Below are 288,358 nucleotides of genomic sequence, written 5' to 3'. Positions count from 1 at the left end.
TATCTTTATATTTTCTGACAGAAACGAGCCAAGGGACAGGTTCTCTTTGATAAAGTATGTGGGCAGCTCAACCTTCTGGAGAAAGATTACTTCGGTCTGTCATTTCGGGACTCTGAAAATCAAAAGGTATGTTGAATAGTTGGGTTGATTGAACGATAATACATTTTGTGGAAAAAGGAGAGATTTTTTTCTCCGTCTTGCTGCAGCTGTCCTGGCATTCACTATCTTGATATCGTAGCTGTGTTTTATGTACTTTTTCTGTCTCACTCCATTGATTTTGAGAGAAATTGAGTTAAAATAGATTTACCATGAAGACCAAACATCACAAATGAGTGAATTTCGGAAGTTCAGAGGTTAGTTAACACACACATTTTAAGAAAATGAAGGATCAGCATTCCATTGTATTCTGTGTAATCTAGGCAAGAGGTCACCAAATCTTAAAATATGGATCTAACTTAGATGCTGTATGTTTTGTTACTCCAATTTAAAAGGTCTTTGTGGAACTGAAACCTAAGAATGGTTATAGCAGATTTCCACTAAGGTGTGAGAGGTGGCATTGGAGACAACCAACGTAGACCTATCTTCAGCTGGTCCACATAAATGACAAGATCTTTGTCAGATGGGGTTCTGCAGCAGTCTTAACACATCTGATAAGGTGCTCCTGGAGTGAATGAATGGAGCTGAGGGCAAGATCAGATGGCAATCATTATGCCATTCGATCTGATTATCTGGGACAATCTGAAATTGTGGCACATATCTTACATCCATTGGAACTGTTTAAGAAAGAACTGCAGATGCTGGAAAAGTCGAAGGTAGACAAAAAAAGCTGGAGAAACCCAACGGGTGTCAGCATATATGGAGCGAAGGAATAGGTGACGTTTCAGGTCGGGATCCTTCTTCAGGACAAAGGATAAAGGGGAAATCCTTTAAAACCGAGATGAGAAGAACTTTTTTCACGCAGAGAGTGGTGAATCTCTGGAACTCTCTGCCACAGAGGGTAGTTGAGGCCAGTTCATTGGCTATATTTAAGAGGGAGTTAAATGTGGCCCTTGTGGCTAAGGGGATCAGGGGGTATGGAGAGAAGGCAGGTACGGGATACTGAGTTGGATGATCAGCCATGATCATATTGAATGGCGGTGCAGGCTCGAAGGGCCGAATGGCCTACTCCTGCACCTAATTTCTATGTTTCTATGTCTATGTTTCAGTGATGTCGGGGGGGTGGGGGAGCGGGTAAAGGAAAGGAAGAGGAGTTCCAAACCAGGGCATCAGAGATGTCCTCATTCTTTAGGGAACGGGGGTTCCCCTCTTCTACTACAGATGAGGCTCTCACCAGAGTCTCTTCTATATCCCGCAGCTCCGCTATCACTCCCCATTCCCCTACAACTACAGGACTGTTTGGAGTGTAGACTGGGCAATGTTCAAGGACTCGGCAACGGACTTGAACAAATACGCCACAGTCGTTACAGACTTCATTAAGAAATGTGTGGAGGACTGCATCCCTACAAAAACCTTCCGAGTGTTTCCCAATCAGAAACCTTGGACGAACTTTGAGATCCTCACTCTTCTGAAGACCAGACACCGGGCATTCATGTCTGATGATACAGTGGTCTACAGGAAGTCCAGATACGACCTTGGTAAGGCCATCAAAAAGGCCAAAAGGGACTTCTGCTCCAAACTGGAGGATGAGACAGATGTTCGGCAGCTGTGGTGGGGCCTGAATGCAATCACCTCCTACAAGGCGAAATCAGGAGGCAGCTCGAATGTCGGCGAAACATCACTCCCTGATGAGCTCAATGTGTTTTACGCACGCTTTGATAGGGAGAACACCGATGTGCCTTCCCGAGCCCCCAATCGCTGTGATGGTATTTCAGTCTCAGTCACAGAGGCCGACGTCAGGAAATCCTTCAGAGGGGTGAACCCTCGAAAAGCGCCTGGACCTGATGGTATACCTGGTCGTGTTCTAAAAACCTGTGCGGACCAACTGGCTGGAATTTTTATGGACATTTTCAACCTCTCACTTCTGAGGTCTGAGGTTCCCACCTGCTTCAAATGGGCAGCAATTATACTGGTGCCCAAGAAGAGTAAGGTGACGTGCCTCAATGACTATCGACCAGTGGCACTAACGCCGGTGGTGATGAAGTGCTTTGAGAGGCTGATCATGGCGCAAATCAACTCCTAGCTCGACAAAAACCTGGACCCATTGCAGTTCGCTTACCGCCACAACACCGATCAACGGTGGATGCGATCTCGCTGGCCCTCCACTCCGCACTGGACCACTTGAACAACAAAAACTCATATGTCAGGCTGTTATTCATTGATTACAAGTCAGCGTTTAATACAATCATCCCCTCCAAGCTGGTTACCAAACTCGCAGAACAAGGTCTCTGCGCATCCCTCTGCAATTGGATCCTCGACTTCCTCATTCTCAGACCATAGTCTGTTCGTATTGGTGAAAATGTGTCAGACTCGATAACAATCAGCACGGGAGCACCTCAAGGCTGCGTGCTCAGCCCCCTGCTGTACTCACTCTATACTCATGACTGCATAGCCGGTCACAGTGCGAACTCCATCATCAAGTTCGCTTACGACACCACTGTTGTGGGACGTATCACTGATGGGGATGAGTATAGAAGAGAGATCGAGCGACTGCCCATATGGTGCCAGCACAATAACCTGGCCCTCAACACCAGCAAAGCCAAGGAACTGATTGTGAACTTTGGAAGGAGTGGGATGGGGACCCACAGTCTCATTTATATCAACGGGTCGATGGTTGAAAGGGTCAAGAGCTTCAAATTCCTGGGTGTGCACATCTCTGAAGATCTTTCCTGGTCCGAGAACACTGATGCAATTATTAAGAAAGCACATCAGCGCCTCTACTTCCTGAGAAGATTACGGTGTGTCGGTTTGTCAAGGAGGACTCTCTCTAACTTCTACAGGTGCACAGTAGAGAGCATGCTGACCGGTTGCATCGTGGCTTGGTTCGGCAACTTGAGCGCCCTGGGGAGGAAAAGACTACAAAAAGTAGTAAACACTGCCCAGTCCATCATCGGCTCTGACCTCCCTTCCATCGAGGGGATCTATCGCAGGCTGCCAGTATCATCAAGGACCCACACAATCCTGGCCACACACTCACCTCCCTGCTACCTTCAGGTAGAAGGTACAGGAGCCTGAAGACTGCAACGACCAGGTTCAGGAATAGCTATTTCCCCACAGCCATCAGGCTATTAAACTTGGCTCGGACAAAACTCTGAACATTAATAGCCCATTATCTGTTATTTGCACTTTATCAGTTTATTTATTCATGTGTGTATATATTTATATAATGGTATATGGACACACTGATCTGTTTTGTAGTCAATGCCTACTATGTTCTGTTGTGCTGAAGCAAAGCAAGAATTTAATTGTCCTATCAGGGACACATGACAATAAACTCACTTGAACTTGAACTACTCGTAACAAGGGCAGAGTCCCCCTTGTCCTCACCTTCCACCCTACCAGCTGTGGCATACAAGATATAATCCTCCGACATTTTTGCCACCTCCAACGGGATCCCACCACTGGCCGCATCTTCCCATCTCCTTCCCTTTCTGCTTTTCGCAGAGACTGCTCCTGCCGTAACTTCCTGGTCAATTTGTCCTTTTCCACCCAAACCACCCCCTCCCCTGGTACTTTCCCTTGCAACCTCAGGAAATGCTACACTTGTCGCTTTACATCCCCACTCAACTCCATCCAAGGACCCAAGCAATCTTTCCAGGTGAGGCAGAGGTTCACCTGCACCTCCTCCAACCTCATCTATTGCATCCACTGTTCCAGGTGTCAACTGCTCTACATCAGCGAAACCAAGCGCAGGCTTGGCGATCGCTTCGCCCAACACCTCCGCTCAGTTCTCAATAACCAACCTGATCTCCCGGTGGCCCATCACTTCAACTCCCCCTCCCATTCCGAATCAGACTTTTCTGTCCTGGGCCTCCTCCATGGCCAGAGTGAGTTCCACCGCAAATTGGAGGAGCAGCACCTCATATTTCGCTTGGATAGTTTACAACCCAGCGGTATGAACATTGACTTCTCCAATTGCAGACAGTCCTTGCTTTCTCCCTCCTACCCAGCTCTCCCGCAGCCTATTGTCTCCGCCCCTCCCTTTTTTTCTCGCCCCCCCCGCCCCTAACATCAGTCTGAAGAAGAGTCTCAACCTGAAACGTCGCCTATTTCTTCGCTCCATAGATGCTGCCTCACCCGCTGAGTTTCACCAGCTTTTTTGTCGACCTGTCCATTGGAACTGGTACTGCAGTTAATATGGTTGAACCAGTTTACCACATGCTCAGGGCAGGCAAGATGTACTCTCCTTCCCCTTCAGAGATGGCAGGTGGGGGGGCGGGGGAGATACGGAATTGATGGGATATAGGAAGATGAAAAATTGGTCACCGATGATCAACATGGACGAAGGGCCTTGGAAGGATCCTAACCCAAAACGTTGCCTGTTCATGTTCTCCAGACATGCTGCCTGAGTTACTCCAGCACTTTGTGTATTTTGGTGTAAGCCAGCATCTACAATCTCTTGTGTCTAATGAGTCTATGTTGTATGACTATGATTATCTATATATGTAAAACTCAGTTATATATTAAACACAAAAAACTGGAGTAACTCAACGGGTCAGACAGCATCTCTGAAGAAATGGAATAGATGACGTTTCGGGTCAAGACCCTTCGAATTTGGTCCGAAGAAGGGTCTCGACCTGAAACATCACCTATTCCTTTTCTCCCAAGATGCTGTATGACCTGCTGAGTTACACCAGCTTTTCGTGTCTATCTTCCGTTTAAACCAGCATCTGCAGTTTCTTCCTACTAATTATATATAGGTTTTATGGTAAACCATTATCAATGTAATTGTTTTTCTGAATTAAACTAATGCTTCATTTAGTGGTAATCATAAGAAAAGATTTACTAGAAAAGGTTCCAATCTATTTTTTTGTTCTAAATTAACCTATATCCAAATTTCCATATTTTAGAACTGGTTGGACCCGGCCAAGGAAATTAAAAAGCAGATCCGAAGTAAGTACATTTTACTACTGACTTGAAATGCTACTGACACGTAATGATCACTGAAAGAATACATATCTTCTGCTTGTGTAGAGAATATTTCTTTCCTTCACATTCTGAGATTTTAAGACTCGTAACCAACCCTCAAAGGGTTTTCTAAAATATATATTTTTTCATTTTCCCATTTAAGATTTTTTTTGTTTTCATCTTATATTTGAGATGAACCTGCATTGAATTATAGATAATCTGCTTTTCTGAATTACTATTTAATTTTAAACAGTAACCAGAGCTGCTGAATTAGGGATGAATGATGTGGCAGAATAATCATAATTATTAAATTGTGAAATTAAAAATTGAAGTGATTATGTACTTACATTATGACAATCTTTTAAACATTAAATATCTCCCTTGAAGAGCCTGTAACCTGCTTTAAATATCTTATTTGTTCTTAAATATTTTTCATTTTACTTTAGTTAGAATGTGAAGGGCGTATAATGGCCACGCTGTTGAATACAGTGTTTGGATTCACTGTTATCCCTCTCTTAGAATGTTGTATCTTTATGGTGCTATACTTGTATATCGTTGCATTTCGTTGTTTAATGCATTTCGTTGTCTCTGTACTGTACACTGACAATGACAATTAAAATTGAATCTGAATCTGATATGAAGGTGCAATTTGAAATGAGATACAATGTCCATATTTGACCTGTTTCTTATATCTCCTGATCCCAATTCCATAACAGTATTTGCTTCAGCATGGGTCTGAAACTCTTATCAACTCCTTGTCATCTCTGAGGTTTCCCAGTTCTATCCTGACAGGAAATCCAGCTCTTTGCTTCAGCATGGCTCTGAAACTCTTCGCTTACTTATCTAACCTTCAACTCCTATGTAACAAAATCCTTTCATTTGTCCCAGTTCTATCCAAAAAACTGGAGAAACTCGGGTGCAGCAGCATCTATGGTGAACTCTAGGCCGCAACAGCTCTGCACCGAAGGGTTTCGCTGAATTAATGGTTGCCTAACCTTCGCTCCATATATGCTGCAAAATCCAAGTTTTTTTTTGTACCTCCGATTTCCAGCATCTGATTTTAGTTACCTATGATTTTAGTTACCTGTAACCTGCTTTAAATGTATATCACAGCCCAGACTCCTTTTACTTTAATACCAAACCGCCCTACTCCTCTTTCTGCTTCGGATTTGCATTGACAAACTCATTCATCAAAAATGTAAGGTTGTAATAGAGGTTATGTTACATGACTGACAATGCACAGCTCCAGACTAATAATAAAGAATCGTGTGTTCTGCAGTGGTTATTTGATTAGCAAATCGTTTCATGTGGCTGTGGAACTGTTCAGGAAGGTGACTGCATCAAGAAAGACATGAACACTGCCAGGCTTGTCAAAAATAGTGTTGTGGACTTTTACAGACTCTCCTAGGTCTGGAAGAATTCAGATATTTATTTCAGTGTGATTTTTTTTCCCGAAAGAATAACCTACAAATTCATTAACTAACAACATTAAAAGTGTAGTTATTTACCCGTGTTCATATATAATGACACACTACTCTGTTATACATATTTCAGTAGTAAAGTTACTGATTAGGTGTAAATGAACACCATAGTTCATGGTAAATAGGAATGTTAGTGTCTTAGAAGAACCTAAACAGTTCATAGATTCTACACATAACTGAAACAAAAACCAGATGGTGGAATGCAAGGTGTGAGACCTGGGAAGAGAAAGCAATGATGGGCAAGGTAGACCTTATGTAGGGGTAGAGAACCAATGATTCAGATGATTATAGGGGAAACATTATTACGTGTAGTGCGCTTGTTTGATAAAGGTGTCTTTCTACCCGTAAAGTTATGAAAATCAAAATGATGAGTATTTTGAAAAATAATTGTATTCAGTTTTTAAAAAAATGTTTAACAATCTGTAGCTGTAGTCCGTGACATATATTGTAAGTGCAACTGATGTAGGCCACATCGTTCTGACTTGTCCTGTTTACTGGAGCATGCAGATATAGTGTTGGACTACATTTTTCCATATACATCAGTTTTTTTTAAGTTATTGTTCACTATTAAATTGGCAATGGGGGCGGATTGAAATCATGAGCCATATTGCTGTAATTTAACTTTTTATTTTATCACGCTTCAATCAATGTGAAGGTTGACAATAAATCAAAGAATTATTGCAGGCTGACAACTGTGATGTGAGATAAAGTCATTGCACATCATCATCCTCCTTTGCATAACAAGCTAATGCTTGAATTCTAATCAGACACGTTTATGGTCCCTTTCACTGAGCAGCTGTTCACTTGGGTATCAATTGAACATATACTTAGTTAATTTAGGCCTGGAAGTTTTCTTCCCCACTATGGAACTTTCTCCTTCCTAAATGAGAAGTAAAATTCCATAGTGGGGAAGGAAACATGAAATCAACTTTTTTTTTAACTTAACACTTTGAAAACTGAAACGATTGCGTATTGCTTCTGTCTTATTACGTACTCCTGTTGTCATGATAACAGTTTTACAAAAACATCAGATGCACATTTTGATAAAATGATTCACCACGATTCATACAATAGTAATTTCTTGAAAGAAACCATCATGAAAATTGGGGAGAAGGGCATTTAGAACAATTTCTAATAAAGAACCAAAGCCGTGGGTATCTTTTCATTTCAGAATTGATCCGAGGTAAAGTTGTCAAAAAAGCGCTGGGCGTATTACTAGTGAAAAAGCATTTCTTAAAAGTAATTATTTCAAAGGAAAGCTTAAATCCTTTTTTTTGTTTGTAATGATTTGTCTCTATCTAGGTGGTTTGTGGCAGTTTGCATTCAATGTGAAGTTCTATCCTCCGGATCCCGCTCAGCTCTCTGAGGACATCACAAGGTGAGTGGGGAAAAAATGCTTCCTTTGCCTCCAGTTGAATCGACTTTGGAAAGAGCTGTTTTGTAATGACGTTCTATGGAGAGATCCCGAGAGGAGAGTTCAGGCCATGCATGCATAGTGTGTTGAGGCCCATAAAATTCCTATCATCCCATCAGTTACATTTAGTTAAAATCAGTGGTAATCATCAAACAAAATAAAATCATGCTAAGCAGGAATAAAATCAAGCCATACACGAGAATAATAGGAAATGCAAAGATAAAAATATCAATGTGCAGAATATAGTTTTACAGTATTACAGTTACAGAGGCAATGCAGTCTAAACTAAAACTCACAATGAGGTCGTTTGAAAAATCAGGACTACATGCCAGCTTATGGGGGGACTGTTCAATTGGCTAACCTAGGGAAGGAGCTGCTCCTGAATCTCGTGGTATGTGCTTTCAAGCTTTTGTATTTTATGCCTAATCAGAGAGGGGAGAAGACGGAATGGTTTGAGTTGAAAATTATTCCTGAGGGCAACGTGGCGTGTACAAGGTGCCAATTGTTGGCAGGGGTGGGAGCTTGGAGGCTGTAGGCTGGTTTGTGTGATGGACCGGGCTACATCCACATCTCACTATAATTTTTTGGGCAGAGCTGCTGCAAACCAAGTTGTGATACATCTCAATAGGATGCTTTCTGTGGTGCGAATATTGAAGTGGTAAGAGTTGTTGGAGATATGCTGAATCTCCTTAGTCTTCTCAGGAAGTAACGGCATTTGTGTGCTTTATTGGCTATAGTTTCAATGTGGTCGGTCCAGGATAAATTGTTGGTGATATTTACACCTCGCTTCCTGAAGTCATTAAACTAGCTGCTTCGGAGAGGTTAAAGATGTCCATGAATAGTCCTGCTAGCTGGTAAGAGCAAGTTCTGAGGCAGCTGGGGACTCCATCCAGACCAGTTGCTTTCCACAGTATATAATATCTCACAGAGGTATGAACATGAGATGAGGGGAAGGAGAATTGAAAGAGGAAGAAGATGGCGATGTTGGAAGAAATAAATTTCAACGACATTTTGAAAGAAACAATTATGTCAGAAGATAATGGATGAAATCTTGAAATAGAATGTGATGATTACAGAATCTTTCTTATTCCCCGATTGCCTGAAGCAAAGACCACACAATGTAACCAATAATCTTCCAACCCAAAATATATCCCGATGATATATTATACAGATTGCAATGCTCTTACCATCCTGGTAGAGCTACATTAAGGATAACTTCATTTAATTTCAGGCTGTTGGGCATATTAAATATTGCCATCTGCCTTTTTCCTGGGAACCGTCTTCTCATTTTGTACTGTACAATTGTTGCTTTGCAAGATGACAGTAAAGGTTGGTTTGATTTGATTCCTGCTGAGTGCTTTGAACCTGCCTTCTCAACAATCGGCAGTGTATTTCATTCTGTGTGATTCTCCAACATCTTTCTGAATGGTTTCCATACCACAGAGGATGTACATTAGTTAATGCGAGAGTTTTATTTCACTTCAAACTTCATGTACTTTGAAAGCTTCACTCAACACCCTGATTCAAAGCATATTTTAGAAATACTTAATTCATGTTATCTTACAAACGCATTAAGGACTTTTTAAAATTTTCCTATATCTACAAATTAATACCACAGATATGCATCAGCTAAAATTTCCCAAAAAGGGGAAGAATTCACTACTCAAATATGATAATTTGGACTGCAGAGAGAGTTACAGCGGTCAGTATTAAGAGGGAGTTAGATGTGGCCCTTGTGGCTAAAGGGATGGAGAGAAGGCAGGTACAAGATACTGAGTTGGATGATCAACCATGATCATATTGAATGGCGGTGTAGGCTCGAAGGGCCGAAGGGCCGAATGGCCTACTCCTGCACCTATTTTCTATGTTTCTATGTACAACTCTGGTCACATCACAGTGAAGGAGCGTGTATGTAGCCTGGGCATTGAACTGATGGCTGTGGGTCTCTGCTTATGCTGTGTGCCCTGGGGATTCTCACACGCCGCCGTGATGGCTTTTTAATTCTATGTTTAATCTTTATGGAGTTATGTATCTGGTTGCTTTTTTATTTTGGTATGACTGTATGGCAAATCAAATTTCACTGTACCTCGGTACACGTGACAATATAGAATCATTGAACCATAATTATATCTTTATGGTCAAATTATGTTGGAGAAAAGCAAACTGATCATCTGTTGTTGGAATTGGGCGTTATTATTTTCCCACTCAATAACAATTGATCCTGAAGGTGGGCATCTTAATTCCACTTGTAGGCCCAAATCTGCGGCAATGGACATCATAGGATAAGTTGGAAATTCTGCAGCCAGCTAGAAACTAGAACAACACTTAAAATTTAGTTGGTATTGCTCTAGATTCATATTTTACTTCCTGCTATAGAAGCTGATAGAAGAGTGGTAATGAGAGCTTGTCAACACCTTGTAAAACTAAGATTAAATAAATACATAGTATAATATTGTTAAAATGCATTCAGCGTAAAAAGACAGTATTATTGTAAAAGGCAATTATGTTTGAGATGCATATCTCAAATGTGTCTGTTGCTATTATTTGGACTACTTTCTTTCAAACAGCAACTTACATTTTCATCCAATTGTCATTTATGGTTCAGAGCAAAGTGCTGTATGTTCCAGTCAGAGAAGTGGAATTTAAACATTATAGGTTGTATCACAAAAACGAGTTATTTGCAATGACATTCAGCTGGTATATCTAAGATTTTTCAAATTTCTGGCTGTTTGTTGTTGAAATAATGGACAAATAAATTAATTTTGCATTTTTGCCTTTAATAAAAGGCTCTGATATCTGATTTCTGGCCAATATTCAGTTGGTTAACGGTGCAATTTGAACTTCTAGAACTTGGGCATAGTTTAAAGTATCTTTTATCAATTGGCTTTATGTCTTCCTTCAACGGTCATAGTTGATTAAAAAATAAAATTGGAACTGCAATTGTAAGGTAGCTAGCGAAAGTCATTACAAATCATTGAAGGGCTTGTGGCTTTTGGTTTGGATTGTGAGACATGGACACATGCAGCATCTCAAATAGTACCTGGAGTTACAACCAAGGTTATTACTGGCCACAAAAGGATGAATTGGCAGAGTACACTGATGATTGTTGAGCCAGCCACCTTCTATTTGCATGCCTGCCAACTGAGCCAGCCCTTTGATAGAGTGTTGGGAAGTATTGTAGTGGCCTGGTCAAGGTCAGGAAAAGACCGGAGGCCAGGCGGATTCAAAAGAAGCTTTTTAATTCCAACAGTTCAAGAACACACACCGACACTCTTATCTCTACCCCTCGGGAGTCGACCGGTAAACCCCGTGGCAGACCTACGCCCGTGTCCCTGATAGAGCCTACCCCCTGTTGGGAAGTACCTTCATCTTCTGTCCGTTCCTTTGGCCAGCATTCCACACCATTCAGGTGTGGAGGTGAATCCGCACCATTCACTCCTCCACACTGGAAATGTGTGGCAGTAACTCTACTTGCTGCATTATATAAATGAAAGTTTGAAATGGAGTAAATACTCAAACCTGCAAAATATAGGGGAGCCCAGAACAGGTGTCTCAAAACCAGCTAGTAAATGTGGAAATAATTTGTCATTTGCTGGTTTCTGTTCAACTCACACATGCAACTTCATCTTTGTGCAAATTGAGACACATGTGACGGCTGATGATGGAATCTTGAACAAACAGCTGGAGAAGTGTCTTCTGAATAAGGGTCGGAAGTTCGTCTGTCCATTTCCCTCCACTGGTGCTGCCTGACCTGAGATTCTCTGGCACTTTGTGAATTGTTTAATCCCTGTGCACCCTGGGTGTCCATTTTATATGCTGTGTAGAGAACGCGGGAATTGCATAAGCCTGGAATCTCCACAACAGTTGACCACTGGAATATTGGTATCGTACTTGGGAAAACCATCTAAAAGACTACAGTTAGCTACTTGGATAATTTTTAGAGACTACACCAATTTGCGTTGAGGTTATGGCTGGGGAAATTGGAAATAGCAGCAGAAATTTAGGGCTATATTAAGATTTGAAAATTAATGGCAAGATTTGTTGGAAAAATTCAGTTGTCCCCTATTTTAGATGGCAGTTTGTTGGAAATACAATTGAAATTAGGTGAGATCCAACATGAGAGATCACCAGCTCAAACTGCATTATGTAGCATATTAAATAGTTGTATAAAATAGGAGGAGGGAGTTGAAATGGCATGCAACTGGAGCTGAAGATGGCCATTCTGTACAGAACGATCATAAGCTTAAAAAATGTGGAATTAAATTTAGAAGAACCCTTGGAGGCCATGTCACAAGTGCCAAATGCATTAGACAATATTGGATAAGACGCATGTGAGCTCTTCTAGCAATTTAATTTTTACTCCAGATTCCAGCATTTACAGTCTCTCTTTGTCTTGTTTTACATTCCTCATTTGCCGTCGTAGAATTTTATTACATTTTGAATGGCCTGGAGGCATTTTGACGATTTGATCAAAACGTATTGGACTTCTGAATGTTAAAGTAACAAACTAACCAATCTCACTGGTAAAATTGAGTCATGCTTGTGCAAGTTGCCACAGATTTTAATATTTCTCATCTCCAGAAACCTTCAGAGCTGTTTTAACTCCATTAACTGTTTAAATTAGTTAAAGATTTAAAAGTGAATTAATTAAGACTGAAATTAAATAGTAAATAAATCAAAACATTTGAAAGCAAACTAAAAATATGTACAGTCGCCTTAGTCCCTTTCAGTCTTGATGTGGTATCTTCCAACTTCACTTTTCCTATAAGTTCAGCTGTGAAAGTTCTGTGAAGAGCTGCTCCATTTCCGGTACATTGTAATGGAAATGCCAAAATTGCTTCTTTAACAGGAACATGGTGGTAGTTATTTAGCTCACTGCTAATGTAATCCTTCAATGTAGAGAGAGAAATATAAGATTTGTAGTAGTATGGCAATGTAGTTTCCAAACATGTAATTTAAATGTCTGCAATAATGTTTGAGACATCCAACTCTCATCATGTAGTTTGATAAACGTGAATGCAGTTATTGTATTTGGAATCAAAATCTAGTATCAATTATAGCCACTGTATAAACCACTAAATTGATGCAATCTGGCCCACAACTACCCTCTGAGTAAGGAATATATCTTGGAGATAAGACTGCAGATGCTGGAATTCGGTAGAAAAAAAATTAACTGGAGGCACTCAGAGGGTCAAGCAGCATCTGTGGAGGGAAATGGACAGACAACATTTCAGGTTGAAATCCTTAGTTTGGACGGATCCAGAAGAACGGACTCAATTTATCATCACTGATCTGCTGAGTTCCTCTTGCAGTTTGTTGTTTACAATGGGTTTTCCTTACCTGGTTGGGTATGTTACTTTTAGCATTTCCTTGAACTCTTAACAGCCATCTGACGAGGCCTAGCAAAATTGACATTTAAAAAAAATACACCTTGCATATTAACAATTGTTCTAATAAACCGATTTCAACTTTTTTCTCTAAATGCTGTCTTAAAGTGAATAGTGTTTGAGTTGGATGGTTTGATGTCTTAACGATCATCACGCTTAATGTCATTGTTCACAGCAATACTTCACTAAAAGCAAAGAATGTCTTCAGTGCTGAGAAATGTTCAATTTGCAAGAAGGGAATACCTGTAATTTTCTGTGTTACATTACAGTAGTTCAGAATAACCAGTATGGTATCTAAACCAGTCATATACTTGTTTAGACGATAATGATATGATTTTGTGCATATATACCCTTGGATAATTTGGCCATGCAATATAGGCATTTGCTTTCAATCATTTCATGAAGAATATAAATTGTCATTTCCTAACTCTGAAGGTGAGTTCAACTATGAATTTCAGTTGTACCCCAAAATCACACAAATGTTGAAAGATCTCAAGCTTCATTGTCTTTTTCCCCCATGTAGGTACTACCTGTGTCTGCAACTGAGGGATGACATTATCTCTGGGCGATTGCCGTGTTCTTTTGCTACACACGTCTTGCTTGGTTCCTACACAGTCCAGGCGGAACTTGGAGACTATGATCCAGATGAGTACGGCACTGAGTACATCAGTGAGTTTCGCTTTGCTCCGAATGAAACAAAGGAACTGGAAGAAAAAGTGATAGAACTACACAAAAGCCACAGGTATGTCAAACAATGTGATGGCATTTAATCTGATACTTGAAAATTGCCAGGTGGCTTTCACCAAGTGTCTTACAAATGGATCCAAAAATTCAGTCATCAAATCTTGTATGTATTTAGTAAACTCCAATGGGCAAGGCAAGTCACATGCTACTAATAAACCCCAATTCCCTAGAAAACTCAATAAATTGTTGCTTTGACATTTTAACTCTCGTTATCATAGGTGCTCTCCTCAGCATAAGCTGTGTTTACTGTATGAGACCTGTGAATAAAACATTATGGTAATACCCATAATTTCAAATTACAACACTTGTAAATTTCAGATTTTAGCAAATGCCTCCCTTGATATGCTCCTTTCCTAGGGCACTGTCTCATGCCTTTTCATAACTGCATTCATCACCTCCTATGTTAAAAACCCAAACTTGTGACCCATTCATCCTCTGCAGTCAATAACATATATTTATTTGATGCCCCTGACATCAGTCTGAAGAAGGGTCTCGATTCGAAACGTTACCCATTCCTTCTCTCCAGAGATGCTGCCTGTCTCGCTGAGTTACTCCAATGTTTTGTGTCTACCTTCAACATATCTTTAACCCTTATTTCCTCACAATTGTGTTCTCCCATCTCTATATCCCCTGATATTATTTTCTATAATTCTTTAAATCCTTCTCGACCCATTGGTCACAGCACTGATTGTTCTGTTGGACCTCAAATTAGCACTTGTGTTTAGCACAACCATATTCAGTGGTACCATGACCCTATCCTTTCAATCTCCACCAATAAATCAATAAATTCCTACTCAAACAATAAATCAATCAATAAATTACCACTCTTCTGTCCCCATGCCATTGTTGTGTTCATCTATGCAACCTCCTGAAGATTTATCCTAAACCCCTGTGTCACTTGTTTCTCTGACTCTCAGTACCTAGACCTCGGCTTCTGGAAAGTTTTATAGGAAACAGTAATGTAGTTGTTATGCTATAAACTAATAATCTTGAGGCTTCGACCCGGAGAAAATGAGTTCCGATGCAGTCATGGTTAATTGAAATTTAGAATTAAGTTTCTAAATTAGCCATTGCTAGAAAAAGTGACAATGAAATTGTTGGATTTGTATAAAGACATAATACCTTGCTTGTGTATGATTAAAGTCTCATACCGGCATAATTTACACTGAACTGACACACATGGCCTCTTAATTTTGTCGAATGGGGATGTGCATCCCTGATAAGGCTTGTATCCAAAAACTAAAATATTTTTTAAATGTCCTCCACCTAAGTGTACTACTTTTTAACCTTTTTAGTCCAAGCATTCATTGATCCAATCAAAATGCATATTTGCAGCTTAGTCTTTTGCTTATTATATCTCATTAAACCATTTCATACTTTTATCAACTTTGTGATGATTCAAAGTCTTCCCACATCCTTCCTGTCCTCTTCACAGCTAATATCAGTTCTCTACAATTTCCTGTTCACTTATTGTAGATTTGAAAATCTTCCCTTCCCCTGTAGTTCTCAGTCATTATCTCTCCAGTTCCCATTGTCTTTGCACAAAGTATCCAGTGTATCTTTTTTTCTCATTTTGTACAGTGTTCTGAGACTACTTCTGAATGGGAGGGTCACTCTGGTACAGTTTAGGGAAAAGAATTGTGAAAATAACTTATCTTGTGAAAGCAGCATTGTGAAGTGTTAACACTGTGCTGTGGCTGTAGGGATGTAAGCTTTATAATCTAAGGAGCAGACCTCCTAGGTGAACATTAAAACACAAATAATGACAGTAACACATAGGATATGCAGAGTATTCCTTGTGGATAACTTGTCACTGGGCTTCACAGTTGCTAAATACTGTGATATAGAACAGTTTATCAATGGTATTCTGCAATTAATTTGGGGCTCAAAGTAATATGCTCTCTGTGCATTTGTAAATACATTGGAATTATATTGAATAATCAGTAACGATAAGTGATTTTTTTTCCTTAAAGGGCCTGTCCCACTTACGCGTCCTTGGCTTGCAAATTACGCGACCTCGTGGTCGCTTGAGGCGTATGGGCACCGTATGGCCGCGCGGGGCCGGTCCCACTTAGAAGCGCGGAGGGGTATGGAGTTGTGCGGGACCAGTCCCAACATCGCGCGGGCTCCGAAACTTGTAGTGAACTAAATCTTTGCGCGCCAACGGCCTGTCGCGGAACTGACGGCCAAAGGGGACGGGCCCAAGACCCTGGCGTGATGCAACGTCTCACCTTCAGCAGCAGAAGCAGGCAAACGATCGCCGAACTCGGCCTGGGGCTCACGGCCGTTGCGGTCCTGATGCGCCCCCACTTCTACTCCCAGAGCAAGGCCAAGAAAATTGAAGATAGACACAAGATGCAGGAGTAACTCAGCGGGACCGGCAGCATCTCTGGAGAGAAGCAATGGGTGACGATTCGGGTCAAGACCCTTCTTTTCAGACTGAAGAAGTTTCGACACGAAACGTCACCCATTCCTTCTCTCCAGAGATGCTGCCGGTCCCGCTGAATTACTCCAGCTTTGTGTCCATCTTCAAATGATGTCAGTGGCTCCAGACGGCTGTGCGTACGCATGTAATCGCGCCCGACCTTCGCTCAACCGTCTCGGCTCAACGCGACCACGAGGTCGCGTAATTTGAATGTCAAGGACATGTAAGTGGGACAGGCCCTTTACTTTCTATTAAGAGATCTGAAATCTTTCTCTAAATGAATGCACAGTGTGCAGTGATTGAGGCCATAAATAGCATTGCCCTGGGACAGCTTATTGACTACCTGGTAAAATTCAGATGAGACTGATTATTTGACTATTTGTGGCCTGTGTTTCATTTCTCTGAGGATATTACAGTTTCCCCTTTTGCAATGATGAACCAGAGTCTTCAGTTCATCTCACTTGGGAGTTGCATCTGCTGTCAGCTAATCCAGGTATTTTTTGTGTTAGGAAACATGTGGCTCACTTGCCTAGTCCTCAAAATGTAGGTTGGTCTCTCAGTCGGGAATTATTTGTAGGCAAGGCTTTTACATTTCTTTTCTAAGCATAAATATAGCCCATTTGTGCGATTTATATTCTTCTCCAGATGTATAAACTGATTATTTCAGAGGAAGTTATATAGCTTTGTGAGAAAGTGCACACAATTTTAACTGTTTTTTCCTGTTTTTAGATAGATTTATGAAATTCAAAATGTTGCAGTTGATAGGTGAGCAAAATAAAATTCTAATTTTTGCTTGTATATTTTAGGGGCATGTCACCTGCTGAAGCAGAGATGCATTTTTTGGAAAATGTCAAAAAGCTATCTATGTATGGAGTGGATCTACATCATGCCAAGGTACATCAGCAGCTAAACTGTGGGATAGTATTTTGTTTCCATCTCTGCTTGAAGTGACACAACTGATTAACTGTTGGAAATTGTTCTTTGATTTAAAATGAAATACTTGTCAACGGACACTGAGCCAAAGAACCACATTGCTAAGAATAAACTAGAGATGCAGCTGTTTCATTCCACTTGATTGGAACTCTTTTCTGCCTGTCAGTTTAGGTATTTATTAAAATATAAAGACAGATTAGAGAAAGGAAGGAAAGGAACATTGCTTGTATCAATCAGACACCGTAAAATAACTGACACACAGTATAAATGGCATCAGCAATGGTTTGCTATTTAATTAGAAATGTACAAATCGCACAAACGTCTACAACCTGATTAGCCCAAACTCCCCATCATTGCCATCTCTCAGTATAGTCAATTTAATTGTCATTTGGACCCCTGGAGGTCCAAACGAAATGCCGTTCCTGCAGCCATACATTACACACAAATAGACCCCAGACACAACATAATTTACATTTTACATAAACATCCATCACATTGCTGTGATGGAAGGCCAAAAAAAACTTATCTCTCCACTGTAAATGTGTAAAGAATATAGAGCACAACCTGGTTTAAATATAAGGTAGGCAAAATTGCTGGAGAAACTCAGCAGGTGCGGCAGCATCTATGGAGCGAAGGAAATATTTCCTTCACTCCAAGATGCTGCCGCACCCGCTGAGTTTCTCCAGCAATTTTGTCTACCTTCGATTCTCCAGCACCTGCAGTTCCTTCTTGAACACTGGTTTAAATATAGGTGGTTTGTGGGTATATTTTGTATAGATATTTCATGTCGAAGTTTTACAATGCATATATTTTACAGCCGATTAGTCTCTACCTAAGTTTGCCGCATAATCACAAATCAATCTTGCAGACAGGGCTATCTCAAACATTAGCGTCAGCTGTGGTTTGTGTGAGAAGGTTGTCAGTTTAATGCCACTCCAGTAAGGTGTTCAGAAATCCAGTTTAACAATTATCTGTAGGTCAGAGGGATGGCTTTATTGTTTAAGTGTCTGCCTCTTGGATGAGATGTTAAAATGAGATTTGATCTATTGTCTTGGACAGATGGCAAAGATCAGATGCTGTCATTTCAAAAAAGAGTAGGGATGTCACCAATGTGTCCTAGCTGATCGTTAATATCACCAAAACAGATTATTCAGGCATTATCATCTTGCTATATCAGTTCAGTTCAGTTTTAATTGTCATATGTAGGTTAACATAGGGTCAACAGTACAATGAAATGTGTTTGACAGTGTTGATGTTTAATGAATCCAAAGAAAGATACAGCGCTGGAATAACTCGTCTGAAGAAGGATCCTAACCCAAAACGTCACCCATCTATGTTCTCCAGACCAGAGATGCTGTCTGACTTTCCCAGTTATTACAGCACATTGTTTTGGGTTTTTTTGGTAACCAGCATCTACAGTTCCTTGTGCCTCAATGTTGATGAATCCAAGTTGTTTGTCATGTTTTCTATCACACAATCGTGACTGCACTTTATTGTCAGTGCAGCAAGGGTTTTTGTTTATATTCAATCAGAATAAGCATCAAATAATGTGGAATTGGTGACACTGGTTACAGAAAGTACAGCACTTGTTTTTGTCAGCTGAGAGTTGCCATTTTATATTTTGATTTGCTTGCTCTTTGTCTTGGCTAAATTCCATATTTCAGAGACATGAATATATATCAAGATACCATTGCAATTCAACAAAGCTTAAACGTAGTTGCTTCCTTGTACAGTGCATAAGCAAGATGCTTGCTGCTCATCCAGACGGGACCAAGTTGGCTGTTAGTGAGTGAGTTATTTGGCATTGCCCATGAATGATTCCAACTTGAACCATTCACCCTTGAAAGACATTTTACAGACTGACAGGTTAATCATCAATAGGTGACCAAATGCCAGCTTGGTGTTGATGATATATATCATGACCATTTATATCATGGGTCTTGTTCCAGTTGCATTTATAAAGCACATTGAAAATTATGAAGCATCCCTTGGATCCTCACAGATGTGTTATCAGGCAGATGAAAAATATAGCTGATGCAAAATATAATGGACACTGGAAAAAATAAATAAAATATGAAGATGTTGCATCTAAAGAAACAGATTTCATTGATGTGACACGTTTGCAGATGCTGCCTGACTTGTTGAGAATTTCTAGAGTCCTTTGTTTGTATTGTTTGTTAAAACCTGACACCAGGCAGCCTACAGTAGGGGAAGTATCTAAAAGTTTGGTCAAAAGGTAGGTTTTAATAAGTCATTTAAGGAAGAGAAAGTATTTAAGAATGAACTCCAGATGCTGGAAAAATCAAAAGTAAACAAAAAATGCTGGAGAAACTCAACGGGTGATGCGGCATTTATGGAGAAAAGGAGTAGGCGACATTTCAGGTTCAGACTGAAGAAGGTTCTCAACCCGAAAAGTCGCCTACTTTTCTCCAGAGACTTTGCCTCACCCGCTGAGTTTCTCCAACATTTTTAGTCTGCTAAGGAAGGGAAAGCAGTAAGATAGGGAGCAGCAACCGAGCGATGGAGGGACTTGAAAAGTAGGCAAGGCTTTTAAATGTGTCTGTTCTAAACTGGGGTTACTTTAAGTCAGCAAGCATGGGGAAATGGAGGCAAAGGGAATCAGTGGTGCATTGGTTTGGATGAACCACAGTATATGGATGGGGAAGATGGAAAGCAGGCAAGCTGCATATTGGTCATCAAAATTGGACATAATGAGTTTCTTCTTCCTCTTGTGTATGGCGTGCACAGCCTAAAGTTGTCGGACAACTTGTTCTATTTGATTCTTATTTGATTGTGCATACCAGGTTGATTGCATTCTTCGAAACAGGAAGGTTGCAATCTCCCACCCCACGTAATGAGCAATGGTGAGGGTTCAACAGCAATATTTTGACCACCACACTGGTTTTCTGGGCTCAGATTAGTTCAACAATGATATGCTTGAGATAGATTTGTTTAATTTAATTTAGTTTTGTTTACCGTGACGTGTACCGAGGTTATAGTGAAACGCTCTTGTTGTGTGCTGACCAGTCACCAGAAAGACAATAAATGATTACACTCAAGCCATTCACAGTGTACAGATACAAGATTAAGGGAATAATGTTTAGTGCAAGATAGTAAAGTCCGATCAAAGATAGTCTGAGGGTGTTCAGTGAGGTAGATAGTAGTTCAGGACTGCTCGCTAGTTGTGGTAGGATGGTTTAGTTGCCTTTTGTCCTCTTGTCCAATGGGAGAGGGGAGAAGAGGGAGTGGCCAAGGTGTGTCTCTGGAGAGATAGGAGAGGGCGATGCTGCTTGTAATTGTTGGTCCACAGCCTAGTGAGGATTAGGACATTGTAACGGGTAAATAGGGTATCTAGCATTTATTTAAGGATTTTAGGAACAATTGAGATAGCTGACAAATTGGAAGTGTGTTTATAGCCTTGAAACTAGATTAGTCCCAGAGATGTCCGTTCCTCTACAAGGAAGCCAATTGGTCATCACACACACGATGAGCATGTCATTTAAGGGCCTGTCCCAATTGGCGATTTTTGTCGGCGACATATCAGTGTCGCCAAAAGATTTTGAACATTTCAAAATCCAGTGGTGACAAAAAAAATGTTGCGATGCTTGAAAAAACACTGAGCGTCATACGCCATCACGCCGCATCAATTTTTCGGTGAGCCGATACATCAGTCAATTATGCCAGCAGTCGCCGGCAAAATCGCCCTTTAGCCTTTAAGCACTGCGGCTGCCAGGAAAAAAACAACGTGGAATGTCAAGGATGTGGAGCCAACTTCTTCCAACAACAGGAACATGCTTTGACTTTTGAAGCGTTTCCATGGGGTGGGTTCCCGAACTTCAGTTACAGCTGGTTGACTGTGCAATGTAATTGTAGCTGGCACAGACCCCTGAATGTGTGTGTTGTATATTTGTACCTAGCTTCCTCCAAGAAAGACATCTCAAATCACACATCTATTGAGAGCACACATTGACTCACATTTGAATGCAGACTTTTAAAGAGACTCTAGTTGTTGTGCAAGTGAGGGATATTTAAGCTCAAATGGTTTAGCTCCAGTACCTGTGAAATCGAAACCCATTCATGCCCAAGAATGGTGAACAATGAAGTGGGATGGACAAACAAAGGAAAGCATGGAATAGAGAGTCATTGGAGGTGTAGTGAAAGCCAGGAAAATGGGTTTGAATGTGGGAGAGGCTGTGGAAAGAGGAAACGTCAACAAATTAGTGGATTTGTGGCAAAGGAGGCAAACCAAAATGGGGGAAGAATTGGAAAGAAACAGAAAAAGAAGTACAGCATAGGGAACATGAACATACCTGTATTCATCCAGGTGCTGATAAATGTAGAATAGACCATGAGCCTGGAGCAAAAAACGTTCTTTCCCAACAACATGATGTTTCAAGTCAGGACCCATCCTCAGACCATCAGATCCCTTTTCTCCATTAGTCGGAAGAAGGGTCCCCAACTGAAATTTTAACCATCTATTTCCTTTCACAGATACTGACTGACCTGCTGAGGTTATTTTTTTGCATATGATTTCAGCATCAGCAGTCTCTTGTGAATCAAATTTACTGCTCCACAGTGAAAACTCCTCAAAGTCGGCCAAATCAGATATTCTCCTCACTCCCCTCTCCTCACCAGTCTGAAGAAAACAGCTGACCCGAGACATCATCTACCCATTGATCTCCATAGATGCCACCTAAGTTGCTCCAGCAGTTTGTTTTTTTCTAACGAAAAAGACTAGTTTGTTTTTCATTTTAGATCCAGGTATTCCCTTTTGCGGTAGTATTTGATGGCATTTTTTTGGTCCCTTGGTTTTAGGACCTTGATGAGAAAATCATTTTTTACACAGAGAGTGGTGAATCTGTGGAATTCTCTGCCACAGAAAGTAGTTGAGGCCAGTTCATTGGCTATATTTAAGAGGGAGTTAGATGTGGCCCTTGTGGCTAAAGGGATTAAGTGGTATGGAGAGAAGGCAGGGATGGGATACTGAGTTGGATGATCAGCCATGATCATATCGAATGGCGGTGCAGGCTCGAAGGGCCGAATGGCCTACTCCTGCACCTATTTTCTATGTTTCTATGTTTCTATCTGACATGAAATTGGTGGATATTGGATAATGTGGCCGATATGGATGTAGGCTTCAGGTTTTCTGCCACAGTTGCATTATTCAGTCAGAGTAAGCATAGCCATTCAGCAGTATTTATGATGCTAGAAAAATTGAATTGTAGGGCTTCGATGGGCTTGAGTGCATCACTACAGGACCCTACAGCATCCAAAACAATGCCCATTGAATCTGTCATGAAGAACCGGGCAATTAGCTGCTACCTGGACATTAGGAGTGACTGCTGCAATTGATGTAGGGGGTAATCCATTTAGAACGGATATGAGGAAATACTTTTTCACACAGAGAGTTGTGAGTCTGTGGAGTTCTCTGCCTCCGAGGGTGGTGGAGGCCGGTTCTCTGGATGCTTTCAAGAGAGGAAATTAGATAGAGCTCTTAAAGATAGCGGAATCAAGGGATATGGGGATAAGGCAGGAACGGGGCACTGATTGTGGATGATCAGCCATGATTACAGTGAATGGCTGTGCTGGCTCAAAGGGCCAAATGGCCTACTCCTGCACCTATTGTTCATTGATGTAGAAAATGGTGGACTGGTTTCTGGGTACAACCAATTCCCAGGTCTTGAGTTAGAAACTAGTTTCGACTGAACCCTGACAGAACTATTGCACTTCGTTTCAATGTCCTGTAAGCTTTTCAACACTGAGATTCCTGATAGACCTGCATACAATTTCAGACCATTACTGTTATGTGAATGTGGACAAAATGTACTCAACGGTACCATAATATTTGCATGAAATGTTATGTTCAGTGATAACTAAAATTACATTGGGTTCAAGAAATATTGTCAGTGTTTTATTATTCTGCTTTTCAAGGATTCAGAAGGCGTTGATATTATGCTTGGTGTGTGTGCCAGTGGGTTACTGATCTACCGAGACCGCTTGAGAATAAACAGATTTGCTTGGCCCAAGGTTCTCAAGATCTCGTACAAAAGGAACAACTTTTATATCAAAATCCGGCCCAGTGAAGTAAGTTCAAATGTGAGGTTTGGATCTTGTATGTATATCTTTATTGTCATTTCCTGAGTATTCACATACCCAGAGGAAACAAAAAAACGTTGCTCAACCAGTGTCCATTCAGTGTGCATTAAAAATAAATAGAAATAAAAATACATATATCATGAACAAATTAACACTCTACTAAACATCAACAGGCGTTCCGATCGGCAGTGGCACGACAGTGGCTCTGCCGCAGTGTGTCCAGGTTGGTGGTTGGTGCCCGATACTTTAGCAGGGGGCAAAGTCCGTTTAGCAGTCTTATAGCCTGCGGGAAGAAGCTGAGGAGCATCCTGCTGGTTTTGCAGCTAATGCTCCTGTACCTCTTCCCAGATGGCAGGATGGAGAATATGTGATGCGATGGGTGGTAGGGGTCTTTGATAATGGATCTATTTTGGTCACTACAGTAGTACTTGCAACAAAAATAAAATACAAACAAGATTTAGTTAATTAAATGAAATGCTGTCTAGATTCACTGAAAAGGGGCATTATATTTTCTTTATGACAGAAGGAGGCGATTTGACTCCACTGACGTGCACAGCACAGAGCAATCCCATTCCTCACTAGTTTTCTCTTTAGCTCATCTCTCTATATTCCAAATAGTTTCCACTTGCCTATACACTAAGGGCAGTTTACAGTAGCCAATTACATTACTAACCCACATGTCTTTGGGATGTGGCAGGAGACTCTAGAACTAGGGAGAAAATAATGTGATTACAGGGCGAGAATGTAAACTCCACAGACAACATTGGAGATCTGATTTGAACCAGGCCATGAGCTATGAAGCAGCAGCTGTGCTAGCTGTGTCCCAATCTCTGAAATGTACAGCATAGAAGCTGCCCATTGAGTTCTGTAGGCCACTAAACAAATATCCCACTATAATTCCCTCCAATGTTATAATAAGGAATCTTTACTCGTATGGATATGCATTAGTTACAATAGCATTGTCTCTGTTCGTGTGACTTGTTTAGAATTGCAGTTTTAATCGATATGTTACTTAATGCAGTGCTCTTCCACTTGTGTGAAGGATGTATTGAACATTAATTACTCAAAATACAGAATAAGTTAATATTGTTAATTAACTACCCTTTGCTGCAAGAGGTTGATTTTCTAGCTGTCACAATCTGGATTGCCTAAAATATCTTGTGAATATATTTTTTTCGTAGCTTTGAAGGGATCCATTTCAATTATTTCTAGTGAGATATTCATGGTTTTAAACTTCATATTTTGAGATATGTGACAAATAGCCAAAGCAAGAAGCAGAAGGGCTCAGTTTTTAGTTTGATTGTGAGACATTCCAGTGGCCTAGATCCAGAGGGAGAATGCTGGCAGTTCTGTGTGCAGCTGCAGGCTTCTGCCTACCTAATGCCAGGATAGTTGGGATTTACGTTACCCCACAAGTCATGAAACTGCAGACAGCTATTCCCTGGCCTGCCTTTAATTGCACTCTGTTGAGCTCCTCATCACTTGAACAACTTATGCATCAGGCTTGCAACTGGAACAGAAGTTTTATTATTTTCAATAGGAGAAAATGGCTGGCAGGGGACTAGGAATTTCTATTTTTAATCTTTTAAATGGCTAGGATTTAAAAAAAATATTTTGAACTGTTTGGAATTTTATGTCGTTTGGTTTTATTTCCGTAATAATTTAACAGTTTGAAAAATGCTCAGTATCATTTACTAGTTATATGGCTTATGACTGCTTCTCATACCACTCGACTATGTGCGGCTCTTTAGATCACATGAAGATCCTGCCACTGAGGATAGGGCAAGTTTCTTTGAGTAACCTTTCACTGAGGAAGCCACAAGATGTTGAAAATGTTTAGTGGGTCAGCAATGAGAAAGAACAGTACACCAAAATAGCAAATTTTGGGGCAATGTGAAGCCAATTTTGAACCTGCTCTATATATTGCTGCAGAAAAAAAATACTCACAGATATTCTGGTGTCCATCTAAATTAATACAGTTGTCATTACAAAATTCAAGGCATGCAGACCACAACATGCTATTTTGATGCTTTCCACCAATCCTGCTTAATAAGAACATTTGAACAAGAATTATTTTGAAAGCCTGTTTATCAAGGCCCTTTGCAATATTGGTGAACAGACAACACAATTTAATAGACAAAATACATTCACAACAGATCATTACAGAATAGTTCTTAGTTTTTTTCATTCCATAGTTCAGTGCCAATCACTTTGGATCAGTGCCAATTATTTTTGTTTGTATTTTGAGTGGCTGACTGCCAGCCTCACATTTTGCATTTTAAAACTGGCTGCAAATTATTTTTTGGCAGTTCGGTAGGATGAATGGTAGACTACTTCCTGGTGCAATGATAACATTGTGGCATGTTCTATTTTATTTTATATTTTGATTAGCAATTCATCAATCTTTACCGTATAGGCCAATTCTAAATGAACAAGTATAATGCTATCATAAAATGTTAGTTTTATATTCGAAGAATTTGTAACAGTGTCAAATTCATACAAACGCAAATATTTTGAAATTTGGTACCAGTAATAATCTTATTTATAAAAAATGGAGACCATATATATAATAGGTTTTCATTGAAAACTATGTTTCCAAACTTTTTGCCTATTCACCCTTTATCATTTTATAAGCAAACGGCATGTAATTAAGAGACAAAAACTGAAGAGTGCAAGTTCACAAATTGCATCTTTGCTACTTGTTTGGAAGTGAAAGAGTGGCCATCAATCAAGAATTTGGTTCCAAATCCAACAAAATTTCAACTGAAGACCATGATTAGAAGGAAATTTAACTGGGCAGTAACTCAAAATTGGCAGTTGTGCAATGCTAGCTCACCTGATATCTGGGCTTTTTGTTTTCTATTAAATAAAATACAGACGAGAGTTGATCATGCAATGCAATTCCAGCTGCCCTTTTTATATTTTGAAATGCCACTAAACTACTTTTTGCCCTATTCCTTGTAGTGCATCCTTAAAAGCGATTTTATTTTCACAAAATGTACCCAATGAACTTCCACCTAACTCGCAGTCCTAGATTCATGCAGCACAGAAACAGGCCCTTTGGCCCAACCTGCCCATGTCAACCTCGATGCACCGTCGACACTAGTCCCGTCTTTCCATGTTTGGCCCAGATCTCTCTAAACAGTTCTTATTCATGTACCTGCAGGGGCGGAAATCGCTGTCAAAACATGGGGGGGGGGACACTTTCTTGGCGGCCGCACACGCACACACACGCGAGGCTTCGGCCGTGGGCCCTGTGGATGATAACATCGGGAGCTGACCTGGTTGGTGACCGAACTCCAGCAACAGCAGCTTCGTTCACCCCGAATCGTGGGGCTTCAATTGGCCCGTTCGCGGGGCCTTTCATCGCCTGGCGGGGCTTCAACATCGGGAGCCTCGATCGCCTCGATGCAGCAATTTGACAACGGGACGGTGGAAGATCCCGCGGCCGATTTTAAGCCACGCCAGGCGATGACAGGCCCCGAGAAAGGGCCGATTCAAGATCCGCTCTATGATCTTTGCTCCACCTGCTCCCTCCTCCGATCACCGCGCTCTATCCTCAGTCCCCCCCAACTTCCACCTCTCTCCGACACCTCCCTCCTCCAATCAGCCCGCTGAATCATCATGGTTCCCCCCCCCCCCCCCCGCACTGCCAGCTCACCTACGTCTCTCTCGTCCAATCGGCACCCTCGATCATCAGTCCCACCCCCACTGTCTCGCGGAAAGCAGAGATTTTTAAGAGATTTTTCTTCACCGAATTTCAAAATCCGGATTACAAAACATGGGGAGGGTTGTCCCCCACCTCTTAAAACATAGAGGGGGCATGTGTCCCCTGTCTCCCCGGGATTCCCGCCCATGCATGTCCTAAACAGTTAATTTTATTTTTGCATCAAGCCTTTTATGAAGTGGTTTCTATATTTAGAACATTAAGTTTGCATGACAGAGCACCTTGATGTTGCAAGCACACACTAGAAATGCTTGAAGTAGTTGCATGTCACCACCAATGTGCTGCTAAGTCCCTTATCCGTCCTTAACAAATGCCTTCCTAAAATAGTACTGCTCTTTTCTATCCTGTACAGTGAAAAGGACAAGTAGTTTTTATTGCCATAATCTTTACTCATGGGTGGTCAACAAGAAGTTAAATATCATTAGCACTCATGAACTATATTTAAAAAAACAAACATATAATGAATCACGCATCTTCCTGGGACTTCAGAGAACATTGTTAAGGTACAGATGTGCCAATATCTTGAAGGCAGAAATTGTTGCAGAAATCCACTCTTTAAGCAGGGTTCCTACATTTTTTGTGCCTCTTTTGGGACATTGTAGCATTGTTCAATTAGATGACCCACTAAGTGCATAGGAATTGTGGACGAAGAGAATGACCTAAATTTCTGGGCACATAATGAATGACATAACTAAACCTCAGATATAAGGAATATGGTGAAAAGTATATTTCCCCTTTCTTTCCTGCAACAGGAAGAGGTGGGTGAGATGTACTTTATCTTATAAACTGCAGCCAGTGGAGGGCATTATTTCACCATTACACCATGAGGATTTCCAACCCAATGCTTACAATTGTTTAGATACATCTGCAGGCTCAGGTGACAGTTCAAAGATATTTTACAAATCTTAAAGTAGATATGTTTCTCATTAATTTGTGAGATAGATAGGTACGGAAACATTAAAACAATGTAAGGGCAAATGTTGAGGATGTTATAATGATGTTATAATAATCAATATAATTAGAGAAAATGCATAGAAGGAAGTGATTGATTTAGGGGAGACTAGGGTTTCGGCCTGAAACGTTGCCTATTTCCTTCGCTCCATAGATGCTGCTGCACCCGCTGAGTTTCTCCAGCATTTTTGTGTACCTACAATATCCTAGTTATGCTATAATATTTTTTATCAACTTCTCAACATTTGTGTCTCTGTTTTTCCCTCCTAGCATGAACAGTTTGAAAGTACCATTGGATTTAAACTTCCAAACCATAAAGCAGCAAAAAGGTTGTGGAAAGTGTGTATTGAGCATCACACATTCTTTCGGTGGGTATAAGTTGTTTTTTTGACATGAAAAATGACATGTAAAAATGACTTCAGCCAAGTTGTTTTAAGTTATTCGAATTCTATGAAACAGCAATAGAATACGAGTTGGATCTGACATAATATCTAAATGCACTTATCACCAAGCACAATGTTCTTTATAATGTTGTGAACAAAGTTAATGAAGACTTGAATTATCACAAATTTCCCTTTGTTGCACTAACTTAATTTGCTTTACACCTCCAAAAATAATTGAATTTATTGGTGTAAGGCATGAAATATTGTTGTAAATCATGGCTGATATAAATGTTCAGATATTTAACTTGAAATTTGGTGTACATTAAATATAACCCAAGATGATTAATTAGAATCAATGTTTCATCATCCAATCCTGCCATAATTGCAGTAGTGGATCTGTGTGTCAAAGTGCGCAGCAATGGATTATCATATTGGTTGTTGACCTCAGGGGGGCGACACAAATTATCAATGGAACTGCTGGAGATATGATAGAAAGCTTCAAGTTCCCAAACATCCATTCATCAGTAACCTAACCTAACCCTTACACACTGATCCGGAGATCAAGAAAGCGCATCAGAATATTTACTTCCTTAGCCATCTGAGAAGGTTCAGCGTGTGCACAAAGATTTTCCTAAACTTCTGCGGATGCATTGTTGAAATATCAGATGGGATGCATCTCATTTTGATGGGAAAATATTCTGATGGGATTGTTAGGAAAGGTATGGAGGGACACAAAGAGCTGGAGTAACTCAAGGGACAGAGGGATATTGGCCAAATGTGGGCAAGTGGGACTAGCGTTGATGGGGCATTTGGTTGGCATGCACAAGCTGGGCTGAAGGGCCTGTTTCCTTGCTGTATGACTCCATGACTTAGCTTGGTAAGGAAACAACTTGGTCTTGACCGCCTGAACCTGCAGGGAGTGGTGAACACAGCCCAGTCCATCACACCCTTGTCACTTCCTTCTATCCAGTACATGGCATTAGGTTGGCTGGAGATATAGACAAGGATGCCTGCCACCCTGGAATTCCATTTTTATCCTCTGGGAGAAGATACAGGAGTTTGAAAGCCTGGATGTCCAGACTAAAGATCAGCTTTGAAGGTAGGCACAAAATGCTGGCATAACTCAGCGGGACAGGCAGCATCTCTGGAGAGAAGGAATGGGTGACGTTTCGGGTCGAGACCCTTTTTCACTGAAGAAGGGTCTCGACCCGAAATGTCACGCATTCCTTCTCTCCAGAGATGCTGCCTGTCCCGCTGAATAACTCCAGCAGTTTGTGTCTACCTTCGATTTAAACCGGCATCTGCAGTTCTTTCCTAAAGATCAGTTTCTACTGCTCTCAGACAGGAGTCAATCACTTATTTTACACCCCTTCCTAGAGATGCTGCCACATACTCTTCCTCTTACCTTTATCTCAATCGGTTATTCTGTTACTGCACTTACGTTTATTTGCTTCCGATTGAAATCAATTCTTTGCATCATTATGCTGTTTTGAATTTGTATCTATTGTTGCATCTGTCATGAACGTGTATACTGTGTACTCTAAACTTCATGCGAACAATGAGGAATTTCAATGCACCCTGGGCTCTGCCCACCACGCCCCGCAGGTTCAGGTGGTCAAGAGCAGAGCAGTTGCTATACCAGGCAGTGAGGGCATTTATGACAATAAACCAGTCGGAAATGCCAGACGTATTTTCACTTTCTGAATTTGTAGTGTATCAAAAGTCTGAAATTAGTTGCCTTAATGTGATTATTATTATTATTATTATTATTATTATTATTATTATTATTATTATTGTTCCAGCATAACTGCACACAGAGTTCGTAGAGCAATAGTTTATTATGATTTGTTTTACAAGTCTGATGTGAGCAATGACACCAAAAGTGGAGAAAGCTCAGTGTCAGCCTGTTGGAAGCAGACCACTGAATGAGCAGAAATAGTGGCCTAGATTTACAAGTAGATTTAGGAAATTTGTTAATGCCTGGATTAAATAACACATTGTGAGAAATGTCCAGTTAGGAAACAAAATTACAAGCGAAATTTGGTTAGACAACATTCCACAAAAGATCAATGATTTCTAGTAAAGAATATAAATTTGGTGTTACTGAAGATCCAAATGTGCTCTCCAGATATGCGGGCCCATCCCGCTGAGTTACTCCAGCTTGTTGTGTCTATCTTCGGTTTAAACCAGCATCTGCAGTTCCTTCCTACACATTGTTGTATTTATATCCAAGTTGATAAATTAATGAAGACAAATACAGGCGCTCCCGAACTTGCGTACCACTGATCCTTGCATAGGTCAGATGTTACATAAGTCTGAAACAGAAATTCTACTGCATGCGCAAAACATTAATTATTCTCACTATGTATGTATAATACTGCACAACAGACCCTATAATGAATGGAAAATTATCTAATCTGAAACTGTGGCAATACCTAAAAACTATAAAAGGCCTGTCCCACTTGGGTGACCTAATCCGCTAGTTCTGGCGAGTTTGCCCTCGACTCATGCTTGCAGCATGGTCGACACGAGGTCGTAGGAGGTCTTCCTAACTCTCTTCTTCCTAACTCTCTTTCATGCTCGAGAGTGGTCCCCGCGTACTCGAGGCCTCAGCTAGGTCGCGACTTTTTTTTCAATATGTTAAAAAATCCCCTCGAATAAATAAAGGTTGCCATGGAAAAAATCAATACTTTTTTTATTCGTAGGTTTGGACGTAGTAGGTCGGCATGTTAGTCGTATGTAATCGTGGGTAGTCGTAGATAGTCTTCATCATAGTCGAAGGGAGGTCGAAAGAGATCGAAGAAGGTCGTCTTCACTCTCCACTATTCGGTGTCCAATTTTCCCGAAGTTAGTCGTAGCTAGTCGTAGCTGGTCTTCAACATAGTCGAAGGAGGTTGAAGGAGGTCTTCTACTCTACATAGTCGAAGGAGGTCTTCAACATGTCATATTTTCAAACTCTTCTAAACTGGCCAATTAGGTCGCCCAAGTGGGACAGCCCCATTAGTTTGCACAAGGAAGTAGAAACTGTTGAGACAATTAATGGGCATGTCATTATATTTTTTAAACAGAATTTATTCTTCTTTTAATCCTAAATTTATACTTTAGATGCAGTTTATTTATGGACTTCTTTGGACCATATTTTACACAATAGCTATGTGTTTGGACCTGTGGATGAATAAATTTAGTTAATGCTATTGAGCTTGCAAAACCTGATATGCAAACCTACCCAAAAAATTAGTTTGCCGATTAAAAACAGCTTCCAACAATGCCAGAGAATTTAGTCACCACAAATAACAGGTACAGCTGCAGTCAACTGTCGGAGGGCTGTAGCAAAGTCTAAATTTACAAAACTAAGTCCAATGTGCCAAATATAAATATATAATGTCACGGACTGTTTAATAATGAGTTAGGACAATGACTCTGGCAAGTTCAGCCAGACACTGTCGACAGACCAAAAACCTACTGTGGATGCGGAGGCCACTTAGGAGCTGCGACGTAGAGACCACTTGGTCGCACCCACAAGAGCAGCCGACTAACTTACTGAAAAAGTTGCATGTAGTGGCAGTAACGCACCACTACCAAGATTTCCGATAAGCGCAACTCTTGAATAAAGCAGTGGGCTTAGAGAACTCCTTAAGTAAGTGCAAGTTTATGTAAGTCATCTATTACACAAGTCGAGGAATACCTGTAGAAATGCATCCAAGGGCACCAAGCCATTTCCATCCACGAATGCCGAATAATATTTGCCTAAACCATTTTCGTGCCCTTAACAAGTAAAATATATTTTTTTTTCTTTTGGATGTTAGTGATATTTTCTGCTCAAATACCACTACTTTAGTATTTAAGAACAAGTTATTCAACAATGAGCTTCTTGGTGTAACCATTTCACTGTGTATCCTGTGGTATACCCAGTGGTATTGCAGAAAAGGAAAAATGTGGTACCCGAGTGTGCAATGGAAGATGCATTTTGAGGAAGGCTTTGCAGATTGAATAGCATCTATTCATAAACTATTGCACCAGTTGGGCAGTGTTTTGTGAAATATATGAAGTCACCACTTCAAGACGTAATTTATTTAATAATTTGGCACAGTATGTCACAAATGCTGCAACCAATTTATGCACAATAAGATACCTCTAGACAAGAAGTGATTCATTAGCTGATTTGTATTTTCTGGTGCTCAGGAAAGGCTGGATATTATGAAAATATATTTTATTGAATGAAGGTACCATCTTTGATCTTTTGCCTTAGCAGGCAGAAAGGAGGTATAGAAACAAAAAAATATTCATTTGGCTCTTCATACTTGTTCTTCCATTCAGTTTAGATTTATGGAGGGTGGACACTGAAGCACTATGAAGGAAATATTGGGGAAGACTTGATATATATTCTGTATGGTTATTGCAACCTTTGTATTTTCAGATTTACAGCAATGTATCCATCTCCTCAGCTCATTCCCCCAAATATCAGAACCTGACATTGCCAAATGATTTGTGCTGGTGCAATGAATTCTGAAAATAATTATATGATTATAGTTTATTTTCAACCTTTGTACAATCACAATCAATTTGAAGTATATTGTTAATGGAATAGAAGGTGATCAATTTTTTAAAAATTGCCAATTATCTGTTTGCAGATTAGTTTCACCTGAGCCGCCTCCAAAAAAATTCCTTACTCTAGGATCAAAATTCCGCTACAGTGGAAGAACACAAGCCCAGACTCGGAGAGCCAGTTCCCTTATAGATCGCCCAGCACCATACTTTGAACGTTCTTCCAGCAAACGTTACACCATGTCACGCAGCTTAGATGGAGGTAAGGAAACTGAGTTTCAATCTGTCGTGGAATTTTTTCTCTTTAATGAAATTGCTTGATTGTTCACAAAGTTAGTTAGTGTGCAATTTCAGTTCAAAATAATTAATAAGGATTTTGTTTATTGGGGAGGGAAAGTGCACTTAGAAGAGAAAATGCTGTGGTGAGTGTTAGTAATGGGGAAGCTGTGAGTTCAATTGTGTTTTTGAATAAAATATTTATGGGTTACTTCCAGCAAGCTGTAATAAGTCGAATTAAGTCATTGTAATCAGAACATATTAGTTGCTGATCCAGAATGCCAACTTGGTCTGCCTGGCCAAGGTGGGACGAAGGACCTGGTTCCATGCTAAATAGCTCAATGACTCCATCCCGAATGGTATTTCTAGAGAGGTGAAACTAAATATGATCTTGGGAAGAGCAGCAATAGAGGGTAGGTGGTAATTAGACCACTCTAAACCCATTCCACATTTCAAGTTGGGTACTCTAACTCGAACGGTCGAAACCACTTCAATATAATGTAAGCTCTCTTGCTGCTGAGTACAACTGCTTGACAGCACATTTTTTGTACAGCAATTGAAGGTTCCAGTGTATAAGAGCTGTGTAGGTGTGATGTTTTTTTTCCAATTGAATTAATCAGCCTTTCTCTGCAAAGATAGATACGTAGAATTGTGGGTGCAGATCATCTGTAATCTAGTAGAAGGATGAAATATATTCGAGGGACTCGATAGTCTATTCCAGTTCACATAATCCTATCGATAGTAATTCATATTTTGGATTCAAATTCCCAACCTATGAAGTTTCCATAGTTTCTCTGTGTAAACCTTTAGTCATGTGACTTTTTCATGATGCGAAGATGCCGTGTTCTGACATTGTGTGTAATAATACAAATCCACCATGCCTAAAACCCATGTATCTGCTGGATTTGGAATTTTATCTCCAAGATCAGATTCTTTCAGCACACTTGTAACTGAACTCCTTCAATTGTAATCACCTGTAGCACATTCTAATTTGTCAGTCAGCTTATGAAAATCTATAAAATCTGAAGAGACTGGAAATCTGAAATAAAAACAAAATGGTGGAAATACTTAGTTGGTCTGGCAGCATCTGTGGAAAAATAAATAAATTGACACTTCCAATCCAAGACACTTGACCAGACTGGTAATTCTAAGTTGCAGAGAAGGTGGTGAGAGACTGGAGAGAATAAAAGGAATACCTGCGATTGAGTGAGGCCAGGTGAATAGGGCAATTGGAGGCTGATGACGCTTCGTTGTGTTATGAGAAAGAAGTAATGAGGGTAGGTGGGAATCGGACTACTCTTAATATACCACACTTCAAGTTGTGTACTCTATCGTGTTTGGTCGAAAGCACTTCACTACAATGTAAGCAGTCTTGCTGCTAACTACAACAGATTTACAACAAGAAATGGGTATTATTCTTTATAAAGTACTTGAAGGATCTAAGGATCGCTGTTCTAATTGAGCGAGAGAAAAAAACAAAGGCAAAATCATAGGTGGAGGACCAGCTAAAATGTGCACTTCTGATGCATACCAAAAGAGTAGCCTAGCCCTTCGAGCCTGCAGCCATTCAATAGATCATGGCTGATCATCCAACTCAGTATCCCGTACCTGCCTTCTCTCCATACCCCTGATAGCGCTGAAGGACCCAGGTTAACTCCCCTTAAATATAGCCAATGAACTGGCCTCAACTACCCTCTGTGGCAGTAGTTCCAGAGAGATTGCGTGAAAAAAGTTCTTCTCATCTCGGTTTTGTAAGCTGTGACCCATGTATTCTCTTCCTGCATCTAGCTCTAGTGACCCAGGTTCATCCTCTTGGGTGCTCCCAGTATGGAGATTGCACATTCTCCTTGTGACTGCATGTATTCTCTCGTGCTCTAGTGCCCACCTGGATCCCAAAGACATGTGGATTGGTAGATTAAATAGCTGCTGTAAGTTGCCCCGAATGTAGGTAAGGGGTAGGATCTGAGAGGCTTTGATGGGCAAATGGAACAAATAAAAATTGGGATATGTGTAGATGAGTGAGTGATTGATGGTCAAGTCTGCTGAAGGGCCTGCTTCCACGCTGTATATGTCTCTGACCTAAATTTGGAGAATTTGATACTGAATCACGAAGGCTGCAATCCGTCCATAGTGAAAAATGAGTTGTTAATCCTCAAGCTTGCTTTATGTTATGTTAAATCTGCAATCTAAATAGAAATTGTTTGCTGTAGTTGCTACCACGAACCAAGAAAGCAAGTGTGTTTAAGTGACCTTGGATTATCAAAACTGAGCCAAATATTTCCTCTCCAACATCCAAAATTCCTGGGGGCATTACTAAATAACTGACAAACAGGCAAGAGGTCTGGGTGGCTTTGGATGGTGTTTGGATACCTCTTGTCTAGAGTTACTAAGATCAATTGTAACGACGATTGCTAGCCTGGCAAGCAAATGCCAATTGATTCACGAGTCCAGACTGCTGAATTACGTTTTGTGTCCTTAAAGCCTCGGTCACCGAAAATCATGAGATGCTTATAAAAGACTCCATTTCGGCCTCAGAAGTGGCTACTGGCCATTATGGTGCAGCCAAGAGCCTAGTGTCAACCAATTTAATAACCACAGTGACACCAGAGAAGAAGGCAGAAGAGGAGAAGGCAGAGGAAGAGGATAAGAAAGCAAAGACTGTCATCACTCCATTACTCACACCAGCCAAGCATGAAATTAAGGTAGTGTGCACTGGGGCATGAAATAAATACGTTAGGTGTACTGGTAATTAAAAAAAACTACAGATACAAAAATCAAGAAACAAAATGTAATATTGAACATTAATTGATTCTCATGAAATTAGAACAAATTATTTTGCTCCAATGTAAGAAGTATATGTTTTGAGTATAACCAATTAGAACAAAAATGGTCGAATACATAGTTTTAAGTTGACTTCTCTAATTATGAAAGAAAATAACTGTGAGCATATCAAATAAGCATCAACATGATAAAAGTGAGAATGTTTTGATTTAATATTTTAAAAGAACAGGATTTTTAAAATATTATTAGCACAAAGGAAACGTTTTGATTTTTGAGAAATCAATTCCATGAACACTTTTAATTTCATTAATAGTTTGAATTCATTATTTTGGAATTACTGCGTGCAAAGATTTTATGAATTGCAATATTAAAGCACAAATTCTCTTCAGATATCTGATATCATAAAATAGTAAAGTGAAGTCTGAAAAAATCAATCATGATTTTCCACCTGTGGGAAAATGGCAGCCTGATTCTTGCTGTGTCAATAATTGGAAATCCAAAATATTTAGTGTTTAAAATTTGTGATTCCAGTTGAATAGTCTGCTTTTTATGTTTCAATTTTGTTTAAAATCATTGGCAGACTTTTTTTTTTCAGATTTGCAAATATTTTATGAAATGGGTTTGAACAATAATAAAAGAAATTGAAGCAAGAGTAGGCATTTTGGCTCATACTACCTGATTTCCTTAATATCCAAAATCCTATCAATCTCTTGACATACTGAGTCTCCACATTCTGCATGAACAGAGAAATCCAAAGCTATACAGCTTTCCGGGTAAAGAAACATCCTCGTATCTAGGCCTTGCATTAAGCCCCTTATGTTGAGCCCATGCCGCCAAAGTTCTAGAAGACCCCCACTCTCACTTCTGTATTTATTCTGTCAAGCCCTGTAAGAATTTTGTATATTGCAATGAGATTACCATTTATTTCTCTGGACTCAGAATAACATAAACTCGTTCTATTTACTTTTATTCCTGGTACTACAAACTTGTCTAGGAATTAACCTGGCGAACTTTTACTGCAATCTGTCAATCGTAAATTACATTTCCATAAGTAGTGGGATAGGCCCTGTACAAAATATTTCAGATACGGTCTCAGCAGGATGTAGGGCATCTGTACTTTTCTACTCTAATCCTTTGTAGTAAAGGCCAACATACCACTTGTCTTTCTAAATGCTTGCTGTGACTGTACGAAAAATACACCAATTTATTTTTGAACATCAACACCTTTTAAGCACTCTTGAATTAAAGCACACAGTGCCCATTTATTCTTTCCACCAAGATGACCTTGTATACAGAATTTTCATTTATCTGCCATACCATTCACCTAGTCCATAAATATCCCTTCTCCCAAACCATAATGTCGGCCAGTTTTGTATCATCAGCAAACTTGCATATATCATCTTGTTTCTGTTTTCAATAGATTACTCTAGCTTTATGCTTCCCTTCAATAGTTTTTTCATCCACCATTGCTAAAATAATGTTTTTTTCAAAGCTCATGCTTCTTTATTCAACAATAGTATGAGCCTTTCCTTTGTTTCATTACGATCTTTAACTTACCTTGATAGCCACAGCCAGCCTATTTCTTGCTTGTTTAAAGGGAGGTATATTTGTTGCAAACTTTGTATTACATCTTTCAAATGTTAGCCACTATTGCTACACCATTGAGTTTATTGGAGCATCAAATATGTTTGATTATCATTTATAAGTAATAAATATAATATTTGCAGGTCCTAGGCACACAATTAATGTTACTTATCACCACCAAAGAATAGTAAGACCCCAAGACTGCCACTTGGTAATACTTAAGGCATGGTTTACCAAGAATTGTTCTGGGGAATGATACAAGAATGGCATAAGAAGAAAGAAAATAACTTTTATTTCCCATTGGTAGAAAGTATTCCAGGTTAAGATTTTGATATGTTTGTTTATTATCTAATCTGAATAAATGAGAGGCTTTTTAGAAATAGCCAATTTCCAGTCAGAATAGGGTAGCATCAGAAACTGCCAATGGTTTGACACATAATCACACACTCTATAGTTATAGGATGATTGTCGAAACAAAACTTAAAAAAATAAAATGTCATATTAGCAAAGATTTTAAGCCAAATTAATAAACATAATTTTTTTTAAGCTTTACCATATTTCACCCATATTTGGAGCATTTGATATTGGTTGGTGATTGATTTAGTGACAGTATATTATTTCGCAAAGTAGAGATCTGAGAGACCAAATATATTTTAACCTTGGCATTGAAATATTTTGGTTAGTTGTATGCAAAGTGACTAAATGCTACATTTTCGTTGTTCTCAATATTACACCTTAATTATTTCTTAAAAACAGATGTAATCACATTTGTTGATGTTGAGGACACTGTTTAACCCTTATTGTGCTGTTTCCAAATTACTTGTAGGTCATTTTGCCAGGATATCTACAGTTCTTAACATTATTTCTCTTTAAATAAACTCAGTTTTTGTTAACAGGAACTTCAATCCGAGAGATCACCTTGATAAACAGCCGCAGCAAAGAATAACTTGTTCCTGCAGCATTTGAGCAATGCTCTGATCACTGATCTTTTCTTAGTGTTTAGATTTCTGCACCAATCAATTAACTAGTCTGTTTAAAGAAATATCTTAACTGTTAAATGTGATCAATTCAAGTTTGGGATTGCATTTCAGATCCTGAGATTTCCTCATTTACATATCAACAGAAATAATCACTTTGGCAGAGAGAATATTGCCTTTGGAGAAATGAATGTCATAATGGCGCCTGCCAAGTTCAGTTTAGTTTAGTTTAGAAATACGGCGTAGAAACAGACTCTTCCGCCCACCGAGTCCGTGCTGACTAGCGATCCACGCACATTATCGCTATCCTACACACACTAGGGACAATTTACACATATACCAAGCCAATTAACCTACAAACCTGTACATCTTTGGAGTGAGGGAGGAAACCGAAGATCTCTGAGGAAACCCTCGCTGTCACGGGGAGAATGTAAAGGTCCCTATATACACCACCAGTGGGCGGAATCAAACCCGAGTCTCCGGCACTGCAAGCTCCGTAAGGCAGCAACTCTACTGCTGCGCCACCGTGCCACCCCTTTTTCATTTTTCATAATCTATAAATGTGCGGTAGACTTCTTTCTGCCTTTGGCTAATTTTTGGCCAATAGAGGAAAGACATCAGTTGGAGGAGAGAATGAGCTGCTAGCATGCAATCCCCTGCATTGTGTGGTTTCCTATGAATAGATTGACAATTAGGAAAAACACAAATCCCTCTAATTAATCTTGCTTATAAATAATATTAAATATTCCAAGTATATTTAATTTACCCAGTCCTTTTATTTGTACCTCCTGTTTCTTTTTGTTTTCCTGTATCTCCTTGTGACGTAGAATGAGGACACTGATCCCATGCAGTCTATGTCAGCAATCCCATACCTCCACTTTCTCACTTATGTGTATTAACATCTTCCTTATCCACCCCTGCTTTGGAATGTGGGAGGAAATCAGTTTATCCTAGATTTATTTTATTTTTTCAAATTTCAAGTAATAAATATATACTATACAGGAACCGTGCAAAAAATCAATCTGACATTCTCAGAATCTCAGAATACTGTTTACACACATTACCTAAATATCTCCCCCACCCTTGCCACTCATGTGGCCCACTGGCATGGAATCCCTTCCCTTATTTTTGAGGGGCGTCTCCACCACACCCTGCCCCCCATGTCCAGCAGCGGAAGGACCCACAGAGCCTTGGCGTTGGCATACAAACTACACACTGACTGCACCGGGGGTTGGATTTTGAGCCTGTGTCACTGAAGCTGTGAGACAGCTGTAACATTTGCAGCACACTGAGTAGATAAAAGGAAGTCTAACCTGCAGGACCTCTCAATTGGATTAATTGCAGGTCTTTGGCTGATCCAGCAAGAAGCATAGTTTCGGAAGAATAGGTAGGAAGGAACTGCAGATGCTGGTTTAAACCAAAGATAGGCATAAAAAGCTGGAGTAACTCAGTGGGTTTGAATGTCTTTCATGACTTGACTAACTAGCAAACAGATGTAGAGGGAAAACCAGGTTTTTAACAGTCTGCTAATATTTATAAGAATTACAAGGGTCATAATTTGAGACCCTTGCTTGAGCTGTGCTTTCTGGATTTAATTGTCTTGAAACAAATGTGGACGTCAGGTTTCCAATAAAGAGCAGGTTTAATGAACCCATTAGCTCTCTAACCAGTCGTGATTCAACAGATGTTATTAGCTTGGCAACAGAGAAAGTAGATTGTCAACAAAGCAACTGACTTTCCTATCAATGGCATACAACCACATTGCTGGATATAGAGTAGAACAATCCATTCTCTAATACATTCTTTCCGAATGCATTCTTCTTGGTATGCATATAATTGAACTCCAAAATGAATTCAAGTTCTGTGCCTTATTTGAGAAGCTCTGTTAAAGACTTAACCTCGGGCTAAAGATCAAATAATTCATAATTTGTGCTGCAGTAAAGCAGAAGTTTGTAACTAATTTCTTGAGATCCATTTATTAAAAGTATTTTTCAAGCAGCATTTAAAATGTTTTGAAAATTACTGAAAGGCTTATTTTGCAGTATTGTCAGCCTGATATGTTAATATTTCTATTATGTTGTCTAAAAGGCAACAGGTTTGGACAACATAATAAGAATAGTAACATATGAATTTATAGCAAAAATAGTAATATCTAATTAAAACAAAGCTTTAGATATTTTCTTTATGTTTAGATATGGTAAGGATATGGTTATTAATGCCCATTGTTCAGTTGTCTCATGCCATGTAGTGTACCTTGTTGAGAGATTAGGCAAACATCTTGATCATAGCTCCATGTCCATGCTCACTGCAGTTGGTTATTGGGAGAGGTCCAGAAGAAGCCTGGAGTAAATCTGGTTACAATTTCTATTCAGACAAGTGCTGGTTCTTTTTGCTTGGTCTCACCTGCAATGGCAAACCAAGGATGAGACTAGACTCCTGCTTCTAGCACCATTGTGTTCTCCTTTGTGGGGGAGAGTTATAAATATCAAAGGTGATTTCTGCATTACTATCATTAATTCTAAATTAAATAAGCCAAACAATTTGAACAGTTAAGGAAGATTTGGAATTAGGTGTGAGTATTAGACCCAAAACACATTGAAAATCTTCTTTGTGGGTATTGTGTGTTATCTTGTTCTTCAGCTAAAATTGCATTTCAGAAGAAGTCTTGATTTGCTCGATTGTTCTTTTTACAAAAAGGTTGAATTTTATTCTTATGAATAGTCAATTGCTTCTTTGAACTATTTATAATTCCTAAATTGGTACTACAATACAAATTGATGGATTTCTATCCTGTGCATTGAATATTTTTTTTTAATTGCTTGCTACTTTAACAATTTTAGCTTGGCCACTTTGTGGTAGATGGGTGTATTCGCTTTTTCCGTAACTGAGCAAAGATTTGTTTAATTCCTGGACCTGATGTAAATCCCATTGACATTGCCTTTGCACCAATTTCTAGTCAGAAGCAAGGGCATTCCTTGCAGCTCTGAGAACATCTGCTGTTACGACGTGCTTGCTAGGATTGGTTTCCATCCCCAAAATCCTATCAAATTAGTGGTGCTTGAAGAGTGAGTAACTGGGACTTAGCTTCCCACCACTCTATTCCACTGGATAGATGGGATTAAAATCAACCCCATGTTAAATGTGATAATGTCTTATTAAAAAAAGGAATGGGGTAATATTTTAATGAAAATTTAAATAGCAATTGCTGATCATTGTAATTTTATTTGCACTTCAGCAGAAACATTATGCTTAGGGCAAATTGTCAGGGTTCACATAGTTTGAAATTCTTGGTCATATCGCATCTGATTTTTGAAGTGAATATAAAAGTGTTCTGTTATCCACATTTCATATTTTCGAGCAATTTGGAAAAATTCCCCATTCTTCCTTGCATAGGTTTCCCATTCCTCACCATTCCCAGTGGGTTTCATGTAAGGTGCTGGACTTGTACCAATGCTTGGCTACATGCATCGGATTACAAATAGGAGCAGCAAGAAAGAGGACACCATTGACTTGACACAAAAGCAATAAGGAGAAAATTTAAACATTTGATGACTCGAATGGCATTAAATAGGTCAAGTGCTGGCAACAAAACACAATTATTTGGGATCAAGGAGTAAATAAAGTTAAAGCGAGAATGGTAGCAACTAAAAAATAACTAGATTGCTGGTTTAAGTAAAAACAAAAGTAAGTGATAATTGAAGATATCAAATGGGAAAACTGTTTTTTGTAATGGGTCCAGTGGAATACGTTTTGGGGGGGGGGGGGGGGGGGGGGGGTGGGGGGGGTGTGTGTGGGGGGGGGGGGGGGGGGGGGGGGGGGAGGGGCATAAAAGGGGAAAAAACAACATGTGAAAATTCAAAATTGTATTTCTACACAATTGTTGTGGGAATTGCTGCAAATTGGCTTATCCAAATTCTGAATTCATGTTTCTGGTTAGCAGAACAATAGACGCTTTGGAAGAATAAATGTTATGGGATGCAATAACTAATTTTTTTTCTTTTTTTTTTGTCTTAATGTTCCCGCTCTTTTGTGTTGCCCCTGCATCTTCTGGGATTTTCTGTTTTCCCCATAGACTACCTATGATGAAACAAATTCATTTTCCTCATGCTCTTATCCTTTGCCTTTGCACTGTGACTCCCCTGCATCATCAATGAACATTCATAGGAGATGTAATGAGAATGTTTCAATATCAGCTGATGATGGGAAGAACGAAGACTCCCTAAGTACTTGCCAATCACAGTTTGACCATGATCCTTCAAAGTCAATTGATAAGAAAGCAATGGGTCTAAAAAGAGACCAGGATCTGGCATCTAGAAAAGAAGGAACCTTGTTTTCATTCTCCATGCATCTCCCAGCAACATTTTCTTTGTTAGATGATGATGGCTACATATCCTTCCCAAGCTTCTCTGAGGCCAATTTCTTACCTGAAAGTTTTCAGTGTTTCCTCCCCATTCAATCACCATCACTTGTCCCCTGCTTCCTTTTCATTTTCTTCTTCCTGCTTTCAACCTCTTTCTCTGTACCGTATGCTCTCACTCTCTCATTCCCCCTTGCTTTGTGTCTCTGCTATCTGGAGCCCAGGGCAGCCTCCTTGAGTGCCTCTGTTGACAATGACCTGAGTGACAGTTCAGAGGATGAGGTGTGTACCTCAGCCTGAACACAATTCTCTGTTCAGTGCTTGAGTGTCCTGCACAATATACTGTCCTGCAAAAGTATTATTTTCAGAACTTCATTGCTGCCTTTAATTATTTTAAAAGTTGTGTTTCAAAGAGACATGACTAACTTGACGCATCAGATTAGACAAAAAGTTTTTGTATTCTTGGGGAGAAAAGTTCTGAAAAGCAGGTCCCGTTTTTAATGGTGGAAAACATGAAGTAATTGGCATGTGGTACATACTTTGTATTCTTATAGATGTAAATTCCTAAATTGAATGTGGTCATTCAAAAGAGCCATGCTGACATTTCCCTAGGAGTTGGAGCCAGTTGATAGTCAATTAATTTAAATCTCTAGTGTGAGACAGTCACAACCTCATTAGTATTACAGTAGATCATTTGTTCCTAAATGAACATTGTGTTCATTTGGTTCAGTCAATGGCTGAGTATGATTAGAAATACCAGACATGAAGGGCTTGACTATTCACCTTTTTAAAAAAAGACCAAAATGCCTCATTTTACATTTGACATGATTTATTAATTTTTTTTGTTAATACGATGGCATGTTTAAGTTCATGAACTATCTTATTGAAAGTTGCTTTGCGCATTTAGTCCAGGAACTGACTGCATGAATTACTGTAAGTATGACCTTATTCAGTTTCCTGCTTTGACACTCATCCAAAAGGAAACAAAAGGAATACCTTTGATATAGTTTCTGCTTTACAAGTGGACCTATAAAGTTTTAGATAGAGAATATTGCATATGCAGGCTCTAAAAATAATTCAAGGCATAGATTAGGTTAATGACTTTCACTGCAGGTTCAGAATGAAAACTTGGTGTCTAATCTCAATCATCCAGTATTGCTGATAGTGAAGTGTATATGTATATATTAATGTGCATGCTCTGTGTTTTTCTTGAAAATTATGTAGGAAATTTAATCTAGTGGTCATTGTTTGGTCCAGATTGCATGTACGGACTGTTCAATGAATAAGGGTCTGTTTGCATCATAATCTTGTTTATCTGTACATTTAGGAGGATGTCAGACTGGTAAAATAGTTTAAAGTCTTTCTCTTACACTATGTTGCACTTACCAATCTCAAGAGCAGAACTTAATTCACTTCAGACTTTTGTATTGAGGGGTTTTTTTCTGCTATCTATATCATAGTATGCGGAAGAAAGTTTGGTTAATTTAATTAGGTAAATGTATTATAAACTGAAAACCTTCAGTGTGATGCTGTTAAAGTCTTTTAAAGAGACTTCCTTTTTTTTACAACTGACTATAAAATGAGACGGGTATTATTCAGTAGATCTTGAACATTGTATTAACCCTTAAAATGAAATACTAACGTCCTGTTGTTATTAACCTGACCATCCCTCTTTTGCAAGTTTACACACCAGTGTATCTTCAGCATGTATTGTTAATAGCTAAATATGCTTGGATAAAGAAAACACCATCTTCCTTTGCTTTACAAGTGACTTTTCAGGTTTCTCAAAAAAATAGGAAAATAATATTTTGTTATTATGATTTGAATTTGAGAAGGCTAGCTTTAATGCTTCAACGATCTTGTTTCCATTATGTGAAGTATTGCGATGTCATGAAGTAAAAGAGTAAAATGTTTTGTTTTTTTAATTATTTTACACTCTTTTAGTTATTAATTGTTAGCCAATGAAAAATCAATGTTGAAGGTACCAGTTTTTATTTTCTTCTAATAGATATGTAACAAAGTACCCTGACAGTAAGATTGCCCTCATCTCATACAGTTTAATTCCAGCTTGAGCTGCTGGACCTTTTGACCTGTTACAAGTCATTCTTTTTATAGAAATGTTGCAAGCAGACCTGTGTATGATTACTGTATATTTTAAAGAAAGTAATTCTACAAATGAGGGCCTGAACTTTGGGCTACTCTGGCTGATTGTAAATAGTCGTTGAGTAAGCTTTGCTTCTGGTGTAAATGAGCTGCACATTATTAACAGAAATAGTTAGTTACAAAATTGTAATATATTGAGTTTATACCATGCAAATCAATTATGTATCTCAAAAGAGCTATGTAAGCATTTCAAAGAAACTATGCATTATTCTGATTTGAAATTGGGATAATGATCTAGTTTTGAGGGGCTATATCCCAAGGTCACCTTATGTGCATTCAGTATTTTAGTCATCACTGGTGACCATATTCAAGACTCATTTAACCATTTGTGAGCAGATGCCAGGGCCCTATCACTTGATTGTAAGGACCCCTCTTGGAAAGTATTCATTACTAAAAATAACATTTGCTGGGTTTATACTTATTACAACTGCTTATTAATTTGTCATTAAAAGGACTGCTAAAAGGTTAGCTATAAAAATTAATTCTTTTAAAAGCTGCGTTAGGGCTAGAGTGCACTAAATGATCCCATGGCATTTCTGCGAGCCAGTGCTGATGTGTGCTTTCACTTCTCAAGACTCGCAACCCTCAAGACTGCCGCATTGCAGCTGCTCAGAATTGGTGGGGTGTTAGTCAGTGGATGTTTTCTGGATGCCCAATTTCTACTCTACTCTTTTTCTCAAGTAAAATATTGTGCATATTTTTATCTCTGTAATCACAGGATTTGTGAGTGTGTGAAATTGCATCTATATTTGGTGCATTTGAGTATATTTAGCCGTTGCTTTCATGATCACTTGTTGACACTTTGTCATTAGTTTGAGATACACCATTGATTATTTAGCTCTGCGTGCTTAGCCCACACATTATTTATTCAAGTTATTTCTATTAGCCATCTGCTTTACTTTGGAAAGGGATTCTCACTGCTTGTTATTTTCCCCATTAATTGGAATGACTTAAAATGTGATTCTCTTGGACTGGTATTTCCCCAAATTTGTTGGGGAAAGTTACTTGTTAATATTTGCCTTCCTCCCAAAATTAAAATTTTAGATTATTAAAGAACTGAAATACCATTTTGATGAGGGCTTTAAAAATTGTGAGTTTCTTTTTAAAAAGATATTCAATCTTGTAACTTGCTATTGCACTTCCCATTTTGCCTTCAGCCTTCCCCTAATCCAGTTCCATTCATTTTATTTGTTTGTGCTTCTAATAAGCCTCTTTTATTTTTGTTACTGAAGCAAAGGCACAATGAGTAGTACATCTTGCTTCAACAAGCTTAAATGTTCTGACAAGGCTGATGTATTTTTATTCCTGCTTTCCTGCTGGACATCTTGGGATGTTGCTGACAAATAGACTGACAGTGAGCAGACTGACACTACTGGTCCTGCTGATGGGGAAACCACCGCAGAGGTTTGTACATTCCACGGGCCTACACTTCCCATGGAAATCGTCCTCACGATCTCACTCGTTTGCCTAAGTGTTTAAAGAGTGCAGCTGTTAATTTGACATTAATGTAGCCACACTGTGGTTTGCAGATTAGAGTGAAGGAGTGCCAACTACAAAATAACAGAGTGCTTATTCTAAGTTAAAGTAAGAATTGGCTGGCAAGAACAGTAAGCCAGAATGGTTCAAAAAGACACCAAAGAAATATAGTGCATGAAAATTCGATCTGTGGCATTTCCAGGAAGCCCCATTCTACAATTGATTCAAGAGCTTCTGTGTTTGCTCTTATTTCTTCATTCATTCAGTGTGCCTTCTTAAGAGTAGGTGTAATGTGACTAATTTGAAAATGCAGCAGTGCACAGACTTTAATGGCTGATCAAATGTTCCCAAGATGAGGATATGCAGGTTATTTTCCTGCAGAATTGACCTTGTGCAACTTGTCCTTTGGTGCCCTTCCATGTTTGCATGCAAAGACTTGATTAGCTAGCTGATATCAAAACTCATTTTGTGATATATCATGGACATGAGTACTTTTTTACTATTTTGTGGGGATAATGGATTCTGCATTACCAAGCTTCTACCTGCTGCTGGTTTTGTAAACAAACTGTAACAGTTCTAGAACAATGGTAATACAAGCAGTGAAAACTTGCTACTCAGTCCTCTTGGTATGTAACAAAATAGTGCTTCTTTCCTGCTAATTTTCTGCCGTCATCTCATCTTTTATTTCCCTATTTGAGATTTACTTGTTTCATTGTTCTACTGTGTTAGCCAGTGGTCTATTCCTTGGGCAATCTGAGAATATATAAATCATTGCCTAGAGGATTTCACATTATTGAAACTGGAAGGTGAGTGATTGCTGGAGACATGAAGTTACAGCTCTAACCATGATTTTATTTTTGTCCTCAAATGGTTCACTTAAACTTAATTCACATTTCACATAGTCACTTAATGTTACTCGTACTTAAGGAATTTTATTTTGCTTTATTTAAGTGATGTGTTCAGCTGAAATGTTTCCACCTGGACCACTTTGTGGTTTCACCAATTACTTAGCACACTTGCTGAATACAGTATTCACTAAAATGGGAAAAAATAAGTTTACATTTTATCTATCTTAGTGGTGACAGCAATTAAGAACGTGCATGGAACTAATAAGAATTTGTATAGTTATAACATTTTTAGGTTTATCTCTATTTAAATAATGTATCAATAGAGTCCCTGAGCTCATACTTTACTTATATATACATACATGTAATGTGAGTTGTGTGAACAGTGTTAGTTGTAAGAATTTGGACTGACTGAATATTTTATGTTGGTTTGTATTCTCTTCTTTAAGGATGAACTGTTGACTGTAGATGGTAGATTATAATCCTCAATTGTTTTTAAGGTGGCAAATCTCTTAGCTTTTGTTTTCCATTGGTTATTTTCAAGTTTTCAAATATTGTCATTTATCACCATCAGGGGTCATATCAACCAGCCAATTTGATCATATTCACCGATTTCTTGACCTTGCCATTCATACTTTATATAATTTCACAATCCTTTCAAAATAATGCCAAACTAAGTTTGGTTAAATTGGTAAGGATTTTCTGACACCATAAATTTGAATGTTGACATAAGTGATTAAATGTTGTTAAAGCTATGATTTTAAATCTTCCTTCATGCTATCAGTCTGATCAAGAGGATGAAATGGAATCCAAGACCCAGGTACAAGAAAGTCCTTTTTGTGTCAATGACTAGATCTTAGTGTAGTCTATCAAATAAATTATTATTTCCTACTCCCTTTCCATTTCTGTTGTAAACTTATGTTTTCCTGAGCTTTGCTTAAGAATTAGAACTTATTCGATATAAATAATGTTTCTTCCTTTGCCAGCATTTCATTCCCAATACCTACCTTTGTAATTCTTCCACAATTATGTCCATTTTACTTTTGCTTTTTTTGCAGAATAGTCTTGTAGAACGAATCAAAGGTGAAAATGTATATGTCAAACATAGTAACCTTATGTTAGAGGTTTGTATGTATTTAAGCTGCACATTACTATTTGTTTGTGCACTCTGGTGGTTCAACATAGCTAGCGATTAGCTGATCTGTCATTTAACAAGGATTGCTGTGAATTTAATGCATGTAGTGCATTCATCCTGACTAGCCACAATAACACCACACAAAAGAGGTTGTGTGTTCCTTCAAACTGTCTATAATTAAAATGTAAGTAAAATAATGTGTGTTAATAGTGCTGTGTAACGTGGAGTTATTTGTAGTGTGCGTATACTTTCTTAACTCCAGCATAAGTTTCAGTTGTTCAAGTTAATTGTTTTCTTCTCTGGAAATTAAAACATAGTAACACTTATTACTGAGGTTTCTACAATGGCCATCAAAGAGTATGCACAGCTGATTTTGTTTTCTTCAATTCACCTTATCTGTTTAGTAAATTATGTAGCTTGGGCAATTTTAATGGAACACTAGTGCGAATGATTTCCATTGCCTTCCAAGATATTCCTGCAGTATTGGGGTTTAGATATGTACAGCAATATTGCTTTAACAATGAGCCCAAATTTATGATTGGAATACTAGGCCATAAATTGTGTTCATATTTCCTGTGTGGAAGGTTTGACTCCTTCCTGGTTTACAGTTGCACAAATAGCAGAGGCAGTCAGGCTATAGCCTGCCCTTGATTCTTCTGCATGTGCATACTTGCAGTGATATTAAGTCAGAACCTCCAGCCAAATATGACCATCCTCTATTCTCAGTGCAGTTAATTTAAGGAATTCAGATGCATTATAGCATCCCCCCCCCCCCCCCCCCCAGTGTTGGCTGATATAAAATTAAGGCATGATTAAGTGTGGTTGATAGGACCAGCTTATTGTTTAATCTCCTGGATGAGCACCAACTCTTAGAATGGTTTTGGACAGAATAGAAAAAATAAACCATTTGCTGGGCTGTGAGAATGATGGCAGGAGATGGGGAAGTGAAAATAATCACTGTGTTATCTGCATGCCGATCAGCACAATGTGCCAAATGGCCTCTGCTGTTTGTTGCTTAATGCTGAGGCCTATCTTTGACAGGAATGGTCAGCAGTTCCACATGTATCTGCTACCATTTCTTGTCTTTACTGTAACTTTATGGGAAGAGAGTTGTTTGCAATAGTTTGCTTAGGCAGGATGCATGGAGCCCCGTGTTTGAAGGCATTCATTCCTCATTGGGCTGCAATTGCACTGGCACAGAAGCATTCAGATGACATCTCTTTCAAACTCCCGTCACCCATCCCCACCCACCCCCCGGATATACGTCAGTATAGACATGATCTGTGACATAGGCAAACCTGGACCTTTTAATCCTCAACCACTTCCAGAGAGATTCAGCTGACCACTGTTTCGGGTCTGCAAGTCATCAAAGTAGATGATCCTCTAGTAAGATTCTCGAAGGCGTTAATTTTTTGACATGAACTATGTCCAAAATTAATTTTTGCTGTTCAGCTTAAAAAATGCTGCTCAACACAAGGCAAATGTATTATAAAGGCACCTTCCATCGATCTTTTGATTATTTCAGTGGCCATCATAAAATGATTCACGTTTTCAAACAAATGGAAACATCCATACTAGACTTTTGTTTAGAAGACATAGAAACTCACAGTTTGATGAATACAATGTTGAGATAAAATGCTATTTATTTTTTGTTTTTGATATGTGATAAAGGAATATGACAGAACTCAAGAAGAGGTAGTTAAGCACCATGCCAACATAAATGAGATGAAAAGAACATTTCTGGAATCAACCTCAGAAACTGGACCTGATGAATGGGAAAAGAGGTTATCTGCCTCCCCAGTTAGATCCTTTTCAAAGACTGATGATTTACCTATGATTGAACCCCTTGTGCCTGAAGAGGTAATTCTGTTATTTTAATACTAGTCCATTCAAAATTCTGTGGCTTTGCACATGACAACACACCAACCGTTTTTTTAATCTCTTTGTTGCTAAAGTTATATATTACAACATTGTTTAATCTCTTTAGATTATTTTTGCAAGTGTAGTTATCTAAAGTTCGGGGGGGCACAGTGGTGCAGCGGTAGAATTGCTGCTTCACTGTGCCAGGGGCCCAGTTTTGATCCTGATCTTGGGTGCTGTCTCTATGGAGTTTGCACGTTCTCCGAGTTATCGCGTGGGTTTCCTCCGTGTGCTCCCATTTCCTCCCATGCTCCAAAGACATGTGGGTTTGTAGGTTAATTGGCTTCTGTAAATTGTAAGTTGTCCTTAGTGTGTAGGATACTGCTAGTGTACGGGGTGATTGTTGGTCGGCGTGGACTCGGTGGGCCAAATGGCCTGTTTCCATGCTTTATCTCTAAAGTCTAAAGCGATTGGACAACAATATGCTTTCAAAGACGGTGTTCTGGTTACTTTGTGTTTCTGTTTTAATGTTACCCATTCTGAAAGATTTCATGCATGTCACTGAAATGTTTTAACATGTCAGACCAAAGCAGATGTTGATGAGATACAGCAAAGCAAGTCGGATAAACAGACTGTTACCACATCTGACACTGTGATGAAAGATGATGGAAAATTAGCAAAGGTATCATATCTGATGTATTTTGTTATTCTTGTGTATGGCACAACTTTTTTTCTGACTTAGTTTCCTTCATCTCCTATTTCTTATTGGAATGTAACCACCATTGGGATATAATTGAGATTTTGATTATGGACACTGATCTGAGAGTTTGCTATGTTGAAGAACAGGATCTTGTGTTCCTGTATTTTTGAAACACTGACAATTTCAGTGCCACAACTTAGGCTCTATTTGCAGATTGTTATGATTAAGCATTGCCAATAAATTACATAAAAACTCATTAGGACTGACAAGGATCTATACCTCCTGGATAGATCTTTGTCAATGACTAAGTATTTATACAGAAACAAACTAGTTGCCAAAAGTGTTGTATCTTTTGTGGCCAGCATCTCTCATTTTCAAAGCCTGCAAAGGATAACTTTGAAAGTAGGTCAGACAGCATTGTTTGTTGCAAGATTTGCTGGATGGGCTGATTTGTGCTGAATCCTACCACTGGTGTTGATTGCACCATGCTTGTTCAGTGGCATTTATTTGGATTGAAAATGAAAATGCTTCACACAGTCCACTACTTACTCAAAACTAAGTACTCAATTTTTTTAATTCCCATTTATTGAAAAGTGTTTCCTTGTAAAAAGAGAAACAAAAACAGGAGATAGTGGAAGCATGTAACTGATTAGTAAGCATGTGCAGAGAGAACAAATATAGATTCATCCAGCTCATCTATACTTGTGCATTGGTCTATTTTTAATATTTTGATTAAATGTTTGTATAGAAACCAGTTAATTCATTTTCCTAATGTGAAGCCTTATCAGTCACAAATGCACAATGGGATATATTAAGAATGCTCCATTCAGTCTTCCACTTGTGAAGGGAAAAACTGTTTCGGAGACACCCATTTACAAATCCCCACATGCATTGTGGCAGCTAAGGATCTGTGTCTGAAAATTATTCCACTGCACATTTTGTGCTGCTGGTTTACTTGGCATACTCATTTGAGCTTGAAAGCTACTAAAGCTATTAATTGGCTTGTAAATTGATATAATACTTCTTCTCACTCAGGCTGAAGAGGAGCGTAAGGAAGTAGATAAGGAGCCAACTACTAGTCACAGCACATTGGTGACAAATGAAATTGTGATCAGCAAAACAGCCTCATCTCTCCAAGAGGTTGTTATCTTTATTAAATTCATTTGTTCAAAAAAAAAATCAATATTTGAAATTATTGGCAGGAACATTTCAGCATATAATAACTCAACTCTAAGCTATGAAAGGAAAATTAATGATTGATTTGAATATATGTAAGCTCTTTTGGTCAGCAGAAATGTTAAAAATTATAGTTATTCTAACTAATCTCAATATGAATCAAAAGGGAAAAGTGCAAGAATAATGGGTTGTTCACGGAGCAAAAGTCAGTAAGTGCTTAATGTGAGCTTGCTTAATACACTGTAGCCCTGCTTTGGTGACTGGTATTCCTGTGGTATGTGATGGATCGTTGCTCATTTTTGTAGTGTCAATAATATTACATGAAATTAGATTAAATTTGAAAACCCAACACAATTTGCCGAATAAAAGATAGGGAAAAGATGATCACACGCTGGGTCACAAAATTGTAGACACAAGGAACTGCTGATGCTAGTTTGTACAAAAGAGGACACTAAAGTGCTGGAGTACCAGGTGATTAGGCTGTGCCTCTGGAGGAAATGGATAGGCTTTGTTTCGAGACCGGACCCTTCAGATTTTGAAGAAGAGTCGTGTCCCAAAACAGCCTATTCATATTCTCCAGAGATGCTGCCTGACCACCTGAGTTATTCCAGCACTTTGTATCTTTTTCTGGGTGACAAAATGCTTGGTCCAAGAGGTGAATTTCAGGGAGAGCCTTAAAGGAAGAAGGGGTTGGAGATGAACTATTTAGCAGAGGTGGGGCAGAAGGATCGGAAGACATGGACATCAGTAACTGGTGCAGGAAATGCATAATGGGCCAAAGATAGAAGTGTGTAGTTTGAGAAATGCGTGTGAGGTTACAGAATTGGGGAAGGGAACACCATTAAGAATTTAAACTAGTGAATGCTTCCCTTTTTTATTTGATGCTTTGGGGGGGCAGTGATGAATATATATGAGACAAGCCTGATCAATGAATGAGACAGGTTAAGCAAAGACCTTCGCAGTGAATTGGACGTGTAACGGCGATTACTGGAGTGCCCTAATCTAGAAATAGCAGAGGCATGGAAATGAAATAATGAGTGCAATAGAAGTAAAGTAGATATCCATGAAAAGTTATGGTATTGTGTCCAGGCTTTGATTCACCCTGAGATGATGACCAGAGGTGGGTAGGTGATTGGTGTAGCCAGTTTGGGCTTGGACTCTAGATGGTGGCTTTGATCTTCTCTATATTTTTGTGAATAGTCGTAAAACTGGGCAGGACCTGTACCACTGATCCAGACAATGAAGTTGGAGGATAGACACAAAATGCTGAAGTAACTCAGCAGGTCAGGCAGCATCTCTGAAGAAAAGGAATAGGTGATGTTTTGGGACTTGACCCGAAACATCACCTATTTTCTCCAGAGACTGACCCGCTGAGTTATTCCAGAGCTTTGGTGTCAAACAGCATTTGCAGTTCTTTCTTGCACACAAATGAAGTTCGAGGAATTGGAGGAGGCAAGTTTTGCAAATCATGGCAAAGGCTGCGAAAGGAATGAAAGATTAAAAATCAGTGATTTGTATCATGGGAATTTATTTCAACCGATAACCCATAGAGATGACATTCTTTGCCTCTGACATCACATAATGTACCTTAATAGGTATCACTTAATAGGTACATTATTCCTATTTACAGTGTCTCCATGATCCTGTTGCATAGCCAGCATGGTTTACTAGCAAAGGATATAATTTAGACAATATAGAAAATAGACAATAGGTGCAGGAGTAGGCCATTCGGCTCTTCGAGCCAGCACCGCCATTCAATGGCTGATCATCCCCAATCAGTACCCCGTTCCTGCCTTCTCCCCATATCCCCTGACTCCGCTATTTTTAAGACCCCTATCTAGCTCTCTCTTGTAAGCATCCAGAGAACCTGCCTCCACCGCCCTCTGAGGCAGAGAATTCCACAGATTCGCCACTTTCTGTGAGAAAAAGTGTTTCCTCGTCTCCGTTCTAAATGACTTATTCTTTATTCTTAAACTGTGGCCCCTGTCCCCCAACATCTGGAACATGTTTCCTGCCTGTTGCGTGTCCAAACCCTTAACAATCTTATATGTTTCAATGAGATATCCTCTCATCCTTCTAAACTCCAGAGTGTACAAGCCCAGCTGCTCCGTTCTTTCAGCATATGACAGTCCTGCCATCCCGGGAATTAACCTTGTAAACCTACGCTGCACTCTCTCAATAGCAAGAATGTCCTTCCTCAAATTAGGGGACCAAAACTGCACACAATACTCCAGGTGTGGTCTCACTAGGGCTCTGTACAACTGCAGAAGGACCTCTTTGCTCCTATATTCAATTTCTCTTGTTATAAAGGCCAACATGCCATTCACTTTCTTCACTGCCTGCTGTACCTCAGGGCTGCCAACATTGGGTGAGAGTTGAGAGTGAGAAATTGCGAGGGAGCATAGCAACCAATGGGGGGAGGGGGGTACCCCCCCCCCCCCCCCCCCCCCCCCCCCCCCCCCCCCCCCCCCCCCCCCCCCCCCCCCCCCCCCCCCCCCCCCCCCCCCCCCCCCCCCCCCCCCCCCCCCCCCCCCCCCCACGGTAGGGAGCTTTCACATTTTTCAGCTTGAAATTGTGCAATCTGGTGCATACTGTAGCGAGTCTTTTAACTTGCACTTGAATGCAACATTTATGCTTTAAATTGGATTAGGTATGAATAGGGTTAGGCTAAATTACATTCCTAATTACATTCCACAATAGAGCCAGGCTCTGATCAACAGGTGCAGCACATGAATGACTATATTCATGTATGGAAATCAGATTATATTCATGCTGTTATGCATATATATGCAGAAAAACACAGAGAAACAAGGCAAGAGTCGGACTTCCATCACTGTTCTGCACAAATCAATCAATCAACCTTACCCTTTGAATATAGAAACAAGACGAAAATAATGCCACATATTCAATCATATATGGTTCAATGAAATCAAGATATATATGTAAAAAATATATATGGAAACAGGCCCTTCAGCCCACCAAGTCCACACCGACCAGCAATCTATCATACACCAGTTCCATCCATCACGCCAGGGACAATTTACAGAAGCCAATTAACCTACAAACCGGCACTTCTTTCGGATATGGGAGAAACCGGAATATCCAGAGAAAACCCATGTGGTCATAGGGAGAATGTACAAATTCTGTAGTCAGGATCAAATTTGGGTCTGTGGTGCTGCAAGGCAACAACTCTACCGCTGCGCCACCGTGCCACCCCATTAAATTATTTTGTCTGTAATATATTTATTGTGGTCTCACGTCAACACATGGTTCTGATTTCTGCTCTTGGTTGGATTCCAGTCACTGTGTTTTATGGCTGGGTTTCAACCTCTTCAGTCTGAAGATCTCAACCCGAAACACCACCCATTCTTTCTCTCCAGATATGCTGAGTTTTTCTAGTTTTTAGTGTCTATCTTCAGTTTAAACCAGCATCTGCAATTCCTTCCTACATTATTTGTTAAGCAAAACAGGTCCTATTCTCATAATATTATTCACCTCAACTAAGTTTTTCCTTCACCTCCGTTGCTGCAGAGAATACAATCCCAGTTATCAAATCTTTCTTAAAAATGAAAAATTCCTGCGCTGTCAACATCTTCATAAATCGCCCTGGATCCTCTCCAGAGCGATTACACCCTTTCTACAATGTGTCATAGTCTTACAGCATGGAAACAGGCCCTTCATCCCAACTTGTTCATGCAGATCAAGATGCCCCATCTACACTAGTCCCATTTATCCGCATATGGCCTATATCCCTTTAAACCTTGTGTGTGCCAGTGTATGTATGAGAGTGTGTGTCAGTGAAACGGCGACATCATCCGGAATGAGCGGGGAATTCACGATGCCCGGGGAGCGTTTCCTTCCCCCCCCCCCCCCCTCCCCCCCTCCAGGGAATATGGGCCGGCCCAGGTGCTCCTTGTCCAGCTGGGGTCTGAGGGAGGTGAGAATTAGTGACCCGGAGGTCGGACATCGAAGCGGAGCCTTAGCCTGGGATTCATCCCCGTGACTCCGGATGCGGCACCGACGAACCCACTCATCCGGTCCGCTCCCGACTCCGGGCCAGGGTTAAAACTCCATGGGGTGTGGACAGAGTGGTTGACGGACATAGAGCCGTTGGAGGTGAGAGTGGGAGGTGTGTGCTGTGCCTCGGGGGGGGGGGGGGGGGGGAGGGGGGGGGGGGGAGGGGGGTTGGTGCTGGGACCACCGCCGTGTCTCACCTCATCTGCACGGGAGAAACTTTTTGTCCCCCCCAAAATCATCCCGCGGGCCGGTAGTTTGACACCCCTGCTTTAAACCAATGCTCTCTAGTTCTTGAATCACATATCCCGGGAAAATGACTATGCATTTACCTTATATTCCCCATGGATTTTAATCCCCTCAAAAACTATTTTAATTTATTTTGAACTTTGAGCACCTGCAGATGTTTAAGCGTGAGAAATTTGTGATCAGCGTGAGAGTGTGAGAATTATGTGAAATGCGTGAGTCTCACGCTCATTGCGTGAGAGTTGGCAGTCCTGCTAATAATGCAAACATTTTATGCAAGTTCCAATTGTTTGGGCAAAAATCACTTATTACTGCTTTATAACAGTTAAGTTACTTTAAGACCATTTCAGAAATTATGGCAGTCAACAAACAATCAACTAACAAATTAAAGCAAACTAAACAAAATGAACATGTTCCTTTTCCTGACTACCTCATAAGTACTAACGCTGTTAACAGAGCGAAGGGATATTAATCTCAAGAATCAAAATGGGGAAAGTGGGGGCAATTTTGCTTAAATGGACATTCTAAGCCCATTCAGATCTTCATTGAGTCAGAGTTACACAACATGTTCGTGGCTGGCCCAATTTGTCCATAATGATCAAGTTGGCATTCTGCGTGCCCAGGGACTGGCTGCCGTTCCCAGATCAGCTCGCGTCCCAGGGACTGGCTGCAGTTCTCAGGTCGGCTCGCCTGCCCCGACCTCGTGAAAACAAAGTAAAAATAAACCTGCGTTTTTTCGGGTTTACTGGCCGGATTCAGCCCCTGTGCCGTATGTTGCCGAACCCTGTCCTAGATGTTTGGCCTCATTGTGGTCCCCCCCATGTTTTACAACTGATTCATCTGGTTAGTTTTATCTCCGGCTGCTTCATGTTGTCGGCGGCTGCACATCCAACCAAGAAAGATGAGACGAGAAGAAATGCAACGTCACTCACAGCCGTCAACTGATGCGCTTCCCCAGACCGCACAGATCGTTGTGATATGGCGCAAAGAGACAAACTGTGCAGGGACTGAAGACAGCGTGAGAATTCTGTCATCAGCGTGAGAATTGGTTGAAATGCGTGACTCTCACGCTCAAAGCATGAGAGTTGGCAGCCCTGTCTAAGGCCAGGATGTGACAACACACACAGGGAGACACATACACAAAGGAAGACACACACACACACACAGGGAGACAGACACACACACACACACACGGAGTCAGACACACACACACAGGGAGACGGAGAGACACACACACACAGGGAGACACACACAGACACACACAGACACACACAAAGCACACACACACAGGGAGACACACACACACACACACACACAGAGACAGAGACACACACACAGACACACACACACACAGGGACACACACACACACACACACACACACCTTTCCTTCCACCCTCCCACCCACACACACCTTTCCTTCCCCCTCCCTCCTCTTCCTCCCACTTTCCTCCCCCTCCCTCTTTCCTCCACCTCCCTCTCTTTCCTCACCCTCCCTCTTTCTCCCCTTCTTCCTACCCCCCCCTCCCCCTTCATCCCCTCTCTACCTTCCCTCCCCTGTCTCTGACTCCATCCCTCCCTTTTATTCTTTCCCCCTCTCTCTCTTTCTCCCCCCTCTCTCCTCCCTCTCTCCCGGCCGCCCAATGGGGAGACTGGCAGGCACGGTGTAGCGTGGATTGGCGGCGCTGGCGGTGCATTGTGAGTTGAAGGGCAGGATGGAGGGAGGGAGCGAGGCTGCAGCAGCAGCCGGCAGCGCAGCGCTTGTAGTCGGCACACAGAGGCGCTGACACCCGCTGCCAGGGACCAAAGCGCTTCCCCAGACCGTGAGGATCGCTGTCATGTGGCGCAAAGAGACAAACTGTGCAGCAAAGATCGTATAGCTCTGCTATAGGACCTTTGCTGTGCAATGACTGAAGACAGCGTGAGAATTCTATCATCAGCATGAGGGCGTGAGAATTGGTTGAAATGCGTGACTCTCACGCTCAAAGCGTGAGTTGGCCGCTCTCTGTACCTGCATGCTTACTTTCACAGACTGATGTACAAGGACCCCCAGATCCCGTTGTACTTCCCCTTTTCCCAACTTGACGCCATTTAGATAGTAATCTGCCTTCCTGTTTTTGCTACCAAAGTGGATAACCTTACATTTATCTGCATTAAACTTCATCTGCCATGCATCTGCCCATTCCCCCAACCTGTCCAAGTCACCCTGCATTTCATTCTCATAGTATCTTCCTCACAGTTCACACTGCCACCCAGCTTTGTGTCATCTGCAAATTTGCTAATATTACTTTGAATCCATTCATCCAAATCATTGATGTATAGTGTAAATAGCTGCGGTCCCAGCACCGAGCCTTGCGGTATCCCGCTAGTCACTGCCTGCCATTCTGAAAGGGACCCGTTAATCCCTACTCTTTGTTTCCTGTCTGCCAACCACTTCTCTCTCCATGTCAGCACTCTACCCCCAATACCATGTGCCCTAATTTTGCCCACCAATCTCCTATGTGGGACCTTATCAAATGCTTTCAGAAAGTCCAGGTACACTACATCCACTTGCTCTCCCTTGTCCATTTCATTTCATATTACAGTTTCATACTGTATCCTGAGCAGGGAATGGTGGATATTCATTTTTTCCCTAACATTTAAAATGTGGTGATTCTATTTAGGTATTTGTTAAATGCAAGTGATCTAAAGGTTTATGAAAGACTTGTGATGTTACGGCATATTTGGTTCTAAAACAGAATCCCCATGTAGCGCCTATGCATCCTTGTGTTAAACTGAGTTATTTTGTCAATCTAATGTCAAGAAAACTTAATTCAAATGCTTGTAGCTGTTGAAATCGATTCTTGATTCAGTACTGAGTCAATTCTTTGAACCTTCCGACACAGTGCTAGAAGCTCCGGGGCAGCTCCAAAGAATTTGTGTTTTTGATACAAACTCATTGCTTTATATAGGTATTAGACATTTCAGATACAGAGGATATGACAAACTAGTAACCAATCATCTGTCCTTCTGGTGATTTACAACAGCAGTCACATGATCCCCCCCCTTCTCTGGCCTCATTTTATAACCTTTGTTTCCCTGTGATTTAACTTTGTTTAGAATTATTTTATTTCAACACAGCAAAACCCCAGTAGGCTCAATTATCAAAGAACACTCCTCAAAATATAAGATACATATGTAATACAATGATCACACAAGTCATACAAACAAAACACACTTTCCATACCAAGATGAAAGATATTTCTATAAATCTAAACAGTCTAATGTTTACAACCCTACTTAGACACAATACATTTCATAAATGGTTTCACTACAATTTTACACAGTTTACAATACTATTACCTATGTCTTAAAACATTAATTATATGAGTTCGCCAAATTTCACAGCTTCGTAAGTTAAATTCAAAACCCACACACACCTCCCGACTCCAAGCATACATGGGTCGTAAATCTGTCAACAATTGATGATATGTGTTTTGTGCCAGGATACAGCTTCATTCTAATTTGCAGCACCTTTTCCTGCTATCTCTGGGAGATGGATTTCCGATCTCATCTGCAAGGCCTTTTACAAATATTACAGAACAAAGGATAAATTTACAACTTCAGACCATTACCTCAAAAGTACATCTGCTTCTTCGACTTTCTATAAACAGAAGGAAGGTCACAAATCCATCAATCTGATTATTTTCCTCTCCAAGCATCCATCCTTTATCTAAACCTCATTATAATTTAACATAGCCAAAGCTAACCACAGAGTCTATTATCTCTCAGCCTTGAATTCTGTCTCGAACTCAGCATAAACAGCCATAACTCTTCATTTTTATGCCACATTCAGAGCTCAAGAATGTGCCATAGAGAAAGAGCAGATGACCTCTGGCCTAAGAAGAGGCCCTATTCAGTAATCCATTCTTCAACACAAAATCATATCAAATACAATTTCCTCCAGCGGTATAATTGCCTCAAAGCAATAAACTAAGCTATTTAAGAAGGAACTGCAGATGCTGGAAAATCGAAGGTACACAAAAGAGCTGGAGAAACTCAGCGGGTGTAGCAGAATCTATGGAGCGAAGGAAATAGGCAACGTTTCGGGCCGAAACCCATCTTCAGGCCGTCTGAAGAAGGGTTTCGGCCCGAAACGTTGCCTATTTCCTTCACTTCATAGATGCTGCTGCACCCGCTGAGTTTCTCCAGCTTTTTTTGTGTACCTTCAATAAACTAAGCTATGCAGGTTCAGATTAACATTTCTATGTTTTGATTCATCTGTTCCCTCTGTGTGTTTCTTTGTACTTTATTTCTTTAGGAGACATGTGTTTCTGAAAACCTTAAGCTTTTCTCTTGCAAATTACGTAGCTTATATAAAAGTCACTATCCAAGCGGTTCTATTATATACTATTTCCTCACTTGTGTGCTTCCCCCTTTCAAATAGGTCAATAATATATTACAGCAAATAGAGGGGGTAAAAAGATTGTTAAATTCAGTTTGAAGCATAATGTCAGTGTAATTTCAGTGAATTCTTCATTGTTTAAAGCCCTTCCTTACAAAATAGCTTGTAGACTTTTCAATGCCATGGACTAAAACTAATTTTATACACGAAATCTTATATTCCTTTGGAAACATCCAAGTAATTGTGGTTCACCACGTTGCTGCAAATCTGGCTGATGTTTACCCATCAGTTGCAGAAGGCACCAATTTCTATTCCATTGATTAATTATAGCATGGCTGGCTCACTCTGGGACTGCTGCCCTGGAAACAAAGCCAAACATTTAACTTCTGCATTCAAGGTTACAAACATGTTTATCGTTTTACATATGCTGCATTGAACTTTTATTAATCACTGCAAAAATCCCAATCTAGATCAAAATGACTGTTGAAATGCAAGTTTGTAGGGGAGGGAGGAGAGGAATTCTGCCGATAGACCGACACCAATTGACAATGCTATAGTTCACATTGTTTAGCAGAGATGGGGAAAGTTGAAGATGAAGGGAGATGTATATTAGTCAAAACAACAACAATTGGTGGATTTTGTGTCATCTGTCAAACAACAGAAAACTGTGCTGTCCACTCTGGAAGAAACTATCATTTCAAAGAAGGGGGCAACAAAAAGAGATGATGATGAAGGTAGTCTGAAACCTAAAGAGATTCCAAGACAGAAAGGAATTGAAATCTCTGATATGGAGCCTGCCATTGAGACTTCAATTACCAAATGGAAGACTGGTGAAGAGCCTATGTTTACTATTGCCACAGCACACTATTTTACTGAGACATCGGGATCAAGATTTTTGGTAACTGTTGCCTTTGACTGTCACAATCTAAAGATAAAACGCATGACTTTCAGGCAGCACTTGCTTCAGTACGCTTAACACAGCTAAAACCACCGTTAAGTTTACCTGCAATTTGCTTGTACCCAGCCAGTGATCCTCCACTATGGTTTTTACTTTTGTTTGCTATTACAAATTGTTTTGTTCAATTATCCACAAAATTTAGGCTTTATCGTGCTGATCCTGATTTTCATTTCACCAGATAAACACTTCATCGACTACTGCGACTTTTTGCACAGATTGTTCACTTAAGATTCTTTTGCATATCCCTTCCTCCAAGCAAATTATTTGTAATGTGTGACTTTCCTAAGTACTAACCTATAATCTCATCCTCTTGCCTGTTTTCCTTACACTCCTCCTTTATTTTGCTTTTCCATACATCCTATTTATTCTCTTGCTCTCTTATTTCCAATCTGTATCTCTGAAACAATGTTTGTCTGTCTAATGTTGACCTAGTTATGTATGTCAGTTGGCTTTATATGTTGACTTTCTGTGTCTACACAGACAAAGCAGTCTGGTTCTGAAGTAACCGCAAAAAATGTAGACGTCTCCAATCTAATAGATTCGGCACGAAAACAAATGGATGGAAAGGAATGGGCTGCTGCTTCATCTTACAGCTGGGTTCAGGTGTTTTATATTCCTTTAAGAAATCTTCCACCCTTAACTGGTCTTGCCATTTTTGTTATTTCTACTACTCGCTATTTGTTGTGCTTTGTCTTTCTGGTATGTTTTCTACATTATAAAAAAAAACCATACTGGGCTCCATAGGACTCTCCTTTCCTGTGAGATTGGTGGTTTGCCTTTTAACATATTATTTTCCAGTCACACACTATCCTACTTTTACAGATTTCTGTAGATTTCATCGTGATGATTAGTCTCCTTTCTCCCTTACTCTTCGTTTCCTGGGCATGATATTCCAACTGAGAAATGATTTGACCATTTTTGATGATGAGTCAAGTGGTTGTATTTTAACAAACAAAAATGTTCCTTTTTTAAAAATTATCCTTGTTATCTCAAGTTTCTTTTAAAACATTTATTTACTTCCTGATGACTCTTAGACAAAGTTAAGGCATGAGAGTCTCCATCAAGTTTCCACAAGGAGCCTGAGCTGTGCCCATGGTCTTAAACTACTTATCCCTGATGGTCATTGATATTTAACCTGTGTACAGGTGCGACAAGGGATACAAAGGAACATCACCCCACCTTGTGCAAATAAAAATACTTTGAAGCACAAATCTCTGGCGGACAAGCTCTAGATTTATCCTAGAGTGTGATCTCTTCTATGCTCTTGCCTAATGTACTTTCCATGCCCAATCCAGAATGATGGCCGCTGTAACCTGAGAGTGAGCCTCTTCCACTTATTTTAGTTTGAACAGGGAAGGATCTGGCCTCTCCGTGCTGCTTTCTCACAGTTAAGCAACTGGTGATCAGGAATTAATGGCAAACCTGCGCTGAAGCCACTGACCCACGACGGATCATTTGTAACAACACTTTAATTTGGTCACACATCAAAAAAGCACATCCCATGTGCACACGTGTAAAAATAATGGTTTAGGCTCCTTGTAAATTTGCTATGTGCTCCCTATTGCCTTAACTGTGCAACGTGCAAGAATCTTTATGATTGGAGATGGGCTTCCTATGAATCCAAGGATGATGATGCTTGAATAAATACTTGGGAGTTCTCAGCCTGTATTTAATTACCCTGTTCCATGATGCTCCACCAGCAGGGGGAGCACAACTGGAGGAGACAGAACAATGGATACATCTGAGAGTAATTGTTCGTAGAAAATCCACAACATTGACACTGTGAAGCTTCATGACATAAATATGAATATTGTAATAGACGACGCCTGCTTGGTTATGCTATCTATCTTTCTTTACCAACTAAACTAATGCTCACCCATGATCAATATCACTTTGATTAAGCATGCGATTTATGAAAGTATTTGGGAGTGATGCATTAGTATATATGACCATGCTAAGTGTGACCAAACTGAGTGCGTGTGAACAACCCAAAGCCATCTGGATAATGTTAATTCACCCCCATGGGGGGGGGGGGGGGGACACATCTCTCTTGCACTGAGGATGCCCACCCTTTTATTGTTTGGCATGCATCCTTCCATAACCCTTTCAGTAGTACTAAACTAGATCAGTTCTAAACATGCCTAATACTCTATCTTTGCATCCTTGAAGCAACATAGACAGACCATAGGTGATCTTGAAGACCTAGCATGTCCCTTCCTTTATTATGCTCCTTAAGCCAGGCAGATCTCTTCATTTAGGGATGATGGACCATGCCATGAAGCTGCTTCAAGAACACCTTAAACTTAGATGGAAATATTCTATGCAAACCAGCAGTCTCTGGATGGAGCAGATCACCATGGATCAAGTCAAAGTTCTGCACTTACCATATCCAACTGGATATCGTAATGGATATGATAAAAATTAACAGCAACAAACAGTTCAGCCTTCAACACGATAGTCCCCACCAGACTGGCCGGGAAGCTACGGGAATTGGGGCTCAACACCTCCCTGTGTGCCTGGGTCCTGGACTTTTTCACCGCCAGGCCGCAGGTAGTCAAGATGAGAGGGAATACATCGAAGTCCCTCACCCTGAGCACAGGATCGCCCCAGGGTTGCGTCCTCAGCCCCCTATTGTACTCCCTGTACACACATGACTGTGTGGTTAGGTTCAGCTCCAACTCAATAATTAAGTTTGCTGATTACACTGTGGTGGTGGGCCTGATCTCAGACAATGATGAGAAGGCCTACCGGGAGGAGGTGGCTGATCTAGCACTCTGGTGCCAGGATAACAGCCTCCTCTTGAACATCAAAATAACGAAGGAGCTGATCATGGACGGCACATCATCCAAGGACGTACACTCCATTGAGGATAAATGGGGATCCTGTGGATAGGGTGAGCTGTTTTAAATATCTGGGAGTCCACATCTCTGAGGAAATGACATGGACATCACACGTCGCAGCACTCGTAAGTAAGGCAAGGCAGCGCCTTTACCACCTCAGGCAATTGAGGAAATTCAGAGTGTCTCCGAGGATCCTCCAGTGCTTCTATGCAGCGGCTGTGGAAAGCGTCTTGTCCGGTAATATTACCATCTGGTTTGGGAATTGCTCTGCCCAGGACAAGAAGGCTCTGCAGAGAGTAGTGCGTTCGACTGAACGCACTATGGGAACTTCACTCGCCCCCCTGCAAGAACTATACATCAGGAGGTGCAACTCCAGAGCCAATAAAATCATGGGAGACCCCTTCCACCCATGCAACGGACTGTTCCAGCTGCTACGGTCAGGCAAACGCCTCCGTTGCCATGCTGTGAGAACGGAGAGGTTGAGAAGGAGTTTCTTCCCAGAGGCCATTCAGACTGTAAATCCTATCTCACCAGGGACTAACTTTACTGAACGTTTTTCCTTCCAATATTTAATATGTAAAAGAATATGTGTGTGTTTATGAGTGTGTTTATAGTAGCAATGTTACAAAATTTTGAGATTTTAAAAATCAAGTCTGCAATGTATCCCATCAGATAAAGCATAAAAATAAGTTTAATTTGACACCTAATTTACTTTCAAATCTCAAGTATTTAAAAAGTTATGGCCATTTTCATACTCGGAAATTAGCATCTTGTTCCCTATTGATTTTCTATGGACATAACAAAAAAGCTGTGATTGTGGACAGTCAAAAGCACATAACTTTCTTAAAAATTAAGAGAACTGAATGAAATTTTCAGTTATTATAGATTGAAGCATTCTGAAAATCAATCTTACTTGGATGACCTGAAATTAAAGCATATAATTAGTTAGTTACCCAATTGGAGCTAATTTCAAACTTCAATTACTAGATCTAAACATCTATCTATTTCTTAATAAATGGTTAACATTTTTAAATAGCCTAAGTGTCCAAATAATATTCACAAATAATTCACAATAAAACATGATTTTTAAATCTCATTTACATTAATTTATAGGCCAAATGGAAGGAATTTAGTGTTCAATTGCAGTAAATTAAAGTCAATTTAAATCAGCTTTCTACTGGGTCCCTGTGAACGCGCTGGTTTAGAACGTTCACATTGCGCTAGATGCCCTCAAATGCCCAGAAAAATACTGCGGGATATAATGGGCCCAAAATGAGCTACTCGCAACTTTAAACTTTGTATAAAGGGATCTTAAGAAGCCCTTTTTAATGTAAAAATAACCAGCCTACCTTCTGTTGTCTGCTGTATGAGACCCTGCCGGTTGCTGGTGGTCGGGGGTTTAGAGGTTAATGTTTAACCTACTATAAAAATTATATAAAGCCTTTAAAACTAAAAATAGCTAAAGCGACAGAATATTCCAGCGATTTACCATTAATAATTAACTAGGCTGAACATCCTCGATTTGAACAGCCTACGGAAAATCGCGTTTTAAACCCTCCCCCCTCTAAACGGCGCCAAAACCGCCCACACGGGCTGGGACAGATTTTCAGCGACGCTTCAGGTAGGCTTTGCAACATACCTATTTATAGTTTGTTTGTTTGTCTTTTTTCACAAAGTCCGCGAGCATTGCCACTTTTCATTTTACTGCACATCTCGTGATATGTGACGAATAAACTTGACTTGACTTGACTTGACCCCCTTCCAATTTATTGTCAAAGATTGCAGAGCCATAAAATAAATGGAAAAGATAAATCTGAAACTTTTGTTGTCAATTTCATGCTTCCTGGTGAGGTCCCCACCATCATAGAGCTCGTTTTTCAGATTATTCAACTCATAAAGGCATAAGCCTTTAAAAATAATGGCTGAGCCACCTTATGACTTGCTGCATCTAGAAAAAACTTCAATTATACCATGGTCCAAAACCAGTATACTTGTCAACATGCTGTTAAATTGAATCTGAAATTTGATGTTACATGTTATGTGGCTGTTTTTTTTTTTTTTTTTTTTTTTATATTTTATTTTATTAGAAGTAAGCACAGTCATATGGCACCAAAGTGCCTAATATATATTTTCATAATACATTTTTATGTACAACTTTTTTTTTTTTTTTTTACATTGAAAAAAGATGAGAATAAGAAAAAGAAGTTAGATAGTAAAGGATAGAAAGATGTGAAATATATAGTGTGTGAAGAAAGAAAACGAGTAAATGAAGAAAGTTGAGAGAGAAAATAGTGAAAAGAAAAGGAGATCATTATTTATAATCTTGACCAACCCTCGTCCAGTCCTGAAACAGTTATTTTTTACAATTGTGTTGCACCATATGATTCCAAAAAAACGACGAATGGAGACCAACTCGTTATGAATTGGTCTGATTTATCCATTAGGAGGAATCGCATTTCCTCAAGATGAGCGGTGTCCAACATACTTGCAATCCACATTTTAAGCGTTGGTATTGATGTACCCTTCCAAAGTATTAATTTTTTTGCTATTATTAAACCATAATTAAGGAATAGATTTTGAGATGTGGCTGTTCTTACCAATAACAATGCATATTTTGGATTTCTGTCCCAGCATCGTGATGTGTGACCTCAATTTTTATTCATTTATGAACAAAAGTGTTGTTTAAGTGATATAGAGTGAGAATAACTATCACTGACATGGACAACCTTTGAGCAACTGAAGTAAAAAACACTCGTAAAATTAAAGGCCGTGGGAATCAGTAAAACTCTTTCACTAGCTGGAAATATGTCCAGTGTAGATCCTGGGACATGTCTCTGGAATTTTTTAGGGTAGTGTCCCTTGGCCCAAACAGACTAAGGCATTAGTAAATTTCCTTCCATGTCATGCTAGAAACAGGAATGTTTGCTTATGATTTCAGTTTTCAATTCCATTTGCAAGACTTCACATGGCCAAAGCAGCAGGACTCAGACAACATTCATGCTTGGCTGAATGAAGGCATAACGTTCACATACTACAAGTGCCAGAGCTAGTGACAGATCCATCAGCATCAACAGCCTTGGTTGAAGGAGGTGAAAGAGAAGTGAGAACTTGACAGTTGTCACTACTGACCAGAAACCTATCAGGATCAGCCATATTAATCCCATATCTGCATTAATCCCATACCTGCAAGATCAGTTCAGAGACTGAGTGCCCTGCCCTATAGTGAGTGACTTCCCTCTGACTCTCAACCCTTTTCCACTGCATACAGGGCACAATCCAGAAGTAGGAGTGTAGTTCCAACAGCAATCAAGAAGCTTTGGACAATTCTGGACAAAGCAGGTCATTTGTCTGGCATTCCTTCCCATCGCTCTCCACAATCACTCTTAGCATCACCAGCAAATTACAGGTGCAATGCTAACCTTCCGCAAGCTGCACTGAGTGCATGTCCTTTCACCATCTGCACTGCAGCGGGCCACAACGCAGTTCCCCTCATCACCTTGAGGACCATTTAGATGGGACCATTAATGGCCATAACTATGACGATAGTTATTAATCAGATTGAATTGATAGTGCTCAGTGGTACTGAGTGCACCTGTTACAAGGGCATCGGTAATATGAGGACATCCAAAGGCAAAAACTTGGAGAGGCTGAATATCTGAAATGAGCACAGAAAATGCCAGTATACCCAACTGGTCAGGTAGCATTTATGAGGGGTAAAAACAGAACCACTGTTTTGGATTACTGGCCTTTCCATGGAGTGAGTCCAACAGCAGATTATCAGAAGGTGGTTGTATGCAAGGTGCACATGGGAAAAGTCATTACACTTGCGGAATTACATATCACAATGTGTGTAATGAGCATATCTGTCCATTTGATTTAATTGCTCCTATTACCAAAATATGTATTCTTATGCTGTGGCTAGGAAATTCTTCTTTGAAGTTCACTTTCAAGAAGAGATGTCCCAGTACGCCTTTTATTTTGTATCTGAGCTGATAACCTATTCTATGACGGCAAACATTTTGCATCCACCAAATCAGCTGATGGTTTGAAAACTCTCGGTGACTAGATAATGTTTGAGAGGAAGGAATGTACATAAAAATGAGTGGCAGGGTCATGAAAGATGGAGAAAAATGATTGACTAAGGAAGAAAAACTGCCTGAACATTTTTGTAATTATAGAAGACTTTACTTTGTATACATTCTGTGCCAAAGGCATGCCATGGATCAATGTATTACATCAATCTGTGCCTTGCATATGGAATATCTTACCCAGCTTTTGACTTTAGATTTCATCATACTTCCACAGACTGAGCATTTAGACACAATAAAAACTGAATTTTATAAGTGTACTTTTTCCATATTTAGATTGTAAAACGTACAGTTCAATTAAAGAGGGAGTTGGCTGATAGCTCCTAACACAACGTGTCACCATAGTAGCTATTCAGTTTTTTTCTTACACTTTCTCACAAGAGTTTTTTTATCTCTCCAGAAACCTGATCTGAATTTGGACGAGAGTCCCAAAATGGTGCAACATGAAGTCCACAAGCAGGAGAAGAGCATGAAGATAATTCAGGAAACAATGGTGATGGAAACGAAGCATGGGATGAATGTGCATGCAAGCGAGGATGCTTCTGCTCTGTGCGCTAAGCTGGCAGGAGATGGGAGGGAAACTTTAACAGAGGCGAGCAAAGCTCACTCATCTGGTGATGCAAGGGGTCTAAGTTGCATGGCGACCGTGGAGATCAAAGAGGACAATGAGGCAGCGAGTGCCAAGGAGGATCAACCAGGAGATGAAATTGTAGAAGGGCCACCTGCTGCTCAAGGGTGGGTGGATCAGCCTGAAATGGCAGGCAAACCTGCAGAAAAATCTGAAACGCAACCTCAGTTTGAGGTAACTGGTTCCCCTCACCTCCTTACCAACGTTCATAACCATCCCCATTAATCCATTTGTTTCCACAGACACCACTATCAACATCTGCACTGTTTATTATTTTACAAGCAAACACCTTCAAATGCTTTGCAAGTAGTGCCTGTGTTGTGTAATTGCTGTTGAGTTATAAGATTTGTATCACCCGTTACGCACACCTGATACTTTGTTCCTGTCATCAGGTTGTTTCAAATTTAGAAACATTGGGGGTAACTTGAATCCAACATGGCTGGTAGGAAACTGATGTCAGCTCAACTTTAGTTTCCTTCAACATCAAAATCAAATAACAATATCAAACAGTTAAGAATAAGGGGTAGGCTATTTAGGACTGAGATGAGGAAAAACCTTTTCACCCAGAGAGTTGTGAATCTGTGGAATTCTCTGCCACAGAAGGCAGTGGAGGCCAATTCATTGGATGTTTTCAAGAGAGTTGGGTATAGCTCTTAGAGCTAACGGAATCAAGGGTTATGGGGAGAAAGCAGGATGGGGTTCTGATTTTGGATGATCAGCCATGATCGTATTGAATGGCGGTGCTGGCTCGAAGGGCCGAATGGCCTACTCCTGCACTTATTTTCTATGTTTCTAAAATTACACAGGCAGCTGACATTTTCCTCCATGAGCAGATAAAATGCCTCATTTGTCATCATGGCCGGATTTACATATAAGCTAGACAAGCTTAAGTTTAGGGCCTCGAGATCTAGGGGAGCCTACTCAACTCGCTGCCTTACCGAACCCGTCGAACCTCGCCCTCCAGCAGCCCGCAACCGTCGCCTTACCTGCAGCCTGGACTCAGCACCGGGCCTGAAGTTTCCACGCTGCAGATTCCCACTCCCCTGGGTTTGACTGTGCTGGGTCCTAGTGCTAGCCCCCCCCCCCCCCCCCCCAACCCTGGTAATCTCAGTGGCTGTTGCACTGGGTCTTCCCCCATCCCCCTGTGATTCTAGCTCTTCCCCACCCACACTACAGTCTTCATACCCCCCTACCCCCTAACCACCCACCAGGGACTGGCGGGATGGGGGGAGGGGGGGGGGTGAGCTCACAAGTGAAATTGCTTAGGGCCTCTCTTCATCTAAATCCCGCTCTGTTTGGCATGCCATCTTATCAACATTAATTTTGAAACAATGTGCAGTAAGCTGCAGCTTGATGTATGGTTTCTGCACACCTGCAATGCTCTGGCTTTGTCTTACGCTGACACTGTGATGCATTCTGTTTCTGATTTCATTTTGCTATCGTCAGATTATTGCAAATGACTGATAACCTCCTGTGGTCATCTGACACTTAAACTTCATTCCTGAATTGATGAATTCTAATTAGACCCAAGAAATTTCGGGTGTTTGACAATGAAAACTTTTGAGTTTTTATTTATATATGTTGAATAAAGTTTGACTATAATTTATCTTGGTATTAGAACATATCTCAAAGTAGTTAAACTTTGTCATCTGATTTATACACAGTATTTTTCATCTCTTTTTGGGACAGTTTTGATGATTATAATTTTATATTTTTTAATTTTATATATCTTGAACAACTTGTTTGGATCAGGGAAGCAAATAGCAATCCATAATTGAGTATTAATAACAACTAGCATAGGCCTTGGGAACCTCAGTGCCAGGCTATGGGAAAGATGTGCCGCTGAAAGTAGATAATCTGCACTTTGTGCCAGAAAAAAAACGAATCTAAAATGTGTTTTATATAAAATTGCAGATTCCTGTCCTTAACCATCATTGGCAGAATATTTTCAAAGTGCAAATAGAGGCTTCTTTCCCCCTTAGTGTTCTTGGTCACTTGAGGAATACTGGACATACTTTGGTACGAATAGCACTTGATGTTCTCTCACAAGTTCTGTTTCCTTTATGCTGTGTGCATTTGCCACATTTACTGTGAATTAGCACAGATATAACTGGAGTCCTCGCAGTGTTAGTGAGAGAAGGCCCCCAACTGGTCACTGTATGGAATAGCAAGGTGACAATTTATTTCCCTGCCCCAATGAGCACTACTTCAAATTCATACCAAGCAATGCAAGGTAGTAGGGCAATACAGAGACTTGCTTTTTAATGCTATATACATGCAGCAAAAGGTTTCCATTAATTCCTAATCATAAATAGCTAGGTATATCTGGATTATTTAACTTTTTCCTTAAACCAGACAAGTTTATGCTAACACACTAATATTTAGGAATGTAATGGACCAGGTTTAAGTGTCGTCTATTTTGGACTCATTCTCCCAAAGAGGAAGAATATCATCATGTGCAATAAGTCCCAAACTGATATGACATGCCTCGTGGTGTAGCTTGGTAATGGCGAGCCTGAAAAATGTATAACTATTATTGTCCTTTTGTACATAGCCTCCTGTTGTTAAAACGGAATCAGTTAGCTTTGACAGCATGAGTAAAGAGGACGGAAAAGAAGTTTGCACCAAGGATGTACCGGTGGTTCACACTGAGACTAAAACAATCACCTATGAATCAGCAAAGGTAACAGTTTTGATGAGTCTCTGTGAAGTTCATCATACACTTTATAGGCAATAATCAGAAATGTTAAAATGTTGCTCATGGTTACCCTAGCATTTACTGGTGCAACTATATTGTTGTTTGATTTAAACCCAATGCATACACTGAAATTTGAAAATACATCAGTGATTTAGAAGATGTTTTAGTTATGATTCAAACTGTATAGCCTGGAGCATACAAGAACAACAGTGATATATATATAAATGAAATGTGATACTGGTGCTGTATGGTTCAAAATACTTTTTGACCGGTGCTTCAAGGCTAGAAGGCTGGACATACTAGAGGATTAGATTGGAGGTTTGAGATGTAAAGTTTGAAGAGCTGCAGTGTGACTAGCACATGGATTACAGACACCATGAGCCTTTCGCTGTAGAAAGTTGCACACTGAGTGGATTTGTGCCAATAAATTGGTTGTGGAGCCACTAGAGTATGAGTAGATTAGTTCAAAAAACTTAAGCATGGGCTAAGGAGCTCGTTGGAGGATGCTGAGAGAAGCCAGCAAAACTAGGATAGCACTGAAACAAATTTAAATTGTTTTTATTAATAGGTAAAATAAATACATTTACATCGGGTTGTAAGAGTAGGCAGCAGAGAATAGTAGATTTTATTACTAAGTGGTAGATCAGTGGCTGAAAGGCATGCAAATGTGCTTTGTGTGTTTGCATGCTGGATGACTATCAATGATATACACTTGTCAACGTGCATAAAACAGTATCCATTCTAAGACTTTAAATAATGTAAAAATGTCATCCTAACATTGATATTTGGATAGCTGAATCCTTTTAGCCATTTGAAAAATTTAGAAAAGACAATTCCTTTGCAAGCTTAACTATAATTTATATTGAAATAAGGTGCATGTTACTCATAAGCAATCCATGGCCGGCAACAACAGCTCTTTATTTCCATTAATTATAATAACTATATACTTCTAGATGTTGTAATGAAAGACCTTTGTCCAAAATCCAGAAGTGATTTACTCAGAAATTTTCAACAGAAATATAGCACTTTGCTTGTCACAACTTCTGGACCAAAGTCGCTGCCTCAAAAAGGCAGCCAGCACCATTAGAGACCCACACCACCCTGACCACACACTTATTTCACCCCTGCCATCAGGAGGAAGGTACAGGAGCCTGAAAACTGTAACGTCCAGGTTCAGGAATAGCTTCTTGCCTACAGTCATTTGGCTTTTAAACACTACAACCTCAAATAACCTCTGAACTATATATTGTTGTTATTATTGTTTGTTTTTTTGTGTGTACATATGTGTGTGATCTCTCACTCTCTCTCTCTACATATATATGTGTGTGGGTGTGTGTGTGTGTATATTTGTGAGTATATACATACACTGAACATTTTGTTTCTCTCTTGTTTATTATATTTTATACAGTGTACTATGTTTACATATTCTGTTGTGCTGCTGCAAGTAAGAATTTCATTGTTCTATCTGGGACACATGACAATAGAACACTCTTGACTCTTGTTCATTGTGGTTCTGGTGAACTTCAAGAAAAAGCCTGAATATCTTCTTTTTCTTTGTTAGTTGGACGCAAATGCTGAAAGTGACCCAGGTGTTCTAATGAGTGCTCAGACGATCACCTCAGAAACTTCAAGTACCACAACCACTACACACATCACCAAGGTAATTTTCAAATCTGATGTCGATTTTAAGCCAGTTGCCTGGATACAAAATAGATTCAATTGCTAGACTGTTTAACCTTAAATGATCTTTGCTTAATTCTCATTGATCTGCTGACTAGGTTTATTTTTTAGAAACTTCCTCCTTTTTTCTTAATTACAGTATTTTAGGGGATTTAAATAGTAAGTAAAAAGAGGCAGATAATATATTCCTGGTCAGGGAATCAAAAATGTTGTTGCTATGATTGACCCGATCACAAGGCACACTAGTGATCTCCCATTACCAACATGAATGATCCATTGATAATCTTCAGAATATTAAAACAGAAGTGCTTTACCAGGAAAGATTCTCTGCAGCTTGGAATTATAGCAAGTAGTATCACAATACTGAGAAATTAGAATTTAAATAAGCAACATATCAGTAACATGTGCACTAGTTTATCAGTTGTTGCATGCCCACAGTATGGACCAAGGCCGTGTTATAAAAGCTTGAGGCATGGTGCCTTCAGTTGGTGAGTGTATCAAAATGTTTTCAATTGTTTGTTGCACCCAGAAGGTGTAATTTATGAACTATGAATTCCTTTGGGAGCTTCACTAAAAAAGGAAGAATTGAAGGGCAGTTTACAGGTAGCAATATCAGGTCATTCAAAGTTTCAGAGAGTTATACAGGGGTGGAACAGGCCCTACAGCCCAACTCATTCATGCTGACCAAGATACCTACCTATACTAATCCCAATTGCTTCCATTTGCTATCTATCGACCTATCCAAATGTTGTAAATGTAACTGCCTCTGCCATCCCTTCTGGGAGCTCTTTCCACATGCCCACCAGTCTCCATGTGGAAAAACCTGCCTCTCAGATCCCTTTTAAATCTTTCCACACTTAACTAAAATCTATGTCCCCTTATTTTACTCTCCTAACATGGGAAAAAGACTGTGACTGTCTACCTTATCTTTGACCCTCATAATTTTATAAACCTCAAAAAGGTCACCCCTTGGTCTCCTTTGCTCCAGAGAAAACAATCCAGCCTCTCCCATCCTAACAACTCAAGCTCTTTCATCCAGTCAACATTACTGTAAAACCTCCTGCATCCTCCAACTTAATTTGAACCTTCCTATAGTTTGGCAATCAGGACTGCACCAATTGCTCCAAATTCTTTTTCACCAATGAATTGTGCAATTGTAACATAACGTTCCAACTCCTCCACTCAATGATGATCAGCTGATGAAGCCAAATATGCCTTCCTCAACATTCTCAGGGAGTGATGTCCTTGTATGCCAAGGTCTTGCTGTTTAATCTGCTGCATTGCTGTTACAGAATAATGAAAGGCATTGGTAGAGTGGATGTGGAAAGCATTTTTGAACTGGTGGGAGAGTCTAGGACCAGAGGCTCAGAATTAAAGGGCGCTCTTTTAGAAAGGAGGTGAGGAGGAACTTCTTTAGTCAGAGGGTAGTTTATCTGTGGAATTCATTGCCACATGGAAGCCAAGTCAGTGGATATTTTTAAGGCAGAGATAGACAAATTCTTGATTAGAACGGGTGCCAAGGGTTATGGGGAGAAGGCAGGAAAATGGGATTAGGAGGCAGAGATCAGCCATGATTGAATGGCGGAGTAGACTTGTTGGGCCAAATGGCCTAATTCTACTCCTATAACTTGTGAATATCACTTGCCCGACCATGATGTTCACTGTCTATGTCTTGGCCTCTTTTAACTTCCCAGAATGCATCACTTCCCACTTGTTCAAGTTAAATTTCATATTTTCTCCACCACTTGCTGACCTGCTGCTCTGGTTCCTACACCATGCAATACTAATCCTCCCAAATAACACTCGCAACTCTCCATGTAAAGATATTGCTTCCACTCCAATTCGGGTGCAGTCCATCCCTCTTGTACAAGTTCCACCTGTTCTTGAAGTGAGCACAATAATGAATATATATGCACAGTTCATTAGCCATCTCTTGAACAGCATGGTCTTTCTATTACTTGCCTCACTAGCTCATTGCAGGGTAGTAATCGTGAAATTACAAACCTGGAGGTCTTGTGTTAACATAGAAACATAGAAAATAGGTGCAGGAGTAGGCCATTCGGCCCTTCGAGCCTGCACCGCCATTCAATATGATCATGGCTGATCATCCAACTCAGTATCCTGTTTGTTTAAATTACTCTGCAAATTCTATTTGCAGGACTTCAACTTCCTTCCTGCCTATAGCATTAACACCGATATGGACCATGACCTCTCTGGCTGCTCACCCCTCTCAGAATGTCCTGTGGCCAGAGACATCCATGACCCTTTCATGAGCGAGGCAACACACCATCCTGGAATCATGTCTGCACCCCTGACTATAGATTCCCCCTCAATATTGCTGACCTAAACGTAGACCTATCCTGCTGTTCAGCCAAGCCCGAGATGGTGCTGGTGTTCTAGCTCATGATATTGTTTGCCCGCGAGAGGGCATTCCCCCATCCCTCACTACCCCAGCAGTATCCAGTATTGTTAAACTTGTATGAGAGGGAGATAGCAACAGGTGACTCCGGCACCACCAGCTTGCATATGCTGGCAGTCACCCATCTTTCTGGCTGAACCTTTAGTGTAGCCACTTCCCTGAAACTAGAGTCTATACCCCTCTCAGCCTCCTAAATGGTCTTCAGTGTGCAAATATATAGTTAAAAAGATAAATGTCCTGGACTTAATGAGAAATAAATCTTAAAAACCTTGCCATGATTCAGCACACCCTCTTCACCAAAGCCCAACATTCACCAGAACCACTCTGGGACCTTTTAGCAGCACTTTCACATCACCGCAGCCTCTTCAGACTTGAGAGATACAGTGCAGAAATAGGCCCTTCGGCCCACCGAGTAAGCCATCGACCAGCGATCACCCCGTACACTAGCACTATCCAGCTCGCTAGGGACAAATTACAATTTACAGAAGTCAATTAACCTACAAACCTACACGTCTTTGGAAATGTGTGAGGAAACCGAAGCACTGGGAGAAAATTCACGTGGTCACAGAGATAATGTACAAGCTCCATTCACAAAGCACTCGCAGTCAGGATCGAAACCGGATCTCGGGCCCTGTAAGGCAAAAACTGTACTGCTGCACCATTGTGCAGACCTAATAGGATGGAGAATGACTTAAAAAATTGCTAACATCAACTGCATAAATGTGCTAAACGAAGAAAAAGTGGTGAAGGTGGAATATTAACAGAGTGGGTAAATCCAAAATGAGAACAGTTTATATAACATATAACATATAACAATTACAGCACGGAAACAGGCCATCTCGGCCCTACAAGTCCGTGCCGAACAAATGTTTTTTCCCCTTAGTCCCACCTGCCTGCACTCATACCATAACCCTCCATTCCCTTCTCATCCATATGCCTATCCAATTTATTTTTAAATTATACCAATGAACCTGCCTCCACCACTTCCACTGGAAGCTCATTCCACACCGCTACCACTCTCTGAGTAAAGAAGTTCCCCCTCATATTACCCCTAAACTTCTGTCCCTTAATTCTGAAGTCATGTCCTCTTGTTTGAATCTTCCCTATTCTCAAAGGGAAAAGCTTGTCCACATCAACTCTGTCTATCCCTCTCATCATTTTAAAGACCTCTATCAGGTCCCCCCTTAACCTTCTGCGCTCCAGAGAATAAAGACCTAACTTATTCAACCTATCTCTGTAACTTAGTTGTTGAAACCCAGGCAACATTCTAGTAAATCTCCTCTGTACTCTCTCTATTTTGTTGACATCCTTCCTATAATTGGGCGACCAAAATTGTACACCATACTCCAGATTTGGTCTCACCAATGCCTTGTACAATTTTAACATTACATCCCAGCTTCTATAATCCATGCTCTGATTTATAAAGGCTAGCATACCAAAAGCTTTCTTTACCACCCTATCTATATGAGATTCCACCTTCAAGGAACTATGCACGGTTATACCCAGATCCCTCTGTTCAACTGTATTCTTCAATTCCCTACCATTTACCATGTACGTCCTATTTTGATTTGTTCTGCCAAGGTGTAGCACCTCACATTTATCAGCATTAAACTCCATCTGCCATCTTTCAGCCCATTTTTCCAAATGGCCTAAATCACTCTGTAGACTTTGGAAATCCTCTTCATTATCCACAACACCCCCTATCTTGGTATCATCAGCATACTTACTAATCCAATTTACCACACCTTCATCCAGATCATTGATGTACATGACAAACAACAAAGGACCCAACACAGATCCCTGAGGCACCCCCCTAGTCACCTGCCTCCAACCCGATAAACAGCCATCCACCATTACCCTCTGGCTTCTCCCATTCAGCCACTGTTGAATCCATCTTGCTATTCCTGCATTTATACCCAACAGTTGAACCTTCTTAACCAACCTTCCATGAGGAACCTTGTCAAAGGCCTTACTAAAGTCCATATAGACAACATCCACTGCTTTACCCTCGTCAATTTCCCTAGTAACCTCTTCAAAAAATTCAAGAAGATTAGTCAAACATGACCTTCCAGGCACAAATCCATGTTGACTGTTCCTAATCAGACCCTGTTTATCTAGATGCTTATATATATTATCTCTAAGTATCTTTTCCATTAATTTGCCCACCACTGAAGTCAAACTAACAGGTCTATAATTGCTAGGTTTACTCTTAGAACCCTTTTTAAACAATGGAACAACATGCGCAGTACGCCAATCCTCGGGGACTATTCCCGTTTCTAATGACATTTGAAATATTTCTGTCATAGCCCTGGCTATTTCTACACTAACTTCCCTCAATGTCCTAGGGAATATCCTGTCAGGACCTGGAGACTTATCCACTTTTATATTTTTCAAAAGTGTCAGTACTTCTTTTACTTTGAACCTCATAGTATCCATAGCTAATCTACTAGTTTCCCTTACCTCACATAATTCAATATCCTTCTCCTTGGTGAATACCGAAGAAAAAAAATTGTTCAATATCTCCCCCATCTCTTTTGGCTCTGCAGATAGCTGTCCACTCTGTCTCTCCAATGGACCAATTTTATCCCTCGTTATCCTTTTGCTATTAATATAGCTGTAGAAACCCTTTGGATTGACTTTCACCTTACTTGCCAAAGCAACCTCATATCTTCTTTTAGCTTTTCTAATTTCTTTCTTAAGATTCTTTTTACATTCCTTATACTCCTCAAGCACCTAATTTACTTCATGCTGCCTATAATTATTGTAGATCTCCCTCTTTTTCCGAACAAGATGTCCAATTTCCCTTGAAAACCAGGGCTCTTTCCAATTTTTACTGTTTCCTTTCAACCGAACAGGAACATAAAGATTCTGTACTCTTAAAATTTCCCATTTAAATGTCCTCCATTTCTCTTCTACATCTTTCCCATAAAACAAAATGTCCCAGTTCACTCCTTTTAAATCATCTCGCATCGCATCAAAGTTAGCCTTTATCCAATCAAAAATCTCAACCCTAGGTCTAGTTCTGACCCTCTCCATAATTATATTGAAACTAATGGTATTGTGATCACTGGACCCGAAGTGCTCCCCAACGCATACCTCCGCCACCTGTCCCATCTCATTTCCTAACAGGAGGTCCAGCACTGCCCCTCCTCTAGTAGGTACCTCTATGTATTGCTGCAAAAAACTATCCTGCACACATTTTACAAACTCCAACCCATCCAACCCATTTACAGAATGTGTTTCCCAGTCTATGTGTGGAAAGTTAAAATCTCCCACAATCACTACCTTGTGCTTACTACTAATATCTGCTATCTCCTTACATATTTGCTCTTCCAATTCTCGTTCCCCGTTTGGCGGTCTATAATACACCCCTATAAGAGTTGCTACACCTTTCCCACTTCTCAATTCCACCCAAATAGCCTCCCTAGATGAGCCCTCCAATCTATCCTGCCAAAGCACTGCTGTAATATCTTCCCTGACTAGCAATGCAACACCTCCACCTCTTGCCCCTCCAATTCTATCACACCTGAAGCAGCAAAATCCTGGAATATTTAGTTTCCAATCACAGCCCTCCTGCAACCACGTTTCACTGATCGCCACAACATCATACTTATAGATTAGAAAATGTGAATCACGCAGATACAGGGATTTTTGAAAAGTTGAGAAGTGTGAGCGGAGAGGACTGACAAAAAGGCAAATGAAATTTTTGGTTTTACTTTTCAGTTAGAAGTTGTGAACAATTTGTACAGTATATTATTTGTATACATGCAGTATTGTGTGTTCTTTTAAACACTCGAATCATAGAATAATACAGCCATGGATCCTATGACTTTGCCTAAAAACTACTGGGTAGTTGACTTGCTCAACCATTGTGATTGAGAGTTTATCTAAACTTGAAGCAACTAACTATATTCGTATTCCTGTTTAAAGACTGTGAAAGGAGGTGTTTCTGAAACGCGCATTGAGAAGCGAATTGTTATTACTGGAGATGCTGACATTGACCATGATCAGGTATGTTACCTATGAATGTATTCAAACTCTTTTGATGTAAAATAGCTTTAAAGCACAATATATTTAAAGCACAAATCTGGTGTTTGGAAACACTGCTCGCCAAAGGAAGATTAAAATTTTATGTTATAAAATATGGCAAACTGCATTTCAAGTTGAAGGAGCTGTAAGTCATTTAATAGGATAAAGATTCAATTTTCAATCAATTCACGTATTTGAACTTTAGTTCGGTGGGTTGAGGACAAGAGCATCTTCACTAAAGTAATATTACTTTGAGAACAAGGTTCTGTCACATTGGCCATAAGACTCTCTTGGTGAACCACAGCCAGCACAGAAGATGGTGAAACCAATTGAAAAATCCACTGCCCACTGAAAGAATATACACGCCCTCAAGACGAATGAGATCAAATTTAAAGTATATGAATTTAGCATACAAATATATGACATACTGCTCCTTCCTGTAAAAATCTTACGGTTTTCTTTAAATCATTTCCATCAGTGAAATAATTGAGAAAAAAAGTCATAATTCTCCATCCTGCTTCTGATCATGCATGTCCCACCTACTGTTTTTACACCTCGGGGGCTTTCTTTGGGTTAGGCCCTGGCTCAGGCAATTAAAGAAGCCAAAGAGCAACACCCTGATATGTCTGTGACCAAAGTAGTGGTACACAAAGAGACGGAGATCACACCAGAGGACGGGGATGATTGATCGCAGGTAAGAACATACAGCATCTGCCTGCTGTGCAGTATTGCAGCATTCTCTGCGTAGCTCTGATTTTAATTTGCAGCTTTTAACTCTATAACCCATGTGCAAGTGCTTTGGATTGGTCTACTACCACATTTGGTTAATGAGATATAATGCTTACTTATTTAACTGATCTGGTTTAAGATGTTGAAAATATATTGAAAATAAACAAATGTGTGTTGCACATATAGACCAAATCTGAACTGGTGCTAAATTGGCACCCAATCTGTCGATGTCCTCTCTTTTTCATAGAATTACTGATGGCGATCAAGATTTGTTTTGACAGGATGTATCTTCAAGGTGTTTGGGATGTGATACCATGTATGATTAATCTGGATGAAAGAAAAAAAAAGGTTTTGCTTTATACTAGGATCCATGGGTTAAAGAGTGATTTGCGTGGCTGCTTTTGGTTATTTGAAGAAATAGTTATTCGCACCCCTGTGATTTCACTAGTGTGTGTCTCTTCCTACTGTGCTTTTGCATGCATTAAATCATCTCATATTTATGCCATAACCATTTCATTTTATTGACTGGAAATAAACCATATTAATCTACTGTTCCATGACTGTACTTATCCTTGGGCAAAATGCTCTAACATCAGTAATTAAAATCGAGCATTTTTTAAGTTAAAAATAAATCAAGGTATAGGGTTTAGTTAAATTAGAAAATATTAACAAGCTTGAAAAAAATACTGGCTTGTTGAAAGTTGTATTAATTTAATGGTAGTCTGAAGAAGGGTCTCGACCTGAAACGCCACCTGTTCCTTCGCTCCATAGGTGCTGCCTCACACGCTGAGTTTCTCCAGCATTTTTGTCTACTATTAATTTAATGGTGGTTATTTTTACTTGAATTAACTCAATTCAAGTTTTGTACAGGTGCACAACCTTTTATCCGAAAGCCTTGGGACCAGACACTTTTCGTAATTCAGAATATTTCGGCTTTCGGAATGGAAGATTTTTAGCATAGATTTTAACGGCTGGCTCAGTGGCAGAGTGCTCGTTTCATATCCGCAAGGTCGCGAGTTTGCGCCTCGATCCCGGCAGTTACTCGATCGCGAGTTTGAGTCTTCAATGTAGTTTTTTCTTGCAGAATAGGAGAGAATAGGGAGGGTTAGGCTGGGATCATTCTCTGCGAGATAATCTTAGTGCGGGAGACAAGTATAGGAGAGGTGTACTGACTGTGTGGGCAGAACTTTGGAAGGGATTGCCCACCATTCTCAAAAGCCGCTGTGTCTCCCTGTCCCTCCAACTCCAGAGGAATCCGCTGCCCGATGGGCCGCTACGGCGACAAGTGGCAGTTCGCCCACAGCCCGAGCTGCGCCCCCTCATCCGCAACCCGGGTTCCTCTGGAGTTGGAGCGGGGCTGGGCTAGAGTTGTTGCTGGCTGTGAGTCTCTGGGATCTCTGTGCTTGCAGTGGGCCTGGGGGTCGGTGTCCCGATGAGGGGACGCAGCTCGGGCTGTGGGCGAACTGCCTACTTGTCGCTGTAGTGGCGCATCGGGGAGCGGCTTTTGGTGGTCCTGGCGTCTCTCAGCTCCTGTCCAGGGGGGTGGCCGGAGACGTCAGGACCAACAGGAACCGGCTCCCCGATGGGCCGCTACAGCGACAAGTGGCAGTTCGCCCACAGCCCGAGCTGCGCCCCCTCATCCACAACCCGGGTTCCTCTGGAGTTGGAGCGGGGCTGGGCTAGAGTTGCTGCTGGCTGTGAGTCTCTGGGATCTCCGTGCTTGCAGTCGGTGTCCCGTTGGTCCTGACGTCTCCGGTCACCCCTCTGGACTGGAGCTGAGACTGGGAACTGTACCGCCCTTGCCCCCTCCCTCTGCAACTGCAAACAACCCCACAGTTCCCAGTCTCAGCTCCTGTACAGGGGGTGACCGGAGACGTCACAGCCCGAGCTGCGCCCCCTCATCCGCAACCTCAAGACCAAGACGCACCTTGCACACCATCAGCTTTGGTCCCTACGGGGAGCGTGTTCCTCTGGAATTGGAACGGGGCTGGGCTGCTGCTGGCTGTGGGTCTCTGGGATCTCCGTGCTTGCAGTGGGCCTGGGGGCCGGTGTCCCGTTGGTCCTGACGTCTCCGGTGACTGGCACTAGCTCCGACGTGAAGACAGTGCAAAACCCCCGCGCTGGTGCAATGGGCGGGGAGCTGGAGAGGGGAGGGAAGGTGTCACACACATGGCCGGGAAACAGAGGGGTGTAGGTGGGGTGAAACTGAAGGGAGCGACAATTTGCTGCTGCCTGCCCCCTGAGTTAAAAAGTTCTCATGCACCGTGTACCGTGGGAACTTTTTAACTCAGCGGGCAGGCAGCAGAAGATTGTCAATTATTAACCCTCCCCCCGCGCAATATACCCTCACCTTCTCTTTTATGAATGGGGATTTAGTTCCCCTTTCTTCGAGGACCGACCGGAGGTTCCGCTGTCACCTCTGCGGGCCGCCCTCGGTGAACGTTTTCAAGGACCTTTCTTCAAGGACTGAAAAAATGTCGCTATTCGGAGGTTTTCGTTATTTGGAACTTCGGATAAAAGGTTGTGCACCTGTACTGGGAAATTTTATACTAAAAACCCAGAAAAAACAAAAATAGAATGTTGACGTTTTGGCATCAGGAATTTTGATTAAAAATCACATTTCCTTTGAATTACTGATTTGTCATCCGAATGAAATGGGAGGTTTAGAATGAGTTGATATTGGTCTTTTTTTCTGAAAGGGTTCTTGCAGTTCACTTGATCTTGATCAGCCAAATCACTTGCACATTAATTATTTGAGAGCTCAAATAATTAATCTGCTGTGCAATCCTATCTAGAAAACCCACGTTTTATCAGTTAACATTGTGGGATTAGTACCTTGGCCTTTGATTGTGGTGCTTCTGAAATCATCACTGACCTTTACAGTTAAATTCTGTTAAATTCTTCAGGTAATTTGGAGGATTGGATGCATAATGGCCAACAATGCATGAACATTCACAACTAAGTGCACTGTTGTGGCATATTATTAGCCAATAACTATAGCATTTCCTGAAAGAAAAATCCGGAAAGTTTGTGTGAAACTGACATTTTTTAAACTCTTTAAAACCACGTCAAGTTTCAATGTACTGTTCGCCTAAAAGCTCATCACACCGTCACGTCACATGTTGGATTGTATTCTTCTGATCCAATAATATACAATATTATCATTGCACAAATATGTAACTGTGTCTTATTTAAAATGTAAATTGCAACCTTTTGCCTTATTTTTTAATTTTAGTCCAAACTAAGCTTTTTGTTTGAATTATGTGGCTGCCTAACAATTGAACGCTGCAGTTTGCTGCTGTGGACTTTCCCTGAAGTTTGCATTTTTTTGTTTCTCTCTAAAATGAGATGCGTCAGCCGCAAGCTCAGACTAGTCTTGTCTTTGCATCGTGTTCTGTTATATGAAACTGTAAACACAAGATGGGGTCTGCAGAATATTTTAAGAACGAGAAAGATGCAATTTATGGACATTTCAAACAAATATTGCATACTCTGTATTTTGATATTTGTAAATGAAATACTAACTGGAGTAATTATTGTTGTTTTATTTTTCCTTTCGCAGGAGTAACCACATCTTCACAAAAGAAGTCATGCATACACATCATTAGGAATGATTTTGGAGTCTTAATGGAGTCATACACTTGACTTCATTTGTCATGAATCCATCCATTAATGATCTTTCACATCAAGCGTATTGGAGCACGTTGTATGATGACCCTCTCACTAAATGAGAACATTTGCAAAATCTTTTCATTCCATCATATCCAAACGGCAAATGAATATTGCATGACTAGAAAAAAAAATCTTTTATCACACAAAGAATTAAAAAAACACACATTTTCACACTCATAGAGTAAGGCATTCACACCACTTAAGTTATCTCTTAGCAGCACGTTCATGCAGCAAAAGGGTACATTGGGATATTAATATTTTAAATGAAACATGCAATTCTGCCTTTGACAGTTTAATAAAACTATAGCTGAGCAAGGTAGTAGGATAAATGATGTGGCAGTAATTCGTTTTAATTGTACCTGGGATCATTTATAAACAAGCAACTTTCACCCCAGAAAACTGGTGACAATGTTAATTGTATCAAGGGATTATGTCATACCTTACAGTAGATGTGCCAATAACAGTGTAAACCCATATCTATTCTCATAGTACGGAACTTGAAGCTTGTAACTGGAAATCTTGATATACAATGGTAATGCCTGTGAAAACATGAATAACCTTCAACAGTTTAGAACAAGTTGTTTTGCTGCATCTTGTGCTTTGTCAGCATAATTTGATGTCTCCTAACAGATTTTTTTAAAGGAATATATATAAATATATATTTGAATGATTTGGTTTTGTTAGATAAGCATATTCTTTTATATTAGAACCAAAAAGCCAGGTAGGGAGACCTCCATTGATTATAGTATTTGACTTCCCATGGTGGAAACATCAGAGTTCCTTTTAAAACTGACTTAGTTTGCTCAGTTTTCTAATGCTAGTGATTGTGTCTGTTCTAGAAAGTTTTTTTCTGTTTATTACCTGCGACCTCTCATTTTAACTTTGATGCCATTGATTCTTTATAAGCACTCTGCATAGACTTCAGATTCAGAGCAAAGCCTTAAATTAAACATAAAATAATAGCAAGCCCTCATTGAAAGCTTTCAAAGCATAAAGCATTTATAATTTACAGAAAACCACACATTGCTCACTGTAGGGTACAACATTTTAATCAGATTTTCTGTCGCAATGTAATAAATTTTGAATGTATGTTTCTTCATGGTGAAATAAAAGTGGTAAAAGGCATAAATACTCTACTGTCTTATTCTGTTCAAAATTCTTAACATGCAGGAATTTAAAAAAATATTTTGGAATTCTTTAATCAGCCTGGGAATTCTATCATCAGCATTGTAGCTGTAATGAAGGCCAAGCTATCAGCATTATTATTCCTTGAAATTGACGGTAACTTCTGGTAACCATGTGTGCAGTTAATCATACAAATCCAGAGGCAATTCTCTACATCTGCACTGGGCGTATTGTTAAAATCTTCACAGAGGCAATTAACACATTCAGTGTTCAGACTCGGCATAAAAAACAACTATTACTGCACTATTCTCCCTGTTAAAAACATTGAAAATATTATGCCTTGCTGAATGAGGTATAGCTAAGATTTTAAGTATATTCGGAGACATAATTGCTGCTAGCCCCCCAAAAATAATTTTGTATATGGAGTCTAATTGCCTGAATAATTATTTTTAAAAATTCCATGAATTTTAAAGTTATTTTATATATTTTAAGTTTTACACACGATATTTCAGCCTACATGTTAATCCATATGTATGTCCCACATTTATGTTGCTCAATGTAAAATGTTTAAAATAAAACTTAGCTTTTTACTTGGTTTGCTGTCTGTCAAAGTTTTTCAACTGAATTGGATGAAAAGCCAAGTCATTTACATCATTTTTGCCGACACATGAAAGATCCACTGAAGAAGGTGCCAGGCGTGAAAATCCAGGCCACAGAACACACTTATTTTTGTGAGCTGAGTTCTTTGAGGTGAAAGAAGATAGCACTGCTCCCAATAGCATTCTATGTTGACAAGGAGAATTTTGAACTTTGAACATCATCCGTCTTGATACCGTGTGGGAGATTATCTATTTTGAGTTATATTGCGAACCGTTTTCTGATGTGGACCACAACTACTGAGAACTTGATTACAAATGCTGCTTTCAGTCCATGCAAATAAGATTAAGTAACGATTATGATCAAGTTTAAGTCTCAGAGATCATCAGCAGCAGTGGCATTTATCTCTACTTTACTTTCCTTTTAAAAATCAATACAACTTATAACATTTTTGTTTCATCTAAATAAATAAAGTAACAATGCTGTTTTGCTGGGCACTGCATCCCAGGCCTGTTTTATAACTTATGCCTGAAAGGGGACTTGTATTTGAGTGGGTGTTATGCAGATAGCAATCAGAGGCTGGTGCTATGAGCTCAATAGATAAAGCTATTTTCATATAACCTCCAGCACTAATCAGACACTATTGTCTCTTTAGAACACCTACTTCCACCTAGTGAGATCACAGTAATTGACAAGTGCTCATCTCTGTTGACATTTGTGCAATCATTAAGTGATGAATACAGCCTTTAGTAATTTTAGCTTGCAGTAACAAAATACATTTATTGCCCTTGAAAAGGATTTTATCTTCAAATACTGCAGCATTAATAACTATGTTATTACAAGTTGCAAATTCTACCACCGCCGCAATCCTCTTTTCCCCATTGATACAATTGTCTTTATAATGTGGTTTTCTGTAACATCAGGTTTTTTAGGAAAGCAACTATCATGTTTTAGCCCAACTGCTGGTAAAATATATTCTTATTCTTGTCCTTCAATCACTGTTACATACTTCACTTCCTGCTACTTCTACTTCCCTCACAATTACTTATGCCACCCTTCTGCCTTTGATGTCCTGCTGTGCACATCTTCGTTGGGTCAATGAGAATTTGATATTGGAGACTCAACTTACTCATGATACCAGAAAGGGCAAGGAGGGAAGAGACAAGGACTTTGGGACTTTTGCCTTCCATCACAGTGAGGAGGTGCCTGGTGGACTCACTGTGGTGGATGTTAAAAAACTGTTGAGTGTGTGTTTTGTTATTTTATTCTATGTTATGACTACAAGGTTAAACCATTCCGTTGTACTGTAAATGTGCAATGACATTAAAGTTGAATCTAATCTAATCTAAAACAGTTTGGTACAAATGAAATTCGCTGGGCAGGTCTAGATCTAATGTCCTTGGCAGAGCTGATGCACCTGCGAAAACCTGTACCTGTTGCTACCAATATTATTCATGTGTATGGTATCGCCTTCAAGGGGAGAGAGGAGGATTACTTTGTCCATGAAGCATTTCAACAAGGGTGAGAGTATGTGTTTTAAGCCTACCCTCAAAGGACTTGTTAGGATCTTAGGTCTATAGCTTTCATCAAAGGGCTGGTCACTCAATCCCAGGCCTATCATTCTGCACTGATTGGTTTATGAGTGAGCTGTAGTTGAACAATGAGGAGTTTGAAGGAGCCTGGCTTCAACAAATATGGCATCAAGGTGATGTAGCTAATGGAATGATCTCGGAACAGCATGGAGGCCACATTGATGGAACTGATCATGTCAGCTCCATTGATTCCATTGATAAAAATGTACACTGGTGCTATCTTGTCTTGGATCTGGTGTTTTTAAAGAGGAAATAAGAATGAAATAATTTTGCCCTTCCCAACTGCCTTGCCATTCATCAAGATGATAGCTGATTTACCTCAGCTCCCTTAAACCATCCATCAGCCCTTGATTCAACTGATAATAAATCAATCAATTAGTCTCTGTTTTGAATTAACCACAGTTCCTCCACCGCCCTCTACTCCGTAGGGAATTCAAAGATTTTTGTGAATGAAGAAACTTCTTGTTTCAGTTATAAACGGCCTACCCTTCATATGGGATTCCAGGTCCCTCAATAAAGAGAAACATCCTCCTGAACTCAGCCCTACGAGCACTATAACATTTTTTAAAGTTTCAATGAGGTTACCGCTCATTCTTCTAAATTATAGAATAGGCCCTTCGGCCCATCCTGTCCGTAGTGATCATCAAGCACCCATTCATATCAGTCCTATTAACCTGCATTTTGTCCTTAGCCGCCTACTGTGCCTTGGCCTCAGCTCATCTAGATAATTCTTAAATGTTGTGAGAATCTCTGCCACCGCTACCTTCTTGGGTAGTCCAATCCAACAACCTCTACCTTAAATCTTCGTATATTCTTACTCTTAAGCAAGGACACCAAAAATATACACCTTACTCCAGGTGCAAAAGCTTTATAGTCATTATTACATCCACTTGTAATAAAGGCAAATTTACCGTTTGTGTTCATAGATGTTTGCTGTTTTGTGCATTAGCTGCCAATGATATGCGTACAAGGGCATCGGGTCCCTTTCAACACCAATATTATGTACTATATCTCCTGGAATCCTCATTTTATTCTCCTCCCAAGTCAATTCAAGTTTATTATCATATGCACAAATATGGTGAGCTGCAGGTACATAGAAAATCTCTCCTGCAGCAGCATTGACAGTCTCGTAGACTAGACAACACACAAAAAGGTAAATTATACATAAATTACATATGCATCCTGCAAGACAGTGAAAAGAAACAATACTGTGCAAAAAACAGCATTTCTGCAAAGCATAAATGGAAAAAGAACATGGTAGTGCGAGAGTCCTTCATTGCCAAGGTAGGATTAGGGTAATGCAGGTTGGTTTAAGAACCTGATAGTTGTGGGAAATTGGCTGTTCTTCTTGCGTATGACATGCACAGCCTAAAGTTGTAAGACAACTTGTTCTGTTTGATCTTCTGTTTGTGCACACCAGGTTGATTGCATTCGTCGAAACAGGGTGGACCACGTGAAGGTTGCAATCTCCCCAATTGGCAGTTCAAGAACCTGTTTAATGAGTTGCTGGCATCAGTTCAATTTACTTGAAATAAGGCTATGCCATTGAAATGAGCATTGCTGTGTGGCTGGAGTTTGTGATGTCTTATGAAGCTCACAATGTTGTGGCGGAAAGAATGCAGTAAATGCTACATATCTTGCATCTTATTCAAAGCCCTCTAGATAGCCACAGTAGAATGAATGGAACGTGACAGCATCAACAATCTCAATCAGAGTTTAGACCTAACTTTCCATTGGTCAAACAAATCTTAATACACTTAACCACCGCTCAAAGCCCCAGCTCACAAGGTGTGTGTTGACAACCACTCAATCAAGTCAGGCAAATCCCCCAAACATGTCACCACATTCACTCTCACACTTCCTTCAGTCTTGCAAGTAGTAGATGGTGCTTGATCAGTTTCAGCAGCAAACTTGCAGAGTGCTTCTCTGGCTCTTGCCTCATTCTCCTCTGGAGGAGAGTATGCTCACCATTGTTGGAGTCCCTGTCTCAGTGTCACAAAAAGCTGGAGTAACTCAGTGGATAGGCAACATCTCTGGAGAGAAGGAATGGGTAACGTTTCAGGTCGAGAAGCTTCTTCAGACTGAGGGACTTCCTACTCAGTATGGCTATTGAAAATTGAATATGACTACATACTCACAGATATCCCTTGTTGAAAATGTCATTGTGGGGAGATGATTGAAGCGGACCTCCTTCTGTCTCTACACCCTCCTCTTTGCAACTGGTTTGCAACTGGTTTGCAATTGGTGAATCTCTGGAACTCTCTGCCACAGAGGGTAGTCGAGGCCAGTTCATTGGCTATATTTAAGAGGGAGTTAGATGTGGCCCTTGTGGCTAAGGGGATCAGAGGGTATGGAGAGAAGGCAGGTACGGGATACTGAGTTGGATGATCAGCCATGATCATATTGAATGGCGGTGCAGGCTCGAAGGGCCGAATGGCCTACTCCTGCACCTAATTTCTATGTTTCTATGGAACCAACGCGACATAGTTCATTGAAAAAGACTTCCCATCAGATCTTCCTCACACTCATATCCACCAGTTCAGACACCGACATTTGACATTTAAAGTTAGTCTTGCAAATAATGAGCAACTGAGCAGCCTGAAGGGGAGAGAGTATCTCGAGACACTTCCACAGCTTCCACATCCTTCCTGTAGTGTGTGTGTTGGAATAATCAAGGTTGGTTCTCATGGAAATGTGATGAGGTCCTCAGCAACTGATATGGGGATGCAAGGACAGAACAATAACTTTAGGGAGATGCAGAATTCAGAAACTTAATGATTAAACCTGCAACCAAATTTTAAGTGGACATCAATGTCACAGAACATTTTATTCCTCAATAATTCTCATTGTCCGAAAAAAGCTATAACTTCCACGATCAAGTTGTTTTTGTGATAAGTGTTCTTTCTTGTGGGTGGCTAATATCTTTATTGTAATTGATGTTCAGAGTCAGCCTTGATCTTTTCATGGTCTTAAATACAGCTGAACCCTCTTGAGCTGTGAATGCAAGAGGTTGGTGTACATTCACATGCTGCATTTCATCTATTTGTTGGCATGTGGAATGTGACAACTTGATGGGAGCACAGTACTTAGTTGCAGAGAATCCCAGGTTCCAAGCCAATTTTCAACAGATAGGGATTACTTTAAAATACATATCAACATTTGTCTATATTATGCATCCTCATTGTTTTCCCTTCAGCGGTAAAGAGGTTTGGAGATAAATAACAGATTGATCTGAAATTCATCTGTCAAATTTGATATCAAGCCTGAAAAGAGTTTCAGACAGCACAAAGATCAGTGCCAAAGAAATATCCAACAGCAATGATCAAGCTTCATAAGTTTCTTATGAAGGGGGCTTTCTGTTCATTATATGTCAGACGAGCTATCTGATAACCGAGGCAAGGGTCAAGAGAGGTGGTGGTGAAGTGGTTATGAAAATGTACAGTATACATGCAGAAAAAGAGGCCTCAATATACTTGCTCTTTTCCCTCTTCACTCTTCGTCCTGAGGCAGCATTTCAAATCGATATGTCAACAATTTCTAATCCCCGACAGTTGACCCATTGAGTTCTTCCCGCAAGACTGTTGATTGTCCCTGTTTTCATTATTTGCAGTATCTTGTATCTCCACATTTTTAAAAAACGAATGCTGTATTTGGGTGGTGTTGCTGAGATAAATTAAGTGGAGCTGAAAAGGAAAAACATTGGATGGATCCTTGGGAGACACCAGAGGAAATGGTGCCAATACAGGGAGAAAAGATGTTGAAAGTGATTCTGTTGCTGACGCCGTTTTGTTCTGGCCTTCTATATCTTTCAATCTGAAGAAGGGGACCAGCCTGAAACGTGATCTAATCTCTAGAGATGCTGCTTGAGCCACTGAGTTACTCCAGCATTTTGTGTCTATTATAGATGTTTGCTCTTGTTTGGGAAATCAGGCACAGGTGAGTGAATAATCTCAAACTGACAGACAAATAATTGAGTTTATATCATTGACAGAGAATGAATATGGAGGAGGAAGGGGAAATGTTAAAGATGGGTTTCACACTCAAAATTACTTTTGCATTCCATTATTTATTTATTTATTTTTATTTATTTATATAATGATTCTGGAAGAGTAAATAGTTTTGCTTGGTGACAGCGTTCACCATTATTGTGTTTAAGAAGGAACTGCAGATGCTGGAAAATCGAAGGCGTTTGGGTCGGAAGAAGGGCTTCGGCCCGAAACGTAGCCTATTTCCTTCGCTCCATAGATGCTGCTGCACCCGCTGAGTTTCTCCAGCATTTTTGTGTACCTTCACCATTATTGTGTTGTGTGTTCAAGCCAGTTCCAATGACTAAACTAGCTGAATGCAATTTCTGGTCAAGTCCATATTCTTTGAACTTAAGGGAGCAGAGATGAAGGTGGCAACAAAGGGAGATGCCAGGATGAGAAATAATAATGATTATGGTGGGGACAAAGGATATCAAATATGAAGATATGGTTCAGCAGACTGAAAACAATAAAAAATACAATGGCAAATGAGGATGAATTTGAAAAAATAAATGAAGTCAAGTGTTTTATTGTCATATGTCCCAGATAGAACAATGAAATTCTTACTTGCAGTAGCATAACAAAATATGTAAACAGTGTACACTGTAAACAATATAATAAACGAGAAAAAACAAGTTCATTGTGTGTATATACATACACTTAAGATTCCCCCAACTGTGTGTGTTTGTGTGAGTATATATTATATATGTGTGTGTATATATATATATATATTCACACCGACACACACACAGTTGGGGGAATCTTAAGTTTGGTCTAGTGAAGTGGAAGAAGAACAAAATGGCATAAAAAGCAGACTGGGTAGTCCTATTCTCAGTGACGAAGAGGCTGTAAATTCCCCCGTTATTATCTCTTCAATGTCACAATTAAAATGTAATTTCATTTTTCAGCATTAAAATTCACCTGCCGTAGGCCCAAGCAAAACATCAGCCTGCCTGAATTGTCCTGAGGTCTATTGCCTTCTTCTCATCCTTACTTCCACTGTCATCAGCAAATTTATGTATCGCGCCCAATGCAGCCAAATTGAATTAGTCAAAGTTATAAAATACAGCAGTGACCCTAAAGCCACAGAATACCTCCCCTGATCAGATACGAGTATGCATTACACTGTCAACTTGTGGCCTGGTATAAATGTAAGTTAAGTAGAGAGAGAAACGGAAGAACAAATGCTTTTTTTGAATGGCTTCAGTGTGCAAGATCACAGGATTGTGAACCCTCTCAGTAGATGGATACCTTCCCCATTGATGTCCATGGATGAATAAAAGTTTTTATAAAACTGTCTTGCACCTGTTGCCGATAGGAGTGTTAGATTATCTCCAAAGCTCTACTAAACACGGGTTTCTGAGGATTGGAAATGTATCTGCGACTATTGTCTCCAGGAAGCATGCAATCGGGTTACTGCGTGATTGTTCACGGGATATTAAGATGTGTGAGGCACATTAGCATAGCTTACATGATGGCAGAAAGCAACAGCAATTTACCGTGAAAGAATAGTAGTTGTTTAGGTAGTGAAATGTTGCCTGATTGCTTAAGGAAAGGGTTGGAAAATGAGAAGATTTGTTTAGTTTAGAGATCCAGTGTGGAAACAGGCCCTTCGGCCCATCGAGTCTGCACCGATCAGCGATCCCCACACATTAACACTATCCTATACATACTAGGGACAATTTACATTTATGCCAAGCCAGTTAACCTACAAACCTGTACATCTTTGAAGAGTGGGAAGAAATCGATGATCTCGGAGAAAACCCATGCGGTCAGTGGGAGAAGGTACAAACTCAATACAGACACCACCCGTAGTCAGGATCAACCTGGGTCTCTGGCGCAGTAAGGCATTAACTCTACCATTGCACCATCATGCCACCCCAATGATAGGTGCCCAAATTATACTGTGATACTGATAATGCTCAAGCAGGCTTTTGTAGCATTGTGTGGAAGAATATGAAAAATATAACAACCCCAGCATGGTTCTGGCATACTACGTGTCATTAACATTCTGTGCCAGCTCTTCCTTTGTCAATTGCTGAGGACCTATATGACTCAAATAATGTCTTGATGTTTTCCAATTTTAAAATAACATTCAGGTATAGAAATGTAATTGAGTCATAGATCAATACAGCACAGAAATAGGCCCTTAGGTCCACCATGTTCATGCTGAATCAGTTGGCTTGCTGCACCAGTCCAATTTGCCAGCATTCGACCAAGGGCTCATTAATCCGCATATCTATCCAAATGTCATAATTGTATCTGCTTCTATAACATCCTCTGGCAGCTCATTCCAGATACAGATGACCATGTGAGTGAAAAGGTTGTCCCTGAGGCCCCTCTTAAATCTCCGCTCTCACATTAAGCTTATGCTCTCTCGTTATAGAATCTTCTACCCTGGGGAAAAAACTGAGCATTCACTTTATCCAATCATCTCATGATCTTGTACACCTCAATTAGGTCACCTCGCATCTTCCTATGCTCCAAAAAGTCCCAGCCTATCCAGCATCTCCCTCTCTCTCTCCTCTCTCTCTCCTTTCTCTCTCTCCATTCTCCCTCCTCTCTCTCTCCCTCTCTCTCCCTCTCTCTCTCTCTCTCTCTCTCTCTCTACCCCCACCCTTCTCTCTTTCTCTCCCTCCCTCTCTCTCTCTCTCTCTCCTCTCTCTCCCTCCCTTCTCTTCTCTATCCCTCCGTCCCAGCCACGGCTCCACACCTCTCCCCCGGGGAGACGCGGTGATCAATACAGGGAGGGCCGGGCCACTGATACGATGAGCGATTACGTGAAGAAGGCCATCAGCCCGCATGCACGTCAACTTTCAAAGCAGCAGTGTGAAAATCACAGATAACAGTTGTTGAACTGAATATAGTAAGATTTGAGAGAACTAGAACTGCTGAGTGATCTTTATGACACGAGGGTTGGGAGCGGAGGGCACATAATCGCCCATCGTAGCATGAGTGACTAAGTGAAGATTTTAAAGCTCTGTGATTTCATGCCATGGAAACGAATCCACACAAGCACAACTGCATCAGTTGACCACAGATAAGGGAAACATTCATAATGCATACAGACATGACATAGATTTAAAACTTGCTGATGCTTTTTAATGAACAAATAATAATAATAGTAACCCTTCTCATCTGGGAGGAAACTATAAAATAGAACCTAAAATAGAGTTGGTCTGGCAATGGGTTATTATAAAATGTTTGGAAAGCTCGTTCGTTAGACCATCCTGCAGTCGCTAGGATGTGGTCCAGCAGAACGTACATAACCCTTGCTGCTGATGTTATAGCAGCCCTGGTGGTGAGATTAGAACATTTTAGTACCTACTCCTGCATAAGCCAAAACCCCGTTTTAACCACCTGGAGATGATCTGAACTGACACCTTCTTATGAGGTTTTTTGTAACTAACAAACATTGCCAGTATCAGAGCCTCTAAGGCTCTAGGTGACCTTGACGTATTGTTGTAAATATGTGACCACACATAACCGAAGGTCCATGAGGTATGCCATGAAGCTAGTTTGAGACCTGACACCCTTGGGCTGCTATGCTTAACTAAATCATAAACATAAAATATTATATTATTTGCAGGTGTAACCATCCTGTTCAGTCACAATTTATGTAGTGACTGGACCCGTTGCGCTGAGACCAGCCTCATGAGGATAACTACCTTATGAGGCCTTCGAGGCAGGCTCAGAATTATGGCCAGAGTTGTCTTTCGAGGCAGGCCCAGTATTATGGCCAGGATTGCCTTTCAAGACAGGCTCGGAAATAAGGCCAGAGTTGTCTTTCGAGGCAGGCTCAGAATTATGGCCAGGATTACCTTTCGAGACAGGCTCGGGACTCTGGCCAGAGTTGTCGTTCGAGGCAGGCACGGAATTATGGCATGCGTGGCCTGTTCATTGTGAAAGATGGAGGATGTCGGTTCATCCTTGATTTAACTGGCATGTGCAATACAGACTTTTCAGAATAGGGAACTTTGTTACTAACAACTGATTTCCATAGGATCTTTATGGCATGCATCGATCTCAAAGATACATACTGTTCAGGTCCCATTCACAAGGATCACCGGAGACATTTGAAATTTATCTAGATGGGGCACCTGTTAGATAAGTCTTAACTGAAGAGAAGATTTGGCGGCTGGTTTCATTTCCTGGATTTCATGCCCCCTCCAATGTCACCCCTGATAGCGCTGTTCACTGCCAGCACTTGTAGCGTGAGGGGAACTCTGGCCATTTCCGGGTTTTCTACCAACGGCTGGAACCAACTCTTCTGGCAGTAACCGCTTCGTTTACGAGTATTCCCTTGAAGCCATATGCATGTGCTGCAGTATGTTCCACAGACAAACTTTCGAATTTGAAGTCAGTTACACACTGACCACTCGCACTCCCCTCCACAGAGAGGGAGATTCGTAGGCAGCCCTGAATACAGCTGCTGCCGCAGGCCCCTGAGGATACCTGTGCTGATATGGCCCCTCCTACGGACCTATATCAGGAGCATCATATTTGTGGGATAAACGCCCGAGGGCGCTATCCATGCTCCATCTGGGTTAAACGTCCGAGGACGTACCCAGGTATGTCGGAGGGGAAGCCTCCTGCCTGACTCGTCCGAGCCTGACCGACTTATCCTTGGATTTACCCCCTTTCTGGGGAACCATAGCATTCTGGGAGCCGCTGACCACACTGTCAGCGACTCGGGTGGCGAGACCCACTTACTCTTGGCCTTACCCCCTTTCTGGGGAACCACAGCGGTCTGGGAGCCGCTGACCGCATTGTCAGCGACTTGGGTAGCGAACCCGACGGCCACCGGCTACCCGCGCTTCCGTGGTCCAGAACGGGATCTCCCCACGGTCCATAACCGGTTTCCCAGTGGCCCATCCGGACTTCGCCCCGAAATTATCCAGCAGGAAAAACTCTGTAAGAAGAGATTCCTGCAAGAAAAAACAGAACCTGGAAATAAGTTTAAAACTTACCTGCAGGTTTAAACTTACCGCTGGAAGGAGCGACGCGCCTGCCAGTCAGTCGCTGCGCAATGCATTAGACGTAATGACGCGCATGCGTGCTGACGGCCTTCTTCACATAGTCACTCACGTGACTCCGAAGTAAAATACACAGACCATACAACATTAGCAGCAAATTAGCAGACAAAGGAGATTAAATGCCTTGCAACAGCAACGTTATTTAGCTCTTTCAAAGAAAAATGCAAGCTATTTTCCTCACCCACCTTCTCTGCTCACTAGAGCAACTTATTCCTCTTTTTCTCCGCTGTGACAAAGAGTTTCAGATTTGAAACATCAATTTTTCCTCTTTCTACAGGTGCTGCCTAACCTGCTGAGTTTCTAATGTTTTCTGTTTTTATATTTTAGTCACCTGCCTTTCTTTGGTGCCAATCCATATCCAGTGAAACACTTTGGACATTAACAATGCAGAAACATGTTCAGTTTTCAAGTTCATTGAATATGAAACAGGATATCCTTTGATCTACTTTGAGTAGAATCGCAGATGTCTTGATAAAATGCACCTGGTTTTAAAACATATTTTGTCCAGTACACGTCATTTTTAAGACATAATAGTTTACATTTGTACAGTTTGCAAGTCCAGATGCGCACATGTTTGTACTAATTATTGTTTATAAAAACTTTCCATTACCAAGGTTAAACTAACTGGTTCTGTATTGCACAAAATTAACTCAAACCCCTCTTTCAACAAATATGTTACTTTGCTATTTCCACATCGAAGGTATCTCCATTTGCACCAAACGATTAGTCTATTTTAACCGTTGACAACTTTCCTAGGACCTCCTCATCGACTTTCACTCATCTATTATCTCCGTTTCCTTTTGACAGTATCATCATCCTTGGTAAAGACGAATACCAAATAGTAAGATTAAACAAGAACTTACCAGTTTGAAGTTTGATCTTTATTTTATGAGGAGTAACGTTGAGGGATTACGTGAAGACCCCGCCAGCACGCATGCGCGTCAATCTTCAAAGCAGCGGTGGAATTTTGTCCGTCAGCCCAAATTCCATTAGTGGTCTTTTCAGATTCTGCAAATCAACAGATTTATCCCGTCATGGCACAGGTGACTCTGGCCTGTCACAGGATGAACCAACAAATTCGGGCGTTTGGAGATGGGCATACATGATTCCAAAACCATGTCGAGAACCACAGGGAACCATAGCTGAGTAGGCTTGTCGGGTACTACCAAAATACCGGACGCGGAGTCTTGTTGTATTTTCCGAAAGACCGGACTGATGACCCGACTGATGAGGCAGAAGGGGGGAAATGCATAGAAAAACAATTCTCCCCAGTGCAGCGAGAATGCATCCACCGCTGCTGCCCCAGGGTCTGGTTCCCATGCACCATATGTTGGCAACTGGTGATTAAGCCTAGATGCAGATAGATCGATATCTGGTGTTCCATATCGAGCTACAATATCAGCAAACACTTTGTGGTCCAACATCCATTCGGTGTTGTCATTGAATTTTCGTGACCTGGGGTCTGCCACTGTATTAAGTTTACCTGGAAGGTAAGTAGCTGATATTCAAATATTTCTGTCGATACACCATTGCCAAATCATGTTAACCAGATTATCACAAGATATCGACTTAATTCCACCCATATAGAAACATAGAAACATAGGAATTAGGTGGAGTAGGCCATTCGGCCCTTCGAGCCGTATATATGATTAATATACTCCACCATGGTGGTATTATCAATTTGTAGGCGAACATGCAGGTGGTGCATGTTCGAGCAGTAAGCCCTTAGTCTGTAGAACGCACCGAACATCTATAAATAATTAATACCAAGTGCTTGAAGTAAAGATGACTCATGTGCATCCTATCTACCACCACAGCTGGAGATGGTATTAGTAGCACCCCAACTGTGAGCGCTGGCATCAGTTTGTAACACAACTGAAGGACTGCTGATTGTAATAGGATTAGAACAATGTCGAATGTTTAGCATCCACCATTGTAACTCCAAAATTGCTTTAGCTGGTAGCTGCATTGGCCTGTCAAAATGACCAGCATGATGTTTGAGTGCTTGCACCTTTGCCCTCTGTAAATTTTGGTAATGCAAAGGTCCAAACTGTGCGGCTGGAAAAGCAGCCACGAGCTTACCAATCACCCTTGCTACTTGTCGAATAGATGGTTGACTAACGACAACAAGGCTGTTACAGGCCTCCTTTAAGACTGCTGCCTTGTCCCTTGGCAAAGTCACAGACATGTGAACAGAGTCAATAGTGAATCCTAAGTAATCCATTGTCGTAGAAGGTGTCAGCTTAGATTTATCTGGATGGATGATGAACCCCAGTTTCTCAAACAAGAGCTTGGTAGCTGATACAGCTGATTTAGCTAAGTCCAGTCTTTCCCACAATTAAGATATCATCCAGATATGCCATGACAATATGTTTCTGTTTTCGGAGAAACGCCAGGGCTGGTTTGAATATTTTAGTAAATAGTCTGGGGGCTGATGTTAATCCATTAGGCAACGCTTTATACTGTCAAGCTGCTCCATCCAGTTACATTTCAGATATCGGTGGTGATCCTTCTGTATAGGTACCGAATAGTATGCATCTTTTAAATCGATGCGAGCCATGAAGTATCCTTCGGAAACCAATTGTTTGGCAGTAACAAAGGTTTCCATTTTGAAATGAGTATACTGCACAAACGTATTCAGCTGTGTCAAATCGATGATGATGCGGCATCCACCATCTTTTTTGTTTTTTGCAAAAATATTAGACACAAATTCTAGAGATTCATGTTGGGATTTCTCAATTACACCTTTAGCATGTAACCTCAAAAGTTCTGCATGACCATCCAATTTCTCCTGCTGTAAAAGCACAAACATTCAGCTAGGTGCATGCTGAACCGGAGGAAGGAATTTATGAATGAATTCCGTTTTGTATCCCTGGATACTGTGCAGTATAAAAGGATCAGAAGTTATTGAACTCCATGCCCTCCAAAATAAGTGTAACCTTCCCCTAATTTGTGTAGAACTTACACACCCTATGTTCCGGAAGGAACCAGACCCACCTACCTCCATAGTTACCAGTGGAGTAGTGTTCATTTCTTCCGTCTTTGTCTCCTGGGAGGTAGAGGAGCTGCGGTGGCGCATTTTCCACGAAGGCAATTCTGGGCAGTGGTCTAAAAAAGACCTTTGTCCTGTATGTACGGCCTTCGAGCTTTCACCAGCTTGTGGGTACCTTGGTCTGCTGGTGGATGCGTAGGGGTGCTGCCGCTAGAGATGTGAGGTCTTGCCAGTTGATGGTGCCTTTATTAGCCCGATGGCCTTTGCCTCCTCATCGAGCTCCTTGATCTGTTTCGACAGGTTACCCCCAAATAGCAGAATTGGCGGCTGTGTGTTGCTGGTCTTGCACAAACCCGCAAATTTGGGGTTCAGGGCAGGTCGGATTACACTCTTTCTGAAGCAATTTATCTAAAACTGCGTGTTACAGAGGAGTGCCAGTGCATCTTTCTGTTCATCCGACATTTCCATACCGTCAACCGATCGGGCAAACGTCGTTATCCCGGAAGCCAGCAGCTTGAGGGTTTTTTGAATTTTGATTTCCTGGGCTCCGATGCCCGCACCGATATATCCCCAGATTGAGTTTTTTACCACAGGAACATTTAGGGAAACACAGTTCTCTGGTGCTAAATACTTAGCAGTTGTGTCATTCATTACATGTTCCTGCAGCTGGTTAAAGGAGAGGTAATCGCTGCTGGCTGCCAGCTGTGGCTGTAACGGCTGTCCTGTTTGCGCAGGCATTGCAAATGTAGAAACCACGCCGAACAGCTTCTGATGTTCCTGCACCCCCAACACACTAGAAGCATCTTCAGCCAAACCCCCATCTTCGGAGCCAGCCCAGAAGTGACTCCTTATGCTCCCCTCCGAGGAGAGGGAGACATTTTGCAGCCCTGTCCAAAGTGCTGCCATGGGTGTCCGAGGAGACCCATGGTGACAAGGCTCCCCTTGCTGGAGCATGTCACGTTGGAGCATCTGCTCCATCAACTGCTCCATGCGGGATATACGGCCACGGTCGCTACCCGCCAGCGGTGAATCTTCACGGCCCGACTCGTCCGAGTCTATGGGTCTATCTGACTTTTGTTTGGCTTTCCCACCAGTCTGTGGCATCGCTACGGACTGTGCTGGTGCCAGGTCGGAGACTGCTGGCCGCATGGTTAGCGACCCAGGTGCAGTCGGCCTCTGCTGACTGCCCGCATTTCTGCCGACCTCCGCAGTCAATTTCGTTGCAGTCCATTTGGACTTTGCCTTCGACTTGTCCATGAGTTCCTCGTTCTGAAAACTATTTTACACAGAACGGAACAAACGACTTCAGAATAGTAAACTTACCTGCAGGTCCGTTTTAAACCTACCGCTGGAGGAGCAACGCACCTCCCGCCAGTCGCTGCGCAATGCGTTAGACGATATGACGCGCATGCGTGCTGGTGGGGTCTTCATGTAGTCATTCACTTGACTCCGAAGTAAAACATTCATTTAGTGTTCTCCCTCTCTACATTCACAGTTCTCTCCATCTCCACATGTAGATCAACATATCTGTCCCTTTCCTCCCCTTTCTTCCCCTGCCCCCCTCTCTCTATCAAGTCACTGTTTACATGGATATGGTAGAATTTTGTATTCTATTCTAGGTTAACCTCAGATTCTCCATTTGCCCTCTTGATTTTTTGCATGTATGGTGTTTGTTGTGGATAACGTTAATCATTGTTATTAGCAACTGTTTTGCACCCCCTTTCTGGCAAGATCTAGTGCTTTCTTGACATTTACCAAGGCACAAGTAACTCACTGCAAGGTTAAAACCCAATGTTGCTTGAATGTTTATATATGATTGATTTTCTGGGCTGATTAAAAATCAACTGTAGTTAGATTGCTGATATCTATGGGGAGAGAGTGGGAGAGCGTGATTGTGCAGAGGGATTGCAGCAATGCTGGGAGGTGAACATGCGGCCTTAAGACCTCAACATGACCAGTGTGACTGAGACAGGGTATATCTGGCTATCAAGACCATCTCAGGGAGAGTCCTCGCTGGTTAGTTGAGAGCTAGCTTTCCCTCATGAATTGTATACAGTGTGTACAAGATTGCACAAGGCTCAGTGATCACCGGGGAAGATCTGGCCCATTGTTTGTTGGGGCTTCTCTGCCATTCAGCATCAGTGATATCAGTAAACTAATCACACTGAAAAATTCACACTTTTATAGAAATGCATTTCTCAGATGCAATCACTGCAGGAAAAGCCACCATACATTGCCCTCTTCAATTGCCCTTGAGAAGATGATGGTGTGTCACTGAACCACTGCCATTCTTCTGATGAAGGTACACCCACCCTCTGACGAGGTAGACAATTCCATGATTAAGACTCAATGACAATAAAGAACCAGTGATGTATTTCCACAGTAGGGTAGTGTGCAACCTGGAGAGGAAGTCATGGTGGACATATTTCCATGCTCCTTGATGGAAGGTACCTTGTGTTTGGAAAGTGCTGTTAACGTAGTCTGGGTGACTAAGTGCAGAGCATTTTGTAGATGCTGTGTACCAAACCTGCTGTGCGCTGTGGGGCGGGGGCTAGAATTATTGGTATTGGTTTATTGTTGTGAGATATAGTGAAAAGCTTTTAAGAAGGAACTGCAGATGCTGGAAAATCAAAGGTAGACAAAAGTGCTGTAGAAACTCAGCGGGTGCAGCAGCATCTATGGAGCGAAGGAAATAGGCAACGTTTCAGGCCGAAACCCTTCTTCAGTGAAAAGCTTTGTTTGGCGTCCTTACTGGGCAAATTATATCATCCAGTACATTGGGTATCCCCCCAAAAAATAAACAGTGCAGAATATAGTGTTGCAGCTACAGATAAAGTCACAATTTAAAAAAGTGCACCAAGTAGACTGGGAGGTCAGGAATTCATCCTTAGCATATGAGAGGTCCATTCAAGAGTCTTATAAGAAGCTGTTGTTGAATCAGCTGGTATGCGCTTTCATGCTTTTCTACCTTCTTCCCAAAGGAGAAGAGCAAATAACAAGGCATGCATGGTGCATGATTATGTTTGCTGCTTTCCCAAGGTATTGTAATATAAAGTGACGTATAGATGGACTCAATATTTGTGAGTCAATATGTGTGGGTTGGGGGAGGGGGGTTTCACTGGTTTGCACAATAGACTGATTTGTGTCCGTAACTCTGCAATCTCTTGCAAAGTTGGGCTGAACAGTTGCCATACTAATCTGTGATCCATCTGGATAGAATGCTTTCTATGGCACATCTATGGAAATGAGTAAGTTATTAGAGACATGCTGAATTATTTTTGCCTTCTGAGGAAGTAGATGCAATGGTGTGCTTTCTTAGCTGTTGCATCATGGTGGTTGGACGAGACAAATTGTTGGTGATATTTGTCCCTAGGTACTTGAAGTTTTCAACTATCTTCACTTCAGCACCATTGATAGACTGAGGCATGTACTCCACAATGCTTCTTGAAGTTAATGACGAGCTCCTTCATTTGACATTGAGAGAGGTTTTTGTCTTGACCCCATGGAATTAAGCTTTCCTTCCTGAACTCCACCTCGTCATTGTTTGAGTTTCAACCCACCACGGCTGTGTCATTTCCAAACCTGGAAATGGAATTAGAACAGAATTTGGTCACACAGTTGTGAGTGTAGAGGGAGTATAGTGAGGAACTGAGAATGCAGTCTTGTGATATTGAGAATTATTGTGAAGAATGCCTATCTTCACCGATTGTGGTCTATGTGTCAGGAAGTCAAGGATCCCGTTGCAGAGGAATCCCTCATTCTGGGGGTTGGAGAGTTGGTTAGAATTATTGTGATAAAGGCAGGGCTATAGTTAATAAATAGGTGTCTAACCTATGAGTCTTTGTTATCCAGATGTTCCAGCGATGAGTGTAAGGCCAAATGGGACCCGTTGGGTCCTTGTCACACGGGAGGCCAGGTCTCCAAACGCAACGCTGTATTCGACCACTCGCCCATAACCCCCACGGAAGGCCTGGTCCTCCAACGCAACCCATTCCCCAATGCAATATTTCACCAATGCAATATTCCCCAACCCAACCTGTTCCCCCAACAAAATATTACACCACTCACCCATAGTCCCAACTGCACATGGGCAGCTTATTTCCCCATATTCACCCTCCCTCTTTTTAAACTTAAAATAAATCCAATTGCACTTGCTGCCAGGAATGAAAATACAATTGCACTTGCTGCCAGGACTCAATGTCCTGGGATTTGCAACATTGTAACGGGCAGAGCCAGCAATTGGATTTTGGATTTTTGTAGTGAGAAGTTAAATAAAAAGTTAAATTTGTAATGTTTTAAATGTGAAAAACTTGTAAAATATAACATAAATCTGAATGAAACTTGATGCAACACACCACGGGACAATGGTGAGAAAGGTGGTCAAAAGATTGTAGCGCTATCGTGTACCGTTTTGGCGTAATTCAGGGCATGACTAACAGACAGACAGACAGACTCACAAACAAGATGAGTTTTAGTAATATACTAGACCAAGTGGGACCCGATGGGCCCTGTTCCCCAACGCAATAATCCACCACTCACCTGTTCCCCCAACGCAACCTGTTCCCCCAACGCAACCTGTTCCCCAACGCAACCCGTTCTCCCAATGCAATATGCCACCACTCACCCATAGCCCCGATGGGAGACCTGGTTCCCGAACGCAACCTGTTCCCCAACATAAGATTAGAAACATAGAAACATAGAAATTAGGTGCAGGAGTAGGCCATTCGGCCCTTCGAGCCTGCACCGCCATTCAAGATGATCATGGCTGATCATCCAACTCAGTATCCCGTACCTGCCTTCTCTCCATACCCCCTGATCCCTTTAGCCACAAGGGCCACATCTAACTCCCTCTTAAATATAGCCAATGAACTGGCCTCAACTACCCTCTGTGGCAGAGAGTTCCAGAGATTCACCACTTTCTGCGTGAAAAACGTTCTTCTCATCTCGGTTTTAAAGGATTTCCCCTTTATCCTTAAGCTGTGACCCCTTGTCCTGGACTTCCCCAACATCGGGAACAATCTTCCTGCATCTAGCCTGTCCAACCCCTTAAGAATTTTGTAAGTTTCTATAAGATTCCACCACTCCCCTGCCTCCCCCAGCTCTGGACTTTAAAATAAATTCTAATTGCACTTCCCCTGCCTCCCCAGCACTTCCAATTCCCCAGGCCCCCTCCCCTCCCCTCCTGTTCAATCGCTTGCTGCCAGAACCACCACTAAATGTTCTATGATGGCAACATTGTTGCAAATGTCAGGTGGAGGACTGTGATCCCACAGTGACGTCATAGTTGAAACCAAAGATTATAGAGCGGAGCAGGATGCCCACTCTGACGTAAGCCAATGCACTGAGGTGTAGTACGTAACGGAACGTCACGGCCGCCATTTGTTAATGCAAAGCGCGACTTCCTCCTACTGTGCACTCTGCTCTATCATCTTTGGTGTAATCAGTGTTGTAGGGAACAGTGTTTGATATAGCATCTATCACTTCACATATTTTAGTTAATATTATTGTAAATGTTTTCCCCTTGTTCCCCTATTTCCCTCCCATCTTTCCTCCCCAGCCCCCTCCTTTGCAGTTTCCCTTGCATTGTATTGTGCAGTTTCCCTTGTATTACTTTAACACACACTGTGCACAAAACTAATTTAACATATGTATATTTATATGAATGTGTGTTTGTGTGTGCCTGTGTGTGAGAGGCAAGTTACAGATAAATAAAGTTCATTCTCATGGATCAGAAGCAACTTTGATTTAAAGCATCATTATTACTTTCGTTATCTTATATGTCAGATGATGTACATAAACCATAAAGGCAATTATATATATAATTATATATGTAAAAATATGCATATATATATATATACATATACACATATATATTATACACACATACATATATACACATACATGCATACCTACATATATATATATATATATATATATACATACATGCATAGACAAATACATGCATATGCACACATACATATGCATACATACATATGCATACATATATATACACACATATATACACATATACATATATATACATACATACACGTCTATATAGATACATATATATACACATATATACACACATACATATATACATGCATATATACACATACATATATATATATATATACATATGATCATTTTTCAATGTTCAATAGATTCAGGATCAGTTCCTGTGGATTGGTGGATAGCTAATGTTATCCCACTTTTCAAGAAAAGAGCAAGAGGGAAAACGGGGAATTACAGACCAGTTAGCCTGACCGGTGGTGGGAAAGATGCTGGAGTCAATTATTAAAGATGTAATAATGGGGCATTTGGATAGCAGTAAAAGGATTAGTCCAAGTCAGCATGGATTTATGAAAGGAAAATCATGCTTGACTAATCTTCTGGAATTTTTTGCCGCAAGGCTCGGTGTTGGGGCCGCAACTGTTTAGTCAAGTTAAGAGTCAAGAGAGTTTATTGTCATGTGTCCCTGATAGGACAATGAAATTCTTGCTTTGCTTCAGCACAACAGAACATAGAACATTGACTACAAAACAGATCAGTGTGTCCATATACCATTATATACGTAAATACACACATGAATAAATAAACTGATCAAGTGCAAATAACAGATAATGGGCTATTAATGTTCAGAGTTTTGTCCGGGCCAAGTTTAATAGCCTGATGGCTGTGGGGAAGTAGCTATTCCTGAACCTGAAGGTACAGGAGCCATATATATTAATGATTTTGAAGAGGGAATTAGGAGCAAAACTAGTGCATACATACCTACATATTTAAATTCAGCCGATACGATGGTCAAATAACATGGGGACCTACTTGCTTTTTTTTGAGACATGGATTTTTAAAATGTGAATGTCTCATAACGACACATTGGTTGGTCAGCAGTATTTTGCACCAACCCCCACAATTTCAAATAATTCTAAATTGAACTTCATAAACAAGGAAAACACTTTTTATTTACATCATTTTATGCGCGACATATGCAGGGTTGCAGTGTTCTGCATATCAGCTAATCAATAAAAGTGATGTCAAATTCAACATATTTCAAACAAAGGACAACATTTCCAACATATACAATAACTAGATTGTGGGACCCGTTGGGTCCCAGCATCACACGGGAGGGCTGGTCACCCAATGCAATATTCCACCTCTCCACCAATTCCAATATTGCTGGCCAGTGGGGGGGGAGGGGCTTTCTGTTGCGCTAGTATAGGTGTTGTGGGCCGAAGGGACTTGTTTCCCGAGGGCTAGTATGGACATTGTGGGTCGAATGGATACTTGGGCTGGCAGCTCAGTCACTGAGGCCAGGCAGCTCAAACCTGGCAAGCTGGTAGTTGGGAAACTGCCAGAAATTCTGCCCAAAACAGGTGACAAAACTCTGAGAGAGAAGGGGGAGAGGGTGGACTGAATAGATTATTGGGCTGGCAGTTCAGTCACTTACGGCTCGTGAGCTGGCAGTTCAGTCACTTACGGCTCGTGAGCTGGCAGTTCAGTCACTTACAGCTGGTGGGCTGGCAGTTCACTTACTCATGGCTCGTGGGCTGGCAGTGCAGTCACTGACAGCTGGTGGGCTGGCAGTGCAGTCACTCATGCCTGGTACGCTGGCAGTTCACTCTTAATGTCATCTGAAATTACAGAAAATATCATTAACTAATAAGAAAAAAATGATTATAACTACATGCCTGCAGAATGGATGATGCATCACTTAAGTGCAATTGTTTTCAGTTGTGTGGAGAGAACTATATATTGAAGATGCTTTTTGCCTCTAATATGTCAATTTACCTTAAATGTTGAAGAGATTATTAAAATCTTTTTACAAAGACCATTAAGTATTTTCTTTCTATCCTCTTTTGGACCTACGGCATAATAGGGCTACCAACTCTCACACAGAGGGAAGGGAGGGATAGAGGGAAGGGGGGAGAGAGAGAGAGAAGGGAGAGAGAGGGATGGAGGGAAGGAGGGAGAGGGAGGGAGGGAAGGAGATTGAGAGAAGAGAGGGGAGAGAGATCGCGAGAAGGGGAGAGAGAGATCGAGAGAAGGGGGAGAGATTGAGAGAAGGGGGCGAGAGAGAGAGGGGAAAGAGAGGGGGAAAGAGAGAGAAGGGGAGAGGGAGAAGGGGAGAGGGAGAGGGGGGAGAGGGAGAAGGGGAAAGGGAGGGAGAAGGGGAGAGGGAGAAGGGGAGGAGGGAGAGGGAGAAGGGGGAGAGGGAGAGGGAGAAGGGGAGAGGAAGAAGGGGGAGAGGGAGAAGGGAGAAGGGGAGAGGGAGAATGAGAAGGGGGAGAGGGAGAGTGGAACGATGGCACGTTATAACGCGCAGCCGTCCCATTCTGACCGCCGCCACCGAAACCCCCGCCCCACCATTGCACCCAAAGATTATAGAGCGGAGCGGAGCACTATAATCTTTGATTGCACCCTTCTTCACGGCGGGCTTGCGATCTTTGCTTGTGATATCTCGACAATTCGAGGGACATAACTGGACTTGAATCTGAGCTCGAAAAATCTCGTGGTGGGCTTAATGTGTCCCGCGGCCCTGCCTTACAAGAACAAAACCAAAAAAAATGTACGGAAGTGTTAAAATTGATGACTTTATTATTTATTGGGGAACCTAAAGAATTATGGGTCGGGTCGTCTACATTGACGATTAGAGCAATTGATAGCAGAGCAGTGAGATGAAGATTTAGATGTAGTCGAGGCAGCCCGATAAAATGACATCAACAATCACCCACTATGCTTTTTTCGCTGAGTGGCGCATCTTGCTCCGCTCTATAATCTTTGGTTGAAACTGCCAGCACTGAAGTGTTGAAGTGATTATCAAAGTGGATTTAGTAAACTTAAAAATATGACAACTTGTGAAATATAACATCAATCTGAACGAAACTTGATACAAATGACCACAGGTCAATGGTATGCAAATATCTTTGCGCTATTGTGTACCATTTTGCCAGTTCCTTGAGATTGCACACACGTCGACAGACGTCCAAACAAGACGAGTTTTAGTAATATACTAGACCAAGTGCAGACCCGTTGGGTTTGCTCCCCCAACGCAGCCGTTCCCTACCCGTAGCCGTTCCCTACCCATAGCCGTTCCCTACCCGCAGCCCCCACGGGAGACGTGGTCCTCGAACTGAAGCCGTTCTTGAAAGGCCGAATTAAATGGCGTCTCTTGAGGTTGAAATGCGGGCGTCAGCAGCCGTTATGGTCGCTGGCCAGCAGGAGGCGACAAAATGAGTGAGTGGAGGGGGGGGGGGGGGAGAAGGATTTGATTAAAAACGTGTACTTAAAGGCGACGGAATGTAATGAGGAGCGGATACTTAGAAAGAAAAGCGAAATCTCCACCAAAATGGAAATGATCTGGGAGATTGAGCGTCTGGATTCAGCGTGGCAGGGAATCAAAGGAAGAAAGTAAAAGGATCCATTCCGAATGGACATCTGCGAGCATCGGCCATTCCGATTGGACATCTGCGAGCATCGGCCGTTCCGATTGGACATCTGCGAGTATTGGGCACGAATCAAATGGCAGAAAGGCAGCCAGACGTCAGGCACAGAGTTTCATTGATATATAGATATATAGATATACACTGAACTTTTTTTGTTTATTATGGTGTTCACAGAGTTATTTCTATGTTCACATATCTGTTGCGCTGCTGCAATAAGACTTTCATTGTTCAGTTTTGGTTCATAATACAATAAAACACTTGACCATTCAGGACAAGTGCACCAGGTGCCGTGGAACACCATCCAAGTAGCATCCCACCCTGATATTCAAATTAATTGCTGGCACTTCATCATAGCTGGTTAACATAGAAACATAGAAAATAGGTGCAGGAGTAGGCCATTCGGCCCTTCGAGCCTGCACCGCCATTCAATATGATCATGGCTGATCATCCAACTCAGTATCCTGTCGCTGCCTTCTCTCCATACCCCCTGATCCCTTTAGTCACAAGGGCCACATCTAACTCCCTCTTAAATATAGCCAATGAACTGGCCTCAACTACCTTCTGTGGCAGAGAATTTCAGAGATTCACCACTCTCTGTGTGAAAAATGTTTTTTCCTCTCGGTCTTAAAAGATTTCCCCCTTATCCTTAAACTGTGACCCCTTGTTCTGGACTTCCCCAACATCTGGAACAATCTTCCTGCATCTAGCCTGTCCAACCCCTTAAGAATTTTGTAAGTTTCTATAAGATCGCCCCTCAATCTTCTAAATTCTAGTGAGTACAAGCCGAGTCTATCCCGTCTTTCTTCATATGAAGGTCCTGACATCCCAGGAATCAGTCTGGTGAACCTTCTCTGTACTCCCTCTATGGCAAGAATGTCTTTCCTCAGATAAGGAGGCCAAAACTGTATGCAATACTCCAGGTGTGGTCTCACGAAGACCCTGTACAACTGCAGTGGAACCTCCCTGCTCCTACACTCAAATCCTTTTGCTATGAAAGCTAACATACCATTTGCTGTCTTCACTGCCTGCTGCACCTGCATGCCTACTTTCAATGACAGGCGTACCATGATACCCGAGGTCCCGTTGCATCTCCCCTTTTCCTAATCGGCCACCATTCAGATAATAGTCTACTTTCCTGTTTTTGCCACCAAAGTGGATAACCTCACATTTATACACATTATACTGCATCTACCATGCATTTGCCCACTCACCCAGCCTATCCAAGTCACCTTGCAGCCTCCTAGCATCCTCCTCACAGCTAACACTGCCCCCCAGCTTCGTGTCATCCGCAAACTTGGAGATGTTGCATTCAATTCCCTCGTTCAAATCATTAATATATATTGTAAATAGCTGGGGTCCCAGCACTGAGCCTTGCGGTACCCCACTAGTCACTGCCTGCCATTGTGAAAAGGACCCGTTTACTCCTCCTACTCTTTGTTTCCTGTCTGCCAGCCAGTTCTCTACCCACATCAATACTGAACCCCCAATACCGTGTGTTTTAAGTTTGTATACTAATCTCTTATGTGGGACCTTGTCGAAAGCCTTCTGAAAGTCCAGAAATAACACATCCACTGGTTCTCCCTTATCCACTCTACTAGATACATCCTCGAAAAATTCTATAAGATTTTTCAGACATGATTTACCTTTCATAAATCCATGCTGACTTTGTCCAATGATTTCACCACTTTCCAAATGTGCTGCTATCCCATCTTTAATAACTGACTAGCAGTTTCCCCACTACCGATGTTAGACTAACTGGTCTGCAATTCTGTTTTCTCTCTCCCTCCCTTTTTAAAAAGTGGGGTTACATTAGCTACCCTCCAATCCTCAGGAACTACTCCAGAATCTAAAGAGTTTTGAAGTTATCACTAATGCATCCACTATTTCCGCGGTTACTTCCTTAAGTACTCTGGGATGCAGCCTATCTGGCCCTGGGGATTTATCAGCCTTTAATCCATTCAATTTACCTAACACCACTTCCTGGCTAACCTGGATTTCACTCAGTTCCTCCATCTCATTTGACCCCCGGTTCCCTGCTATTTTCGGCAGATTATTTATGTCCTCCTTAGTGAAGCCAGAACCAAAGTAGTTATTCAATTGGTCTGCCATGTCTTTGTTCCCCATGATCAATTCACCTGTTTCTGACTGCAAGGGACCTACATTTGTTTTAACTAGTCTTTTTCTCTTCAGATTCAGATTCAATTTTAATTGTCATTGTCAGTGTGCAGTACAGAGACAACGAAATGCATTATCTGGCCCTGGAGATTTATCGGCCTACACATATCACATATCTATAAAAAGTTTTGCAGTCAGTTTTTATGTTCCCTGCCAGTTTTCTTTCATAATCTATTTTCTCTTTCCTAATTAAGCCTTTTGTCCTCCTCTGCTGGACTCTGAATTTCTCCCAGTCCTCTGGTCGGCTACTTTTTCTGGCTAATGTGTATGCTTCATCTCTTGTTTTGATGCTATCCCTGATTTCCCTTGTTATCCATGGATGCACTACCTTCCCTGATTTATTATTTTGCCAAACTGGGATGAACAATTGTACATTGTAGTTGTCTTCCTCAGCACCCCTACCAATTTGATTCACCCAATCTATATGTAGATTGAAGTCACCCATTATAACTGTTTTACCTTTGTTGCACGCATTTCTAATTTCCTGTTTGATGCCATCACCAACTACACTACTACTGTTAGGTGGCCTGTACACAATTCCACTAGCGTTTTCTGCCCCTTAGTGTTTCGCAGCTCTACCCATATCGATTCCACATCCTCCAAGCTAATGTCCTTCCTTTCTATTGCGTTAATCTCCTCTCTAACCAGCAACGCCACCCCACCTCCTTTTCCTTTCTGTCTATCCCTCCTGAATATTGAATATCCCTGGATGTTCAGCTCCCAGCCTTGGTCACCCTGGAGCCATGTCTCCGTGATCCTAACTATATCATAGTAATTAATAGCTATCTGCACATTCAACTCATCCACCTTATTACGAATGCTCCTTGCATTGAGACACAAAGCCTTCAGGCTTGTTTTACAACACTCTTACCCATTATACAATTATGTTGAAAAGTGGCCCTTTTTGATTTTTGCCCTGGATTTGTCTGCCTGCCACATTTACTTTTCACCTTGCTACCCATTGCTTCTACCCTCATTTTACACCCCTGTCTCTCCACTCACACATTTAAGAAACCCTTTCCCTTCAACTCCATCCTCGACTATCCCATTTGACACCCCACCCCCCTTATTCAGTTTAAAACCACCCGTGCAGCAGTGGCAAACCTGCCTGCCAGAATGTTGGTCCCCCACCTGTTAAGATGCAATACGTCCCATTTGTACAGTTCCCCCTTATTCCAAAACAGATCCCAGTGATCTAAGAATCTAAATCCTTGCCCCGTGCACCAGTTCCTCAGCCACACATTCAGGTCCCGTATCTCCCTGTTCCTGCTCTCGCCAGCACGAGGAACTGGAAGCAAACCGGAGATAACAACCCTGGAGGTCCTGCTTTTCAGCATTTTTCCGAGCTCTCTAAAGTCACACTGCAGAATATTCATCCCCTTCTCTCCGACATCGTTTTTGCCGACATGCACTACCACTTTCGGCTGTTCACCCTTGAGGATTAAATCCAGGAAATCACCTGCACCATAGTTATAACTTCACCAAACGTTCTGCAGCACCGCAAGAAACAAATCAGTTTCTTAAGACATTCAAGGGTGTAGCAATAAATGTAGGATATGGAGAAAAAGCTGGAACGGGATACTGAATTTTGATAATCAGCCATGATCGTATTGAATGGCGGTGCTGGCTCGAAGGGCCGCATGGCCTACTCCTGCACCTATTTTCTGTTTCTATATGATGCCCAGATTCTGAAGATCATTAAAAAATGTAAATCATTTACATTTTTATTTGCTTCTTGCCTTCATTTTTGCATTCGATACCGAAAGTCGAGAATTAAGAATGCTTGCAGTGCATTCGAGAGATACCAATAGTCGAGAAATAAAGAATGCATGCAGTTGGGGATACTGATAGTTGAGATATATGAATGCATAAATCTCAATATGCGCGGGCCCGTGCGCTGTGCCCGCCCGCGCGCGCGCGTGCACGGCTGATGCCCGCGACTGCTCCTGCTCCCGCCCCGTGCTTGCGCAGCGCGTCACTCCGTCAGCCTCGCCTGTGCTGGGGCTGGGGCTGGGGCAGGCGGCGAGCGTCCACATTGGCCACAAAGTTGTTGCACGGACGTCGCTGTTTTATCCTCCCCGGATAATCCGTCCCGTCTGCAGCCCCGGGAGCGGAGCGGTGCAGCGCGGCGCGGCGCGAGCCCGGCTCAGGTAAGGCGGCGCCAGGGCATCGCCGTCCCCGGGCAGCGGCAGCGGCAGCGGCGGCGCGCGCGCTTGCCCGAGCCCGGATCCCCAGCGCGGCAACCAGGCGCCGGGCGGGCTCGAGTTTCTTCCCCTCTCTCTCTTTCTCTCTCTCTCTTTCTCTCTCTTTCTCTTCCTCCTCCATCCGCATCACAAAATGCATGTGGCGACTAATCGGCCTCGCACTTGGGTTGGAGGGTGCGAGCAACTGTAGCAGGTCGAGAGCAGCAGAAAGTGAACGCGGTCTGTAACAAGATGGCTGGTCTGCGAGAAGGAGCTGTACTCGTGACAGTGCGGGCGGGCGCGCCGGTAGTGCAAGCGCGATCCGCGGAGGCTGCATTGCAAAGGGCGAGGTGAACGGAAGGGACTTGTCCATTTTATTGCAACGATTTTGCATTCATATTCAGAAGCCGAATATGCGGCCACTCTCCCCGGAGCGTACATTCTCCCCTGCAGATTTTTTAATACGCAGCCTGTCAGTGTGCATTTCAAGATCAACAAACGGAATCGAAACGTGCACTTTTCAAAATTGAGCTTCCAATTAAAATTAAAATTCGCTTTGAATAAATCTAGAACCTATTCTCTGTAGAACTAAAGCTTTCTGACCACATTGTAACAAAAATATTAAATGCTTAATTTTACGTTTAAAATGTTAAATCAGATTTGCCTTATTAATGTAATAGGAGAAGGATATCCAGGTTGTTAAAATTATAGAAATCGGTAATTGCCGGGGCATGGCTAACTGCAATAAGTAAAATGCAAAATAAAAAACGGCGGGGAAGCGCGCGATCCCGACAGGGACGCGGGAAGAGCTGTTTGAAGACGCGGCAATGAGCGCAGTGCATGTCGCTGCTTGGAGAGTGCACTGTGTTGGAGCTTCACCACGGAGACACTCCGCCCTGTGGCTCTACTGTTTATTGCATCGGGGAGGGGGCGCGGAGAATCGAGATGGGAATGGACACGTAAATAAGGGGGAATTCGCGGCATCTATTATTAATCCACCAAGAACTCCACACGCTCTGATGGGTATTAGCTACAGAGCAATTTATACTATTCTAGCCTCGCAGGATTGAGACCCCGCTATGCATAAGAAATAGTAGGAGTAGCCCACTCAGCCCTTTACCCCAGTTTACCGTTCAATAAAATCAATGGCTGTTGCTTTTTTCCGTATCCCATTCATATATTTCCTTTCGGACTATGGTTTCAATGTCTTCTCATAGCTTAGAGCAATCCTGTTCCACCATTCCACCACAAAAAGCTAGAGTAACTCAGCGGAACAGGCAGCATCTCTGGTATTTTCTTCCTCGGGTAGCCAAAGCTCTCCACATTGTTCAAGATGTTGTCTCTCAGATCCCTATAATGCCTACTCCTGAATTCAGCTGAGTGCGCCGACCACGATCACCCTGTAAACTAACACTGTCCTGCACACAAGGGAAAATGTAACCATTTTTACCAAAGCCAATTAACCTACAGATCTGTATACATTTGGAGTGTGGGAGGAAACTGGAACACCCAGAGAAAACCCACGTTGCCATGGAGAGAACATACAAACTCCGTACAGACAGCACCCATAATTAGGATCGAACCTATGTCTCTGGCGCTGTAAGGCAGCAACTCTATCGCTATGCCACTGAGCTGCCCCGTAACACTTTAGACTAAAGAAAGACACAAAGTACAGGTTTGAAGAAGGGTCTCGACCCAAAACGTCACCCATTCCTTCTCTCCAGAGATGCAGCTTGTTCCGATGCTGCCTACTCCAGCATTTTGTGTCTACCTTAGATTTAAAGCAGCATCTGCAGTTCTTTCCTACACACAAAGTACAGGAGTAACTCAGTGGGTCGGGCAGCGTCTGTAAAGAATATGGATGGGTGACAATACGTGTTGGGACCCTTCTTCAGACTGATTACAGGGGGAGGGGAAGAAAGGTGGAAGTGAGAAGGGTCGGACAAAATCTGGCAGGTAATAGGTTGATACAATTGAGGGGGGGGTGATAGGCAGATAGTTGGACAAAGACCAGAGGTGAAAAAACAAGGTGTGAGACAGAACGAATGAAGAGTTCTGAATTGTGAAGCTAGAGAAAGGAATGTAGGTAGGATAGACAATAGGTGCAGGAGGAGACCATTCGGCCCTTTGAGCCAGCACCGCCATTCACTGATCATGGCTGATCATCCACAATCAGTACCCTGTTCCTGCCTTCTCCCCATATCCCTTGAGTCACCTATCTTTAAGAGCTTTATCTAACTCTTGAAAGCATCCAGAGAATTGGCTTCCACTGCCCTGAGGATAAGAGAAATTTATGCGTCCTGGCGGGATACTAGGGAGGGGGAATGAAGGGTGGGCTGTGGAAGAAGGGGGGGGTGATTGTAGTTACCTAAAATTGGAGAATTCAATGTTCAGCCATTTGGGTTGTAAGCAACCCAAGAGGAATATAATATGCAGTTCCTTCGCTTTGCGTGTAGTCTCACTGCAGCAACACAAGAAGCCCAGGACAGAAAATTCAGTTTGGTAATGGGAAGAGCAGCTAAATGATTAGCAACTGGGAGATCCAGAAGGCCTTGGCAGACCAAGTGCACGTGTTCAGCGAAACAGTCTCCGAGCCACTTGGTTTTTCCAATGTACAGGAGGCCACATCAGGAACTCTGGATGCAGGAGATGAGTTAGAGAGAGTGCATGTGAACCTCTATCTCACCTGGAAGGACTGCGGGGGTCCCAGGATGGAGGTGAGGGAGGAGGTATAGGGTCAGGAGTTACATCTCTTGTGGTTGCAGGGGAAAGTACCTGGGGAGCGTGTGGTTTCCCCCGAGATCCCGACCACGGGTGAAAATGGAGGAGGACTGGCCAATTTTTGTGCCTTCCACCACAGTGATGAATGCTGTGGTGGATGTTTGTGTTAAATTTTTTGTGTGTTTGTGTGTTCTTTATTATTGTACCGCTGCTGGCAAATTCATTTCACTTGCACTTTATGTGCAATGTGACTAATAAAACCGTATTGTATTGTTTGGGTGGGAAGAGATGAATAAACTAAGAATTGTGGAGGGAGCAGTCTCTGCAGAAGGAAGAAATTAGTGAGGATGAGGTCACTTTGGAGGTGACAGAAATGTCGGAGTATAATGTGTTGTCAAATGCAGCTGGTGGAGTGAAAGGTGAGAATCTGGGGAACTCTGTTGTTCCATGTGGGGAACTCTGTTGTTCCATGTGGGGGAAAGACGAGCAAGAGCAGAACTGCAGGACTCAAGTGAGGGATCCATCTATAACAGCAGGGGGAAACCACGTTTACTAAAGATTGTGGATATCTCTGACATTTTTGTCCTAGAATCCGAACCAGGAGTCAGGAGTGGTCCCAGCGGATTTAAAAATTGCAAATGTTTCTCTTCTGTTCAAAAATGGAGCAAGGCAAGAGAGGGGAAACTAGTGTAGGAAGGAACTGCGGATGCTGGTTTACACCAAAAGTAGACACAAATTGCTGGAGTAATGCAGCATCTCTGGAGAGAAGGAATGGGTAGAGTTTTGGGTTGAGACCCTTCTTCAGACTGAGAGGCGAGAGAGAAACTAGAGATATGGAAGGGTAAGGTGTGAAAACGACAAATCAAAGCAGACGATTATCAATTAAATGTAGAATGGTTCAGGCAACAATTAAATGGTTTTGGAATACAGTAAACCTCATTATTACGGATCTCTTTAGAATGAGTTTCAGTTATAGCGGACAGATCTACCGACTTTAACCGCAGGTCGACAATGCTATCCCTGGCCCACGGCGCCGCTCCAGCACTGAGCCTTGCGGTACCCCACTAGTCACTGCCTGCCATTCTGAAAAGGACCTGTTAATTCCTACTCTTTGCTTCCTGTCTACCAGCCAGTTCTCTATCCACATCAATACTGAACCCCCAATACCGTGTGCTTTAAGTTTGAATACTAATCTCTTATGTGGGACCTTGTCAAAAGCCTTCTGAAAGTCCAGATATAACACATCCACTGGTTCTCCCTTATCCACTCTACTAGTTACATCCTCGAAAAATTCTATAAGATTCGTCAGACATGATTTACCTTTCATAAATCCATGCTGACTTTGTCCAATGATTTCACCACTTTCCAAATGTGCTGCTATCCCATCTTTAATAACTGACTAGCAGTTTCCCCACTACCGATGTTAGACTAACTGTTCTGTAATTCCCCGTTTTCTCTCTCCCTCCATTTTTTTAAATTGGGGTTACATTATGCTGCCCTCCAATCCTCAGGAACTACTCCAGAATCTAAAGAGTTTTGAAAAATTATCACTAATGCATCCACTATTTCTGGGGCTACTTCCTTAAGTACTCTGGGATGCAGCCTATCTGGCCCTGGGGATTTATCGGCCTTTAATCCATTCAATTTACCTAACACCACTTCCCGGCTAATCTGGATTTCACTCAGTTCCTCCATCTCATTTGACTCGCATACCTACGTTTAATACCTGTGGGCTCTAGTCCTCAACTTCTCCATCAAGAGAAACACATCCACTGGACCCATATCATTTTATATATTTCTATCAAATGTCCCCTCAGCCTGTCCTTGTAACAGTGGTCCTTCATCCCAGGTACCATTGTAATAAATAATTTCTGGGCTCTCTCAAACCCAGCATTGTCTATATGTTTTTAAACTGCTTTCTCACCCTGCCCTGGACACATTAAATGATTTTTGCACATAGACTCCCAGGACACTGCACCTGTTACACTGTCACAAAACACTATTACAGAATAATATCCTTTATTCTATTTTGACTTTCCAAATTTTTCCAATGAAAATGCATTATCTCAGATCTTTCTGCCTTAAACGTCATATCAAGTCAAGTCAAGTTTATTCGTCACATACACATACGAGATATGCAGTGAAATGAAAAGTGGCAATGCTCGCGGACTTTTGTGCAAAAAGACAAACAAACAAACTATAAACACAATCACATATTCTTTTACATATTGTGGGCGTAAGTAAAAATGTTCAGTAAAGTTAGCCCCTGGTGAGATAGGAGTTTACAGTCCGAATAGCCTCTGGGAAGAAACTCCTTCTCAACCTCTCCGTTGCTATATGCTATACATCTGCCCATTGGACAAGTTTGTTTGTGTCCTGTTGCAACGGGGGAATCAGTTGCATACTTTTGTTACATCTGATAAACCACTGTTGACTATTGGTTTGCTTTTTATGCTTTAGCCAATTTCATATCTATTGAATCACCCGTCCGATTAATCTTTCAGCTTTAATTTTTTTTAATGATGGTGCTTGCATTTTACTGCAGGCACATTTAAAGAGCAATTCAAATTGGAGCCACAGGAATTGGTGACTTCATATAGAAGCTATGCTGACGAACAGAAATGTAATCACAAAATGTAAAAGTATGTAAAACCGGGAGCCGTGCTGGTCGATTTATATAAGATGTTATGGGGACAGTGATTATCAAGTATATAAGAAAACATCTTAAGATGCCTCTTTTCCTATGAACAATAATTAATGCTGCATTATAGGGTATGGATCATCAAAATACATACTGTTTATTGGTTATCTGCAGAAATTGAAGTTACTTTCTTTCCTTTTCTAAACTTTCTTTTTCCAGTTGTTTACAGTGCACAATGGGTGAAGCGATTAAATACAATGACGATGAACATAAAAATGCATTCCTGAAAACATTGAATGAACAACGTTTAGAAGGGGAGTTCTGTGACATAGCCATTGTGGTGGAAGATGTTAAATTCCGGGCACACAGATGTGTATTGGCAGCATGTAGCACTTACTTCAAGAAATTATTTAAAAAATTGGAGGTTGATAGTTCCTCGGTGATTGAGATTGATTTTTTGCGTTCGGATATATTTGAAGAAGTATTGAATTATATGTACACTGCCAAAATCTCTGTGAAGAGAGAAGATGTGAACTTGATGATGTCTTCAGGACAAATCCTTGGGATCAAATTCTTAGATAAATTATGTATTCAGAAGCGTGATGTTTCTCCTCAACAGAATGCAGCACGGCGAAAAACTCGATACCCGTACAGTATAAGTGCTAAGATCCACCGGCCCTCAGTAAATAGCACAGACGAAGAGATAGAAGAAATAGGCGATCAGCTTGAAGGACAGTCAGAAGAGGCAGTAGACGAAACTGTACCTAATCCTGATGACGGAAAGACCCAAGCAAATGGCCTGCGTGTTCAGGAAGCTATTTTGAAAGAACTTGGAAGTGAAGAAGTTCGAAAAGTCAATTGCTTTGGTTCTGAAGTAGAAACCATGGAATCAACTGAGCCCAAGGATGTGGCTCCTCAGCCTCCTCCAACTCTTGCATTCAATGATAGCATGAGTGGAGTCAAGGAAGAACAGGCACCAGGTTGGACAGCAAATACTGATGTGAAATTTGAATATTTGTTGTATGGAGACAGGGAGCAGTTCAGTTGTCAGTCCTGCGGTAAGACTTTCACTGACGAAACACGTTTGAGGAAACATGAGAAGTTACATTCTGCTGATCGACCATTTGTGTGTGACATCTGCTCAAAGGCTTTTACCACACAAGCTCACTTGAAAGAACATCTCAAAATTCATACAGGCTTCAAACCTTATGGGTGTGATGTGTGTGGCAAATCATTCATTCGTGCTCCTGACCTAAAAAAACATGAACGAGTCCACAGTAATGAAAGACCCTTTGCATGTCACATGTGTGACAAAGCTTTTAAGCACAAGTCTCATCTGAAAGACCATGAACGGAGGCATCGAGGTGAGAAGCCATTTGTTTGTGGTTCCTGCACTAAAGCGTTTGCTAAAGCTTCTGATCTAAAGAGGCATGAAAATAATATGCACAGTGAACGCAAACAAGTACCCACAAGTGTGATTGCCAGTGAGACTGAGCAATTGCAAGCTGCAGCAATGGCAGCTGAAACTGAGCAAAACCTGGAAACTATAGCCTGTAGTTAATTTATTGTCGATGTTCATATTCCTCTTTTGTTTCATAATAACATAGAAAACTGCATTAGCAAAGGTGACCCTTATATATTTTTCTGTTAAATTCTGTTCCTTTTTACAATTTGTATGAAGAATGCTAATTTTTTCTGTCTTGAGTATATAATCTAATATATTTAGTATAAATTGTTGCACTGTATAAGGATTTGATTTTAGTAGGGTTGACCACTTGGGACAACATAATAATTATGTCATTGAATATTTCAAGTGTCTTTAATGCCTTTATCCCTGTATGGTGCAATAATATAATTATTTTGAGTGATGTATTACAGTTTTAATTTTTTAGTAAAGTTGCTTTTAATGTTTTGGTCTGCCACCACCGTCTAGTTAACTATATTCTGGTAAGAAATTAGTCATTAGGATTAAAATTCTTCAGGGTTAGGATTCAGCATGTCGGGTTTTTTGATTATCCTTTGTACATTTGCCGATTAGAATGTTGCTAATTTGGTGAGAGGAATCTTTACACTTGAGTTTTAAGTATTCTTAAAATAATGGAATAACTCCTGATGTTTATTTTTCCCAAACTTTAAGAATATCAGAATATCAATTTACTTATATAGCCTAGAATACTTAATCTTTCTTCGTACCAGTAGCAAGTGGCGCAAGAGGCATTAGTTGTACACGCATATTCTGTAAAAATAAAAGCTTAGTTTTATTGTTTGGTACTTTTTATCAGAGAATATGATGTAATCCAAGATTTACTTTCAATATTTTCTTTATCAGGCTAAAGCTTGAGTTCCGCAATTGGCTAAATAGCAGCAGAACCTTTACAGCAGCACGTTATTTTAGAAATTCAATGCAACACTGTTGTTCTTAACTTTTTGTCAGTACTTGTATCTCTTTTAAAACTCTTTAAGAGAAATATCTACTGATAATTCTTATGTGAACATTTTTGATATTGGTGTGTAAATAATTTTTAACTAAATGCAAATAATTGTAATGTTAATTGGTAGTTATAAGTGCAGATTAAATTGTATAGCACAACACAAAGTTTAGTAAATATGATTACGTTTTTATGCATAAATTGGATGATTAAATCAAAGTGTTTAAAGCTCAATCCGTGACAGTGCACTATGTTCATGTGTCAAACCTTAGCAATGTGGTGTAAACATTGAAACGTGCTTCTATTCAAAATGGAGATCAGAGTCTGGACGAATGTTTGGTATTTAGCCCGTGAACCTACAATGTTGAGAGGTTATTTCATCATTTTTTGTTCTGTTTGTCGTTGGTCTGAAATTAGCTTAATTTTCTCAGAAAATGTACATATATCTGTTAAACGTCTTTCAAATCAAAATATAAACATTTTGTAACCTGGGTTTTGTCTGTTTTGGATTCATTACTGCTGTTGAACTCTCACACCATTGCCTACCTCATCAAAACCCCTACAATTGACCAGGAACTTAACATAAAAACTGTATCATGAAAGAACAGATGCTGATATCCTCCAATGAGTCAAGGCCCTGTCCCACTTTCCCGAGTTACTCACAAACTCTCCTGAGTTTTCCCCTTGATTCAAACTTGGAGAATTACGGTAATAGCCGTTCGTAGGTACTCTGGCCTTTTTTTAACTCGTGGACATTTTTCAACATGTTGAAAAAACATCCCGACTTACCTGATGCCCCGAGTTCCTACGGCTGGCATTATGAGCCGCTACAAAACATCTACGGACTCGCTACCGACATTCCCCGAGTTCGAATCAAGGGGAAAACTCGGGAGAGTCCGTGAGTAACTCGGGAAAGTGGGAGAGGGCCTTAACTTGCCTTCCGAGTCCTCAAGGCCATTCCAATTTTGATGAGGCAGAGATCAGGAATGAGATTGTTTTCTGTTTACCAGCATACTTCCAAAATGTGACAATGTCCTATGCATAATCTTAAATATTAATGACACCATGAGGATATCCTGGTTGCTGTGTACCATTTATCAAGACACACTGCAGCAATTTATTAAAGGGCCTGTCCCACTTGGCGATTTTGCCGGCGTCAGATCAGTGTCGCCAAAAGATTTTGAACATTTCAAACTCCAGCAGTGACAAAAAAGTGGTGGCGACACTTGAAAAAATACCGCGCGCGCCATACGTCATCACACTGCGTCATACGTCGTCACGCCGCGTATTTTTCGGTGACATGATACGTCAGTCAATTATGCCGCAGTTGCTGAAAAAATCGGCAAGTGGGACAGGCCCTTAAGCTTTTTCAACACCTCTTAATCCATGGCCGTTCCCGCCTGGAATAACACAGGGATCTGATATAAGGTAAAGGTGCCCTCTTCAAATCTAAACACCTCTAAACCCCTCTAACCCCAGTTCATTGGCTATATTTAAGAGGGTTAGATGTGGCCCTTGTGGCTAAGGGGATCAGGGGGTATGGAGAGAAGGCAGGTACGGGATACTGAGTGGGATCAGCCATGATCATATTGAATGGCGGTGCAGGCTCGAAGGGCCGAATGACCTACTCCTGCACCTATTTTCTATGTTAACTCCCCGCTAAACCCCTCTAAATTTGTCTAAACCCCTCTGAACACTTCCAAACCCCTCCAACTCTCTGAACCCACTAAAACCTTCCAAACCCACCTGAACCCTACTAAACGCTTATAATCCCCTCTAAACCCATCTAGACCCTTCTATACCCATCTAAACCCCTCGAAACACCTCTAAACCCATCTAGACCCATCTGAACCGCTCTGAACCACTGAAAGCCTCTGAACCCCTCTAATCCACTATAAACCCCCTGTAAACCCCTCTGAACCCATCTACTCCCCTCTAAATCCATCTAAACTCCACTGAACAATTTCAAACCCCCTCTAAACCTCCCTCCCCCCCCCCCCACTAAATCCCTCTAAACCACTCTGAACGCCTCTGAATCCCTCTAAACCACTGTAAACCCCTCTGAACCCATCTACACTAAACCCATTTAAACCCCTCTGAACAATTCAAACCCCCTCTAAATCCCTCTAAACTCCCTAACCCCCTCTAAATCTACACCCCTCTAAACACCCCGAGACCCTTCTAAACCCCTCAAACGTCCAGACTAAGAATAGCTTCGCATAGGAAGGAGTTGCAGATGCTGCTTTCAACCGAAGATAGACACAAAATGCTGGAGTAACCCAGCGTGACAGACAGCATCTGTGGAGAAGAGGGTCTCGAAAAGGAAGTGTGCGAGTCCGCACTGACCATCGATCCCCACACATTAACGATGTCCTACACACACTGGGGACAATTTACATTTAAACCTGTATATCTACAGACCTGCGCGTCCTTGGAGTTTGGAGGAAACCGAAGATGTCGGAGAAAATCCACGCGGTCAGGGAGAGAACGTACAAACTCCATATAGACAGCACCCTTAGTTGGGATTGAACCCGCGTCTCTGGCGCTGTAAGGCAGCAACTCTATCGCTGTGCCATCGTGCTGGATAGCTTGAGCTCAGAAACGCAGATATAACATGTGTGGTCACAAAAAGCTGGAGTGTCAGCGGGGCAGGCAGCATCTCTGGAGAAATCCACACGGTCACGGGGAGTTTTCTCGTACAAACCGTGGTCGGAATCGAGCCCGGGTCTGTGGCAGCAACTCTACCGCTGCGCCGCTGTTTACTGGCGCCCTCCCCTCATTTCCCATTTAATGTTGCGCTCCCCTAATCAAAGATCCTATAGCAGATCTTTGCCCCTAATTCCCCATTTACTGGCTCGCTCTTTTCGCACCAGGCTCGCAGCTTGTGCGCCCGGCTCGTAGTTTGCGGGCGAGGTTTTGCAGCAGGCTCGTACTTTTCACACCAGGCTCGCACATTTAGTACCAGGCTCGCACTTATCGCACCAGCTCGCACTGTTTCGGACCAGGCTGGCATTTTTCGCTGGCGGCGCGTACTTCTCGCACCTTTGGTGCCACGCTCGCACTTTTCGCAGCAGGCTCGCACTTTTTTGCGAGCGTGTGAAAAGAGCGCCTCAGTAATTTGAGAGGAGAGGGAACTAATAAATGGGGAATTAGGGGGGCGCAACATTAAATGGGGATTTAGGGGATGGCACCAGTAAATGGGGATTTAGGGGAGGGCACCAGTAAATGGGGATTTAGGGGAGGGCACCAGTAAATGGGGATTTAGGGGATGGCACCAGTAAATGGGGATTTAGGGGAGGGCACCAGTAAATGGGGATTTAGGGGATTAAGGGAGGGCACCAGTAAATGGGGATTTAGGGGAGGGCACCAGTAAATGGGGATTTAGGGGAGGGCACCAGTAAACATTGGCGCAGCGGTAGAGTTGCTGCCTCACAGATTCCGACCACGGCCGCCGTCTCCCCGTGACCGCGTGGATTTCTCCAGAGATGCTGCCTGCCCCGCCGTTACTCCAGCTTTTTGTGACCACATATGTTATATCTGCGTTTCGGAGAGTTTTGGAGGTGTTTAGAGGGGGTTTGGGGGCTTTGGATGTGTTTAGAGGGGGTTAGAGGGCTTTAGAGCGGCTTTGAGGTTTAGACATGTTTAGAGTGGTTTAGATGGCTTTAGAGGGGTTTAGTGTTTTGAGTGGTTTAGCGGGTTTAGATAGGTTTACAGGTGTTTACACGGGTTTAGAGGGGTCAGAGGGATTTAGAGGGGAGTAGGAGGCAACCGTGGCTGACAAGAGAATTTAGGGATAGAATAAAACTAAAAGAAAAGATGTATAACAGCAAAAAGTAGCCGGAAGCCAGAGGATTGGGAAACTTTCATAGGACAACAGAAGGAAACAAATCGGGCAATACGGCTAAAAAGATGAAGTACGAATGGAAGGTAGACAAAAATGCTAGAGAAACTCAGCGGGTGCAGCAGCATCTATGGAGCAAAGGAAATAGGTGACGTTTGGGGCTGAAACCCTTCTTCAGACTGTACGAATGGAAGCTGGCCAAGAATATAAAGAAGAACAGTAAAAACTTCTTTAGATATGTTAAGGGAAAAAGTGTAGCAACGTCAAATGTGGGTCCCTTGAAGGCAGACACAGGTGAAATTATTATGGGTAACAAGGAAATGGCCGAAGGTTTGAACAGGTACTGCGGATCTGTCTTCACTAAGGAAGAGACAAACAATCTCCCAAATGTACTGGAGGACAGAGGATCTATAAGGGGATAGAGGAACTGAAATAAATTTTCATTAGTCGAGAAATAGTATTGGGTAGCCTAATGGGACTGAAGGATGATAAATCCCCAGGGCCTGATGGTCTGCATCCCAGGGTCATCAGGGAGGTGGCTCCATAAATAGTGGGCGCATTGGTGATTATTTTCCAGTGTTCTCTCAATTCAAGTGGATTGGAGGATAGCTAACGTTATCCCACTTTTCAAGAAAGGAGCGAGAGAGAAAAGTGTGAATTACAGACCAGTTAGCCTGACTTCAGTGGTGGGAAAAATGCTGGAGTCAATTAGTAAAGAGGTAATAATGGGGCATTTGGATAGCAGTAAAAAGATTAGTCTAGGTCAACATGGATTTATGAAATGGAAATCATGCTTGACAAATCTTCTGGGTTTTTTGGGGGTTGTGACAAGTAAAATGGATGAAGGGGTGCCAGTGGATGTAGTGGATCTAGACTTTCAGAAAACCTTTGATAAGGTCACGCACGGGAGACTGGTGACTAAAATTATAGCACATGATATTGGGTGTAGGGTGTTGACATGGATAGAAAATTGGTTGGCAGACAGGAAGCAAAGAGTAGGAGTGAACAGGTCTTTTTCAGAATGGCAGGCAGTGGCGAGTGGAGTGCTCGGTGTTGGGGCCACAACTGTTTGCCATATAGATTAATGATTTGGAAGAGGGAATGAACAGCACTAGCAAGTTTGTGGATGACACAAAGCTGGGTGGCAGTGTGAACTGTGAAGAGGATGATCGGAGGTTGCAGGGTAACCTGGGCAGGTTGAGTGAGTGGGCAGATGTGTGGCAGATGCAGCATAATATAGATAAATGTGAGGTTATTCACTTTGGCAGCAAAAACAAGGGGGGAGATTATTATCTTAATGGGGTTAGGTTAGGTAAGGGGTAGGTACAGCGAGACCTGGTCATATACCAGTCATTGAAAGTTGCCGTGCAGGTACAGCAGGCAGTGAAGAAAGCTAATGGAACGTTGGCCTTCATAACAAGAGGATTTCAGTATAGGAATAAAGAGGTTCTTCTGTAGTTGTATACGGCTCTGGTGAGACCACATCTGGAGTATTGTGTCCAGTTTTGGTCTCCTAATGTGAGGAAGGAGATCCTTGTGATTGAGGCAGTGCAGCGTAGGTTCACGAGATTGATCCCTGGGATGGCGGGACTGTCATATGAGGAAAGATTGAAAAGACTCGGCTTGTATTCACTGGAGTTTAGAAGGATGAGCGGGAATCTTATAGAAACATAAAATTATAAAATGACTGGACAAGCTAGATGCAGGAAAAATGTTCCCAATATTGGGCGAGTCCAGAACCAGGGGCCACAGTCTTAGAGTCATTTAAGACTGTGAGAAAAAATGTTTTCACCCAGAGAGTTGTGAATTTGTGGAATTCCCTGCCACAGAGGGCAGTGGAGGCCAAATCATTGGATGGATTTAAGAGTTAGACAGAGCTCTTGGGGCTAGTGAAATCAAGGGATATGGGGAGAAGGCAGGCATGGGTTATTGATTGGGGACGATCAACCATGATCACAATGAATGGCGATGCTGGCTCGAAGGGCCAAATGACCTACTCCTGCACTTTTTTTCTGTTTCTATGTAGAGGGGTTTAGATAGGTTTAGCCGGGTTTAGAGGGGTTTGGAGCAGTTTTGTGTGGATTAGAGGGCGTTAGATGGGTTTAGAGGGGTTTAGAGGTGGCTTGAGGAGCATTACCTGCTTTTGGTCCATATCCCTCCAAACCTGTCCTAACAGTTGAACTGTTTCTTAAATGTTGGGATGGTCCCTGCCTCACCTACCTCCTCTGGCAGCTGTACGCCCACCACCCTTTGTGTGGAAAACGTTACCTCTTAAAAAGTTACCTCTTAAAAATATTTCCAGCTAAAAACATTGAAATCATACATCTACTTAATAGAAGAATTTGGTTCCTTTTCAGGATATAGAATAAACTGGAACAAAAGCGAAATTATGACGATAAAACCTCAAGAGCCGACACACCTTTTAAATTTCGCCTTTAGAATTGAAACAGAAAATTTGTGATATCTGGGTATCCAAATTAGCAGAAAATATAAATCTTTATTTAATGCAAACTATATGCCCTTAACTAAATTAAATGCGTTGATTAAATTTTGGAAAACACTTCCGATGTCTTAGGCAGAATAAATGCTATAAAAATGATTTTTCTCCCACAAATTTTGTATTTATTTCAATCAATACCAATATACTTACTTAAAAAATTCTTTAAAAAACTCGACTCTGATATCACAAATTTCATATGGGACTATAAATCACATAGAATTCAAAGAAGACACCTGTGCAAACCTAAAGAATTCGGTGGGACACTCCCCAATTTTTTGTACTATTATTGGGCAGTGAATATCAAAAATGTAATTCACTGGTTGGATACGTCTGCCTAACAAGTAGACTGGATAATAATGGAGAAAGAGGATTGTTCTCCTTTTAATATAGGAGCGATCCTTCTCTCCCTGATAAAACTGAATAATATAATATACAAGAAAAATCCAATTATTCATAGTACAATACGAATTTGGAAACAAATAAAATTAACTCTCAAATTAAGAAATCTATTGCTTCTCTCTCCAATAGTTAATAATCCATCGTTTAAACCATCTATTATTGATAAAACGTTTACCCATTGGGAAAGAATAGGAATTAAAATGTTTGGAGACATGTATGAAATGGGAAACCTTTTATCATTTCAACAATTACAATTAAAATACAACCTGAAAAGTAATCAATATTTTAAATACCTTCAAATCCGAGATTACTTGAAAAAATATACACGAATATCACTTTGACCTCAGATCTATTAGATGAAGGAATGAACAGAAAGGTGGAATCAATTAATTTAATATCATAGAAACATAGAAAATAGGTGCAGGAGTAGGCCATTCGGCCCTTCGAGCCTGCACCGACATTCAATATGATCATGGCTGATCATCCAACTCAGTATCCTGTACCTGCCTTCTCTCCATACCCCCTGATCCCTTTAGCCACAAGGGCCACATCTAACTCCCTCTTATATATAGCCAATGAACTAGCCTCAACTACCTTCTGTGGCAGAGAATTCCAGAGATTCACCACTCTCATATCATATTTGTGTAACATCATTCTAAATATAGAAATACCATCATCAGATGCAATTAGAATGGACTGGGAACAAGAACTAGCTGTAAAAATTTTGAAAGACAGATGGGAAAAATACTTGCTATATGTACATAAATATTCGATTAATGTAAGACATAACTTAATTCAATTTTAAATTTTACTTAGATTATATTACTCGAAAACTAAACAGAATAACATTTTTCCAAATGTTTCTCCCATCTGTGATAAATGCTTATCTCAAAATGCAACTATAGTACACTCCTTTGTCTCTTGCATAAAACTGGGATGAAATTTTTGGAATCTTCACAAAATTATTTAAAATAAAATTGAACCCCAATACAGAACTGATTATTTTCGGAACAATGGAAGACGGCTGGCTGTAAGCTGACTTCGTTCCAAAAGTGCCTCCTCAATTATAACGGCAAAAAAAAACGTATACTTAAATTCTGGAAAAATGCACCCACGCCAATGCTCAAAATGTGGATTTCAAATATGTCTGAAATGTTACATCTCGAAGATATGAGATTCGTCCCATCAGGCAAATAAGACCAATTCTTAAAGATTTGGTCTCCCTTTCCCGACTTATTACAAGCATAACCTTAGAAATCAACTGTTTCAGGACCGGGTGTGTAAAAATACGAAGCGAGGCAAGGCAAGGCAAGGCAAGGCAAGTTTATTTGTATAGTACCTTTCAACAACAAGGTAATTCAAAGTGCTTTACATAAAACATTATAAGCATTGGAAAGAAACACATATGAAATGGCATTTAGATGTAAAACGATTATTAGATCATTCAGATAAAATAATTACAAAATTAAAAGCAATCAAATAAAATATTTAAAATAGAATAAAACCAGGAATAGAAGTTACAGTGCAATATAGGTAATTAATAAATTGTATTGTTTACTGAAAGGCAGCGGCAAACAGAAAAATCTTCAGTCTAGATTTAAAAGAGCTGAGAGTTGCAGCAGACCTGCAGTTTTCTGGGAGTTTGTTCCAGATATGTGGTGCATAAAAACTAAATGCTGCCTCTCCATGTTTAGTTCTGACTCTGGGGACACAGAGCAGACCTGTCCCAGATGATCTGAGAGGTCTGGGTGGTTCGTAGCTAAGCAGAAGATCAGAAATGTATTTTGGCCCTAAACCATTCAGTGCTTTGTAAACCAACAGTAGTATTTTGAAATCAATTCTTTGACAGACAGGAAGCCAGTGTAAAGACCTCAGAACTGGAGTAATGTGATCTACTTTTTTGGTCTTAGTGAGGACTCGAGCAGCAGCGTTCTGAATTAACTGCAGCTGTCTGATCGACTTTTTAGGGAGACTTGTAAAGACACTGTTACAGTAGTCGAGCCTGCTGAAGATAAATGCATGGACAAGTTTTTCCAAATCCTGCTGAGACACAAGTCCTTTAATCCTTGATGTATTCTTTAGGTGGTAGTAGGCTGACTTTATGACTGTTTTTATGTGGTTGTTGAAGTTCAGGTCTGAGTCCATGACAACTCCTAAGTTTCTGGCTTGGTTTGTTGTTTTTAGCATTACCATTTGAAGCTGGGTGCTAACTTTTAATCGTTCTTCCTTGGCTCCAAAAACAATTATTTCACTTTTTTCTTTGTTTAATTGGAGAAAATTCTGGTTCATCCAATCGTTGATTTGCTCAAGGTATATCCCTTCTACCGCTCGTCCATCGAGAGCCTGCTGACATACTGCATTACAGCATGGTATGGCAGCTGCACCATGGCAGGCAGGGAGAGGCTTCAGAGGGTAACTAGGACAGCGCAGAGGATCATTGGCTGCCCCTCTCCCCTCCCTGATGGACATCTACACCTCCCGCTGCCTTAGCAGGGCAAAGAAGATCATCAAAGACAGCTCCCATCCTGCGTTTGGACTGTTCGACCTGCTGCTCTCTGGAAGGCGCTATAGGTGCATCAAATCCAGGACAAATAGACTCAGGAATAGTTGCTTTCCGAGAATTATAACTACTATTAATTCTAATTCACACATGCACTGACTTCACTGTCCAACACGGACTTCCATCTGTATAGATGTATATATGTATGTAGCGCCGCAGAAATTGTGCACCTACCCACTCCCCCCCCCCCCATCCCCCCTCCCCCCCCCCCCTTCTTCCTTTGTTTTTTTGTTTTTTTTTCTGTTTCTTGTTTTTTGTGTAAAATTTTTTGTATGCACTTGGTATGAGCAGCTTTTCGTTTCACTGTACATGTATAGTGACAATAAATGGCATATCATTATCATATCATATCATTTTTTTCTTCTCTATCTCTTTTTTTTTGTTCCATCTCTCCCTTTTGTTTTTTCTCTCGGGCTTTACATCTTTAGGAGCTCTTTCTCTCTATTCTTTCATGAACTATCAATATCACTACTTTATTTAACCTTTCTCTTTCTCTCTTTTTCTTGCTTTTGTTACTTTTATTACTACTAAATTAAAAACAAGAAGTGGTACATGAAATGTATTATGTTATTCATGCTTTATATTATTGTACATTGCTTCTAATAAAAATATTTTTTTAAAAAAAGAAATCATACATGATGTGAGCGGGGAACTGAGGCCAGTTGTCCGTGATGCCTGAATCCCAATGCTCAGCGCTTCGTGTTTCGGAGTTGCCTAATGTTATTGATTTGTAATTAGTTGACAAAACCTTAATTTATTAATCCAGAATATCCAGAGGGATGGGATAAGTGTAATATTAAAATGACATGCAAGGTGTCAGGCTGTCTGTCACAACATACAGCCCCGATAACCCATTATGTCCTTCAGTTATGGAATTCAGACCCCTGCGAGGGGAACACATAGGGACTGACGACATAGAGTCACTGTGGGTTAAGTTGAGGAATTGCAAAGGCAAGAAGACACTAATTGGTGTTATCTACAGACCCCGAAATAGTAGCCCGGATGTAGGGTGTAAGTTGCAGCAGGAGTTAAAACTGGCATGTAACAAAGGTAATGCCACTGTGGTGATGGGGGATTTCAATATGCAGGTAGACTGGGAAAATCAGGTTGGTTCAGGACTCCAAGAAAGAGAGTTTGTAGAATGCCTCCGAGATGGATTCTTTTGTAAGGAGCCGACCAGAGAAAAGGCAATTCTGGATTTAGTGTTGTCCAATGAACCAGATATATTAAGAGAACTAGAGGAAAAGGAACCGCTTGGAGGTAGTGATCATAATATGGTTTGTTTTAATCTGCAATTTGAGAAGGAGAAGGTTAAATCGGAAGTGTCAGTGATGCAGTTGAACAAAGGGGACTATGAAGGCGTGAGGGAGGAGCAGGCCAAGGTAGACTGGAAAGGGATCCTAGCAGGAATAACAGTGGAACAGCAATGGCAGGAATTTCATGGGTATAATCCGGAAGACGCAGGATCATTTCATTCCAAAAAGGAAGAAAGGTTCTGAGGGGTGTAGGAGCCAACTGCGGCTGACAAGAGAAGTTAGGGATAGAATGAAACTAAAGGAAAAGATGTATAACACAGCAAAGAGTAGCCGGAAACCAGAGGATTGGCAAACTTTCATAGGACAACAGAAGGAAACAAAACGGGCATTACAGGCTGAAAAGATGACGTTTGAGGGGAAGCTGGACAGGAATATAAAGAAGGACAGTGAAAGCTTCTTTAGATATGTTATGGGAAAAATAATAGCAAAGTCAAATGTGGGTCCCTTGAAGGCAGACACGGGTGAAATTATTATGGGGAACAAGGAAATTGCAGAAGAGTTTAAAAGGTTCTTCGGATCTGTCTTCACTAAGGAAGACACAAACAATCTCCCAGAAGTACTGTAAGACAGAGGATTTAAGGGGGTAGAGGAACTGAAAGAAATTTTCATTAGGTGAGAAATAGTATTGGGTAGGCTAATGGGACTGAAGGATGATAATTCCCAGGGTCCTTATGGAGGTGGCTCTAGAAATAGTGGACGCCTTGGTGATCTTTTTCCAATGTTCAACAGATTCAGGATCAGTTCCAGCGGACTGCAGGATAGCTAATGTTATCCCACTCTTCAAGAAAGGAACGAGAGAGAAAATGGGGAATTACAGACCAGTTAGCCTGACTTCAGTGGTGGGAAAGATCATGTTTGACTAATCTTCTGGATTTTTTTGAGGATGTGACAAGTAAAATGGATGAAGGGGAGCCAGTGGATGTAGTGTATCTAGACTTTCATAAGCATTTGATAAGGTCCCGCACGGGAGATTGGTGACTAAAATTAGAACACATGGTATTGGGGGTAGGGTGTTGGCAGACAGGAAGCAAAGAGTAGGAGTGAACGGGTCCTTTTCAGAATGGCAGGCAGTGGCGAGTAGAGTGCTGCAAGGCTCGGTGTTGGGGCCGCAACTGTTTACCATATATATTAATGATTTGGAAGAGGGAATTAGGAGCAACACTGGCATATTTGCGGATGACACAAAACTGGGTGGCAGTGTGAACTGTGAAGAGGATGTTAGGAGGTTGCAGGGTGTGGGCAGATGCGTGGCAGATGCAGTATAATATAGATAAATGTGAGGTTATCCACTTTGATGGCAAAAACAAGGGGGCAGATTATTATCGCAATGGGGTTAGGTTAGGCATGGGGGAGGTACAGCGAGACATGGGTGTCTTTGTACACTGGTCACTGAAAGTTGGCATGCAGGTACAGCAGGCAGTGAAGAAAGCTAATGGAATGTTGGCCTTCATAACAAGAGTTCAGTATAGGAGTAAAGAGGTTCTTCTGCAGTTGTATAGGGCTCTGGTAAGACCACATCTGGAGTATTGTGTACAGTTTTGTTCTCCTAATTTGTGGAAGGACATCCTTGTGATTGAGGCAGTGCAGCATAGGTTTACGAGATTGATCCCTGGGATGGCGGGGCTGTCATGTGAGGAAACACTCAGCTTGCAGATAATTCTCAATGTGGAAAGGGTGCTCAATGGGGACTAGGGCTCTGGCACAAATTATTTACTAGAGTGAACACCCACAGAAACATAGTGAATACGGGGAACAAGGCAAATGGTTTAAAAACAGGACCTCGGGGGGGGGGGGGGGGGGAGGGATTGTAATCTCCAGATTGCTCATGGTGCTACATGATGCTGAGGGCAAGAACAAGAAGGGAAGGCAGGTGAAGGCCTGGCTGCGGAGTTGGTGGAGGCTGCAACTACTCAGATTTTGGGACCGCTGAGATCCTTGTTGGAGCCGAGGTGACCTGTACAAGAAGGCAGACCAAAATGCTGGAGAAACTCAGCGGGTGAGGCAGCCTCTATGAAGGGAAGGAATAGGTGATGCAGGGCTGCCAACTCTCACGCATTGAGCGTGAGAATCACGCATTTGGCCAAATTTTTTTTTTTTAATGTTTTATTCTCTTTTTTCTATTTTCTTTTTCTCAACTTTCTTCACTCATTCGTCTTTTTTCTTTTTCTTCACACACTATATATCGCACGTCTTTCTATCCTTTACTATCTAATTTTTTTTGTTTATTCTAATCTTTCTTTAATATAACAAAAAAAAAAGAAGCTGTAGAAAATATATATTAGGCACTTTGGTGCCATATGATTGTACTTACTTCTAATAAAATAAAATATTAAAAAAAAAAAAAAGAAAATTACCAGAGGCAAAATTTATAAACATTTTATTCTTTAACAAGAATTAACAGAATTATGAATCTAACCTTATATCACACGAAAAAGCTGTTCCCCCGCAACGTTGATTACCCTGCGAGTCGGGTCGGGTAGGTTCCGGTTAATACAAAATCAACTCAAACACAGCCTATGAACCATTTTAAAAGAAATGATTTAAAAAACATTAAAAAAGACAATTACCAGAGTCAAATTTTATTCTTGACAAGAATTAACAGGTGTGAACAGAATTACACCAAAGATCCTATACCTCTGCTATAAGATCTTTGGATTACACTGTGAGTCGGGTTGGGTCGGGTAGGTTCCGGTTACTAAAATGGGCGGGGAAAAACGCAGGAGTAGCCCATCTTGCTATAGGATCTTTGGCCATGATCATATTGATGGCAGTGCTGGCTCGAAGGGCCGAATGGGCTATTGATGCACCTACTTTTTATGTTTCTATGCTTGAGTATATGACAATAAAGATCGACCACTTGATTTTCTACTTTAAAATTTTTTTTATTTATTAGAAGCACGTGTACAAAAATATAACCAGCGACATATGACATAATACAGGTTTTGTACAGCTTCAATTTTGATTTTAGCTAGTTGAGAGAAAAGAAGAAAGAAAAAGCAAGTGGAAAAGTGGAATGTGCAAGGATAGAACCCCTAGACTACCAAAGTGGTGTAGCCAAAGAGTGAGTAAGTAAATGAAATAAGGAAGATGTAGAGAAATAAAAAGACGAAAACAGAAAGAAAAACAAAAGGTGGTGCCTCGCAAAACCTGCCTCGCATCCCTCCCCAACCCGTAATTAGATTTAACTCCATAATTGTGTTGCACCATACTACCTTTGTAATAAATCAATGAATGGTGTCTATGTCTTCGAAAAATGCTGATTTTTCTGCTGACAGTCTAATATTTTCAAGATGTAGCGTTTCAGAGATGTTTGTAATCCACATTTTAAGAGTAGGGACAGATGTGTTTCCAAAATTTGAGTATTTGTTTTTTCACCGTTATCAGGCCGTTGAGAAAAGTCTTTGAAATATTGAGCTAGAGCAGGCTTCTGACGTTCCTAGAATAATCAATTCCGTGTCGGGGTCCAATTTTGTTTTTAGTGTTTTTGAGAGAATTTCAAAAATTCCTCTCCAAAAATTATGTAATTTTATGCAAGAGGTGAAGGAATGTGTTATAGTTGCTTCTTGAAGGAGACATTTGTCACAAATAGGAGATACATTTGGAAAGATCTTATTCAATTTAGACTTTGAATAGTAGAGTCTATGCAGTATTTTAAATTGAATTAACGTATGTCTAACGTTAATCGAACAATTGTGTATATATAAAAGATTTTCTTCCCATCTGTCCTTTAGAATTTTTAGGCCTAGTTCCTCTTCCCAGTCTCTTCTAATAGCTTCTGACAATGGGATTTCTATATTTAGAAGGGTGTTGTACAAATATGATGTTAAGTTGTTTGACTCTGAGTTTCTATTCATACCTTCGTCTAATATATCTGGTAGCAAAGTTTGGTAGTCTTGGGTATATGTTTTCAGATAGTCTCGAATTTGAAGATCTGAAATATTGATTACCTTTCAGGTGATATTCCGACTGTAATTCTTGAAATGAGAGAAGAGTTCCCATCTCGTAAATATCTCCAAGTTTTTTTATTCCTAATCTTTCCCAATATGTAAACATTATAATCTATAATAGATGGCTTGACCAAAGGGTTATTGGCTATTGTTGAAAGAAGAGATACATTTCTTAGTTTAAAAATTGATTTTTCTTGTCTCCAGATTCAGAGTGCTGTGAATAATCGGGTTTTTATCATATAGTGTGTTCTTCAAATTTGTTGGAGAGAGGAGAATCGGCCTATATTAAAAGGCGAACAATCCTCTCTCTCCATTATTAACCAGTCTACCTGTTGGCCTGAATTATCCAGCCAGTAATTACCTTTTTAATACCTTTATGGGGTTTTGAGGTGTTTAGAGGGGTTTAGCGGGGTTTACATGGGGTTAAGGGGGTTTACTTGTATTGTATTGTATATCTTTATTGTCATTTCCTGAGTATTCACATACCCAGAGGAAACAAAAAAACGTCGCTCAACCAGTATCCATTCAGTGTGCATTAGAAATAAATAGGAATAAAAATACATGTATCATGAACAAATTTAACACTCTACTAAACATTCAACAGGCGTTCTGATCGGCAGCGGCACAACAGTGGCTCTGCTGCAGTGTGTCCAGGTTGGTGGTTGGTGCGCGATACTTTGGCAGGGGGCAAAGTCCGTTTAGCAGTCTTATAGCCTGTGGGAAGAAGCTGAGGAGCATCCTGCTGGTTTTGCAGCTAATGCGCCTGTACCTCTTCCCAGATGGCAGGATGGAGAAAATGTCATGCGATGGGTGGTAGGGGTCTTTGATGATGGAGAAACCTCTACAGGGGTTTAGACGCATTTACAGGGGTTTACAGGCAGTTTAGAGGGGTTTAGATTGGTTTAGAGGAGTTTACAGGGGTTTAGAGAGGCTTCGGGAGGATTGCAGGGGTTTAGAGCTGTTATTAGGGGGTTAGAAAGATTTACAGGGGTTTAGAGGTGTTTTGAGGATTTTGATAGGAGTGCAGGGGGGTTTAGATGGGTTTACAGGTGTTTAGTGACGTTACAGGAGTTAAGAGAGGGTTTTAGAGATGTTTACATGGGTTTTGAGGTGTTTACAGGAGTTCACAGGGATTTAGAGCCGTGTGTAGGGGTTTGGTGGGTGTGGGCAAGTTGCGCCGAAGGGCCTGTTTTGGCACTGTATTACTATATGACCACATTATATCTCCATTATGCATGAATGCTTCAAAATCAAGTGGTCGAGCTTTATTGCCATATACTCAAGCATAGAAACATAGAAAATAGATGCATCAATAGGCCAGCACTTTGAGCCAGCACTGCCATTCAATATGATCATGGTTGTTCATCTAAAATCAGTACCTCTTTCCTGTTTTTCCCCATATCCCTTGATTTTGCTAGCCCCAAGACCTAAATGTCACTCTCTCTTGAAAACATCCAGTGAATTGGCCTCCACTGCCTTCTGTGGCAGAGAATTCCACAGATTCACAACACTCGGCGTAAAGAAAGTTTGTCCTCATGTCAGTCCTAACTGGCCTACCCTTTATTCTTAAACTGTAACTGAACTCCCCCAACATTGGGAACATGTTTCCTGCAGTTAGTGCAAGTGAAATTCTAGCAGTCAAGCAGGATGCTTTCTCCAGCCACCCCCATTTGAAGGCCACTATCTTCCACCGTTTCTACCCAATGGCAAGATGGCTGCGCCTCGAGGCAGCGGCCTCTGCAGTCCGTCTGTCTTTTTTTCTTATTGTCCTGTTAGGTGAACGTCTTGGTTTTAGTTTTTATATTATTATTTAGCTGTGTATATGTGGGGGTGATGGCGGGGGAAATTTTTAATCTCTGCCCCGTACGAGGACCCGACTTTTTCCTTGTCTTGTCTCCGTTGTCGGTGGGCCTAACATCGTGGAGCCGGCGGCCCCCAATCGGAATCGACCTGGGGCTCCAGTCACAGAGCATGCGGACTCGCATGTGGAGCGCTTTTTCGGCGTGCGGCTGCGGGCCCGACATCAGAGCTCGGAGGCTTTGGCTGCAGGCCCTGTGGTCGGTAACATTGGGAGCTTGTGGGTCCCTGGTGGGAGATCGCTTTTCTATGTTTCTATGTTTTCGGAGCTCCCGCTACGGCAAACCGCCCGCCGAATCGGGGGGTTTAAATAGACCCGGAGCAGGGCCTTACATCGCCTGGCGTGGCTTAAACGGCCACGGGACTTACCATCGCCCCCCGGTGGTTCTAACATCAAGAGCCTCGGTCAGATCGATGCAGCAGTTTGACTGCTTGGGCGAAGAATAAGAACAGAGAACAAGGAAGAGGTAAGACTTTTGCCTTCCATCACAGCGAGGAGGTATTTGGGGATTCACAGTGATAGATGTTTGTGTGGAATTGTGTTAATCGTGTGTTTTTTGTTGTTGTTGTTGTTGTTATGACTGCAGAAAACATAACTTCGTGTGAACCTATGTTTAAATGACAATAAACGCCATTCTGAATACTTTCAGCAGCCATTGGTTGTCCTCCAGGATGCACCAAGCCGCAGCCTGATCCATGCCGGTCACGTGGGCGAATTCGGCACAGAGACCCTCACGGCAGCGGTGCAACGCTTCCGACGCCTCCGTCGGCCCGTGATTCTTGCACTAAGGTAGATCCATGGCCGGAGCTGCAGTGAGCGACTTGCCAGCCCGGCAAACACTCGCGAGCCCAGACTTCACATCCGCATCTGTCCCCACCGCTACTTCTGCATCCATACCGCCCTCTGCCCCGGCTCTCCAACACTCGTAGCCCATGCAGTGGATATAAGTTTAGAAATTGTCGTTGATCACGTGAGAAATTTGTGACCATCGTGAGAATTTGGCCAAAAGAGTGATTCTCACGCTCAATGCGTGAGAGCTGGCAGCCCTGCATTGCCTATTCCTTCACTCCATAGATGCTGCCTCACCCGCTGAGTTTCTCCAGCATTTTGGTCTGCATTCTTGTACAGGTCACCTCGGCTCCAACAAGGATCTCAGCGGCCCCAAAATTTGAGTAGTTGCCGCCTCCACCAACTCCGCAGCCAGGCCTTCACCTGTCCTCCCTTCTTGTTCTTGCCCTCAGCAGCATGTAGCACCAGGAACAATCTGAAGATTACCCCTCCACCCCCACCAGGTCCTGTTTTTAAACCATTTGCCTTGTTCCCCCGTGTTCACCATGTTTCTGTGGGTGCTCACCCTACCTACAGTAGATCATTTGTGCCAGAGCCCTAGTCCCCATTGAGCACCCAGTCCCCATTGAGAATGATCTGCAAGACTAGTATTTTCAATCTTTCCCCACATGAGAGTCCAGCTATCCCAGGGATCAATCTCGTGAACCTACACTGCACTGCCTCAATCACAAGGATGTCCTCCCTCAAATTATGAGAACAAAACTGTACACAATACTCCAGATGTGGTCTCACCAGAGCCCTATAAAACTGCAGAAGAACCTCTTTACTCCTATACTGAAATCTTGTTATGAAGGCCAACATTCCATTAACTTTCTTCACTGCCTGTTGTACCTGCACGCCAACTTTCAGTGACTGGTGTACAAGGACACCCAGGTCTCGCTGTACCTCCCCCTTGCCTAGCCTAACCCCATTGAGATAATAATCTGCCCCCTTGTTTTTGCTGCCAAAGTGATAACCTCACATTTATCTATATTATATTGCATCTGCCCACTCACTCAACCTGTCCAGGTCACGCTACAACCTCCTAACATACTCTTCACACTGCCACCCAGCTTTGTGTCATCCGTAAACTTGCTAGTGTTGCTCCTAATTCCCTCTTCCAAATCATTAATGTATATGGTAAACAGTTGTGGCCCCAACACCGAGGCTTGCGGCACTCCACTCGCCACTGCCTGCCATTCTGAAAAGGACCCGTTCCCTCCTACTCTTTGCTTCCGGTCTGCCAACCAATTTTCTATCCCAGTTCTCCGACCAGTTGCACTGTCCCCCTGTTTAATTTTACTGATTGCATGCCCCCTTGTCACCTTCCCCTCAGCCAACATTGATCCCGTCTACTTTTTCCTTTGCATCGCCTGCTTTGTTCACTCATTTTCACACCTAACCTTTCCATCTCTCCGGACACCCCACTCCCCCCCAACTCTCAGTCTGAAGTAGGGCCTCGACCCAAGGCGTCGCCCATTCCTTCTCGCCAGAGATGCTGCCCGTCCCGCTGAGGTACTCCAGCGTTCTGCGTCCGTCCTGTCTCAGCGTGCCGGCCGAAGCATCAGTCTCATTGTCCAGCATTCCGTGACACGAGTTCGCCCAAGGGAATAGTCTCCCGATTTTAATAGCATTACAAATGTGTCCCGTAAGCAAAAACAAACATCCCACTTCTCATCTCATGATTTTTCATCGCAACAGGGATGGTTAGCTACCTTCGCTCCCGACTTGCTCTCATACAAGGACCGTAAATCAAGATTCTCAAACAGAACCACACGTTTATGCGATCAATGGCGTACGTCAATAATCGAACATCCAAAAGCAGACAGAACCACTGTAATGCTTCCTCTTTAGAATGGATTGGGAATGCACAGCAGCAGTGAATTTGCATCCTTTGATTTTATCGTGAGCATATACATATATAATCTACCGCGTAAAAACAGGTGAAATGTTCAAAAATTGAAAGAAAATTCACACAAAAAAAAAAAAAAATCCACCTGGAATCAAAGTAATATAACCATTTAAACACAGCTGGCAAGGTCTGCGCCTTTATAACCCAAGCTGCGGTGAGCAACTTCAGACCAACACCAAGTGAAATTATTAACTGCAGCATTTGGCACAAACAATGTGTGCGCTTTTGTGCAAGCTTTTAACAGAGGGATTGTTCAGGGTGAAAACGTTGCTGCTGAGACCAGTCAGAAAGTGCAAAAAAAAAGCATTTGCTTTGCTCGTTTACAACACCTCACTAACCTCAATGGCTTTTAACGCCACAATTGCCTTCAGTAACTCAATAACAAAACTGCCGGCAAAGAAAAAAAAAACCTTTAAAACGTTTTAAATAAAAATATACGCAAGGAGGAACTGCAGACGCTGGTTTACACCGAAGATAGACACAAAATGCTTGAGATAGAGTAACTCCGCGGGGACAGGCAGCATCTCTGGATGGAAGTAATGGGTGATGTCTTGGGTCGAGACTTTGTTGTTAGCAATGATCTATTCCACATTTCCCCTGATCTCAGTCCCCTTTGATCTCTCGTTTTCACACCTTCCCCTCCCATATCTCTCGTCTCCCTCTCCTATCACTTTCAGTCTGAAGAAGGGTCTCGACCCGAAACGTCGCACATTCCTTCTCTCCAGAGATGCTGCCTGTCCCGCTGAGTTACTCCAGCATTTTGTGTCCATCTTCTTGCAGTAAAAAAATATATATATAGAGGCTTCCAGAATTTCTTCTCTTCTTTGCACCTTTTAAAGAAAAACCTGCAAGAACGAATGTAGGCCCATTTTAAGCCTCTGCATTACAATCCACTGCAAAACAACACAACTGCTTAGTCTTCAAACATCAGACATCAAGCTACTGAAATAGCAAGTTATTCCAATAGTTTTCTTCTGTTTGCTGGCATCCCAAATGCTTTCATATCCAGCTCCCAATATTCATATGGAAGGTAGATTCCATCTCTCCTTACTTCCTGCCAACGCCATTGTTCATCTTACTTCTGCCAGAGTATTTTTTACGCCTTGTTGCACTCTTTTCTGCCACATTCACGTTCGTCACTTCACAGCTTCTGTCACCTGGTTAAAAAAAACAAAATTAATTCAGTGAATTTTTCATGCAAATTTGAGGAAGGACATTCTTGCTATTGAGGGAGTGCAGCGTAGGTTCATTCCCGGGATGGTGGCACTGTTATATGCTCAGATAACGGAGCGGCTGGGCTTGTATACTCTGGAATTTAGAAGGATGAGAGGGTATCTTATTGAAACACTAGATTATTAAGGGTTTGGACACGCTAGAGGCAGGAAACATGTTCCCGATGTTGGGGGAGTCCAGAACCAGGGGCCACAGCTTAAGAATAAGGGGTAGGCCATTTAGAACGGAGATGAGGAAACACTTTTTCACGCAGAGAGTTGCGAGTCTGTGGAATTCTTTGCCAGTTGGACGCCGGTTCTCTGGATGCTTTCAAGTGAGAGCTAGATAGGGTTCTTAAAGATAGCGGAGTCAGGGGATATGGGGAAAAGGCAGGAATGGGGTACTGATTGGGGATGATCAGCCATGATCACATTGAATGACGGTGCTGGCTCAAAGGGCCGAATGGCCTACTCCTGCACCTATTGTCTATTGAATGCAACTATACAAAAAGAGTACTGCTGAGGAATGCAGCATTTACTGTGACATTCACTCTCATTTCAGTTTAGTTTAGAGATGCAGCGCGGAACAAGCCCTTTGGCCCACTGGGTCCGCGTCGACCAGCGATCCCCGCACATTAACACTATCATGCACACACCTACAAACCCGTACTTCTTGGAAGTGTGGGAGGATCTCAGGGAACACCCACGTAGGTCACGGGGAGAATTTTAGTTATTAGTCCTTGTTTATAGTCAGACAGCATGGAAACAGGCCCTTCAGTCCTTGGTCTCAAAGTTTGGTTTAGAAGATGGGTTTCAACCAGAAATGTCACCTATTCATTTTCTCCAGAGATGCTGTCTGGCCTGCTGAGTTACTCCAGCTTTTTGTGTCTATCTTCTCCAAAGATGTTGCTTGACCCACTGAGATACTCCTGCACTTTATGCTTTATTGGTTCCTGCATATGCGTTTCCTTGTGACCAAACTAATTCCATGTTATCCCACTTTCTCATCCACTCCCTACACACTAAGGGCAATATGATAGAGGGCCGAATGACCTACAAATCTGCACGTCTTTGGGACGTGGGAGAAACCAGAGCACCCGGAGGAGGCCCACGCGGTCACATGGAGAACGTGCAAACTCCATGCAGACAGCACCCAAGGTCAGGATGGAACCCGGGTCTCTGGCGCTGTGAGGCAGCACCTCTACTGCTGTGCCACCGTGCAGAGCACAAAATCTCTAAACAACTGTGTTCAAGGCAACGAGTTGTGGTTTCAAATACAATGAAAAATATTAAGATACATTTTACAATGCTCAGGACAGAGATGAATACAAGCAAATAAGGATCGACTGAAGTCAGTGATACCGCATAGAAACAGACCCTTCGGCCCAACTTGCCCACTCCGACCAACATGTCCCACCTACACCAGTCCCACCTGCCTGCGCTTGGCCCATATCCCTCTAAACCTGTCCTACCCATAAACCTGTCAAAATTTCCTTTGCTCCATAGACGCTGCCGCACCCGCTGAGTTTCTCCAGAATTTTTGTCAACCTGTCTAAATGTTTCTTAAACGTTGGGATGGTAAAGTATGCCGAAAGAAAACAGATTGGAGAAGGTGTGTAGGAAAGAACTGCAGCTACTGGTTTAATTTGCAGATGTCACAAAGCTGGGTGGCAGTGCGAACTGTGAGGAAGATGCTATGAGGATGCAAGGTGACGGACAGGTTGGGTTGGGTGAGTGGGCAGATGCATGGCAGATGCAGTTTAACGTGGATAAATTTGAGGTTATCCATTTTGGTGGCAAAAACAGGAAGGCAAGTTATTATCTGAATGGTGTCAAGTTGGGAAAAAGGGAAGTACAACGAGATCGAGGGGTCCTTGTTCATCAGTCACTGAAAGTAAGCATGCAGGTACAGCAGGCAGTGCAGAAAGCGAATGGCATGTTGGCCTTCATAAGAGGAGTTGAGTATAGGAGCAAAGAGGTCCTTCTGCATTTGTACAGGGCCCTAGTGAGACCACACCTGGAATATTGCGTGCAGTTGGGTCTCCTAATTTGAGGAAAGACATTCTTACTATTGAGGGAGTGCAGCGTAGGTTTACAAGGTTCATTCCCGGGATGGCGGGACTGTCAAATGCTGAGAGAAAGGAGCGGCTGGGCTTGTATACATTGGAATTTAGAAGGATGAGAGGATATCTTATTGAAACATATAAGGTTATTAAGGGATGGACACGCTGGAGGCAGGAAGCATGTTCCCGATGTTGGAGGCATCCAGAATCAGGGGCCACAGTTTAAGAATAAGGGGTAAGCCATTTAGAACAGAGATGAGGAAAAACTTTTTCACCCAAAGAGTTGTGAATCTGTGGAATTCTCTGCCTCTGAGGGCGGTGAAGGCCAATTCTCTGGATGCTTTCAAGAGTTAGATAGAGCTCTTAAAAATAGCAGAGTCAGGGGATATGGGAAGAAGGCAGGAACGGGGCACTGATTGTGGATGATCAGCCCTAATCACATTGAATGGCAGTGCTGGCTCGAAGGGCCGGTGGCCTACTCCTGCACCTATTGTCTATATCAGTGGTAGACACAAAATGCTGGAATAACCCAGCAGGACAGGCAGCATCTCTGGAGGGAAGGAATGAGTGGGTGACGTTTCGGGTTGGGACCCTGCTTCAGTGATGTCAGGGGAAGGGGGGGGGGACAAAGATAGAATGTAGTCAGAGACAGTAAGACGGGTGGGAGAACTGGGAAGGAGGAGGGGATAGATTGGAGAAGGCCCAAGTTATGCAGCAATGCAATATGATCATGGCTGATCATCCAACTCAGTATCCTGTACCTGCCTTCTCTCTATACCCCCTGATCCCTTTAACCACAATGGCCACATCCAACTCCCTCTTAAATATAGCCAATGAACTGGCCTCAACTACCTTCTATGGCAGAGAATTTCAGAGATTCACCACTCCCTGTGTGAAAAATGCTTTTCTCATCTCGGTCCTAAAATACTTCCCTCTTATCCTTAAAATGTGACCTGGACTTCTCCAATATCGGGAACAATCTTCCTGCATCTAGCCTGTCCAACCCCTTAAGAATTTTGTAAGTTTCTATAAGAACCCCCCTTCAATCTTCTAAATTCTAGCGAGTACAAGCCGAGTCTTTCCAGTCTATTCATGTCAAGGTGTAGTCGTGTGCACAAACCTTTAGCGTATGTGTCGTAAGGCAGTGGTGAGAAATCATCGCTGTTAGACATCTCTTCACACTCGGATTCTGAGAGGTTCTGAAACACAAAAAACATTGAACAGTTATAGAATCCTTTCTTTCCACAGATGCTGCCCGACCTGCTGATGTAATCATAGAGTGATACAGTGTGGAAACAGACCCTTCGGCCCAACTTGCCCACACCGGCCAACAATGTCCCAGCTACACTAGTCCCACCTGCCTGCTCTTAGTCAATATCCCTCCAAACCCGTCCTATCCATGTACCTGTCTAACTGCCTCTTAAACGTTGGGATAGTCCTAGCCTCAATTACCTCCTCTGGCAGTTTGTTCCATACACCCCCCACCCTTTGCGTGAAAAAGTTACCCCTCAAGATTCCTAATAAATCTTTTCCCCTTCACCTTGAACCCATGTCCTCTGGTCCTCGGTTGCCCTACTCTGGGAAAGAGATTCTGTGCATCTGCCCGATCTATTCCTCTCATGGTTATATACACGATTATGTACATGAGATGTTGCCTCTTATGCATTTGCATTGCTGCATAACTTATGTACATTGCCACTTTCATTTCACTGCACATCTCGTATGTGTATGTGACAAATAAACTTGACTTGACTTGAGATACATTACCATAGCTTATGGATATTGTCCAACTCACCTCTACCCCATTGCGGACATTGGATTTAGTCTATGGAACTGATGCGCTACAATGCTGAGAACTATATTCTGCACTGTGCATCTCCCCCTTTGTTCTACCCATTGCAGGGGAGTCTGACTCAATTGTGTTTATGTATGGTATATTGGATCTGTTTGGCGAGCATGCAAAACACAGCTTTTTATTTGAATGTTTGTACTCACTGAAGTTCAGAAGATGAAGGGGGACCCCAATGAAACTTACTGAATAGTGAAAAGCCTGGATAGAGAGGATGTTTCCACTAGTGGGAGAGTCTAGGACCAGAGGTTCCTTTCAGAAGGAGATGAGAAATAATTTATTTAATCAGAGGGTGGTGTATCTGTGGAACTCATTGCCACAGAGGGCTGTGCGAGGCCATCAGTGGATATTTTTAAGGCAGAGATTGACAGATTATTGATTAGCATGGGTGTCAGGGGTTATGGGGAGAAGGCAGGAGAATGAGGTTGAGAGGGATAGGGAGATCAGCCATAATTGAATGGCAGAGTGGACTTGATGGGCTGAATGGCCTAATTCTACATCTAATACTATCACATATGAACTTTCCCTGTACATCGTTACATGCGACAATAATAAGCCTGAAGGTATTCCACTGTGGACATTGAACTTTGTCTCTGGAACTGATGGGGCTACAATGCTGAGAACTATATTTTGCATTAGAAAGAACTGGTTTGAATCGAAGGTAGACACAAAATGCTGTAGTAACTCAGTGGGTGAGGCAGCACCTCTGGATTAAATCGAAGGTAGACACAAAATTTGCTGGTTTAAATCTGTCTGAAGAAGGGTATCGACCAGAAACGCCACCCATTCCTTCTCTCCAGAGATGCCGCCTCTCCCGCTGAGTTACTCCAGCATTTTGTGTCTGTCTTCGGTGTAAACCAGCATCTGCAGTTGCTTCCTGCACTACATATATACTGTTGAAGTCTCTTAGAAATGTCATCAACCTCTCCAACTGCACAGGAACTGTTTAGACACACAAAGGGAAACCTGGAGACTCTTGTATGTGGACTCTGTGGGTAGTTTCTATGTATTCTGTACTTCAGTTTACAGTTTAGTTTATTGCCACGTGAAAAGCTTTCGCTGCGTGCCCACCGGTCAGCGGAAAGACAACACACGATTACAATCGAACCATTTACAATGTATAGCAACATGATACGGAATAATGTTTAGTGCCAGGTAAAGCCAGCAGTGTCCGATCAAGGATAATCCGAGAGTCACCCACAAAGTAGATGATAGTTCAGGTCTGTTCTCTATTTGTAGCCGGTCTTTCTGCTGACTGGAGAGCACACAACAAACTCGCCGATAGTACCCGTGACAATGAACTAATCTCCTAATCTGAGGAAAGACATTCTTGCCATAGAGGGAGTACAGAGAAGGTTCACCAGACTGATTCCTGCAATGGCAGGACTTTCATATGAAGAAAGACTGGATAGACTCGGTTTGTACTCGCTAGAATTTAGAAGATTGAGGGGGGATCTTATAGAAACTTACTAAATTCTTAAGGGGTTGGACAGGTTAGATGCAGGAAGATTATTCCCGATGTTGGGGAAGTCCAGAACTTGGGGTCACAGTTTAAGGATAAGAGGGAAGTCTTTTAGGACCGAGATGAGAAAAATATTTTTTACACAGAGATGAATGGTGAATGTGGAATTCTCTGCCACAGAAGGTAGCTGAGGCCAGGTCATTGACTATATTTAAGAGGGAGTTAGATGTGGCCCTTGTGGATAAAGGGATCAGGGGGTATGGAGAGAAAGCAGGTACAGGATACCGAGGGCCGAATGGCCTACTCCTGCACCTATTTTCTATGTTTCTAACTCTTCTTCTTCTTGCGCATGGTGTGCACAGCCTAAAGTTGTATTTATTTTATTTCTCTTATCTTTTTTGATTGTGCACTCCGGGTTGATTGCATTCGTCGAAACAGGGCGGACCACGTGAAGGTTGCAATCTCCCACCCCGTGACAATGAACGAAACTAACGGATGACAGACACAGAAAGCTGGAGTAACTCAGTGGGACAGGCAGCATCTTTGGAGAGAAGGAATGGGTGACGTTTCGGGTCGAGACCCTTCTTTGTGATTCAGTTGCCTGACACCAGCTGGGAAGAAACTGTCCCTCACTTATGGCAATAACCAGTGGACTGTACACCATGGTGCACGTGTTAATAAGGAATCATTGAACCTCTGCCTTTTATACAAACTCACCTTGTCGTGTTGACCCGTGTGTTCAGCGTACCACACCATTCCCGCAAGGCAAAGGAAGGTAATTAAAGCCTGTAATGAATAAGAAATATAAACCAAGTAGTCTTCTTGCCTTTTCTAGTCCCAAATTACACAACACAATAATAACGGCCGATGCTGTATGAAATAAGAAGAATAGTTTGGGTAGAGTCTCCTGGCCAGAATAGACAATAGACAAAAGGTGCAGGAGTAGGCCATTTGGCCCTTCGAGCCAGCACCGCCATCCAATGTGATCATGGCTGATCATCCCCAATCGGTATCCCGTTCCTGCCTACTCCCCATATCCTCTTTAAGAGCTCTAAAAAAGCTCTCCTGAAAGTATCCAGAGAACCGGCCTCCACCGCCCTCTGAGGCAGAGAATTCCACACTCACAACTCTGTGTGAAAACGTGTTTCCTCATCTCCGTTCTAAATGGCTTACTCCTTATTCTTAAACTGTGGCCCTTGGTTCTGGACTCGGGGAATAGGGGAATCAAGGACCAGAGGACAGGTTTGAGGTGAAGGGGAAAAGATTTAATTGGAATCCGAGGGGTAATTTTTTCACGCAAAGGGTGGTGGGTGTATGGAACGAGCTGCCAGAGAAGGTGGTTGACGCAGGTACTTTTAAGAAGCAACTTTTCAGAAGCATTTAGACAGGTACATGGAGAGGACAGGTTTAGAGGGATATGGGTCATAGGCCGGCAGGTGGGACGAGTGTAGATGGGACATGTTGATCGGTGGGGGCTATTTGGGCCGAAGGGCCTGTTTCCACACTGTATCACTCTATAACTAAACCAATCACCATCCACCCCAGAAAGCAGACTTTAAAATTCAGATACATTTGAGGTAATCTGTAATTATAGTCTAGAGATACAGCGCGGAAATAGGCCATACGGCCCACCGAGTCCACACTGACCAGCGATTCCCCCCCACACTAATACGATCCCACACACACTAGGGACAATTTGTACAGTTATACCAGGCCAATTAACCTACAAACCTGTACGTCTTTGGAGTGTGGGAGGAAACCGAAGATCTCGGTGAAAACCCACGCAGGTCACGGGGTGAACGTACAAACTCCGTACAGACGGCACCCGTAGTCGGGATCAAACCCGGGTCTCTGGCGCTTCGAGGGAGCAAATCTACCGCTGCGCCCCCGTGCTGCCCCTTTAGTTTCCTTGGAGATAGCCAGACAACGGAAGAGTACGTACAGGCCTTGCTACCGTGACTCACAGGAATATACTGTGAGTGACCGTGTACTTTTCATGGCCTTGTGAACTGATGAACTTGTGCTCTGAACTGGAGAACAATTCTATGCAACATTGAAAAGATAACTGAGGAAGACATGGCCTACATTGTACTAAAACAACCTTTGCTGGCTGTGTTGTTCCAAGGATATTAAAGCAATAAACAGCTCATCACCCAAGTTATTCACCCAATATACACATTAAACCTTAAAAGAGATGTTCGTTTTCTTACTGGGTAGTTTACAGCAACCAAGATCAATTTAATGGTATGCCCCAGTAATAATAAATTCACTCCTGGGATAAATCTTTTGGAAATATATTAAAAAGAAATGTCATATAAGAATTCATGTTTTATTATTATTAATGCTTTGTGTTTTTTGAGTCATTCGTAACTGTCACTGTATGTCATGTTGTTACTTGTGGGCGGAGCACCAAGGCAAATTCTTTGTATGTGAATACTTGGCCGATAAACTTACTTACTTACATATCAAAAATATAAAAAAACGACCACAATACCATTAAAAAAAAAGTAAGGTGGAGCATTGTTAACAGAATCAAGGGGGATCTGGGGTGGGGGGAGGGGGAGATCACGGAGAATGATGAAGGGGGGACCTGGCGTTGGGGGGGGGGGGGGGGGGGTGCCGAGAATGTAGGAGGAACCTGGCGAGGGAATCTTCATATGAAGAAAGACTGGATAGACTCGGTTTGTACTCGCTAGAATTCAGAAGTTTGAGGGGGGATCTTATAGAAACATACAAAATTCTTAAGGGGTTGGATAGGCTAGATGCAAGAAGATTGTTCCCGATGTTGGGGAAGTCCAGAACAAGGGGTCACAGTTTAAGGATAAGAGGGAAGTCTTTTAGGACCGAGATGAGAAAAACATTTTTCACACAGAGTGGTGAATCTGTGGAATTCTCTGCCACAGAAGGTAGTTGAGGCCACACTGTTCATTGGCTATATTTAAGAGGGAGTTAGATGTGGCCCTTGTGGCTAAAGGGATCAGGGGGTATGGAGAGAAGGCAGGTACGGGACACTGAGTTGGATGATCAGCCATGATCATATTGAATGGCGGTGCAGCCTCGAAGGGCCGAATGGCCTACTCCTGCACCTATTTTCTATGTTTCTATGATGGGATGGGGGTGGGGGGGGGGGGGGGGGGGGGGGGGGGGGACTGCCAAGAATGATGAGGGTCTATACCATTGGGGATTACTTGGTAACTTTTGTCGGCCCCCGAGACATGGCGATTCTTTGCATACATTGTGTGTGGAATGCAAAACAAAAAGAGTTTCGTTGTGAAATGTCACATGCTTCCACTCGTGGCAGAGTCTAGGACTAGAGGTCATAGCCTCGGAATTAAAGGACGTTCCTTCAGGAAGGAGAAATTTCATTAGTCAGAGGGGGAGGTGAATCTGTGGAATTCTTTGCACAGACAGCTGTGGAGGTCAATGTGGATATTTTTAAGATATATTTATAGATGGATTTGTGATTAGTATGGGTGTCAAGGGTTATGGGGAGAAGGCAGGAAAATGGGGTTAGGAGGGAGAGATAGATCCGGCGCGACTGAATGGCGGGGTAGACTTGATGGGCTGAATGGCCTTTTTCTGCTCCTATCACTTATGACTTTATAACAGGCAATAGACAATAGTTTCAGGAGTAGGCTATTTGGCCCTTCGAGCCACACCGCCATTCACTGTGATCGTGGCTGATCATCCACATTGAGTACCCCGTTCCTGCCTTCTCCCCATATCCCTTGACTCCGCTAACTTTAAGAGCTCTATCTAGCTCTCTCTTGAAAGCATCCAGAGAACAGGCCTCCACCGCCCTCCGAGGCAGAGAATTCCACAGACTCACAACTCTCTGGGTGAAAAAGTGTTTCCTCATCTCCGTTCTAAATGGCCTACCCCTTATTCTTAAACTGTGGCCCCTGGTTCTGGACTCCCCCCCCCAACATCGGGAACATGTTTCCTGTCTCTAACATGTCCAATCCCTTAATAATCCTTCTAAACTCCAGAGTATACAAGCCCAGTCTCTCCATTCTATCAACACACAACAGTCCCGCCATCCCGGGAATTGACATTGCTGTATCTTTATACAAATTCTCTTACCATGCAAAGAAGCCAAAGGATGACATACAATCCCACGGTTTTAGAGAACAGATCTTGGCCAGACTTGATGCACACTATTGCTTCCAGAAAGGAAATGGCACTGTTAACATTTTTTAAAAAGGAAAGTTAGACAAATCTCTTCAATGCGGAATAAGTCACGATTTGAGTTGAAGGTTTCTAATATCACAAAAATGCATTTAATAATACATTTAATAAAATAAATTACTGCAGGCACCAAAAATAGATGAGATACATTCGGTACAATTGAAATTCAGAGGCAGCACAGTGGCGCAGCGGTGGAGCTGCTGCCTCACCGCGCCAGAGGCCCAGGTTCGATCCTGACCTCAGGTGCTGTCTGCATGGAGTTTGTATTTTCTTCCTGTTTTCTCCCACATCCCAAAGACGTGCGAGTTGGTAGGTCAATTGGCCTTCTGTAACTTGCCCCCAGTGTGTAGATGAGAAAATGGGATTACGCAGAACCAGTATGATTGTCACCTTGTCATGGTGGAGAAGCTTGAGTGGTCCTGAGATCCTGAGAGCGATGCCGTCTGGAGCTACGCTCCTGGTAGGGCCACCCATGGCGGTAAGGTCAAGGGGGAGGTCTCTGACAAAGAGCAATCCAACCAAGACCGCAACGGTGGAACAGGCGGAGGACAATGGGTGACCTTAGTGGAGCGTCACAACGGCTGGGAAGGCGGATGAAGGCTGCAGCAGAAAAGGGTCTCCGGTCGTCTTGGACTCCATGCCACTGGATCCTGACCCAGATCTGTCAAAGACCGTGGGGTGGCTGTCTATGCACCAGTCTCCCCACATTAAACAAAGTCATGCACAGACCCTGGAGACACCCATGGTCAGCCACGACCGAGGGGGGCCTAAGAAGTGTGGAATGGGTGATCGATGGTTGGCATAGAATCACTGGGCCAAAGGGCCCGTTTCCCTGCTGTAACTCTAAATTAAACTATAAGCATCTAGCATTTATTTAGTTTTAGAGATAGTGTGGAAGCAGGCCCTTCGGCCCACCAAGTACATGTCGTCCAGTGCTCAATCCCGTTCACGAGTTCTATCCTCCAAACTGGGGACAATATACTGAAGCCAATTAACCTGCAAACACACACGTCTTCGGAATGTGTGAGGAAACTGGAGAACGGGGAGAAAACCCATGCAGTTCCAGGGAGAACGCGCCTGGGTCTCTGGCGCTGTGAGGCAGCAACTCTACTGCTTGTGCCACTTGTGTTGAATCAGAAATCAGATTTCTTTTCATCGGGGGATGCAAAGCACTTTGGCCAACGAGAGTTGTTTTTTTAAATGTGCTATATAAATAAAAGTGACTTAACTTGACTTGACTTGGATGCAAACGTATTTAAGAGGGTTTGCATAACAAGGTCAAAATTCAAGAGAACTGGAAAGTTAAGAGAACTAGAATGTGCGAGTAGTGTTTACATTACAAACACGTTTTTGATGTGTAACCAGAAGGTGTCAATTTGCATTCATGACAAAATTGGATGCAAACAGGAGAAAAGGCGAACAATGCAGATGGCTGTTTGGAAGGCCCCCAAAAGAAACACAATTAAAATAGAAAGCAGACTGTCTGGTTGCACAACAACTTGGTTCGGGAACAGCCCTACTTGCAAGAATGCACGACTTGTGGACGGAGCCCAGTCCATAAACACAGATCAAACTGCCCACCGTTGACTCGACACGCACAACGCTGCCTCGGGAAAGCAGCAGACACAAAGACTAGTCCCACCCCGGTCATTCCTTCTTCTCCCCGCTCCCGTCCGGCAGAAGGTACAGAAGCTTGACCACCAGACTGAGGAGCAGCTTCTTCCCCTCTGTTATCAGGCTTCTGAACGGCCCTTCCATAAGCTAGGGTACTGTCCGATTCACCTCCTACCCCATTGCGGACATTGGACTTTGTCTCTGGAACTGGTGCGCTACAATGCTGCGAACTATATCCTGCACTCTGTATCTTCCCCTTTGCGCTACCTATTTCACACTGTATTTCTAAATTAAAGACTATCATAGATAGGGGCGACATGCTAGCGCAGAGTTTGAGTTGTTGCTTCACAGCGCGAGACTTGGTTCGATCCCGACTACGGAGTTTGTATGTTCTCCCTGGGACCGTATGGGTTTCCTCCAGGTGCTCCGGTTTCCTCCCACACTCCAAAGACGAACAAGTTTGTAGGCGAATTGGCTTCAGTAAGAATTTTCTGGAGAGAATACTCTCTAACTTTCCCCCCATAAATTCATAAGTGATAGGAGTAGAATTAGGTCATTCGGCCCATCGAGTCCATTCCGCCATTCAATCATGCCTGATCTCTGCCTCCTAATCCCAATTTCCCTGCCTTAGACAACGTTCCTGCTTTCTCCCTATATCCCCCGACTCCGCTATTCTTAAGAGCCCTATCTAGCTCTCTCTTGAAAGCATCCAGAGAATCAGCCTCCACTGCCTTCTGAGGCAGAGAATTCCACAGATTCAAAACTCTCTGGGTAAAAAAGTGTTTCCTCATCTCTGTTCTAAATGGCTTACTCCTTATTTTTAAACTGTGGCCCCTGGTTCTGGACTCCCCTCACCCGCTGAGTTTCTCCTGCCTGTAGCATGTCCAAACCCTTAACAATCTTATATGTTTCAATGAGATCGCCTCTCATCTTTCTAAATTCCAATGTATACAAGCCCAGTCGCTCCATTCTTTCAACATATGACAGTCCCGCCATCCCGGGAATTAACCTTGTAAACCTACGCTGCACTCCCTCAATAGCAAGAATGTCCTTCCTCAAATTAGGAGACCAAAACTGCACACAATACTCCAAGTGTGGTCTCACTAGGGCTCTGTACAACTGCAGAAGGAGCTCTTTGCTCCTATATTCTATTCCTCTTGTTATAAAGGCCCTTCTCCCCAAAACACTTGGCACCCGTTCTAATCAAGAATTTGTCGATCTCAGCCTTAAAAATATCCATTGGCCTCCACAGCCCTCTGTTCCACAGATTAACTAACCTCTGACTAAAGAAGTTCCTCCTCACCTACTGTCTAAAAGAGCGTCTTCAGGTGCTGCACAGGTGCACAATAACCTCAGGTGCTGCACAATTCACCATCCCCACAGTAACCAGGATTGCTATTAAACACACTCCTGTGGAGGCCAAGTCAATAGATATGTTTTAGGCAAGAGATTGACAGATTCTTGATTAGTGCGGGTCTCAGGAGTTACGGGGAGAAGGCAGGAGAATGGGGTTTGGAGGGAGAGATAGATCAGCCATGATTGAATGGCGGAAAATACTTAAATGGGCCCGAATGGCCAAATTCTGCTCTCTGATCTTATAGAAACATAGAAATTAGGTGCAGGAGTAGGCCATTCGGCCCTTCGAGCCTGCACCGCCATTCAATATGATCATGGCTGATCATCCAACTCAGTATCCCGTACCTGCCTTCTCTCCATACCCCCTGATCCCCTTAGCCACAAGGGCCACATCTAACTCCCTCTTAAATATAGCCAATGAACTGGCCTCAACTACCCTCTGTGGCAGAGAGTTCCAGAGATTCACCACTCTGTGTGAAAAAAGTTCTTCTCATCTCGGTTTTAAAGGATTTCCCTTTATCCTTAAGCTGTGACCCCTTGTCCTGGACTTCCCCAACATCGGGAACAATCTTCCTGCATCTAGCCTGTCCAACCCCTTAAGAATTTTGTAAGTTTCTATAAGATCCCCTCTCAATCTCCTAAATTCTAGAGAGTATAAACCAAGTCTATCTAGTCTTTCTTCATAAGACAGTCCTGACATCCCAGGAATCAGTCTGGTGAACTGTCTCTGCACTCCCTCTATGGTAATAATGTCCTTCCTCAGATTTGGAGACCAAAACTGTACGCAATACTCCAGGTGTGGTCTCACCAAGACCCTGTACAACTGCAGTAGAACCTCTCTGCTCCTATACTCAAATCCTTTTGCAATGAAAGCTAACATACCATTCGCTTTCTTTACTGCCTGCTGCACCTGCATGCCTACCTTCAATGAATGGTGTACCATGACACCCAGGTCTCGCTGCATCTCCCCTTTTCCTAGTTGGCCACCATTTATATAATAGTCTGCTTTCCTGTTTTGCCACCAAAATGGATAACCTCACATTTATCCACATTATGAAGATAAACACTCTACACCATCCATAGAGACTAAAAGGCCTGTCCCACTGTACGAGGTAATTCAAGAGCTCTCCCGAGTTAAAAAAAAAAAAAATGTCCACGAGAGCCCCGAGTATCTACGAGCGGCCATTACCGTAATTCTCCGAGTTCGAATCAGGGGAAACTCGGGAGAACTCGAATTAGCTTGTACAATGGGACAGCCCTATTACTAAGGAAGAAGGCCTGCTTTTGCATTTAGCCACCTGATAATAAGGTCATAAGTGATTGGAGCAGAATTAGGCCATTGGGCCCCTCCAGTCTACTCCGCCATTCAATCATGGTGATCTATCTTTCCCAACCTGTCATCTTAAAATTTGATTTTTATTTAACATGGCCAAGTTAACTCTTTTGATTTAGTGTGTAGGAAGGAACTGCAGATGCCAATTTACAAAGAAGATAGACACAAAATGCTGGAGTAACTCAACGGGACAGGCAGCATCTGTGGAGAGGAGATTCGCACTCTCCCTCATAAGTTCATAAGTGTCAGGAGCAGAATTAGGTTATTCGGCCCATAAAGTCGCCTCCGCCATTCAATGCCGAGCAGCGGGGGAGCTACGTGCGGATGCTCTTTGTGGACTACAGCTCTGCTTTTAAAACCATCCTTCCCCACAAACTGGTGGACAAACTGGGGGACCTGGGACTTCAACACTCCACCTGCATGTGGATAAATAGCTTCCTGTCGGGTCGCAGCCAGAGAGTCAGAGTGGGCCATCATACATCCATGGCCCTCAGCCTCAGTACCGGCTCTCCACAGGGCTGCGTACTGAGCCCCCTGCTTTACACCATCTACACACATGACTGCACCCCCGCCCACCACAGCAACACCATTGCCAAATTTGCGGATGACACTACGGTGGTGGGGCTTATCTCTGGGGGGGGATGAGTACGCCTACAGGGATGAGGTGGAACAGCTGACATGGATGTGGTATGGAGAGAATAACCTGCTCCTCAACACCTCAAAGACCAAGGAGCTCATAATAGACTACAGGAAGAAGAAAACGGACATTACATCATTAATCATCAGAGGGGACTGTGTGGAGAGGGTGGCGGATTTCCGCTTCCTGGGAATCCATATTGAGGAGGACCTGACATGGAGCGTGAACACCTCTGCGCTGCTGAAAAAGGTCCAGCAGAGACTGCACTTCCTGAGGGTGCTCAGGAAGAATAACATCACCCAGAGACTGCTGCTGTCCTTTTATCGGTGCTCCATAGAGAGCATCCTAACATACTGTGTATGCGTGTGGTACACCAGCTGCACAGTGGCTCAGAGGAAAGCGCTCCAGAGGGTCATTGACAACGCCCAGAAGATTGTCGGCTGCCCTCTCCTCACCTTGGAGGACCTACACAGTTCCAACTGTCTCAAGAAATCCCAGAACATTATAAAGGACATTTCCCACCCTGGACACTCCCTGTTTGAACTGTTGCCGTCAGGAAGACGGTACAGATCAATAAGGACAAGCACAAACAGACTAAAAAACAGTTTTTATCCCACAGCAATAACTACACTTAATATAGCCACCAAATGAGCGCAGGTGCGCTACATACCAAAGGGATTGTGCAATCGACAGAAGAATGTATGGTTGTGTGTTTATGCTTGTTTTTTCATGTTATTTATTTTAGTTGGTTATTTTAGATATTTCTCTTTTACGTATCGTTTGCTTTTAGATAATGTGTGAATGGTGCACTGACTGGTTGGCATTTTTAATTTCGTTGTACATGTTTACATGTTATAATGACAATAAAGAACCTATCTATCTATCTATCTATCTATCATGGCGGATCTATCTCTCCCTTCTCCTGCCTTCTCCCCATGGCTGAAAAAATCATCGGGACTTCTCTTCCTTCAATCCAGGACATTACGTGCAAACGTTGCTTGTCCAAGCCCAACAGCCTTATAAAAGACCCCACACATCTCATTCATGGACTGTTCACTCTGCTGCCCTCAGGCAAAAGGTATCGCAGTTTAAGGAGCAGAACGGCCAGGTTTTGCAACAACTTCTTCCCCCCCCCTCCCCCGAGCCATCAGACTCCTGAATTCTGATATAATGTGCTGCCACTATTATCCATTTTATCTTTTTGTTATTTTATGTTGCACGGTGAGCCAAATGCAACGAAATTTTGTTTAGATTTGCATTTATTGGTGTATTTTAGAATGACAATAAAGTCTTTGATTGATTGATTGATAACCCCTGACACCCGTACTAATCACAAATCTATTTATTTCTGCCTTAAAGGAAGGGAAACTAAATAGAAAGCATACAACAAGAATGTCTGCCGTGATTGATATTGCATTTCTGTGCATTATCAGTCTTATAGATGGACTTCAAAGGCAGCCAAAATGCTGGGGTAAGTCAGCGGGTGAGGCAGCATCTCTGGGCAGAAGGAATGGGCGATGTTTCGGGTCGAGACCCTTCTTCAGACTACCATCGATTTAAACCAGCACCTGCAGTTCTTTCTTACACATACAGTATTGGGAACAATTCTGCCCAATCTATGATAGGTGTCTATCATAGAGTCATCGTTTTAGTTTAGTTTGGAAATACAGTGAGGAATAGATAGAGCAAAAGGGAAGATAGAGTGCAGAATATTGTTCGCAGCATCGTAGCGCACCAGTTCCATGGACAGAAAACGCACAGCGCGAGGTTAAATAAAGCAAATTTAATGCCGTTGTGGAAAAGATTTAGAAATAAGCACTTACCCAAACACCCAGCATTGCGTTCCCACTCTTTTGCAGTGACTGTCAGTGAGATATGCGTAATACTGCCTGTAAGAAAACATTAAAGAAGAACATTGCGGGCAGAGCACCAAGCCAAATTCCTTGTATGTGAATACTTGGCCAATAAACATATTCATTCATTCATTCATTCATTCGTTCACTGAAGGAATAAGTTGCTTGCAACTTATGTCAACAAACCAAAAAAATGCAGATCAGATCCCTTTTGGAACAGTTAAGCTTGGGGCGGCACGGTGGCGCAGCGGTAGATTTGTTGCCTTACCACACCAGAGACCTGGGTTCAATCCTGACTACGGGTGCTGTCTGTGAGGAGTTTGTACGTTTACCCCGTGGGGTTTCTCCCACACACCAAACACGCGCAGGTTTGTAGTTTAATGCTACGTACAATTGTAAATTGTCCCTAGTGTGTGTAGGATAGTGCTTGTGTACGGGGTGATCGTTGGTCGGCACGGACTCAGTGGGCTGAAGGTCCCTGTTTCCGTGCCGTATCTTCAAGGTAAACTAATGTAACTACAGGAAACATTTAGGGGGATATGGACCAAATGCTGGAAAATGGGAATACCTTTCCAAGAGAGTTCGATATAGCTCTTAGGGCTAATGCAATCAAGGGATATGGGGGAAAAAGCAGGTACGGGGTATTGATTTTTGATGATCAGCCTTGATTATATTGAATGACGGTGCTGGCTTGAAGGGCCGAACGGCCTACTCCTGCACCTATTGTCTATTGTCTAATGATAGAGCTCAAGAGAGAACTCAAGGCAAAAAGATAGTGGAACAGAAAAGTAGAAAAATAGAAACTAAACCACGTTCATTTTCATGCACCAGCCATGATCACGGGAGACAAAATGTTTTTTTTATACAAAATGTGAAGTTGCTTTACCGTACGGTCGGTGCGGTGATCACACCAATGAAGAGGATTCGCCCGTAACTCAGGGCGTGGCTTGCTTGAAATACAAAGATGTGCTTCAAGAAAAACGTGTTGAGCTCAGTCAGCTAGAATAAGAAGAACAGAAATTTCAATAGCACGCCTTGAAACATTTCTTCAGCTTTATGGGCCGGTCCCACTGAACGAGCTAATTCAAGAGCTCTCCCCAGTTTAAGAAAAAAATCAAACTCGTGGAAGCACGTAGATTGTACGCAGCGGGTACGTTGGAGCTCGGGGACGTCTCTTAGCGGCTCGTAACGCTAACGGCAGGTACTCGGGAATCGCGGTAAGCTCGGGAAGACTGGAGAAGTTTTTTTCAACATGTCGAAAAATGTCCACGAGAGCCCCGAGTACCAACGAGCAGCTGTTACCGTAATTCTCTGAGTTCGAATCGGGGAAACTCGGGAGTATTAGCTCGTACAGTGGGACAGGCCCTTAACTCAGCGGGACAGGCCACAATACTGGAGAGAAGGAATGGGCGACGTTTCGGGTCGAGACCCTTCTTCAGACGCTTACCTGCCAGATAATTAGAAAGAGGTAAATTCCAGCCACTCGCTGAACGGAGGATTTGGGGTCAAACCAGCGGACGTATGTCCAGCTGGCCGGAGTAAACTGCAGCACTGCCCGCTTCAGCTTGCCGCTCGTACTGTGAATGGCTCTGGAACAAAGCAGGTTATCACGTTATTACTGTGAGTGTACGCTTGAACAAGAAACTTTCTGCACTCTTCACAGAAATAATATACACCATAACTCCAAATCATTCGAAATAGCATCTTATAGACAATAGGTGCAGGAGTAGGCCATTCAGCCCTTCGAGCCATGCTCGAAGGGCTGAATGGTCTACTCCTGCACCTATTGTCTATTGAAGTAATATCTGTCAAAATTACAATAAATATCAGGACAAAGAACAAATTAGTAAATCAAAAACAAAATTTTAAACAAGGGAGAAAGTGATGAGGGAAATAAACTAGAAAAATTAAGGACAATTAATTAAAACAGCAAAGATAAACTATTTCTCTAACTTCAAGTAATCTCCCTCTCCCATCCCCCCCATCCCAGTTCTCTGATCTGTCTGACTACCGATTATTTAATTTTACCTTTGTATGCTTTGTTGTCACCCTACCCTAGCTAACAATGATCTATAGACAATAGGTGCAGGAGTAGGCCATTCGGCCCTTCGAGCCAGCACCGCCATTCAAAGTGATCATGGCTGATCATCCCCAATCAGTACCCCGTTCCTGCCTTCTCCCCATATCCCCCAAGTCCGCTATCTTTAAGAGCCCGATCTAGCTCTCTTGAAAGTATTCAGAGAACCGGCCTCCAATGCTCTCCGAGGCAGAGAATTCCACAGACTCGCAACTCTCCGTGAGAAAAAGGTCTAATCTACATTTTCCTTGATCTGCTACCCCTTTGATGTCTCAGTTTCACACCTGTGCCCTTCCATATCTCTATCTGTCTGTGTCTCTCTCTCTCTCTCTCTCTCTCTCCCCCCCCCCCCCCCCCGACTCTTAGTTCTGAACAAGGGTCTCGATCGGAAACGTCACCCGTTCCTTCTCTCCAGAGATGCTGCCTGTCCCGCTGAGTTACTCCAGCATTTTGTTTCTATCTATGATTGAGCCTGGAGATGTATGTCTCGCTATATGGAACATTCCACCCAGTGATGATGCACCTGGGCGAATTGAGACGAGAGCAAAGTTGAAAATAAAGAGAAAAAGTTGCAAAATGTTTAGACAGGGAAGAAAAATAATTCACTTCATTGTAATAAGGCTATTGGTGCATTATTGTACCGAAAAGCTTTTGTTTGCATGCCATCGAATTATATCAGGTTTTGCTATACGCGAGTACAATCAAACCATGCACAAGTTCAACAGGTAAAAATACCAGGTCACAGTTACGACTGGAACTGAGATATAAAACACTGGACAAATTACATTTGATAATAGTGCAGAAAGGAACTGCAGATACTGGTTTACACCTTAGAAAGACACAAAATGCTGGAGTAACTCAGCGGGACAGGCAGCAACTATGGAGAGAAGGAGTAGGTGACGTTTTTCGGGTCGCGACCCTTCTTCAGAACTAATTGGAGAACAAGGGCGGGGGAGGGATGGAGAGAGAGGGAAAGCACGGGTTACTTGAAGCTAGAGAAATCAATATTCATACTGCTGGGGTGTAAGTTGCCCAAGCGAAAGGTGAGAGGGGACATTTGATAATAGATTGACTTTTAGTTTAGTGTTGAGGCAGGTACTATAACAGATTTAGAGGGATAAGGACCAAACGCAGGCAGGTGGGACTAGTGTAGATGGGACATGTTGGGCGGCATGGGCATGTTATGATGGGCCTGTTTCCACACTGTACGACTCCACGAACAGCGTTCAAAAGACACTGGGCCAAGTAATGTGCGAAGGAACTGCAGATGCTGATTTACACCGAAGATAGACTCAAAAATGCTGGAGTAACTCAGCGGGACACACAGCATCTCTGGAGAGAAGCAATGGGTGACGTTTTGGGTCGAGACCCTTCTTCAGACTGAGCACCAGGGGAGAGGGAGTTAAGAAATATTTGGACGGGCAAGGTGTGAAAACGACAGATCAAAGCAGACGATGATTGAATGTATGGATACGAAAGTAGACAAAAATGTTGGAGAAACTCAGCGGGTGAGACGGCATCTATGGAGCGAAGGAATAGGTGACATTTTGGGTCAAGACCCTTCTTCAGACCATAGATATTTTATTATTAATGTTTAGTGTTTTCCGAGTCATTCATAACTGTCACTGTATGTTATGTTGTTACTTGTGGGCGGAGCACCAAGGCAAATTCCTGGTATGTGAATACTTGGCCAATAAACTTACTTATATGGATATACAGACTAGTACATAGATACGAAAGGTTCAGAGCGATATGGGCCAACTGGGGCTAGGTTAGATGGAGTATCTTGGTCAGCAGACGAGTCGGGGCCGAAGGGCCTGCTTCCGCGCTGTGTGACTCCAGGGGCCATAAATACTGCGTCTCGTTAAATAAAAGAGAGAAATTAAGGCCACATACTTGAAACTTCCCCAGTGATAGGTTCTCATCTCTAGAAAGCGACAGACCACCATTCCTAGCCAGATGCCACCACCATTGCACAGCAAGATGTCAAGAATGACCTGATCCCACCAGCATTCCGCAAAGTTCGGCAACAGATGCATAAAGAACAGCTAAAAGAAAACAAAAAGTTGGAACATTGGATACACTTAAGAAGAATTTCACTGCAGTTTAGAGATACAGCGTGGAAACAGGCCCTTTGGCCCATCGAGTCCTCACGCTCAGATAGATATGATTTGGCATAGATAGAATCTTGAATCATTACAGATTTCAGAGGTTATTGGGAGAATGGGGTTAGGAGAGAGAGAGAGAGAGAGAGATAGATCAGCCACGTTTGGATGGCGGAGTAGACTTATAGACAATAGGTGCAGGAGTAGGCCATTCGAGCCAACACCGCCATTCAATGTGATCATGTCTGATCATCCCCAATCAGAACCCCGTTCCTGCCTTCTCCCCATATCCCGACTCCGCAATTTTTAAGAGCCCTATCTAGCTCTCTCTTGAAAGCATCCAGAGAACCCGCCTCCACCGCCCCCTGACTCCGCTACCTTTAACAGTTTTTGTTTTTGATATACATGATAGGCCGAATGGCCTAATTCTACTCCTATCACTTATGACCCCATGACACCAACACTATCCTACACACACAAGGGACAATTTACAATTTTACCAAACCAATTATCCTACAAACCTGTACGTCTTTGGGATGTGTGGGTAAACCGGAGATCTCGGTGAAATCCCACCCAGGTCACGGGTAGAACGTACAAACACCGTATGGCCGGCACCCGTAGTCAGGATCGAACACGGATTTCTGGCGCTGTGAGGCAGCAACTCTACAGCTGCACGTGGGTACACATGACGATAAAGGAACATTGAACCACATAAAGAATTTAGAAAAACAGCATGATCATGTTTTAATTCCACTACAGTCAAAGGGTTTTGAGGAATTAAATGCTAAAATTCGCTCTCGTTTACGTTGACAGATTCGAATCGGAATAGAGAGAAAGCTGCAATCAATGCAGTCAGATGATGAACACAAAATGCTGGAGTAACTCAGCGGACCAGGCAGCATCTCTGGAGAGAAGGAATGGGTGGCTTTTCGGGTCGAGACCCTTTTAATTTAGTTTAGTTTAGAGATACAGCACGGAAACAGGCCTTTCGGCCCACCGAGTCCGCGCCAACCAGCAATCCCCGCACACTAACACACACTTGGGACATTTTTTACATTTACAAAGCCAATTAATCTATAAGCCTGTACGCCTTTGGAATGTGGGAGGAAGCCGAAGATCTCGGAGAAAACCCACGCAGGTCACGGGGAGAACATACAAACTCCGTGCAGACAGCAGTAGTCGGGATCGAACCCGGGTCTCCGGCGCTGCATTCGCTGTAAGGCAGCAACTCTACCGCTGCGCCACCGCGACTACCCTTCTTCAGACGGAGAGTCAGGGGAGAGATGTGGAGGGTAAGATGTGAAAATGGGACATAAAAGGGGACGAAGTTCAAAGAAAATGTAGAATAGGGCGGCACGGTGGCGCAGCGGTAAAGTTCCTGCCTCACAGAGCTGGAGACCCAGGTTCGATCCTGACTACGGGTGCTGTCTGTACGGAGTTTGTACATTTTCCCAGTGACCTGTGTGGGTTTTCTCCGAGATCTTCAGTTTCCTCGCACACTCCACAGACGTACAGATTTGTAGGTTAATTGGCTTGGTATAAATGTAAATTGTCCATAGTGTGTGTAGGGTAGTGTTAATGTGCGGGGATCACTGGCTGACGCAGACTCGGTGGGCCGAAGAGCCTGTTTCTGCGCTGTATCTCTAAACCAGATGTGGGCAACCTTGTTCTGCATGGGGGCCGGGGCGCATGTGTGAGGGCGGATGGCGGGCCATGTCCCCGGCCCCTATCCAGACAGAGAAGCCCAGACACAAAAGGTGCGCGGGCGGCCGTGCCGGCGACTTTGCGCAGGATGCGGTAAAGCCAGAGCACGGTGGCTCCGCCATTGCGGCCGCCAGCGCAGGCCTCTTTGCGTCACCGCGTCTTGGTGCCGCGGCCTCGGGAGGTACTGGAGATGATGGAAGTCTGCAGGCCGGATAACAACGGGGGAAAAAAACAAAAAACGCCTGTGGCCGGATGATTTCGGGTTACGGGACGCATTCGGCCCGGGGGCCATAGGTTGCCGACCCCCGCTCTAAATTAAAGATCATTATTAGCAAAGGGGAAGGTGACAACGAGGCATGCAAAGATAAAATTTAATCAGGGCAGTCAGACTACTCGGAGAACTAGGATGAGGGAAGGATAGACAGGGCGGACAGCAAAGGTTACTTGAGGTCAATATTCATGCCGCTGGGTATACGAGGTCCTGTTCCTCCAAATAGTTGGGCCTCACTCTGACAGTGGAGGAGGCCCAGGACAGAAAGGTCAGTGTGGGAATGGGAGGGGGAATTCAAGTGTTTGTAGGTTAATTGGCTAAAATTAACTGGTTAATTGGTTAAACGGGGGTACTGATTGTAGATGATTAGCCATGAATGGCAGTGCTGGCTTGATGGGCCGAATGGCCTACTTCTGCACCTATTGTCTTTTGTTTGGTAACTGGGAGATTGGGTACGTCTTGGCGGACCGAGCGGAGGTGTTCAGTGGAACGATCGCCGAGCCAGCGCTTGGTCTCAGGACTCCACACCTGGAACTGCAGATGAGGTTGGAGGAGGCCTGCCTTCAGGGAATTGCTTGCTTTCTCTGTCTCTGTCTCTCACTGTAAACGTACTTGTGACAGCTGAGGCACGGAAAAATCCAGGCAAACAAGAGTTGCGCGGTGCTATCTGTCGGCGGAGAACCAGCTTGAGAATACTGACGTCCGTGAAAACAACACTGCCTCAATTGTGCGGGGGGGGTTATGGGGAGAAGGCAGGAGGATTGGGGTTGAGAGGGAAAGATAGATCAGCCACGACTGAATGGCGGAGTAGACGTGATGGGCTGAATGGCCTAATTAGAACTTCTGATACCAATTGGAAAACTGGATTCTTCACTGCAACTAATGCAAACTTGAAACTCTAGTCAATGTACAATAATTAAACCTGCAAATCTAATTCACAAGATGCTCCAGTTTAGTCCAGCTGTTGCCTCCCTCTCACCGTATCAACTACTCAGCAGCTGTTTGTTTTCACCAACTTCCAACCTCAACATTTGCTAGTCTATACTAACTCACCGCTCCTTGGTAAAATGTATCCAAGCAGGAAATAAGACCAAAGGTGTCAGGCAGCAAGCTGGACTAAGCTTTATAGGCGAGGCAGGCAGAAAGTGTTGGGATAGCTCAGCGGACAAGGCAGCATCTCTGGAGAAAAGGGACAGGCGACCCTTCTTAGGGTCCAGAACCGAAACGTCACCCGTCCCTTTTTCTCCAGAGACGCTGCCTGACCCGCTGAGTTACTACGGCACATTGTCTACTGGATTGGCGGATGGGAGGCAACAGCAGCAAGTTCAAGTTCAAGTGAGTTTATTGTCATGTGTCCCTGTATAGGACAATGACATTCTTGCTTTGCTTCAGCAACAGGCTTTGATGTGTAGGAAGGAACTGCAAATGCTGGTTTAAACCAAAGATAGACATCTAACCCCATTCCTTCTCCCCAGAGATGCTGCCTGTCCCACCAAGTTACTCTAGCATGTCATAGAAACATAGAAAATAGGTGCAGGAGTAGGCCATTCAGCCCTTCATGGCTGATCATCCAACTCAGTGTCCTGTACCTGCCTTCTCTCCATACCCCCTGATCCCTTTAGCCACAAGGGCCACATCTACATCTAACTCCCTATTAAATATAGCCAATGAACTAGCCTCAACTACTTTCTGTGGCAGAGACTTCCACAGATTCACCACTCTCTGTGTGAATTTTTTTTTCTCATCTCGGTCTTAAAAGACTTCCCCCTTATCCTTAAACTGTGACCCCTTGTTCTGGACTTCCCCCAACATCGGGAACAATCTTCCTGCATCTAGCCTGTCCAACCCCTTATCTTGGGTCCTGGCTTGGGGGATGGGCGGATGGAGGTGACGGCAGCAACAGGCTTTGATGTGTCGGAAGGAACTGCAAATGCTGGTTTAAACCAAAGATAGACACCAAACCACATTCCTTCTCTCCAGAAATGCTGCCTGTCCCGCTGAGTTACTTCAACATTTTGTGTCTGTCCACAGGCTTTGAAGCGTAGGAAGGATCTGCAGGTGCTGGTTTCAATCTCTAAACTAAACTAAAGAATGCATTAAAAAAAAATAATGTATGCGCATGCATGTAGAGCTCTTTGTTTCTCCACAAGGTCTGTAGGTTAACTGGCCACTAAATTACCCCTCGTATGTAGAGAGTGGATTGCCACCTTGTCGTGGTGGAGAAGCTTGTGTGGTCCTGAGATCCTGAGAGCGATGCCGTCGAGAGCTATGCTCCTGGTAGGGCCACCCATGGCGGTAAGGTCGAGGGGGAGATCTCTGACAAAGAGCAATCCAACCAAGACCGCAACGGTGGAACAGGCAGAGGACATAGAAACATAGAAAATAAGTGGAGTAGGCCATTCGGCCCTTCGAGCCTGCACCGCAATTCAATATGATCATGGCTGATCATCCAACTCAGTATCCTGTACCTTCCTTCTCTCCATACCCCCTGATCCCTTTAGCTACAAGGGCCACATCTAACTCCCTCTTAAATACAGCCAATGAACTGGCCTCAACTACCTTCTGTGGCAGAGAATTCCAGAGATTCACCACACTGTGTGAAAAATGTTTTCCTCGTCTCGGTCCTAAAAGATTTCCCCTCTATCCTTAAACTGTGACCCCTGTGACGATAGCTGATCTTACTGGAGCGTTACAACGGCTGGGAAGGCGGATGAAGGCTGCAGCAGAAAAGGGTCTCCAGTCGTCTTGGACTCCATGTCACTGGATCCTGACTCAGATCTGTCAAGGACCGTGTGGGTATCTGTCTGTGCACCAGTCTCCCCACGTTAAACAAAGTCACACACTGGCGCCCTCCATTTTGGGAATAGCACCCTGGAGACACCCATGACCGAAGGGGGCCTAGGATGTAGAGAGTGAAAGCGAAAGTGGCATAACATAGACATGGAGTGAAGGGTGATCGCCGATCGCTGTGGACCCTGTCATATGCTGAGAGAATGAGAGTTTAGAAGGATGAGAAGGTATCTCATTGAAAGCTTGTTAAGGGCTTGGACACATTAGAGACAGGAAACATGTTCCCGATGTTGGGGGAGTCCAGAACAAGGGGCCACAGTTTAAGAATAAGGAATAAGGCATTTAGAACGGAGATAAGGAAACACTTTTTCTCACAGAGAGTGGTGAGTCTGTGGAATTCTCTGCCTCAGAGGGCGGTGGAGGCAGGTTCTCTGGATGCTTACAAGAGAGAGCTAGATAGGGCTTTTAGAGATAGCGGAGTCAGGGGATATGGGGAGAAGGCAGGAACGGGGTACTGATTGTGGATGATCAGCCATGATCACATTGAATGGCGGTGCTGGCTCGAAGGGCCAAATGGCCTACTGCTGCACCTATTGTCTATTGGCCTGTTTCCACGCTGTATCTTTCAAGCAATCTGTCAATCTAGTTCAAGAAGGAACTGCAGATGCCGGAAAAATCAAAGGTAGACAAAAAATGCTGGAGAAACTCAGCGGGTGAAACTCAGCATCGATGGAGCGAAGGAATTGGTGACGTTTCGGGTCGAGACCCTTCTGCAGACCAATTGACAGATTGACCAATCTGTCAATCTAGTTCAGTTTAGTTTATTGTCACGTGTACTGAGGTACCGTGAAAAGCTTTTGTTGCGCGCCACCTAGTCAGCGGAAAAACAATACAGAGTTACAATCGAGTCATTGTATGAGGGAATAAACTAAGAAACGTTGTCATAGAAGTAGATTTAAGAGTGTGGAGCGGTTGTAATATGTGATTGTAGATTTGATTCTGTGGCCGGCGCGCAGATAGTCGCCTGGGTTTTGGCGCCATACAATAGGTATTTGGAACTGTTGCACGCCACCCGGCCTCTGTTTCTCCCGTGCAGAAAAAATTTAAGGTTCACGAGATTGATCCCTGGGATGGCGGGACTGTCATATGAGGAAAGATCGAAAAGACTAGGCTTGTATTCACTGGAGTTTAGAAGGATGGGGGGGGGATCTTATAGAAACATATAAAATTATAAAAGGACTGGATAAGCTAGAAGCAGGAAAAATGTTCCCAATATTGGGCGAGTCCAGAACCAGGCGCCACAGTCTTGGAATACAGGGAAGGCCATTTAAGACTTTGGTAAGAAAAAACTTTTTCACCCAGAGAGTTGTGAATTTGTGGAATTCCCTGCCACAGAGGGCAGTGGAGGCCAAATCACTGGATGGATTTAAGAGAGAGTTAGATAGAGTTCTAGGGGCTAGTGGAATCAAGGGATATGGGGAGAAGGCAGGCACGGGTTATTGATTGGGGGACGATCAGCCATGATCACAATGAATGGCGGTGCTGGCTTGAAGGGCTGATTGGCCTCCTCCTGCACCTATTTTCTATGTTTCTATGTACCAGATGAAGGCCAATTCATGGTGCTTTGAAAACTCAAAACAATTCCGAACATGTTACCAAGTTCCTTTTTTTTTTTTTGCACATATTAAATATTGTATTTCAACTAATGCATCAATTATTATTGCCTCCGTGGTCTGATTTAGCCCTTGTGCTCCCAGGCTTCAGAAGTTTACCAGAGATATATTATTAAAACTCCCGAGATTAAGCATCATTAGATAATTGAGCTGCAACGGAAATCTCAGTTTTGTCATATCTAATGCGGTAGAGCTGCTGCCTCACAGCGCCAGTCACCCTCGTTTGGTCCCGACTACGGGTGCTGTCTGCATGGAGTTTGTACATTCTCACCGTGACCCCGCAGGTTTTCTCCAGGTGCTCCGTTTTCCTCCCACACTCCAAAAACGTGCAGGTTTGTAGGTTAATTGGCCGTTAAAATTGTAAATTGTCCCCAGTGTGTGTGTGGACAACAGGTGCAAAAGTAGGCCATTCGGCCCTTCGAGCCAGTACCGCCATTCACTGTGATCACACCCGCAATCAGTACCCTGTTCCTGTCCTCTCCCCATATCCCTTGACTGCACTATCTTTAAGAGCTCGATCTAACTCGCTCTCGAAAGCATCCAGCGAATTGGCCTCCACTGCCTTCTGAGGCAGAGAATTCCACAGATTCACGACTCTCTGGGTGAAAAAGTTTTTCCTCGTCTCCGTTCTAAATGGCCTACCCCTTATTCGTAAACTGTGGCCCCTGGTTCTGGACTCCCCCGACATCGGGAACATGTTTCATGCCTCTAGCGTGTCCAATCCCTTAATAATCATGTTTCAATAAGATCCCCTTCTAAATTCCAGAGTACACAAGCCCAGCCGCTCCATTCTTTCAACATATGACAGTCGCGCCATCCCGTAGGACAGTGTTGGTGTACGGGGATCGCTGGTCGGTGCGGACTCGGTGGGCCGAAGGGCCTGTTTCAAAGGGAAATCAGATAGTGATAAAGGTAGGGGAGTCAAAGCACAAGGGGGACTAGATTGAACCGAGGGGCAATTTATCCCCATCAGAGGGATGTAGGTCTATGGAACAAGCTGCCAGAGGGGGTAGTTGAGACAGGTGCTATAATAGGATTTAAAAGACATTTGCCCATGAACATGGATAGGAAAGGTTGAGAAATATTTGGGCCAAACATAGGCAAATGGGATTAGCTTAGATGGGGCATCTTTGTCGGCATGGAGGAGTTGGGGCATAAGTGATAGAAGCAGAATTAGATCATTCGGGCCACATCCATTCAATCATGGCTGATCTATCTCTCCCCCCCTAACTCCCATTATCCTGCCTTCTCCCCATATTCCTTGACACCTGTACTAAACAAGAATCTATCTATCTGCCTTAAAAATATCCACTGACTTGGCCTCCACAGCCTTCCGTGGCAACGAGTTCCACAGATTCGCCACCCTGACGAAATAAATTCCCCCTCAGCTCCTTCCTAAAGGAACGTCCTTTAATTCTGACTCTCCCACCAGTGGAAACATCCTCTCCACATCCAGGCCTTTCACTATTTGTAAGTTTCAATGAGGTCCCCCCCCCCCCTCATCCTAAACTCTAACAAGTACAGGCCTAGTGCCGTCAAACGCTCATCAGATGTTAGCCAATGGGCCTCTTTCCATTCTGTATGACTATGACATGAAGAGAAACCTCTTTGGAAGAAGCGGAGTTAACAAGTATGAGGGATGCAGATCATGTGTAGGCGGATGAGATCAGGTTAATGTCATAGAATGATACAGCATGGAAACAGGCCCTTCGGCCCAACTTGCCCACAACGACCATCATGCCTCATCTACACTAGTCCCACCTGAGCTTGGCCCACATCCTTCCCTATGCATGTACCCATCTACATGTGTAAGAAAGAACTACAGATGCTGGTTTAAATCAAAGATAGACACAAAATGCTGGAGCAACTCAGCGAGACAGGCAGCATCTCTGGAGAGAAGGAAAGGGTGACATTTTGGGTGGAGACCCTTCTTCAGACTGATGTCAAGGAAGAGGGAGATTCATAGATAAGGAAGTGTAAGGTGTGAAAACAGGACAGTGTTCTTGATCTTCATTCCCTTTGCCCTGTTTTCACACCTTACACTTCCTTATCTATGAATCTCCATCTCCCCTGACATCAGTCTGAAGAAGGGGGTTGGACCCGAAACGCCAACCATTCCTTCTCTCCAGAGATGCTGCCTGTCTCGCCGAGTAACTCCACCATTTTGTGTCTATCTTTGATTTAAACCAGCATCTGCAGTTCCTTCCTACACATTTTGGTTGCTTCCTGACATTTGGATATTAAAGTCGCTGTGCCTCGAGAGCCTTACATCTTGAGGAGTAAAACTTGGTGTACATTGATTTGATAAGGGCGCAAGTACCTCAGTCAACTCCCAGGTGATGCTGATAGTCCAGCACAGACCATAGCTGCGTATCAACAAGGCTTTCATCGCCCAGCCCCAGAAGTGACCAAAGGCAAAGATGTCAAAATGGCTGAGAATCCTTTCCCAAGTTATGTCGTGACAGTTCACTGCGTATTCCTGTCAAAGACAAAACACACACAAGCAAAATAGTTTAATATCTGACGTTAGTTAGCCCAGCTACCAGATCAGCAAAAAGAACGTGTCTTTTCAGCATTCTTACGAACACAGTCCTAAAATAGGACTTTAGGCTACAGCGTGGAAACAGGCCCTTCGGCCCACCGAGTCAGAGCCTACCAGCGTTCACCCCGTACACCAGCATTATCCTACGCACTCGGGACAATTCACAATTTTTACCGAAGCCATTTAACGTACAAACACGTCATCATCGGCAGTCACTCGAAACGAGTATGACTGACCTCTCCTCAGGGTCGTCCACTTGTGGGTCTGCAGATGTCTGTGGAGGTCGATATGTGATCCACACACCTTGGTGCAACATGGGCAGTGGAGGCTGGCGGTGGTTGGTAGTCGTCGAGTCCCCTTCTCACTCTCTCTCTCTCTCCCCTTACGGTGCTGTCGCTTTGTCTCTGCGACACGGCGTAGTTTCATTTCATGACGCGCAGCTCTGTCCTGCATGGATTTCCTCCAGGAGCGCCTGTCCACTGCAATGTGCTCCCAGTTCCTCGATGTGATGTGGAATTTCTTCAGACTGTTCTTGGAATTTCTTCAGACAAACCTGCACATCTTTGGTGTGCGAGGGGACACCGGAGCACCCTCTGACTAAAGAAATTCCTCCTCATCTCCTTCCTCGGACTAAACATATGCAATGCAAAGGGAATTCTTTGCAAAGTGTATATTCCCACTTTTATTCACTGGAATTTAGAAGGATGAGGGGGAATCTTATAGAAATATATTAGAAATTTTAAGGGACTGGCCAGGATAAATGCACGAAAAATGTTCCCGATGTTGGGGACAGTCTAGGCCACAGTTAAACAATAAAGGGTAGGCCATTCAGGATTGAGATGAGGAGAAACTTTTTTTTGCCCAGAGAGTTGTGGATCTGTGGAATTCTCTGCCACAGAAGGCAGTGGAGGCCAATTCACTAGATGTTTTCAAGAGAGAGTAATATAGAGCTCTTAGGGCTAACGGAATCAAGGGATATGGGGAAGAAAGCAGGAACAGGGTACTGATTTGGGATGATCAGCCATGATCATATAGGTGCTAGTTCGAAGGGCTGAAAGGCCTACTCCTGCACCTATATTCCACGTTTCTAATGTGCCACGGATTTGAAATACTGCAAAAACAATATTGTCTCTGCTCATGCTTAAAATATTACAATGATCACTTGAGGATTGAAGTTTGCAGCCAGCGAGACTGAGGCACACCTGATGTTTACAAAGATCCTTCACAGTTGAATGAAAGCACAGAGACATGACTAGTAGTTTAGTTATAGGTAGATAAAACTGCTGGAGAAACTCAGAGGGTGAGGCAGCATCTGTGGAGCGAAAGAATAGGTGACATTTTGGGTCGGGTTGGGTTGGGTCCTCCAATTTACAGTGGGCCTCACTCTGGCCATGGAGGAGGCCCAGGACAGAAAGGTCAGATTCGGAATGGGAGGGGGAGTTGAAGTGCTGAGCCACCGGCAGATCATGTTGGTTATTGCGAATTAAGCAGAGATGTTGGGCGAAGCGATTGCCAAGCCTAGGCTTGGTCTCACCGATGTAGAGCAGCTGACACCTAGAGCAGTGGATGCAATAGATGAGGTTGGAGGAGGTGCAGGTGAACCTCTGCCGCACCTGGAAAGACTGGTTGGCTCCTTGGATGGAGTCAAGGGGGGGGGGGGGGGGGGGGGGGGGGGGGGGGGGTTAGTTTAGTCGTTGTCATTTGTACCGAGGTACAGTGAAAAGCTTTCATTGTTGCGTGCTATCCAATCAGCAGGACTATACATGATTACAATCAGCCATCTAAACTCCAGGCCCAGTGCCGTCAAACGCTCACCATTATTAACCCTGGACCCGTTGGAGTTTAGCAGGATGAGGGGGAGGGGGGGGGGGGGGGGAAAGAACCCCATTGAAACTTACTGAGTAGTGAAAGGCCGGGATAGAGTGGATGTGGAGCGGATGTTTCCACTAGTGGGAGAGTCCAGGACCAGAGGGCACAGCCGCAGAATAAAAGATCATACCTTTAGAAAGGAAATGAGGAGGAATTTCTTTAGCCCGAAGGTGGCGAATCTGGGGAATCCATCGCCAGACGGTTGTGGAGGCAAAGTCGGTGGATATTTTTAAGGCAGCGAAAGATTCTCGATTGGGACGGATGTCAGGGGTTGTGGGGAGAAGGCAGGAGAATGGGGTTGAGAGGGAGAGATAGATCAGCCATGATTGATAGGCAGAGTAGACGATGGGCCAAATGGCTCCTAGAACGTATGAACTTACAAAATACAAAGTGCAGAAGGAACTCAGAGGGTCAGGCGGTATCTGTGAAGGAGATAAACAGATGGCGTTTCGGGTCGGGAACCTTCTTCAGGCTGATTTTAGAGAGGATGGGGAGGAAGAATATGTGGCAAGTGATACGTGGCCATTCAGGGGTTCAGTCTGTTGTGGAGGGAGCGTCCATTTTGCATCGAGTCCCACGCTGTGGCTCCCTCTTCACTGACGTTTTGATTGACTGAGTGAGATGTTCAGATGTTTTTCAACCCAGCGGTATGAATATTCATCTCGTCCAGCAAGATAATCAAGGACGAGTCGCACCCTGGTCACTCCCTCTTCTCCCCTCTCTCATCGGGCAAAAGGAACAGAAGTGTGAAAACGCACACCTCCAGATTCAGGGACAGTTTCTTCCCAGCTGTTATCAGGCAACTGAACCGTCCTCCCACAACCAGAGAGCAGTCCTGAACTACTAACTACCTCATTGATGATCCTTGGACTATCCTTGATCAGACTTTGCTGGCTTTACCTCGCACTGAACTTTATTCCCATATCATGTATCTATACATTGTAAATGGCTCGATTGTAATCGTATATTATCTCTCTGCTGACTGGATAGCACGCAACAAAAGCTTTTCACTGTACATCGATACTCGTGACAATAATAAACTAAACTGAAGGTTTGTAGGTTTATTGGGTTTGATAAGTTGTCCCTGAATCTGGAGGTGTGCGTCTTCACACTTCTGTACCCTTTGCCCGATGGGAGAGGGGAGAAGAGGGAGTGGCCAGGATGCGACTGGTCCATGATTATGCTGCTGGCCTTGCCGAGGCAGCGTGAGGTGTAGATGGAGCCAATGGACGGGAAGTTGGTTTGTGTGACGGTCTGGGCTGCGTCCACAATTCGCTGCAATTTCTTGCGGTCTTGGATGGAGCTGTTTCCAAACCAAGCTGTGATACATCCCGATAAAATGGGCAGTCACGGTGGCGCAGCGGTAGTTACTGCCTTACAGCGAATGCAGCGCCAGAGACTCGGGTTCGATCCCGACTACGGGTGCTGTCTATACGGAGTTTGTACGTTCTCCCCGCGACCTGCATGGATTTTCTCTGAGATCTTCGGTTTCCTCCCACATTCCAAAGGTGTACAGGTTTGGCTTGGTAAATGTAAAAAATGTCCCTCGTGGGTGCAGGATAGTGTTAATGTGGGGGATCGCTGGTCGGCGCGGACCCGGTGGGCCGAAGAGCCTGTTTCCGTGCTGTACCTCGAAACTAAACTAAAGTAGAAAGTTGGTGAGTCTTATGGAAAGATGCTGAAGGGCCTGTCAGCTGTGCAGCCTGAACCTATGACGTCAGAGTTATTTCATACAAACACCTACCATAACGTCCGATTCACGCGTGGCATAGCGCAGATTAGGATCCAGCCAATACATGACGGATTTGACTTGCTCGAAGTTCAGGAACAGCAGGAAGACCAGGAAAAGAAAATATAACACGCTGAAACCTGGAGTATAATACAAAATAAAACATCAAGTGAACGTCACCTTCACCCAAGCTTCAGATCAGGCATGCCATACAATGGTCGCCAAATGTTCATTTAAGACTCACAAATATATTCAGTTCAGAGCACCGTGTTATAGGAGAGACGTTGTCAACCTGGAAAGGGCACAGGGACGATTTTTACGAGGCGTGGCCAGGAGTCAAGGGTCTGAGCTATTGGGAGAGGTTGAGCAGGCTGGGATTTTATTCCTTGGCGCGCAGGTGGATGAGGGGTGACGGTTCGGGTCGAGGCCCTTCTGCAAGTCAGTCTGACCCTGAAACGTCATCCATTCCTTCTCTCCAGAGATGCCGCCTGCCCCGCTGAGTAACCCCAGCATTTTGTGTCTACCTTCGATTTAAAACAGCATCTGCAGTTCCTTCCTACACAGGGTGAGGGGTGATCTTGGAATGGAATGTTTTATTGTCACCTGTGGCAAGGCACAGTGAGGGTCTTTGCTGGCATGCCCAAGGTATACAAATAGAGGCCACCTAAGGAGCTAACAAAGTCACAAAGCGCGCCAGCTCCTCCTTTGTACCCCCCCCCCCCCCCCCCCACACCCCACGGCGGTCTCCTCACTGCGGGTCCCCATTGTCCTCCTCGTCCCACTATCTTATGGTGGTGTATAAAATCATGAGAGGAATAGATCGGGTAGATACAAAGTCTATTGCCCAGAGCAGGGGAATCGAGGACCAGAGAGCGGTTATCAATGGTGACTTTAATCTACATATAGATTTGGGCCAAACAAAATGGCAGCAGCGCTGAGGAGGAGGGTTTCCAAGAATGTATATGGGATAGGTTTTTAAACCAATATGTAGAGGAACCGACCAGAGGGCAGGCCATCATAGACTGGGTATTGTGTACCGAGGAAGGATCAGTTAGTTGTGCAAGGCCCCTTGGGCAACAGTGACCATAATATGGTAGAATTCGGCATTAGGATGGAGAGTGACACGGTTAATTCAGACACTAGGGACCTGAACGTGAATAGAGACTTTGAAGTTATGAGATGGGAATTGGCAAATTATTGGGATGAGAGGAGATCTTATTGAAACATATAAGATTGTTAAGGGTTTAGACACGCTAGAGGCAGGAAATATGTTCCCGATGTTGGCGGAGTCCAGAACCAGGGGACCACAGTTTAAGAATAAGGGGTAAGCCATTTAAAACGGAGACGAGGAAACACTTTCTCACAGAGAGTTGTGAGACTGTGGAATTCTCTGCCTCAGAGGGCGGTGGAGGCCGGTTCTCTGGATACTTTCAAGAGAGAGCTAGATAGGGCTCTTAAAAATAGCGGAGTCAGGGGATAAGGGGAGAAGGCAGGAACGGGGTACTGATTGAGGATGATCAGCCATGATCACATTGAATGGCTGTGCTGGCTCGAAGGGCCGAATGGCCTACTCCTGCACTTATTGTCTATTGTTTATAAATTATACTTAAAGGGTTGACAGTGGAGAAGCAATGGCAAAGATTTAAAGACCGCATGGATGAACTCCAGAATTTGTTCATCCTGGTCTGGCGAAAAAATAAAACGGGGAAGGCGGCTCAACTGTGGCTGACGAGGGAAGTCAAGGATAGTGTTAAATCCAAGGAAGAGGCATATAAATTGGCCAGAGGACTGGGAGAAATTTAGAACTCAGCAGAGGAGGACAAAGGGGTTAATTAAGAGGGGGCAAAAAGAACATGTAAGAAAGCTTGCAGGAAATATAAAAACGGATTCTAAAAGCTTCTTTAGATATGTAAAAAGGAAAAGATTACAAGACGAATGTTGGTCCCTTACAATCAGAGACAGGTGAGTTTATAATGGGAAACAAGGAAATGGCAGAACAGTTAAACGAGTACTTTGGTTCCGTCTTCACTAAGGAAGACACAAACAATCCCCCGGAAATACTAGGAGACTGAGGATCTAGTGAGAGGGAGGAACTGAAGGGAATCCACATTAGGCAGAAAATTGTGTTAGGTAAACTGTTTGGACTGAAGGCAGATAAATCCCTAGGGTCTGATGGTCTGCATCCCAGAGTACCCAAGGAGGTGGCCCTAGAAATCGTGGATGCATTGGTGATCATTTTCCAATGTTCTCTCGACTCTGGATCAGTTCCTGTGGACTGGAGGGTAGCCGATGTAACTCAATTTTTTAAGAAAGGAGGGAGAGAGAAAACGGGGAATTATAGACCAGTTAGCCATACGTCGGTAGTGGGGAAGATGCTGGAGTCGACAGTTAAAGATGTTATAGCAGCGCATTTGGAAAGCAGTGATGGGATCAGTCAGTCAGCATGGATTTATGAAGGGGAAATCATGCGTGACTAATCTTCTGGAGTTTTTTTGAGGATGTAACAAGCAGAATGGATAAGGCTCTGGTGGATGTGGTGTATCTGGACTTTCAAAAAGCCTTGGACAAGGTCCCACACAAGTGATTAGTGTGCAAAATTAGAGCACATGGTTTTGGGGGTAGGGTATTGACATGGATAGAGAACTAATTGGCAGACAGGAAGCAAAGAGTAGGAATTAACGGGTCCTTTTCAGAATGGTATGCAGTGAGTAGTGGGGTGCCGCAAGGCTCAGTGCTGGGACCCCAGTTATTTACAATATATATTAACGATTTAGACAAGGGAATTAAATGTGACATCTCCAAGTTTGCGGATGACACAAAGTTGGGAGGCAGTGTGAACTGCGAGGAGAATGCTATGAGGCTGCAGGGTGACTTGGACAGGTTGGGTGAGTGGGCAGATGCATGGCATATGCAGTATAATGTGGATAAATGTGAGGATATCCACTTTGGTGGCAAGAACAGGTAGGCAGATTATTACCTGAATGGCGGCTGATTAGGAAAAGGGGAGGTGCAACGAGACCTGGATGTGCTTGTACATCAGTCACTGAAAGTAAGCATGCAGGTACAGCAGGCAGTGAAGAAAGCGAATGGCATGTTGGCTTTCATTACGAGGGGATTTGAGTTTAGGAGCAAGAAGGACCTACTGCAGTTGTACAGGGCCCTGGTGAGACCGTACCTGGAATATTGTGTGCAATTTTGGTCTCCTAATTTGAGGAAGGACATTCTTGCTATTGAGGGAATGCAGCGTAGGTTTACAAAGTTAATTCTCGGGAGGGCGGAACTGACATATGATGAAAGAATGGGTCGACTGGGCTTGTATTCACTGGAATTTTCATCTTAAATTCCAGTGAATACAAGCCCAGTCGACCCATTCTTTTCATATGTGGGGATCTTATAGAAATATATAACATTCCTAAAGGATTGGACAGGTTAGGGAGTTCCTAAAGGATTGAACGATGTTGAGGGAGTCCAGAACCAGGGATCACAGTTTAAGAATAAGGGGTAAGCCATTTAGGACTGAGATGAGGAAAAACTTCTTCACCCAGAGAATTGTGAATCTGTGGAATTCTCTGTCACAGAAGGCAGTGGAGGGCAATTCACTGGATGTTTTCAAGAGAGACTTAGATTTAGCTCTTGGGGCTAAAGGAATCAAGGGATATGCGGAAAAAGCAGGAACGAGGTACTGATTTTAGATGATCAGCCACGATCATATGAATTGTGGTGTTGGCCCGAAGGGCCGAATGGCCTACTCCTGCACCAATTTTTCTATTTCCATGACATAGGGTTAAGTTAAAGGGGGAAAAAGATTTAATGGGATTCTGAATGGTAATCCTTTTACACAAAGGGAGGTGGGTGTATGGAACGAGCTGCCAGACGAAGTAGTTGCGGCTGGGACTATCACAATGTTTAAGAAACGGGTAGACGGGTACATGGATAGGACAGGTTTGGAGGGATACGGGCCAAACGCGGGCAGGTGGGACTAGTGTAGATGGGACATGTTGGCCGGTGTGGGCGAGTTGGGTCGACTGGCCTGTTTCCACACTGTATCACTCTATGGATCTGTGACAATACAACCCTGGTTTAAAGAATACTCGTACACTGATGTTTGTGAATATAATTAGCTGGTCATTAATTCCTCAGTAATAAAATCCTCAGTGGGAAAGAAAAGGCTTAGCATTTACTTAACCAATTGGAGCTGTACATCAGTGTAAAAAAAAACCTATGAGAAATATCTTTGCAAATTCACTGAGCCTAAATGGGATGGCACAATGGCGCGGCGGTAGAGTTGCTGCCGGACAACGCCCGAGACCCAGGTTCGATCCCGGCCACAGGTGCTGTCTGAACAAAGATAGAATAAAGGGGAGGCCATTTAAGACCGAGGAAAAAAAAAAAAACCTTTTCACCCAGAGAGTTGTGAATTTGTGAAAGATTTTATAAGAACCTGAGGGGCACCTTTTTCATTCAGAAGGTGGTGAGTGTATGGAATTAGTTGCCAGAGGAGGTAGTTGAGGCAGGTACAATAACATTTAACCTCCTAGCAGGTAAAGCAGACCAATTTCAAAAGACGTGGTCTATGTTTCTGGACCTATTACAAGTATGAGGTGCAATAGTAATCTAAAAAAAACCCAAATATATAAATAACGGAATCCTGGACCTGGTGCTCCGGAGGTCCCATATTCAAAAAAACGACTTGTTTGTTGGTTGTCCCCTCTCTGCGAAAGTTTAAAAAATGTCCCCGATAATAGGAGCGATCGTTGCTACTTTCTCCTTCTTTTCTTTCTAGGGTCTAATTTAAACACTTTAAGAGCTTCTGAGCTACTTCTTTCCTAAGGCAGGCTTTCTTTTCATTCCTTGGACTCTTCCAGCACAGCAATGCTGAGCAGATTCTCTTGCACTGTTCTTTACTTTCCTAACTTCAGACTTTTTTACTTAAAGCTGGGAAAAAAAAAAAAAAAAATGAAGCGGTATAAAAAATGTATCAAGATATATGTGTTGTGTAAAATTGTAATTTACCGTACTTCTAAAAAAAAAAAAAAAAAAATAAAAAAAAACAATAACATTTAAAAGATAGACACCAAATGCTGTAGTAACTCAGCGGGACAGGCAGCATCTATGGAACAAAGGAAATGGGCAACGTTTCGGAATATGAGGTGCTGCTCCTCCAGTTTCCTGTGGTGCTCACTCTGGCGGCAGCATCTCTGGAGAGAAAGAATGGGTGACGTTTCGGAGGTACAGGTAATAGCTACAACAGAGAGATGTAGGACAGATTCGGATTGCTTTCTCTGGAACACCAGAGAGTTGCAGGGAGACTGGAGTTTGTACATTTCCCGTTTAAGACGTGCAGGTTTGTAGGTTAATTGGCTTGATAAAATTGTAAATTATCGCTAGTGTGCGGGATAGCGTTAGTGTGTGGGGGCTTGCTGCTCTTCGCCGATACTGGGAATGGGACGAAGGGCCTGTTTTTCTAAATTAAACTAGACAAAAGACAACATTTGGGACGATGCAGGGGGGGAGGGGGGAGAACAATTGTAGTGTTACAACAATAAAGAAGGGTCAAATGCCATAGTAACATCGTTCGATAAAACAATCAAATTGGTCTCACCAAAAACCATCCTCCATATTGCTGGATGTGGTCGGGTGAAGGGACCTGAAAAATGAAAATAATGCCATTGGGTAGTATAGTTGAGGGGAGGGGGGGGGAAATGAAGAAAATGAAAATTCTAAAGCAAGAAATGTGATTTAATCACAATTCCCGATAATAACTGTCAACAACTTACCATTAGGAAATGTCAATACACTTACAATTAGAAAAAAGAACACCACAGAGAGAACGCCAGTCCGTATATTGTCTTCCAGAGAGGAATCATCCCTGGATAACGACACACGTTAATGTAGAAACACCCCGACCATACATTATGTAGAAACACCCCAACCAGAAACTAAAAGATGAATATTAGAGGAGGGATCAGCATTTGGGGACAAGAAGGAAATATTTTATTTAGTTGCCAACCGCTAACTAAAGAAATTCCTCCTCACCTAGTCCTTTCTTCCAACTAAATTATATTTAATATGGGGGTTTGGGGATAGGGGTTGGGGGAAGGAAGCATAAGGGGAGGGAAGAGGAGGGGGGGGGAAGGGAGAGGGGGAGGGGGAGGGGGGAAGGGGGGGGGGGGAGAGGGAGAGGGGGAGGAGGGGGGGAGGGAGAGGGGGAGGGGGAGAGAGAGGGAGGGGGGAGGCGGAGGGAGCGGGAGGGGGGGGGGGGGGGGGGGGGGGGGGGGGGGGGGGGGGGGGGAGAGGGGGGGGAGGGGGGGAGAGGGGGGGAGGGAGGGAGAGGGAGGGTGGAGGGAGAGAGGGGGGGGGAGGTAGGAGGGGGGGTGGGAGGAGGGGGAGGGGAGGGGAGAGAGAGGGAGGAGGAGAAGGGGAGAGAGAGGGAGGAGGAGGGGAGGAGGGAGAGAGAGGAGAGGAGAGGAGGGAGGGGAGGGGAGAGAGAGGGAGGAGGAGGGGAGGGAGAGAGAGAGGGGAGGAGGAGGGGAGAGGGAGGGAGGAGGGGAGGGGGAGAGAGAGGGAGGAGAAGGGGAGAGAGAGGGAGGAGGAGGGGAAGGGGGGAGACAGAGGAAGGAGGGGAAGGGGAGACAGAGGGAGGAGGGGAAGGGGAGAGAGAGGGAGGAGGGGGGGGGAAGGGGGAGAGAGGAGGGAGGAGGAGGGGGGAAGGGGAGAGAGAGGGAGGAGGAGGGGAAGGGGGAGAGAGGGAGGAGGAGGGGAAGGGGAGAGAGAGGGAGGATGAGGGGAAGGGGAGAGAGAGGGAGGAGGGGAAGTGGAGAGAGGGGAAGGGGGAGAGAGAGGGAGGAGGGGAAGTGGAGAGAGGGGAAGGGAGAGAGGAGGGGAGAGAGAGAGAGGGAGGAGGGGAAGTGGAGAGAGGGGAAGGGGAGAGAGAGGGAGGAGGGGAAGTGGAGAGAGGGGAAGGGGAGAGGGAGGGGGAGAGGGAGGAAGAGGGGAAGAAGTAGAAGGGAGAGGCAAAAGGGAGAGGCAGTACCTGGTGAAGGCGAAGTACATGACGCTGATGATGGCGAAGGTGAGCAGGGTGATTGTGTGGGGTTTGTAGAAGAAGTCGATGGTGATATCCTCCACCTGCTGCTCGTTGATCATGCGGAAGTGCAGCTTGTAGTTCACGTCGTTCTTGCTGATTGTCCGGCTGCCCTCGCCCGACGCCATGGCTGCAACCGCTGGGCCGGAACACGACCAGCCGAGAGCCGAGCCGGGCCGGGCCGGGCCGAGTAAAGCCGATTGGAGCCGAGCCGACAGCAACGTGCCGGGGAGAGGAGGGTGAGTCTCAACCTGCCGTGACCCCACGAATAGAAGCGGAATTCAATGCGTGAGTGAAGTGACTCAGCTGGGACGGGCGGCGTCTCTGGCGAGAAGGAGCGGGTGACGTTGAGGGTCGAGACCCTCCCTCAGACAGCATGCATCGCCACGGGGCTGCTTTAACATCACTGTTCACCCGCTAACATGAGGCGTTTGTGAAGATGAGAGTGAGATTATACAGATGTATCTGTGAGTTCCCGCGCTGTCGGTCTGTCTGCAACTGGAACGTTGCCCGGAGCGGCCCCGCGCTCTCATTGGCTGCGGCCCGAACTGCTACATTGTGGGTGACGGAGAGTGTATCCGAGCGGCCCACGTGGGCGCCTGCTGCGCCTGCTCAATGTATCTTTACTCCTGCTCCTCACTCTCTCCCAGTCCCCCACTGCAGTGGTGTCTCTGTCGCTCCCTCGCTAAAGGTGTCCCCCTCTCTGTCTCCCCCATACCTCCCTCTCTGTCTCCCCCATACCTCCCCTCCACAGGAGTGTCTGTCTCCCCATCTGCAGAAGTTCCTCTCCCCTCAGTTCCTCCCCCCCTCTACCCCCCCTATCCTTCCCCCCTCCCCGATCTTCCCCCCCCCCCCTATCCTCCTCCCCCCCTATCTCTCCTCTCTCCCCCCCCCTCTATCCCTCTTTTCCTCCCCTCCCCCCCCTCCTCCCGCCACCCCCTTCCCTCTCACCACCCCTTTCCCTCTCACCACCCCTTCCCTCACCACCCCTTCCCCACACCCCTTCCCTCTCACCCCCCCTCCTCCTCACCTCCCCCTCCTCTCACCTCCCCCTCTACAGGAGTGTCTCCCCTCCTCTCTCTGTCTGCAGGAGTCTCCCCTCTGCCCCCATGCACACCTCTGCAGCGGTTTCTTTCAGTGTTGCTCCTGTAAACGCAATCGTGCTCCAAACAAGGGGCACCAGTGTTTGAAACCAGCGCCACCCCCCCCCCCCCCCCCCATTCTCAAATCACCATCAACAGTAAACGACAAACTTGGTAAGTACTGCAAGGAACTGCAGATGCTGGGGTCATGAGCAAAGTGGGGTCACAGTGCTGGAGGAACTCAGCAGGCCAGGCAGCATCATCAGAGACCCACACCACCCTGGCCACGCTCTGATTCCACCCCTGCCATCGAGAAGAAGGTACAGGAGCCTGACAGCTGTAACGTCCAGGTTCAGGAACAGCTTCTGAACTGCATAGACTTGGGGGCATTGTTTTTGTCTTTGCGCTATTATTGTTTGTTTATACTTTAATTATATATAAAGAAATATATATATATATTTAAAACATAATATATGATGCACACTTGGCTGGTGTGGGTAAGTTCGGTCGAAGGGCCTGTTTCCACACTATCAATTAGGTATGTTACAAAACCTACCTGAATCGTGGCTGAGCATCTGCCCCACCCCTTGTGTGTGATTTTGGCGCTGTTTGGAGGGGGCGGGTTTAAAACGCGATTTTTACTAGGCTGTTCCAATCGCAGATGTTCAGCCTAGTAAATCATTAACGGAGAATCGCTGCAAGACCCGGTCGCAAAAGCTATTATTAGTTTTATAGGCCTCGAATAATAGATATAATAGTTTTAAAAGCTCTCGTTCACTCCGCAACCTCTCGCAGCCCCAGGGTTTTATAAAGCAAACTATTAAAGGTATGTACCTTATTTTTACATTAAATGGGGCATATATATAACCCTGAATATCAAGTTATCTATAGCGAGTAGTTCATTTTGGGCTTTTTATATCCTGCAGTATTTTTCTCGGCATTTGAGGGCACTAATCCAGCGCGATGTCAACGTTCTAAACCAGCGCGTTCCACATGAACCCACTAGAAAGCCGATTTAAATGGGCATTTATTTACAGCAATTGAACACTAAATTCCTTCCATTTGGCCTATAAATTAACGTAAATTAGATATAAAAATCATGTTATATTGTGAATTATTTGTGAATAATCTTTGGACACTTAGGCTATTTAAAAATGTTAATCTTTCCTTAAGAAATGGGCTTTTTTGACTATCCAAGATCACAGCTTTTTTGTAATGTCCATTGAAAATCAATAGGGAACAAGATGCTAATTTCCGAGTATGAAAATGGCCATAACTTTTTTAATACTTGAGATATGAAAGTGAATTTGGTGTCAAATTAAACTTATTGTTATGCTTTATCTGATGGGATAAATTGCAGACTTGATTTTTAAAATCTCAAAATTTTGTAACATTGCTATATCAATCTATGACTGTGTATATATATATATATATATATATACACACACGCACGCACACACAGTTACACGCAAGCACGCGCGCACACACACGTGCGCGCACACACACACAGAACTTTGTTGTGGTCACAAAGTCATGTTAATCCAGATTTTTATGTTTTATCTTCTGTTTATATATGTGTTGTGCTGCTGCAAGTGAGAATTTCAGTTCAGTTTATTATTGTTATGTGTACCCAAGGTACAGTGAACCGCTTTTTGTTGCGTGCTACCCAGTCAATGACAAGACCACGCGTGATTACAACAAGACGACCACAGTGTGCGGATGCAGGATAAAGGCTGGGACTATCCCAACATTTAAGAAACAGTTAGACATGTACATGGATAGGACAGGTTTGGAGGAATATGGACCAAGCGCAGGCAAGTAGGACTAGGGTAGCTGGGACATGTTGGCTGGTATGGACGAGATGGGCTGATGGGCCTGTTTCCACACTGCATCACTCCATGTGCGGGGCAAGTGTTTTGTACAGTGAGGGGTAGGTACCTGGAAAGCACTGGTAAGCATGGGGGGGGGGGGGGGGGGGGGGGGGGAGGAGGCAGAAACGACAGTGGTGCTTAAGATGCTTTTCAATAGACATATGAAACGTGCAGGCAGATGACATTAGCTTATCTTGGCATTATTTTAGGCACAGGCATTGTGAACTGAAAGACGTGTTCCTGTACTGTTCTATATAGGAAGGAACTGCAGATGCTGGTTTAAATTGAAGACAAGGGTCTTGACCTGAAACATCGCCCATTCCTTCTCTCCAGACATGCTCCCTCTCCTGCTGAGTTACTCCAGCATTTTGTGTCTACCTGCACTCTTCTATGTATTCTTTTCTTTTATTATGAAATATTTTACTACACTGGCGCATTATAGTTTTAGTTTAGAGATCCAGCGTGGAACCGGGCCGTGAGGCTGGGACTATCGCAACGTTTAAGAAACAGTTAGAGGGGTAAATTCATGGGACAGGTTTGTAGGGATATTGACCAAACGCAGGCAGGTGGGATTAGTGGAGATGGGACATGTTTGCCGGCGTGAGAAAGTTGGGCCGAGGGGCCTTGTTTCCACACTGTGTGACTCTGTAAAGACTACTTATCTATCAAATTTTTCTTTCACAGAATCTTGATTTGAATTTTAAAAATGGCCTCGCTGTGTCACCGCGCATGCAACAGGTGGACTTCACTGAGAGTTTTTGGTCTCCTTTTCTCTTCCAACCCAGAGGTGAAGGTGATGCCTGCAGCATCATACAGCCTTCATCCTCCAACTGGTGCAGGCGGACATCGGTGTTTCCTCGTTCAAAAGCGCTGGAGGTTGACACATTTTAGCTTCAGCTCCTCAGCACCAGGCTCGCCACCCAGTGAAGAAGCTGACTCGGTGCAGTTCGTAGACAACAGTCCGTTGCAAAATACAAAGCACAACCAGGGCCGAACCGAACTGTCCGCACCGGATGACAGCTTACTACCCATAGGTAAGCTGGTGGAGAAGCTGTCTTTTTAATTTAAAGATAGACACACAATGCTAGAGGAACTCAGCAGGACAGGCAACGTCTCTGGAGAGAAGGAATGGGTGATGTTTTGGGTCAAGACCTTTCTTCCGATGTTTCAATTCTTTAGTCAAAATTCCATGCCAGCTTCAGCGCTGTTCATCAGCTTAGAGATGCAGCATGTAAATAGGCCCTTCGGCCCACCGATTCTATGCAGGCACTACCTGTAGGAAGGAACTGTAGATGCTGGTTTAAACCGAAGGTCAACACAAAATGCTGGAGTAACTCAGCGGGACTCATGTGTGTCGTTCTTCAGACTGAAGAATGGTCTCGACCCGAAACGTCACCCATTCCTTCTCTCCAGAGATGCTGCCTGTCCCCCGCTGAGTTACTCCAGCATTTTGTGTCTATCTACGCAGGCACAATTGAAGATACAGTGTCCACGCCCACCAGTGATCACTCGTGTGCTAATTCTCTCCTACATATTAGGGACAATTTACAGAAGCCAATTAACCTACAAACCTGTGTGTCTTTGGAATGTGGGAGGAAACCGGAGCTCCCTGAGAAATTCCACGCATGTCACGGTGAGAGCGTACAAACTCCGTACAGATAGCGCCCGTAGTCTGGAACAAACCTGGGTGTCCAGCGTTTTGAGGCATCGGGTCTACCCGCTGCGTCACTGTGCTGCCCACTGGATAGCAGCTTTGGAACACTCTGAAGTACCAGGTTATCAACAAGTATACGTTTGGAAATCTGTCAAACTACCGATGTAATAATATGTATGTTGACTTGTTAGTACTCAATTTAAATCATTTTTGTAATTTCTTGTAATTCGCATGCTAGGGCAGAATTAAACGTTTTTGCTATCCAATAAGATCAAATAAGATTAGCAGCTGTACCGCTGCCTTAGCGCCAGGGACCCGGGTTCGATCCTGACTACGGGTGCTGTCTGCACGGAGTTTGCACGTGAAGGTGACAAGGAGGCATACAATCAGTAAAATTAATCAGGAGGTCAAGGAGGAATACATGGGGGGTAGAATCAGGGAAGGCAATACTTGAAGAGATTCATACTGGGTTGTAAGGCCCCATCGAAATATGTCAAGAGAAATACAAGAGGGGAAAAAAAAGAGCTTAATGGGGAGGGTCACAGTATTAACGGTGGGCGGTCACGGTGGCAGCGGTAGAGTTGCTGCCTTACAGCACCAGAGACCCGGGTTCGATCTTGACTACGGGTGCTGTCTGTACGGAGTTTGCACGTTCTCCCCGTGACCTGCGTGGGTTTTCTCCGGTTTCCTCCCACACTCCAAAGACGTGAAGGTTTGCAGATGAATTGGCCAGTGTGTCAGACGGAACTAGTGAACGATGGTCAGCATTAACTCGGTGGGTCGAAGGGCCTGTTTGCACGCTGCATCTTTAAACTAAACGATAATACTGTACATAAATGCAATCAAGTAACCCTGAAGTACAACAGCAAAGGGGAAGATACAGAGGGCAGAATATAGTTCTCAGCATTGTAGCGCAAATTATAGCCATTTTGGTTAATGTGTTGATTTTCTCATTAAAATTCCAGTATTTGATGATGTCCCACTACCGTCGGTGTTTGAGGAAATATCTGACGAGGAAGCTTTACACATTGAGGCGAGCCCACCACTCCCTCCAACCTCTTTCACGCTTCGTGACTACGTGGACAGGTCCGAGACTCTGACCAAGCTGGTGCTTCTAGGTGAGTGCTAACTCTGAACGTGGAACATCGAACATCGCAGGACAGCACCGTTAGGGCAGCACAGTGGTAGAGTTGCTGCCTTGCCCCTCTTGAAGCGCTAGAGCCTCAGGTTCGATCCCGACCACGGGTGCTGTTTGTACGTTCTCCCCGTGACCGCGTGGGTTTTCTCCGAGATCTGTAATATAGACATAGACTTAGAAAATAGGTGCGGGAGGAGGCCATTCGGCCCTTCAAGCCAGCACCGCCATTCTTTGTGATCATAACCATATAACAATTACAGCACGGAAACAGGCCATCTCGGCCCTACAGGTCCATGCCAAACAATTATTTTCCCTTAGTCCCACCTGCCTGCACTCATACCATAACCCTCCATTCCCTTCTCATCCATATGCCTATCCAATTTAATTTTAAATGATACCAACGAACCTGCCTCCACCACTTCCACTGGAAGCTCATTCCACACCGCTACCACTCTCTCAGTAAAGAAGTTCCCCCTCATGTTACCTCTAAATTTCTGTCCCTTAATTCTGAAGTCATGTCCTCTTGTTTGAATCTTCCCTATTCTCAAAGGGAAAAGCTTGTCCACATCAACTGTCTATCCCTCTCATCATTTTAAAGACCTCTATCAAGTCCCCCCCTTTACCTTCTGTGCTCCAGAGAATAAAGACCTAACTTATTCAACCTTTCTCTGTAACTTTGGCTGATCGTCCCCAGTCAATAACCCGCGCCTGCCTTCTCCCCATATACCTTGATTCCACTAGCCCCCTTGAGCTCTATCTAACTCTCTCTTAAATCCATCCAGTGACTTGGCTTCCACTGCCCTCTGTGACAGGGAATTCCACAAATTCACAACTCTCTGGGTGAAAAAGTTTTTTGTCACCTTAATCTTAAATGGCCTCCCCTTTATTCTAAGACTGGCCCCTGGTTCTGGACTTGAATAAACATTTTTCCTGCATCTTATTGTCCAGTCCTTTTATAATTTCTATATGTTTCTATAAGATCCTTCTATATCTGAGATCTCGCCCAAAGAGTTGTGAATCTGTGGAATTCTCTCCCTCAGGGGGCAGTGGAGGCCAATTCTCTGGATGCTTTCAAGAGAGAGTTAGATAATGCTTTTAAAGATGTAGGAGTCAAAGGATATGGGGAGAGGGCAGGAACGGGGTACTGATTGTGGATGATCAGCCATGATCACATTGAATGGTGGTGCTGGCTCGAATGGCCTACTTCTGAACCTGTTGTCTATTTTTGGTTTCCTCCCGCACTCCAAAGACGTTAATTGGCTTTGGTTTGAATATTTGGTATAAGTATAAATTGTCTCCGGTGGCGAATGCAGCGCCGGAGACCCGCGTTCGATCCCGACTACAGGTGCTGTCTGTACGGAGTTTGTACGTTCTCCCCCTGACCTGCGTGCGTTTTCTCCGAGATCTTCGGTTTCCTCCCACACTCCAAAGACGTACAGGTTTGTAGGTTAATTGGCTTGGTAAATGTAAAAATTGCCCCTAGTGGATAAAGGATAGTGTTAATCTTTCTCCCCTCACCTTAAACCTAGCTCCTCTAGCACTTGATTCCCCTACTCTGGGCCAAAGACTGTATGCGTTTATCCAATCTATTCCTCTCATGATTTTGTACACCTCCATGAGATAACCGCTCATCCTCGTCCGCTCCAAGGAATAAAGTCCTAGCCTGCTCAACCTCTCCCTCCAGGTCTGTCTGTCTGTTGTAAAACACCAAGCTGGAGGAGTGAGTCGGGCAACATCTATCGAAGGTATGGGCAAGTCTTAAGAAGGGTCCCGACTTGATGCATTGCCTGTCCATTCCTTTCCACAGATGCTGCCTGACTTGCGGAGTTCCTCCAGCACTTTGTTTCTGTTTCAGTTTAGTATATTGTCACGGAGTACAACCTTATGTATCGGTACCGTGAAAAGCTTTTGTTGCGAGCTAATCAGTCATTGGAGAGACACTATATGGTTACATTCGAGCCATTCACAGTGTACTGATGTATGATAAGGTTGTACTCCATGTATGACCCTAAATGACACAAGAATGATCCCAGGAATGAGTACGTTAACCTATGATGAGCGTTTGTCGGCACTGGGCCTGTACTCACTGGAGTTTAGAAGAATGAGGGGGGAACCTCATTTAAACAGACAGAATAGTGAAAGGCTTGGATAGAATGGATGTGGAGAGGATGGTTCCACTAGCGGGAGAGTCTAGGAATAGAGGTCGCAGCCTCGGAATTAAAGGACGTTCTTTTGGGAAGGAGATGAGGGGGGATTTCTTTAGTCGGAGGGTGGTGAATCTGTGAAATTCTTTGCCACAGAAGTTCTTTGGAGGCCAGGTCAGTGGATATTCTTATGGCAGAGAGAGATTCTTAATGAGTACAGGTGTCAGAGGTTATGGGGAGAAGACAGGAGAATGGGGTTAGGAGGGAGAGATAGACAAGCCATGATTGAATGGCGGAGTAGACTTGTTGGGCCGAATGGCCTAATTCTACTCCTCTTCCTTGTGACCTTGTATGTGTTTATCACTATTCGGCAGCTGGAACGAGTGGCTTTTTTATGACTAATTGTCACAATGACAAATGCATTTTACTGTTATGGGTTTTATTGCATAATAATAGGTGTCGACCTGTCCAAACTACAAAAGCGACCAAATGTGGCCAATATGCTATTGCGACTGGATTTTGACCGAGACGTAAAAGATCGACTTCTGTTCCTGAAGGATGTAGGTGTAGAAGAAGAATTGCTCGGAGCATTCCTCACAAGGAATCCCTTCATCCTCACTGAAGACTTGGAGAATTTACAGAAGAGGTAAAGATTAAATTCCAAATTGCATTTGGGCCTGATGAGACTGCAGGCAGGTTCATCATTTAGTTTTAGAGATACAGCACGGAAACAGGCCCTTCAGCCCACCGGATCCGTGCCGACCAGCGATCCCCGCACATTAACACTGTCCTCCACACACTCGGAACAATTTTACACATACGCCAAGCCAATGAACCCACAAACCTGCATGTCTTTGGAGTGTGGGAGGAAACTGAAGATCTCGGAGAGAAACCCACGCAGGTCACGGGGAGAACGTACAAACTCCGAACAGACAGCACCTGTAGTCGGGATCGAACTCGGGTCTCCGGCGCTGCATTCACTGTAAGGCGGAAAATCTACCGCTGCGCCACCGTGACCGCCCACCTGTTAATTCTGTAACACCTCCCTGTTAAGCTCTTTATTCTCTTGTGTTTCTCTTCAGCATATTTCGCTGGGGCAGCTTACAACCCAGCAGTACGAATCTTGACTTCTCTAACTTCAAATAACCCTTGCCTTCCCCCTCTCTCTCTCTCGCTCTCTCCATCTCTCCCCTAGTAGTATATTCCATTATATGATGAAGTTTTCTAAAATTTAATTGTGGGTTCAAATGTAATAAATTTTGTAATGTGGATGTTTTAAATATTTTAAGAAAATATGTTTTTTTTGATCTTAGGGTACAATATCTGCAATCGAAGAAATTCAGCACAGCAGCCATTTCACGGATGGTGTCAGGAGCTCCGTATTTGTTAAATTTCAGCGTGGAAAGACTGGACAACAGGTTGGGATTCTACCAGAAAGAACTAGGACTAAGTACACAGAAGGTAAATAATTTAATTCTTTCCATGTGGAAGTTCCCTCAGGAGAACTCCGCAAATGCCAGTGGGGAGACTTGATATTTTCGCTTAAGGAGACCTCATGTAAGTTTGTAGGTTCTAAGAGCAGATTTAGGCCATTCAGCCCATCAAATGGCCCATCATGGCTGATCTCTCTCTCTCTCTCTCTCAACCCCATTCTCCTGCCTTCTCCCCAAACCCCCTGACACCCTTTCTAATCAAGAATCAGTCAATCTCTTAAAAAAATATCCATCGACTTGGCCTCCACAGCCGTCTGTGGCAAAGAATTCCACAGATTCACTACCCTCTGACGAAATAAGTTCCTCACCTCCTTCCTAAAGGAACGTCCTTTAAATATGAGGCTGTGGCCTCTGGTCCTAGACTCTCCCACTAGTGGAAACATTCTCCCCACATCCACTCTATCTTGGCCTTTCACTGTTCGGTAAGTTTCACTGAGGTTCCCCACTCATCCTTCTAAACTCCAGCTAATACAGGGTTAATATATGAAGAGCGTTTGACGGCACTGGGCCTGTACTTGCTGGAGTTTAGAAGGACGATTGTAATCATGTATAGTCCTGCTGACTATATCTCGCACCACGTGACAATAAGTAAACTAGGCTGTGCTGATAAGCTAATAACTTAAGTGAGGCTATTTTTGAATTCCGTCAATTCCTGCTCTTGATGTTATTTTTGTTTTGTCTATCTTTTTATCTTGAGTGATATTTCCGTGAAATGTGTTGTCTATTCTTTCCTAGACTCGAGATCTGGTCATTCGACTCCCTAAATTGCTGACTGGTAGCTTGGAGCCAGTCAAGGAAAATCTTAGAGTAAGTGGAATGACAATAACCTTCTCCGAACAGCGTCGTGTTTCTTCATTTCAAATTCCCTTTGTGGCACCTTTTCATACTTGAGTTTGGCTTGATTGTATTTGTGTATAGTTCTATCTGATTTAATAGTGTGCAAACAAAAGCTTTTTGCTGTAGGAAGGAACTGCAGAATCCAGGGGAAGCTGCGAGCGAGGTGGGAGTGTCCCGGGGAGCTTTGCATCATCCTTTACCACGTGATACAATATAACTTTATTTATATCCAGGAGGGAAATTGATCTGCCAACATTCATAAAAACACAATATACATGAAGCATGGAATTAAAATGATGAGTTGAAAGGATTGGGGATGTGCAATGATTGGTGGGGGGTGGGGGGCATATGTACCCCACGGCAGAAGGGGGAGGAAATATGTAGGAAGGAACTGCAGATGCTGGTTTTAACCGAAGATAGACACAGAAAGCTGGAGTGACTCAGCGGGACAGGCAGCATCTCTGGAGAGAAGGGGTGGGTGATGTTTCGGGATGAGACCCTTCAGACTGGTTAGGGATAAGGGAAACGAGAAATGTAGGCGATGATGTAGAACAATGAAAACGATGATGTAGAATATATGCAAAAAAATAACGATAAAGGAAACAGGCCAATGTTAGCTGATAGGTGAAAATGAGAAGCTAGTGTGACATGGGTGGGGGAGGGATACAGTTTACACCTTCACAAGATCACTGCTCATCCTCTGCATGTCTCTTGAGTATTAATGCTCCGTGAGTATTATCCCCTATTAATGAGTATTTTGCTCATCCGTGAATATAGGTGCTCCATTCTTCATGGCCCTTCCTTCAGCAGCTATGTCTGCAAATTTTGCTACTCCTTAAAATACTTCTCTGTCTCACTTTCCTCCTGTACGATGCTCTTAAAACACCATAAACCCCATTTATAAGGAATTTCACTTTAAAGTGTGGATTGAAGTTTACAATGCAAACCGTAATGTATCAAAGCAGGAACATTTTTTTAATTCTTTGCAATGTATCAATTTTGCAAGATTATTAAGAGGCATAGCATACGCCACAGAAACAGACCCTTTGGCCCAACATGCTCACTCCAACCAAGATACCCCATCTACACTAGTCCCATCTGCCTGCATTACAGCATTATTTGTAGGAAGGAACTGCAGATGCTGGTTTAAACCGAAGGTAGACACAAAAAGCTGGTGTAACTCAGCGGGCCAGGCAGCATCTCTGGAGAACGTCACCCATTGCTTCTGTCCAGAGATGCTACCTGTCATGCTGAGTTACTCCAGCTTTTTGTGTCTATCTTCAGTTACAACGTTGTTGATTACACAGAGAATCGTACTGCATGACTCATCCATGCTGACCCAGGTGGTCCATCTAAATTAGTCCCATTTGACTGTGTTTGGCTTGTATCCTTCTAAACTTTTCCTGTTCATGTACCTGTCCAAGAGCCTTAGTTTAGTTAGGAGATGCAGCATGGAATCAGGCGCTTCTGCGCCGATCAGCGATCACCCCGTACTGCAGTTCTATCCGACACACTGGGGGCAATTTGTAGAAGCCAATTGGCCTACAAACCCGCACGGCTTTGGGTTATGGGAGGAAACTGCAGCACGTGGAGAAAACCCACGTAGTCACAGGGAAAACGTACAAACTCCGTCCAAACAGCACCTGTAGTCGGGATTGAACCGGTGCTGTAAGGCAGCAACTCTGCTGCTGCACCACTGTGATACCCATTTTAAATGATGTTATAGGACTTGCCTCAACCACCTCCTCTGGCAGCTCGTTCCATGCACCCGGTGTTAGTTATGACTTCTATATGGTGGCTGCAGAAGCGTGTTTACCATCCGGTGATGTAAATTTAATTTAGTTTATTGTCACGTGTACCAAGGTGCAGTGAAAAGCTTTTGTTGCATGTTATCCAGTCAACGGAAAGACAGAAACAGGGGGTCACAGTTTAAGAATAAGGGGTCGGCCATTTTGGACTGAGATGAGGAAAAACTTTTTCACCCAAGGAGTTGTGAATCTGTGGAATTCTCTGCCACAGCAAGCAGTGGAGGCCAATTCACTGGATGTATTCAAGAGAGAGTTGGATACAGTTCTTTGGGCTAACAGAATCAAGGGATATGGGGAAAAAGCAGGAACAGGGTACTGATTCTAGATGATCAGCCATGATCGTATTGAATGGCGTTGCTGGCTTGAAGGGCCGAATGGCCTACTCCTGCACCTAGTTTCTGTCTTTCTAGAGATACAGCGCGGAAATGGGCCCTTCGGCCCATCGTGTCCGAACTGAGAGCGGCACGGTGGCGCAGCGGTAGAATCCACACATACACAGCACCCGTAGTCAGAATTGAACCGGGCCTCTGGTGCTGAGAGCCATCAGCTCTACCCGCTGCGATACTGTATTGCCAGTTTTACCATTGTTTTCCAAATTGGGTGTCATCACATTTTCTTGATATACGGCAGTAACCATAGAAACATAGGTGCTCGAATGGCTGAATCCTGCACCTATTTTCTATGTTTCTAATAACTGATTACAATCAAGCCATTTACAGCATAGAGGAAATGTTGCTGTAGAAGCGGAGTTTTAAGAGTGTGGAGCGATTGTAATATGTGGTTGTGGATCTGCTTCTGTGGTTTGAAGCAGCACATATACCATGTTCTATGGAATTGTATACTTTATTCTCACGTGGCAAGTCACAGTGAAATTCTTTGCTTGCACACCCAAGGTATACAAATAGTCGCCAATAGAGGGCGCTTACAACGTTACAAATCCCCCATCCCCACCCCCGCCAAGTCCCCCTTTATTTTTACCCCCACCTTCCTCACTGTGGTCCTCCCACGATGGGCCCTCCATTGTTCTTCAAGGCCTGTCCCACTTTCACGACCTAATTCACGACCTTTTTTACTCCTGGACATTTTTCATCAGGCTAGAAAAAACGCCCCGACCTACTTGATGCCACATGTACCTACGGCTAGCAGAGAAGGCAGGTACAGGATACTGAGTTGGATGATCAGCCATGATCATATTGAATGGCGGTGCAGACTCGAAGGGCCGAATGGCCTAATCCTGCACCTATTTTCTATGTTTCTATGTAAGAAAGAACTGCAGATGCTTGTTTTAATCGAAGGTAGACACAAAATACTGGAGTAACTCAGCGGGACAGGCAGCATCTCTGGAGAGAAGGAACGGGTGACATTTTGGGTAGCGTCCTTTTTTTCAGGAGGGAGATGCATAGATAAGGAAGTGTAAGGTGTGAACACAAGACATACATTTTTCCTTGATCTTCATTCCCTTGTCCTGTCTTCACACCTCACCCGTCCTTATCTGTGTATCTCCCTCTCCCCTGATTAATCTGAAGAATGGCCTTGATCCGAAATGTCACACATTCCTTCTCTCCAGAGACGCTGCCCCACCCGCTGAGTTACTCCAGCATTTTGTGTCTACCCTCAGTTCTCTTGCTTTCCAGGTTTGTCGGATTGAGTTGGGCTTTCGTGAGAATGAAATCCAGCAAATGGTCACGTGTGTCCCTAAGCTACTCCTTGCCAGCAAGAGTAAAGTGACTAGATTGTTCGATTACCTGCACAATACAATGGGCATTCCTCACCATCTGATCACAAAGTTTCCTCAGGTAAATATACATGTTTAGTACATTTATTATAGTAAATATCAAAGCTGGGAAACAGTACATTCAAAGATAAAAAGCTGGAGTAACTCAGCGGGTCGGACAGCATCTCTGGAGAAAAGGAATAGGTGACATCTTGGGTCAAGATGAAACGTCACCCATTCCTTTTCTCCAGAGATGCTTTTCTCCAGGGACGCTTGCTCCAGAGAAGATGCTTTTCTTCCCTACAGCCATCGGGCTATTAAACACGACAACAAATGCAGATGCTGGTTTACCAAGGATAAACACAGAAGTCTTTGACTGCAAAAAGTTGTGACTACTGCCCAGTCCATCACCGGCTCTGACCTTCCCACTATCGAAGGAATCTTTCGAAGTCGCTGCCTTAAAAAGGCAGCCAACATCATCAGAGACCCACACCATCCTGGCCACGCACTCATTTCACCATTGCCATCGGGAAGAAGGTACAGGAGCCTGAGAACTGTAACGTCCAGGTTCAGGAACAGCTTCTTCCCTACGGCCATCAGGCTATTAAACACAACAGCGGATAAGCTCTGAACTACAATAGACTTATTATTATTGCAGTATATTTGTTTATTTATTGAGTATGTGTGCATGTGTATATATACACACTGAACTTGCTTTTTCTCCCGTCATGTAATATGTTTATATATTCTGTTGTGCTGCAACAAGCAAGAATTGACCCTCTGAGTTACTCTAGCAACTTTGTCTCTTTCCTTGGCAAACCAGCATCTGCAGTTCCTTGTTTCTTCATAATTATAATGCCCTTTTCACGTATCAGCATTGGATTCTACCAAAATAAACACATTTTAAACTAGTAGCATAGTATCTATAGTATAAATTATATCTAATAGTATATATTAGAATTTAGTTTGGTTCAGAGATGCAGCATAGAAACGGGACCTTTGGCCCACCGAGTCCATGCTGGCCAGCGATCACCCATTCACATTAGTTCTATGTTGTCACACTATCTCATCCACTCTCCACACACCAGGGGCAATTTAAAGAGCCCAAGTAGTTTGTTTAGAGACACAGCGTGAAAATGGGCCCTTCGTCATAAGGAATAGGAGTAATAGGAGTAGAATTAGCCCGTTTGACCCATCAAGTCTACTCCGCCATTCAATCATGGCTGATCTATCTCTCCCTCCAAACCCCATTCTCCTGCCTTCTTCCCATACCCTCTGACACCTGTACTAATCAAGAATCTATCTAACTCTGCCTTAAAAATATCCACTGACGGCCTCCACAGCCTTCTGTGGCGAAGGATTCCACAGATTGACCAGGCTAAATAAACAAATGTAAAACTAGTAACATGGTATCTATAGTATGCATTATATCTGTCCACGCCGACCAGCGATCATCCCGTACAATTAACATACAAACCGGCTTGACTTTAGGATGTGAAAAGAAACCGGGGCACCAGGAGGAAACCCACATGGTCACAGTGTGGTGACAGATGATTTCATCATTTAAATGCTTTTTACACATGCCAGCATTGGGTTCTACCAGAGTAAATAAAAATCTTAGATGAGAGTTACAATTTTGGAAATGAATTACCATAATAACATTTGAAGAAAAGGTGTTCAAAATGTCCTTAGAAACTTATCCTGTTGATGCTGTATAATTACATTTTATAAATCATTGTTTACAAATACACAGGACGAGGTGTTAAAAGTCCAAAGTGCCAAATATCAATTTACTCCCGATGGTGGTGGGAGCCTTCTGCACTCACCTATGCTCCTCCGATGTTGAGAAAGGCTAGGCAGATACGTCATTGGGGTTATCAAGTGGGCACCTACTTTCATCGACATTTCGCTGATTGGACCCACGACGTCTCCAGTTGCGTCCTGGAACCACCCCCCTCTGCATCTGTCAAGTCGGCTATTTGGGAGACCAGAGCCACTGGCTACTCCGCTCTGCCACCCGTGATGTTTCTTTGATGGCCGGGCGTAGGGCTTGTCCGCTGATCCCCAGGTTTTTCATCAGTCTTAAGGTAGATGTTGCCACGAATCCTCGACATCCAACTTCTACCGGGCAGATCTTAGCTCTCCAGCCCCGCTGTTCTGCCTCCGCTGCAAATTGTAGCGATGTTGTTTCGGAAGAGGAAACTAATCTTCCTGAGAATAACCTAGGTTTACCACAGAAGGCAAACAATGAAGTCTCCAAATCACTATGGTGCTGTCTGTACGGAGTTTGTACGTTCCCCTGTGACCGCGCGGGTTTTCTCCGGACTCTCCGGTTTCCTCCCGCACTCCAAAGACATGAGGGTTAGTTGGCTTCTGTAAATTGTCCCTTGTTTGTAGGATAGAACTAGTGCATGAATGATCGCTGGCCGGCTCGGACTCGGTGGGCCGAAGAGCCTGTTTCCACACTGTATCTCTTAACTGAACCATCAGAAAGTTATAAATGGCAAATTTAACACATTCCTGAAGTGTAAGCTTTCAGTTCAACCTCGAGTTTCCTCCAGAGGGTTTAGAAGGGGAAAAACAAGAAACAAAAACCATCCATGTTGAAGGGACATGCCTCTGGTATTACTATCAGGGCACAGTTTACATAGCTGTCGATTTAATGTAGGCTAATTTTCTTTACATATTAGAAATTGTCCAGTTGTTGAGTATTATTCTCAGTGGGTGCGATTTTAATTTGTCACAAAAAGCTGGAGTAACTAGGCATCTCTCCAGAGATAGACAATAGATGCTAGACTGGGCCATTTGGCCCTTCGAGCCAGCACCGCCAGTCAATGTGATCATGGCTGATCACCCCCAGTCAGTATCCCGTTCCTGCCTTCTCCCCATATCCCCTCACTCTGCTATCCCCTAAGTAGCTCTCTTGAAAGCATCCAAAGAACCTGCCTCCACTGCCCTCTGAGGCAGGGAATTCCACAGACTCGCCACTCTCTGTGAGAAAAAGTGTTTCCTCATCTTGTTCTAAATGGCTTACTCCTTATTCTTAAACTGTGGCCCCTGGTTCTGGACACCCCCAACATCGGGAACCTGTTTCCTGCTTCTAGCGTGTCCAAACCCTTAACAATCTTATATGTTTCAGTGAGATACCCTCTCATCCTTTTAAACTCCAGAGTGTATAAGCCCAGCTGCTCCATCATTTGAGCATTTGACAGTACTGCCATCCCAGGAATTAACCTTGTAAACCTATGCTGCACTCCCCCAATAGCAAGAATGTCCTTCCTCAAATTAGGGGACCAAAACTGCACATAATACTCCAGGTGTGGTCTCACTAGAGCCCTGTACAACTATAGAAGGACCCCTTTGCTCTTATATTCGATTCCTCTTGTTATGAAGGCCAACATGCCATTCGCTTTCTTCACTGCATGCTGAGTTACTCCAGCTTTTTGTGTCTGTATTTGTCTGCAGATCATTCCAATTGTCAATTACATTTCAAAAATCTTTTGAGTATTTTTCTAATGTTACCATCTAATTATTGGGAAGTCTGACCCCTCCCCCCCTAATACGAGGTCCTTGTTATTTATTGTCCTAGGCTTTCAATGCAAAGTTTTTGAGGATAAAAGATCGACACCTGTTTCTCCAGCATGTGGGCCGGGCCCAGTATGACCCATCTCAGCCCAACTACATTCCCCTGGATAAACTGGTGGCAACGCCCGACGATGTATTTTGTGTGACGTTAGCAAAAGCCATGTTGTCAGACTTTGAGACGTTCCAAAAAACGCTCTAAATTATTTACGTGGCTTCGTGGACTGGGCGGCATGGTGGCGCGGCAGGTAGAGTTGCTGCCTCACAGTGTCAGTGACCCGGGTTCCATCCTGACAGCGGGTGCAGCCTGTGCAGGGTTTGTATGTTCTCCTGGTGACCGCCTGGGATATCTCCGGGTGCTCCGGTTTCAATAGACAATAGGTGCAGGAGTAGGCCATTCGGCCCTTCGAGCCAGCACCGCCATTCAATGTGATCATGGCTGATCATCCTTAATCAGTACCCCCTTCCTGCCTTCTCCCCATATCCCCCGACTCCATTATCTTTAAGAGCCCTCTCTTGAAAGTACCTAGATAACCGGCCTCCACCGCCCTCTGAGGCAGAGAATTCCACAGACTCACAGCTCTGTGTGGAAAAAGTGTTTCCTCATCTCCATTCTAAATGGCTTACCCCTTATTCTTAAACTGTGGCCTCTCGTTCTGGACTCCCCCAACATCGGGAACATGTTTCCTGCTTCTAGCGTGTCCAAACCCTTAATAATCTTATATGTTTCAATAAGATGCCCTCTCATCCTTCTAAAGTATATAGTGTATCCTCATCTCCGTTCTAAATGGCTTACGCCTTCCTCCCTAACAGCAAAGACGCACAGGTTTGTAGGTTAATTGGCTTCTGTAAATTCCCCCTGGAATGTAGGATCAAACTAGTGCATCGGGTGATTGCTGGTCGGCACTGCCTCGGTGGGCCGAAGGGCCTGTTTCCATACTGTACCTCTAAACTAAACTAATAACTGAAGAACAGTACAGCACAGGAGCAGGCCCTTCGACCCCCAATGTCCATGCTGAACATGATGCCAAGATAAGCTAACCTTATCTGTCAGCATGTGATCTATGTCCCTGCGTATCCATGTACCTATCCAAAGACCTCTTCAATGCAGTGGTTCAAGTGTACTTTGTTTGCCAAAGGAAGTTGAGGTGCAGTGAAATTCATTTTGAATAGAGTCCAGTATAGGTATCACTGTACCCAAGCACTAAAATACATCTTGGATAAGCATCCTGGATACAGTGCAAGTGTACACTAATTGTACCAAGACGGTATACAGAGTCTGTACCAATTTCAAGTCTCAGTTGTTAATGGGCCTGTCCCATTTAGGCGATTTTTTGGGCGACTACAGGCGACTGCCGCAAAATTTTCAACATGTTGAAACATTTTCGACGACAGTGGTGACAATTTTTGCTGTCGTAGGTTGACGAAGGTGTTGTCGTAGGTTGTCGCCAAGTGTTGTAGGTGGATTCCATTAAAACTAGTCGGTTGGCAGTCGCCAAAAGTGTCGTCGAAGTGGGACAGGCTCTTAAGTGCTTCGCCACACTCTGCAGCTGCAGGCTGTAAGCCACTATCCCATACCCCACAACCACCACTGGCCTCTGGCTGTGTGCGTTCCAGGTACCAAACCTTTCTCTGTGTAAAAACTGGCCTTTCACACCTCATTAGACAATAGGTACAGGAGTAGGCCATTCGGCCCTTCGAGCCAGCACCGCCATTCAATGTGATCATGGCTGTTCATCCCCAATCAGTACCCCGTTCCTGCCTTCTCCCTATATCCCCTGACACTGCTATTTTTACGAGCCCTATCTAGCTCTCTCTTGACAGCATCCAGAGAACCTGCCTCCACCGCCCTCTGAGGCAGAGAATTCCACAGACTCACAACTCTCTGTGAGGAAAAAATGTTTCCTTGTCTCTGTTCTAAATGGCTTACTCCTTATTCTTATCCTTACTCCTTGAAATGTTGTCGCCCTCTCACCAGACAGACCCTCTGGCCTTTGACCTTTCCACCTTGGGAAAGAGGTTCTGTCTGCCTAACCTATCGAAGCTTCTAATAGTAAACCTAGAAGCATAGAAAATAGATGCAGGAGTAGGCCATTCGGCCCAAGTCAGGACCGCCATTCAATAGGATCATGGCTGGCCATCCTATAAGCCATGATCATATTGAATGGCGGTGCTGGCTCGAAGGGCCAAATGGCCTACACCTGCATCTATTTTCTGCTTACTATTAGAGAGCGATCTACCTCTCCATATTTGCTGACGACACACAGTGCCCTCCATAATGTTTGGGACAAACACCCATCAATTATTTGCTTCTGTACTCCAAAATTTGAAATTTGTAATAGAAAAAAATCACATGTGGTTAAAGTGCACATTGTCAGGTGTTAATGAAGGCTATTTTTATACATTTTGGTTTCACCATGTAGAAATGGCAATAGTGTTTATACATAGTCTCCCCCCATTTCAGGGCACCATAATGTTTGGGACACAACAATGTCATGTAAATGAAAGTAGTCTTATTTAGTATTTTGTTGCATATCATTGGCATGCAATGACTGCTTGAAGTCTGTGATTCATGGACATCACCAGTTGCTGGGTGTCTTTTCTGGTGATGCTCTGCCAGGTTTGTATTGCAGCCACCTTTAGTTTATGCTTGTTTTGGGCGCTAGTCCCCTTCAGTTTTCACTTCAGCATATAAAAGGCATGTTCAATTGGGTTCTGATTGAGTGATTGACTTGGCCACTCAAGAATTTACAATTTTTTAGCTTTGAAAAAAAAAATCCTTTGTTGCTTTAGCAGTATGTTTGGGATCATAGTCTTGCTGTAAAATGAACCGCCGGCCAATGAGTTTTGAGGCATTTGTTTGAACTTGAGCAGATAGGATGTGTCTATACACTTCAGAATTCATTATGCTACGACCATCAGCAGTTGTATCATCAATGAAGATAAGTGAGCCAGTACCTTCAGCAGCCATACATGCCCAGGCCATAACACCCCCACCACTGTGTTTCACAGATGAGATGGTATGCTTTGGATCTTGGGCAGTTCCTTCTCTCCTCCGTACTTTGCTCTGTCCAGCACTCTGATATAAGTTAATAATAATAAATACTTTATTGATCCCCTCAGGGAAATTCAGATGTCCAGAAGCCCCCAACCAACAAACCCACACATTCAGAACGAAAGCAGACAAAAAAATACATAAAATACAATATGGACAATACCTGAAATCAATAAATACTTAAAAAGACCCAATAATTAACTATTAAAAATGCAAAAGCATCCTCCTCCAGCCTAGCGGTCCTTATTATAAAATCTAATGGCTGCAGGGGTGACGGATCTCCTGAACCGCTCTGTTCTACAGCGCAGGTTGTTGTTATGAGTGCTCTTTTGACCCTCCAGAATTTCATGGAGTGCCCGGAGTTGTCGAGGGTGACCTGCACCTTGCGCCTCGTACGTCTTTCAAGCACATCCATCCCAGAGTCCACTCCATCTTCCCACCCCCCCCCCCCCCCCCCCCCCCCAGCACTGAGCTAGCCCGTTTCACCAGTTTGTCCAACTTCTTGCTGTTTTTCACACTGATGCTGTTGCCCCAGCAGACAACAGTGTAAAAACTGACACTTGCAACCACAGCATAGTAATACATGTGCAGCATATCATTAAGCGCATTGAAGGATTTGAGCCTTCTGAGGAAAAAGAGTCTGCTCTGACCTTTTTTGTAGAGGGAGTCAGAGTTGACACACCAGTCCAGTTTGTTATCCAGGTGCACTCCAAGATATTTATATGTCTCCACCACCTCGATGTCAGCCCCTGCAGTGTTGACCGGCTGAAGGGGGAGCTTGGACCTGCCAAAGTTGACCACCATCTCTTTGGTCTTGGTTGTATTCAGGATGAGACAGTTCTCTTTACTCCAGACACAGAAAGCACTGGTCAAGTCCGTGTATTCCTCCTCATGCCCGTTCCCTACACATGCCACAATCGCCGTGTCATCTGAATATTTCTGTACGTGGCATGTGTCAGACTTATAATTGAAGTCTGCAGTACACAGGGTGAAGAGGAACGGAGCCAGAACCATTACCTGTGGGGCTCCAACATTGCACACCACTGTGCCAAAGACACAGTCCCCCAATGTAGACGAGCCATGCTCTAGGACTCGGAAGGGACCCTCATATGGCCTCTGGAGAGGTGTCCGATGAGCATCCATGCGCAGGAAGATGAACTGGCAGTCCTCCCGAGCAGAGGGAACGTGCGGACGGAAGGACCCATGACGAGACGTGGGCACCGGCGCCAGCTTGCCCACCGTCTGCCGAAGACGTTGCAGAGTGTCCGAAGTTCCGACGTGAACTGAGGCTCCCGGTCGGATGTTATGTCCAGTGGCACACCGAACCGGATGATCCAGTGCGCCACCAAGGCCGGAGCGCAAGTGGCCATTGAAGAATCAGGTAGCGGAATGGCTTCAGGCCACTGCGTGAAGTGGTCGTTGACGGTGAAGAGATAGGTCATGCCCCGGGACAGCGGCAGCGGCCCCACGATGTCCACGTGATGTGGTCGAACCGCTGCCGAGGGATGTTGAACTCCTGCAACAGTGCACGCACGTGTCGTTGCTGCTTGGCAGTCTGGAACGGGATGCAAGTGCGCGCCCAATGTCCAACCTTGCGCAGCCGGTGCCACATGAAGCGGGAGGCTACCAGGGCCGTTGTCGCCCTGACGGAGGGATGCGCAAGCCCATGGAGCACCTCAAACACCCTGCACAGGAGTGGAAGTGGGGTTCGAGGATGTCCGGTTAATCCGCCAGTGTGCGCGCAAAAGTCGCATCCACGGACGACAGGGGGCCATCAGGGCTCACCAATGCGGAGGAAGACCGGGTCCAACGTGACGGAGTGCATCAGGCGCCGCCGCTTGACATCCACGAGCAGTGAATGGGCTCGAAGGAAGTCGGCACCCAGCAGCGGCTGAGAAACATCGGCGATGACGAACTCCCACGAAAGCAGCTGCGGCCAAAGTTGAGGGTGATGGTGCCAACCCCGTAGGTGCGAATAGCACTCCCGTTCGCCGCGGTGAGGAGGGGACCCCGTTTGCCGGCACGGATGTCAGCAATGAAGGAAGGATGAACACTCACTTCCGCACCAGTGTCCACGAGGAATTGACCTCCAGTGTGGCGATCCCAGGCGAAGACGACCGGCCCCTTCGTTTCCCGGGAATGAACCGGGTGGGCGACATTGCCTTGCTGCAGCATCCCAGCGACGATGATAATAGCACCAACCCCCTCTGCTGGCGTTGGGTGGAACTGCAGGCGGGCCTTGCAGGAAGGACGTGCCTGCAGTGGAATGCCCAATGGCGGCCGGATTTTGACGGGGGGGCCGACTGGTAGCAGTGGACACGCGGTCGATAGCGGCCCCGACCTGCTCCGAGCCTCCAAAAGCCTCGGGAAGGATGGTCAAAATGTTTACAGAGGTCTCCATGATATTGCAAAATAGTTTGGATTTGCTTTGAGTTTGAAGCCAAGTCTCACCGTCTGTGGGCGTTCACTGAGAAAGTCGAGATTATCACGGTAATTGACTGTTTTATTCTTGCAGGCCCGCATCCTATATGACAATAGCAGATGGTGGCAATGGGAGATTTCTGTTTCGTTGAGCTAAACATCCCCATTATCTCCTCCACATCAATGTTGTGTGATCTTGCTAATGCAGTCTCCTCCTTCAGTTTCTCAGTTACATCAAGTTCAAAGTATTACTATACTGCCTCTCCAACACAGTGATGACAGCTTGAAGACAGCTCCTCATCTTTGAACTGAACCGTGGATGTACTGGTAGCTCCCAAAGCTTTTTCAATGTGGCATCAAGATGTACCTCCTCACCGAAGAAATCTTCCCTTGCCAATATCAAGTTCTCTGGATTTTCTGTGGCTTCCTTTAGAGCAGCAATCACCCCTTTAACCACTTTGATACCATCAACGTGGTTGATCTGATTCTTGCTTGAAGTGTAGAAGCGCTTCATCCAAGGCTCAGTCAGATATTTGCCAAGTAAGCCCAGTATCTGAAGTTCTACTTTTGCTTCAGCCTGGGTAAAGTCATGGAGGATGGCGCTTTACAACCCCCCCACAGAATGTTCCGCTATTCAGCAGTACAACAAAGTCATCATAATATTCTATGAGTTTGCCACTAATATGAAACAGTATGTGCAATCTGTTGCCACGGTACCGTGGGAGGACACCTCGGGGGATGTTCCTGTCCCCTTTTCCGTTTTTATAATGAAGCTTGCTCATCTGCAGAATGGCATAGACTGCTAGACAGTCTTTCCCAAACAAGAATTATCCTCTGGATTGTTTCTGCATTTTTAGGGCTGAGCGAACTGATGTAGCAATGGAGTCAAGAGGATGCAAGTGGCAGTAGAGCTCGTTCAAATATTTACCCCACTCACTACTCACAATTCTAATAGCAGCATGATTTGCTGCACACCTGCCACTCATTGTGTTTGAAATGTTGGCGATCATATTTTGTCTGGTTTCTTGATAATTTGCTTGCTGATCGAAATATGTGTAGGTTTTACACAAATTGTCAATTGTTTCACAAATATGTTGTGCATAGTTCTCAGCAGTCCCACCAGCCAATTCCTCGACTGCTGCAGAGAGACATTTGTTTGTGGTGGTGAAATGAACACTGTTAATGTGAGACTCTTCCTTGGTGTAAATTAATGGCTATTTAAATCAGCTTTCGAGTGAGATTCTGTGGAACGCAATGGTTTGGAACGTTCCCATTGCGGTGGATTTGAAGCCCATATGCCCAGAAAAATACTGCGGGATTGAATGGGCCCCCAAGTCAGCTACTCGCAACATAAAATTTTGTATAAAGGGATCTTAAGAAGCCCTTTTTAATGTAAAAATAAACAACCTACCTTGCCTTGTCCCTTACATGAGATCCGTCCAATTGTGGGCGGTTGCGGCTTTAGAGGATGATTTTTAACCTACTATAACAATTAAATAAACCAATTTAGTTTAAAAATAGCTGCAGCGAACTAATGTCGCAGCGATTTTTCGTCAGCAACTAAGTAGGCTGTACAACCTCGATTTCAATAGCCGAGAGAAAATGGCGTTTTAAACCCGCCCCCCTCAAAGGCACCAAAGTCGCGCACACGGGCCGCGACAGATCTGCAGCGCCGCTGAAGGTAAGTTTTGCAACATACCTACATTGCTCGTACCAGTTTCATGATCCCACAATAAAGGATTGGTGTTAATGCTGTCAAAATGTTTACAGAGGTCTCCATGATATTGCAAAATAGTTTGGATTTGCTTTGAGTTTGAAGCCAAGTCTCCGTCTGTGGGCGTTCACTGAGAAAGTCGAGATTATCACGGTAATTGACTGTTTTATTCTTGCAGGCCCGCATCCTATATGACAAATAACACATGGTGGCATTGGGAGATTTCTGTTTCGTTGAGCTAAACATCCCCATTATCTCCTCCACATCAATGTTGTGTGATCTTGCTAATGCAGTCTCCTCCTTCAGTTTCTCAGTTACATCAAGTTCAAAGTATTACTATACTGCCTCTCCAACACAGTGATGACAGCTTGAAGACAGCTCCTCATCTTTGAACTGAACTGTGGATGTACTGGTAGCTCCCAAAGCTTTTTCAATGTGGCATCAAGATGTACCTCCTCACCGAAGAAATCTTCCCTTGCCAATATCAAGTTCTCTGGATTTTCTGTGGCTTTCGTTAGAGCAGCAATCATCCCTTTAACCACTTTGATACCAACAACATGGTTGATCTGATTCTGGCTTGAAGTGTAGAAGAGCTTCATCCAAGGCCCAGTCAGATATTTGCCAAGTAAACCCAGTATCTGAAGTTCTACTTTTGCTTCAGCCTGGGTGAAGTCATGGAGGATGGCGTTTTTCAACCCAATTTGCTTTGAGTTTGAAGCCACGTCTGGTTGGTGCGGCCTTTGTTTTGCGTTTCTGCACTATTTCATCAAGAAATTGCAATCGTGTTGTAGAATGACTGAAAAATGAGGCAAGAGCGTCAGTGGTCTTGAAAAGGCTCGTACATTCAGGTATGAATTTAGCCGACAGACAGAACAAGATTCAAGTTGTGAGCATAGTGTTGTGTTTGACGGATAATAACTCGATATCGACTCGTGTTGTACCGTGCCAGCACGTGGGTTTATTCAAGCCAAAATGGCTGCCTGACTGATTCGGAGAAAAACATACATATAGGGACAGAGCCCTCTTGTGGTGACTGTTTAAGGACAGTCTTACATAGATACAACATATTTTCCCCTCCTTGTAAATGAAGGCGATTATTTAAGTCCAGTTATTAAGTCCATATGAAATCAGTCCAAAGTCCTTTCAAATTTCATGTCCTCTATTAATAAACAGAATTCCAAAAAATAACTGCTCAGTGAATATAACGGTTTATAGCGTCACCGCTGAAAATCTTGCAGATACTGAGGTCTCCTCTTCTGTCGCTGAGAGCGTGAAGCGGGATTTGGCTGCTCTGCTGTATGCTGACCGCGTTCGCTGTCTTGACTGGATATCAGGAAAGGAAAAGCGTCCGGTTCGTCGTCTTCCTGTCTCTGTCGGCTTGCGATGAGAAGCCTCGCGTTCCATCTGATGTCATCTTAGAGGAGGTACGCGTTCTTGCCGAGTCTCCGTTTGATCTGTATCGGGTTTGAGAGTGCGCTTGCGAGCTTACGCTGTCTGTTTGGGCGGCTGGTTCGTACCCAGTCGCCGACCTTAAACCGTGGTGCTCGTACTCTGTGTTTGGCATCACAGTACATTTTCCCTTTCGCTTGTCTGTGCGCTATCGTTTCCGCTCCCGCATTTGTGTCTGGATTTGGGCGCGCCGGTGGTTGAAGAGCATTCAGTTTCGTCCGCAGGTTTGGCCCTATCATTAGCATTATCTTTGAGAAGACCCTCGCCCCCTGTCTGTTTAGATGTATTCCGTTATGGAGGTCCCATGTACCGATGGTCAGGTGGTGGGCCAATTGGACATTAGGGAGGGCGGCACATCCTCTGCTGATCTCCATGTTGGTGTTGTGAATCACATGGGGTGGGGTATCCGTCCTGGGCAGCAGGGTGGAGATCATGATCCTTGAATCAGGGAATTCCTTGCTGGCCTTTTCTGCCATCTTTATTGCCCCAGCAGTACCATGACGTAAGGTGCGCAGATCATTCGTGCCTGTATGGATCACAAGGTATTGAGGGCTCCCGATGGTGTCTTTGCTCAGGACCCTCATAGCATGGTCTGTGGTGCTGCATGTTTTAACCAATACCTGGTGACCTGGGAACAGCCTCTGGGGGTCCAGAAACTTCCCATTGGAATCAGTCAGTAGGATTACCTGGGGGTTTTACTCTTCAGATTGGGGGGGCAAGAGGTTGGGTGAAGCTCGGGTGAGGGTTGCCTGTTGACTATTTCTGGGGCGAGCTGTGTAATGTCCCTGTCCCACTTAGGAAACCTGAACGGAAACCTCTGGTGACCTTGCCCGGCACCCAAAGTTCCCATGAGGTTCCCGGAGGTTTTGGTCACTCTCCCTGATGGTCGAAAGTGGTTTCCGCGTGGTCGAGGCTTCTATGTTCCTTTGATTATTTCAACAAAATCAAAACCGGCTTCGACTTAAAATAGGTTGCCGTTTTAAAAATCGGTAATTTTTTAGTCAAAGTCATTGTGACGCTAGTGGAAGGTGGTCACGGGAGGTCGAAGGTAGTCGACGGTAAGACCTCCCGGTTGGAAAAAACTGGGTGAAAAAAAGGTTAATATTAACATAAGCATTTGACCTCTGTCACTCCTGGGCATGCTCATTCATAGTTGCAGAGTTCTTTTTAGCAGAGGAAAGTTGTAAACAGCTCAGGGGTGATTTGTAGAAAGTTATTAAATGCAGACTAATCCTCCTCTTGCAGCACATTCATCAGGTTATCATACTGTCCAAGCATCAATCTTCTTTGCAAGAAGGGCTTCACCCACTGACACCTCTTCTGTTTCCTCATCGCCCTTGTGCTTTCCCTTCTGCCTTTCTTGAAAGGCTGATGAAGCAAAAGGGCTGCTGCTGACAACAGTAGATTTACTTTTAGTAACATCCACCTAACTTGTACCTTCCCTGCTCTCATGGTTCAGAATGATAAAAAAAAAAAAAACCTGGGAGGCTTTTATTGTAAGAAAAAAACCATTCATGACATTTCATCACGTGATCAGCTGAGCTGTAACCAGTCGACGCTGGTGGTTGTTGGTTTTCAGTTTGGTTGTATGAGGTCGAAGGGGGTTGTTTAATCGCGGACCAATTTAACAAAGCCAGTTTTCAAATTAGTCAAAGGAGGTTGCCACCGGTCGAAGGAGGTTTTCATCATAGTCGAGGAAGGTTTTCAACATATGCGTGGGAGGTGGTAGGAGGTTGCAGGTCACCTCGCCTTGATTTTTTTTGTTGTTGTGTTGCGGGCAAGGTCACCAGAGGTTTTAGTTCAGGTTTCCTAAGTGGGACGGGCATAACAGAAGGAGTGTCCAAAAATGGTGTATTGGTCGGCTGAGTGCAGATCAGTGAGGTTGGAGCAGCCATAGGAAAGTGAGCAGCAGCTGGGCTCTGTGTTTTTTTGTGTGTCCTTTTTGGAACTTCTGGGTGATTGTCCCTGACATTCTGGAGCTGCTTGTCAAATTATTTTCCCTGCTTATTTATATCCTCCTTCATTTTGGCTATTTGGGCAGGGAGTGCACAGTTTTCTTGTCTCAGCTCTTGCAGGGTTCTCTTCATCTCAGAGGTGGTAGTCTCGTTTTTCGTCATCAGCTGTTTGAAATCCTCTTTCAGCTGGTAGAGTTGCTTAGCCTGTGCTTGTTTGAGTTCCGTGAATTTGAATTCTAGCTGGGCCAGATTCTCTCTCATCTGACGGCTTGAGTTATGAGGTGTAGGAGGGGTAGAGATGGCCAAGGCGGTAATTTTCTCCAGTGGACTCTCATCTTCATAATTATCATGGTAGGTACTCTTCCAGTTATCAAGTCAATATGTCCATATGAAATCAGTCCAAAGTCCTTTCAAATTTCATGTCCTCTATTAATAAACAGAATTCCAAAAAATAACTGCTCAGTGAATATACCGGTTTATGGCTTCACAGCTGAAAATCTTGCAGACACTGAGGTCTCCTCTTCTGTCGCTGAGAGCGTGAAGCAGGATTTGGCTGCTCCGCTGTATGCTGACCGCAGTCGCTGTCTTGACTGGATATCGGGAAAGGAAAAGCGTCCGGTTCGTCGTCTTCCTGTCTCTGCTTGCGATGAGACGCCTCGCGTTCCATCTGATGTCATCTTATTGGAGGTACGTGTTCTTGCCGAGTCTCCGTTTGATCTGTATCGGCTTTGAGAGTGCCATTGCGAGCTTACGCTGTCTGTTTGGGCGGCTGATTCGTACCCAGTCGCCGACCTTGAACCGCGGCGCTCGTACTCTGCGTTTAGCATCACAGTACGTTTTCCCTTTCGCTTGTCTGTGCGCTATCGTTTCCGCTCCCGCTTTTGTATCTGGATTTGGGCGCGACGGTGGTTGAAGAGCATTCAGTTTCGTTCGCAGGTTTTGCCCTATCATCAGCCGTATCTTTGAGGTTCTTTGCGAAGACCCTCACCCCCTGTCTGTTTAGGTGTATTGCTAGTGGAAGGTGGTCACGGGAGCTCGAAGGTAGTCGACGGTAAGACCTCCCGGGTGGAAAAAAAACTGGGTGAAAAAAAGGTTAATATTAACATAAGCATGTGACCTCTGTCACTCCTGGGCGTGCTCAATCATAGTTGCAGAGTTCTTTTTAGCAGAGGAAAGTTGTAAACAGCTCGGGGGTGATTTGTAGAAAGTTTTTAAATGCAGACAAATCCTCCTCTTGCAGCATATTCATCAGGTTATCATAGTCCAAGCATCAATCTTCTTTGCAAGAAGGGCTCCACCCACTGACACCTCTTCTTCTGCTTCCTCATCACATTGCCTCGACCACCCTGAGGCCAGATATCAACCTGGTCTCAGAGGCGACCAAAAACATCGTCTTGTTGGAACTGACAGTGCCGTGGGAGGACCGCCTGGAGGAGGCCCACGAGAGGAAGATGGCCAAATATGAAGAACTGGTCATAGACTGCCGCAAGCAGGGCTGGAAGGCAAGGTGTATGCCCATCGAGGTTGGCTGCAGAGATTTTTCAGGGCAATTGCTCTACAAAGCCTTGAGTGCACTGGGCATCAACGTAGTGGCAAGGAGAAGGGCCATCAAGAACACCACAGAGGCAACAGAGAAGGCCTCGAGATGGCTCTGGATCAGGAGAGGAGGTCCATGGGGAGGAGCGAATGCCACCTGAACACAAGTCGTGGTCTGATCAACCATGGCTGGGTCGCCTGGGTGAGGGTGTCTGATGTTGACTGACCCGAAACACCCAATCACCCCAGGTGACATCACTGATGATGTGTCCAGGAGCATCTATCGATGTATTTGTATCAATTAGCAGAGGAAAGTTGTAAACAGCTCAGGGGTGATTTGTAGAAAGTTTTTAAATGCAGACAAATCCTCCTCTTGCAGCACATTCATCAGGTTATCATACTGTCCAAGCATCAAACATCTTTGCAAGAAGGGCTTCTCCCACTGACACCTCTTCTTCTGCTTCCTCATCACCCTTGTGCTTTCCCTTCTGCTTTCTTGAAAGGATGATGAAGCAAAAGGGCTGCTGCTGACAGCGGCAGATGTACTTTTAGTAACATCCACCAAACTTGTTCCTTCCCTGCTCTCATGGTTCAGAATGATTTTTTTTTTTAAAAACCTGTGAGGCTTTTACTGTAAGAAAAAAACATTCATGACATCATTTCGTCATGTGATCACCTGAGCTGTAACCAGTCGACGCTGGTGGTTGTTGGTTTTCAGTTTGATTGTATGAGGTCGAAGGGGGTGTGTTCAATTGCGGACCAATTTAACCAAGCCAGTTTTCAAATAAGTTGAAGGAGGTTGCTGTCGGTCGAAGGAGGTTTTCTTCATAGTCGTGGAAGGTTTTCAACATACTGTGGCTTGCAAAAGTTTTCATACCCTTTGAACTTTTCCACATTTTGTCACGTTACAACCACAAACGTAAATGCATTTTATTGGAATTTTATGTGATAGACCAACACAAAGTGGTGCATAATTGTGAAGTGGAAGGAAAATGAAATATGGTTTTCAAATTTTTTTACAAATAAAAAACTGAAAAGTGTGGTGTGCAAAAGCCCCCCTGAGTCAATATTTTGTAGAACCACCTTTCGCTGCAATTACAGTTGTAAGTCTTTTGGGGTATGTCTCTACCAGCTTTGCACATCTAGAGACTGAAATTTTTTCCCATTCTTCTTTGCAAAAATAACTCAAGCTCAGTCAGATTGGATGGCGAGCGTCTGTGAACAGCAATTTTCAAGTCTTGCCAGAGATTCTCAATTGGATTTAGGTCTGGACTTTGACTGGGCAATTCTAACACATGAATATGCTTTGATCTAAACCATTCCATTGTAGCTCTGGCTGTATGTTTAGGGACGTTGTCCTGCTGGAAGGTGAACCTCCGCCCCAGTCTCAAGTCTTTTCCAGACTCTTAACAGGTTTTCTTCCAAGATTCCCCTGTATTTGGCTGCATCCATCTACCAATCAACTCTGACCAGCTTCCCTGTCCCTGCTAAAGAAAAGCATCCCCACAGCATGAGGCTGCCACCACCATGTTTCACAGTGGGGTTGGTGTGTTCAGGGTGAGACCAAAAAAATGTTGGTCTCATCTGACCAGAGCACCTTCCTCCACATGTTTGCTGTGTCCCCCACATGGCTTGTGGCAAACGGGACTTTTTATGGCTTTTTTTCAACAATGGCTTTCTTCTTGCCACTCTTCCATGAAGGCCCGATTTGTGGAGTGCACGACTAATAGTTGTCCTGTGGACAGATTCTCCCACCTGAGCTGTGGATCTCTGCAGCTCCTGCAGAGTTACCATGGGCCTCTTGGCTGCTTCTCTGATCAATGCTCTCCTTGGGGGGGGGGGGGGGGGGGGGGAGAGAGAGGGGGGGGGGGGGGGGGGGGGAGAGAGAGGTAGGGGAGAGTAGGGAGAGATAGGGAGAGAGACGGAGGGGGGGGGGGGGGGGGGGAGAGAGAGAGCGAGGGAGAGAGAGAGAGAGAGAGAGAGTGCCTTTTTACTTCAACCCAAACAACCATTTGCAGGCAGAGTTTTTTTACTTCAAACTAACCATATTTTCATTTTCAAACCACATTAAGGGTACTCACAGGTATGTAGACATTTGTTCAGTGTTATTCAGAGCTCCGAGTAACCTCCATCTTGCAGAGACTGATTGAAGCACACCACTTCCTGGTTTTATAGTCCCTCCCCCTCCCTCCAGCAGGGGCAGCAGAGAGAATGGTGAATTTTTTTAAAACGTTAATTTCTCTCTGATTTTTCATCGATGGGAAAAAATTCTCTGGTCCAGGAAGGCAGACATGGGCTCTGATCGAGGTGGCCAAAAATGACGGCCGTAGGTGGCGGCGTTCTCTCGGAAATCGCGGCACAGTGGGCCAAAAGCGGTCAAGTTCTGACTTTTAGTAATATATAGATGTGTGTGTGTGTGTGTGTGTGTATGTATATATGTGTGTATGTATGATTGAGTGTATGTGTATGCATGTGTGAAAGGCACATCGGGTGTTTCGGTTCTCACAACATCAGACACCCTCGCCCAGGCGACCCAGCCGGGGTTGATCAGGCCCTGATTTGCATCCCAGCATTGATTGGCCCTCTTCTTTGCCAGCCCCGTAACGCCCAACTGGTTGAGGTCTTTGCAGAGTGAGCGTCCTGCAAAGCCTCTACAGCCCACCTCTATGGGCTCATAGTATGTCTTCCAGTTGCTGTCCTGGCACATCTCCACCAGTTCCTGGTACTTTGCGCGTTTCCTCTCATTAGCCTCTTCAATACGCTCTTCCCAGGGCACTGTCAGCTCCAGAATGATCAGCTGTTTTGTCACTTCGGAGGTGATGATCATGTCTGGCCGGAGTGATGTTACTGTGATCTGCTGTGGAAATTTCAGCTGTTTGCCCAGATCGACGTGCAGCTGCCTGTCAGTGACAGTGTAGAGGAGGCCCGTCCTTGTTTTTGGTTGTGGTCGAGGCTTTCTCTCCTTTGACAAAGGTGATTGATTTCTTTGGGGCATGGTGGTGTTTGCTGTTACCGATGGCAGTGGCTTTGCTCTCAGCAACCACCTTGAGCACCTGGACATGGCGCCACCGATAGCGACCTTCCCCAAGAGACTTTGGGCAGCTGCTGAGGAGATGTTCTGATGATCCTCTTCCAGAGCAAAGTGGGCAGGAAGGTATCTCGCTCTTGCCCCAGATGTGGAGGTTTGCTGGGCTTGGTAGGGCATCGTAGACAGCTTGGACAAGGAACCGGACGCGCTGGAAGTCTTGCCTGCATGATGTTTGACCAGGTAATCCTGCGCTGCGGTATGCTCTCCCACCTTGTCCACGCTCCCTGCTGCCTGAGCCCCACCATCCTGCTCACACGCTCTTCCTCCACACCTGCTCGGACCTCTTCCTGGATTAGATGGTGTCTCTCCTTGCCCTGGGCCTTGCCAACTGGTGTCTTGGGGAAGTATCCCAAACCCGCTCTGCCAGTTGCCATGACTCCCACCAATGCCTTTTGCCTTAGGCGTGACTCTACCACCTCCACTGCTTTCTCCGCCCTCCATTTCCTCCCCTCACCTCGATGCCAGCCGATGACACCTTCTGGTCCCTGGAGTCCCTGTACTGCAGAGCTTCTCTTGTTCGCTCCACCATAAACTCTTCCATGAGGCCACTGAATGGGAGCTGCAAGATGTTACTGGTCCCATACAGTGCAACACTGTTGAGGCTGCGGGGAAGGCCAAGCCACCTGCGGAGAAAGCTGCTGATCTTCCTTTCGAGGGACTCAACTGTGGTCAATGGAACAGCAATGTAAACCAGCAGAGGCCACAGGACTCGGGGCAGGATGGAATGCTGATAGATCCAGGCCTTGAATCTGCCTGGCAGACCTGACTTATCGACTTTGATGAGACAGGCTTCAAGGTCTTCGATGGACTTTTGAATGGCGGCAGAGTCTTTCAAAGTTGCGTCAAAAAGCTTCCCCAAACTCTTGACAGGTTGCTCAGTGATGGAGGGAATGGCAGTTCCGGATAGTAAGAAGTGGAATCTGTCAGTCACCTTCCCCTTCTTCAGCACCATGGACCTTGACTTTGTTGGCTTGAAACTTATCCCTGCCCAGGTGATAAGTTTCTCAAGACCTTGTAGGATCCACCTACTTCCTGGGACCAGTGTTGTGGTGATGGTCTTCCATAAAAGTTCTTATTGGGGGCTGTCACTAATTCAGTATTTACTTTATTGTCATTTGCACGAGTACTTGCATACACAGAAGAAACAAAAACATTTTCTCATCAGTTTTTGTCAGTGCAATTAATAAAAACAGAAATAAATACATACAACTTAAAAATGATCATATCTAAAATTGAACTAAAAACAGACATTCAAACCGAACAGTGACTTTACCATGACGGGTGGGTGTCTAGCTGTCATGGTGTTGGGCGAGGTTAGATGTGGGGGTGCATGTGTATGGGGAGGGGACACAGTCCATTAATTGCTTGTGGGAAGAAGCTGTGTAGCATCCTGCTGGTTCTGCAACTGATACTCCTGTACCTCTTCCCAGATGGCAGAATGGAGAAGATGTGGTGGGATGGGTGGTACGGGTCCTTAATGATGGAGATGGCTCTGCAGATGCAGAGCTTCTGGTAGAACTCCCAACAGGAAAGGGAGTGGGGCACCAATGATCCTACTGGCTGCCTTCACTGTCCTGTTTAGCTGTCTTTGTTCGTAGGCCTTGCAGCTCCCAAACCAGGAAATGATGCCGTAGGTCAGTATGCTTTCAATGGTACCCCTGTAGAAGGTTGTTGGGTGCATTGGCGGAAAACCCGGGGGGGCCAGAGGGGAGGTGTCCCCTTCATGTTTGCAAAGGTGGGGGACTGTCCCCCTCATGTTACAAGCTTTGTAAGGTATGTCGGGTTTAATTTTGTTCGTTTAAACTCGTTTGTTTCGAGTCGAGCCATTCGATTCGAGTCATTCGGTCATCACTGCATTCCTCTGACAAAAAAAACGATGTGCTAACTGTCTTTGTGACTGTTAACTGCTAACTGCTATCGATCCACTATCCTGCATCCTTAGTAATCATTATTGTGTCACATTGTTTTCATGTCAGAGGAATAGAATGGAGTGTTAAATGCCTCGATGCATCCGAGTTTTAATGACATTGTTTATTGTCTATCTACCGTTAATTTTATTCAAAGGAACGCAAAATACTTGAAGCAAGGTCCGTTCACGAAAACGATGTGTTAACTGTCAGTGTTAATTGCTGCATCGAAATCCATTCATTACTCCTCATAATATAATTGTGTGAACTGATCCTACACCAAGTATTATGTGTTCCTTTGAATACAATTAACGGGAGATGCATTTTAAAAATGTCAGGCGCGGCACAATTATCATTTGAACTTTGGAGGCTGATTTGTGAACATCGAAATGTCTGACGGTCCAATGCGGAGATATTTGAAGTGAAGACATCCAGATGGGCGGTTGTAGTCAATAATACGGTAACCGAATTATATTTATTTATTGCCAGAGAGGACGATGTAAACATAGTGAGGTTAGTGAGCAGCCTCTAACATTAACCGCACCTCGTACTGTTCTGTTGTGTAGGAAGGAACTGCATATGCTGGTTTACCTCAACGATAGACACCAAAAGCTAGAGTAACTCGGAGGGTCAGACAGCATCTCTGGAGAGAAGGAATGGGTGACGTTTCTGGTCAAGTCCCTTCTTCAGACTGAAAAAGCGTTTCGACCCTTCTTGGCTGAGTTACTCCAGCTTTTTGTGTCTAGTAAGATTGTTTTATTCCCCAAATTTATCTCTCATCAAAACGTTGGTAAACCTCTAACACAAAGATTAGGTAAATTGAACATTAAAGTTATTTTTTTCCCCCGACAGCAAGGTCCGTAGACCAGAGGGATAGCAGTGTGCGTCTCTCTACTCACCCAGTATGTCTGTCAAAGTAGCCGTCCCACCGTCGCGATTTAACTGTATAAAAAGCACCGGCTCAAAACATCACCCCTTTCACACTCACCCCAGCCCTGGGAAACAACGTTTTCAGAGCCCTACAGTCACCCCAGCCCGACAGCTCCAGCACAAGCCTGGCTGACGGCAAAGTCATAAGTTGGGATCGAACCCGGGCTCTGGCGCTGTGGGGCAGCAACTCTACCGCTGTGCCACCGCGCCACCTAACTTAGTGACATTGAGACGCAAGAGATTGCAGGTGATGGAGTCTTGAACAAATAAATAATAAAATGCTGGAAGACCTCCAACATTTTTGTGTTTGGCAAAAAAACATATTTATTCATATATCTGGCTGTTATTGACAGGCCAATATCCTTGACCGAATGGCTTGCTCGCCCATTCCAGAGTCGGTCACGTTGCGGGCGACCAGGAATTGCATTTATATCACACTGGGCAAAGATGTCAGATTCCTGCACATAAGCAAGAGAAAACCAGGTGTTTTTACAGTCGTCTGTCATAGCTTTGTTGACACCATAACCAATATCAATTTGCATCCCATCGCCGCCCTGGTGGGATTTCAACTTCAGTCTTTTTTTTTTTAAAGAATTTTTTATTAGAAGTAAGAACAGTAATGTGGCACCAAGGTGCCTAATATATATTGGCATGTTACATTTTATGTACAGCTTCATTTTTTTTTAATTAATAAAAGAAAGAAAGAGAGAATAGATAATAAAAAATAGAAACACGTGTGATGTATGGTGTGTGAAAAGGAAAAGGGAGGAAAGAGAGAAAGTGGGAATAAAAAGAGAAAAAAAGAAAAAGGAGAGAGAAAGAGTAGTAAGTAGGAGATTACAGGAGATAGGTATTTATATTCTTGACCATCCTTCACCTAGTCCTGGAAACAATTGTTTTTTCGATTTTGTTGCACCATATGCTTCCAAGAAGTCGATAAATGGAGACCAGCTCGTTAAGAATTGGTCTGGTTTATCTGTTAGGAGGAATCGCATTTCTTCAAGATGTGCTGTGTCCAGCATGTTTAAAATACACATTTTAAGCGTTGGTATAGGTGTATTTTTCCAAAATTTAAGTATATGTTTTTTTTGCCATTATTAACCTATAATTAAAAAATGAATTTTGAAATGTGTTCAATTTGTTCCCGTCCCCCATTACTGCAAGTATAATCATTTCAGTGTTAGGCTCCATTTTTATCTTGAATAATTTTGTAAATATTTCAAAGATATCGCTCCAGAAGTTTTATGCAGGAAACAAAAGAGTGTGTTATAGTGGCATTTTGAGATAAACATTTATCACAAATGGGAGAAGTATTTGGATAAAATTTATTCAGTCATTTGGACTTCAGTCATTTGATTGCAACTGCGTGTCCTTGGAGGACATATATCGGGTATAATTACGTTAACCGCCGTGGCACTCTGGTATCTCAAGTTGGGAATACTGGGAGGCTGGAAACCCAGTGATAGATGAGTCGCGCTTCCCATTACCTGGGAAGACAAACGCGTTCATCCCATGCCAAAATGTCCCCTGCGCTCTAGCTGGTCGTGTATGGAAGCTGTGTGGGAAAGAACTGCAGAGGCCGGTTTATACCGAAGGTAGACTCAAAAAGCCAGAGTAACTAAGGCAGCATCTCTGGAGCAATGGAGTAGGAATCTATTGTCACGTGACGAGACACGGTGAAATTATTTGCTTGCATACACAATGTATACGAATAGCAGTCACCTACGGCACTGACAATGTTACAAAGCACGCCACTCTTCCTATTTATTGTCCCCCACGTTTCGGGTCCAGACCCTTCTTCACACTACTGAAATTTCTGTGCCTCTTTCCCCACTGTCCTTCATATTCCCTATTTAGTTTTTAGTTTTACAGATACAGCATGGAAACAGGCTCTTCGGCCCAGCGATCCCCGCACATTGACATTTACACCAAGCCCATTGACCTACCCACGTCTTTGGAGCTTACACCATTTTCTTATTTGACCTATATGTTAAAACTTTCACAGTGTAAACATCAGCTGGATATTTAAAATCACCTTCATTTATTTATCGGTATTTTTTGGCATTCAGGTCTGGGGCGGGTTACCGAGCAGAATATATTTCTTGTCTACTTTTTTCCCCCTGCAGCATAGCTGCATGAATTCTCGGGACTGTCGGGACTGCGCCAGAGTTTTAATTTTTGATATGTGTTTGCCGTCCGGTCTTGTGTTTGTGAAACATGTCATTATTCATATCGGGACGCCTTCTGCTTCGGGAGCTGTTCGTTAATGCCAAGCAGTTGAGGAGAATTGACTCCAATATCACAGAGACTGATGCATTTTAACGATGGGCCGTGCCAAAACAACAGTTGGCAATGTATGCACGGTAGATGTCACTTTGCATGGGAAACGAGGTCTCGAGGGAGACGGACACAAAGTGCTGGAGTAACTCCGCAGGACTGGCAGCATCTCTGGACATTTATAAAGCATTACATTTTGGAACACAAGGAACTACAGAAGCTGGTTTACGAAAAAATGCTGGAGTAACTCAACGTGTCAGGCAGTATCTGTGGAGAACATGGGCAGGTGACGTTCCGGGTGAAAGAAGGGTCTAAAGTTTGAAGAAGGGTCCCGACCCGAAACATCACTTATCCAAGTTCTCCGGAAATTACTAATCTTCCACAGATTTAAAAAAACACTGGACATCATGCTGGACAGTGGACAACATAATATACGACAGGACGAGCTGCTTGAAAGTGTCCTGTCCTATATTATATTGTCCAGCATGATGTCCAGTGTTTTTTAAATCTGTGGTACAGAACTGCAGTAATTAACTCATTCGAACGAGTAACGGCCCCGTAGTAGAGGCATCCACGTCGCGGGGCTGGAAACTGGAAGAATCCCGAGCTAATTACCATTCACAGGGCGCACGGTTGAAGCTTCCGATGCCTCGCGCGTGTGTGTGAGTGCGCATTCGCGCATGGCTGCCAAGAAATTGAGGCATCTTCCACTGACAGGAAAATGCCTAACCCTAACACGCCCCCCTTCCAGAGCTGCCCACCGCTGGAGCTGGAGCTGCTTTGGGACCGACTGTGGGCTCTGTACGTGTGGCCCCACAGCGCTTTCACCTCGGCCAGCATGCCCTTCTGGATCATCGTGGTGATGGTGGGGAGCAGCACTGCCCTGCACGCCACCCGGGCTGCTTTCAGCACCCCCCCCCCCCCATAGCGCTGGCTCAGACCGCTCGCTCGCTGCAACACCTACCGACAGCCCAACCGACCACTCGCACCCACTGGCAGCCCGACCACACTCACCATCCAACAGCGGTCCGGTCACTCTCATGACCTACCGGCGGCTCGGCCACTCTTACCATCCACCAGCGGCCCGACCGATCCTCCGCAGCATCCATCGGCCGACCAACAAGCCCGACCGACAGACTGACTGACTGACCGACTGACCTTGACCCTAACCCTAACCCTAGCTCTACATTTGTTATTTATCATTTTTATTTAACAGTTCACATCATAACTTTATAAAGATAAATCAATTGAAAAACAAAATTATCAACAAGGTGAGCATTACCTTTATTCCTTGGAAACCTTGCTATTGCTATTGATGTAATTAGGAGGCAGTCATGATCCCAGGGCCCTCGCTGACTAGCGACCATAAAACAAAACGTGGGACTGGTCAATTTGGGTCAGACCTCAGTGTCAAACGTGCATTGATTGGACAATTACTACTCGGAAAATTTGAAGTTTTTCTCATATTTAAACAAAATGTGCAGGTTTTGGTCTTGACAAGTTTCAGGTATGATTTATATAATATTTGTACACAATATGTTAAAATTTCAGGTAGTTCCGTGAGTTGGGTAACGAACTTGAACGAAAAAGCTCCTCGGCCCACAGCATAAAGTAGCCTATAGTGGGTCTGGTTGAACCATTATAAGAGCGAAGAGTGTCCCTCGGGGTAGCAAGTAGGTAGTCCGAAAAAGACCTATTGTAGAGGTCTACACTCAAAATAGAAACATTCGGACACTGCTTGTTTGCGCGTTTGTTTTTTGACTATTACATTGACTCTGAATGCCCTGCACTGGCGCTGTGTTCTTCTGGTGAGATGAATGACCAGATGCTTCCTCAGTGCCTGCCATCGAATGTTGTTTGAGCACCTTGGCATCATGCATCGCATTTTCAATTTGCACGGCTAATTCTTGTGCCTTTTCGAGTTTGAGATCATCATCCTCCATTAGAACGCGCTCTCTGATCCGCGGGATAGAAGTCTTTTCTATCAGCTGGTCTCTCGCCAACTCATCAGTTGGTGCCCCCAAGATTGCACTTTGCAGCTAGTTCTATCAATGAAAGAAACAAATTGCTTCACTGGTTCGCCATATCTCTGTGAACGTTGACGAAAACGGTATCTCTCTATCATCACACTTGTCTTTGGGCCAAAATATTTGCCAAGTGCAGTAACAGCATCACTGTACTTACTCGTTGCAGCACTGTCAAACTGCACGAAGATCCGCTGTCCCTCCGTTCCGAGGCAATGCAGCAGGATCGCTCGGTGGCGAGCGTCCGATATGGCCACGCCGTCCAGGCCGCTTGGTGAAACTTTCGAACCATCGTGTCCATGGTACAGGAGGCTCTCCTGGACTTTCTAAGAATGGCGATGGGGCAGCGAGAGTTAAACTAGCCATCCTCGTCGCCAGATGTTGTTTGACGGATAATAACTCAATATCGACTCGTTGTACCGTGCCAATAAGTGGGTGTATTCAAGCCACAATGGCTGCCTGACTCGGAGAAAAACATACCTATAGGGGCAGAGCCTTCTTGTGGTGACTGTAAGGACAGTCTTACATAGATACAACACATAGCAGTGGGTAAATAAAACTGATGTTGCCTTTTCTCTTACTTTAGCTTGAACACCATTTAATTTTGATGCCATTACCATTGCTCCATCGTATGACCGTGCTACAAGTTTTTCAGCACAAGTATATTTGACTAAATTCTTGAATATGCATTCTGTCACACTCATAGCAGTTCTGTCCTTAAGTTTGTCAAAGCCTATGAACACTTCTTTGATTTCAGAGTCCAATATCTATATAATATTAAAACTCTGTGGCTGGCTGGCTGGCTGTGTGTGTGTGTGTGTGTGTTTCTGCCTGACTTTGATTTGTTGTTACGCCAACACCAGACCCAGAAACGCCGAGATTTTTTCCATTTCGGTAGAGATTTCACTTTTCATTCCCAGTATCCACTCCTCATTAAATTTTGTCGTGTTTATGTACACATTTTTAATAAGATCCTTCTCCCCCCCCCCCCCCCCACTCACTCATTTTGTCACCTCACGACCATAACGGCTGCTGGCGCCCGCCCCTCGCCTCAAAGACGCCATTTAAAAACAGCCGCACTGCTGAGTACTGGAATCTTATGTTCGGGAACGGCTTGAGTTGGAGGACCACGTCTCCCGTGGGGGCTACGTGTAGGGAACGGCTGCGTTGGGGGAGCAGACCCAACGGGTCTGCACTTGGTCTAATATACCTTAATACTGTAGAATACTACTGTATTTGAAATATCAGTGGATCTTCTTCTTTGTCTTGCGAATGAAACTTAAGCCAAAGGAATAGTTAGATCTCAAGCCGGGTGTTGAGCAGCGAGGCTGTTGTCTCTGCGTCAATGTCTGCCAGGCCCTGTATGCTGCCTTCACTGAACACAGGCTGCTCAGCTATTCAGTCAAGTTAAACACTCCTTCCATCTCCCTCCAAAGGACGGGGCAGTTGTGTATTTTGAGAGTTTAATGAAATAAAGTGAAACTGCAAAGCAGAATATATACACTTAATAATGAGTACATGAACATTGAAATAATATACTTTGCTAGCACAATCACACTAGCAAACTAATCTGGCTGCTAACATGTTAACTTCACTAATAAGCTAACATTGCTAACAAACTCCTAGCTGCATGCTGCAACAATAACTGAGAATGCTTCATCACATAAATATACTGAAACTAAGAAACATATTGAGACGAATAATACAACTTACAGACAATTTTGTGTTAGGGATTGACAGTGATGAGGATGGCACTGGATTTTGTCTAACAAACCGACAGTAGAAGAAAATAACTTAAAAGGATGGCCACCCAGAACGTTTCACAAAGGTAATCACTAGATGGCCAACCAAGACATTACACAGAATAACCACTAGATGGCCAACTAAAGTCCAGGAGATCCGTAACACCCTGAGCTCCATTTGGTGGGTGGTAGAGTGGGCACCCAGAGATGACATGGTTTGCTGTCAGTTGTTCTGCTCCGCGTTCACAGGCTGGGCTCTGCGGAGCCCTCATCTCCACATGCTGGCATTGAAATGCCCAATTCCAGTACCAAGTTTGTTGAACCTCACCCATGCTCCTCTGGGGAGGTCAGACCCTGGACAGTTTATCTGGTGATGAATCTGGATTCATCCACTTCTATGGCAATGAATGGGGCTTTTGCGATCTCTTCTTTAATATTATTTTCCACAACTGTGCCTACTGCTTCAATCAAGTCATTTTGTATCTTGTTAGAAATGCCAGAAAAATATACATGAATTATGTAACTGATGTGCCAATATTTCATCAAATTTGCTGTATATTTCAGTAACAATATAGTTTCCACGATTTAGCGATTCTTTGTTTTCATTATCAGCGCGAAAAGCAAGTTCTTGTCTGAACAAAAAGCAAGTAGCACATATTAACTTTTAGTATCTCTCTGTTCTCCTTAACTTTTTCATTGGGAATAGCGATGCTAAGTTTATTCTGCTTATCTATGAGCCAGTCGATCCGTGTCAACCCAAATGTCTTCAATGCTCTTTGGCTTTCACAATGCACAGCAGATCTCTTGTGCTTGTTTAAAGCATTAGGCAAATTATTTAAATTACTGTATCCATCTGCTACCCATACAGTCCCACTAGATACAGAAAATAACAGGCACGGGAAACAAAACAGTGAAATACAACCACATAGCAATTCTTTCCTGTTGTACCAAGCTGTTTTAAATGTTCTAATTATTTTTGTTCCTTTGCGCTGTTGAAGTTCTTTAAGTTCCGGCATTGGTCTGCCATTTTTAATTATTTTGGTCTTTCCACTTAAGATAATTACTATCCATGTTTGAAAAATCCGCCAAGAAACTTGTGCTGCGCATGCGCAGTAGGCTGCTGCGCAGCACTGGCCCGCAGTCCACGGTGCAAAGGCAGAATTTCAGCTGCCTTTATAGACCGTTGTCATTGACGGCTTGAAACAGCGTCGGCAGTACGTGAGCTGCACATACCTGAGAGATCGATCCCTTAGGTAGGCATAATTCTCCCGTGCCTTTACTATTTATATTTAATAATTACCATTTTATAATTTTAGTCGGGGTAGGCAGTTTTTGAACTCAACATTTATTGACATAACAAAATACACATACATGCAAAACAAAGAAACACACAAATGACAATAGCAAAATGACAAAATACAAATCACCTAACCTCTATAAGCATCGCATCAAATCCTCTTAACATTCTATCATAAAAGCATCTTATTCACAGGCACCAGAGCAAGCTCATGAATTCATATCTTTAATCATTCTTGGCATTTGTATTAGTACCGGTTTCCATATAATATTAAAGGCATCAGTCCTCAACTGGAGTTTAGCAGTTATACTCTCCATCAAGTATACATTTTTCAATCTTTCCCTCCACTGTTGAACATTTGGTGGCATTTCCTTTCTCCATAGCACTGTTATCATCTTTTTAGCAATCAACAGCATCACCCCAAGCAAATATTTCTGATTTTGAATATCTGTCACTGTCGAGTATCTCCTAATATGAAACAAGCCGGTTCCAAATGTAGATCCACTCCCAGAATTAATTTAATCTCTACCTGGATGTCTCTCCAGTATTGGTACAATTTGGGACAGTCCCAAAAAATGTGTGTGATCACCGATCTTCCCACATTGTCTCCAGCATAAATTTGAGGTGTTACTGTATCTTGCCAGCACTAGAGGGGTCCTAAATGTTCTCATTTTAATTTTCCAATCGAACTCCCTCCAAGAGGGGCTGCTTGTCAGCTTGTGGCCCAATGGGACATGTCCTTTCCCATATTTCATCTGTAATAATAATATTCATTTCCAATTCCCATTTCTGTTTTGTTTCTATAGTATTTCCTTGTATATAGTCTTGAAGTCCTTGATATAAATGGGATTTCAAATTATTTTGTATCACTCCCTCTATAGTCATCAATAAAGTATTTTCCAAATTTGAAGGTAGTCTACATATCTGCTCCCAATCTACATGTGTCTGTAAGTAGTGCCGTATTTGGAGGAACCTAAAGAAATTCGACCCTGATAGTCCAAATTCATTCTGCAAGTGCTCATAAGATTTCAAGACTCCCCCACAAAAAAAGCTGGTCCACAGTAATAAGCCCTTTATCTGCCCAGTTTCTAAATCCCTTATCAATTTTGCTGGGTATAAAATTGGGACTAGCAGCTATCTTCATTGCTCTAGATATCGAATTAAAAAGATTTAATTGCTTTCTGATAGCTAACCACGTTTTCACCGTGAATTTAATCTAATCGTTATCTACTTTTAATTTCTTCCAATTTACTTGAGTTAGAAATGGGAGCCCAGCCAGGGCAATACTAGGACATGCATTTTGTTCTATTTTCACCCATCCCGTTTCCTCGTCGTTCGTTAACCATGCTGTCACGGTTCTCAGCTGCGCTGCCCAATAATAATATCTAAAGGTGGGCATATTTAGGCCCCCTTTTTGTTTTGATAACAATAGTGTCTTAAGTCTGACTCTGGGTCTCTTATTTTGCCAAACAAATCTTGTTTGGCAAAGACTCTTTGTCTAATGCTTTAAATGCCGCGCCAGGGAGCCCTACTGGTAAAGATTGAAATAAGAAAAGCAGTCGGGGCAAAATGTTCATGCGAACAACTTCCACTCTACCAATTAAAGATAAAGGGAGAATATCCCATCTGTGCATGTCTGCCTTAATCTTCTTGAGTAATTTACCATAGTTAGCTTCATACAATGCAGTGATAGAGGAAGTGATGACAATACCTGGATATCTAAAACCCTCCCGGGACCAGTAGAACCTGACCCGATCATTTAATTGCGAGGGCCACAGACCTTTCAGCATCATTGCTTCTGATTTTGAGTCATTTATTTTATATCCCGATATTTCTCCATATTCCTGCAAGGCTTGCATTAGGCCTGGCACTGATGAAATAGGATTACTCACATAGATCATAACTTCATCTGCAAATAGTGAAATGTTTTGTTCCCCCCCCCCCCCCCCCGATCATCTTTAATAGCAAGATTAAACGAGAACTTACCAGTTTGAAGTTTGATCTGTATTTTATGAGGAGGAACGTTGAGGGAATACATGAAGAAGCCCGCTCACAGCGCATGCGTGTCATCCTTCAAAGCAGCGGTGTGAGGTCACAGATACCCTATATTGACCTAAAATAGCAAGATTATTAAAGAGATACCAGCTTAAGATATGACCCTATGAGGGTGGGAGCGGAGGGCATGTATTCCCTCAACGTTCCTCCTCATAAAATACAGATCAAACTTCAAACTGGTAAGTTCTCATTTAATCTTACTATTTTACTTCGGAGTCACGTGAGGGACTCCATGAAGATTTCAAAGCTCTGTAACCTCACGCCCTGGAAAACCCGAGTCCATGCTTCACAACTGCCTTGGTAGTTAGAGAGAAATTGTTAATGATTTTTAACAAAAAACATTGATACCAATTGTTTAACGTAACAATAAATAATATTTATTAATTCAAATCATAAACCCTTGTTCACCAGGGATAAATTATAATACGGAACTTAAAAGTTTCCCCGAAAACGTTTCTATACCGCTAAGTGGTTTATTATAGAATTTTTGAAACGTCCTCTCCGACGACCATCCTGCAGTCCTGAGGATTTGGTCCATGGAGACCTCAAGGCGTTTTGCTGCGGATGTAGCTGCCGCCCTGGTGGAGTGAGATTTAAATATATTAGTGTCCACTCCTGCCTTCCTTAACCCATATTTCAGCCACCGTGAAATGGTCTGAGTAGACACCCTCTGGTATGGTTTCCTATAGCTGATTAACAGCCCCATTTCCTTGCCTCTAATGGCCTTAGTCCGTTCAATATATAACAAAATATGTTTCATAATACAGAGGCGTTCGTCCTCCGGGTAAGCCAGAAATTCAATGACCTGCCCTGCTGATCCTGGTCTATTTTGTTTAATTAAGTCCTGTATTACAAAGACCAAACGTCCTGCCGCCATAGTGAAGCTATCCAGTCTCAACTTTTGCAGCGACTGGACCCTCTGTGCTGTGACCAATGCCATCAGCATGACCATTTTTCTAGTTAAAGTGTCCAGAGTCAATGCTGTGGCCGGCGACCAACTTCTTAGCATGTTGAGGACCACACTTGCATCCCAGATCTGGTTATATCTTGGTTTTGGTGGTCTGGTGTTAAAAACTCCTCTTAACAGTTTAACTACCAGCGGATGAGACCCCACTGATTGACTATCTGTTCCTTGCCACAAAAAAGTTGATAATGCACTTCTGGCACTATTGACAGTGCTGTAACTAAGTCCTTCGTAGTGCAGACTGGTGAGAAACTCTAGCACTGCCGGAACATTCTTATCTCTGTGGTCCAGATGATTATTATGGCAGTAATTAATCCATTTCCTAATGTGACTTAAATATTGCTTTTGTGTTGAACTTCTTTGCGCTGCTGTGATCATATCCACAGTTCTATTTGATAGCCCCATGTCCCGTAGAGGTTCCTTCAAAGTCTACAAGCCAATAAAGCAATATTTTTATGACATGGATGGATGGCTATCCTGAGTTACCGGATGCACCAGCAACTTAGGACTATGTTTAAAATTCATACATGGTTCTAACACCATATCCTGTATCACCGAGAACCATGGTTGTGTAGGCCAATCAGGTACTATGAGAATCCCAGATGCCGAATCCTGTTGAATTTTCCTTAGTACCCGATTGATGAGGCAGAAAGGAGGAAATGCATATATGAACCATTTCCCCCAGTGCAGTGAAAATGCATCTGTAGCTTCTGCCCCAGGATCTGGTTCCCATGATACATACCTTGGTAACTGGTGATTTAACCTGGATGCAAAAAGATCAATATCCGGTCTTCCATACTTTTCTGTGATTTCCGCAAAGACCCTTCTATCCAACATCCATTCTGTATTTTCATTAAATTTTCGTGACCTGGCGTCCGCCACTGAATTTAGTATCCCTGGTAGATACGTAGCCGATAACCAAATATTCCTTTGGATACACCATTGCCAAATTAAATTTGCCAATTTATCACAAGATATTGATATATTTCCACCCATATGATTTATATATGCCACCACCGTGGTATTGTCTATCTGCAATCTAACATGCTGCTGATTCATACCTGAGCAAAAAGACTTAAGCCCATAAAATGCACTTAACATTTCTAAATAATTTATACCCTTAGTATTTAGTAGGTTAGCTTCTTGAATATTCCATCTCCCTCCACAACTCGAGATGGTATCCGTTGCACCCCAACCAATTGCACTGGCATCTGTTTGTAATACCACAGACGGGTTGTCAATAACTATTGGGTTGGAGCCATACTTAACATTGTGTTCCCACCATTGTAATTCTTTTATAGCTTCAATTGTTAGCTCCATTGGCCTATCAAAATGGCCTCTATTAATTTTGAGTGCTCTTATTTTGTCTCTCTGTAAATTTTGGTAGTGTAATGGTCCAAATTGTATGGCAGGAAATGTAGCCACAATTTTGCCAATCATTCTGGCTACCCGTCTAATGGATGGTTTAAAGGTATTAATAAGCTCTGTGCAATCCTTTTGTAATTCTGTGGCTTTCCCTATTGGTAAAGTCACTAACATATCAATTGAGTTAATGGTGAACCCCAGGTAATCCATATTAGTTGATGGTGTTAATTTAGACTTAATTGGATGGATAATGAATCCCAGCTGTTCAAACAATTGCTTAGTGGCAACCACTGCCTGACATGCCAATTCATAAGTTTTCCCCACTATAAGTATATCATCCAAATATGCCATTACTCTATGTTTTTGTTGTCGCAGCAACGCCAAAGCTGGTTTAAGAATTTTTGTAAATAACCTGGGCGCTGACGTAAGCCCATTTGGCAAAGCCTTATACTGCCAAAGCTGTCCCATCCAGTTAAATTTCAAAACCCTCCTGTGTCTATTTCTAATGGGTATTGTATAGTAAGCATCCTTAAGATCAATACTTGCCATAAAATAGCCTGGTGAAACTAACTCTATAGCAGTGCTAAACGTATCCATTTTAAAATGAACATATTGCACAAATTTGTTAAGCGTTGACAAATCAATAATAACACGACAACCCCCATCTTTCTTATTTCTAATAAATATGTTTGAGACAAACTCCTGTTTTTCAGGTTTGGTTTGTTCAATTACCCCTTGATTGAATAATCTTTTTAGTTCTATGTGAGCTTTAGCTTATTCTGATTTAGTAAGCATGTATATTCTGTCCGGTGTATGTTGTACTGGAGGGTTATGTTTGTGTAAGAACTCTATCAGATATCCCTTAATACTGCTAAGGATATATCTGTCCATAGTTATATTGCACCATGCTTCCAAATGAAGTTGCAATGCCCCTCCAACTTCCGTGCTCCCTACCATTTCTGGAGCCACAGATTCACCTACCTCCATGGTTATCGGTGGTAATTTAGTTATTTCCTTATTTTTATTCGTGGATGTGGAGGCCCTTGAAGTTGAGGTTGGGATGGCTGCTGAAGTACTGGCTTCCGCATTTTCCACAGCGGTTGTCCCGGGCCAAACCCTAAAAAAGGACGCTGCTGCTGCTGGGGACTCCTCTCTCTCCAATTCCTAGTGGTATTATAGAGCCCACCCTTTTTAGGACGCCCATAGGGTTGATATCTCTTCCCTAGATACCCTTTGGCTGCCCTAATCAGCCCCAAAGTCCTGGCCTCCTCATCCAATTCTTTAACCTGTTTGGACAGGTCTCCTCCAAATAGCAGGGTTTGGGGTTTTATATCCCTTTGCTTACACAAAACAGCAAATTTTGGGTCTAGAGCTGGCTGAATAGCTCCCTTTCTTATATTGTTTAACTCAAATTGTACATTGCACAATAATGCTAAGGCATCCTTCTGATCACTATTCATATCCACTTTCTCTAACGAGCGGGCCAAAGCTGTAATCCCCGCCGTGAGACTTTTCAGGGCATTTTGGACTTTAAGATCCTGACTCCTAATACCCCCCCCCACATGCTTCCAAATACACCTATTTACACTGGCTACATGCAGCGCAGCACAATTCCCCGGTGGTAAGTGCCTTGCCAATACTTCAGCCCTCGTATTAGCCTGCAGCTGGTGGGTGGACATGTACTCTATACTTGCAGCCATCCTGTCCTCGAGATTCTGGCCGGTCTGCTCCTGCTGGAAGTACTGTCCCACCATGTCCAGTAAGTTGTGTTCCTTCCCTTCAATGGGAGAAGACGGTTCCACCTCTTGCTCAGACTCTGAGCTGGTCAGACATTCGATATCCTCCTCAGAGGAGTCTGATATATCTTGCAGCCCTTTAAGGGAAACTGCTGTGGGACTTATATTATGCCCACTGTGGCTATCCTCCCTCTGACGGAGCCTGCCACTTTGGATAATTTCATCCAGCAGCCGCTCCAGCCGACTTTCGTGCTCTCGGGCACTAGTCGATCGCGGGTGCTTATCGGGCCGCTCCAGCCGACTTCCGTGCACTCGGGCACTAGTCGCTCGCGGTTCCTGCAGCCGGTCCCCATGCCTCCCAGCACTGGTCGCTCCCGGCCGCCCAATATTCTCCTGCCGCCCTTCCCGGCCCCGGTACTCACGAGCACCTGTCGCCGGCGGCTGGATATCCATCCATTCGTAGCGGCTTTCCAGCTCCGTAAAGCTGGCCGCTCCTGGCTGCTCCATTTCCCGCAGCTGCTCGTCGGTTCTCCGGAACTGGTAAGTACTGTCTCCACCACCAGAATTAAGGTGATGCGACTTTTGTCTTGCCTTCCCGCCCGGCCGAGAAGTCGATTTTGCCGGCGCGGGGTTCAAGTCGGGCACAGCTGGTTCCTCCATCGGTAACACCTGTGGCATTGGCTGCTGCTGCTGCAGGTCCCCGGCTCCTTCCCGACTCACTTGCTGCTCCTTTCTCACCGACTTTCTGCGAGGTGCTCTGTCCATTCCTACAACAAAGTTAGAAATGCAGAGTCACTTACCTGCCGTTCGTCGGCTTTTTGTTCTCCCATTCACGGGGACGTCCTCCCCAGGTGTGACTCGTCCATGCGTGTTTGCGATATGACACGCATGCGCTGTGAGCGGGCTTCTTCATGGAGTCCCTCACGTGACTCCGAAGTAAAATGCCCTCAATATAGTCATCTTGCCTAATAGTTTCTGTGAGCAGCTCTAAACATAAGTCAAAAAGCAGGGGACTCAAACTGTCTCCCTGTCTAACTCCCCTCTTTAATAAAAAAAACTCGGAGCAACATCCCGGTGTTGTGTCTTCGTGTTTGATATCCTGATAATAAACGACACAATTCAGGTTGTTTCAGTTGCCTTATTGTACTCCTTTATTCAGCTCCTTTGTCTGTGTGGCATAGTAATACTAAAGTGCTTACATACCTAATCACAGTGTGTGTGTGTGTGTGTGGTGAGTGTGCCTGATACAAAGTAGTGCAGGAGGTTGGGACTGCTACAATGAATATGTAGCATATGTAACATCCCCCCTTCTCAAAAGAAAGGAACAAAAATTAGTAAAATATCTAAGTTAGTTTGTAACACTAGAGGATTGCCAGAGCGAGGGTGGCAATCCTGTAGCAGATACCGTAAGATTATTCTGCCCACATTCGTGGCATTCTGCTTTCTAATATACTACACAACAAAATATATAATGGAATGCTTTCTAATATACTACACAACAAAATATATAATGGCAGCTTGTTTTCTTTCAGGTAGTGCGTAGCCAGTCAAGAGTCATGTCTTGGCGTGACTTGTCCCTTCCAGTGCTAGCGATAACGCGCTGGGGGTAAGATGTTGCTCCTGGATCTAGTAGATCTGGTTGTTGCCTGCAGTGTTGCACTCGATGTATTGGTAACTTGTTGAGTTGTTTCCTGGCCATTGGTTGGTGCTGGTTGACTATATGACTCACTGGTAGCAGTTTGTGAGAATGTGTTGTCATCAATGGTAGGTGTTGCTGCTGCTGTGGGTGGTGTCCTAGGAGTTGCTGGTGTTGTCTTTGAAGTTGCAGTGGTGTTGACATTTCAGGTGTCGGGCGGATGTGAATTCTGTTTCGTCTCAACTGCCTGCCCGGTTCTGTCTCTATGATATATGATTTTGGGGTTCCAGCCCTGCTGGTGATTTGTGCTGGGGTCCATTTCTTTGTTGTTGGATCCTGAGCATGTATGTTTTGGCCTTGAAATAGTTCAGGCAAGTACTGTGCATTTTTGTTGTATTGTTTCAGCCCCTCCTCCTGGGCAGCTGCCAATTTTGCCCTTGTTTCTTCTTGGTCGATAGGGGGTTGGATTTTGCTTGGCAGGGTGGTTTTGTATTTCCTGCCATTTAGCATTTCTGCAGGAGACTTCATGTCGGCCTTTAGTGGAGTTGCCCGTAAGGATAAAAGTGCCAGGTTTGGATCCTCCTTTGCCTCTCGGCATTTTATTAATGTTTTCTTGACTGTCTGTACTTGCCTTTCAATAAACCCATGGACCTTTGGGTAATGTGGTGAAGATGTTGTGATTTTGAACCCGTATTCGGTGGCTAGCTCTCTGAATTCCCGAGATGTGAATTGGGTTCCATTGTCACATACGATCTGCTCAGGTATTCCTTGCTCTGCAAACAACCCTCTAACAATTGACACAATTGTTTTAGCTTTCAAATCCTTTACGTTTCTCACAAATGGGAATTTGGAGTAGTAGCAGGCCATAATCAAATACCATTGCTGGTTCTCTGTGAACAGGTCTGCTCCGATGGTTTGCCATGGCCGGCTTGGGATATCACTGGGTGTCATTTCCTCCTTCTGTTGTGAATTCCTGTATTTTTGGCATATGTGGCATGTAGATACCAGCTTTTCTATGTCCTTGTACATGCCTATCCAGTACACAGCGGATTTAGCACGGAGTCTGCACTTTTCCATTCCTAAGTGTCCCTGGTGGATCTTTTCAAGGATTTCTTTTTGCATGGACTTGGGTATGATGATTCGTGATCCGGCCATCAGGACTCCATTCTCTACCGAAATATCATCACGGATGGTCCAGTATTCGCGGAGGAGAGGCTGAACTTGTTTGTCTCTTTTTCTGGCCACCCCTGTATTACCATTTGGGTGAGGAGCTGGAGTTCTTCATCTCTGGCTGTTTCCTCTTTGATCTGTTCCAGCTTCACGCTTGTCACACTCACAATGTGGTGGATCTTTATGCTCAGCCCTTCCATCTCTTGTTTGTCATGTGTTGATAGTCTGGAGAGGGCGTCAGCTAGCAGCAGGTCTTTTCCTGGCTTGTATCTGATGTTGTAGTCGTAGTGCTGTAGCCTCAGTAATAGTCTCTGTAGTCTGGCTGGTGCTTTGGTGAGGTTTTTTTTTTCGATTTGTTCTAGAGGGCGGTGGTCTGTTTCAATGTCGAAATTTCTTCCATATAGGTAAGTGTGAAATTTCTCGCAGCCATAGACTACTGCTAAGAGTTCTCTCTCTATGTTTGCGTACCTTGATTCTGTAGGCGTGAGTGCTTTGGATGCATACGCAATAGGTCGGCCATTTTGTATCAGTACTGCTCCAACTCCTCTCATGGAGGCATCAACTTGGAGTGTTACAGGTTTCTGCCTGTCATAGTACTGCAGGATCGTTTCTTTGCTGATGAGTTGTTTTATTTTTTTTAAATCTTGGCTATGTGAAGCACACCAATCAAACTCAGCGTCGTCTTTCATCAATTCACGGAGATTTGCTGTGTGATTAGCAAGCTTAGGTATGAAGACTCCCATGTATTGTATGAGCCCTAGGAAACTTCTTAGCTGTTTCTTGTCTTTGGGTTCCTCCATGTGGTTGATAGCATCCACTTTTGTAGGGTCCGGTTTCACTCCTTCTGCAGAGTAAATCAGTCCAAAGAATTTGCACTCCCTTTCTTTGATCATGCATTTGTCTGCATTGAGCTTTATGCCGGCTCTTCGAGTTTTTTCCATAGCCTCATGGAGGTTGTAATCATGCGTGTTTTCATCTCTGCCGTATACTTGGATATCATCTGCTATCCCGATTGCCCCTTTACAGCCTTTGTATGTTTCATCTATTTTCCGCTGGAAGACATCTTGACTCACCTTCAGCCCGAATGGGAGCCTGTTGAATCTGAATCTGCCAAATGGCGTGTTGAAAGTGGTGAGCATTGATGACTCTTGGTCTATTTTGATGTTCCAATATCCATTGCTAGCATCCAGCTTGCTGAACACCTTGGAACCGGCCAGTGCTGGTGGTGATCTCTTTAAGGGTTGGAGTTGGATAATGGTCGCGCTTCAATGCATTGTTCAGATCCCTGGGATCAAGGCATATCCTTAGTTTTCCGTTTGGCTTTACTTTGACAACAATTGAATTCACCCAATCAGTTGGTTGAGTTATTTCTGTGATGATGCCCTTTTTTCCATTTCGTTTAGTTGTTCCCTTAGCCTCTCTTTCAGTTCAAGGGGAACACGGCGGGGTGGGTGGATCACTGGTTTCACACTGGGGTCTACTGTGATATGGTATTCGTATTCCTCAAAACAACCAACGGTATCGTCAAAACACTCTGGGTACATGTCAATCAATTCTTTTTTGTTCCTGATGGGCGGCCGGTGTTTGATGGGTATGTTTCTGTCAATTCTGCAGGAGTTTGTCTTGATTTCATGGTTGATTGACACAATCTTCAGTCTTTGGCACGTGTTCAGGCCGAGAATAGCAGGTCCTTTCGATTTAGTGATGTAGAAGGGGCATTTCACTTCTTTCCCTTTGTATGTTCCTGCTATGATTGTTTTGCCTAGCTGTGGGATTATGGAACCTCCGTATGCAGCTAGGACTACATCGCTACTTCCAAGGATTCCTTTCCTGACGCTGCCATCTTGTGTCATGTGTTCAGGGAATATCTTTCCGTAAAGATTGACTGGTAAGATATTGCTCTGGGCTCCAGTATCAATTTTGAGCCTTAGATTAATCGTTGTTCTTTTCTTTCCCACTTTTTTCTGTAGTTGTATTATAGTATATGCTTCATCTCTGTTGCTATGTGGTTTGTTGTTTCCCATTTCGTGGACGTCAATGGTCCCAACGGAAAGGAATTCTTCCTCAGAGGTATCTGAGGTTATCTCCTCTTCCTGTTGGACGTGTGCGTGTATTTGTTTCCTTCTCGTATTTCTATCGTTCTTTGACCATTGCTGCTTTGGCTTGGTGCTGTATGATTTTGTTGACCTACACATTTTCTTCCAGTGGTTAGGCCTCCCACAGGAGTTGCAGGTAGTCCCGTATGCTGGGCACTCCCTGCGATCATCAAATGCATGCTCTGTACCGCAGTTCCAGCAGCTTCTTTGGCTTGCTTGTTTGTTTGCATGCCTAGAAAATTTCTGCTTTGGAGCCTTTAAGGTGGAGCCAGGGTCACGTTTTGAGAGAGCGTCTATATTCACTCTGGTGCTGCTCTGAGATGAGCCAACTTGAAGGGAGAGGGAGGACATTTGTTTCCTTGTGGCTTCGAAAGCTCTGGCAGCATCTACGGCGTCTTTTAGGTTGAGGGTGTCTTTCCCTATTAGGGACTTTTGGACCTCTTGGTGGGCGCACCCCCATATTAGCTGGTCGACAATTCTGTCATCTTCATCACCAAATCTGCATTTCTTGGCCACGTTCCTTAGTCTCGACAGGAAAGTGTCGGTTGTTTCTTGTGGGTCTTGTCTTAGCCCTTGGAACTCATACCGATGGATTCTGTGGTTTGATTTGGGCTCCATATGGTTCGCAAACCTTTCAAGGACTATTCCCGGATTATTGCAGTCGGGCTCTGTTAAGCTCCAACTGTTAAAAATGTCTAGACCCTTTTCCCCGAGCCATAGTAAAATATAACTGACCTTCTCTTCATCTGTAGTTCCTTTCAGGAAGCTTTTGAATGCCAGCTGGCTCTTTTGTTTGAATTTCTTGAACGCCTCCACCACGTCATCGGCGTCCCAGTTCATCGTAGGGTGGAGGTTCATTGATGCGGCAACAGCCGCTGTGGAGGCCGCCATCTTGTGTTGTTAGGCGGGTGCACAAAGACGTAGTAAAAAAAAAAATCAATTTCTCTGCAGCCGCTGTTCCTAATTCCCAATAGCGATTCACAATAGCGCGGTTTTTTACTCGAGAGTCACCGCTGCCACCATGTTGTGTCTTCGTGTTTGATATCCTGATAATAAACAACACAATTCAGGTTGTTTCAGTTGCCTTATTGTACTCCTTTATTCAGCTCCTTTGTCTGTGTGGCGTAGTAATACTAAAGTGCTTACATACCTAATCACAGTGTGTGTGTGTGTGTGGTGAGTGTGCCTGATACAAAGTAGTGCAGGAGGTTGGGACTGCTACAATGAATATGTAGCATATGTAACACCCGGTATGAACCCTGTTTGATCAGGATGTATCAATTGTTTTATAATTTTTTTGGGTTCTCCTGATTAATATAGCACTGAGTATCTTTAGGTCATTGCATAAGAGACTTATCGGTCTGTAGCCTTCGCATCCTGTGGGATCCTTCCCTTCCTTATAAATAACAGAGATTATAGCCCCGGCCCATGATCTCGGTGGGTTACCTTCAGCCAAGGCATAATTATAGACTCTAGCCAGAATCGGAGGAAGCTCGTTCTCAAAACATTTATAAAACTCTCCTGGAATCCCATCCATCCCTGGGGACTTGTTGTTCTTTATTTTTTTTATTACTTCTTTTATTTCCTGCTCTTTTATTTGTGTTGTCATATTTCTCGCTTCTTCTTGAGAAAGGCAGGGCATTTTTAATCCAGAAAAGAAAGTTCTGATCTTTTCCTCTTTATCTATGATTTCAGGAAAGTCTTATAACTGTTCATAGATGGTTGCAAACGCTTCTGTGATTTCTCGTGGTTGTGAAACTAAATTTCTAGAAATCGGATGTGGAACTTTGGAAACTTCTCGATTAGCTTGCTCCTTACTCAACTGAAATGCCAGAAGGCGACTAGCCCTGTTTCCCTTCTCATAGTATTTTTGATTGAAGAATCGAAGGGCTCCTTCCACTTTATATATTAGAAGCTCTTCTAACTCATGTATTTTTTGTTTTAGTTCCTTTAACAGATTCTTGTTTCTATTATTATTTTTGTGTTCTACTTCTAATATCTTTATTTTACTTTCCAAGTCAGATTGCTTCTTCAACCTATTCTTCCTTACTCTACTCGATATTTCAATCATTTTGCCCGTTATTACTGCTTTTGCACCATCCCAAAGAGTGGATAATGTTACTTCACTATTGTCATTGTGGTCAAAATACTCTTTAATACAATTCCTAATTTCCTGTGTCACTACGTTATCTGTCAATAAAGAAATGTTTGCTCTCCAGTATTTAAAACTCTTTTTGGTTCCTAAGTCCAAGGTAAGGATTATGGGCGCATGGTCACTGATTGTTATTGAGCCAATTTTACAATCTACCACTTTATATGTATATTGTTTGAGAACACAAAGCATGTTGATACGTGAGTAACTCCTGTGCACGTTCGAAAAAAAACTATAATCCCTCCCCCTTGGATTTTTATATCTCCATGAGTCTACTAATCCTAACTGCCCTAGCATATTATTTAATATTTGGGGTTTTTTTGTTTGGTTGTACTCATCTGGTAATCTATCCAGCCTCCCATCAAGGACCGCATTGAAATCACCACCTAGTATTATCATACCTTTGTCCAGGACGAAAGTCGACGAGCCATGTTCCAAGACCCGGAAAGGACTTTCGTACGGCCGCTGTAGAGGTGTCCGATGTGCATCCCTGCCCAGAAAAACAAACTGGCAGTCCACCAGAGCAGAGGGAAAGTGCGGACGGAAGGACCCATGACGAGACGTGGGCACCGGCGCCAGCTTGCCCACCATCTGCCGAAGACGTTGCAGAGCGTCCGAAGGTTGCTCCACCTGGCCACGTGCCGGCGGGATGAACTCCCCGTTCACTGACGAAGCAGCCACGCCAACTGTGGGCGGAGCTGACGAAGCAGCCTCTCCAGGCCAAGACAAAGTCCAATCCGCGGCACACGCAGTCCATAAGCCGCTGAAAGGCCTGCGCGGCGTTCTTCAACCCAAACGGCATCCGCACAAATTCGAATAGACCAAATGCTGTAATAATGGCCGTCTTCGGGATATTCGCTTGGGCGGACCGGAATTTGATTGTACCCTCACACTAGGTCCACCTTGGAGAATACGGATTCTCCGGCCAGTTGGGCATTGAAGTCCTGAATGTGCGGGACCGGATACCTGTCGGCGACGGTCGCATCATTCAGGCGACGGTAATCCCCACATGGGCGCCAGCCCCCGTTCTTCTTAGGGACAATGTGGAGTGGTGAGGCCCATGGGCTATCGGAGGGACGCACGATGCCCATCGCCTCCATCTGGCGGAACTCCTCCCGAGCTAGACGGAGTTTGTCTGGGGCGAGACGACGTGCAGGCGGGCCAGTAGTGGGGATATGGTGCTCCATCCCGTGCTTGAGGGTGGAGGAGCGGAAGTGGGGTTCGAGAATGCCGGGAAAATCTGCCCGGATATGCGCGAAAGTCGCATCCACGGATGACAGGGGGCCATCAGGGCGTGCTACAGGATCACCAGTACGGAGGAAGAATGGCTCCAGCGTGACAGAGTGCATCAGGCGCCGCCGCTTGACATCCACGAGCAGTGAATGGGCTCAAAGGAAGTCGGCACCCAGCAGCGGCTGGGGAAATGTCTGCAATGACGAACTTCCACGAAAACGAGTTGCAGCCAAAGTTGAAGGGGATGGTGCGAAATCCGTAGGTGCGAATAGCACTCCCGTTCGCCGCGGTGAGGAGCGGGCCTTGCTTGCCCTCACGGATGTCGGCGATGGAGGGAGGCAGAACACTCACTACCGCACCAGAGTCGACGAGGAAACGTCCCCCACTGCTGCGATGCCAAGCGAAAACGCAATGAATTGTGCCGGCCGCCAAAGGAATCACTGACGACCGGCCCTTTAGTTTCCCGAGAACGAACAGGGTGGGCGACAAAGCCTGGCTGCAGCTCCCCAGCGGCGATGGTAATAGCACCAACCAGCTTTGCTGGCGTATGGATGAACTGCAGGTAAATTAGAACTGCAGGCTGGCCATGCTGGAAGGACGTGCCTGCTGTGGAATGCGCAATGGCCGCCAGATTTTGCCGCGGGGGCCGACCGGGAGCAGCGGAGACCCCGTGGATAGCGGTCCCGACCTGCTCTGAGTCTCCAAACTCCTTGGGAAGGACGTCCACTGCTTCCAGGTTGTGATGGTGAGAATTCCATAGCTCATCAGCAAGTTCATCCAGCGCCTGCATGTCGGTAAACGGATCCCTGACGAGCTGCATGCGAATGTCGGGAGGCAGCTGCTGCAGATAGGCATATTTAAACAGGAAGCACGGCTCATGGTCCCCCATTAGCGTGAGCATGTCTTCCAGGAGGGCAGACGGCCGGCGGTCGCCCAGGCCGTCCATTCTGAAAATGCGAGCTGCCCGCTTGGTGTCACCCAGGCCAAACCTCCTGATGAGAAATGCTTTAAGGCCAGTATATTTATTTGTTACCGAGGGGGCCCTGAGGAAAGGCATAACTCGCCTCGCAGTTAGTTGGTCAAGCGAGCCAACCACGTAATAGTACTTAGTCTCATCCTGCGTGATACCTCTCACAGCAAACTGTGCCTCTGCCTGCTGGAACCAGGTTTCGGGTTCTTCGGTCCACAGAGTTGGGAGCTTCAGCGCAACAGCGTTATTATCCATCACGATGCGTGATGAACTACGCAGGGTCACCAGTGTAGTGGCCTGGTCAAGGTCAGGGAAAGGCCAGACACCAGGCGGATTCAAGAGAAGCTTTTTATTCCAACTGTCAGAGTACGCACAACACCCTCGAGAGAACCCCTGACAGCGTCGTCGGGAAACCCGGTAGCAGAAGAGAGCACCCCTCACATCGTCGTCAGGAAACCCCATGGCAGACCAACGCCCCTGTCCCTCAATCGGCGAGGGGGATGATCCAAGGAGTGGCCTACCCCCCAGGGACTGCCACACTGCCTTCGATATCTTCTATCGTTGATATATCTTTAAAGGGTATACCTTTACGAATTAATATATTGCAACCCCTCTAGATTTATGTGAAAATGAGGAGTGATACGCTTTAGCAATCCATTTTGCTTTCAATCTATGTTGTGCTTCCTTTTTAAGATGTGCTTCCTGGAGAAATATTATATCTGCTTTAAGTGATTTTAAATGAGCTAATACTTTACCTCTCTTGATTGGTTCATTAATTCCCTTAACATTCCAGCTACAGAATTTAATTCCTTCACCCCCCATTTTCCTATTAATGTCTTGCATCTTGTGATTAGAGCGGTCTATGTTAGAGCAGATGGCTCAGCACACTCAACCCTACCTTATACCCGAACATCAGGTAGATGAATTTTAGGTCTCGTCGGTTTTCCATCCGGACATATCTCCTTAAATAAAATATATAATTCCATTCCAAATACAAAATATAATATAATACAAGATAGAAAAGGTTAAAAAATGTTGCGTTATTTAACGTGTAAAGAGTAGAAAAAGAAGAAAACTACAACCATGGTTAGTGCAGTTAGTGATAGCCACCCTAATGTGGCTAAACATCTAAGAACTTCTGTAGCTTTTGGTAAAAAAAAAATATTACTAGTTCCGTACTTTCCTTAAAAGAAAAGTTTCAATTTCAATGAACACAATTTATGGGGGGGAGGGAAACAATAGTTATATTCCATTATTGAAATAATTATTAGGTCTCAAATTGAAATGTTAGTCTCGTATAGCAAAAAAAAATAATTAAAAAATTGTCAAAGAATAATCAAAATCAAAAGTATCAGAGAGAAAACGTCCGACATTTTTATTAATTAATTACCTGAATCACACTTTACTTATATATCATACTTTTAGTTAATTCTGAGTTGATCCAGTTAACAATAATTAGTATTAATTAGTATTCATGATTAGCAATAGTTGCTAGAAACTAGTACTAAAATGTAAATATTATATATCAGTAATAAGATAATTGCCCAATTCTTATTGCAGATTTTGGGCAGTTCTTAAGTATAATAGTTTAAAGTTCCATTTCTTCTTTGGGTGGTAACAATATCCAGTGTCGTCAGGTGAATGTTGGGTGTTGAATATTATTCAATCTTCGGTCTTATTCTCGATGCTCTGGGCGAATTCAAGTGCCTCTGTGTTTGATGAAGAAATGTTCCTTCTGCTCGTAGGTGAAATCGACAGAAGGATGGAGGGTTGGGTGTTTATGCGTGCTATTTTCGTGATATTTATTTTAGTTGGTTATATTTTAATATTTTATCTTGTATGTATCGTTGGCTTTTAGAAATGTTTGAATGGTGCACTGACTGGTTGACATTTTTAAATTTCGTTGTACATGGTTCATGTTACAATGATAATGAAGAAACTATTCTATTCTATTCTAGGTTACTCTTAATATTGCGGGGTATATCAGTCCATATCACAATTTTTTTATATTCTTAAGTATTCTTCATGTTTCTGTAAACAGCGCTCTCTTCTTGGCGACAGGTTAATCTCTAAATATACTGATCTTATCTCCTTCAAATACGAGATTTCTGCTTCGAACAGTTTTCTTCATCATATCATTCAAAACATGGTCATATTGCAGGTACACAAAAAATCTGGAGAAACTCAGCGGATGCAGCAGCATCTATGGAGCGAAGGAAATGGTCATATTGCACCTTCACTATCAGTTGTCTTGGGGGGGGGGCGCCCTCCCTTGGGCGTCGTCTCGATACTCTGTGCGCTTGGGCAAGTAATGGTGCTTGATCCAAATTCAAGACTTTTTTCAGTAGACCTGCAGCAAATTCACGGGGGTCACAATTTCCCTCTCTGCCTTCCTGGATGCCCACGATTCTTAAATGCTGGCGTCTCTGTTGTCCCTCCAAGTCAATACATTTTTCGGTTATTTGATGCAATAACTTTGATAGGCGTTTGTTCTCGGCAATAAGTTTTTTTGTAGTCTCGTTCTAGTTTCAGCAATTTCCTCTAATTCCTTTACAACCTCGTGGTGTTGATTTAGTGTCTGGAGGATAGGCTCCAACTTGGAATCAAATCTAGATTCCATCGAATTCAGTTTATCATTTACTTTTTCAATACTTTGATTCAAATTTTCTTCCATGTTTAACTTCCAGTCTTCCAGAACTTCATGTACAGAAGTTGTAACCTCTTCTTTAATTTGTTCTTTAATTTCATCTTTAAAAGATTTCAGCTCTTCCTTGAAGTTCTGTTTAAGATTTTTAAATTCTTCCATTATATTAGAGATTTCCTGTGCAAGGAAAATTCTTAATTCTTCCACATCTTTTTCTTCTTTGAGATATCTTCTTGGGATGATGTTGAAATTGAGGCAGAGGCTTCATTTGGGCCTACCTCTTTAGCCTTGCAGGTTTTTCTCGTCTTGGGAGGGGGAGTATATTGCATAGACATACTGCCGGTGTCGCGAGCCTGATGACGTCACGAACTTGATGTAAGCAGCCGGTGCCGTTTTCTGCAGGTAGGTCCCGTCTTTTTTCCCCCCGTTTTCAGCGTTTTTTTTTTTTCCCCGGAGCTAGTCGGCGCTAGTCTCTCCTACTACATAGCGCCACCGGAAGTTTTGCATCTTCTGAGGCGTTTTTATGTTCTTTTTCCCAACTCTCTCAACTCGGAGAGAATTAACGTGTTTTCCTTGTCGGACTCGGCGTCATCTTGCTGTCGTCTGTCAGTTTCTGACCTTCATTCTTTCCTTTTCCTCCGCGCTCGGATGCCTTATGTCGACCCATCATGTTCAGACAGCCTAGCTCTCCTCGTTTATCACTATTTATCTTTCTTATGGCTGGTTTGAAGAGGGCCTCCCGGGCAGTAGGTCGACTACACAGCTTTCACTGTCGTGGCGTCACTGGAAGTCCCCTCTTATCACTCATAATGGCTTATTTGACTTTCATTGGCACAACTTTGGTCCTCATGTTGATAAACAGCAATAAACGTTTCCAAAGGTGATGAAAAGACTCGAGGAAAGATTATTATTCTTCTTCTTCTATGTAGTGTTTTTTGGTGGTTGGCAAACAACTTTTTTGGTGCATGAGTGTGGATCAAACAACACCTTTACATATACTAATAACCTATATCCTTCCGAACAAATTGGTTACCCTAAGAAAAAGCAACAGGATTTGATAGCACTTATATGAACTCCCTTGCAAAATATCTCCCAAATCAAATTGTACTCTTTCTTTTCTGAACTGCTCACTCATCCGTCCTCTCTCCTCCTCATACCTCTCACAATGTACAGTGACATGCTCTATTGTCTCTTCTTGCCCACAGTATTCACATCTGCCTGTATTATGTTTGCCTATTATAAAAAGTGTACTGTTCAGACCAGTGTGTCCAAATCTAATTCTTGAAATTACTGTCTCGCATGGATGTCGGCGATGGAGGGAGGCAGAACACTCACTACCGCACCAGTGTCGACGAGGAAACGTCCCCCACTGCTGCGATGCCAAGCGAAAACGCAATGAATTGTGCCGGCCGCCAAAGGAATCACTGACGACCGGCCCTTTAGTTTCCCGAGAACGAACAGGGTGGGCGACAAAGCCTGGCTGCAGCTCCCCAGCAGCGATGGTAATAGCACCAACCAGCTTTGCTGGCGTATGGATGAACTGCAGGTAAATTAGAACTGCAGGCTGGCCATGCTGGAAGGACGTGCCTGCTGTGGAATGCGCAATGGCCGCCAGATTTTGCCGCGGGGGCCGACTGGGAGCAGCGGAGACCCCGTGGATAGCGGTCTCGACCTGCTCTGAGTCTCCAAACGCCTTGGGAAGGACGTCCACTGCTTCCAGGTTGTGATGGTGAGAATTCCATAGCTCATCAGCAAGTTCAACCAGCGCCTGCATGTCGGTAAACGGATCCCTGACAAGCTGCATGCGAATGTCGGGAGGCAGCTGCTGCAGATAGGCATATTTAAACAGGAAGCACGGCTCATGGTCCCCCATTAGCGTGAGCATGTCTTCCAGGAGGGCAGACGGCCGGCGGTCGCCCAGGCCGTCCATTCTGAAAATGCGAGCTGCCCGCTTGGTGTCACCCAGGCCAAACCTCCTGATGAGAAATGCTTTAAGGCCAGTATATTTATTTGTTACCAAGGGGGCCCTGAGGAAAGGCATAACTCGCCTCGCAGTTAGTTGGTCAAGCGAGCCAACCACGTAATAGTACTTAGTCTCATCCTGCGTGATACCTCTCACAGCAAACTGTGCCTCTGCCTGCTGGAACCAGGTTTCGGGTTCTTCGGTGCACAGAGTTGGGAGCTTCAGCGCAACAGCGTTATTATCCATCACGATGCGTGATGAACTACGTGGGGTCACCAGTGTAGTGGCCTGGTCAAGGTCAGGGAAAGGCCAGACACCAGGCGGATTCAAGGGAAGCTTTTTATTCCAACTGTCAGAGTACGCACAACACCCTCGAGAGAACCCCTGACAGCGTCGTCGGGAAACCCGGTAGCAGAAGAGAGCACCCCTCACATCGTCGTCAGGAAACCCCGTGGCAGACCAATGCCCCTGTCCCTCAATCGGCGAGGGGGATGATCCAAGGAGTGGCCTACCCCCCAGGGACTGCCACACTGCCTTCGATATCTTCTATCGTTGATATATGTTTAAAGGGTATACCTTTACGAATTAATATATTACAACCCCTCTAGATTTATGTGAAAATGAGGAGTGATACGCTTTAGCAATCCATTTTGCTTTCAATCTATGTTGTGCTTCCTGGAGAAATATTATATCTGCTTTAAGTGATTTTAAATGAGCTAATACTTTACCTCTCTTGATTGGTTCATTAATTCCCTTAACATTCCAGCTACAGAATTTAATTCCTTCACCCCCCATTTTCCTATTAATGTCTTGCATCTTGTGATTAGAGCGGTCTATGTTAGAGCAGATGGCTCAGCACACTCAACCCTACCTTATACCCGAACATCAGGTAGATGAATTTTAGGTCTCGTCGGTTTTCCATCCGGACATATCTCCTTAAATAAAATATATAATTCCATTCCAAATACAAAATATAATATAATACAAAATAGAAAAGGTAAAAAAATGTTGCGTCATTAACGTGTAAAGAGTAGAAAAATAAGAAAACTACAACCATGGTTAGTGCAGTTAGTGATAGCCACCCTAATGTGGCTAAACATCTAAGAACTTCTGTAGCTTTTGGTAAAAAAAAAATATTACTAGCTCCGTACTTTCCTTAAAAGAAAAGTTTCAATTTCAATGAACACAATTTATGGGGGGGGGAGGGAAACAATAGTTATATTCCATTATTGAAATAATTATTAGGTCTCAAATTGAAATGTTAGTCTCGTATAGCAAAAAAAAATAATTAAAAAATTGTCAAAGAATAATCAAAATCAAAAGTATCAGAGAGAAAACGTCCGACATTTTTATTAATTAATTACCTGAATCACACTTTACCTATATATCATACTTTTAGTTAATTCTGAGTTGATCCAGTTAACAATAATTAGTATTAATTAGTATTCATGATTAGCAATAGTTGTTAGAAACTAGCACTAAAATGTAAATATTATATATCAGTAATAAGATAATTGCCCAATTCTTATTGCAGATTTTGGGCAGTTCTTAAGTATAATAGTTTAAAGTTCCATTTCTTCTTTGGGTGGTAACAATATCCAGTGTCGTCAGGTGAATGTTGGGTGTTGAATATTATTCAATCTTCGGTCTTATTCTCGATGCTCTGGGCGAATTCAAGTGCCTCTGTGTGTTTGATGAAGAAATGTTCCTTCTGCTCGTAGGTGAAATCGACAGAAGGATGGAGGGTTGGGTGTTTATGCGTGCTATTTTCGTGATATTTATTTTAGTTGGTTATATTTTAATATTTTATCTTGTATGTATCGTTAGCTTTTAGAAATGTTTGAATGGTGCACTGACTGGTTGACATTTTTAAATTTCGTTGTACATGGTTCATGTTACAATGACAATGAAGAAACTATTCTATTCTATTCTAGGTTACTCTTAATATTGCGGGGTATATCAGTCCATATCACAATTTTTTTATATTCTTAAGTATTCTTCATGTTTCTGTAAACAGCGCTCTCTTCTTGGCGACAGGTTAATCTCTAAATATACTGATCTTATCTCCTTCAAATACGAGATTTCTGCTTCGAACAGTTTTCTTCATCATATCATTCAAAACATGGTCATATTGCAGGTACACAAAAAAGCTGGAGAAACTCAGCGGATGCAGCAGCATCTATGGAGCGAAGGAAATGGTCATATTGCACCTTCACTATCAGTTGTCTTGGGGGGGGGGGGCGCCCTCCCTTGGGCGTCGTCTCGATACTCTGTGCGCTCGGGCAAGTAATGGTGCTTGATCCAAATTCAAGACTTTTTTCAGTAGACCTGCAGCAAATTCACGGGGGTCACAATTTCCCTCTCTGCCTTCCTGGATGCCCACGATTCTTAAATGCTGGCGTCTCTGTTGTCCCTCCAAGTCAATACATTTTTCGGTTATTTGATGCAATAACTTTGATAGGCGTTTGTTCTCGGCAATAAGTGTTTTTGTAGTCTCGTTCTAGTTTCAGCAATTTCCTCTAATTCCTTTACAACCTCGTGGTGTTGATTTAGTGTCTGGAGGATAGGCTCCAACTTGCAATCAAATCTAGATTCCATCGAATTCAGTTTATCATTTATTTTTTCAATACTTTGATTCAAATTTTCTTCCATGTTTAACTTCCAGTCTTCCAGAACTTCATGTACAGAAGTTGTAACCTCTTCTTTAATTTGTTCTTTAATTTCATCTTTAAAAGATTTCAGCTCTTCCTTGAAGTTCTGTTTAAGATTTTTAAATTCTTCCATTATATTAGAGATTTCCTGTGCAAGGAAAATTCTTAATTCTTCCACATCTTTTTCTTCTTTGAGATATCTTCTTGGGATGATGTTGAAATTGAGGCAGAGGCTTCATTTGGGCCTACCTCTTTAGCCTTGCAGGTGTTTCTCGTCTTGGGAGGGGGAGTATATTGCATAGACATACTGCCGGTGTCGCGAGCCTGATGACGTCACGAACTTGATGTAAGCAGCCGGTGCCGTTTTCTGCAGGTAGGTCCCGTCTTTTTCCCCCGTTTTCAGCGTTTTTTCCCCGGAGCTAGTCGGCGCTAGTCTCTCCTACTACATAGCGCCACCGGAAGTTTTGCATCTTCTGAGGCGTTTTTATGTTCTTTTCCCAACTCTCTCAACTCGGAGAGAATTAACGTGTTTTCCTTGTCGGACTCGGCGTCATCTTGCTGTCGTCTGTCAGTTTCTGACCTTCATTCTTTCCTTTTCCTCCGCGCTCGGATGCCTTATGTCGACCCATCATGTTCAGACAGCCTAGCTCTCCTCGTTTATCACTATTTATCTTTCTTATGGCTGGTTTGAAGAGGGCCTCCCGGGCAGTAGGTCGACTACACAGCTTTCACTGTCGTGGCGTCACTGGAAGTCCCCTCTTATCACTCATAATGGCTTATTTGACTTTCATTGGCACAACTTTGGTCCTCGTGTTGATAAACAGCAATAAACGTTTCCAAAGGTGATGAAAAGACTCGAGGAAAGATTATTATTCTTCTTCTTCTATGTAGTGTTTTTTGGTGGTTGGCAAACAACTTTTTTGGTGCATGAGTGTGGATCAAACAACACCTTTACATATACTAATAACCTATATCCTTCCGAACAAATTGGTTACCCTAAGAAAAAGCAACAGGATTTGATAGCACTTATATGAACTCCCTTGCAAAATAACTCCCAAATCAAATTGTACTCTTTCTTTTCTGAACTGCTCACTCATCCGTCCTCTCTCCTCCTCATACCTCTCACAATGTACAGTGACATGCTCTATTGTCTCTTCTTGCCCACAGTATTCACATCTGCCTGTATTATGTTTGCCTATTATAAAAAGTGTACTGTTCAGACCAGTGTGTCCAAATCTAATTCTTGAAATTACTGTCTCCTCTTTTCTGTTTTTTCCTGCACATCTCATTTCTCCCACTTTCCTCTGGCATCTGTAGAACCACCGTTGAGGTCCAAACGAAATGTCGTTTCTGCAGTCATACATACAAAATGAAAAAGATCCAAGACACAACACAATTTACACAAACATCCTTCACAGCGCATCTTCTCCTCGCTGTGAAGGAAGGCAAAAAAAACCATATCTCTCCCCTGCCTCCCCTCCCCTCCCCCCCCCATGTCAGAGTCAAAGACAGAGTCAAAGCCCCCAGCGGGTGATGTTAAATGTCCCGCAGCCATTAAAGCCACGCCGGGTGATGCAAGGCCAAGCACCGGGTCTTGGTGTTGGAGCCCCGGCGGGCTCTTGGTGTTGGAGCCCCCGGCGGGTGCTCACAAAGTCCCGCGGCAATTCCAAGCCGCGCGGGGCAGGGATGTAAGGCCACGCTCCAGGTAATCTTCAACCCCGCAATCGGGCGGGAGAAGTCGCCATTGCGGAAGCCCCGAAAAGTGGTCTCCAACCAAGGACCCGCGGGCTCCCGGTATTTCAGTCCACAGACCTGCGGTAGGAGCTTCCGAAACTCCGGGGGTCGGGCCACAGCAGCGCTCCACCACAGCTCCACCCGCTCCGGACTCGGCCAGCTCCGTGAAGGTGAGTCGTCCACAGCTCCGCGACTGGAGCCCCAGGTCGTTCCTGCTGGAGGCCGCTTCACGTAGCAGCCCCAACGACAACGGAGACCCGACAAAGAAAAGGTCGGGTCTCCCGTGCAGGGGAAAGAATTTAGAGGTTCCCCCACACCCCGACCCCCACACACATACCCCGACAAAAAATAATTAAAAACTACATTTAAACGAAACAGAAAATAATTTAAAAAAACAGACGGACTGACGAGAGTCGCGCCACCCACCAAATAACTGTCCTTAAAGGCCTAGTATCCTCGACCCACTGTACCACTAACAATATTGCAATCATTTCACCTGTGTATACTGAGACCTCATTATTGATCCTCTTCCCTACTTTGATGTGAAATTCTGGTACAATAATTGCTACTCCTACTTTATCTACTGAATCTTTTGATGCATCTGTATAAATTTGGACAAAACTGTAGTATTTGTCAATGTATTCCTGTATGATGACTGAATTATACATATGTTGTTTATCCTTGTTTTTCTGTTTTAATATTGTAAAGTCTACTGTTGCATCTGGAAGTATCCAAGGTGGAATTGAAGGTAATGGAACCGTTGGAACCACATTTAATTGTGCTATGCTGATTTGTAATGCTCTCTGGGTCACTGTCCATCCAAAATTTTTTGTTTCCCTTCTCTCCTTTTCCCAGCATGGTTTGGCAGTAACTTGTGCTGGATGTTCTTGATTGTGGCCCTGTAGGTTAATCCAGTAATTCAATGAAAGCTGTATCCTTCTCATCTCTAGAGGCATCTCCCCCATTTCAACCTGTAATGCTGCTGTTGGGGTTGTTTTTATTGCACCTGTACATATTCTCAATGCCCGATATTGAATATTGTCTATTTTCTTAAGAGAAGTACTTGATGCGGACCCATACACCACACAACCATAATCTAACACAGATCTAATTAACCCAGTGTATATAGCCTTCAAAGCTGTTCTATCTGTCCCCCAATCACATCCAACTAAACATCTCATTACATTAAGTATCTTCTTACATTTGTCCACTACTTTCTGAATATGAACCATCCATGTAATCCTCTCATCATGGAGGAAAGATTAGGTGCTGAGAACTCTCTTATACATGCATTAAGGAGACAATTAAACACACCTGAGCACTTGCAAACACCTGTGAAGCCATGTGTCCCAAACATTATGATGCCCTGAAATGAGGGGAGGAGGGGAGGGGAGGGGGAGGGGGGGGAGGGGGGGGGGGGGCGGGGAGAATATGTATAAACACTGCTGTAATTTCTACATGGTGAAACCAAAATGTATAAAAATGGCCTTTAATAAAATCTGACAATGTGCACTTTAACCACATGTGATTTATTTTTTCGATGACATCTCAAATTGTGGAGTACAGAGGCAAATAAATAAATGACGGGTCTTTGTCCCAAACATTATGGAGGGCACTGTAGTTGCAGGTTATTTTGGACTATCTAGACTAAGACGACTCGCAGATAATTCCATTCTCTCACTAATTATCCCTGGATTCTCTCATTCTCATCACTCCCTCATCAGCAACACCCACAAGGTTCTGAAATCCACCCGCATACCAGCAGCAATTTACAGTGGTCAGTTCATCATAAGGTCATAGGGAATAGGAGTAGAATAAGACCATTCGGCCCATCAAATCTACTCCACCATTCAATCATGTCTGATCTATCTCTCCCTCCTAACCCCATTCTCCTGTCTTTGCCCCGTAACCTCTGACACCCGTACAAATCAACTTATCTACCAACGTGCAGGAGTTTGCCATGATCACATTGAATGGCGGTGCTGGCTCGAAGGGCCAAATGGCCTACTCCTGCACCTATTGTCTATTGTTTGGGATGTGATAGAAAACTTGTTGGATCATTAGGGGAGTGTGCAAATACCATACAGGCTGAATATTGAACCAGGTTCCTGGAGCCATAAGGCACGCCTCTACCACCTGCAGCGTTGTGGTCTGAGAATATTGTTCTTCTACCATCAAATTATATAAACTCTTTCTACTGAGCTACTCCAACAGTAAATGATCCATTTCTCCTGTGATGCTGCCTGACCTGCTGAGATACTCCAGCACTCTATAGAGTCTGAAGAAGAGTCCCGACCCAAAACATTGACTGTCCATGTTCTTCCGTGATGCTGCCTGACCTGCTGAGATACTCCAGCTCTCTATAGTCTGAAGAAGAGTCCCGACCCAAAACGGTGCCTGTCCATGTTCTCCAAGATGCTTCTTGACCTACTGAGTTACTCCAGCACTGTGGTCTGAAGAAGGCTCCTGGCCCAAAACGTCACTTGCAAGTTTTCTCCCAAGATGCTGCCTGACTTTTTAGTTTTAGTTTTAGAGATGCAGCGTGGAAACGGGCTCTTCGGCCCAACCGGGTCTGCGCCAACCGGCGATCCCCGCACACTAGCACTATCCTACACCCACTAGGGAAAACTTTTACATTTACCAAGCCAATTAACCTACAAACCTGTACGTCTTTGGAGTGTGGGAGAAAACCGTAGATCTCGGTGAAAACCCACGCAGGTCACTGGAAGAACGTACAAACTCCGTACGGACAGCACTCATTGTCAGAATCAAACCCGGGTCTCCGGCGCTGCATTCACTGTGAGGCAGCAACTCTACTGCTGCGCCACTGTAGCCGCACCCGTGACGTTGAGTTAAGGGTCTGTCCCATGAGCATGCGACTCCACGCGGCAAGCGCAACCTAAAGGGCCTGTCCCAAGAGCATGCGACTGCATGCAGCAAGCGCGACCAAACCAGAAGCGGGAGCTGCGCGGAGGTCGAGTGAGTGACACGCAGTTCGAGCGAAATCCGCGGGAAGTTCGCGCGTGACGTACGGCGTCGAGGCGGTGCATACGGCGTTGAGGTGGCTGCGGGCCGGCAGGCCGTTGCCACGCGGAATTTTTGAACATGGTCAGTTTTTCATAGCCCCGCGAGATATCGGGACCAGCTTCGCACAACTCCATATGGCTCTGCCGATCGAAGTGGGACCAGCCCCGCAAGGCCGTATGGCTCAAGCGACCACATTAGGTCGCGCTTGTCGCATGGAATCTCATGCTCGTGGGACAGGCCCTTTAGGTTGCGCTTGCCACATGGAGTCGCATGCTCGTGGGACAGGCCCTTTACTCTAGTACTCTGTCTTCCACACTTGGTTTGTGCGGCTATAATGTCAGACATATTTAATGAACTGCAGTGCAAAGGGAAACATTTTTTTATTTCCATCAGTAAAAGTCTTCTGGGATTGCAGACTTTTGCTGTAGTTTGTACATTGTGAATCAGTATTCACTGCAAAATGAATTTAGTCTTCCTTTGACTCATTTTTCAGTAATTACTATAAAGTTGAGCAATAAACAAAGTGCTGGAGGAACTCAGCAGGTCATGCGGCATCTGTGGAGGGAAATGGACAATGTTTCGTGCTGAGACAATTCTTCAGGTAACTAAAAGTAGGGCCCTGACCTGAAACATCACATCCATATACTGATTGTTTTCTTTGGTAAATTAACATCTGCAGTTCCATGTGGCCAGCTAAAAAAATTGGCCCCTTTTTTGTCTGTTTTAGAAAATGTCAACTCTTGGGCAAAACATCATCACACAGAGTACAGAGATTGTGATAAAAAATATGTTTTCCATTTACCGTTTGCTTTAGAATCAATTTACTTATTAATAAACTTTAATCAATTTGTTATTATCAACATCCAAACTCTTCCCCTGCTTCTGATTTGTCACAGTGCTTAATTCAACATCCAGTATGGAATTAACAGGAACCACCAGGGGTGCGTGAGGATGGCTGCCCTGCCAGCAGTCTGTGCGTTTTTTCATTCTTTTTGTTATTTTCTTTAGTGTGTTAAAAGATTGTTTTAATGTTCTTCGGTTTGTTTTATGTTGGGTAGGAGGGAAGGGATCAGGGGAAACTTTTTTCCAAACTCTTACCTTGCCGGAGATGTGATTAATTTTCGGATCACATTCTCCGGGAGCTCTGCGGCCTTCCATTGATGGAGCTGGAGGCCTCCTCGGACTGTCGTGAGCCCCACCGCGGGGCATGGACTTAACATCGGAGCTGATCCCTTGCCTGGGATCGCTCGCACTGCGAACACCATGGAATCAACATCAAGGGCTCGCACTCGGGTGAGGCCGAGTTGGGAGCTCCAACGTCGCGGAAGGTTTGACCATCCCCGACGCGAGGTTCGATCGCCCGGCGTGGGGGAGCTTGATCGCCTCGATGCGGAGGGCCCGAATGCAGCCGGCTATGGGAGTCAAGATCATCCCATCAACGGATGGCTCGAGGCCCACGACCGAGGAAGAACAGAAGGAAGAGATCTGAACTGTATTTAGCCTTCCATCACAGTGAGGAATGTGTAGGAGTCACTGTGGTGGATGTTCATGTTAAAATGTGTTTTTGAGTGATCTGGTGCTTTTTATTTTATGACTGACCTGGCCAATGAAATTCCTCGTATGTTGCAAAATATTCTTGGCTAATAAAGTGTGATTCTGATTCTAATTCAATGACACATCTTTGGATCCAACTGCAGATTCCAGTGGCTGAAGAAGGGTCTCGACCCGAAACATCACTCCAGCATTTTGTGTCCATCTTCGATTTAAAACATTATCTGCAGTTCTTTCCAACAGATTCCAATCCCTAGTTATCCTTTCTGACCAGTCTGATTGAGCTAGACTGTTGTGCACGAAGGAAATGCAAATGCTGGTTTAAACCTTAGATAGACACAACAAACTGGAGTGACTCAGCTGGACAGGCAGCGTCTCTGGAGAGAAGATATGGGTGATGTTTTCAATTCCTTCTCTCCAGAGATGTGGCCTGTCCTGATTGGCTCTAGCCCAAGTGGGAGGAGAGGGGTGAAAACAGTTAAAGGCCAAGGACGCACAGTCTTTGTTCAGAACTGCTGTAGATTTGGGAGGAACAACAGCAGCAGCAGATTAGCAAGAGATACGACTGATTGGCTCTAGCCCAAGTGGGAGGAGAGAAGTGAGTCAGAGGGGTGAAAACAGCTGAAAACTGAGGAATTTGCTTTGTAAATTGGTAAATCAGGCAATTTATCAGTCAATTTAAGCAGGACAGCTCTTAGCGAGCGGCCTAGTGAGCGAAGTGCCCTGTGAGAAAAGTGTGAGTCTTTGGCTCGAGAGTCTTTGGCGAGGAGGCTGAGGAGAGGAGACCACGAAATACGCTTGAGAGGTAGAGACAAAAGAAGGAGATGTCAGGCAAGATGATTCGGTGTGATGCTTGCTGTATGTGGGAGGTCAAGGACACCGCTGGTGCCTCTGGCTGCTACAAATGCGAGAAGTGCATCCAGGTAGAGCTCCTGAAGGGCCGTGTTGGGGAACTGGAGAAGCAAATGGATGACCTCCGGTTCGTACGAGAAACTGAGTCGTTCCTCGACAAGTCCTATAGTACGATTGTTACACCTAAGGTACTGGAAGAGAGAAGGTGGGAGACCGTGAGAAAGGGAGGGAAGCATGGAATGCCAACGTCCCCGGGTGGTGTACCTCTTGTAAACAGATTCATCCGCTTAGAAGCTGTTGGGACAGAAGACGTGAGCGGCGGAATGGCTTGCGATGCGAATAGGGCTGTTGAGCCAAAACCAAAAAGGCCTAAGGCAGGCAAGGCCATTGTAGTGGGAGACTCCATCGTGAGAGGTATGGACAGGGGTTCCTGCGGCAACAGACGGGATGCGAGGATGGTGTGCTGCCTTCCCGGTGCCAGGATCCAGGATGTCACGGACAGAGTGCAGAAAATCCTCAAGGGCGAAGGTGAACATCCGGAAGTGGTAGTGCATGTCGGCACAAACGATGTTGGAAAAAAGGGAATGAATATTCTGCAGCGTGACTTTAGAGAGCTCGGAAAAATGTTGAAAAGCAGGACCTCCAGGGTTGTTATCTCCGGTTTGCTTCCAGTCCCCCGTGCTAGCGAGAGCAGGAACAGGGAGATACGGGACCTGAACGTGTGGCTGAGGAACTGGTGCACGGGGCAGGGATTTAGATTCTTAGATCACTGGGAGCTGTTTTGGGGTAAGGGGGAACTGTACAAAAGGGACGGATTGCATCTTAACAGGTCTGGGACCAGCATTCTGGCAGGCAGGTTTGCCACTGCTACACAGGTGGCTTTAAACTGAATAAGGGGGGTGGGGTGTTGAATGGGATAGTGGAGGATGGAGTTAAAGGGAAAAGGTTTCTTAAATGTGTGAGCGTAGAGACCGAGGGGTGTAAAATGAGGGTAGAAGAAATAGGTAGCAAGGTGAAAAGTAAAAGTGGCAGGCAGACAAAACCAGGGCAAAAATCAAAAAGGGCCACTTTTCAACATAATTGTATAAGGGGTAAGAGTGTGGTAAAAACAAGCCTGAAGGCTTTGTGTCTCAATGCAAGGAGCATTCGTAATAAGGTGGATGAGTTGAATGTGCAGATAGCTATTAATGACTATGATATAGTTGGGATCACGGAGACATGGCTCCAGGGTGACCAAGGCTGGGAGCTGAACATCCAGGGATATTCAATATTCAGGAGGGATAGACAGAAAGGAAAAGGAGGTGGGGTAGCGTTACTGATTAGAGAGGGGATTCATGCAATGGAAAGGAAGGACATTAGTTTGGAGGATGTGGAATCGGTATGGGTAGAGCTGCAAAACACTAAGGGGCAGAAAACGCTGGTGGGTGTTGTGTACAGGCCACCTAACAGTAGTAGTGAAGTTGGAGATGGTATCAAACAGGAAATTAGAAATGCGTGCGACAAAGGCAAAACAGTTATAATGGGTGACTTCAATCTACATATAGATTGGGTGAATCAAATTGGCAGGGGTGCTGAGGAAGAGGATTTCTTGGAATGTATGCGGGATAGTTATCTAAATCAACATGTAGAGGAACCAACGAGAGAGCAGGCTATTTTAGACTGGGTATTGAGTAATGAGGAAGGGTTAGTTAGCAATCTTGTTGTACATGCCCCCTTGGGCAACAGTGACCATAATATGGTTGAGTTATTCATTAGGATGGAGAGTGACATTGTTAATTCAGAAACAATGGTTCTGAACTTAAAGAAAGGTAACTTTGAGGGTATGAGACGTGAATTGGCCAAGATTGACTGGCAATTAATTCTAAAAGGGTTGACGGTGGATATGCAATGGAAGACATTTAAAGACTGCATGGATGAACTACAAAAATTGTTCATACCAGTTTGCCAAAAGAATAAATCAGGGAAGGTAGTACATCCATGGATAACAAGGGAAATCAGGGATAGTATCAAAGCGAAGGATGATGCGTACAAATTAGCCAGAAAAAGCAGCATACCGGAGGACTGGGAGAAATTCAAAGACCAGCAGAAGAGCTTAATTAGGAAATGGAAAATAGATTATGAAAGAAAACTGGCAGGGAACATAAAAACTGACTGCAAAAGTTTTTATAGATATGTGAAAAGAAAGAGATTAGTTAAAACAAATGTAGGTCCCTTGTAGTCAGAAACAGGTGAGTTGATCATGGGGAACAAGGATATGGCGGACCAATTGAATAACTACTTTGGTTCCGTCTTCACTAAGGAAGACATAAATAATTTGCCGGAAGTAGCAGGGGACCGCGGGTCAAAGGAGTTGGAGGAATTGAGTGAAATCCAGGTTAGCCGGGAAGTGGTGTTGGGTAAATTGAATGGATTAAAGGCCGATAAATCCCCAGGGCCAGATAGGCTGCAGCCCAGAGTACTTAAGGAAGTAGCTCCAGAAATAGTGGATGCATTAGTAATAATCTTTCAAAACTCTTTAGATTCTGGAGTAGTTCCTGAAGATTGGCGGGTAGCAAACGTAACCCCACTTTTTAAGAAGGGAGGGAGAGAGAAAATGGGGAATTACAGACCAATTAGTCTAACATCGGTAGTGGGGAAACTGCTAGAGTCAGTTATTAAAGATGGGATAGCAGCACATTTGGAAAGTGGTGAAATCATTGGACAAAGTCAGCATGGATTTACGAAAGGTAAATCATGTCTGACGAATCTTATAGAATTTTTCGAGGATGTAACTAGTAGCGTGGATAGGGGAGAACCAGTGGATGTGGTGCATCTGGACTTCCAGAAGGCTTTCGACAAGGTCCCACATAAGAGATTAGTATACACACTTAAAGCACACGGCATTGGGGGTTCAGTATTGATGTGGATAGAGAACTGGCTGGCAAACAGGAAGCAAAGAGTAGGAGTAAACGGGTCCTTTTCACAATGGCAGGCAGTGACTAGTGGGGTACCGCAAGGCTCAGTGCTGGGACCCCAGCTATTTACAATATATATTAATGATCTGGATGAGGGAATTGAAGGCAATATCTCCAAGTTTGCGGATGACACTAAGTTGGGGGGCAGTGTTAGCTGTGAGGAGGATGCTAGGAGACTGCAAGGTGACTTGGATAGGCTGGGTGAGTGGGCAAATGTTTGGCAGATGCAGTATAATGTGGATAAATGTGAGGTTATCCATTTTGGTGGCAAAAACGGGAAAGCAGACTATTATCTAAATGGTGGCCGATTGGGAAAGGGGGAGATGCAGCGAGACCTGGGTGTCATGGTACACAAGTCATTGAAGGTAGGCATGCAGGTGCAGCAGGCAGTAAAGAAAGCAAATGGTATGTTAGCTTTCATTGCAAAAGGATTTGAGTATAGGAGCAGGGAGGTTCTACTGCAGTTGTACAGGGTCTTGGTGAGACCACACCTGGAGTATTGCGTACAGTTTTGGTCTTCAAATCTGAGGAAGGACATTATTTCCATAGAGGGAGTGCAGAGACGGTTCACCAGACTGATTCCTGGGATGTCAGGACTGTCTTATGAAGAAAGACTGGATAGACTTGGTTTATACTCTCTAGAATTTAGGAGATTGAGAGGGGATCTTATAGAAACTTACAACATTCTTAAGGGGTTGGACAGGCTAGATGCAGGAAGATTGTTCCCGATGTTAGGGAAGTCCAGGACAAGGGGTCACAGCTTAAGGATAAGGGGGAAATCCTTTAAAACCGAGATGAGAATAACTTTTTTTCACACAGAGAGTGGTGAATCTCTGGAACTCTCTGCCACAGAGGGTAGTTGAGGCCAGTTCATTGGCTATATTTAAGAGGGAGTTAGATGTGGCCCTTGTGGCTAAGGGGATCAGGGGGTATGGAGAGAAGGCAGGTACGGGATACTGAGTTGGATGATCAGCCATGATCATATTGAATGGCGGTGCAGGCTCGAAGGGCCGAATGGCCTACTCCTGCACCTAATTTCTATGTTTCTATAAATACACCTTGAGTGTATTATGGGACCAAATTAACATTACTTGATAAATGATACAAATAAACTTACACCTTGAGTGATGGAGAGGCCAAATAAACGGATAAACCTAATACAACCTCCTAAACCAAATAAACTTTAACCTTGAGTGATGGAGTAAATGTAACTTAATAAACCCAGCTTAATTTAATAAACCGAATAAATGATAAACTAACACCTTGAATGATGGAGAGGCCAAATAAATATAATTTGAGGAGAGAGGGTATACAAAAATAGGGATGTAATGCTGAGGCTCTATAAGGTGCTGGTCAGGCGGCATTTGGAGTATTGTGAGCAATTTTGGGCCCCATATCTCAGGATAGATGTGCTGGCTCTGGATATTGATATCAAGCTGGAAGAGGTACAGAGAAGATTTGCCAGGACTTGAGGGTCTGAGCTTTTGGGAGAGGTTGAGTAGGCTGGGTCTCTATTCCCTGGAGCGCGGGAGGATGAGGGGTGATCTTGTAGAGGTGTACAAAAACATGAGAGGAATTGATCGGGTAGATGCACAGAGTCTCTTGCCCATAGTAGGGGAATCGAGGACCAGGGGACATAGGTTCTAGGTGGAGGGGAAACAATTTGATAGGAATCGGTTGTGTGTATGGAACAAGCTGCCAAGAGGAGGTAGTTGAGGCTGGGACTATCCCAACGTGTAGGAAACATTTAGACAGGTACATGGATAGGACAGGTTTGGAGGGATATGGACCAAGCGCAGGAACTAGTGTAGCTGGGACATGTTGGCCGGTGTGGGCGAATTGGGCCGAACTTGGGGCCTGTTTCCACACTTATCACACGTGGAATGAATTGCCTCTGCACGTTAAACAGGCCCCTTCTCTAGCTGTTTTTAAATCACTCCTGAAGACATATCTATTCTCCATGGCCTTTGTAGACCAGTGAGGTGTCGAATTGTTTATTAACTTTATTTGCTTGGTTTTGCTGCGTTGTTTGTACTTGTGTTTTATGTTTTTTAATTTATTGTTTGGATTTTTGTATGTAATTTATGCGCCTCGTGTTAGTTGTATGTTCTGTTGTTCTGCCTGTTTTATGATGTCTTGCTTGTTTTCTTTTTTCTGTACAGATCACCTTTTGTTTGTTTTAAAGGCAAATAAGTTATTATTATTATTATTATGCACTCCATGACTCTAATAAATCTCATACAACCTCCTAAACTTAATAAACTTACACCTGGAGGGATGGAGAGACCAAGTAAAGGCAATAAACCTAATGCAAGCTCCTCAACCTAATGCAATCTTCACCTTGGGTGGTGGCTGGGCCCAGTGGAGCATCTTTGGACCTGCTCCTCCTGCCTGTGGTCCCTTCAACCCACCGTTGGGGGGCGCGCGCGTGGCGCAACGTGCGCGTGCGGTGGGGGGGGGGGGGGGGGGCGGCGCGCATTGACGTGCTGCATGCACGCGCACGTTCCGGAGGCGGCGTGGTGTCGTAACTGCTGAACGCACGTCCCGGAGGCGGCGTGGTGACGTCACGGCCGATCGTCCGAAGCAAAGACACTGGAGGAGCATTGGTCCGGAGGCAGCGTGGTGACGTCACCGTCCGGAGGCAGCGCGGTGACGTAACTGTTCGGGGGCAGCGTGGTGACGTAAAATGTCCGGGGACAGCGTGGTGACGCCAACACGTCGCCCCACCCCCCCACTTTCGCCCTTGGACGCCATCGCCGGGGTCGGAGCCGGAGTCGGAGCAAGATGTCGGCGCGGACTCCAGGTCAGCGCAGGGTCCCCTGGACTAGGGGGGAGAGGGAAGCCTCGGGCTGTGTGTGTGTGTGTGCCCTCCCCCACAGGGTTAGGAGGAAGGGCGGGGGTGGAGGGAGAGAGAGATGGACGTTTTGTTTTCCCCACTCAAACCTGTGCCCTCTCCCCCCCCAAACCTGTGCCCTCTCCCTCCCAAACCTGTGCCCTCTCCCCCCAAACCTGTGCCCTCTCCCCCCAAACCTGTGCCCCTCCCCCAAACCTGTGCCCTCCCCCCAAACCTGTGCCTCTCTCCCCAAACCTGTGCCCTCTCCTCCCCCAAACCTGTGCCCTCTCCCCCCAAACCTGTGCCCTCTCCCCCCAAACCTGTGCCCTCTCTGCCCTCTCCCCCAAACCTGTGCCCTCTCCCCCCAAACCTGTGCCCTCTCCCCCCAAACCTGTGCCCCTCTCCCCCCTCAAACCTGTGCCCTCTCCCCCCAAACCTGTGCCCCTCCCCCAAACCTGTGCCCTCTCCCCCCAAACCTGTGCCCTCTCCCCCAAACCTGTGCCCTCCTCCCCTCAAACCTGTGCCTCTCCCCCCAAACCTGTGCCCTCTCCCCTCAAACCTGTGCCCCTCTCCCCCCAAACCTGTGCCCTCTCCTCCCCAAACCTGTGCCCTCTCCCCCCAAACCTGTGCCCTCTCCTCCCCAAACCTGTGCCCTCTCCCCCCAAACCTGCCCTCTCCCCCCAAACCTGTGCCCTCTCCCCCTCAAACCTGTGCCCTCTCCCCTCAAACCTGTGCCCTCTCCCCTCAAACCTGTGCCCTCCTCCCCTCAAACCTGTGCCCTCTCCCCTCAAACCTGTGCCCTCTCCCCCCAAACCTGTGCCCTCTCCCCCAAACCTGTGCCCTCTCCCCCCAAACCTGTGCCCTCCCCCAAACCTGTGCCCTCTCCCCCCCAAACCTGTGCCCTCTCCCCTCAAACCTGTGCCCTCTGCCCCCCCCAAACCTGTGCCCTCTCCCCCCAAACCTGTGCCCTCTCCCCCCAAAAAAACCTGTGCCCTCCAAACCTGTGCCCTCATCCCCCCCAAACCTGTGCCCCTCCCCCCCCCTCTCCCCCCAAACCTGTGCCCTCTCCCCCCCAAACCTGTGCCCTCTCCCCCAAACCTGTGCCCTGCCCTCTCCCCCCAACCTGTGCCCTCTCCCCCCAACCTGTGCCCTCCTCAAACCTGTGCCCTCTCCCCTCAAACCTGTGCCCTCTCCCCTCTGCCCTCTCCCCTCAAACCTGTGCCCTCTCCCCTCAAACCTGTGCCCTCTCCCCCCAAACCTGTGCCCCTCCCCCCAAACCTGTGCCCTCTCCCCCCAAACCTGTGCCCTCTCCCCCTCAAACCTGTGCCCTCTCTCCCCCCCAAACCTGTGCCCTCTCCCCCCAAACCTGTGCCCTCTCCCCCCAAAAACCTGTGCCCTCTCCCCCCCAAACCTGTGCCCTCTCCTCCCCCCAAACCTGTGCCCTCTCCCCCCCAAACCCCTCTCCCCCCAAACCTGTGTCTCCCCCCTCTCCCCCTCCCCCCAAACCTGTGCCCTCTCCCCTCAAACCTGTGCCCCTCTCCCCCCAAACCTGTGCCCCTCTCCCCCCAAACCTGTGCCCTCCCCCAAACCTGTGCCCTCTCCCTCAAACCTCTGCCCTCTCCCCAAACCTGTGCCCTCTCCCCCAAACCTGTGCCCTCTCCCCTCAAACCTGTGTGCCCTCTCCCCCAAAACCTGTGCCCCCTCTGCCCTCCCCCCCAAACCTGTGCCCTCTCCCCCCCAAACCTGCCCTGCCCTCCCCCAAACCTGTGCCCTTTCCCCTCAAACCTGTGCCCTCAAACCTGTGCCCCCCTCCCCCTCAAACCTGTGCCCCTTCTCCCCCCAAACCAGTGCCTTCAAAACCCCCCCTTAAAACTGTGCCCCCTTCTCCCCCAAAACTGTGCCCTCTCCCCCCAAACCTGTTCCCTTCTCCCCCAAAACTGTGCCCCCTTCTCCCCCCAAACCAGTGCCTTCTCCCCTCCTTAAACCTGTGCCCCCTTCTATCCTTGAACCTGTGCCCCCCTCTCCCCACCCTCTCAAACCTATACCCTCTTTCCCCCTCTTCCCTTACACCTGTCAATCTCCTTCCTTCTCGCTCCTTAAACCTTCTGCCTTCTTCCCCCTCTCTCCTTAAGCCTGTACACTCTTCTTCCCTACCTCTCCTTCTGTCTATGCTTGTGCGTTAACCAGCACCTGCAGTACCTTGTGTCTATACTTGGTAAATCTAAACCGTGAGTGCTGGAGGGTCTGATAATAAACGTAATACAGCCTCCTAATCCGGCCCTGTCATCCTACACAACTCCGGACAAACCTGCCACACAGTCCGACTCGAGAGTTTACCGACAAGCTGTCGTGTTTTATGCTGCGTTCAGTGCAGATAAAGTCCAAATAAAAGTCGTTTGAAGGTCTCCAACGAGGTAGATGGGACAATAAAACTCTCTTGACTCTAGAACCACTCTGGTTGGGGAGAGGACAGTTCAGTTGTCTGATAACAGCTGGGGAAATAAAATTGTCCCTTAATCTGGAGGTGTGCATTTTCACACTTCTGTGTCTCTTGCCTGATGGGAGAGGGGAGAAGAGAGAGTGGCCAGGTCCTCGATTATGCTGGTGGCCATGCCGAGTGAAGCTTGAAGTGTAAATGGAGTCAGTGGCAGGTCGGTTGGTTTGTGTGATGGTCTGGGTTGCGTCCACAACTCATTGCACACCACTGCTGGCGCACTGGTTGCAGGGACACGGATGTTATTGTTGGCTATCAAAGATTACAGCAGGATCTTGATTGGTTCGGCCAGTGCTGAGGAATAGCTAATGGAGTTTGATGCAGATAAAAGTATGAGGTTTTGGTATTTGGGATGTGAAATCAGGACTGGGCCTACATATGGAATGGCAAAGCACTGGGGAGGGTTGGAGAATGATGTGACAAGTAGATCGGGTGGTCACAAAGGCTGTCGGTACATTGGCCTTCACCAGTCAGGGTATTGAGTGTGAATGTTATGTTACATTGTACAAGACGCTGGTGAGGCTGCATTTGGAGTGTTGTCATAAGGTCATAAATAATAGTAGAATTAGGCCATTAGGCCCATCAGGTCTACTCCGCCACTCAATCATGGCTGATCAATCTAGCTCTCCGAGTGGCAACACAAGCATAGAGGTGGTACAGAGGCGTGCGATATATTTGCTGCCATTTGTAAAAGTTACAAAATCATATTTCAGCTACAAAACCGTTGGTTAGCTACATGTGGAGTATTGTGTGAAGTTCAGATCGCCACATTATGAGAAGGCCGTGGAGACTTTAGAGAGGTTGCAGAAGAGGCTAGCTGGGATACAGCTTAATTTGGAGACTATCAGCTATATTGGATTGTTTTCTCTGGGACTGGAGCCTGAGGGGTGTTACTGGCATATATAAAGCTGGAGGTATAAATAATTGGTCTATCACCCAGGAAGGAAATGTCAAGTGCAAGAGAGCACGTTTAAGGTGAGATGGGGAACGTTTAAAGTAAATTTCTGAATTAATTTTGATTTACATCTGCAATGGTAGATGCCTAGAACACCATGGCTGATGGGAATGTGGTGGAAGTAGATAGAAACATAGCCCTTATTGCAGGAGTAGGCCACTCTGCCCTTCGAGCCAGCACCGCCATTCAATATGATCATGGCTGATCATCCAAAATCGGTACCCCGTTCTTGCTTTCTCCCCATATCCCTTGATTCCGTTAACCCGAAGAGCTATATGTAACTCTCTCTTGAAAACATCACGGATATGAGAGCAAAGAATAAGATGTATTTAGAAAGGCACTTGAACAGGCAGGGATGGAGGGATAGAAAGCATATGGTCTGGTTGCATCACAGCTTGGTTTGGGAATAGCTCTGTCGAAGACTAGAAGTAATTGCCGAGAGTTTTAGACGTAGCCCAGTCCATCTCACAGACCAGACTCCTCACCACTGACTCCATCTACACTTCACGCTGCCACGGAAAAGCAACCAACATAATCAAAGACTCGTCCCACCCCGGTCGTTCCTTCTTTGCTCAGCTCCGGTCAGGTTGCAGGTACCGAAACTTGAAAGTTCACACCACCACTCATGCATAGCTTCTTCCCCTCTGGTATCAGGCTTCTGCATGGTCTTTACATGAGCTAGGGTACTACACATCTACCCCATTGTGGACGTTGGGCTTTATCTCTGGAACGATTGCACTGCAATGTGGAGAACTATACTCTGCACTCTATCTTTCCATTTGCTCCACGTAATGTACTTGAGTTTTGTTTGATTACATTTATCTGACAAAGTGCAAAACAAAGCTCTTCACTGTTCCTTGTTACAGGAACATAACAATACAAGACAATGTAAACCTCAGCATAAATATAGTCTTTTAGAAGGAACTGCAGATGCTGGAAAATCAAAGATAGACAAAAGTGCAGGAGAAACTCAGCGGGTGCAGCAGCATCTATGGAGCAAAGGAAATAGGGCTCCTTTTAGGGCTCCGTAGATGATGCTGCACCCGCTGAGTTTCTCCAGCATAAATATAGTCGATGTCCAAGCAAATTGAATTAATTTTAAATGGCATCATGGTCAGCACCGATGCAGTGGGCTGAAGGACATGTTCCTGTGCTATACTGTTCTCTGTTTTTTCCTCTGTAGAATACAAGATACAAGATACATTTAATTGTCATTTGGACCCCTTGAGGTCCAAACGAAATGCCGTTTCTGCAGCCATACATTACAAACAAATAGACCCAAGACACAACAACACAACATAATTTACATAAACATCCATCACATCATTGTGATGGAAGGCCAAAAACACTTATCTCTCCACTGCACTCTTTCCCCCCCCCCGATGTCAAAGTCAAAGCCCCCGGCTGGCGATGGCGATTGTCCCGCGGCCATTTAAGCCACGCCGGGTGGTGCGAGGTCGCACACCGGGTCTTGCTGTTAGAGCCCCCGGCGTGCGCTCGCAGTCCCGCGGCCATTCCAAGCCGCGCGGGGCGGTGATGTCAGGCCCCGCTCCAGGAGCTTTTCAACCCCGCAACTCGGGCGGGGGAAGTCGCCGTTGCAGGGGCCCTGAAAAGCGGTCTCCCTCCAGGGAGCCGCGGGCTCCCGGTGCCGCCGTCCACAGACCTGCCGTTGGAGCCTCCGACTCTCCGATAGCAGCAGCAGCAGCATCAGCGCTCCTCCACCCGCTCCGGACTCGGCCAGACCCGCGACGGCGACGGTGAGTCGTAGCACCAGAGTCCCCGGCTTCTTCCTGTTGGAGGCCGCTCCTCGTTGCGGCCCCAACGACAATGGAAACCCGAAAAAAAAAAGGTCGGGTCTCCAGTGCAGGGAGAGATTTTAAAAAGTTTCCCCCCCCCCTCCCACCCCACCCCACCACCACCCCCCCCCCCCCCCCCACATACACACACCCCAACAAAAAATAACAAAAACTACATTAAAAAACACAGACAAAAAAATAATTGCAGAGGCCGCTGCTGACCAGAGTCCACCGGAATAAGACTAACATGTTCTCTATTCTTCCCATAGTCAAAGCAACAGCTAATTTGTTTCTGAAGTTTCAGAAATGGTACTTTAATGCTGCCGGATACAACAAGTTGGGTACGTTTTATTTACAATTGTTCCACATTTTCTTTTCCAATATTCAGGATGTAGAAGTTGCTCACACAGGCATGCTGGTCATAATTAGCTTCCTTCAACTGATGCAGTGCAGTGATGAGTACAGAGAATGTTTACACGAATGTTGCCAGGACATGAGCTACAGGGAGAGGTTGGGCAGGCCAGGACTTTTCCGTAGGAGCACGGAAAGCGGAGTGGTGATCTTATAGACCCATGCAGCATGGAAATAGGCCCTTCGGCCCAGCTTGCTCGTGCCGAACAAGATGCCCCATCTACTCTAGTCCTAACTGCCTATGTTTTGCCCATATCTCCTCCTCCCAAACCTATTCACGTACCTGTCCAAATATCTTTAAACTTACAGGACCATGTATAAAATCACCAGGGGCCACAGTTTAAGAATAAGGGGTAAGCCATTTAGAACGGAGGTGAGGAATCACTTTTTCTCACAGAGAGTAGTGAGTCTATAGTATTCTCTGCCTCAGAGGGCGGTGGAGGCAAGTTCTCTGGATACTTTCAAGAGAGAGCTAGATAGGGCTCTTAAAGATAGTGGAGTCAGGCGATATGGGGAGAAAGCCGGAACGGGGTATTGATTGAGGATGATCAGCCATGATCACATTGAATGGCAATGCTGGCTCGAAGGGCCGAATGGCCTATTCCTGCACCTATTGTCTATGAGGGGAATTGATAGGGTGAATACACAGTCTTTTTCTCAGGCTGTTTAAGTTGAAGGGGAAATATTTTATAGGAACTTGAGGGGAAACCTTTTTAAACAGATGGTGGTGGGTATATGGAATAAGCTGCCATAAGAGGTAGATGAGGCAGGTACTAAAAAGTTTGTTCAAGTTCACATTTATTGGCACACGCAGCAATTGGTACAGTGATATTTGAGTTGCCATACAGCCATACAAATAAAAAGAACACCATACACAATAGAATTCAACATAAACATCCACCACAGTGGAGTCAACATTTCTCACTGTGATGGAAGGCAATAAAGTTCAGTCACTCTTCCTCCTTTTGTTACTTAACACTTAAAAGGCATTTGGACAGGTACATGGATGGGAATAGTTTAGAGGGAAATGTGCTAAGCGTGAGCAGGTGGGACATTGTAGATGGGGCGTCTTGGCAGCAGGTACACGTTGGGCCGAAGGGCCTGTTTCTATGTTGTATTACTCTATGGTCCAATTATTATTGTGCTTATTCCGTTGGATCACTAAAACAATCACATAACGGTGCTGTGTAAATTCAAATAACAATCTCTTGGGGGAAAAAAGCAAAAGCAAAGTCTACTCTGGAGCTGGTTTGCCAGCCTGAAAGTAAATCTGTTAAACATGTTTAGTTTCCATTTGGAAAGCTAGCTTAGTTTTGAGATGCAACGGAGAAAATGCCAGCCTGAAAGTAAATCTGTTAAACATGTTTAGTTTCCATTTGGAAAGCTAGCTTAGTTTTGAGATGCAATGGAGAAAATGGGCCCTTCAGCCCACCGAGTCCGCACCGACCAGCGGTCACTGTACACTGGCACTATCCTACACACTCGGGACGATTTATAATTTGACCGATGCCGATTAACCGACAAACCTGTGCGTCTTTTGGAGTGTGGTGGGAAATCAGAACACGTGTAGAAAACCCACGCAGGTCACGGGAAGAACGCACAAACTCCTTACAGACAGCACCTGCAGTCAGGATCGAAACCCGGGTTTCTGCTGCTGTGAAGCAGCAACTCTACCGCGATTTTCAGAATTTCCCACAAGTCCGCCAGTGTCACGTGCATGTCTTTCCAGGCCTTTTGCGGGATGACACATTGTACGAGGATGATGACGTGAAGGAGGCTGTGAGGAGGTTGCCTGAGAATCTTTACAATGACAGAAACTTCCGCATAAAGCGAGCTCTGGACTTGAGTATGAAGCAGAACATCCTTCCGAAAGATATGTGGCTAAAGTATGAACAGGTCAGTTCAAATGACATTAAAGAGGCCATTAGATGGGCACTTCGATGTGCAGGGAACCGGGGAATATGGATAGCCACAAAATGCTGGAATAACTCAGCGGGACAAGCAGCATCTCTGGAGAGAAGGAATGGGTGATGTTTCGGGGGCGAGACCCTTCTTCAGGCGCTCGGGTCAGAAGAAATGGGTGACGTCTCAACCCGAAACGATACTCAATAACCTGACTGATGAAGGACAATGTGCCAAAAGCCTTCTTTACCTGTGATGCCACTGCTTGGTTCTCTCAGCACTATAAGATTCCCCAGAGCCCTACCATTCACTATGAAAGTCCTGCCCTGGTCTGACTTTCCATACTGCAATATTTCACACTTGCCTGCATTGAACGCCATTATCTATTTCTCAGCTGACTTGCCCAGTTGATTTGGATCCAGCTGTGGATTTTGATCACCATCTTTGCTATCTGTGACACCACCCACTTTAGTGTCATCTAATCTAATCATGCCTTTTGCATTCTCATCCGAATCGTTGGTGCAAATCATAAACCGCAATGTGCCCAGCATTATCCGTGAGGCCCTCCACTAGTCATAAGGTCAATAGGATTAGAATTAGGCCATTCGGCCCATCAAGTCTACTCTGCCATTCAATCATGGCTGATCTATCTCTCGCTCCTAACCTCACTCTCCTGCCTTCTCACATAGTCACAGGCCTCCGGTCCGATAAACAACCTTGTAGGTTAACTTCTGTAAATTGCCCCCAGTGTGTAGGGAATGGATGCGAAAGTGGGATTACATGGAGCTAGTGTGAAAATGGGTAATCGATGGTCTGCGTGCACTATGAGGGCGGAAGGGCCTGTTACATACTGTGTCTCTAAACTAAACTAAATCATCTTTCATTTGGTTTAACAGGATGAACGCTACCTACAGCCATACCTTAAAGAGGTTATTTGTGAACGAAAGGAAAGAGAAGAATGGAATAGGAAATAATTTGGATTCTTGGTCCTGTTTAAAAATTTAATATGCATTCAGTTGTACAGACCATTTGCAGCAGAAATGCAGCTTGAAAAAAAAAATCCACTTTTAAATTGCACGAAGGCAAATATGTTTTTTTGCTCGGGCATTAAATTATCAACAATTTAAATTGTGTGTTTATATTTTATAAAGCGATTGCAAATAAAAATCATCCATCAAGTATGTGTGTGTGACGGGCAAATTAAAATAACATCAAAAACCAAATTTCTATTAAATTGCATTATTTGTTTCTGTTCATCTGGTATTGTTCACTCTGTCAAGAATAATGCAAAATTGCATGTTGTCATTGTACGTTCGCCCTTACATTAATTTATTTCTGAGATTGAAATAAATATTTAAGGGTTGTTCTGCCACCTTATTTGATAATGATTTTAAGTTTATTTTTACATTGCATTTGGCTTCTAAATTGACCAACAGAAAATTTCATACCGAGTTTACAGTAGAACGCAACACAAACTGGTGTGGCTCAGGATGTATTTAGAATAACATTTTGGTTCTTATTAAACTCCTACGGTTTCAGTCTGAAGAAGAGTTTTGACCTGAAACGTCAATATGCATGTTCTCCAGTGATGTTACTCCAGCACTCCTTTCGTCCATCTAAACCTTTCCGACCCAAGCTTCTTTTAAATGTTGTTATACTTCCTGACTCAACTACCTCTCTGGCGGCTCATTCCATCTACCATGTGTATTGTTCTAATGTAGAAACACCGTAATACTAGCCAATCTTCGAGCCAACACCGCCATTCACTGTGATCATGGCTGATCATCCACAATCAGTACCCCGTTCCTGCCTTCTCCCCATATCCCCTGACTCCGCTATCTTTAAGAGCCCTATCTAACTCTCTCTTGAAAGCATCCAGAGAATTGGCCTCCACTGCCTTCTGAGGCAGAGAATTCCACGGAGGCGTGATCTTGTCCAGGTGTATAAAATCAAATGGTGAATAGATAGGGTGAATGCACAGTCTTTTTCTCCACGGTGGAGCAATCATGAACTCAAGAACATAGATTTAAGATGAGATGGGAAACATTTAATAGAAACCCGAGGGGCAACATTTTTACACGGATAGTGGTGGGTGTATTGAACGAGCTGCCAGAGGAGGCCGTTGAGGCAGGTACTATAACAACATTTTAAAAGACACTTGGGGAGGTACATGAATAGGAAAGATTTAGAAAGATGTGCGCCAAACGCAGGCCAATGGGTCTAGTTTAGATGCAGCTTCTTGGCCTATCATCATCATCGGCGGTCACTCGAAACGAGTATGACTCCTCTCCTCTCCATAGGGTCGTCTACTTGTGGGTCTGCAGTTGTCTGTAGAGTCCGATCCGCGATCCACACACCTTGGTGCAGCATGGGCAGTGGAGACTGGCGGTGGTTGGTAGTCATCGAGTCCCCTTCTCTCTCTCCTTGCGGTGCTGTCGCGTTGTCTCTGCGACACGGTGTAGTTCCATTACGTGACGTGCAGCTCCTTCCTGCACGGATTTCCTCCAGGAGCGCCTGTCCACTGCAATGTGCTCCCAGTTGCTCGATGTGATGTGGAATTTCTTCAGACTGTTCTTGATGTTGTCCTTGAAGCTTTTCTTTGGCCCGCCGGGGGCTCGCCAACCTTCCTTCAATTGAGAGTACAGGATCTGTTTAGGGAGACGTGTGTTGGACATGCGGATGACATAGCCAGTCCATCGAAGTTGGTGCTGCATTATTGTGGTGGTGATGTTGGGCCAAATGGCCAGTTTCTGTGCTGTATGACTGTGAGTAATAGCTCAAGTACAAATCTTGAGAGAAAGTTCCATCTGTTTTCCTTAAGTCACAAAGTGTTTACAAAAAAGGGATTCATAGATCCCACGTGCTATATGTGCTAAAACACAGTGCTGAAATAACTCAGCAGGTCAGGCATCATCTCTGGAGAAAGTGGTTTCAGTGACGTTCTTGGGACGGGATCCTTCTGCAGACTGAACGAAGTTTCCAACCCGAAACGTCACCTAGTTTGATAGTTTATTGTCACGTGCACCGAGGTACAGTGAAAAGCTTTTTTTTTGCCTGCTATCCAGTCAGCAAAAAGACTATACATGATTACAATCAAGCCGTCCACAGTGTACAGATACAGGGTCATAAGGTCTTAAGTGATAGGAATAGAATTAGGCCATACGGCCTATCAAGTCTACTCCGCCATTCAAACATGCCTGATCTACCTCTTCCTTCGAACCCCATTCTCCTGCCTTCTCCCCATAACCTCTGACACCTATACTAATTAAGAATCTACCTATCTCTCTGTCTTTAAAAAATCCACTGACTACGTGGCCTCCACAGCCTTCTGTGGCAAAGAATTCCACAGATTCACCACCCTCTGACTAAAGAAAAGTCCTCATCTCCTTCCTGAAAGAACATCCTCTAATTCTGAGGCTGTGACCTCTAGTCCTAGACTCTCCCACTAGTGGAAACATCCACTCCACATCCACGCTATCCAAGACTTTCACTATTCTGTATGTTTCAATGAGTTCCCCACCTCATTTGTCTAAACACCAGTGAGTACAGGCCCAGTGCCGACAAACGCTCATCATAGGTTAACCCACTCATTCCTGGGATCGTTTTTGTAAACCTCCTCTGGACCCTCTCCAGAGCCAGCACATCCTTCCTCAGATATGGTGCCCAAAATTGCTTTCAGTACAGGAAATGAGGCCTGACCAGCACCTCAACACTACACCCCTATTTTCTATACAAGCCCTCTTGAAATAAATGGTCGCATTGAGTTTGGGTAAAGGGAATAATAGAGTGGGGCGAGTGGTGTGAATGATAGTAGCTCACCTTCTGGCATCAGCATGCAGAGTCGCTTGGTATCGATTCATGTTCATCGGAGAAGCTGACTGACCCACTTAGTCACTCCAGCACTTTGTGTCCTTTTGTGCAAACCAGCATCTTACATACAGAAGGACGGCACGATGGCGCAGTGGTCGAGTTGCTGCCACGCAGCGCCAGAGACCCAGGTTCAATTCTGACTGCGGGTGCTTGTCTGTACGGAGTTTGTACGTTTTCTCCATGACCGCGTGGGCTTCCTCCGGATGCTCCGGTTTCCTGCTACATTCCAAAGACGTACAGGTTTGCAGGTTAATTGGCTTGGGCAAAGATTGTAAATTGTCCCTAGTGTGTAGGATAGTGCTAGTGTGCGGGGATCATTTGTCGGCAATGAACTCGGTGGGCCAAAGGGCCTGTTCCCATAGAAACATAGAAAATAGGTGCAGGAGGAGGCCATTCGGCCTTTCGAGCCAGCACCACCATTCATTGTGATCATGGCTGATCGTCCCCTATCAATAACCCGTGCCTGCCTTCTCCCCATATCCCTTCACTCCACTAGCCCCTCGAGCTCTATCTAACTCTCTCTTAAATCCATCCAGTAACTTGACCTCCACTGCCCTCTGTGGCAGGGAATTCCATCAATTCACAACTCTCTGGGTGAAATAGTTTTTTCTCACCTCAGTCTTAAATGACCTCTCCTTTATTCTAAGGCTGTGGCCCCTGGTTCTGGACTCGCCCAACGCTACGTCCCGCGCTGTATTTCTAAACAAAACTTCAAAACAATATGTCCATTCTATCCAAGCTCATCTCAAGCTTAAAGTGGAGGGACCTGCTGTATATTCAGACCTGCTGGGTTACTCCAGCACTTTGAAGGTGGGTCTTGACCGGAAACGTCACCCATTCTTTCTCTCCAGAGATGCTGCCTGTCCAGCTGAGTTACTCCAGCTTTTTGTGACTATCTTGCTGTATATTCCATATCCACTAGGTGTCACCAGTAACATGCAGAAAATTATTGATTCTGCAGTCCACGTGCCTTAAACCTGTAAGAGCAGCCTGGTTAATAGACAATAGGTGCAGGAGTAGGCCATTCAGCCCTTCGAGCCAGCACCATCATTCAATGTGATCATGGCTGATCATCCCCAATCACTACCCCGTTCCTGCCTTCTCCCCTTATCCCTTCACTCCGCTATCTTTAAGAGCCTTATCGAGCTCTCTCTTGAAAGTATCCAGAGAACCGGCCCCCACCGCCCTCTGAGGCAGAGAATTCCACAAACTCACAACTCTCTGTAGGAAGAAGTGTTTCCTCTTCTCCGTTCTAAATGGCTTGCCACTTATTCTTAAACTGTGGACCCTCGTTCTGGACTCACCCAACATCGGGAACATGTTTCCTGCCCCATGGAGCGTGTCCAAATCGTAATAATCTTATATGTTTCAATAAGATCCCCTCTCAACCTTCCAAACCCCAGAGTGTACAAGCCCAGCCGCTCCATTCTCTCACTAAACACACTAAACCATTGAATCATTGGGCATGAATGGTTCACCGAAGAATCGAGAGGAGTCGTCTGAAATACTTGCAATTTGATAGGGAATTTCACAAACCTGAGAATCAATTAAAGGATGTAGTTTGACTGAGGAATACAAAAAGCTGGAGTCAGGCAGCATCTCTGGAGAAAAGGAATAGGTGACATTTCAGGTTGAGACCCTTCTTCAGACTGAGAGTCAGGGAAAAGGGAAACGAGAGATATAGACAATGGTGTAGGGAGATATAGATATAGTTCCTGATGTTGGGGGAGTCCAGAACCAGGGGCCACAGTTTAAGAATAATGGGTAAGGCATTTAGACAGAGATGAGGAAACACTTTTTCACACAGAGAGTTGTGAGTCTGTGGAATTCTCCGCCTCAGAGGGTGGTGGAGGCCGGTTCTCTGGATACTTTCAAGAGAGAGTTAGATAGGGCTCTTAAAGATAGCGGAGTCAGGGAATATGGGGAGAAGGCAGGAATGGGGTACTGGATGATACGCCATGATCATGATCATATTGAATGATACTGGCTCGAAGGACCGAATGGCCTGCATCTATTTTCTTTGTTTCTTGTACAGGGCCTCAGCGTTCCTCTACCAGTCCAGATTACTGTCCAGGTACACTTCAAGGTAGTTGTACTCCCTGGTAAACTGCAAATCCACACCATTAGAGTCATGCAGTGTGAAAACAGGCACTTTGGCCCAACTTGCTCACACTGGCCAACATGTCCCAGCTACACTAGTCCCACCTGCCTGCGCTTGGTCCATATCCCTCTAAACCTGTCCTATCCATGTACCTGTCTAACTGTTTCTTAAACATTGGGATAGTCCCAGCCTCAACTACCTCCTCTGGCAGCTTGTTCCGAACACCCACCACCCTTTGTGTGAAAAAGGTACCCTTCAGATTCCTATTAAATCTTTTCCACTTCACCTTGAACCTATGTCTTCTGTTCCTCGATTCCCCTACTGGGCAAGAGTCCGGGGATGGGGGAACTAGAGTCATGAAAAGTTACAGATCAAATCACAGTACATTTTCATTCCGCTAGTTTCCCCCCACTTCTCCGTGGATTGTCACCTTGTCGTGGTGGAGAAGTTTGTGTGGACCTGAGATCCTGAGAGCGATGCCGTCTGGAGCTATGCTCCTGGTAGGGCCACCAATGGCGGTAAGGTCGAGGGGGAGATCTCTGACAAAGATCAATCCAACCAAGACCTCAACGGTGGAACAGGCGGAGGACGATGGCTGACCTTAGTGGCGCGTCATAATGTCTGGGAAGGCGGATGCAGCAGAAAGGGGTCTCCGGTCGTCTTGGACTCCATGCCACTGGATCCTGACCCAGATCTGTCAAGGACCGTGTGGTGGCTGTCTGTGCACCAGTCTCCCCACGTTAAACAAAGTCACGCACAGGCGTCCTCCAGATAGGGGATAGCACCCTGGAGACACCCATGGTCAGCCATGACCGAAGGGGGCATAAGAAGTTTCCCCTTCTCCCCTGACTCTCAGTGTGAAGCTCCTATCTTTTCCCCTTCACCTTGAACCTATGTCCTCTGGTCCTAGATTCCCTACTCTGGGCAAGAGACTGTGCATCTACCCGATCTATTCCTTTCATGATTTTGTACACCCTTATAAGAACACCCCTCATCCTCCTGCGCTCCAAAGAATAGAGACCCAGCCTGCTCAACCTCTCCCTATAGCTCCCACCCTCTAGTCCTGTGTAAATCCTTGTAAATCTCTGAAACCTTTCAAGCTTGACCATATCTTTCATATAACACAGTGCCCAGAACTGAACACAATATTCTAAATGCGGTCTCACCAACGGCTTATACAACTGAAATGAAATGAAATGAAATGATTCAATTTATTGTCATTGTCAGTGTACAGTACAGAGACAACGAAATGCATTTTTAGCATCTCCCTTGAAAGGGACACACAGGGCGTCGCGGTGTGCCCGCGCCTGCCGCCGTAACATTCCATTACAGGCAAAGGTGGGTGAAGTGTCTTGCCCAAGGACACAACGACAGTATGCACTCCAAGCGGGATTTGAACCGGCTACCTTCCGGTCGCCAGCCGAACTCTTAGCCCATTGTGCTATCTGTCGTCCTACTGCAACATGACCTCCCAACTTCTATACTCAATACTCTGACTGATGAGCACTCAATACCCTGACTGTCTACCTGCGACTCGACCTTCAAGGAACCATGCACCTGCACTCCTAGATCCCTCTGCTCTACAACACTGTGTAGGCCCTGCCCTTGTTCGACGTCCCAAATTGCAACACCTCACACTTCCCTGTATTAAATTCCATCAACCATTCCTCCGCCCATCTGGCCAATCGATCCTGATCCTGCTGCAATCGTTCACAACCATCTTCACTATCTGCAAAACCACCCACTTTTGTATCATCAGCAAACTTGCTAATCTTGCCCTGTTTGTTTTCATCCAAATCATTGATGTAGATGACAAACAGTTACGGGCCCAGCACCGAACCCTGAGGCACACCACTAGTCACAGGCCTCCAGTCTGAGAAGCAACCTTCCACCATCACCCTCTGCTTCCTTCCATGAAGCCAATTTTCTATCCATTCAGCTACCTCTCCTTGGATCCCATGTGATCTAACCTTCCAGAGCAGCCTACCATGTGGAACCTTGTCAAATGCCTCAATTGATGGAGACAGGGGACAGGGGTGTTCCACTGTTCCTAAAGTCCACCACTAACTCCTTAGTCTTGTCGGTGTTGAGCTGCAGGTGATTTTGCCCACACCACTTAACAAAGTCATGGGCGACACCTCTGTATTCAGCTTCCCTCCCCTCACTGATGCAGCCTACATTTGCAAAGTCAGGTGCAGATGGTGAACAGGAAGTAAGAGAGGACCGTTCCCTGTGGGGCCCCTGTGTTGCTCACTACCATGTCCGAGACACAGTTCTGTAGCCTGACATATTGTGGTCGTCCAGTCAGCTAGTTGGTGATTCAGGACACCAATAGAGCATCCACCCACAACTTTGTCAGTTTGTTCCCTAGCAGTGCAGGCCGGATGGTGTGAAAAGCACTGGAGAAGTCACAAAACATGACTCTCACAATGCTTCCCGGCTTATCCAGGTGAGCATGGGAATGATGGAGCAGGTGGATGATGGCGTCCTCAACCCCCATCTTTGGTAAACGAAGTGCAAGGGGTCCAGGTAGGGTTTAACCAGGGGTCGCAGGTGAGTGGGCAACAGCCTCTCCAGGGACTTCATGATTCGTGAAGTCAGCGCCACTGGTCTGTAGTCATTGGAGGAGCTGAGACGCTTTGGTACATGAACCAGGTACATGGATACGACAGGCTTAGATCTGGGTCAAACACAGGCAGGTGGGACTAGTGTAGCTGGGACATGTTGGCCGGTGTGGGCAAGTTGGGCCAAAGGAACTGTTTCCACGCTGTATCACTCTATGACTATGACCTTGCGATAGAACAACTCGTGCATTCCCTGGAAATAGCTTATTGAATCAATTATGGGCTGCTTCCTAAATCAGTATGCCAGCACCATCGTACACAAGTGCACCTCAGTGGACAATCCTGTGATGGCAGGAATCAAGTTTGTACTTCTGTTTTTCACCAGTGTTTTGGTCTCTGTACATACCCTGTCGTAAGTACAGAGACCAAAACTACAAACTGAAGGTAAGATATCGTCTTAACTAAGTCCCGCACAGTGCAACTTTCGAAAATAGGTGCAGGAGTGGCCATTTGGCCCTTCGAGCCTGCACCGAACGTTCTTACTTTTATTCTTCAAAACTCAGTATTCCATTTGTGGAGGATGGAAGTGCAGATACTGGTTTAAAGCGAAGATAGATACAAAAAGCTGGAGTAACTCAGCGGGACAGGCAGCATGTCTGGAGAGAAGGAATGGGTGACGTTTTGGGTCGAGACCCTTCTTCAGACTAGTCTCGACCCGAAACATCACCCATTCCTTCTCTCCAGAGATGCTGCCTGACCCGCTAAGTTACTCCAACTTTGTGTCTCTATCTTCGGTATTCGATTTGATGTTTAGTTCAGTTTAGTTTAGAGATACAGCGCAGAAACAGGCCCTTCGGCTCACCAAGTCCACACTAACTGGCAATCCCCGCACATTAACACTACCTGAAACACACTAGGGACAATTGGTACATTTACCAAGCCAATTAGCCTACAAACCTGTACGTCTTAGGAGTGTGGGAAGAAACCGAAGATCTCGGAGAAAACCAACGCAAGTCACGGGGAGAACGTACAAACTCCATACAGACAAGCGGGATTGAACCCGGGTCTCTGGCGTGGTGAGGCAGCAACTCTACCACTGCGCCATCGTGCTGCCCAAGTCTTAATTAATTTTCCTACATATTAACCTTCTTGCCCAAGTGTACCAATTCAACCACATTCTACCATATACAACTATTGGTATTTATAATCATTTGGGAAAAAAAACTCTTCCAAACAAAATTAATATTCACAGATTTGTACTGATGCAGCACAGAAACAGGCCCTTCAGCTCAACGAAGAGAGACACAAAGTGCTGGAGTAACTCAGCAGGTCAGGCAGCATCTCTGGAGAGAAAAGGTGGGTGACGTTTCAGGTCGTGGCCCTTCATCAGACTCTCCTTCAGCTCAACTAATTCATACCTCATCTACACTAGTCCCACCTGCCTGCATTTTCCCATATCCCTCTCAACCTTTCCTAACTACAGTATGTATCTGTCCAAATGTCTTATAAAGGTTGCTAACGTACTTGCCTAAACTACCTCCTCTGGCAGCTCTTTCCATCTGCCCACCACCCTCTGTGTGAAAAAGTTGTCCCCTCAGATTCATTTTAAATCTTTTCCTTCTCACCTTAAACCTGTGTCCTCTGGTTTAGTTTAGTTTAGTTTAGTTTAGAGATACAGCGGGGATACAGGCCCTTCGGCCCACCGGGTCCGCGCCGACCAGCGATCCCCGCATGTTAATAATCCTACCCGCTAGGGACAATTTTTACATTTAGAGAGATCTCGGAGAAAACTCACACAGATCACGGGGGAGAACGTACAAACTCCGTACAGACAGCACCCGTAGTCGGGGTTGAACCCGGGTCCCTGGCGTTGCATTCACTGTAAGGCAGCAACTCTTGATTCCCCTACTCTGGGTCAAAGGCTCTTGTGCATTCACCCGATCTAATCCCCTCACGATTTTGTGCACCTGCATAAGATCACACCTCAGGTTCCTGTGCTCCAAGGAATAAAGTCCCAGTCTGCCCATCAGCTTGCCCTAACAATATTGAAAATGACACCTAAACCTGGCGACTCTAGCATTTGGACTCTGCGGGCTGTTTCAATGGATTCTGTTCTTAACCACTGTACCTATTTGAAAAAAAGTTGTCCCTCATCATCCCATTCAATGCTTCCCAGTCTCATCTTGACCCGATGTCCTCTGGTTCTTGATTCCACTACTCTGGGTAAACGACCCCATCTACTCCGGTCTGAAGAAGGGTTTTGGCCAAAAACGTTGCCTGTTTTCTTCGCTCCATAGATGCTGCTGCACCCGCTGAGTTTCTCCAGCATTTTTGTGTACCTTCGATTTTCCAGCATCTGCAGTTCCTTCTTAAATACTCCTGTCATGATGCAGGACGGAACAAAGTGAATAGTGAAACAAATTTAAAAACCCGCAAGGGGTTTACATATGAATTGTATGTATATGGAGATGAATTATATTGGCCTGAGCTCAAGAGAATGGGGGTAGACAAAAATGCAGGAGTAACTCAGCGGGTGTGGCAGCATCTATGGAGCGAAGGTATAGGTGTCGTTTCAAAGGGCCTGTTTTTGCGCTGTTTCTCTAAACTAAACTGAACTAAACCAAATCCAATACTGATCCTTCTACCTGTGGCTATCAAACTGTACAACTCCTCCCCCTTCTATCGTGGAGTAGACTGAGACTGACTCTCCTGCCCCCCCTCCCCAATCTTTGCACATCTCCCAAGCCTTTCCACTCATCACTTTAATTGAATGTTTCTTGTGTTTTGTGTATTTTGTGTTTTTATGACTGTTGGCAGATCAATTTCCCTGCTGGGATAAATGATGTTCCATCGTATCACTTCGTATGATCTTATACCCTTCTGAAAGATCACCCCCCATTCTGAAGAAGGGCCTCGACCCAAAACGTCACCTATTCCTTCGTTCCATAGATGCTGCCCCACCCACTGAGTTTCTCCAGCATTTTTCTCTACCCCCATTCCCTTGAGCTCAGGCCAATATAATTTGTCTCCATATACATACAATTCATATGTAAACCCCTTGCGGGTTTTTAAATTTGTTTCACTATTCACTTTCCCACCTATGTTGTTATTGAAAGAGTTCCTTTGTGGAGAGAAAACACCTTATGGATGGGTGAATAAGTAACAGGCAACATTAAAGCATTACAGAATGCAAAGACCCATTGATGTTGATAAATGGGAACGAGACAAAGAACAGTGAAAGGCAATAAAACAGATTAAAGAGCTACAACATGGAGTTTGGAAAAAAAACACAATATGAAAATCAACATTAAATATTTACGACCCTGTTGGGAGAAAGAAAGACTTCTGTGAAAATACAGGCTTCTTGCAAACTAACAATGACAATATAATTGAGAGACATGGAACTGCAGATGCTGGAATCTTGCGCAAAACACACAAAGTGCTGGAGGAACTTCAGGCAGCAGTGTGGCGCAGCGGTAGAGTTGCTGACTTGCAGCGCCAGAGGCCCGGGTTTGATCCTGACTAAAGGGGTGCTGTCTGTGCAGAGTTTGTACCTTCTCCCTGTGACCTGCGTGGGTTTTCTCCGGGAGCTCCGGTTTCCTCCCACACTCCAAAGACGTGCGGGTTTGTATACTAATTGGCTTGGTATAATTGTAAATTGTCCCCACTGTGTTGGATAGCGTTAGTGTGCAGGGATCGCTAGTCGGTGGGCCTGTTTCCGCGGTGTATCTCTAAACTAAAGTAAACTACACTCAGCGGGTCAGGCAGCATCTGTGGACGGAAGAACGGTCCCAACCTGAAACGTTGCCTGTCCATTCCCTCCACGGATGCTGCCTGACCCGTTGAGTTCTTCAAGCACTTTGTGTTTTGCTCGAGGACACCGGGATTGCGTTACAGAGCAGCCATGATCTTATGGAGAAAGAACGGCAGATGATGGAAAAATTGAAGGTAGACAAAAATGGTGGAGAAACACAGCGGGTGAGGCAGCATCTATGGAGCGAAGGAATAGGTGATGGTTCGGGTTGAGACCCTTCTTCAAACTAATGGGGGGGTGGGGGAGGGGGGGGGAGGAATATAGGAAGAGGCGGAGACAGTGGGCTGTGGGAGAGTTGGAGAGAAGGGGGAATCACACAGAGGGGGTGGGGGCAGTGTGAGAGGAGGTTGTTAAACTGTTTTGAGAGAGGTCAAAGTAGGCATACCTTGAGGAGATTTCGCAGTGGAGTAGACAAAACGTTTAAGAAAGAACTGCAGATGCTGGAAAGATCGAAAGGTAACAGTTCTTTCTTAAACATTTTAGTCTACTTCACTGCAAAATCTCTCCTCAAGGTATGCTTATTTTGAAGAAGTTCTCCTACCAAAGTTCTCTTCCCATCTATTCCTGACCCCACCGTATCCCTCTGCACGATATTAACTTCAGTATTGAAAGCTACTAGTTGTCTTTTTGCCTCCATGCTGATCATCCTGTGATGACATTAAGGTCATAAGACACTGGAGCAGATTTAGGCCATTCAGGCCATCGAGTCTCCTCTGCCATTTAATCAATAGACAATAGGTGTGCACCGCCATTCAATGTGATCATATCTGATCATCCCCAATCAGTACCCCGTTCCTGCCTTCTCCCCATATCCTTTGACTCTGCTATTTTTAAGAGCCCTATCTAGCTCTCTCTTGAAAGCATCCAGAGAACCAGCCTCCACCGCCCTCTGAGGCAGAGAATTCCACAGACTCATCACTGTCTGTGAATCATGACTGGTCTATCTTTCCCTCTCAACCCCATTCTCCTGCCTTCTCCCCATAACCTCTGATACCCCGTGCTAATCAAGAATCTGTCAATCTCCGCCTTAAAAATGGCCATTTGATGGCCGAGATACAAAAAGCCGGAGTAACTCAGAGGGACAGGCAGCATCTCCGGAGAGAATAATAAGGGTGACATTTAGGGTCGAGACCCTTCTTCAGACAAGGGCTGCAAGGAGCCTTTGTGGCAATGAATTCCACAGATTCACCACCCTCTGACTAACGAAATTATCCTTTCCTTCATCTCCTTTCTTAAGGTACGTCCTCTTATTCTGACTGTAAACATGTAACAGTGCTGAAGCCTTTGGCTGTCCCTGGGGGGGGGGGGGGGGGGGGGTAAAGGTCTAGAGATATTCATGAACTTCACTAGCCCAATGCTGGGTGTCAGTGGACATTGGTATATGATGGTCTTCTTCGTCTTGTCGAGTCCACACACAAGATTAGAAGTTGTTCAGCCAAAGCTGAACACGCTTCTCAGCATCTGTATACAATGGTGTCTGTCTTATCGCTTCTTGTGCATGGTGGTGGAAAGAATGGTGGAAACAGGGCCACGACGTGAACTCTCTTTCCTTGACCCAGGTATATGATGGTCATTGACCCATACCCATGGAACAGTCACGATTCATTCCTGTTGTACCAGTCTAGTGTATCTTCCATCCTTGAGCCTCTATACCGGAACATTGGAACACATATAACCCGCTGAGTTACTCCAGCACTTTGTGTCTCTCTTCGGTATAAACCAGCATCTGCAGTTTCTTTCCATGTGCTCAGTAGGATGATTATCTCAACCATTTTATAGTATTTTTGTTTAATTTTTAAATCCTTGTGGTGAGCATGGCCAGAGTTGCTGTTTGGAAAATTAAAAAAGGTTAGTAGTGTTTAAGGGCCTGTCCCACTGTACGAGCTAATTCAAGATTTCTCCCGTGTTTCTCCTGATTCAAACTTGGAGAATTACGGTAATGGCCGCTCGCAGGTACTCGGGGGTCTCGTGGATATTTTTCAACATGTTGAAAAATCTTCACGAGTCTTCACGAGCTTACCGCGTTTCCCGAGTACCTGCGTTACGAGCCGCCAAGAGACGTCCCCGAGCTCCGATGTACCCGCTACGTACATTCTACGTGCTTAACACGAGTTTTATTTATTTTTTAACTCGGGAGAGCTCTTGAAGTAGCTTGTACAGGGGGCCAGAGTGTGTGTGTTTATGTGCTGGGGCTGGAAGTGTTACAAGATAACGGGGCCATGCATATGGACAAAGGAACAAAATAATTGTCAAATGACTGTAGTGCTAATTGATGTTCTTCATATAGCCCAGACTAGATGGCATGAATGCATTTAACACTTTGTTTCAGTCAAGAGTGTTTTATTGTCATATGTCCCAAATCGGCGATGAGGCATTTTGCCAGACAAGCTGGGCAGTCTGCTCTGGGAACCACGCCACCGGATCCATCGAGTCCTTTCCCTGCAGTGCCTGCAGGACATTCCGTGCTGATCACTGCCCGATGGACTTGTGGTCAAAGGTGTTGGTCCGGAAGAAGCTTTCCACAGACGACAGATGGGGTGGCAATGTCCAGCTGACTGGCACATTGCGTGGCATCTGCGCCAGGCCCATCCTTTGCAACACCGGGGACAGGTAGAACCTCAGCAGGTAGTGACACTTAGTGCCCACGTGCCTTGGCTCTACACTCCGCCTGATGCAGCCACACACAAAGGTGGCCATCAGGGTGAGGGCGACGTTGGGCACGCTTTTACCCCCGTTGTCTGCCGACTTGTACATTGTGACCCGTCGCACCCGGTCCATCCTCGACCCCCAGATGAACTGGAAGACGGCCCGGGTGATCCCCGTGGCGTAGGAGGGAGGGACAGGCCACACTTGTGCCAAGTACAGCAACCCCGAGAACACCTCACACCTGATGACCAAATTTTTCCCGGTTATGGAGAGGGAGCGTTGCCTCCACAGCTCCAGCTTCCTCCCCACCTTGGCTATCCGCTCCAGCCAATTCTTGTTACTCGCCTCAGCCCCCCCGAACCAGATCCCCAGCACCTTCAAGAAGTCAGGCTTGATGGTGAAGGGGATGGAAGATCGGTCGGGCCAGTTGCCAAAGAGCATGGCCTCGCTCTTCCTGCGGTTCACCCTGGCTCCCGTGGCCGACTCAAACTGGTCGCAGATGCTGATCAATCTGCGGACCGACCTTGGATCCGAGCAGAAGACGGCGACATCGTCCATGTACAGGGAGGTCTTTACTTGAATGCCTCCACTGCCTGGCAATGTCACTCCTCTTATGCTCGCATCCTTCCTGATGGACTCGGCAAAAGGTTCAATACAGCAGACAAACAAGACAGGAGAGAGAGGGCAACCCTGCCTGACTCCAGACCTTACAGGGAAACTGTCTGATTCCCACCCATTGATTTGGACTGCACTACTGATATTGGTGTAGAGCAGTTTGATCCAATTTCGGATTCCCTCCCCAAACCCCATTTTAGACCTGGCTTGGCTGGCGGTGAGGGGAGCCCTCTCAGTTAGATCCTTCCTGCACCGTCGGAACCTCACTACCAGCGCACGCTGCCCCCGGGACGGTTGCGGTGGAGAGGAGACGGTTGCCCACCTCTTTGCAGAGTGTGGGTTTGCAAAAAGAGTCTGGAGAGGTATGCAAGGGTCCCTGGAACGATTTATCCCGAACAGCTCTGTCACAGAGGACTCTGTGATTTACGGACTGTTCCCAGGGACACATTCAGAGACTGACATCGAGTGCTGCTGGAGGGTCATCAACTCGGTCAAAGACGCTCTTTGGTCTGCCCGAGCGTTGCTCACCACCCAGCAGAGCGAGATGTCCGTCAGGGAATGTTGCCGACTGGCCCACTGCAGACTGCAGGAGTACGTGCTAAGGGACTCGCTGAAGCTTGGTGCAGCCAACGCCAAGGCTCGGTGGGGGAGGGCCACAGTCTAGGGTCCTTCCGCTGCTGGACATAGGGGGCACGGTGTGGTGGAGACGCCCCTCAAATTAAATTAAGGGAAGGTATCCCACGCCAGGGGGCCACATGAGTGGCACGGGTGGGGGACATTATTTGTGGAAGTGAAAATGTCAAATGGAATTTTCGCACTGTAAACACTGTATATATTTATTACTTGGACAGGGGCCACAGAGTGGCACGGGTGGGGGACTGTTTGGTGAAATTTGAAAAATGTAAAAAAATTGTACTGAAAAAACTTGTATAGTCTCCGAAAATGTCGGATGAATTTTGTTTGTTTGAATGGTTCAGGAATTGTATATATTTATCAATGAATAAAGTCTATTTTGAAATTAAAAAAAAAAAAAAAAAAAAAAAAAAAAAAATGTCCCAAATCGGAACAATGAAACTCTTACCAGTAGAGTTACAGCGCCAGAGAGGCGGGTTCAATCCTGACTACGGGTGCTGTCTGAACGGAGTTTGTACGTTCTCCCTGTGACCGCGTGGGATTTCTCCGGGTGCTCCGATTTCCTCCCACACTCCAAAGATGTACAGGTTTGTTGGTTTCCTGGCCCTAGTATTTAGGGGATAACTAGTAAACGGTGTTCCGGAGGATCTGTTTCCATGCTATATCTCTAAACTAAACTAACAGCCAACAGATTATACCATAATCAGTTCATTTTCGTTTATTGTCACGTGTACCGAGGTACAGTGAAAAGCTTCTTGTTGCGTGCTATCCAGCCATTTACAGTGTGTAGATAGATTCATGAACAGGGAATAACATTTAGTGCAAGGTAAAGCCAGTAAAGTCTGTCAAAGATAGCGTGTAGAAAGGAACTGCAGATGCTGGTTCAAACCGAAGATAGACACAAAAAGCTGGAGTAACTCAACGGGACAGGCAGCATCTCTGGAGAGAAGGGTCTCGACCCGAAACATCACCCATTCCTTCTCCCCAGAGATACTGCCTGTCCCGCTGAGTTACTCCAGCTTTTTGTGTCTAACTCCGATCAAAGATAGTTGGAGGGTCACGAATGAGGTAGATAGTAGTTCAGGACTGCTCGCTAGTTGTGGATGAATAAGCAACAAAAATAAGTTCAATAAGTTTAAAAAACAACCCGGAGTCCCGAGTGCAATCAAGGCAGTTGGTACTTCTGAGTCTATTAGAGGTTGTAGTGTTTGGGTTGTAGCCTAATGGCTGTGGGGAAGGAGCTGTTCCTGAACCTGGACGTTACTGTTTTCAGGCCCCTGTACCTTCTCCCCGATGGCAGGGTTGAAATAAGAGTGTGTCCAGGGTGGTGTGGGTCTCTGATGATGCTGGCTGCCTTTATGAGGCAGCGACTCCTGTAGATCCCTTTGATGGCGGGGAGGTCAGTACCCGTGATGGACCGGTTCGCCACTGTTTGCGGTCTCTTTGGTTCCTGGGCGTTTGGATGGCGAACCATACCGTGATGTGATCCACTCATTAATTGTCTTCGCATTAACAGTAATGTGAATGCTCGAATTCTCCGTCGGTGCATTAAAGACCGACCCTGGACTGGACTCTGGAATCTGGTCTTGGGGGGGGGGGGGGGGGGGGATGGAGGAGGACGGCCAAATTTTTTTGTGCCTTCCACCACAGTGATGAATGCTGTGGTGGATGTTTATGTTACATGTTGTGTCCTGTTTATGCATTTTATTATTTTGTTAACCCATCTTTATGCTTTGTATGGAACTGATTTTTAAATTATGTAAAGCACTTTGGGGTCAATGAAAATTGACTATAAATGTGCTATATAAATAAACTTATTATTATTATTATTATTATTATTATAAAGTCATGCATTGGAATTACTTTCAAACAGAGTAAATAAAACGTGTAGGAAGGAATTGCAGACGCTGGTTTACGCTGAAGATAGATACACGACGCTGGAGTAACTCAGCGGTCTGGCAGCATCTCTGGAGAGAAAGAATAGGTAACGATTTGGGTCGAGACCCTTCTTCAGACTGAGAGTCAGGGAATGGGGAAACTAGAGGCACAGCCGTTCTGCACATTTTCACTCCTCTAGTTCCCCCCTCTCCCCTGACTCTCAAGAGTTCGGTTCAATCGCGACATAAAATCTACTGATAAAGGGTCTCGACCCATTCCTTCTCTCCAGAGATGCTGCCTGTCCCGCTGTGTTACTCCAGCATTATGTGTCTATCTTCGGTTTAAACCAGCATCCGCAGTTCCTTCTACATCTTCGGTTTACATTACCTTGTTTGTGTCTTCTGTCATTCACGGGTATATTTTTTTTTTTTGCCGCCGAGCTACACTGTCAAAATATTTTAGTTGGGAAAAAAAAGATGAAAAAATACTATTTCTTATCACTATTGTTTGCAAATTATCTTTGTATTCACCATTAGAATTCGTGACGGATTTTTAGCCTCTGCTTGTTTTATGACCTAACGTTGATATGATGGCCAGGTGTCTTTCAGAGCAGGTAGACAAAAGTGCTGGAGAAACTCAGCGGGTGCAGCAGCATCTATGGGGCGATGGAAATAGGCAACGTTTCGGGCCGAAACCCTTCTTCAGACACTTAAAGACTTTCAGAGCAGAGTGGGAAGGGGTTTTTTTTAAGATACAAAGTGCTGGAATATCTCAGTCAGCCAGGCTGCAGAACATGGATAGGCGACGTTTCGATTCGGGACACTACTTCAGTCTGATTTTTTTTAAAGTTCAGGAAGTTTTAGAAGTATGGAACTTCGGACAATACATCCCGAACACATCGGCGCCCACACGCGTGTGCTTCGACGAATCCGCGAAAAAACACCAGGGTTATCGAGTAAATAAAGTTATGGACAAAACACTCACGGCGCCTGTCGGACATAGATGTGGTGTGGATATTGACCTCAGCTGAATTATCTACAATCAGTAGTTACAGAATCTGTAAAATAACCACCTCATTCTCAAAGCCTCGGTTGCAGTAGTGGACTTCGTTCGGTCTGTTGGTTTGTTTTGCGCTAATATAGTTTTTCTTTCTGAACTTTTTGTTTGTTGTTTATTCTATTATTTATCGAGCACTGTGTGTACCGACTCGTGGTGCTGCTGCACGTAACAATTTAATTGGTCCGTTTCGGCACATTTGACAATAAAACGTTCTTGACCCTTGAGGTCTAATATTTGCATCGATTTTAAACTAAACCCCACTGAAACTATTCCTGCACATTTTTTTGCTGCATAATAGAGGTACAAATACAATGCTCACAGCAGCATTTCTTACTCGTGTGGGAAGGAACTGCAGATGCTGGTTTAAACAAAATGTCAAGTCAAGTCATGTTTATTCGTCACATACACACACGAGGTGTGCAGTGAAATGAAAAGTGGCAAAGCTTGCGGATTGTGCAAAAAACAAAACTACAAAACAGAATGGAACAGAATCACATATTACATATGCTGGAGTAACTCGGCGGGGCAGGCGGCATCTCTGGAGAGAAGGAATGGGTGGCGTTTCGGGTCGAGACCCCTCTTCAGACGCAGCAACTTTATCTGTACACTGTGGACGGCTCCATTTTAATCATGTACAGTCGAGTCTTCCCTCTGGCTGGATCGCAGGCAACATATTAAATAATTTCAAGCTGCCTCGGTTACACCTGACAATAAACCAAACTCAAACAACATACCATGATCCCCGCAGCGAACATATTTTTACATTAAACAGGCCAATTAGGGGAGAAGTTACTTTAATATTACCTACACTTTGTTGCTGTTATCATTTTTGTTTTATTTGTCAAGTCAAGTCAAGTCACATTTATTTATATAGCATATTAAAAAAAACAACTTTCGTTGGCCAAAGTGCTTTACATTTA

The 288,358-nt window shown here is 43.9% G+C and overlaps 5 protein-coding genes across 29 annotated transcripts in view; 4 read left to right on the top strand and 1 right to left on the bottom strand.

The window, feature by feature from the left end:
• The window catches only part of epb41l3a (erythrocyte membrane protein band 4.1-like 3a), a 171,194-nt gene extending 85,202 nt beyond the window's left edge, over window positions 1-85,992 (top strand). For 3 of the 17 annotated variants that reach the window (XM_055633724.1, XM_055633725.1, XM_055633723.1), the window contains 23 exons: window positions 22-126; window positions 5,007-5,049; window positions 7,848-7,923; window positions 13,870-14,088; window positions 17,322-17,409; window positions 23,380-23,532; window positions 28,493-28,590; window positions 33,237-33,412; window positions 35,908-36,128; window positions 42,841-43,407; window positions 46,636-46,692; window positions 48,394-48,429; window positions 50,416-50,604; window positions 51,188-51,286; window positions 52,340-52,444; window positions 61,784-62,020; window positions 62,561-62,683; window positions 69,409-69,810; window positions 72,191-72,319; window positions 73,896-73,994; window positions 80,364-80,444; window positions 81,040-81,156; window positions 84,754-85,992. In XM_055633724.1, the coding sequence (XP_055489699.1) occupies window positions 22-126; window positions 5,007-5,049; window positions 7,848-7,923; window positions 13,870-14,088; window positions 17,322-17,409; window positions 23,380-23,532; window positions 28,493-28,590; window positions 33,237-33,412; window positions 35,908-36,128; window positions 42,841-43,407; window positions 46,636-46,692; window positions 48,394-48,429; window positions 50,416-50,604; window positions 51,188-51,286; window positions 52,340-52,444; window positions 61,784-62,020; window positions 62,561-62,683; window positions 69,409-69,810; window positions 72,191-72,319; window positions 73,896-73,994; window positions 80,364-80,444; window positions 81,040-81,150 (3,414 nt within the window). In that variant the 3' untranslated portion in view covers window positions 81,151-81,156; window positions 84,754-85,992. Of the gene's footprint in view, window positions 1-21; window positions 127-5,006; window positions 5,050-7,847; window positions 7,924-13,869; window positions 14,089-17,321; window positions 17,410-23,379; window positions 23,533-28,492; window positions 28,591-33,236; window positions 33,413-35,907; window positions 36,129-42,840; window positions 43,408-46,635; window positions 46,693-48,393; window positions 48,430-48,667; window positions 48,734-50,415; window positions 50,605-51,187; window positions 51,287-52,339; window positions 52,445-61,783; window positions 62,021-62,560; window positions 62,684-69,408; window positions 69,811-72,190; window positions 72,320-73,895; window positions 73,995-80,363; window positions 80,445-81,039; window positions 81,157-84,753 lie in introns of all 17 variants that reach the window. The other 14 variants (XM_055633729.1, XM_055633726.1, XM_055633727.1 and 11 more) reach the window with 14 other exon arrangements.
• Window positions 85,993-113,832: 27,840 nt separating this feature from the next.
• zbtb14 (zinc finger and BTB domain containing 14) lies at window positions 113,833-122,316 on the top strand. 4 transcript variants are annotated; one of them, XM_055633721.1, is made up of 3 exons: window positions 113,903-114,001; window positions 119,301-119,397; window positions 119,616-122,316. In XM_055633721.1, exon 3 carries the CDS (start codon window positions 119,632-119,634, stop codon window positions 120,955-120,957), a length of 1,326 nt encoding a protein of 441 aa, XP_055489696.1. In that variant the 5' UTR covers window positions 113,903-114,001; window positions 119,301-119,397; window positions 119,616-119,631; the 3' UTR covers window positions 120,958-122,316. The 4 variants fall into 4 exon arrangements, with proteins under 4 accessions (XP_055489695.1, XP_055489696.1, XP_055489694.1 ...); XM_055633720.1 differs by lacking the exon at window positions 119,301-119,397 and having other exon boundaries at window positions 113,833-114,001; XM_055633719.1 differs by lacking the exons at window positions 113,903-114,001; window positions 119,301-119,397 and adding an exon at window positions 114,058-114,384.
• An 18,355-nt stretch (window positions 122,317-140,671) lies between these two features.
• On the bottom strand, window positions 140,672-182,712 carry ptdss1b (phosphatidylserine synthase 1b). Its single transcript, XM_055633713.1, has 13 exons — window positions 182,346-182,712; window positions 181,090-181,181; window positions 180,915-180,959; window positions 175,328-175,452; window positions 171,493-171,651; window positions 162,526-162,677; window positions 160,000-160,141; window positions 159,439-159,551; window positions 158,523-158,588; window positions 151,655-151,754; window positions 148,289-148,357; window positions 145,381-145,459; window positions 140,672-142,143 (listed from the first exon to the last, which is right to left on the bottom strand). The coding sequence occupies exons 1-13, from the start codon at window positions 182,522-182,524 to the stop codon at window positions 142,034-142,036; spliced, it is 1,431 nt and encodes a 476-aa protein (XP_055489688.1). The 5' UTR covers window positions 182,525-182,712; the 3' UTR covers window positions 140,672-142,033.
• mterf3 (mitochondrial transcription termination factor 3) lies at window positions 182,491-254,170 on the top strand. Of its 5 annotated transcripts, none has more exons than XM_055633715.1 (8): window positions 182,491-182,635; window positions 186,034-186,383; window positions 187,969-188,121; window positions 190,742-190,931; window positions 191,599-191,746; window positions 192,514-192,585; window positions 196,058-196,219; window positions 199,727-202,431. In XM_055633715.1, exons 2-8 carry the CDS (start codon window positions 186,056-186,058, stop codon window positions 199,919-199,921), a joined length of 1,248 nt encoding a protein of 415 aa, XP_055489690.1. In that variant the 5' UTR covers window positions 182,491-182,635; window positions 186,034-186,055; the 3' UTR covers window positions 199,922-202,431. The 5 variants fall into 5 exon arrangements, with proteins under 5 accessions (XP_055489690.1, XP_055489693.1, XP_055489689.1 ...); XM_055633718.1 differs by lacking the exons at window positions 182,491-182,635; window positions 199,727-202,431 and adding exons at window positions 182,728-182,863; window positions 253,407-254,170; XM_055633714.1 differs by lacking the exon at window positions 182,491-182,635 and adding an exon at window positions 182,728-182,863.
• Window positions 254,171-260,530: 6,360 nt separating this feature from the next.
• Window positions 260,531-269,630, top strand: LOC129696166 (cytochrome b-c1 complex subunit 7). 2 transcript variants are annotated; one of them, XM_055633712.1, is made up of 4 exons: window positions 260,531-260,670; window positions 266,215-266,286; window positions 268,086-268,252; window positions 269,155-269,630. In XM_055633712.1, the coding sequence occupies exons 1-4, from the start codon at window positions 260,652-260,654 to the stop codon at window positions 269,230-269,232; spliced, it is 336 nt and encodes a 111-aa protein (XP_055489687.1). In that variant the 5' UTR covers window positions 260,531-260,651; the 3' UTR covers window positions 269,233-269,630. The 2 variants fall into 2 exon arrangements, with proteins under 2 accessions (XP_055489687.1, XP_055489686.1); XM_055633711.1 differs by lacking the exon at window positions 260,531-260,670 and having other exon boundaries at window positions 266,193-266,286.
• Window positions 269,631-288,358: the final 18,728 nt, after the last annotated feature.

This window comes from Leucoraja erinacea, chromosome 4 (assembly GCF_028641065.1).
Source record: "Leucoraja erinacea ecotype New England chromosome 4, Leri_hhj_1, whole genome shotgun sequence".
NCBI lineage: Eukaryota > Metazoa > Chordata > Chondrichthyes > Rajiformes > Rajidae > Leucoraja > Leucoraja erinaceus.
This window is presented reverse-complemented; position numbering and strand designations above follow the sequence as displayed.

Bases quoted from the DNA above. Each gene is read 5' to 3' on its own strand.
- zbtb14 (XM_055633719.1), top strand. From the start codon at position 114,287: ATGGCTGGTCTGCGAGAAGGAGCTGTACTCGTGACAGTGCGGGCGGGC. The intron at 114,385-119,615 runs GTGAACGGAAGG...TTCTTTTTCCAG, and splicing joins GCTGCATTGCAAAGGGCGAG to TTGTTTACAGTGCACAATGG.
- ptdss1b (XM_055633713.1), bottom strand. From the start codon at position 182,524: ATGGCGTCGGGCGAGGGCAGCCGGACAATCAGCAAGAACGACGTGAAC. The intron at 171,652-175,327 runs GTAGGTGTTTGT...TGTCTTTGACAG, and splicing joins CGCGTGAATCGGACGTTATG to GAATACGCAGTGAACTGTCA. The intron at 162,678-171,492 runs GTACTTGCGCCC...GTTTTCTTTTAG, and splicing joins TCACCTGGGAGTTGACTGAG to CTGTTCTTTATGCATCTGTT.
- mterf3 (XM_055633715.1), top strand. From the start codon at position 186,056: ATGGCCTCGCTGTGTCACCGCGCATGCAACAGGTGGACTTCACTGAGA. The intron at 188,122-190,741 runs GTGAGTGCTAAC...GCATAATAATAG, and splicing joins GACCAAGCTGGTGCTTCTAG to GTGTCGACCTGTCCAAACTA. The intron at 191,747-192,513 runs GTAAATAATTTA...ATTCTTTCCTAG, and splicing joins TAGGACTAAGTACACAGAAG to ACTCGAGATCTGGTCATTCG.
- LOC129696166 (XM_055633711.1), top strand. From the start codon at position 266,193: ATGTTCTCTATTCTTCCCATAGTCAAAGCAACAGCTAATTTGTTTCTG. The intron at 266,287-268,085 runs GTACGTTTTATT...ATGTCTTTCCAG, and splicing joins TGCCGGATACAACAAGTTGG to GCCTTTTGCGGGATGACACA. The intron at 268,253-269,154 runs GTCAGTTCAAAT...TTGGTTTAACAG, and splicing joins TGTGGCTAAAGTATGAACAG to GATGAACGCTACCTACAGCC.